A 287,380-nucleotide genomic window follows, 5' to 3' on the forward strand; every position below is an offset into this window, starting at 1 on the left:
TTTGGAGTAAGGAATAGAAATTTCCCAACTGATTATTTTTTTGTTGTTGTTGTTGTTGTTTTTAAGAAAAACACTTTTATGCAAATAGCACTGATAAAAGAATAAACTGACCTGAGTACTAAATACCCAAGTTATGATGATTGTCCATCTGCCTTGCCTGTGATATTCACCTCCAAAGGATGTTCACACCCTATAGTTTTCATAGCTGAACAAGAGGAACATTTCCAACCCAGTGAAATTTGAACTCCAATTACTTTAGATAAGGTACTGGTGGTTTCTGACTTCCAGGATAGAGGAGATGTGGGGATATAAACAGCCCCCCCTACACAAAGAGATGCAATAACATGTGCATACAAACCATATGACATTAACACTCCCAACTTCTCTCTTTTTTCCAGGCTTGGGAAGATAAATGCTCTGGGGGAGAGCATTCGGTAGGATTTATGGTTGGGTGTGCATCTTGACATCCTTTTCTGGCCCCAATTTAGCAAGGAGCCTCAAGGACTCAGAATGTCCCAGGAGCTTAACACAGGGCTGAGGTGATCCTGTGCAATGTGCTCTAGGCGATCCTGTTCATCAGGGGGGTTGGACTGGATGGTCTTCAGGGGTCCCTTCCAACCCAACCGTTCTGTGATTCTCTATTTGCACACAGTATATGGACTTCTCATAAACCTAAATAAATGGCGTCAGTCCTGCAGGTGGTGCAAATAGTGGAGCTTGATACCACGTTAAAAGGTAAAACTCTCCTGGAAGCTGGCACGGGGATGCTCTAAGCCTAGTTTCACAGTGCCATCTTCTGGAGAAGAACATCAAATTTACAAAGCGTTTTGCAGACGCTTTTTTTTTCTCCCGATTTACCGTTGAGTGTAGGGTGCTTTGAAGGCAGGTGTTTAAGGCATGATCTAAAGGCGAGATTAGCATAAGTGAAGTTAATCCAAAATTTAAACTCTCTCGCTACGCTCCATAGTAAAAGTCCTGCTTGTTAAGCTCTGCGAGCAGCAGTGAGATTACTGGTTTGGGATTTGTATTTGTAAAACGTTCCCTTCGGAAAGGGAAGGAACCTGGTTAGCATCTCCCACTTCGAACCCTTTTTATTTACAGCACCAGCCCTGCATGGTGGTTGCAGAGGTAAAAATCCAGTCTCTAGCTCTACCCTTTCTCCTGCAACTAACTCAAAAATCTGAGCCAGTGCATCATGTCTGCAGCCCAAGAACGCTATGAAAGTGTGCTGAACAGCAGCTCTTCCACCTTAATAGTAAATAAAAAGGAAGCACATGTTATATCCAATAAATCACAGCGCTGAGGTTCAATACTGAGGCTCGTAGCTGAGAGTCTTATTGATCACGCTTGCACTACAGAAGATATCCACTCCCATGGCAAGGACTTGCTCATTTGTAGCATTTATTAACAGCTTCCTTATTTACTTTGATTATTTACACACCTTTCCCCAGCAGGAAAACACCTCCTGGTGTGCTTAGCCTCTAGGAGCTGGGGTTGGGAAGGGAGGTTGGGGAAACCGAGGCCAAATTCTCTGACCGACAAGCAGGAGCAGGAGCTCATGTCTTATAAACAAAGCTGAATTCTGCCTCACATCTGCATTTCTCATCATCACTGATGTGTCCCAGTAGAGAAGCAGAGCTTCTGCTGCAAGCTGAGAGCATTTTCTATCACAATACACAACATACTGAGTCGTCCTAGCCCTCTGTGCACTCTTCTTGCACAATGGACTCAAAAACCAGCACAGGCACTGCCACAGTTTTGGTACTGAAACACATTTATGAGATCATAGAATCATAGAATATCCCAAGTTGGAAGGGAACTATAAGGATCATCAAGTCCAACTCCTGAGGGTCAGTTGCAGGCTTAAATGTCCTGGCACATTCCCATAAAAGCTCAAAAGCCTGTCCACAACATGCTTTGTGCTGAAGTTTCTCCTGTGAACATCTCCCTTTGGCAATTTCCAATCAGATGGGCAAAACCTAGAAGGGATGCAATATGCAAAAAGTACCAGGAAAAATTACTCTCAGGTTACAAAAAAAAAAAAAAACAAAAACAAACAAACAAAAAAACTCATCTTGCAACTGTACACTTGGCCTTTTCCTCCCTCTTTCCAGCCCCCATTCACTGCTACCCCCAAAATAATGGCAAAGAATTAAAGGGGCATGTAAGTAATGTTTTTGACCTACAAAGATAAGATGAAAATGATACATTTGGAAGTACCTCTCCAAAGCTGACTGTGAAGCAGGCACGTGGATGGCTTTTACTGTTTTAATGGCCCCTTCTGTATTAAGGAGAAAGATTAAGAATAAAATGCCACTAATTGCACATAAAGGCTTCGGTTTCTACAGTAGTGTAAATGTACATTGCATTCAGCTTAATCTCCATCTGCCCCTTAGAGCATAATTGATTTTTTATTTTAATTTGAAGGAGCTGACACTTCTATTTTTTCACTGCCAGGTTGCTAAATGCATTTAATAAGAATGCATATGAGTGCAGGAGTCTGCAATATGCCATTAAAGGTAATAGGTAACATATTTAAGGTCATAATGAGCTCGGGACTAAGTATCTCAGTCCAGGGATCAGGAGGGAAGGTATATAAATACTTTCCTTACTAGGATTCTGTCAAGCAAGACGTGGCTGTGGGTTAATAAATAAAGAAGGAATTTCTTGTGAAAGCTTTCAGAAAGGGAACTTTTTCTTACAAAGGGAATTTTCTGGTCTCATTTGAGGCCACGTCCCTTTGGCAGTTCATGTCCTACCTACTGCCAACTCTAGACTCTGATAGCAGACCCCAGCTCACCTCTGAAAAGAGATGGTTTCCATGCCTCAGTTTTCCCATCTTTAAAATGGAGAGAGAAATACTGTCCCAGCTTTATAAATTGCTTGGAGATTCACTGCTGAAAACTGTCAGTCACTTGTGCCTTGTATTTGAGCCTTGTCATCTTAGTGAGCCCTTTAAAGCAAATCCTGTTACATCCCTCTTTTCCATTCACCAGAGCTTCATCTATGTCAGCTATGTCAGGCCCACTCCCTCCTGAGATAATGAAGTATTCCTAAAACCACATCTTAAAAAAAAAAAAAAAAAAAAAAAAAAAAAAAAAAAAGTAATGTGCTTGTGGGTCTCAGCTGTACCTCCAATAACCCACAAGCCCTGAATATAGAGTTCCTGGAAAAGAAAGAGTTAAAAAACTAAAATTCCTGGCCAATTTGTGTGCACAGATTATCCTCAGCTGCAGCACAGTGATTTCTGTTCTCAAGTTTTTCTCTTCCCTGGTCTTGAAGAAGGTTTCCTACTTCCAGCTTGTGGAAGTGTGTACGGCTGGGAGGGTGGTAAGGATGAGGAAGGCAGCAGTGTTGGGGCACAGGACCAGGGTGAGCTCTTACTGAGCCCACATCTGCATTAGATGGATTTTCTTAACAGACAATAAAGCACACCTCTGTTAAACGAGACGTTTTCTGTTTCGGATTTGAAGCTAGGAGATAGCAGAACAGGTGGCATCCAGCCCTAGCTCCCTAGGGCTCCCTTACAGGTCCCTACTTCCCTTTCATGGTGTTCTGAGCTCTCTGTGGACTGTTGGGGAATCAAGCTACATAAATAGAGTTCTGACAACAAATACAGTAAAGGTTATTTGTAGCAAAAGCCTGATTCTTCTCTGGTACTGCTTGGACTCAGGGAAAAGAATAGTCCTTGCTTCTCCCACATCCTTGCCTTTTCCATTTAGATTCAGAAAAGAAGCATTGTGCAGGTGGGAGGCTGAAATGTAAGGGAATTAAAAGCCAGGTCCATAGAGGTACTTAAGAATTTAAGTCTTTGTTCGTCACTTATACTTCGTTTGCAAACAATTTATTTTAAGAATATAAGAATGTTTTTAAGAACCCCAAAAGGCTGGAACCAGCCATGGACGTGACCCCAAAATCTCACCTTCCAGGCAAGAATCCTTGCTTAGGGCAGTTCCTCAAAGTCTCTGCTTTTATTATGATGTTGATATCTTTTTCTTCTGTTTCTGACTCCCACTAGGCCTGTCCAGGGGATGACGATCAGGCACCCCCAGGGAAGAGCTAGGGAGATAAGGTTGGATTTTGGCTGTGAGCAAACATCCTCACCCAGAGCCGGCTTCAACCATATGCCCATTTGATTTTCATTAACTGGTTCCACTGGAGGCCAGGATTCTGTCCATTTTTTTTCCAGCTGTCCAGTGTGGACATCTGACCATCTCCTAAATCCTGTCTGGAAGCCAAGGAGCAGTACAGGAACAGCTTCTGACATCCATGCTAGCCATACTTTTCAGTGTTTTCAGCTGCATTGTGAAGTATCCTACTTTCATGGCACATTCTTGTTGTTTTTGTATCTGCTGTGGGACATAAATATTATTTATCTCCCAGGTTTTCTTTTGGATTGAACCAACGAGTTCCCTTTGAGGTGAACCCTGGGTGTATTCAGGGGTTGCTTGAAGGATTTCCCTTTGTAGGCAGTATGACCCATGCTAAATTTGCCTCCTTCTGTCCTACCCAATCCTCCAATACTATCTGAGTAAGCCTCAAAACCTCAAGTACCCCTAGGACACTCTGCCAGGATCCCAATGCAGGGATGCAGTACAGAAGTGCCACTCCGTTGGGATGCATTTGCAGGCTTTTTGCCCTAAAAATTAACTCTAATCTTAGGGCCAGAGAGATGCCATGTGAATCCAGGAGGAGCCCATGGCCAAGCACCAATGCATGCGGACACAGCTGGTGGCCCTGGAGGAGGCCAGCCATGAGTTGAATGGCCACGACTTGGCCTGGAGGCTGGACATCTCCCCTTGCAGCAAAAAACATGAGAATGATAAATACAAGAAGAATTCTCCAGCTTTGGGTCGGTCTACTGACCACCTTTCATTATAGTTGTGGTGGCATCACCATCCCTGGGGGTGTTCAAGGAAAGGTTGTTTGTGGTGCTTGGGGACATGGTTTATTGGGTGACATTGGCGGTAGGGGGATGGTTGGACCAGTTGATCTTGGAGGGCTTTTCCAACCTTAATGATTCTATAATTCTATATAAATGTAAAAGTTTTTTCAATAAAAGAATAGGTTTAATTACTCTGAAAAATTTTTAATATGTCTCTTTACACAGGCAGGAATAATGTTTTTATTTTCTCAGCACAAACAACTTTCACATTCACTTCTATAATTTCATGTTGTAAAAACAAGAGAAGGTTTTACCCTGACAAATCAGCTTAGTGCTTGTCTCACTGTTCTTTAATTTGCCTCCTTACAAACAAAAGGATATTGCCCTGTCCTGTCAAGTGGAAGTGCCTGCTGAAAAGCACTGGGTTTAAAGTAGTGTTTGGGTAAACAAATCATGCTCATAGTCTAGTATTAATTAATTTTGTTACTGTCTATGAAATATCCTGTTTCTCCAGGATTCACAAGAGGCAGTTCAATACATTAGCATGAACATTAGCATAGAGTGCAAAACAAGAGCTATGGCAAAGGGGGATGTTGGAGGAGATGCTGACATGACAGGGCCAGGGCAAACATCTTCTGTTTAAAAAGCAAGAAGTTAGAAATGTCAGGGATGGAAGATCATGTAACATGGTCTTCTTAAACTGCCAGGTGTAATGTCACTGCCACATAATTGGGATGTGCTGATTCCTAGCATTTGAAAGGTTTATTTGGGCGTGTTGCATCTCCCTTCATCATTGGGATGCAGGCTTCACTGATATTGCTCTTGACTCCCATTTGGCTTTACAAGAAGCATACCTACAAAATTAGGTTGTTGGGATGCAGCTCCAGATTAGCACACTTAAATCTAGGCACCACCAATGCAGGCATCTCCATGTGGGTCAGGAGATGAATTCAAGTACCCAAATGGAGATGTTCAGTGCCCCGTGATTTGTCTTAGTGTGTCCCATTTGGTCTCCAACTACCACATTAGAAGGATTGGGTCTCAGACACGTCTTTTGATGCATCTGGTAGAAGATTTTCTGCTTTAGGTAACCAAAGCCTATACCACCAGGTGTCCAAGCTCAATGTCAATAGAGATCCAGCAGCCAGATTATCAGTAGGGTTTGGAGAACAAGACAGCTGAGTAAATGCTGGTACCCAAGGTAGGGGTGAGTTGAATTGCTTTGTAGACTTGACTGACTGCTCTGACCAGATATCCACCAAGCTCAGGCATGCAGGCCATATGAAGACACCTGAATTTGAACCTTCAGATTAATCTCACCTCATACATACTTCAATAATGCCCTTGAGAGCTTCTAGGGTACCCAAGAAAGCAGCCCACAAGGTTCTACCAGGGATTGTGATTCTGTTCCAGAAAAATGTCAGTACATAATTGTTGTAATTTATTATGAGCACTGTGGAAAATCAGGAAACTGAAGTCTGTGGGGCCTTTGGTATGACTCTTATGTTCTTATAAGATAACTTGTGCCCAGCCCAGCAGTAGGATGGAACTGGTGAGCTAGATACGTGGAGACATATCCCAGTCTCATTGCTATGACAGCACAGGGAAGAGAGGTAGAGGAGGAACTTTCAGTCATGCCAAGCCTTAAAATGGACTTGATTTTCAGCACAAATATTAAAAAAAATATATAATAATAGTAATAGAAAAAAAATCCACTATAAATACATTCCTGGTACAGTTGGGACCCCACCTCCTGGCAGAATAGGCTCCAAAGACATTTGTCCAGCAGTTTCAGCACACTCTGCTACAGCAAAAAAGACAGAAAATTCAGCCACGATGGAAGATATACAAAGTAATTCAAAGGTGTTTGTTCAGCAGAGGCATAATTTTCAAAGGAGGCAGAGCAAATTCAGATCCAGTGGGAAAAGGCACAACATTTCCTTTGGACCGCTTGGAAAATCCTCACTCAGTGTTCTGAGAAAGAGGGCCCTTGTGAGGGCAAACCATGCATTTACAGAACAATTTCCAAAAAGGATTAGCATCAGCACTTGCACGTTTGAGGCACAGAAAGGTGACTTTGCCACGTCACTGGTCACAGCCCAATGATCCATCATTAGACCATTCTGCCTCTCCATTTTTCATCTCACCAGGTAGTTTTAATGCTAATCTTCTTAAATGCCTTTTTATAGCTGGTAGCTGGAGGCTAGTTGAGTTTTAAAACCTTTACAGTTGTACAGTCGTTTACAGGGCTGCTTTAAGACATGACATATATTATGTATGAAGCTTTAGAACAACCAGCCGTATCAGGGCTGATGAAGAACATGAAAGCAATACAGCAATGCTCCTTCCTATAGCACTTTGTTACAGGTGACAAGAGATAGGAGATCCAAACCTAAGTAAAAATGGCAGCAGGAAATTATTTTCCTAAGAGACTCCTAAAGAATTTAATGGCAAATAAGGTTTTTAAAGTTATTAAGAAAGAAAGGGCTCCTTTAATTAAAAAGAAACCAGATTCTGTAAAATGCTTAAGGACATCTGCCTGAATAAGGACATATTTAGACATCTACATTTGAAATATTAACTCCCTCTCTAACTTACGGGGAAATCACTGTAGGTACTGGGCTTGGAAAATCATATCACTATAGGGTAACTAGCAAATAGTATACCTATGCTTGAGGCTTCCTAGCTCTCATTTTTGAGTATGATGAGAAGATGAGAAGAGTCCTAAATCCAACCAAGAGATAAGAAGTCATGGTCCCATGGGAGCAGAGATTTCTCATAGGGCCTATAGTGACTCATATGACAAAATTATACCCATATGTACAAGTTTTCTGTACTGGATCTACACTGTTTTCAGTCTCTTTAAATTAAGCCCTTAATGAGCATCCATGGGGACTTCTTCTCCCAGAAAACAAACTGGAATCTGCAAAACTACCTTAAATTCATGGTGGTTGTAATCCTTCCCAGTCCATAAAGAAGTTTGAACCATTCTCCCTCCTACCCCAAAACAAAGCCAGCAACTCCTGTCTCCTCCCCGGGACATTTTCCAAGGCTGATTGGAAACAGAAAGTCTTTGTTCTCCTGGAGTTTAAACAGCTTTGGTTATAGGCCAAAGAGGAGCACAGAAGTTGAGTTTCACTCTCAGTGGTTTCAGACTTCTTTCTGGAGAGCTCAAAAGCCAGCTCCTGTGAGTAAAACAGTTTCACAACACTAAAAGCTTCTCATTGACACCCACAGAGCACCTGAGATGTCTTTTCCAAGAAGTATATTTGTGTTCTCACTCCTTACCATGGTGGTCTACCTCCAGGTAAAGCAAACCTGTCCAAACACATTATAAGAAGTTCATGAGAAAGACGCATGGTCTATTGAAAGCCTGGAGGGAAAGCATTCTCTCCTAGGAGTATTATCACATTAGTGGCACATAGTGGTTATCAAGAGCTAATGTCCCCTTTAAGTGGTATCAAGAGCTGGAGCAATTGAAAGATAATAAGAAGAAAATGAGTAATGAATCAATTTTATTGGGTGCCATTAAACAGACCTCACTGGAAGAATATGTGTTGATACTGCCCAATAAAAGGGATGGATGGGAACAGACAGCATCAGGGGCTAGCACTCCCACACTTTCTGTAGAAATAAATTATTTTTTGAATGAATTTTGCTTTAGCCGTAGGCATCAGATGAAAAAAAAATATATTTTATTGTGCCATTCAGTATAAGTGGAGCAAGTGGACAACTTACTCTTTGTTTACAGAGAGAAAATAAGAACTTGTTGGAGATAAAAACCCACTTTGCACACAGAAAAGCTGACATTTGTGCCACTCAGACATCCTTGTGGGTTTCTGCTTTGCTGTCACATCTCTTCCCTTTTTTCATGCCCTACATCCCTCAGCCGCCATACCCTGTTACACCTCTTCGGTTTGGAAGAGGTTCTCAACACGTTTGTGTCAATGCAGCAGCACACATATCTAGGAACCATGTGGCTGCTATATATATGTTCCCTGCTGAAAACAGAGTAAAATGAGCCTGTGTGGGCATTTCTTCCTTCTACAGCAAGACCAGTTCCTGTAAACTAGCTTGGTTATCTTCCCTCCACACTGTGGAGATATATGTAGAGCATGCTGTCTTCAGAGACAACGCTCTCTGATGCAAAGACTCCTGATTAATTAGGGCCATTTCACACACAAGTTCACATCCCAAATTCACCACAGCAGCCATCCTCTCAGATACAAGTGGCTGATATAAGCTGTCTTGATGGCGATTATAGATAAACAGGCACCTCCCATGCCTTGATCCCAAGGACTTTCAGATATTTCTCATACAGCAGGAATTTCATGCCAGAGCTGTGTATGTCATTGCCTAGAAGAACAGTCTAGACAACAATCTTAAGTGATCTTCCCAACTTTTCCTGGCTGATTCTCAGTAAGAGTCCCCCAGTGTCTCTGCATTGCCTTTATGGTGAGTTTTTGTATTGGGGTGGACCCAGCTCCACTGTACCCTTGTTGTAATCCCTTGTGGTGCATCTGTGAGTCCAAGATTGCCAAACAGGGTGAGTGGCAAGAAGAAAATCCAAAACTATTTCAGTTCCATCATGATGAATGAGTTCCTTTTTTTTTTACTGTTTCTTATATTTCAATATTTTTATCCCTGTTTAATTCTTCATCGAGAGATAATTTATGTCTAATTTCCAGAATTTGAGTCAGCTCTGGATTTCTCTAATATCAGTTCTTCCCTGTGTTAACTTGCAAACATCTGTGATTGCAAACAGATGTCTTCTGGCCTTTGGAAATCCCTGGGCATTCAGGGCTCTACGTTTCAGTTGTAACATCCAGTAGTGAAGAGGCCAAAGGACGAGAACATATGTTCCACATCGGCTTTAAACTAACGGGTCTCCTGCGACATCAGCAGCCTCTTATTAGGACAAGGGTGAAAAGACCTACTTAATTATGTAGAAACACCATTTGGGGTGAATCTGAAAACAAAACAGAACACCAACCAACCAACCAAAAAAATAAATTTTAATTCAACAATAAAACCTTATTGAATGTTATGCAATAACTGACCAATTCTCCCCCCAGCCAGAAAGTTTTGGGACCCCACCTTGAGCTAAGCCAAAAGCTAAGATCTGTGGGAACAGATGGCCAAAGTCACTTTGCTTGGGCAGAGTTCTCCTTGAAAAAATCTAGTTTTCCAGCCTGTAGAGCTGCTATTCTGGTGAGATGAATAAAAATAAGTAGGTCAGTTAAAGCTCCTTTTTCAACAACATAACTGCATGTGTCAAAGGGCGATGGCTGTAAAACATCACCCTTCACTGTGTAACATTGTCAGAAAAACTTTTGAAGTATAGGTTTGGCCTAAGACATGTATATATTGACTGGGGATCTGTAAAGCACTTGGACAAACATGAATTTTCTATCACTTTTTGTTGTGGTTAAAAGAACTATGCTGTGTTATGAAAAGCATAGTTAGGATTTTCCTCCTCGGGACTTTATGGAAAAGATTGCCTTGCAAATACTACTTGAAAAACCTACAGAAAAAACAGCAGGCATATTTCCATGGGTGTGTATGTGCATGGTCACTTAATCATGTTTCTGAATGACCCCTTCAGACAATGAATGCAGATTTACCTACAGACATCCTTCAGCTTCTAAGACCCACGTGTCAGATCAGTCCCTAAACAGAAATAATCTTTGCTTGGCTACCCCAGGGAGCAAACACCAGAAAATTAAAGCCTATTTATCACCAATTGACAGAGTCCAATTTGCAGAGCTGTTTGCTGGGAAGCTGTGAGTGTGGGTACAGAATCACTTACCCTTTGCATGGTTGTCTTCAAGCAAAGTGGTCTAGGTAGGACATTAGGAAAGCAACACTATATCTTCCTTGTTCAAAGAACAAATGAATAAATAAATAAAAAAGAAACTCCCCTTAGGACCACCTTCTCACATTGCAAAATAAACATTTCAGTTCCTTTAGGGAAAGGCTTTTCTTTGAGATTTTTTTTTCCCCCTTCTTTAACAAAGAATGGAAAGATGCCGTTTGCCTCGAGGTTATACCCATCCCTTCTGGCTTTGGACAATACAGCTATTCCTGGAAGCCATGTACAGCTCCAGGTACTGTACGACCAAGGCTCCCTCCTAAGTGTAGAGGAGGTCACCACCCTTATTCTGAAAGCCTTGCCATTTCCCACATTGAGAGAGATTGTGGCCATCTAATATTAGGCACCTCATTGTAGCAGGGAATGAAAAGCTGCTGGAGGAAGAGGAAGCAGATGAGATGCACAGATATACAAGCTGGAGCAACAATATGAGCAGAAGTTACAAAGCAGTTAAAGTCCTGTTTTTCAGAGGCTTATACCTGGCAAAATGCATCTGGGGAGTCTGCAAGGCAATCAGGCAGCTGCTGGAAGAGAACAGATAGGGATTCCTAACCCTCCCCCCCCCAAAAAAAAAAAGAGCAGGGCAAAGGCTGTGGTCCTTCTCAAATAGACGTAGCTGTTCAGGAGTGAGTTGTCCAAATCCAGTGATGGGAACTGTTGGAGAGCAGTTCATCTCACTATTCTAGACAGTGGTATTAAAAGGAGATGAATCTCCTTTAGAAAATTTTGCTTCCCTCTGTGGGCTCTGGAGGGAGCTCGGACAGCTGAGACTGATGGACTAACTTCAGGCAGCTATAGCTGAGTGAGATGAATCTCACCCCCCTGGTACTGGGGCTTGGGTGGGAGATGAGTACCTAATGGTTTTGGACATCAAAAAACAGACCAAAGACACTGCAGCCTCCTTAGGAGCAACATGTGGATGTGCTGAACTTATGGCAATCATCCTTTTTTTGTTATAACTGCCACCACCTTAGCTCTCACTTTTTTATTACATTGTTTTCAGCTTTGCTTTGTCACCAAATTTTTCAACAGAATCAACACTTTTTTATCATGATATATGCTCGGGGATAATACTCTTTCTGAGGAGATATTGCTCTTTCTTTATCTATTTCTATGTTTCACATTTAACTTTATCTATATAGATGCTATCTACCTCCCTCCAGGGATGCTCTTTTGTTGTTTCAACTCCCTTAATGAGAATCAGGGGTTGATTTGATTCCATCAGTCAAATGCAGCTACCTGAGGATGATGCCTCTAATTTAAGGTAGAGATCCAGGCTCCCTCTGTAGTCAGTGGAGATCTGAACCCAGTTAGATGGTCTGCTTGGTGGGCGTGCTCCTTTTTCCTGTTGCAACTCTCAGCTGGTTGTCCACACTCCTACCTTTTATACAGGTAAGGTTAGCTGAAATTCATCTTACCCATAATATTTGTGCATTGTTAGTCCAAATACTGGTGCCCTGTTTCCTGAATATTAACTTTTGTCTTGGAGCAGTGTCCAGCTTACATCTTTGTTCCATTTTTCAATTCACTTCACACTAATAGAGCATCTTTGGCCAAAGAAAGGACACAGCTTGGGCTGATGCTTGCTTTCATACCACCTGTAGTCCTTAAGGCTGGTTGCTGAAAGCTCTGTGGTTTGTGGACTGTAGGATTTCCCTGCAGCATTTCCACCTCTCTTGCTTCCTCACCTCCTCAGTAGCATTAGTTTTTTTTGTCTTAGGCTACTGCTACACTGCTTTCCAGCCCAAACCATTGAACTCCCTGGCTATTTTCTGTAGCCTAGCAAATTATGATCATTTTTTCTAACTTTAAATTCAGATATTTTCACAAGCTCCTTCTGAGAATGCCTGGATTTTTTTATTATTATTATTATTTTCTCTGTGTGTATGTGTGTGCCCATTCTCCTTTACGGCTGGCCTCAAGTGAGGGATTGCACAAGCCCTCTGAAACTATACCTTTACATCAGAAAACACCATTTCTTCACGCTTTTCCCAAACCTTCTCCCTAGTTTGGTATTCACTGACGCATGCGACATCTTTCCTAAATGTCATTCCTTGCAGGAATGCAAAACCCTGCAGCACAGTTTGATATTCAGCCCCAGCATCTGAAAGAGCCACTTCCATTTAAAGTCTTGAGAAGCAACATCAAATGCAAAGTCTCGTGTGAGCACTACGGTGCCTGTAACAGAGCTTCAGGTCTGCAGTGGGCACTGCATTTACAAGCAACCAGCTCAATAAATAAATAAATGACTAATAAATTAAAGTGAAAAAAAAATAAATCAGGGAAATACAGGAGTTTGTAGGCTCTACCACAAAGATGCTTGCCCTGGGGTAAATAACAATTTCTGCTTCTATTTCTGCTCACCATGTGGTGTGTTTCCAGCATGATCTCAGTCAAGGTTCCAAGTTTGTGTATGGGGGTGTCATTAATAAAAAGTAGTCAGTGCTGTGACTCGGCTCTGCTCCCTAGAGAAAATCCCTCAATCTTTTAAGCAATTATCCTGACTGCAACCCCCAGGGTTTTGCCAATCTATCCCCCTAACACTTCAATTTCTCACTGGTCTCCCTGCCAGGTGGTGATGGCTCTGGGACCAGCCTCACCTCCATCAGCAATGCACATGATACAAAGGGTCTTCCCAAGGGCAGGGGGCGAGGAATTGCCACCCAAAGAGGCCTCTCAGTGACCAGAGGAAGCCCAAGTGGGTAGCACAGATTACACAAGGATTATCTTGGACTAGATTCCACTTCTGGATGGCCAAAGATAGGCCACCATTACTTTCCAGTTTGTTCCTGTGGCACAATGCTCAGAAGTAAAAATGGCTCTAGCTTTAATCAAGACACTGCTTTTTTGTTTGTTTGTTTGTTTGTTTTTATTATTATTTTTTTTTACTTTATACAGATGACAAACCATGGGCACAGAATAGCACAGCAGTACAGTGCAGAAATATCCAAGATGCTCTCTAGGTACATCTCAGTACCAGCAGCAGTGACAAGCTAAGCAGGGGGTCAACAGGTAGGTTTTCCCTCACCCGTGTTGTATATCCATATATAATAAAAGATATCAAAGCTTTAAAATCTAATCTGCCACAAACTCTGGGAAGTATTCCAGGCAGTTATAGAAAACAAAAGCAGGGTTGTAGGATGGGATGAATTTGTACAAATATCTCTAGTGGCTGCCGTCCTGTCTCTACCCCTTTTTCTCTTGCTAAAGATAGAAATGCAACAAAAAACACTGCTCTGGAACACAGCTTCTCTGGGCAGCTGCCATGCATTTCTCAAAGCCTTACATCCACACACACTGCAGGCTTTGGGAATCAGAGAAAGAATTAGAGCCTGGCTTGTGAGCTGTGCTTACCCAGCTGAGCACTGGGGTTCCCTTTAAACAGCTTAGAGCAGCGTTTGTGTATCTTTATGCTTTAGTAGTTCTGCATGAAGAGCAGGCGTATGTTGGCTGTTGTGGCATGGGTCCACTGTTTGGGTACTAAAATGTGAGAGCACATCTCCGAAAAATTGACTCATTCAGCTGAGACTGCTTTGTAGCAGAGCTCGTATGAGGATGTACTTTACAGATCCAATCTATAGCCAGCTGGAGCCAGTAAAAACATTCCTCCTGAATTTAGAAAACATGGGTCTAACCTAAACAACATCATCACTGTGTCTACTGCTTGGTAAAATCACTGGGTCTCATAATGGATGAAGAATACTAATGGCAGAGTGTGTGTTTTAGAGCCAGATTATGGTTACCTCCAGATTATTGCTACTACCAGATTTCAGGTAACCTGTCACAGGAGAAACGGGCAATTCCCTCCTTGGTATTTTCCTTTTGTTTCTTGCTTAAACAGAGGAAGTCAGTAGGCAGGGATTAAACCCAAATACCCAGTTAAGACATCAGCACGTGGTCCTCCAGGAGATCTGTCTCAGGCTAACCCCTTCTTCTGCCTTCTGCCACATTTGCTTCCTACAGTGCAAAACAAATGTTTGTTGGTTGGGTGGTGGACTGGGCTGGGACACACGCTGGGAGTTAAGGTCCTGAGAAATTTAACATAAGCCTCATTGCTTTTGTTCCTCCCACCCATTTCATTTCCAATATGATCATTATGAACTCTCCTTGTGCTTCTCTTACGTCTACCAGGAACATGTCTGTCTCCATAAGTGAGTTTTATCCTGAAGAAGGATGGATGTTTCTCATTAGACACCAGGTAGGAAAGTAACAAACAGCACTTTGAAGACAGTACATGTTTGGTTTGGTTTTGTGTTTGTCTTTGTTTGTTTTTGTTTTTTGATAGTATAATTATTATTATCATTATAATTCTTCTTATTACTGTTATTGTTATTATTTTATTTATTTATTTTTAGCAATCCCTTGGAAGAAACACTACAAAATAGCACAGAGGTAGATTTTAATGAGCCAGTCAAGCTTCTTCCTGAATTATAAGAAAGCTTATTTGCTGCAGTATCCATTGCATCATTTTCATGACCACCCTGCTTCCTGCACACTCAGCTGCTCTTCTGGAAGGAAACAGTCACACCAATCCAAAGAGCGAAATTTAGCCAAAGGATTGAGTCCTCTTCAAAAAGCTTTTCTGTACCTGTGCACTTGCACCACGCTTCAAAATACTCCTCACCACTACTTCTGCAGCTGAGATTGCACCGTAGAAGTGAAACGGCAGGTTATTAACTTAAAGTTTTATAGAATTTGCCACTTTAGAACTATCCCATGAGAGTTAGCTGAGGTCTCTTCTCAAGATGACAGCCTGCAGCTTGAACTGAAATAATATCACTGCTGCAGCTGTAAAAAATGCATTAAAGGAAGTCAAAACTGTCTTAGCGATAACATTTATAAAACATCAAGGGTGGCTTGTGAAGGAACCTGTGGTTTTCAAGTGCTAATTGAAGAAAGGCTTGGGAGCAGTGAATATTCACCAGGTCTTGGCAAATTAGCATTTTATTTCAAGGCTCTTGATGAGCGATACAACCCAGGGGAAAATAATCAAGGTCTTCTCCGGTTCATGCTACATGAATTTTGTGAATGTTTAGCACTTCGTCAGTTGGGTAGGTCCCCATTTCCTAAGTGATCTTTTCTCATAAATTGTTACCCAGAAAGTCAGATCCCAGCAAAAGATCTGAAAGGCCTCATCCATACCCACTTCTGTGGCCCTCTTTCCCCCAGGGAGATCTCAGACCTGTCAGAGAGACAGAAGAGCTGCAAAGAATAAAAACATATCTGATTTTTTTTTCTTTTTTTTTTTTTTTTGTCTGAGCAGGAGTCTGATCCTCCCAAGTGAAGGGTGTGAGACACATGGACAGGCAAGCGATGTGATGCTTTCTTCCAGCAGCTTACAGCATCTCCTAACCATCCTTGCTCCTGGAAAAGGCTTCCTGATGCAAACCTAAATCCACTCTGTCGCAATTCAGACCCAGGACACCCTGCCCAGGCCATAAATTCTAGTCTCCTCTCAAGCTTGAAGGAACTTGGATCCGTCCATCCCATTCTTACACAAGATGGATCTAAGCCATCAGTCCGCACGTGGTGTGCTCCCAAAGCTCAGCCCCGTGCCAGGTGGCACAAAGAGCAGACTGAAATTGTACTGCAACTTTTCTTTAACTGTTTGGGAAGGAAGTTTCATCTTCAAGGAAAAAACGTATCAGAAAAGCAGATTTTGAGCCTTCTGATTGCTTCTATTCTTATCTCAACAACCACAAACCTGGGAATCATCTAACCTCTATAAACACCGTGTTTGAGGTGCAGACATCTGATATGCTTATGAGGGTGCTTGTACTCCAGTTAGGCAATCCTTGCTTGGTTGTCTCCTCTCCCTTGTTAGGATATAGGTATAAGTATTGCTATAGGATACCTGCATTTCAGTGGCAAAGTCAATCCGAGATATCCAAGCCTCTTGCCCCAGCTCTGCAGTTCACCACCCTCATCAGTTGTGCCAGATTAAGCTTTTTAGGAGTTTCCCTATACACAGCAAAGTGAGCTGAGTTAAAGGTGCACCACCTCATCTTGGCAATTACTTGCAGGGCTCCCAGTATAATGTGCAAATACTGTAGTAAAGCCAGTCATTAAAACTAGGGTTTCGGTCCACTCTCACAATTATCATGATTAATCATTAACTCATTCTCCCGTCAGGCTGGAACCCTACAAACAGTGAGTGAATGGGTGGGTCCAGGAAAAATTCTGCCCTCCAGGGCACCAGTAGTGCAGAAAGGGGATTTCTCAGCTGCTGAGCTCTTTGCAAGACTCAGGAGCAGGGTCTGACCTCCAATTGCTTGCACTGGTGAAGATGAGCTGCCCTGCCATCACTGCAATCTTCAGCCAGAGATAGTGTAGGACCACTGTAGGGATGCAGGGTGGTGTAGGATTGTCATCCCTGTAGGGATGTAGGGTGATGTAGGATGCAGAGAGGGTCCACCATGATGTAAGACATCATTTCTGTAGCGATGGTAGCACCTGGGGAGGTCCCTCTGTGATGGTGTAGAGCCTTCCATGTTTGTCTCGTAGCACAGGAGAAGGGATGGCCATGTCATGAGATGTACTCAGAGGGACTGATTTGCCCTGAAACAGCTGAGGGCATGCAAACACACTACACAAACAATACTACAGGCCCTGTAAGGTGTGAAGCTGTTCCCCTTTCACTCCGTGCCAGGCACTGAACCTCTCATAATAACACAGCTCAAGCACTTATTGAATATACAGAAGAACCATCTTGACAAGGACTCCCTGGAGTATCCTGCAATACTAAGTCTTGCTGGATGTTAAAACTGGTGTTGGCCGTCTTCTTACGAACATAAGCTAAAACTGACTGTTAAATGTTACAGACCTGTATAAAAAGAAACAATTCAGCAAGAATAGGGTCTATTTACTCTTTAATCATCAGGGATCATTGCTGCTGGCAGCATGAATGAAGTCTGTTTCAAGTATCAGTTAAAGCAAGCTTTCTCAAGGGACATTGTTTCAGAAGCAGTTTCTCCACCAGATGAAAAATAAAATCAAATAAATAATTTATGTCAGTGTCATCCAGAAGAGGGCAGTTTTCTGTGCCTTTCTCCAGCTTGTGGCAGAAACTGTCTGCAGACCTTCCTCATCCCTGCCATCACACTGGGGACCTCAGGGAGGCAAAACACCTGAGTCCTTATGGGGCAAATGAGTTGAAGAAACCAATGTTGTGGTGTTGTAAAAATCAGCTTTTTTGTTCATTTTTTAACACTTTTTTTTTTTTTCTGACACATGAGGCTGTCACTGAGCTGCTGGCGAACAGAATGAACCAATCAGCCAACAACAATAGCCCAACACCTTAATTTACCTCAACACCGTGGACTTATTTTACGCATTTTCAGATCTGGCCAGCCCCAAACACTTGCACTAATCCATGATGTTAAGTGCTTCTTTTGTTGATGCTGTTCATCACTGATGTGGGTGCAGATGTGCTGAGCCCACCAGCATGACCACGTAGGGTGGGACTGGCATGGAAGATGCCCTGGTGTCCTTGGTTGAGGTTGGGTTTCAAGGGTTAATGAGATGCCCTTCCCTGTGCTCCTGTGGTTATGGGGCCCCACCACTATAACTCAAGTGAACAAGCATGCTGTCTTTGAGCCCCAAATTAACACCTGGTTTTCTCAGTCATTGTCTTCTCAGCCAGAAGAGATATAAAGACAACTCACAGCAGTGCTGTCCTTTTGAGAAATGAATGAGACATGGAAAACAACCCTTTATAATAATTCCTCTACACGAAGTAGTTTTGTAGAAGCTGTTCCCCAATTGTGTCTATTGCTCCTGCAGGCTTTTCTGGGGAAAAAATAAAAATAAATAAAAATATAAAAAAATATATAAAAATAAAAATATCCCATTTTCTTTCTGATTCCCACTCTCTCAAATGCTTGTCATTTTTCTCACCTTCCTCCCCACTCCAGCATGCACACTTCTTTGTGCGATAGCAAAACTGGGCTGAAGATTGGAGACAATGGAGCAACAATCCCAAATATTCCATGAAACACTCCTGATGACCTCTTGGAACAGGATATGCTTTCCCCGCAACACCTTTTTGTTACTGACTCACACTTTGTCTGGAGGCCATTTACACCCCCATCCTCTTCCCATCCAGGCATGTCCCATTCTTCCTCCCCATCACTCACTGCGTTTCATTCTGTTGACTTCGGAGCATCCCTCCAATATCATTAAATAATTTCTAATTCTAACCCTAACCTCGAAAAAAAATGTTTGCAAATTCTCCTAACTTGATAGCTTTGCTCATCACCTAGGGGTGGCATTTCCCTTACGTAACTTTAGATGCCTACCTGAGAGCCCTTGCACCTCTCCCAGTGCAGCAGCAAATGGCTTTCGGAGCATTTATGGGGGTTTGCAGGGAGGTGCTGCTCCTGCCTCCTGCAGAGCTGGAGGCAGCCAGATATTCCCAGCTGATTTACGAGTGTCACCAGGGCAGCAAGATAAGCCTTCCTTGAGTCAAGGCACAACCAGGCTCCTGCCTCCTGTTATCCAGTAGCCCAGCTGCCCCGTTGGAGCAGAAAATGAAACTGGCTCAGTGTGATTTATTTTTCTTAAATCCATGCTAGCTGTTTTTTATTACCTTATTATCCTCTAGGTGCTTATGAATCGATAGTTTGATAATTTTTAATAATATGTCATATATATATATATATATATATATAACTTGAATGAAGGTGGCTGGGCTCCAATCCACAGGGACATGCACAATACTTGCCCTTCTCCAGTCCTCTGACACCCCCTTGCCGTATCCCTTGTTAATCCCTCAAAAACCACCTCTTTCTATGCCCATTTAATTCCTCCTGCACCCATTTCTTCAGGCCTTTGGATACCTCATATTTGCCTCATCTCATTTTTTAACCTGTTCTCGCCCTGTTCTCTCTCTTCTCCCCTTGTTTTAAATTAATTTTACTTGCCAGCTGGGCCTGGCTAATCCTTCTTTATAGAGTGAAATAGAAGAGGTATTTTCTGTGGTTTCCATTATTTGATTTTCCACTCTGAGAATTCACAGATTTCCTCCATCCTTCATTTTTCTCTGGCCTTCATGCATGTGCAGAATTGCCAGGACTGCTTTTTGTACCCCTGATTACTCAAAAATATTTCAGTGTCTTGGCTTTTCTGATTTTAAGTTTACACCCATGCTCTAATACTTAAATTAAGTTTTATTAGATCTCTATTTTCTTTCTTTTGATTACTCCTTTTTAATTTCTAGTTCTTAGGGAAATTCTGGCACAGCTGCTTACTTGGGTTTCCTTTTTCTTACGTGGTTTCCTTTTCCTTAACTTTGCTATTTTGGCACGTGGCATCAATAATTCCCATCCGTATTTCTGTAAGCTCACAAAGACAGATGGAAGAAAATCAGCATCGAGTGACCAAAGCCCCGTGAGCCTCTCCAGACTTTTATCCAACCAAGGCTAAGGGTAAAAGAAGGATCACAGCCTTTCTCTTCTGTATCGGCGAGATTGCCTGGAGAGCCCTGCCATTACCCAGCTTTCAAGGGCCTTACCCTGGGCAGATAAGGGAACACATTTTCTCTCTGAACTCATCCAAAGTGCCTATGCCTGCCTGGAAAACAGCTTTGCATCAACAGCGAGGATAAAATCCACTCACACCAGGGAAATGACAGCCACCTTTGCCATTATCAGTGCCCTGCCTGCTAAGCAAGTTTGGGATTAAAAAACAAGTTTTTAGTGCCATGATGCTGTTTCACAAGGCTTTGTGAACGATGGCTGAGTGCCCATCAGCTGTCTGCACCATGGGCAGAGAGGGATGGAAATACCCAGGGAGTGATTTGTGGCTGAAATCCCACTTAGGAGCCCCAAAGGCAAATTTCGCCAAGAAAAACAACAAATTGAGATGTGGCACCTAAAGGCACCGACCCATTGATACGGGGTTAGCAGCTGTGGTGTTTGGAGCAGGGCTGGGGGTAAACAGCACCCAAAGCCTTTGTGCCTCTGCAGAGAGATGAAAACCCCTGGGGAAAAAAAAAAAAAAAAAAAAAAAAAAAAGCAGGGAGACAGCTGCGGGGCATCTCAGATGCCAAAATAATACAGCAGAAATTTAGGAGACTGAACACACTGACTCTACATCTAGTACAGCTGAGCTTTGTTTTTTCTTTTCTTTTTTTTTTTTTTCGCGGGTTCAGAAAATCAAAATATTTTGAAGTGCAAATCATGTTTTTGCTAAGCCAAGGCTGCGGTTTCACGGTGGAGTGCGGAGAAGCCGCTCAGGGACAGCTGCCTCCTTCTGCAAGGAAGGGAGGGGAAGGGGCGAAATCGGGGTTTTTCTCGTAATTGCCCTTTTTATAGCCTGCGTGTTTTCACACGTGCAAAGTACCGGGCTCTCTTGTAAGCGTATCTGCACTCAGAAGTAAGGTTTTGGACAACTTTTCATTGCTGAATGTGACAGCAAAGAGAAATCAGCAGGAACAGGGAGGATGCATGATGGGTGAGAGAGCCTTGGGAAGACTTTCCGACTTTCCCCTGGTGCATCCCACGTACCACCTTTGACGGATAATTTGAAGGTTATTCAAAGAAAATGAAGTTTTAAGAAATACCAATATAGTTTAAATGCTTTTTTTTTTTTTTTCTTTTGACTGTGTTCCCCAGCAGCTGTGCTGTACTTGGGCAAATAGAGTCTGAGGCAATTCCCGGGTGAAAAATTATCATCCAGCATCCAATTCTTGAAAATGCTTCTTTAAGAGCAGCCTAGGAAATCTAAGAAAATGTAAAATGTTGAAGCCTAAATAAATCTCTGTTAAAATACATACTTGCTTAATAGACGCTACCAGGGTGTTCAGCTGGCTTTATGAAAGAATATCAGCTTTAATATTTGATGTAGAATTTAATATAGAGGCAACCGATTGCAAGACACAAACAGGTTTACCAACCCAGGGGAACGAACCTTTTAATGAAGCTACCGATTACTACACATATGAAATCAGCTGAAAATGACTTAGCAAGATCAAACTTCCAGCTTGCTGATTGAACTCATGATTAAACTGTGATTAGAACTGGTGACTTGAGCATCTGTCAGCCCACAATTTGCTTCTCCCTTGAAAAAGGAAGGACTGTTCCTGGTTGATGAGTTGGCTCAGCTGAGGGACAGTTCCCATGATGTTCTTTAGAGTTCTGTAATGTTTATCGTTGTTTTTAAGGCCATTGCTTGGAGTCATGCAATATGATTATATTTGAAGCCCGCTTGGTTTTGTAATGAGATGCAAGCTCCTACACCTCAAAGTCAGAGAAGAAAACTCAGGCATGGGACCCCAGTGCTCCCTAAAGAGGGCCACAAGGATACCGAAAAGAGAGAAAAAAGTGAAAGCAGTGCTCTGGGGGTGGCTGTAAAGGGGGCTGGGAGCTGCGTTAGGTGGAGCAGTGGAAAACACAGGTCTGAGAGTGCTGTTTGAGATCCCAGCCCCATCAGCAGCCCCTGACATCTCTCAGATCATCCTGCCACACACCATAGGATTAGGATCATAGGACATCCTGAGTCCCCGCCAGGACCTCGCCTGCCCTCCCCAGCCCACCACCCCAAACCCAGCTAGGATCCTCTGTGCCCTTCCTATCACAGCACCCCAAATCCCACCAGGACACCCATCCTTGGGCCCAAAACCCCACTGAGTTCCCTACCCACCCTCCCCAGCTCAGCAACCCAAACCCCACTGGGAAGCCCCCAGCAGGGCACTCCCATCCTAAAAAGCCCTCCCACTACAGCTCAGCACCCCAAAACCCCATGGGGACTCCCCTCACCGCCAGCCTGGCACCCCAAACTCTTCTGGGATCCTCCCTACCCTTCCCATGCAGCATGCTAAACCCTGCTGGGACCCGCCTCAGCTCAGCACCTCAACCCCAAGTGGGACCCCAACCCTCTTTCCTCATCCCAACACCCCAAATCCCAATAGGACTCCCCTCATCCCAACTCCCCAAACTCCTCTGAAATGCCGACCTGCCCCCATCCCAACACCCCAAATCCCACCAGGAATCCCCTATCTCAGCACCCCAAACCCACTGGGACCCCAACCCTCCCTCCCTTCCAATCCCAACCCTCCAAACCCCACCAGAAACCCTCCCACCACCCCATCCCAACACCCCAACCCTGCCAGGAACCCCCAAACCCCACCAGGACACCCCCACCGCATCCCAACACCCCAAACCCACCAGGACCCCAACCCACACCCCATCCCAACACCCCAAATCCTACCGAGACCCCCCCACACCCCAAACCCCCCCAGGACCCTAAACCCCTCCTAGACCCCCCCCACATCCCCATCCCACCGCCCCGCCCCCGGGTGTGCCCTCAGCAGCCGGGACCGGGGCGGGGAGCGGAGCGGCGGCGGCGGCTCCGCTTTGTAGGCATCGGGACCGCTCCGCTTCCACTCCGGTTCCGCTCCGCTTCCAGCTCCGCTCCCCCCGGCCATGGCCGCCCCCCGGCCGGCTCACGGCTGCGGCAGCGGAGCGCTGCTGGGGCGTTTCGGTGTGCTGCTGCAGGCACTGCTGGCACTCTGCGCCTTCAGCACCCTCATGTGTGAGTCCCCCATAGCCCCCCCGACCGGGCATCCTGCCCTGGGGTTGCTGGGGTTACTGGGGGTGCTGGGGGTGCTGGGGTTGCTGGGGGTGCTGGGGGTGCTGGGGTTGATGGGGGTGCTGGGCTTGCTGGGGTTGATGGGGGTGCTGGGGTTGCTGGGGTTGCTGGGGTTGCTGGGGGTGCTGGGGGTGCTGGGGGTGCTGGGGGTGCTGGGGTTGCTGGGGGTGCTGGGGTTGCTGGGGGTGCTGGGGTTGCTGGGGGTGCTGGGGTTGCTGGGGGTGCTGGGGTTGCTGGGGGTGCTGGGGGTGCTGGGGGTGCTGGGGCTGCTGGGGCTGCTGGGGGTGCTTGGGTTGCAGGGGTTGCAGGGGGTGCTGGGTTTATTTCTGAGCCACCTTTGCTTGGTGCTGCTGGGGGCTTTTTATTTATAGGGCGCCCCAAATTTTGTGTGCAAACTATAGGGTTTGGAGCAGAGGGGGGTGCAGTGATTTGTGGTGGTTTGGGGTGTTGAGTGCTTGCTGTTAAAACTGGTGTGTGAAGCCTTAATCTGAGTAATCCTAATCTTGATCAAGCACCACGGGTTTGCAGCACTGGTATGGAAAGCTCAGCTCGGTTTGAGCTCAGCTGCTTAGAAAAGTTTAATAAAGGGTGAAAAGTTGTGGTGTAAGTGGATGGCTTGCTGGGAGGACTGAGAAAAATAGGCAGAGTCAGGTATGGTGCTGCTGGATGAGAGCACTGCTTCCCCTGATGGGGTTCTGGTGGTGTTTTGTTTAATTTTCTCAGCCTGGGAAGTGTTAGGGCTGGGGAAGGATTTTTTTTTTTTTTTTTTTTTTTGGTGTTACTGTGAGGGATTGGTAGGGGTTGGTAATAGAGAAGCCCCGGGGAGAGCTGGGGGCACTGAAAGCCCTGCAAAAATTTACTCTCCACACTTCAGCTGTGCTTTGCTCCAAGCTCTGGGTCGCTTTTCTTTTGGGTTAAGTGATTTAACACAAGCTGAGTGACTTGCCAGAACTCGATCTGTTTTCCTTGTTTAAAGACCTGGGGCGACAGGGAAAGAAAGCTTCGACTTTGGTTAAGTAGCTGCAGATTTTGAGGCTCGCTCATCCTCTTCTACTGTCTGGAAACCCCTTTGAAAGGCTGCTGCTAGTGCCGGGCTGCCACTAAAGCTGCAACAGGTTCTTCCTGTGATAGCTGATGTTTTTTTCCAGCAGCAGTAGCCAAACTTCAGTGCTTCTCTGCCTGCCTTTTGCCAAAAAATGACTGTAAGAACAGCCCGACTTGGTGTTTCTGTTCCTATGTGTGTGATGTGTGTGTATCGGCCTGTAAATCCCATGGGGTGTCCTGTGAAATGAAGGGCATTAATTGCATTAAATGCTCCTGTGGATGAAAGTTTTGGAGCACAGCCACTGCTGGCAAACTGTCAACCCCAGGGTTTGTCGCTCTCCCTCTTGGTGAGAGGGCTAATAGGTCCTTAATCATTAGCATCCTCTTGGCTAATTAGGAAAAACAGGCAGCTGGGCAACTGCTTCATCTAGGTGTGGGGACAGAGCCGTCACTGGAGCTCGAATTTGAATGCAGAAAGTTTCCAAACTGTGCTCCTGCTGCTCAGACAATGCAGGAACATCTAGAGGAACTGGGACTAATGATAGCACGATGCTAAGCAAGATTCTTGCAGGTGCTTATCCATGGCTTGTGCTCACAAGGGTACATGTACAGAATATGTAGGGTTGTATGTATGGTCTGCAGCAGGATGGATACGTATATATGTTGTTATTAGAGTTTGTGGCCTTGATTTTCTGTCTCTTGGGGCTGTGGGAGGATTACCTCCTGCCAGGCTGTTAGGAGAGCCTGGCTGCATGCTGAGCTGGAAGTCAGTCCTGTGGGACTGCCTGAAGTGATGCTGTGTCAAGTGCATGTCTAGACAGCAAAGCACAGGCTGTGTGCAAGCCTGGAAAAGAATATTTAAGCACGTGGATCTGTCACCTGCAGTGTGAAGTGGGGTTAGGACAGCTCACTGGGTTCCCTGAGGCCACTTTTGCCTGCTGCAAACATTATAAAAGGTTAATTTAGAGCAAAGGATCTTGAGCAGCAGAGGGAATAACTTCTTTCACTGTAGTAGGAAGAGTGGGATGTGTGCTCCCCTCGATGTGTATGAAATGAGTCCTTTACGGGGTGTAACTGACCCACAGGTAGAGGATGCCCAGCTTTATCTTAATGTGGTTGTATTAAGCTCACCCTTATCACCATGAGCAGTGGTGAGGACATTCCCTTTAAGCTCACAAGTATTTTCTTGCTTTTCCAAGCCCTCTCTTGTAACGTAGTCAAATCAAATTGTGCTGTGGTCCTGGGCTTGCTCTGGGTGCAACTCAGCCCCACTTGGCAATCAAATAAAAAAAAATTGGGTTGTAAACCTTCCCACCTGCCTGTTGTGGGTGCTACAAGCACTGAGTGGGAGCACTTGAAGGAAGAGACAGCAAAGCCTTGCAGCTGCGGGTTTTGCAATCCAGCTCCCCTGTACAAGAGCCTTCCCATAGGGAGGTCAAGACAAGGAGGAGCGTGGATAATTGAGCAATCCCAGCTGGAGCAGTTCTTCACACTGCCTTGATCGCCTCTTGCTGAGTGGAGAAAGCAAGCTGCAGGAGCTGGGTGTGATTTGGGGGTTGAGACCCTGCAGTTGCTGCTACTGAAATTTAAAACTTTTTTTAAGAAAGGGGCTGTAAGCTAGCAAAAGTTGCCCAGATTTGTCACTTGGTCAGCAAAATCCCTTTGAAATGGGTGGAGATCTTGCACAAAAATCCCAGCCATAGCATTTTTTGTAGATTAACAGGGGCACAAGAGAATCAGATATGGGGAGTTAAATGATATTTTTTTTCTCCCTTGGGAATGGAAAAAGCTTTCCTTGGAGCAAACAAATTTGTTTCTACCCCACCACAAACAATGTGAAGGACATCTAAGATCAACTATTCCTCTTCCAATTTCCTCCCTTGCTGAGGCTCTGAGCTCCTGGAGGGGTTTTATTAGTATTTGTGCTGCAGGTGTCAAAATAAGCTCATGGAGGGGGTTGGTCCCACCAGGCAGGGAGAGCTCTGCTGCTCTGAGCTCTGTAACCTGCAAGTAGAAAATAAAACATATGATTTTCTGCTTGGCTTCTGTAAATGGCTTTGGGCCTGCCTAATGTGACAGCAGTGTCCCTTTAGCTCCTCTTGCAGAGCTGCTGGATGCTCCAGCACTCCTTGCCTTGAGTTTCTGAAGACCTTTTCCCCAGACACTGGTCCACTGGCAGGGTTCAGTGATGGAGATGTGCTGTTAGCAGCTAGGGTGAGTGTTTTTATTGTTCTGGTCCAAGTAGCTTGTCCTGAGGCAGGCCCACAGAGCAGGAGTTTGCCAGACTGTAAAACAAGCAGTGGTGTTCATTCATGGTGGGGGATCCCTCTTGCTGTACATGGATTTTTTAATCTTTTCCTGATCTATGTGGACTTACCAGCATCCTGTTCCAGTGCATCTGAGAAACTGACTGATAGATCACCGAATCCATGCAGACTTCTAAAATAAGTTTGCCCAGGACATGGGAGCACTGCAGGCTTACCATGCCCAAGGCAGGCTCTGCTGACTCTGCTTCCCCTGACACAAATGCTAGCTCTGGTTATTTATACCTACTTATTTATACCTTAACCATAGTTCTTTGATTATTTATACCTACGTTGGGACTTCACCACGACAAATGCTTTTTCCTCTCGAGGAAAGAGTTACTCTTTGTGGTTTTGTTGTCTCGGGAGGTGTGAAGCACAGGGCTGTGCTGACTCCAGGGGTCAGTTTGCATGTAGGTTAAGCAAAAAGCTGAATGTGGCAGGACTCTTATGATGTTTTCAGCTTCAATACATCCGGAAACCTTCTGAGTTTGGAAGCCCAGATTGCACTTTGTAAGCTGGAAGGTCCACACTGTATTTGATGTGCTTTGTTACACCAAACACAGCTTTCCACAAAGCTTTTGAATTTTGGTTGGTTACGTTGACCTCGTCTTGGAAGACACCTTCTGAACAGCTAAACCTTGTGCTAAATGAATATTGTGAGGTTTCTAGTTCCTGAAGGGACAAGTGGGATGGGATGGAAATGAGCTTCTGGTTCCAACCACTATAATGGCGGCCATAAAAATCCATGCAGAAATAAGACACAGGAGTGATGCACCAATTGCATGAGGTAGGAAAAACTGAGACCCATCCTGAAGCACTGCATGGCCTTCACCTGTGCACTTAATGTGTCCAGATAGCTGGGTGCTCCAGCTGAGGATCTCAGGATGTCTCTGCACGGTGGATGATAGGGAGGTGGTGTTGTTCTGTGAGTTCCAGAGCTCCTGCAATGGGCTTGGGGGTGACTCTGGATTGGGACGGGGAATAGGAAGGGATGGGCTGAACATCTTCAGCAACACAGGAAAGGGAAGAGGAGTAGCTGTTAGGTAGGATCCTGGGGAATAAATATGCCTAATTCTTTTTCTTTTTTTCCGAAAGAAATAAATGATTACTTTCCTTAAGGTCCACCTACATCAGCCGCTGAGTTCCATGGTACTGTGCAAGACTTCCAGGGTTTGTATTGCTCGAGCAGGGCTTTCTGAGGACCTAAATCTCCTGTCGATGCATGTTCATCTTGCAACTTGAAGCCCTCTATGCCAGAAGAAACTCTCTCTAGAGGGTGCTGTAGAGTAGCCAAGCAATAGCCAGATACCTTCAGTAGGAGCTACTGCCATCTTATGTCCCAATTACCTCACGTCCTGCAGAGCGTATCCTCCATTCTTACTCCTTCCTCAAGTAAAGCATCACCTCAGCCAGTTTTGGTACAGGTGTGTACATTCCTGAAGCATTGGTACAAGGATGTTTGGGAAGGAATGACTATATACATATATAAAAAATCCTACACATATAATACATGTATAGGAATGACTATATATATACTATAAACTAGAGAATATATGTCAATAGCCTCCTCAGACCACAGAGAGACCATCCCTTGCTGTTCTGAAGTGATGCTGGGTATGTGTTCTGAGCTTTTCCAGCTCAGGCATGCGCTTATCTTGCCAGCAGCATGCTGGCTGCTATCTGCAAGCAGGGGCTGCTGCTTCCTCCCATTGTGTCCCAGGTCGAGCTGTCTGGGTAGCTGTGAGCTCAGGCTAAGAATAGTGCAGCCCCCGGGGCTTTGGTCTCTGTATCCTGCATGTTGGTTTCTTCCTGTCTGGGGCTTGGAAAAAGCCTGGGAAAGGGTGTGTGCTTCAAATAGGTTGAAACGTGTTATTGGGGACCCTACTGCCTATAAATAAAGCAGAGGCTGGGCAGGGGGAGACCTTCTGTTTCCTGCCTGGTACGGGAGCTCTGAGCCTTTTTCTGTAAAGGACAGAAATGAGGTAGTGTGGTGCTCTCTCAAAGATGGGCTTCCTGGCTTTATGGTATGGGACATAGTTGCCATTTGCTTTAAAGCAAGTAACAGCATACACAAATTTATGTATTGCATGCTGGGTTTTGGTGGTCTATTCACAATATAAGTACTCTAAATGATTTTAATATCACGTTCATCTTAAATATTCATCCTCTGGAGCCTGTTGCTGAGCTCCATGGGGTCAGGCTTGGTCTCTGGTAAACCAAATCCTTGAAGATTTGAGGTTGAGAGTCGCCAAAGGGAGATGTCAGCTCCTTTCTTGAATCTTTTGGTTGTTTGCAGGACAACTTACCAAGGAGATGATCTGACCCTCAACCAAGCACAGCCAAGTTTCTCCTAGGGAAATAAGTTTCCCCCTTTCATCTTGTAGAGAACTCATTTAGGGGTCTGTCAGCTGCTACTGAATCTAATGCTGCCTAAATTAGGTTTAATTTCCAAGAGGGGGCCACAGGCACACAGCTGCCGCCAAACATACATGTGGCTGATGGGGGATGCAGAGAGGATGCTGCACATGGGAGTGCTCCCATGCATGGGGTGAGGAACAGCATGAGAATCAGGTAACAGGTGCTGTGATTGTCTTAACTGATTGATTATAATTGGGGATTAGTTAAAACGAGTAGGACAACACTGCTGTAATCTCATAACTTTAAGAAGGAACTGTACAGCTCCAGGGCAGGCAAAGCTATACTCTTTGTACTACATGAAGAAAACACCCTAATAAACGTCTACCTTCTGTTGCTCTGCAAAAAAAAAAAAAAAGTAAAAATAAAAAGTGGATGGTTATAGTTGAGCTCTTACCTTCTTGTCTTCTGAGTCTTTACATATCTGTAATGAAATACTCTTCTCCTAAATGTACATTTTACATTTTTTTTAGGTCCTTATTCAGATGTCCAACTTCACCCTAGCCTGGTGGTCCTCAGGGAACTCCAAGTGTCTATTATCTTTATTGTCCTTGACTTGAAAAGGAGGGGTCTGGGAGTATTTTGTTTCCTGCCCTGCCCTTTCTCATCAGCAGACAGGGTATTTCTCATTGCTCATCTTCCTTCCCTTTGCTTAACTTCATGGTATTTGGTCTGCAAAAACTGGAGCCAAGTAGGGGGAGAGTAACCCAAAGGGCACCAATTCAAGAAGGCAGCTGTCCCCTCAGTTGTGATCCTACCTCTTGAATGGGATAGGTTTGGGTCTTCTGCTCCTAAAATAGTTAGGAGCAGCTTTTTCCTACCTTCTCAGCCTTTTCCTGAGATGTTTTGGACCACACAACAAGGTTAAATGTCACTCAGTGCCTCACTTCTGTGCTGCAGCACAGCTCAGGACAGTGGAGCAGCCTGTGAGCTTCTGAGTGGGCTGGGACTTTGTGGGGCTTCCTCTTGTTTTTGAAGACTGCCTTTGAAGCCTTTCCAAAGGAAACACGTTCCTACAGTGTAAACTATTTTATTGCTGACATCCACACACTTTATTGGTAATTGAGATTTAATTGGAATAACTGAGGATGAGATTGAAATAGGTGAGGTGCAGGGTTAGCTCCTGCAGGAACCTAGACAAGCAGTCTCTGTTTTCTACTTAAATACTTTTTTTCCCCATGGTGCTTGGTGTAGCACCCTGCTCTTCTGCTACAGGGGCCCTCAGCTGTGAGGATGGGGAGTTCAGTTTTATTTCACCCACCATCTCCTGTCAACCTATGGAGTCTGCAGCAGAAGTCTGCCCATCTCCTCTGATAGGGAGGAGTAAAACAGCTTCCCATGGTGCTAAAAGGAACAGCTTAACAGGCCATTGACCTTGGCTGGGATCACCTTAAACATGCTGCAAACAGATGGATTTCACAAACCTGGTGGAAATGTTTTTTTCAAGCTTCCACTTAGAATCATAGAATCATAGAATATCCTGAGTTGGAAGGGACCCTTAAGGATCATCAAGTCCAACTCTTGACACCGCACAGGTCTACCCAAAAGTTCAGACCATGTGACTAAGTGCACAGTCCAATCTCTTCTTAAATTCAGTCAGGCTCGGTGCAGTGACCACTTCCCTGGGGAGCCTGTTCCAGTGTGCAACCACCCTCTCTGTGAAGAACCCCCTCCTGATATCAAGCCTAAACTTCCCCTGCCTCAGCTTAACCCCGTTCCCGCGGGTCCTGTCGCTAGTGTTAATGGAGAAAAGGTCTCCTGCCTCTCGACACCCCCTTACAAGGAAGTTGTAGACTGCGATGAGGTCTCCCCTCAGCCTCCTCTTCTCCAGGCTGAACAGGCCCAGTGCCCTCAGCCACTTGAATCAAACCCTGCAGCAATTATTTCCAAGTGGTATTCACCTTTAGGTTCATTTCTTTTTTTAGACCTCAAAGACTGGTTTGAAAGTTAGCTTGTATTTTCAGTGATGTCTTTGCCTTAGATTTGCCTCCAAAATCTTCCTACAGGTTCATGTGAATTGTACTTGTTACGCATGATACTTCGACTAGTTTTCTGCTTAGGGATGTTGAAAGCACTAAGTTCAGGAGTACTTTGTGTGCATAGAGCATGCTTGGAAGGATTCCCAAAGAAGTATCAAACATATGGGGCAAATGTGTGCCAGCAAGCTGTGCCCTGGTAGCCTGGGGTTTAGTGGAAACTGCTACCCTAATTGGGCTTGCAGGTATCTGGCAGTCGAGGAGGATCACTGCTATGAAGATGGGCAGCAATGTTGCTGCCCTCTGAGTGAAGGATTTGTTTCTAATAACTTGTCTAAATCTACCTTTTTTTTTTTTTTTTTTTTAGTTCAAAGACATTACCCTTTGTCCTATCACTTCCTGAGGAAGAGTACCTCTCCAGCTTTGCTGTGGGCCACCTTTAGGTATTGAAAGACTGCTATAAGGTCTTCCCTGAGCCTTCTCTTCTCCAGACTAAACAGCCTGAGCTCCTCAGCCTGTCTCCATAGGAGGTGTGGCCCTCTCCTATGGTGCTCCAGCCCCTCTATATTCTAGTGGAGACCCATTACATCTTAGTATAATTTTTAGTCTGGTTGGATGGGGATCCTCTCTCTTGTGCAGCTGTCAGCACTAAACTATTTTTAATTTGTTATAGGTGCTAAAATTCAAATTGCATTCTTCCTGTTTGCACGTTGCACCCATGAGCATGCACAAAAAAAAAATAAATAGCTCAGTCCACCATTAAGATTTGTCTGAGCCATGGCAGGAAAATGATTCCTACAGCTGATGGAAGAGCTGAGTTGCCCCCAGTGAGTGGAGATGTGCTTAGAGATGGGTAAAGGAGGCTTTAGCCCTTCCCCAAGCTGAGCTTGTGCAGCTGCCCTGGTTGGGCTGTCTGCAAGGCTTGGGGGAGAGGAGGGGCACGGTGCAGTCTGTTGCTCCAGAGCACAAAAGCTGTGCTGCTTCAAAGAAGGCTTTGTCAGCTACTCGAGGTTTCAGAGACCTGGAGTCATTTCTATGGGGGTTTAACATCACCCCTAACCTCTGGGTCACAGCCACTGAGCTACTTTGCTGCCAGTTTCAGCTCTACTGGTCTTGGCTGGCTTTCTGGTTTAATTCGGAGACAGCCTGCTGCAGCTCTGCGTGGTAAATGCCCTTTTAAGCAGTTAATTATTTCTCGATAATACTAGCTTTTATCTTTTAATACAACAGTTTTACTGTCTCTGATAATTACAGAGTCTCGGATAACTCTCTTAAATCTAATGAGGCATGACAAGCCATGTTCAACAAGGCACTACGCCATTAACTTCTTACCTCTTACTTGTCATCTCATCGTGCTGAATTACTGAATTCCCAGCCTGAGTGGCTGTGGGTGCATAACATGTCACTTCTCATTAAGCCAACAGTGGAAAATCGTCCCTGGTGCTCTCGTGGATGGGGCTGTGGTCAGCTGGGTGGCTTGGTGGCCTGCAGACCCCTTCCACAGCTTCTCAGTGGCAGCATGCTGTGCTCCAGGTGCTGATAAAGTTTGTTGGACTTGGTTTCAATTCTTCTGGCTGCTCAGCTTGGTGAGTCCACACATCTTTTATTTGTGGGTGGGTGAAATGCAAGTGGCCCTGGTGTTGGGTGGATGTTCCTAGCCAAAATCCTGGAGCTGGGAGGGTGGTCATTCATGTGTCACCTCATACCTCTCTTACTGGCAAGATGATGAAGCTGTACCTCTGAAAAGTGAAGGCTCCAAGCAGGGGAGGTCCTGCACCTTTCACCAGGCAGGGCTTTCCCAGGGAAAGGTGCCCAGGTTGTCCCTTGAGTTGGGTGGCTGGGCAGTAGATGGCACACTGAGTGCTCAAGTACAGCTAGACTCACCAGAAACATCATTTAATTAATATCTTGATGAAGAATAGCAAAGAGCTATTTACTTGGGTATTAGCTGTATCTAGCTATTATGGTCTTTACTGAGCTCGTTGCTGACTGTGTGCTGTGAGAGGTGGGTTTGCCTTCTGTCTGTGCACCCCATATGAGCTGTGCTGTCAAAGCTGTGCATGTCCCCACTGAGAAGGGGGAAAATTGTTTAACTTTATAACCTGAGACATTTATATCCCCTCTTTTTTTTTAATGGGATGCCCATGGCACGAGTTACCGTGGTGCACATAGCTTAGATCAGTTCCTGGCTCTGAAAGGGCAGTTTTTACTTGGACACAAGCTGTTTGCTTCACCCACGCGTTGATCTTTCAGTTAATGAGACCTCAGTGGAGCGCAGTCTGGAGTCACGGAGCAGGACATCAATTTGTGCTTAAAACTGTGTTGGTTTTACCCGAATGTTGTATCTAAAATGGACTAGAGGAGTTGCTTGTGCATTTCTTATACCATGGGGAACAAGGAAACACATGCTTACAAAACTTCATCGCTTTCCCCACTGAAGAGTGGATGCAGGTGTGTGGCAGTGATGCCTTGATTTTCATCTGTTGCACTTTGGGGCCCTGCTTTTGTATCCTCAAATTGCCTTGGGAAGCATCCTGGTGTGCCAAGGGCTGTCAACAGTAAGGAGATCTCTTTGCTGGGCGTAAAATTGAAGCATCACTCATTATGTGTAGCTGGGGGGATGAGGAAGGAATAAGTGCAACCAGTGGGGTGGTGCACGTCTGTTCTGGTGTTCGGCTGATTTAAAAGTCACAGAGTAAGTTACAAGGCTAAAAAAATGAAGAGGTAGTGAGGATGAAATAGATTAGCTGATGGTTTGGGCTTCTGTAGCCTGCTTACTCTTAGGGTATTCATTGCAGTGATCTGCATAGCACTGGGAACATCTGGGAGGTGTAGAGGGACTAGTAATTAATGCTCACAAAATATACCCTTGGGATAGCTTCTCTGAGAGGGTTTAGACACTGTGCATTAATTCATACTCACATGTTCTGTAGCATCACTAGATGGCACCACCAAGCAGCTGCTCAGCTTATGTCCTGGGACGGACGGGCAGTAGTAGAGGATGAATTGCTGTTTCCATTTCCCTTCAAAAAAGTCACAGCTTATTATTTTTAAATTCTGAATCCTGTTCAAGCTGGCAATGTGTTTCGGAACCGATCATGGCAATTTAAATTGAGGTCTGGGGTCTACACCCTCTGCATCTACGTGGGGTTTGGAGGCAGCAGCTGTAACTGTAGTGCCTCCAGGTACAGCTGTTAGCAACTCTACTATAAATTAAGGTGATAATAAATGTCCTTTCATTAATTAAGGGGGAAAGTAACAGAGTGGGAAAACCTCTTCCAGGCTTCATTATTCCAGAGCATTGATACCTTAGTTTTTAAGGGGGAAAAGTTGGCCTGATAGCTGATAGGTACTTACCTAAAAGAGGCTACTAGTTGTGGAGTGACAGCAAAACAGTCAAAAGTGACTTCTGCATGTGGTATAGCAGAACTTTTCCATCAGCAGCTCTTGTTTGGACATATAAAGGCTGGATGAACCCAGGGAGAACATCAAATCTCTGGGCCAAGCGAAGTGGGACCCTTTGAGATGCTCTGCAATGTTCACACCACTGTGAGCAAAACTGGAGAAAAAATGGGTAAAAAACCCACTTTGTGCTACCTGCAGGAAGAAACAGGAGATAGCTCTGAGCAGTGTGATACTTGTAAAGGAGAAAAACCTGAAGGGCTGCAAGGAGAAAATTCATCTATACCCAGAGGGACTTCATTAAAGGATTCAAATATCTCTTCCAGGGCTCGTGGCAGTATCAAAAACATATCTCCCATCTGTACCCAGTGGACATACAAAAATGTTGCATGATAAAAACATTGTTTTTTTAGTGCCTCCAGCTAGCAGGTATGAGCTTGGAGTCATAGCAGCTTGTAGGGCTCTGTGGTTTGGAGCTGGCACCTTCATGCTCTGTGTGTGTGAGGTCCTGCTGCCTGCCTTCTGGTCCTGGTAGCTGCAAGGATGAGATGGCTTTATTGCACTCCAATGTTTATAACTTAATGTGACTCAAAAGCTTGATGGACTCTTGGGCCACGTTCAGTGTCACTACCATAACTTGAATTAGCCTGGAGGGGTTACCAAGGCAGGTAGGGAGGGATGATCCCTCCCTAGCTTCCCTCAGGCACCCTTCCCATGGTATGAAAGTCTTGCTGAAAGAAGCAAGAAGCACATGCCTATCACCAAAACCCCTCTGCTGCTCATCCTTCTGCCCTATGGGTACGTTACTTCTGCTTGGTTTGCAGTCAGGTCCTTCCCCTTTGCTCACCTTTAGGCTGGCAAATGCTGAGAGTCCTCCAGGTATATTTTTTGGCTGCTTTCTGCCTTGAAGTCTGGCACAGACTGCATGCAGAATCTGTTCAGCTCTGCTGGTTAACATAACCCCTCTTGTTTTCTTTGCAGTAAAACGATTTAAGGAACCAAAAGAAGAGAGGCGTCCATGGAGGATATGGTGAGGCTTTTAATTTGGGGCTTACAAAGCCCATGTACCTGTAACACTACTTCCTTTTCTACTAGCAGTCTTCTAGGCTCTGTGATTAATTAGAAAGGATGGGACCTGAGCATGATGTTGTTAGTATAGAATAAGGGGTAGACGCTGTCCTGTTTTCAACTGGGATAGTTAATTTTCTTTTCAGTAGCTGGTGTTGTGCTGTGTGTTGGATTTAGGATGAGAATAATGCTGATAACACACTGTTTTTAGTTGTGCAGAGCAGTGCTTACACAGAGCCAAGGACGCTTCTGCTTCTCATGCTACCCTGCCAGCAAGGGGCTGGGGGGGACACAGCCAGGAGAGCCAGCTGAGGCTGGCCACAGGGGTATCCCATACCGTAAAGCATCCTGCTGAACAATAAAACTGGGGGGGATTAGTGAGGTGGGGGAGCTGCTGCTGCTCAGGTGCTGGCTGGGCATCAGTTGGGCATCAGTCAGCAGGCAGTGAGCAATTGCACTGTGCATCACTTGTTTTGTATGTTCTTCTAATAGTATTTTCCCTTTTCCATTTTATTAAACTGCCTTTATCTCAACCCATGAATTTTATTTTTTCCCTTTTTTTTTCCCTTAATTTTTCCCCTCTCCCCCATCTCAGTGTGGGGTGGAGTGAGCAACCAGCTGCGTGATGCTTAGCTGGGTTAAAAACCAACATCCTATCTGAAACTTAGTTTTTTTTAAATAAAATGCCCTGCTGCCACTTCTCAAGGAAACCTCCCTAAAGCAGCTGGTACTCCCTAGGAATAAAATCCTCACCCTACATCCTCCAGGAAAGCCTGAGCTTTTCTGCAGGTGACTGAACCAGGAGGTTGTGTCTTCTCCAACCTGCTGCATGTGGGCTGTTGGATCGATCACAATGGACAGATCTTCCTGCCTTTTTTCCTTCCCTCCAGGTTTTATGATACCTCCAAGCAAGCAATAGGTGCCCTTTTCATCCACTTTGCCAACATTTTTCTGTCTGATCTCACTGAAGAGGACCCCTGCTCTCTGTAAGTACCCAAGGTGCTTCTGTTCACATCCTACATGTCAAAGGAGGGAGCAAACCTGTGGGAAATGGTTATTTATGGTGAAAACTGAACCTCTTGACATACTAGGTGGGGTTAAACTGCTACTCTGATTTTTCAGCCTGGGGTATCCTCTGGTCTTTGCAGTCTCCTGGTCTGATGGAGATGAAGCAGCAAGATGGCATTTTTCTGCTGATTAAAAGCACCACGAAATACCCTAAAAAAAAAAAAAAAAAAAAAAAAAGCTGCAGTAAGCAATGCAGCAGTGCTCCATGCTCTTGCAATTGTTAAGTGCCATTTGTTTGCGTCCCAGGCTTTTCTGGTCTTAGAGCAATGCCAGCTATGCTTTTGTTAGCTCTGTAGTTGAAGGCCTTTATCTGATGTAAGAATGTGTTTTTTTGTTGGTTTTTTTTTTTGGACTTCATCTGTACCCACTGCATTTATTCATGTAGTCCTGTTTTGGGGTGTTCTACACCGGGATTTGAATTTAACACAGAGTTGTCACCTGTATTCCAGACCAGCCGATTTGCAGCTACATTTCTAGCATCAGAACTAACTTTATTTTGTCCTGCATAACTCCTCTGAGTCTCAAAATGCTGCTTAAAACCTCCTGGCCCATCTCCTTTGTTTGTCCTAGTACTGCACCTTGATATGTTTCTTTAAACAGCCACAGGCTGGGGCTAAATAAAACATCAAAAATGATTCATGATTGCTTTTAAGTGGGCAGTGTTTTAAAATAAGCCCTTCTGTGCTTACACTGTGCCCTTCAGTTTTTCCTAGTGTGTGCTTGGTGCTTCCCTGGTCTGCCTGATTTGTGATCCTGAACCAGGCAGCTTAAAACTGTGCAGCCCTGAGCCTGGGCTCTGACACTTTTCTGTGTGTCCTACCCAGTATAAACTGGGAGTTGTATTGGGAGTGCTCTGATTTCAGCAGCTGAAAACTTTAATAAACTAGTTCTGAACTCTTCGGTATAGAAAATAATCATGCCATGTTTTTGAAGGGGATAGCAAAAGCAGGTTGTTCTTTTGAGTGCTTTTATTCAGAGGCAACATCAGGGAAATATTCATTCCTGTAGCTCTGTGCTTGGTGGTTTTCTTCACCATGTAGGAGTCTGGCCTGACCTGGCAGAAAAAAATTCCAATAACAGAAAACTGGCCAGAAAACATGAGTCTGACTGAGATTTTTCTCTGGAACCTGTTAAAATACCCAGCCCTGGATTAGAGCTTGGACCTTTCGATCCCCAGAAGGTCCCTCCAGGTCTCCAGCCTCTTGCTCTATCTCCAGTGAGCCTTGATCCTCCAAAGCTGTATTGCAAAGCCCTTAGCCCTAAATCTCCTGGTGGTGTGAAACCCCAAACCAGAGGCTTTCAGGGACTCCAATATGCCCTCTGTGGAGCCAGGACTTGTTGCTTCTCCCAGAAATCTGCTTTTTGCTCTGCACCTCTGCTCATAGGAGCCCCTTGTAAAGAAAAAATGACTTTTTGCCTCTTCCACCATGCAGTTTGCAGAGCAGCTGAGGTGTCCACCAAGCCTTTGCATTTTGTTTTGTTTTGTTTGTTTTTCTTTTTTTTTGTATGAAACTGCAAGAATATTTGCTGCTTTTTCCATGAAAGTTAGGGTTTCATCCAAATAAGACCAAACAATGCTGTGAATGGGGAAACCTTTTTTTGGGGGGGAGGGGTGAGAGGTAATCTTTAAGCAAGGCTAGCCCTAAAAGCAATTAATACTGTGTGAATAAATGCACAATGCTAGAGAAATGGTGGAGCCTCCTCCATCCTCTGCAGAGTGGGCTCTTAAACTTAAATTGCTGGTAAGGCAATAGGAAAATCCAATAAAATAGGAAAGGGGATTTATTTTTATATATATATATATATATATATATATATAATTTGTATTTTATTATATAAACTAATATTATATAATTGTTTCAATACAAATATATTAAATATAATTAATCTATTAACATCAATGTATTATGTTAAATATTGTTATACTAATTATACTAATACAGAATATACTATGTTTTATAATACTTTTATTTAACTTTATATTTAATTTTTATAAAATGAAAATTTCCAATAAAATAGGAAAATAAGGATTTTGAAATCCTGTTTATTTGTTTTCTTTTGATGGATTCCCGTATCGAAATAAAATATTTGTTAATATACTTCTATATAGCCTTAAGAACACAGCTGAAACCCTGAATTTTGCAGCTTTACCAAGTGGCCTTTTCCTCTGCTCTCAGCTACCTCATTAACTTCATCCTTGATGCCACGCTGGGGATGCTGCTGATCTGGCTGGGCGTGAAGGTTGTCTCCTGGATCGTGCAGCACCAGAAGTACACGTACCTGGTCTTCGGGGAATATGGTAGGGGTCAACAGCCCTGCACAGAGCTGGCTTGCTTGCTCTCTTCTATGAATGGGGAGAAAAAATGGCAGTTTAGGGAGAAAATGTGGGAGCAACTTGCTTTTGTTACCTCTCCTGTGAGGTGCTAGCAGGCTGTTGTAGCTATCAGCACGCTGTGTGCTGGGACAGCTCTAGGTTGTGGGAACTCTGCTGTGGTAAATGTTCTTGGGCAGAGCAGGCTGGGGTTGAGAGGCGGAAAGTGTCCCTGGAGGAATCATACACCCCAGGACACGTGCGTGATAAATTAAGGTGTTTGGATGCAGTGTTTTGTGGTGTGTTTTTTTGTTTTGTTTTGTTTTTTTTCTGTAGGGTTCTTTTATTTTTATTATTTTTTTATTGCTGCTTCCCCTACACCCTTAAAAATATGCAAAAGTTCGGCAGCCTCTCTGCTTTGATCCCTGTCCTAAGGGAGGGAAAAAAAAAATCAAAACTAAACCTTTCTCAGGCAGCCCCACTAGAGGGTAGCACTTCTCTTCAGAAAGAGGAGAGCAGCGCTCCTCCGTGCTGCTGTAAAGGGAGAAGGAACCTTTGGGGCTGTTTTTACATTAAATATAATGTGAAGATGAGTTCTTTACGTTATATATAATATAAAGATGAGTCTATCTTTACACTTGGAAAATACACCCTATTCATACCAACAGCTTTTCCACCCTTCAGACCTTAGTCATGAAGTCTATGCAGAAGGTGGTCCCACTGCTTTGTATTTTTAATAGCTTGTGAGATTTGGGTTGAAGCAAGATGAGTGCAGGGATCCCACTGACTCGTAGCTTTAGCTCAGACTCATGTTCAGTGTGTGAGAAGGGAGGGCTGTGCCTGGGTAAATGGGTTTCAGCACAGGATGGAGGGGATGGCTGGGTTTGTGACACAGAGGAAACATCTGCAGGCAGGACAGGCTCTTAGTCCTGCTTTAAAGGCCCCGGCGGTCTCCAGAATGGCTTCACCCTAAGCAAGCTGAGCATCCTGATGGCATCAATGAGAGCTATTTGTGGGGAATGTGGGAAAGGCAGCCCCTGTGAAATACCTGAGGATCCAAGCACAGCACAACAAAATCATTCAGAGGAGACAGCAGAGCAATACAGATATTCTTGGATCAGGGACTGGCATATTTTTTTCCCCCTTTTTGAGCAGTGAGGACTCAAAGCCCAACCAAAGCCATCCCAGAGCACAGCCTCACACGCCACGTCTGCAGCTGAACAGAAGCAAGGAAATGTTAACGTGCACTGACAGCTCGCCTTCACCTCTTGGAGCAGTAATAAACTTACGTGGAGCTGTAGCTCCCCCCTCGAGGAGGCTGGCTTCGACTACAGAAACGGCTCTCTCCGATGAGGAGAGAGGAAATCTTGCTTTCATTAACAAAAATTAGTTTCTGCTGTTGCTCAAGTTGAGCTCCTGAATGGGGGATTAAATATCTCATGTGCAGGTCTCTGGCCAGAGTGAGCAGGATGGAAAAAAACAGACGTGATATTGGACTGCCACCTAACACCATCCTGCTGCAGGGCTCGGGAAGAAAAACTCTGTTATCCTCATCTCGGGTGTTAAGTAACTTCCAGGCTGGTCTGGAAGATGCTGGCAAGTTTTGTTTGGTCTGATACAGGCTCCAGAAATATGATTCATTTTCTGGACTAATTGCTGTACCAGACTTACAGTGCTTTCTTCGGTTATGCTGAAAGCTTCTCTTGCAGTCCTGCAAAGGAAGAAGGGCAGGAATACCAGGAAAACACCAAATCTGTGCAGCAGACACTGCCATTGCTTCTGCTATCAGGAGGGAACAGTTGTGTCTTCCTCCTGTATAGCCAGTACCCATCCACCTGCATGGTCTTCAAGCAAAAATCTTTTGCAACTGCTTCTGTTTGGACATTTCAACTTTTGGCTGCATCCCTGCAACCTGTACGAATGCCTGTAGTTATGCTCTGAGGCTCCAGCAGTCCTGCTCTGAGGTTGTTTTCCCTGTCTCCCTGGCCCCAGGTGGTTTTCCGTGCATGACAGCAATAGCTGGATTAATAATATAATTAATTATATTATGTTAATAGTATTAATATTAAGGACATAAGTATAAAGAAGCAAAGAGGAGGGAAGGGAAATCTCCTAAACCTGGGTTGTTCTTTCAAGCCACCAGCTGTCCAGAACTGACTTCTTAAAAATTCATTTTTCAAAAAAAAAAAAAAGACACGTATTCTGAGATCAGCCTCTTCTTGTGCTGAAGCCTTCAGCCAAAGACAGCTGCAGCCAGGAATGACCTGGTTTTAGCCAGTAGAGAGTTAAAGACTTTATCCTGCTGTTCCTCCAGCTTTACCTGGCAGCCCTTGATTGCTCTTTGGGCTGACCTTTAGCATAGGAAGCTGCCTTAGAAAAGGCTGCTGTGTCTTCTGAAGTTGCTTGGCTCTGAAGACTGGAGATATTCAGTCTTCACCTTGGTTAGAGCAAGCTTTGGGAAGAGGTGGTTGCTTCACGAGTGCTCAGGGCACCACTGCTCCAGCAGGGCAGCAGCAAACCACGTCTGGAGGTGCTCTTCCTATGGGGAACCCTGCAGGGAGGAGAGCAAAACAGCCTAAGCTGCAGATGCATCAACTCACCAGTATCTAACATAATACTTGAAGGTAAACAAGTGCTACGAATTCACATTAATGTGTGGTTTCTGCAATGTGCAAGCCAAATGCTGAAGAGAAGCATTAAGAAATGATGGGAGGAAAAGTGGGTGTCCTTTCTGGAAGAAGCCTCCAGGGAGACGGGTTTGTGTAGGGCTGTGGTCACCGACTCGTCTGAGCTTTGTTCATTTTCTGTCTGGAAATGGAAAGGCATGTTGCTTGGAGGCCTATAAAGTCTGTTTAGTGGCCTGTTGAACTCTGTTGGTCAAATTTAGTTATAGGAGAGCGTGCTCCGTGCCAGCTGCGGAGTTTAACTGAGGACCTGTGTAGGCTGCTTTTGGCCCTGCTGTGATATTGTACAAAATTTCCATAACAAATATTCCCACGTCCCGAAGCAGCCAAGGGAGCTGGCTGCTAATGCTTGAGGAAATACTGCTGAAAATAGCTTTAACCTGAGGGGATGTTTTGTCCTTAGTATGTTTGGTCTTTCCACCCCTAGGACCAGGGGGAAAGAGTAAGGAAGGAGCTGGGGATTATCCTCAAATGGTTGAGTGCACGGTCAGGTCCCTTACATTAAGCAGCTGTGCAAACTTTTGGACCCTCCAGGATGTGGTCCATGAGGAACACCAGTGCTTACCCCATTTTAACAGCAATATCTCCAAGGATTAGAGACACAAAATAATGGTGACACTGCAAACTGGGGCTGAGTGGGATGCCCACTGGTTGCTCTGACACCAACTTGTCCTGCCCAGAGCTGGTACAAGTGCTTTTTGCATCCAGTCTGAAAACCTGGTCTGGCCCTCCAAGTGAACGCTCCTGTGCAAGTCAGACACTTTACTGCTGTTTCTTATCCTGCTCTGCACTTAACATCAATAATTACATTCCTTTTGTTTTGGAGGTGCCATTTAAGTATCTCTCCATGAAGAATTTCTATTGACTTTCTCTATCTCCATCTCACCCAACATGGCTTTCAGTGCTTTTAAATATTAACTTTTCCTCACTTTTTCATTTTCCCTCTCCTCTGGCTCTGGTTAAACTTTTTCCTACCTGCTCAGTGCATGCATAGTCCCCAAAAGACCGTAAATAAAGCTGTCTGGCAGTAGCATGTGGGCTCTGACAGCCTGGAACATTAGACAGCCTGGATTTTTAACTAGTCCCATTGAGTGGTAACAACCGAAATGCCTCAAGCAGTGCTGGTTTTGCTCAAACACAGACAGAAGGAGAACATGAGATGTGTTTGTGAGGCTGCTGCAGGCACTGGTGATCCTAGGTGTGCACCCAGGAGGTGTTGCTGGTGGTGGGGTAGGGTGGGGAGCACCAGCAGCACTGCTGGAGGTGGTTGGTCAATACACAGTGTGCATCATTTGGGATTAAAGGCTAAGTGAGATGCTTATTGCTGCCATGGTGGGAGCTGGCTGTAAGGAGGATTGAACAAAATGCTCATCCAGCCAAAAGGAGATGTTAGTGGTAGAGCTGGTGCGGAAAGCTGAGGTACTGGGGGGCAAAAATCTGTCCTTGCTCCAGGGGATTGCTCAAAGGGAGCACGGTACGTGGCTTCTAGCAGATAAGATGCAGAGGCTGCAGAAATCCCTTACACCTGTTCCTCTCTCCTTTGCATGGAAAGGGAATCTCACAGCAAAGACAAGAGCGTTTATTTAGTTCTAGTCTCCAGGGCACAGATCAGGTCTTGGTGGCTGGCTGTCCTGTAGGGCAGGAACAGCCTCATCGGCACTCACCTGAATTTTTCTGATGGAAATGATAATGTAAGGAGAATCCTCTCCCATTCATGGACTAAAGCACTTCTAGACAACATTTGGTCCATTAAAGACATGAAGTTGCCTCTAAGGATGCCTCTGGCCAACTGGATGTAGGAAACCAAACCTCAGTGAGGTGCTGAGGCCAGCTCAAGTTCTCTAGCAGCATTTCCTGACTGGAGAGAAGGAGACATGGCCAGTCTGACTTCTGGACTTGGCTGGGGACCATGCTGAAGGTTATGTCTTCCCCCATGAGATAACAGCAGATAGAGGTGTGTGTGTTACTGGCACGAGTTGGTGAGAAGTTAGACTTGGGTGACCTCACTGAGGTAAGGAGCAGCCAGATGAGCTGCTTGGTGAAGAGGAAACAAACCTCTGTATTTATGGCCAAAGTCATAAATCTTTGTCATCAGTTAATTTAGTACTGAGCAGCCTGCTGTCCTTGGGAGAAAAAAATGGAAAAAAAATGTCTGCGGACACCCTCTGGTCTTCCTGCCAGGGAGTGGAAATAAAGCAGTCTAATTTTGTGCCTTGGGATGGATCCCTGTGCAGAAACATCTCATCCAGTAGTCTGAAAAATCTCAATCTAAGAGGGAAAAAAGACAGTAAGAGGGTAAGGGTTTCAAGACAGTAGCAACTTTAGGCTTAAGGTGATGGAGCCACAGCTGGCCTCTACATGGGTCTGTGAGTCTCTTTGCACATCCTTCCACTGTTTTAACGTGGCCACTTAAATTGCTAATTAAACATTCAGATGATAGAAGAAGGACCAAGAGACAAGTCTGAATGTTTGATGCCCTGTGCTGGGGTGGAGGCACATTTGACCATTTGTGGTGGGGAGTAAGGAGCACAGATTCACCCCATTTGGTAGCCCAGGCTCTATCCCATTTACACATGCACCCAATTAACTGGTGAAGCTGGCCTAACTGGGGCAGGTCTGTGCCTTTGGAGATGGTGGGCTTCCATAATATGAAGGCTACATGGAAGGAGAGGGGGGAAAAAAAAAAAAAAAAAAAAAAAACACCAAAAAAAGCTCTACCAAACAGGCTTTTACAAAATCCTGTTTTAAAGTCATGGAGGGAAAAGTGCTTTTTTTTTTTTTTTTTTTTTTTCAAACTGATGGTGAGGGGAAAGTGTCTTGGGTGAGGAGGTCTTAACCTTTGAAGTGGGTGAGTCTGTGCCCTGGCTGGGTTAGGAAGCAGGGTGTTTCCCTTGGTGTCCGCATCTCAGCCTGCATCACCAAAACCTGCCTGTGGAGCTGATTTGCTCAGGGTGTCAGGGCTGTCTGGTATGCAAAACCAAGTGGTTTGCGGTAATGGAACAGCAATGCCCCCTCGCTAACAGGCTTTGAGGGGGGTAGATATTTGGGATACCTCAGATTCACTGGTGCTTTTCAGGCAGGCTGGGACACCAGTGGCATGCTGTAAGTGCTGCTGCGATCGTGGTGCAAAAGAGCAGCCTAGCAAGGGGTGCTGTGGCCGCTGTCCCTGCTTCCCCGGGGGGATGGAGCACCACAGCTGACAACACAGAGTGAAAGGGAAGGAGTCCAAGTGCAGGAAGGAAATATCAGATGTGTTTGTTTTCCTGGTCCATTTGTACTCAGAGCTTTGATGGACAATGGTAATCTGGGGGCTCGTGGCAGGGTTGGTTGGTCTTGGGGTCCCTGGCAAAAAAAAAAAAACACGCTGTATCCAACCTATGCCAGAGATCAGAGGGCACCAGAGGCTGTGAGTGCTTGAGGAGCAGCCTTTAATTGCAGAGCACCATTAATTGCTCCTCTTCCCCCCCACAGACCACCCAGAAAGCTGCTGCCTGCTGGGCAGTGCAGCCGTGTGCTTTCTGAAGTCCCGGGGGCTCTGCTGGTTGCCCTTGCACGTAACCTCCCTGGCTTCCCCCTCTCTGAGCGGTTGCCTGCTGGTCTGGCTCGCTGCTGGCTGGCCTCGTGGCTCGGCAGTTTCCTGCAGCCACAGCTTCCTCTCCTCTCCTTCCCTTCCTTCTCAGTCATGGCTTTGGGTATTTAAGAGGTAGGGATGAATGGAGGTCTCTGGCACGGAGACGCCATCTGGATGCCTCTGCTTCTTTGCAAATATTTTGGTACATTGCTAACAAATGACAAAAAAAAGACCAAACATGCATGTAAACCTGTGTGGCTCTCCCTGGGAAGCGGATTCTCCCAGCCTTTGGTCAGGCCCCAGCTCTTCCTAAATCCTGGCACGTGCTGCTGGTCTCTGCGACCGGAGGTATGAGCTGTGGTTTGGACACATCTGCTCTTGCAAGCTGCTTGTGTGGGCTTCCCTTGGTGTGTCACAGCAGCACCGTGCTGAGAAAAACAGGGCACGGCTCCCAGTCTGCTCCCATCCAAAATGAGATCGTGCCCACCTCCCGCAGTGGGTTGGGTTCTCTTGCACGGATGCAATTCCAAATTCTGGCCCCATTCCCCTGCAAACAAATGTTGCCAGGGATTATCTTTGAATTTGAGTGGTAAGAGGAAATGCTGCATCTTTCCCAAGCCAGATACTGTGGCTCGGTTTTGCAGACCCAAGGTATTCTGGTGACATGGGAAGGAGATAACCTGCTGGCAGGGTACTTACAGAGGGCTGAAGCAAGCACATGTAATAGATATGGTACCATTATCATTGCTAACAATACAAATATGCTTTTAATTATTACTTGGTAAGTACTCCATTGGAAGCATTCATATTTAATTAGCATTGATTCTTTTTTAGTGGATAGCTGTAAAAACCAGGAGCAATGGAGCCCCTGTCTCTTGCTTAGTGTCGCATAACCAGCCATTCACTCCATCAGCAAAAAAAAAAAAAATAATTATGTTTAGGGCTGAAAGCTTAAGCTTCTTGTGTTGAAATTGGTGATGAGGAAACTTTTTGGACTGTTGCTGAAAACTGAGCAGGTAAGACTGTAGGTGATAAAATTATTTTTTGACAGAGGAGTGTGCAGGGCTGACCCTTGTATGGAAGAGCATCAGTCTGGCAGTGCACTTTTCTGGGGATTGCCTTTGGGACAAGCTTTAATTCAAAGGTTTATCAGACTAAAATGCAGATCAAAATGGGCCAGGTTTTTGAGCTATGCCTATAAAACTGCCCATTGGAAGAGGGTAGAAAAAAATTTGGGGGAAAAATCTGTCTTTGCAGACTTCTCTTGGTTTGCCAAGGTGAAGAGAAATGAAGTCTCTGGTACCCTGGAACCAAACTACTGATGCCCCAGAACAGTGCTTGCTTGTGAGGAACCATGAGGAGCAAGGTGTTTTTGAGATTTTTGAACTTTCAAGCTTCCTCTCTGTGCAAGATTTTTAGTCTTCTGTGCTTTAAGCACATGGGTACTTGCTGCCTTGTACAACCAGGGCTTTCTCCCCTTGTCCCTGTGTCCCTTCAAGCTCAAAATAGCTCAACACCATGGGCTGAGTACCTGCAGTGCCTATCAGTGGCTGAAATAATGGAAAACATCTCCAAGGCTCTGTGCATCCTTCCCCAAGTGGAGGAGATGGGATCATCTCTTACAAACCCTATTTGGGGTTATAATCTCCTTAAAGTTACTAGGAATAGCTCTCTGATTAGGCACTTGTGATGCTGCTGTGCTGTGGCTCCGGAGAGCCCAGGTTTGGCTGCCAGATGTGTGGTTTTTGAGCGAGTGCTGGGGCTGCTGGAGGAGCACGGGGGATTTGGGGGCTTCAGGCTGTGCCCCTCTGAAGGTGCATGCCTGCCTTGTAAGGCACTTCTCAAATGAGTGGAAAAAGTGGCTTCTAGAGGGATGGCTCTCTTGCTTAAAGACAAGCTCAGTTCAAAAGCACAACTGCAGTATGAGAGCTGCCCTGATTCAGGGAGCCTGCACGAATGGAAATGGGGAGCACCTTTTTCTTTCTGCTCTTGTTTCTCCATATCAACTTGCAAAATGAGCTGCAACTAGTTAAAGGATGCACCTTTGCAAGCCTACTAAAATTTCTTCAGTACAAGTTAGATTTGATTTTTTAAATGATAAATTAGAAAGCTTTGGGCTTAGATCTTGGTATGTTTTGATCTTCAGTGGAGTAACGATCTCTGGATCCAGCAGGGACAACAAAACCTCTTACTCCAGGTGTGTGGACATCCAGCTATGGAATCTCTCTATTACTGTAACTTTTTCTTTGTGGGTGAGCATTTGTCTCACTGCAGAATTTGCAATATGGGAACCTTTTCCTTGTCCCTCTGATCAACTCTGGTATCAGACACGAGGCAATTTCTCTGCAAGGCTGTCTCCTCCTGTCCTGTGTCAGATGCAGTGTCCTGTTTTTTCCAGGTGACCCTCCACAAGCTGCTGCCTGGATTGGTCAGTGTATCCTCTACTTGCTGATAATGGTTTTTGAGAAGACTGCAATCAGCCTTGTCCTGCTTATCCCTGGTTGGACAAAGGTAAGCTCCCCAGTGCATTTTTTTTTCTAGCTACAGCTGCTGCAGCTTGTTTCTTGTCAGCTTTGCATTGTTAATGGTTCACATCATGGTAGGTCTTTAATCCCTATTACTTGTCGACAGCTCTGTGATAATTAGCTATTACTTAATTTGGGGGAAACATGACTTTCATAACTGCTTGGCTCCTGGTATGTTTTCCTGCTAGTCAAAAATTAGTGGAATAAGGCTTTTCTTTAGCTTTTTCTTCTATCCTTGGAAGGATAAAATGGGCTGGGCTGGCGGCTGAGCTACTACAGTTCTGCCAGGGGATTTCCACGTTATCTTGTCAAGTCAGTTTGTTATTTGTGATCTCATGTCTAAACTAGTGGGGCTCGTAGTTCTTTCCAAATTCACCTCTGTCAAAGCAGTATCCTATCCTTCAACCCCTGCTTCTGAATGGTACCTCATGGTAACTGTGCTGGTCATTAGACTTTAGGATCTAGTATGTGACTGCGTGTGAATGTGTTCAGCAGCACTTTGCTAGCTCCAGAGATGCTGCTGGATTCCTGTCCATGCACCTTGTGCATGGCTGGTGTTCCTAATTTGCAGCTGGGTGAAGGACAGTCCTATCAGTTGTTGCCATGGGTAGTTAAACTGAAAGATCAGCAGTATTCGCTTCTTGCTCTATACAGAATCCAATGCTTCTAAATATCTTTTCTTTCTTTTCTTTTTTTTTTTTTTCCCTGTCTACAGCTTCAGCAGATCCTCCTGAGTTACATCCCAAACCCCCAGTTGGAGCTCGTCCTGGTCATGCTTGTTGTGCCTTTTATAGTCAATGTAAGTTATGCCTCTGCAAATCTTGGGTAAGGTGGTTTGGAAATTGTGGTGCCTTCCAAAGGGGAGAGTGTAGAGGATCTGGCTTGGGGCAGCCTTGAGTAATTGAAGTGAATGGGAGAAGAGGGGAGTAGAAGTAAAAATACTTCTTACCAGAAGTATTTCACTTGTCCAAGATGCTGGGTGGCTGATTTTTTTACTTTTTTGGGGGAAAGTTGAGGTTCATCAGCTGAGAACTGCTCCTCAGCAGCCAATTGCAGGTACAGGGATGCCCCAAAGCCCATGAAGTGACTATAGCATGGCTTATAGTCAGTAGTGACTTTTGGCAACCTGCTGTGCTTTCAGTTGGAGGTAAAAGGGGAAGAAAAATGCCTGTGGGTATGGGGAGAGGGGTGGAAAGAAAATGAAGATAATTCTGTGCACCTGAAGAGCAAAAAGCTGTCCTCTTGCTGTGATCTGTTGACAAAAAGGCTGTCCTTGATCAAGAGAACTTTTTTGAAGTGTATTGTAGCCAGAGAAGGAAAAAACAACTTGATATCCTTTGTTGTACATGCCAAGTGAAGAGTCCCTACAAACAGAGTACAGGGCTTCAAATATCTCAAACATATCTTATTTGTACTCAAGCCTGAACAACAACAACAAAAAAGTTCCTTTTATATTTAACAAGGCTATTAAAGAGTGGCCAAAAAAACTCTCTTCTTCAGAAACGGAGGCTGGAGTCCCACTAAAGTAGTAATCTGGTTGTCCTGGGAGCTTATCAGTCTTCTGAAGTTCATGACAGATTCAGATAGGTCTCTCTGCAAATGGTCTATGTATGAGGGCAGCAGATTGACCGTGTGCTGTACAGATGTTGTTGTAATGCAATATGGGTACAAAGGGATGCTAAAGCAAGAGATGTGAATGCTCAGACAGGTGTTGGGTGTTGGCAGGAGTAGATCTGCTAGACGTGGTCTTTGTCCAACTGAGTGTTGTAAAGCTGTGATGTCACCTTCACATAAATTAGTAAACGTATAAAAACATCACATCAACAGAAGTGCTGAAGCTTGTGTAATAGGTATAGGTGTAATAGGTGTAGGGAGTAAAGAACTGTAATTCAGAATTTGAAGTTGACTATAAAGCAATTTGTCCTGCATGAGCCATTTGCCTAGATTAAGTTACTACATTGAAGGGTGTTTGGGTTACCAGAACAATTGATATCCTCAAAATAGTTTGGCAAAAGCTCAGGCTTTTCTTAGTTCCCCTACTCCTGGGGAATGTTTGAGCTGCAGCTCAGTTCCTAGCAAGATGGGAAGTGGGAACAAGATGCTAGTGTTGAGACCACCCCTGGACAAGGAGTGACTTGAACTCTTCGCAACTCTTAAAATGGATGGAGAATTGGCAGAGTTGAGTTTATCTGCCCATGCTACCAACCTTTTCTCCCAACCCCATGGTGAGCTTCCTTATTCAAAAGCAAACTGGTTTTCATAGAAATGATCTTGTTCTCAAAGTGGTGCAGACAGAGCAGATGAACCTTGGTTGGGGGTTGATTCAAAGGTTACTTCTAGCAGAAATTTGGCCTACCACTGCCTGTTTTCACTGGATCTCCAGCAAATAAGGAACTGACAATTTATATGAGGAAGGAACCTTGGGAATTTGCTTCATTCAACCACCACAGACACATAATGAAGGATTATTTTGGATATCAGCTCAGATTGCTGGGAACTGGAGATCTGGAGAATCCAGACAAGAAAAAACAGAAAATGTTTTAGTTGTCTTTGTATTTTGGTCTCTGTAGTCTAATTTATGCAACTCCTTCCTCCCCAAGGCCATTATGTTCTGGGTTGTGGACAGCTTGATCATGAGGAAATACTACAAGCAGAAAGACAGCCTGGACATCAATGGATCCATAGAAACCCCTCGGGCGAGGAGAACTGAGGAATCTCAGGTAAGACCAAAGATGTCCAAAGACCAGGAAGAGCTGGCTTGGAGTGGCATGCTGAAGCTGGTGGGCACCCCCGTGCTGTCACTCAACTTTGCCATAATTAATTGTGGTCAGTCTTGGCTTAGAAGAGCTTGTATTGCTCCTAGTGTCCTCCTTTTTTTTCCCTTTTTTTTTTTTTTTTTTTTTTTTTTGAGTTATTCAGACTGATAATGGCCTTGTAGCTATAGAAAACTGTTTGGTGCAGTCTGAGCTTGACCTTAAAGTTAAGGAGAGCAAGGGATGGGGTGGAAGTGGAACACTCCAAGACCAGCAGGCTTTATTCTCATTATTAATGATACACAGCTTGCCAGGCAGGTAGTCTGTGCTTCCCATCAGATTTTGGGCTACAGCCACAACCCGAGCCACTGGGTTGAATTCCCTTCCTTCCCCTGGCTCCCAGCCCTGGTTTCAGAGTGCACATTTTATGACTCCTGGTATCGGCAGCTCGCTGGCAAGACCCGCTAAGATAAAATAGCTTCTGGCAGTTGCAGGCTTGCTCCTGGAGTAGCTTCTGCTGAGGAATTTAGGATGAACAGAAATAGCTCGTGCTCTGAGCTCTCTTTACACTCAGCTCTTGTACTACTGAATGGGATGGCTGATTACTGGCAACGTTGCAGTGCATGTAGAGGTAGTCGTGTTTGAGGGTGTGCTTCATGGTCCACCCAGCAGTGGTGGATTTGATGGTTCAGAGGTGCAGTGGGGAGCTGGCTGCTGCTGCTGGGGATCCAGCATCGGAGGAATCCTTCCTGCAGGAAGGGCAGGCAGATGCAAGCAGCTGGTGAGACAAGTGAGTCATTCCTCCTGGCCTGGCCTCCAGATAAACCGTTGTAGCTTGGCAAGGTTACCAAAAACATGTGAGCAGCGTGTCCCAGGGAATTTCCTGAGCTGTGTGCATGGCTGGGGCATCTTTGAGAAATCTGTATTGATACGGGGAGGGAAAAGAGGTGTGAGCTGAGCAGTGCCAGTACATCTAGATAGGAGTCCTAAGTTTCAAAGCACAGCTAACTAGGAACTCCTACCTTGTCCAAAGAAACTCTGCTGGGGGTGTTCAGGCCAGGCTGGATGGGGTTTTGGGCAACCTGGTCTACTGGGAGGTGTCCTACCAATGGCAGGGGGTTGGAACCGGGTGGCCTTTAAGGTCCCTTCCAACCCAAGCCACACTATGCTAAAGGCGGATTAATTCTGTGCACAAACTTCTCCCTGGCTATGGCCCAATCCTGGCTTCTTGGTGGTGGATGATGTTTAAGAATGGTATTTCCTTGGAAAAGCTAGGTTGGAGTTTGTCTCAGAGCTGATGGTGAAGATCTGCCTCATTCACTGGGTATGCTGGTGTGTTCCTGGAGGTTTAAGATCTGTTAAAACTACCCCAGCTCAGAAGCAAGGGCAAGGAGGTGGCATCTCCAGTTGAGACTCCAGCCTCCTTTCCAACCCATTGTGACCTAAACATGGATCATCTAGCCTCATAGGTGTCATGGAAACCTTCAGGCTGCTGCTGCTGTGGATATACAGATGGTGTCGGAGTTGCTGGATCTCTGTGGGAATGGAGTTGGCCCCTCTGCCTTGCTCTGCTGGACAAGACAAGGGTTTTGTGGCCTCCAGCTCAGTTTTTGGATAATCTAAAGGGAAGATACCTGTTAATCTCTGCTTGCTAAGGCTCTTCCGATAGCTTGATGTAGGTTATTTCAAGTGATGGAAATGGGGTTCCTACAGGGTGACCCTTCGTGTTGAAGGCTTCACCCAGGTTCCAAGTTCTCAGACAAATTTTTGCTGAGACCTTCAGAGTGCAAGCCAGCTGTCAGTCCTGAAACTGATCACCATGGGAGCTATCAGTGTGACAGGCACCCCATCAGAGCTGTCTGCAGGGACTGCCTCCTTGTGCTCCTGTGCCTCTGATCCAGCCCTACTAAAAATAGTTTGGTCAGGGAAGGATGCTAAAAAAAATAAAATAAAAAAAAAATAAAAACAACTAATGAATGACCTTCTTTTCCAATTCTGCTTCTTGGCATTGGGCCTTGAGGTGTAGCTGTAGGCTCCTGCTTTGTCATCACTTTCAGGCTGTGAGTTAAAGATCTCGTTGGCTGGCTAGTGCTACAGCTGGGTTGGCTGGGATTTAGGCTCCAAACCAGAAAATGAGGGTTTTCTGGTCTCCTTGCTGCTAATAACCTGTGCAAGTGGGGGAATTCCTCTCCTCATGCCTGGCTACAGGGGAGAGGGAGCTGGGAAGCCTCTCCAAGCAGGGCAGGGCTGTCTGAGGCTGATGTCCTGTGGTTTATCAGGGTTCATCAGGGCTGTCTAGCAGCAGGCGCCAACAGCTCCCCATCACACTGCCTTCTTGAATTTCAGCTCTCTGCCTATCTTGCCACTAGTGTCATTATTTTCACTCATACTTGCAGTTTGTCTTTGGAGAAGGAGGGGGAGTTTGGAAAAGGGGGGGACAGGGAGTTAACCTGTTAAAAACCTGCACTCAGCATTTAACATAGGGGTAGCAGGAAAAGTCAGTTTTGCCCTTGGTTTGGAAGACCAGTTGGGTAGCAAGAAGAGACTTAGCAATCCAAAAATGTTCATGCCATCCTTTTTTGCCTTCTGGTGGGATGAAGAGAGGTCTCAGGAGTACTGGTTTGAATCTGGTGCTATTCAGGCTGGGGAAATGCATTCAACTACACGGATTTATTTCTGCTTTGCGTGTGTCCTGCCCTTGACCCGAATCTCTTTCCCTTGCCCTTGTGAGCGTCGATAAACTTTAGATCTAATCAGTGGTTTCTTTGTTTTCTACACTCAGGAAAACAACTCAGTTTTTATCATGCTTTATTTGATCTTTTTGGACTTGTTTTTGTTTTGTTTTTCCCCAGGGAGGTGGGTGAGTTTTTGCTTTTTTTTTTTTTTTTTTTGAAAGCTTACATTTCCAGAGATGAGCATTAAAGCAAAATTAGTTGTAACAGCAGTGGTACTTCTAGGAGCAACCAGAGTGAAACTGGAGGCTGGTTTAAGGCTGGGAGGAAAGCTGGTACACTGCATGGGACCTGCCTTTGGTTATTGTGGAGTTCAACACCAATCCTAATCACCTCCATAGGAACTGTAACTTTTGGCCACGTACTAGGCTGGAGGTGCTGATGAATGCCAATACCTCTACTGTTTGCTTTAAATATTGAAAAATATTCTGAGAACGAGCTTGACTTGCTTGTTGGCTAACTGAGCTGATGTTTAAATAGCTCAAGCCTAGGATGAGCTTGGATGAGCCTGCTCATTAGGAGAAGTTAAATGAAGATGGGTGCCTCTGGAAGGAGTCTGTCCCACTGATACGTGGCAACTCATCTGAGCTCAGATGTAGGAGGCAGGTGAGATGGTTCCTGCCTCTGCATCAGTCTGGTAGAGTTTTAGGCAAACAAATTTCTATTGCTTGCAGGGAGGTAGTCCCTGAGCTTCTGTTTTACAGTCCGTGTCACAGCTCTTATCACTCTATTTAATTTCTTTCTTTGCTGCTGAGAAGACTGGGTTGTCCAAAGGGTCTGCTTGGAAAGGGTCCCAAACCAGTAGTGAAGCCTCTTCTCCTGGACAGTTGGGGTTGGCAGAACATAGGGCCAGCCCTACTTCCGTAGCATGATCTGAGTGGTTTTGTGTAACATGACCTGGATTGTTTTGCATGCTGCTGTCCTTGTGTGAGGAGGAATGTGTGAAGTACTTGAGGACTGCCGGGTGAGACAGCAGCACCTTGTTTTGGGCCTGCAAAGCTGTGGTCTGTTCCCAGCTGTGCCTCTGGCCTGGATGCATCTATAAGGGAACTGCCTTGGCCAAGCAGTGCTGAAAACTGTTCAAAAAGCCATATCTGAGGGTGTGAGCCATGACTGTCGCAGGGATGAGGTGTCTTCTCATGATGAAGCTCCCCAGGGAATTGTCGAAAGCTTACCAGAGGACTGCTGGCTCAAGCAGCCTCGTATGAGCCATACAGGGGGCAGGTAGCAGCCTGAATGGGTCAGGAACCCAAAGCTCAGTCAACCACAGCTGACGTAGCAGGCACTGTGAGAGGTTTTGAGCTTGCAGCTGAAAGCCACCAAAATTACCAGCTCATCAAACCCCAAAGACAGCCTGTTGCAGCCTGTCAGAATTCAGTGATTTATAACGCTGCGTGTGACTAACTGCCCGTTTTTTCAAGTCCAACAGCATCACAATATATAAATGTTAAACAGAGGAAATCTTTGCTTGGAAGAGCTGGAAATTTTCCAGTGATGTCTTGAACAACAACAAATCTGTGTAGACCCAATTTGGGAGTGGACAGAGAGGAACGAGAGATCTTAATCTGATCTACTGCTATCCTAAATATCTGACTGTGAGGATAACCAGATCAGATGGAGGGGCTGGAGCGTGTGTGAGGATAGGGAGGAAGTCTTCCCCTGCGGCCCTTTGGCCTCTTTGAAGTCACTGATTGATTGCAGTTTGTTTTTCCCGTTTAGTTGCTCTGGTGACTGGCCCTGACGCTGTCTAAATGAACAAGTGGAGGGCGTGTTAATTCACAGCTGGGCCTGGAGGTAGCCATCAATAGGACTAAATTTAGGGATTTAGTCCCTGTGCTCCTGATTTTTCCCCCAAGGGATGCTGGGCTCTGGGACTAGCCAAGCTGTCAGTGGGATCTGCTCGGCTGGAAGCCCCTGAGATGTCCTTTGGTTGAGGTGGAGGGCCAGCATGGGATGGGAATGGGGGCTTTATAGGGCATTGGTTCCTGCTTTGGAGCAGGATCAGATGGGGCTGAGGCTTGGATGGGAAATTTATGCTGCCTCACTGCATTTTTTTTGGTGAGGGAAGTGTGGTAGCTGTCTTTTCTTCCCCAGGCTGGCCACAAACTAATGATTCTGTTTGGGTTCTGTGATGGGGCAAGTGGAAGAGAAGGGAAGGGGCTTCTGGTACTGCTCAGAAATAAAACTGAAGGCCCTTGACTGTGCTGCGAGGCCTCTCTAGAGTCTTGGCTAAGGTGCCAAGGACCTGGCCAGGCTTCTGATGTGTGTGTGACCAGTGTTGACCAGAAATCCTATGGCCTGGCTCCCAGGTACTGCTGGTGTGACACAAGCCCTAGCAGAAGGGTTGATGAATATTAAATATACTTAGGCCAGCTGCTGTTGGGGCTGAAGGCAACAGGGCTTCTCTTGCTCAAAGGTGGGCTTTTGTAGTAGGAAGAAGGGGTAGGATGGGGTTGAGCAAATAACCTGTCAAGCTGTGGATACTATCCAAGCAGACAGCTCGTCCTGAGGTGTCCATGCTCTGTTCTGGCTCCTGCAGTTCAGACTGAGCTAGGAGACGCTGTGCTAGGTGGAAATAAGGTGGTGCCAGGCCAGGACAACATCCTCGAGCTCTCTGGCCGTGGCTGAAATGAAGTGTAGCTCAGCTTGCTCCCCTGGCTGAGCTCTGGAGATCACAAGCAGCTGGGTGCCTGGGGAAATGTCTCCCTTTGGCGCAGATGTCTGTGAGATGCGGCCTAGTTTTTGTGCGTCTCCTCTGAGGCTGATGAATGTGAATATCAGGGTGTGAGTCCTGCCCTTTGGTTGTCAGAGCTTTTAGCTGCCTGCTCTGCTTTTGAGGGGGATCTGGGACACTGGAGTAATAGTGTCTGTACCCACGTGGGCCTGGCTGTCACTGGAGTAGTCAAGGTGACCTCAAGACCTCTCTCCTCAGCCAGGGAGGGTGAAATCTTGCAGCAGACCCTTCCATGGATGCTTGACCCCTTCACAAGCTTCTGCTTGGGGATGTTTCCTACACTATTAAGAGCACAGAAAACTCCAGTTGGGTCTGCCTGAGGACTTGGACTCCACAATCATCTGTCTATTCTCTTCCCCAGGTACTGCTCTCTCCAGACATGGATTTTGAGCAGTCTGAAAGCGACCAGGACACTTTGGGACTCCAGGGAACGAACCAGAAGATGAAGCAGCCCAGCTATCAGGTGGTCATCTGACAGCACCGGGACAAGGTGGAGGAAGGGGAGCAGCACTGTGATCCTTGAGCTGGCCAAGGAAGGGCAGGGTGGGGAATGCAAGTTGAACCCTGTGGATCTGTGGAGATCTGGTTGCCTGCCTCATGTAGACCCATCCCTCTGCAGTGGTCTTTTTGGGATGGTGTCTGTGTATCCTGTATGGGCTTGAGCAGTATCTGCTTTAGCTGTCTGACCTTAACCTCAACACATGCAGGCATGTTGAGGTTACGGGTATGGATGTGTACTTCCTCTGGCTGGCCAGCTGGGTATAACTGTCAGGACTGGAGACTGAAATCCAAAGGCTGTCTGTTTTTTTAATAGAAAAAGAATCTGTCCTGTACCGTCTGAACTCTGACACTTTTATATTCACAGATGCTCAAAAGAACTGTTTTGCAATATGTATTTAAATATCTTGAATTGGAAAGACTCTCAGTGGATCTGATACTTTTTTTTTTTTACTGTTTTATAAAGAATGCAATAAATGTTTGACCTAAAACTGCTTCAAATATGACATTATCTTGATTATGCTTATTATTTTTGTGGGACCCTAACCCTGTAAAGGGAAAGAAGTGGTATCTATTGAGGTCTAACTGATGTGTTCCTTGTAAGGCAAGCTGTCCCCCACAGCAGAGCTGTCCTAGAAAATCTACAGAAAGAGCTGAACCAGCACTGAGTTTCTGTAGATGGGTTGTATGAGCCACTTCAGTGCAAAACCTGATGCTGCCACATCAGCCTGTGCTGGATTCAGTCAGGAGCAGTCATCTGGGATTGATCACAGTTGCTACCTTATGTTTGCTGGGAAACAGGAGTCGACTCCTTTTACCTAGCTCAAAACAATCATGAAAAATCTCTGCAGGAACATACTGAAAAGCCAGATCAGAAGAGTACCCTGAAACCCTCATTAACCTGCCCTCACCTTGTAGGTGTAAGAGAAGAGCCTCAGGTGAGGCTGATGATGATAATCCCTGGGTCATCTCAGATCCCGGCAAGCATGAGGTGCAGGGCTTTGCCCTTGTTCTGTTGTCAACAGGCTGTGTTAGTCTATAAACAGCAAAAATGCCAAAACATTCTGCAGCTCTCCTGGGGACAGACCCGAGCAGCTGCTCAATGCACTCCCAGGCTGGATGCAGATACAGCTGGGCTGACTGTGCAGAGTCCAACCAGTGAACAGTCCTTAGAGCAAGGTCTGATCCAGGATCCACTGTACCAACAGGTAGACCCAGTTGAGCTATAGGCAGGCCTTGCATACTGCAAAACAGTCCCAGAAGTGTTGGGCAGGAGGTCTGTTTATTTTAGTCTTCGTTCCCTTCTGTTTTCATAGGAAAACCCTATTCCCAAAACCCTATTCCTTAATCAGGCATGTAGATAAAGGGTTTGGCTTTTCTCACTTAGGGCTCTAGTCCTTTAAAAGTGAGGCTGAGAGGATGTGAAGTTTTGTGGGTGGCTGTTTTTTCCCAACTTCAAAGCAGTTTAGAAGTGTTAGATGCAAATCAAAGTCTCACATGCCCCTTAGTGAACTTGACATGCTTGGCTACGCTCGCAGCTGTGCAGCCTTATAATGTATTTCTGGAAGAGCCTTTTTGTTTCTTCCTTACTTAATAGTCAAAATCCTACTTGTGCTGGCATACCAGAAGGCTCTTGGAACAAATGACACGCAGCTCTCTGAACAGATCATTTATATCGCTTCATGAAATCGCTCACAATGCAACTTTTTCTTGTATGGTAGAGTCCTGTGCTGGTAAGGGCTGGAGCAACTTTTGTGCTTTTTAAGGTCTTGAGTAAAAATAATTGAAAATTGCTTCCCTAGAGGCACGATGCTAACGTTTCGAGGTGAACTGGTATTTCAGTTTTTGTTCTTGCTATAGGGCTGCTTAGTGCAGTGCTGCAGTGTGAAGAATGCAAATTCAGCCACAGCGAAGCCCTTGCCCTAAAATGGGAGATGAGTGATGTGATCTTGGTCAGGGAATAAACATGATGGGTCAGCTTTTGGTTGATGCTGGGTGAGGTGGCTCACAATAGGCCATAGCCTGGGAAGTATGTCCTTTCCACTGCTGTTTCAGCAACCCTAAAGTTTGGAGTCCTCCCTCCTCTCTTCTCTAAAATGTTAGCACAACAGAAGAAATTGCACACTCCAAAGTGATGCTCAGCCTTCATTCCTGAGCTATCTCAGCAGCTTGCAACCTTTAACCATATCACTGCAGAGCCAAGTGCTTTCTGATCCTCTTGGAGCTGAGAATAGATGTGTGCAGTTGGCACAAGGTGCTTCATCGGGTGCCTCTGTGCTCTCACAAAGGGGCATGAAGACCAAACCTGGACAAATCCTCCTTCTGAGGGAGGAAAAGTGTTGTGATACCACCTTTAGAGACTGGGGAAGCCAAAGTGTTCAGTCTATGACCTACCTTTGCCCTTAGTGCTCTTGGGGTAGCAGGAGGATGACCTGTTACCTTCTGAGGGGTTCTTTCAGCCATCAGGTAACGTAAGTTTATCCAGCAGCATAAAGCATACCTACCCTTAGCTTCAAAGCTTGTTTCGTCTTTGCCAAATGAAAGCTTCACTGCAGCGTTCACTGTAAAATATTTATTGTGAAATGGATAACTGGAGCCTTAAGGAGAACTTGAGTATATTGCTCCAGGTGCTTCACGGGGCTGGGAAGTTGGACTTGATCATTGTTCTTTTCAGACCCTGGAAGGAATGTGTTCCTGGCTGGGGAAGAGGACAATGATGCACCTGAAGCGTTAGCAATACATACGTGTATCTATACATACCTATATACAGGAGAGAGGAGAGCCTATCCGAATCACTCCCCCTCGCAATACACTTGAACAGCAAAATGTGGGAGGAGAGTGAAAATTTCAAAGAAAGCTCTTTGTAATAACAACTGTATGAAGACACCTGCTGAACCTAGCACTGTCTAGAAGTTCACTGCCACTACCTTGTTCACCCTGTGCTGGTGAAATGGGATGGGATTTGGGAATGGACTGGGTGATCTTCCTACCTTCTTGGGTGGAGAGGTCAAACTCACAGACACTGTTTCTCATTTCTGATTCACGTGCACACTGCTAAGCCTTGGTCTCTTCAGTCCTTGCATGCTCAGGACTGCCAAAGGTCTCCTTCAATTTTCCCTTGCAGTAGGGCTGTTTTCCAAACCAGCTAGGCTCAAGGCAGTAAGTAGTTTTATCTCCATGTTTTCTTCCAATGCGTGAGCCCCAGCACAAGTTTTACGGTGGTTGAGCTCTCCAGAAAGACTTTCCAGAGCACAATTAAGTCTAGCTGGTTGCTTTTGACTGTTTCCCTCTCCATACAACACATGGTATGAATGAGCAACTATGCCCTCTACCTACTCTGCTGTCACAGCTCTAGGAGTGCTAACTCCATGACCAAGCAACTGGAAAACAACCCCACCCAAACCACCATCACCAGCTGGAGCTCCTATAGCAACAGTATGATTTTTAAATATGCAAAAAATCAGTCAAGATTGAACCTGTTTCTGTAGATCTCTGGCAATTCATTTTTCTTCTAACACATGGATATCATTTAGCTGCTGGAGATGCTTCCACCCCCTGCACACACCCGCCTTCCTTTCAGTCCTGGAAAAGGCAGCGTATACATGAGTTCAGTTTGGCCTTGCCATGTAAACGTCTCTGTGGCTGTCAAAGCCATCTTTGGCCAAGTTCTCTACTAAGCAAACTCCCCTGTGGCTGATGTATAGCATTATTCAGCGGTACCTCATTTTAAAATAGACAACAGCCTTGCTGTTTGGGTTTGGAGGTTTCCTTGCAGAGCAGCACCACCTGCAGTGGGGGTGGCTGGCAGACCCTTCCCTAACTTCCTGCTGCCAAATTCCTGCTCTGTACAAATTCCTGCAGAGTAAGGAAGGAGAAGCTGCCAGGGTAACTGGGATGAAAAGTTTTTGAAAATTTGGAGTAAATAAATCATCGCTGATTAGAAAAGCAGCTAGAAATTTCTAGTCTAAATTCAAGATTTAGACAGTGCTTTATAGGGTCACAAGATTTGAGGGTGCAGATTCATCATCTTTTAGCAAATCTAAATCCCCGCGAAGCAGAAGTGATGCTCTGCTCAAGGAGGTGGGAGGTCTGTTGGAAGCTCATGATGGAATTTTGTTTCTCACAGAGGGAGTAAAGAATTAGGATGAAATCACTAAACTGACGATGTCATTTAAATGGTATGCTCAATGGAATGGGAGCTAGCACCACTCCTATTGCTGCTGGGGACCACAGGTACTTTTGAAGCAGGCAGCCCGTACTCTGGGACAGCAATAAACCACACAAGGGTTTTCACCGCTGTATTAAGTAGTAGTGGTACAGGGAACATCATGCTCAGTGGCAAATCCAGACCCCATCCCAGTAGCCATGAAAGCAATACCCTGTTGTGGCCTGTTGATTTAAGGTTTTGATCTCTGTTACCTTTTTGATGCTAACAGCTCTCTGCAGATGGATATCCACCCATCTCTCCTCTCTCGCTCTTCTCTCCCCAGGGACCATGGCTGGAGCATGTGCTCCAAGTCACTTCTTTGCAAACTTTTATCACCTAAGGTTAGACAGGCACTGTGCTGCATGATTCATGCCTTTCACTGGGTGACTCACCAGCCCCTGGGGGTATTGCACAGATCCCTGCATGAGTTTATTTGAAGGCCAGCAGCTCTCTGCACTGTTAGATTTGACAGCTAGTCCCTTTCTCCCTCCCGTCCCATGGGACATTGGTCCCTCTGTGTCCTCAACCCTTCCCCCCATCCTTGTCTTCAGAAATTTGATGAACCCTGTTCATCTAGCATGAAAGAGAGACAGTTGAATTCCAAGGGGAAAAAGCCTTGGTTTCTTTGGCACCACAAAGTAAAGAAATATTTATAAGTTGCCTATCTCTAGAGGCTTCAGAAGGGACCCACTGTCACACATGCTGCTGCAATGCATTGCTATGATCAGTCCTAAAGGCTGTTAATCATCTCAGAGGCAGTCCCAGTGTCAAAAGGATGAGAAGCCAAATAGTCTTTATAGCTCCCATCGATCAATTTGTCTGCATTGTTTTTGGCAAACCAGCAGTCAACTTCCTGCTGGCCATTGTAGATCCTCCTCTGCTTCCACACAACAGGAACAAGCCGTCCCTTCACTTTCAAGGTATTTGTAAGGTTTGTTTTTAGTGCTTCAGTTTGGTTCTGACCAACCTGCTGATGACTTGTGTTTAGAGATTCCTGAAGAAGTTTAACTTCATGGTTCAAGAACTGACCTGAAAGACAAGAAAAAATACGCTCTTTGAGTGGTTGTTTTGTGCCTGTACTTATAGGTAATTGTTTAATTTTGAGGATTCTTAAAGTATGGGGTTGTAAAGGGCTTCTCAGTAATAGCAGGATGAGTCTAGGTCCTTAGTTTCTTTTATAAATCTAACAGAGATAGATATTAGAATAAAACACTATTTCTCTTCCACTAGTCAAGATACATTGGTTGAGCTAGAGCTTCTTGAGCAGTACGTTCCCCTCTGTGGACCATGGTTACTAGAGGATAACAGCCCATAAAAAGTCCATCAGCAAGTGGGTGATGATTTAGGCCTGCAGCTCCCAGTTCTCTTCCTTTGCTTTCTTGGGGCCAAGGTCTTTTATGCCAAACCTAAGTGTATGTTAGAGTTTTGTACATGCAAGGGTCCTGAATTTAAAACTTCACTACTGAAAGATCATCTCCTGCTTAACCTGGGAGTATCTGAACATCATGGAAACCATGACTTCAGCCTTAGAGTTCAGCACCTGTAGATGTCCATGAACATCACTACTTCTCATCTGAAAGAGCCCAACCATTTAGACATTCTCTGAGCCTACCTAAAGGCTAGTTGCTCTCAAAATGCAGGGGTGGCTTGCCTTTCACTACAAAAGTTTGAAAGAAAGTGGCAACAAGAAATACTTATGTTTCTTGATCTCAACCAGGCTCAGTGTAAACAGCTCAGTGATGCATAGACAGACCCTCTGTACATATGAAAGTGCAGAACTTGAAGGCTGAAAGCCAGCAATTTCTGGCAATGCACTAGCTTTGTGACTAGAGCTCTCTTTCGGGATCTTCAAGACCTCAGTTGACTCTCCTCTTTGTTTAGAGAGAGTCAGACCCAACTCTGTTATATTCCTGAGAGCACATTAGCAGCTGGGTTATTCTGATTTAGGGCTATCATGAGAGAATGTCTTACTGGTGCTGTATTAGGGGTTCTTGTGAAATACTTGGTTTCTCTCTCTGTATTATTCATCTCTGGGATCTTCTAGTGTGCACATTCAAATGGCAATATATCAGGGATAGTGGAAGATAGCTCATACAGAGAAAGATGGGAGAGGAGTTGGGGATACGGGTAACAGAAGTCATTTACAAGTGGAAGTAAAAGTTCGTTTGGAAACTTAATTTCCACCTACCATTTTCATCACCTCCTGTCTCTGTCCTTTAAAACTGGAAGAATCATTTTTCTCTGGTTTACAGCTCTGAACCTGAGAACCTTTTACTTACCCAGTAACCCATGGGAGTCAGACGAGAGGCCTTTACTGTTGGAGATATAGAACCCCAGGTGATCCTTCTGATATGGGGCTGGCTTCTTGTAGTGGTGGATGAGGATGACAAAGCTGATTGTGTCTCGTATCGTCACAGTGATGTTGGAATTGGCAGAGACGGACACTTCAAGGCTGCTGCTCCGCACAACAGCGCTCCGGTCACAGGACAGAATAAGCCTTTCCCCATCATCCAGGATGATCCTGGTGGGTGTGATCTCTAGGTAAGATCTCTGTGGCTTATTGCTGAGGATAGTGATGGTGTTGAAGTAAGTCCGATGTTTCTTGTGGCCATTGGGTGGTGCAGGAGCTCCAATTAGTTGCCCATTCACTGTTACACCTTGCAGGAAAAGAATCAGTAATTGAAAGCTGGACCAAGAATAGGTCTCGTCTCAAAGACACAAGCTTTGTAACCAAGGATATGCATATTCGCTACCTTATGTTCAACTTATTTCACCTACCAGCATTCAAAACAGGTTGGCCAATGTGTTATTAATCGATTAACTTATACAGAGCACCTAAATTTAGCCAAGCTAAGAAATACTGGCTTGCTCTGGAGACAGGTGCCCCAGTCTTGTTAGTCCCAACCATGTGTATACCATGCCACAAGACAGGATCAGTTGTTTCTAAGCTCCATCCAACTTTTGGACTACCTATCATCAATACAATAACATGGGCTTATTGAGCCACATAAGGTAGATATTTACCTTCCTGACTGCTATAACCCTACCTGCTATGGTATGACTTACATAAACTACCTATGTGCTGAGGCATAAGCTCAGACCTGGGCAAACACATCAGATTCTGGAGAACTAAGACAAGTAGCTGGTGGGCCTGTGTCAGAGGATTTCAAGGCAGTAGACATTTGAGGTTTGATGTCCCACACTACCTGACTCTTAAGATGAGGTCTAACCCGGGAAACCACAGAGTAAGGGCTACTACCTTAGCCTGAACATTAAAGACCATCAGAACCTGTAGAGGGAATAGCCTGACCTACAACAGTGTGATGTGCTAAACCTCCTCAGGCAACAATGTAAGAAATTCAGGTTCTCCTTGTGTCACTGAAGAGGAGGACCTAGAACCTCCTGGGTCCCTGAACTGCATTGGATTATTTCCACTTCACCAGTGCTGCCCTTCAAGCTTCCCTCAGTTTTGACCCAAAAGAAATACTTTTGAGTGGTCCAAGATGCAGATCTCATTGAGTCAACTGAAGCCTAGATGTCCACAGCAAGATTAGCCATCATTTTAAATACTTCTGTGACTTCCTGTCCCTAAGACAGTGTCTCACTTCCCATAGGTCTCTGCACAGCTACTAGACAGCAACAATAAAGGAGGAGGCTTGTGGCTAACCCAAGTTAGACCCCAAGACATCAACACTTAGGTGCAATACCTCCATCTCCCATCATTCCAGAGGGAATCTGTCATTTCTGGCTTCATAGATTCATCTTGCTACTTCTACAGAGCTTGCTTTCCTCAAATTCACCCTGCATTTGAACCACAGAATGACTCAAGCAGTACCACATAGTCTGTGAAACAAATTTAAGGGTAACATTGCCAGGAGATGGATGTGATTTACTGAGGCAGGCATGAATGCAAAAAGATGGAGGCTAGGCCACTGCCACATGGAATAGAATTATTGCGCCTTTATTGTGGGGCTTGTTTATCTCCTTTGTAAAACAAGTCTGTGCATTGTCTCTGGTTTTGACACCCCTGCCTCCCACCATTTTCCTGCTCAGGACATAATCTTCTTATTAGCTGCCCTGCTTAGAATTCCAGATCGGATCAGACCACACTTTGGGCCTCTGGAGATCAGAGTGACTTGCGTAAAGCAGATCCTGAATTATGTGGGTTTTCTTAAGGTTGCCATGCCTTGATAATCAGTTTAGTAGTCTCTTCACTGAAACAGCCTCAGTGCTCGGTTAACCTGTACTTCTCTCTGTCCTGAAGCAATTGGTGCTGTAAGTAGACAGTGAAGTTCTGATATCCAAGCAATCATGTCGAGTCCATGCTGTTAAATCTTTCATTTGCACGTTGTGACCTTGTAACTAGACGGCTGATGAAGCTGCACTGTCAAACAAATACGCTGCCTCTGCACCAAATACATGAATCCCCTGTATAATCTCTCAGCATGCTGGTGGCTGCTTGGCTCATGTAAACACTGAATTCTGACAATCCAAAATGCCTGTGCCTGTTTACTCAGCTGTGCTTGCTACAGCATTGGTCAAGTGCAACCCCAGTCCATACTGGATTCTCATCATAAGGAACTGAACTCTCCAATCTAGCTGGACTGAAGGGGTTCAATATGGTCCTCATACGTGGAGCTTGGCAGTTTTGCATAGAATTGCCACTCCCTTCATTATGGTCAATGAAGACCTGAACTGGGAAAAGTTCGGGTATATAAAAGCCAGAAACCATATTTCCCTATGGATATGGTCTAATCAATTTACACTCGCTTCTGTAGATGAGTCATGTGTGTAACGGTGGCCATGCCTCCTTACTTTTAGGCTTGCTGTGAACTTACCAGTAAATCATGGCAGAGTGGAGGTGAGTGCAGAGTTTACCTCCCCTTCTAATCCAGGTGATTAGAGCTGGAAAATTGGTGTACATGAATTTTCCATTGTCTGGCCTGAAAAGCACTTTTTTTTCTAACTTCCTCTGGTTCCTCGCCTACGAAATACCTTGGTTTTATTGCTACAGCGCTGGCCTTGCACTTCAGCTTTCCTTCACAAGGAACTACTTTGCTTAGCTGCTCACCAGATTCCTTATGATCAGAGACGAGTCGAAGAATGTCTCCGGGTTCTCCATCAATATTGAAGCAAACAGAGAACTTGCTGGAGGGAAAATCAATGACAAAGTGAGGGTCTCCATCCGCTGAGAAGACACGGAAAGGAAACAAATGTGAGATATACACAAAACTCCAGAGTCTAAGACACTAACAATTTTTTTTTTTCAAAGTGTGTTTCCCCCCCCACCTTTTTTTTTTTTTGCTTTGTTTTCCTAAGGCCTCCTGGTTTATTGTTTATAAACAGTCAGATGGAATTTGCCAGGAAACACCAAGTTTTGCTTTGTTTTTCACAAAGACTGTTTTATTTTGCTTTGGTTTTCTCACAGAAGACAATGGGCTTTTAATGAAAATAGAAGCCCAAAGTAGCCTAGGAGAAAGTGAGGGTATTTTCTTCCTGAAATACCATTTCATATGGGAGTTGTCATGCAAGTTATATTCCCATTTTCCATACTTCATTTGTAGGCAACACCCCCCAGCATATGTAAATATATCCTCTAATCAAAAATTGCTACACGGGCACACCTCCCACTGAACCTTCCTCGATCTCAATATCAGATTGGAGCAGTCAATGACAGATTTTAAACAATCTCATGACCTTAATTTTTCAACAGTCCTTGAAAAAACATCAAGTACCAGATAGGTATGATAATAACACAAGCCAAAACCCTAATTTGTAAAGTAAATGTGACCTTAACCAGCGCAGTTCAAGGCTAAATTATTGATCTGGGCTTATTCTTTATTCATTTAATTATGAAAAAAATGTTACGTAGAGCTATAGAAGCAACAGGAAAATATTAAAACACTATAGAATTGTCTCTTCTTTTCTTCTCCAACAACATTTTTGTGTTTCAACATTACTTTATAAAAATCAAACATTTTTTGATGAGTTCTAGTAAAGAGAGATTACACTTCCTGTTCACTGATCTACATTATTTTCAAACATGACGATCAAATACTGTAGATCAACTACCTTGCTGTGTTTCCCAACACCTATCCTCATTCCTGATCCCTTTAGTATTTTGTTTTTGTTTTCATTTGCCTCCCTGCTCTGCAGGTTAGTAAATAGAATTTTGGCTGATCTATTAGGATGGTTACACCACAGTGGCATGCAACTGAATTGTTTTAAATCAACCCCAAATATCTTGGATTATAAAAGGCATGAAGAAAAGGTACTGACCTGAAGTTTTGGAGATTTTAATTCTTTGCGTATCTTGTTGTCTGCGTATACCTAGGAGTGGGGAGAGAAGGCTGTTACTGAGCAGCAGAAAGAGCCATAATGCTAATTTGCATAATGCTCACAAGATACTATTTGGAGAGATTGCTGCACATACTCCTGCAGATATTTTAAGCTTCCCTCAAAACACTAAATTTTTTTTTGTAGTTTCTAAAGTACATGCTTCCAGGGGGGAAGTTAGGTGCCTAAAAGGTCTTGCTCAAGGTCACCCAGCCCACAATTAACAAAATCAACACGAAAATCCCAGTTTTCTGTTTACCACCCTACCATTCATTGGCTCGATCATCCCTGTTACCAAGGCAGCTGTGAGAAATTACCTATTTGAAAATATTTCTTACCAGCACATGTTTATTTTTTCCTCATACCTGGTGGTGCCTTGTGTCCCTGCAAGCTCTGCAGCTTTTCACCAATGCCATCAGTAGAAGGTCTGATAAGCTCCTCTGGAGGTGGTTCTGAATGGAGCCCAGCCTCTCTCATCTTCAGAAAGGTGAAGGGAGTTACAAAATTGTAAGTCAGGGCCATTGACTTTGCTTTCTCCATCAAATATTCTTTCTCCTGATTGTCATCACTCTTCAGCCGGGAGTTAAGCAATTCCTTGATGGTGAGGTAACTCCATGCCCTCTCAATGTAATTTTGATCACCTTTGCCATCTTCCAGGCCAGGGACAGCTGTGATGTCATTCTTGCTTGGCAGGTCAATAGCCACATCTGTTTTAAGGAGGATGTACTTCTTGGAGTTGCTAGCAGTCACCTCCACATGGAGGCTATCTGAGGTACGGTTGATGAGTTTGCCAGCTATTATAATTTCAGAGCCATTGAAGTAGTTAGGGAAGAAGTTCTGAGTGACTTGCTCCACATCGTCTTCAGGGTAATCAACACGGATGTCAGAGAGGAGAGGTGTTCCTATCTCGTCATAGAATCTAAAATAAAGACACATTACACACTGCTAGTACTATTCATACAAGTATATGCACATGCATTTGTAGCTATTCACAGCGAAGGACATCAGACTATCTAACACGTCTCCCAGGATATTCAGGAGCAGTTAGAGCTACCAGGCCCCAAATTTAATTCATGTGTCCAGTGTAACTGGGCTCCAAGAGACATTGGAGTCTGTACCCTTGGAGGTTTTCAAAACTTGAGCGGAAAAGGCCTTGAGAAACCTCACCTAAATTTGAAGGTAGCTTCTCTCTGAGCAGGAGGCTGTATTACATGACCTCTACAGGCACCTTTCAGCCGAAGTTATTCTCTGCCCCATTCTAGTTTTCAGTGCTTCTTAGGCATCTAAACAGAGTCTCTTAAGTATGTTCAGAAGCATCCCAGCATGGTCTGGCAGTTACCTAGCTTCCACTAGAATTCAGGAGCAAGGAGATATTTCTGGACACTCACATTTGCTTAAGAGGGCTTGTCCATTAAAAATAAATTCTTGGCCTCTCAGGCTTAAAGAAAGCACTGTGGTTATTCCAAAGTGTACATAGAAAACATGCCATTACCCATTGTTTTCTAGTGGTATTATTGGTGGTATTCCATAGCCAGAAACAGTAAGTCAAGATACTAGGTCCCAAAAAGCTGGAGAGTATCTGAACGAAAACTTCTATATTGCTGGAAAAAGCCCTAGCTGCTACAGTTTGGGATGGTCAGTGTGGGACAGGCAAGAATAGTTTTCTGTTGGGCAAAGGAAAATAAAAATCAAGAGTATTTCAAAGGAATGTAGAAATCCTAACCACTAAATGCAGGAGGCCTGGAGGAAGAGAAATTAGTTCTACCTTATCGTTGATTTTCTGTTGGAGCAAGCCAATGGCTTCTGTGGCATCATAGTTTAATTCTACAATGCTTTGTTAATTTGACCCTACACTAAGAATACACTATTCTGAGAATACATCACATTGGACAGGCCAGAAAGCTTTTACCAGGGGTCAAGGCCTAAGTTTACAGTACTGTGTTTTCCCTGAAGCAATGTGCTTTTGATGGAACTTTCCAGGCTCCTCCACGAATGCTAAATTTCCCATTTAAATGTCATCCTCCTCATCTCTTGGCAAAACATTTGAGTCTAATTTGGTAAATAAACAAGGAAGTGGCCTCAGCTCTTTTTCAGCTCAATCTGCATTTATTTTTCACATCTGCTTATACAGATTGTTGGAAGGCTGGAGTTGCAATTCTTATTTTATTCTCTCTCTCTCATAAAAAAAAAAAAAGCCTGAATTGGTTGGCTTTCTTTGAAAATCTCTCTTGAGCGCTTAGCATCTTCAATGCAGAGACCTCAACACATTTTAAAACATGAGTGAATTCATCCTGAGAACATTCTGTGGAATAGCTCCTGGAGTATACAAGTGGTGGGATGAAGTATGCAACCTGTCTGGTAGCACAGCGCAAGCATCTGTCTAAAAATACAATCCATTGACTACAGAAGTCAGAAATTTCATTGGTATCCACATAGATTTTCCCTCCACCAGTGACTTGAATTGGCCTCCAGCAAGGTACTGTGCTTTTCCTTATAATTTTGGCACCAGATACCAAATGGGTTTGCCATCACTGACCTTGATAAACAGTGAGCTGCTTATCAGATAGAGGTGTTTGAAAAAAATACTCGCTGTGCTGGGTTTCTGTGGCCCAATCAATCAGCACATCCTTCACGTGCCAGGGAATGCCACTTGCTATCCAAAATGTGTGTTCAGAGAAGCGAATGACATGTGTGGAGTGGCAGATGGATCTACAAAATGTGGTTTAAAAGGAAGATGCTAATGCATAACCACCACAGAAAGAACAGTCTAGTGCAAGGCACATGGTTGCATTGCTGCAGATAAATTAGGCACTATCCAAGCAAAATGAGAGTTATCTTCCCAATGACTGTCTCTTTTTGGTTTCTGAAGTTCAAAATGATAAGATTTTGGGGGCAAAAGCCAAACAATTGTACTTGTAAATACTGACACACTTCCTGACATTTTAGACAGAGCAGATATTTTAGAAAGAGCTGTCACACATAATCTCTTGTCCCACTAAATGATGAGGATTACAGAAAAGCTGTTTGGTTCACCAAGCAAAATAAGGGAATGAAACAACTATATGCTGTTTATGTTGTCAATTTAAACTGATCAATGCACCTTTTCCTCCCTCCATCCACACGAGGAGAGTTTGCACTTGCCTTCTACCTCTCCAGGCTTACATGCCCAGAAGAGTATTCTGAGTAAGGGGAACGAATGCTTCATTCTGTGGGGCTCCAGTACCCCTCAGAGGGTCTGCTAGGAAGGAAACAATTTCTGGGTACACTTCCTTCCTGAAAGAAACTTTAAATCTTAGTTTCTAAGTATACCCTGCATCTTTCTACCAGAGCTGAGCCTCAGACAAATTTCCATGTCTTGCCACGTCTCCCGTGGAGGATTTCCTCCCACTAAATGGCCACAAGACCTGATGCAGATGCAAAGACAGAAAAAACAGAACAAACCCTTTCAGGAGGCTGGCTGCATCCTCATCCTCCTGGAAATGCCTTGTCATACCACAGTTCTCCAGTGCCATCCTCTCCAGCAGCCTGTAGTCCACATCATTGCCAATGCCAATGGTGAAGAGGCAGAACTTATCACGGATGGCATCCTTGGTGTTGCTGAGGATTTTGGATGACTGTGTTTCCCCAACAGTGGGCCTCCCGTCAGTGAGGAAGATGATCAGAGAGACGCTTCTGGCATCGATGTCGTTCTGAGCAATGTAATCATTTAGCAGCTTTGCACCAGTCTGGAGAGCACTGTTAATATTAGTTCCTGGGAAAGCACCAAAAGAATTAGCTCATTTCCCCTTCTAAGGGTGGTGCAAATAATTTTCCTAAACTCCTTTTAGTAGAATGACAGCAACTCTGTACATTATGATGTTCTTTTTCTCTGTGTGAGTTTGCAATATCTCTTTTACTCAGTTCAGCTCTTACTCAGCACCAGTTTGGAAAAAAGCTGTTTATATTCTTATGATTTGAAACTTGAATTGCAGTTGATTCTGTGAAATTTCTCTATACTTGAATGTTTCAACGTACAACAATCAAGCAGAGTCACAGTACATACTATGTCCTACCAGTACATACAAAAACTGTTAAAGTTAATTACTGGACTCTCTGAGATGGTATCTGAACTGGGAAAACAAGTTCTGCCCAATTTGTCTGAAGGGCACAAGATTTGAAGAGAGAGAAAAGCCCTTCAAGTGGGAAAACAAGTGGTTGGTATTGCTCTTCAAACCTGAGTGGCTAACAAAGTTTAAAGAGACAAGAAATGGCTTTATTGGATGAGGAGTGTGTTTTCAAAATACAATTCCCTAGCAAGGAATGCAACTGCCTGAAGTGGAGAGAGAGGGAGAAAACAGACAATAAATGAGGGAATACAGGTATGTTAGAAGAATATCCATGGAAAGGATTCAAGTCCACTGCACATTCAGAAAAAAAAAGAAAGCTAGAAGAGGAGTACAGCTGTCACCTGGTGCCAGGTATTTCTTGTGCTAGTCAAAACAAAGAGGGATTGGTTGTGGAAAATTTACAAGATCAGCATGTCTCGATTAAAAACAGCTTTCAGAAAAAAAAAAAAAGCAGGTAAAATAGAGTAAGAGACATACACAACAGATTCCTGCATGTCCAGAAGGGGAGCTCTAGAGAGTTTACTAGCAAAGATGTGCTAGTAGGTCTGACCATGCATCATGAACTTAGAAGTTTAGTTTGCACAACTCCAGTGTCTGTACCAAGACAAAGAACAGGAAAGAGCATAAAACATCGGAAAAGTCCTCAGAATCCAGACTCTGTTTCTGCAAAATGACTGAACCAAAATCCTGCACCTAAACGTCTTAATATTCTCACAGTCCCCATCCAGGTCCAAAATCTCAGAAATAATTGCTTGCCCAGAAAGAAATGAAAAACCATCTCGTGCAGCAGACAGTGTCATTTCAAATCCAGCCACATCACAGAGCCACAGAGCACTGAACAATGCCTTCTGAAACATGCACAGATATCGTGCCACAATATCTCATTCCCATTTCTTTGGCATGCGAGTATGACACAGCAGTGCAAGCACAGCACATGCTCTGCGTGTTTGATGTGTGAGCCAAAGTGCATTCACGTTCACAGGAAGGTACTCGAGCCACAGCGTATTTATGAGGAAAACGCAGAGTTAGCCAAAACTAAACGACTGCTTGCCTGCAGTGGAGAGTCACTGCACCTTCCTGTTGAACCCCAGAGTTAATCATTTTCTTTTGATTTTGTTCTGTCAGGTCCACAAGCAATCTCAGCTGTCCCTGCACAACTCTCTTTTGGCACTTCAGAAGTAAAAAGCTTTTCACTCTGAATTTTGTCCCACTATTGGCAATTGTTTAACTGGGCAGGTCTCTTGACCACTTCCTAAACTCTCTTCCTTGTAATGCAAACAGCGTGGAAAACCATCCTGTTTGCTGTGTTTTTCCATCAGAGCGTTTCCTTTGCTAGGAGTGGTCGCTGCTCAAGGGCAACCATAGGAAGACCCTGTCCGACCTTCAGCCAGCTGTGATCTCTTGCACGGAGAAAGATCTGCATAAGTCATTTTGTAGCCTATCTGAGGAGTGTTCAGCCAGGGTGGGCACAGCTGCCAAGGTATGCTTGATTACAAACCTTGCTGTGTTATTTTTTTACACTAATGCCCATAGACTCTTAGGAGACCACTGAATCAAACTCAAAATCACGCCTGCACTCTGCCACTGCTCTGGGGGCTTCTCTTCTCCCCTCTTCACTCCTGGCAATATGGCACAAGCAAAAAGGGATGAGAAATTCTTGAACGTTATTATGGCTGCTCCTTAATGCTAGTTAGACGGAAGAGACAAGAAGGAAACAGCACTAGGTGAGGAATCAGCTCTTGCAGAAGGCAACCCAACAGCCCACACTGGCTAGTCCAGTTATGGAGTTTACGACCCAGGCATAACTACATTCCTGCTTTTACACAGGTTTTCAGAAACCGCAAAAGTACCGACCTATGTCCTTCACAGGGACGTGTTGTTTTTTTGTTTTTTTTCCCCTGTGTCATAAAGAAATGATGTTTGGAATTTTCCCACTCCCAGGATGTCACTGAATGAATGGGAGAATGGGCCCAATTTGGCTTTAAGAAGTATATCAGATCACATAACCATCTCTGGGGACAAATAGCCATGATGTAAGCTGATACAGGGCCCATATCCTTCCACCACTAGACTCTAAGTAGAGATAGCAAAGGGGTCCCCTTCTCCCATGACTTAAGTGCCAACGTTTTTTACTGCTACACTATACAGAACCACGTTCAGCAATGAATTCTGGTGTAGTTAATTGGATAGAAAAATGAATACCATTCATATCTCTGGATCCTACCTCCAGTAGGTGACATGTTATGAATGTACTTTTTGGCATCTCTTATATTATTTGGAGTAACTGGCACCAGCCGGTCCTGCTGCCAGACCTTTATTCGGTTGGAAAAGCCAATGATATTGAAGTGGTCTTCAGGCCTTAGGTCCTGGAGAATTGTGAAGAGAGCTTCTTTGGTCTGGAAAGAGAAGAGAAAAATAGACCAGTAGGTGCAACAGTCACTGCTTTAGCAGGCAAGAATTAAGATGCTTACTGATTTTACAAATAATACTACACTGCCAGTTTGGATCATGAAGGCAACTGGGATGTTCTTCCTTGTCTTGAGACCTGATCTCTGTGGAGCCAGATGCTATGCAAATATAGAACAAAAGAACAACTCTTGCCCTGAAAGATGTTGAAAAGCTGGGAGAGATGTGCTTGGGCCTAAGTAAGGTTAAGAATCATTTATGACAATTAGGATAAAAACTCCTAGTGACTGGGAGAACCATGCCCTGGACTAAGGAACACTGAATAACATTAACGCCAAAAGCCTCATGGATTTCTTCTAAAGTCCTCTAGATTTGCACTAAAGTAACAGTGGCACATGGTTAAAAGAGTTATTTAGAAGTTGAAATACCTCTATATAAGTCAAGGATGCACATGCCTTGTTCATAATTAGGAAACCAATTGGTACATACATACTGCAATGAATGGTTCCACCAATTAACAGATGTATAAGCTAGTATGTTAAAATGAGTACAAAAAAAAGAAGCCTTGACTAATTACTGATCATTCTACCTGCTAGTTAGTTTGGTCACAGGTATATCGTTTTTTCCAGCAATACAACACCAACCTTATATTGCTCTGCTGTTTGCAAATACAGGCAACCAGACAGAGTATCAAGCCAAATAGTATCAAGCTGAGTTCATAATGAGAGAAATTAAGGTCCCTGTGTGATTGGAAAGACAGACCACCAAGGATAAGTGAACAGGAAGAGTACAGACGTCTCCAGTCCTCCCACTGTGACCAACTTTGCTGTAGCATCCATTCAGCTGTGTTTGCATGGAAATGAACTTCAGCTTATTGGGACCAGCTGAGAGAAGATGCCCAGAAGCAGTCCCCATCTGTGCAAAAACATACCCTGTATTTCGATACAAAACACGTGGGAGGAACATAAAGCAATACCTGTAAGCAGAGGGATCAGCAGCTTCTCAGCTCTGCCCCTTCTTGACCATCTTGGAATAATATGGTGGACACCTTGGCATTTAAGGTTTCTCTCATGCCTATCATGGAAATATATGAAGGCCTTGTCCAGAAGAAATACAAAATACAATGCTGGAAAACAGATGTTTCTAGGCCTGATGTTGCTGTGCAAAGACCGTTTGGAAAGGTTCTCAAAGGACTGATCAAGCTGTGTCATCAATACCCCTCTGGATTCTGCGTGGAAGCTGATGATGCAACTGCAGACAAATCACCCACAACAGTGGGATCTCTCATCGTCCCAGCTGGTGACTTGGCTTCCAATCTGAGGTCCATCTGAAGTTAAGGGGGAATACATGTATTTCCCTTAGCTCCCAGCATTTTGGAGCCAGGTCTGGAATTCCTCCTTGTTTGCTTCTGTCTTATGTATTACCCATTCTCCCTCTAGGGATTGCAGGATTCATCTTCCATTTGGTCAGGTGGAACTCTGCTTCATGCCTTACCGCCATTACCTTACCAATTTTAATGCGTATTTCATAGACAAAAATAATAATGCAGGCACTGGTAGAAGAGGCTTTTCAAAGAGGAGACTCCCCACATCTCATTAACCATACTGTAGCTGTGATTATAATTAACATCACTTGACATTTCCCATTACAAAAACCCTTTTTTCAGTTGCTTGCATTCTGTCAAACTGCACTTTCCTCAGAGGGATTTATTGGGCCCAAGAAAGCTCGTTTTTTCTTTGTTTGTTTGTTTACTTGCTTGCTTGTTTGTTTTTCTGAGAACAAGGCAATGGGAAAAACAATCTTGCTTTGGCTTTCTCATGGGGACACTGCCTCTCACCTCCAGTGTGCACAGAAATTCCTTTTGACATTCTTGCCTGCATTCAGCCAAAAGAAAATGTAAAGAAAAGAAGAAACGATGCAGAGCAACAGTGAAGTCTGTGTGCAGACAGCATCCCAGCTACAACTGCTGAACAGGTCAGGAGAGAACTGAAGCAGTTTTCTAGGAAACTCAGCACTGCTCCACACCCTCCACACCCTCACACAGGTTCCAAACGTGGGGTTGGGACCATGTCTCCCTCTCTTTCCTTCTTTCATACTCTCTTTCCTTTTCGTCTTTTATTTTGTCACAGTTGAGTTGTTTCCATGGAGTTTTTGTCAGTTTTTCCCAGGAAAAAGTTCTGTCATATATTAAAGCGGATGCACAGGCAACTCAGATTCCAGCATCTCCAACGTGTGCTTGTCTCTGTAACTTCACTAAAATAAACTTTGTGTACTATATACGCAAACATATGTGCAAGTGTTTACACATGGTTTTGCTTCAAAGTGAGCAAAATATGAGGGAAGCCAAAAGCTTCGTCCCCAGTAAAAATGAAGGGTGGGATTCGATGTTCCCAACTCAGTCATCAGAAAGCTGGGCACTTCATCTAATCCCTCTCCAGGCAGGGGGAGATACCTCCAGAGACTAATTCATCCCATCTGCTTTGGATAGTTTTTAGGATGGGCTGAGTCACTGTCTGGAAGTGCCTGTCTCCCAGCATCGCCTCCGGGAGGCTGAGTAGCTCAGTCAGAGGAAAGGTGGAACTCACCTCAGGACCTAAACCTGTCCAGTCCTGAACACCACAGTGCTTTCTGGAGCCAAAAGGAGCTGAACTGGCTCTCCATCTCTCTCAGTGTTGCTCCGAATTGCTTGGCTCATCGCGTTTGTTTCCATCTCTCCTCCCAGCCTGTAAGGAACTCCAGGTTTATCCTAAAGACTGCAGCCCTTGCAGGGTGGCAACACATGCCGTACCCATAAATGGGCTGCAAGAGGGACCTGACATCGCTCTGGAGGACTGGATGAGATTCAGGAGCTGGCAGGCAAATGGAGCTTTAAATAAGGAGAATATCTTGGTAAAAGTGCACTGCCTGAAATCCTTAAATACACTGCTGTGACTGAGTGCTCTGGAAGCCCAGCCTCTCCTCCGGTCTCCCCAGCCTCCAGGAGAGGATTTAGAGCATTTCGTGCAGGGAGTGCCTGGCAGCAGCTTCGCTCGGGACACGGCAGCAGGTTTCTTGTTCTGGCCTTGTAAGGCCACAGCTGGAACGTCTCCTGGCTCGGAGGAGCCAAGGAGTGGGATTCCCAAGCTGATTGCTGCAATGGGGTCTTTGCACTTCCACTCTGGCCCCAGTGAGTCATTGCATTGAAATGCGTGCCAAAGACACTCTCCTGTGAGGCAGAAAATTAACCATTTCTTCCCTGCCAAGGGTCAGATCATTCCCCCACTGCTGTGCAGATGACATCGATCTCATTTGGGGGATAAATCTAACCCATTCACAATGAGGAAGCTCAGTTTAAGGTCCAACATTCTTGTGCCAGGTACTTTAAGGTGAAACACTATTTCCAATGTGTTTGCCTGTGCAGATGCACTTTTGTGTAGAGGATGGAGCAAGGATTAAAGGAGAGGGTGATAGGAATCAGCAATAAAGAACAGCTGAAAAAAGTCACTTTTTGCCAGTTGGGAATGGTCTGTAGTTGTCACAGACAAGTTTTAAAGAATTTAAATCAGGATAGCTCAGTGGGGAGAATCCTCTGTTTCCCCCAGATCAGCAAGGATGAAACTGAGCTGAGAGGCAGAGACCAAATTGCCATTCCAGTGCATTTAAGTTGAGAAATCGTGATTCTGAATGAGCTGTCAGTACAGCTGGAACCTCAGGCTTGAAACAGCCAGGGCTACAAAATCTCACTCTCCAAATCTGGAGCAGAAACATCATAGTCCAAAGCTGGGGAAAGCCTGGGTGACAGTGGCTGGCTGGGGAGTGATTCAGAAATGATGAGAAACTGAATATGGACTCTCACCTCCACAGTGATACCTGGACATGCAACACAGCTGCTGCTCTTCTGGTTCATCCTTGCTGAGGACCCTGCATCACAGCCGAGATGGCTCAGGGCTGTACAACCACAGGCAACAGCAGGGAAGAGGAGAAATCCTTCAGCTACATGCCAGTTCAGCTGCCATTTGTCACCTCTGTATCTGCCCCTTGGGGCTATCTCTGACTTAGCTAAAACACTGGTGGAACAAAGCATGGAAAGAGGCATGCTCCCTTGGGCCAACTGAGAGCCTTCAGCCCTTTCTTGGGTCAAAGAGCTGCCTTGGAGACATCTGGGATGATGTCAGACCATCTGGGCACCTTTTAGGAGGAATGTGAGCCCCGGTGACATTTCCCCCACAGTCCCTTGGTTGTTTGAGAAGCAGGGTGAGGGCGAAGCCTGGCTACCCTGACTGCTGTGCAGTTCAAAGGGAGACAATGTATGGTTGTTAGATGCCACGGCGTTGCCAGACACTGGCTGTGCTATGAAGCAAGCAGGGAGCTCAAACACCTCATTATCATGCGTGTTCTAGGCCCACGTATTTAGATTTTCCATTGCCTAGGAGAAGTGCTCCATCCCAGGCCCACATCCTCTGTGCAAGCCTCATGCCAGCCCATAAAAATCAAAAGACTTTCAGTCCATGCTGACTCCAGTGCTGTACAAATAATGGGCCTCTGCAGCACAGCACAAACTCAGCCCCTTTTGGAAACAGCTTCCAGATGCAGAGGGAGCTCTCCCAGCAAGCAGTGGCTCTGAGCTCACTTGGCAATCCTTAGTCATACCCTGCACGCCCAAACACAGCTGGCATCTGCCCTCAGCAAGGGCAGGACAGGGAAACATCAGCACCAGTGACAGCCCCTTTGCAGCTTCAGGCAGCACCAGGAAACCATGCGGGCTTGGGATGAGTGGGTCTAAAAAGCACGGCTAGCAGAGAGGAAGGTGTTAGAGACTGAAAGCTGTACCCATCAGCTGTAAGTATTGCACGAAAACGGGCTTCAGGGAGCTGGAAGGGAGGACGTGGGACCATCTTCAACCATACAGTGAAGGTAGCTGCGACTAGAGGACAAAATTTCAGCTACATGCAGAGTCTTGACAACAGTATCCGGTATTTGGCACAAGAGATCACAAGTGTATAGCACTGTTAGCTCTGAGGCTCATCTGCCCGCTACTTTGGGAACTGGACGCATCAGAGCCTTTAGTTTTTCCTTCCAGATCTCTTGTGAGATTTCATATTTGACAAGAAAGAAGCTATGCCACGAGACGTAAGCTCAAAAGGAATTAGAAACACACAACTCTGGTTGAGTGCAACAGAGCACAGAAGGGCTCAGAAACCAGATATCCTACAGTGGGAAGGAGAAAAGTACAAGTAAATATGTTGTTTGGCAATACACTCTAAGGAAGCACAAGAAGAAAAATACAGAAGAATTGTCCTCCCCCCCATTTCATATCCTCTGTGCTTTGGTTCATATCTTTCCCTTTCCAAATATGAACAGGCAGCTGATGAAGCTCCAGAAGTTGCTTTTCCAAGCCAAAATGGCAATATCTGATCAGTTCTGGACATAATTTATCAAAGGGATTAATACTGTGAGGTGAGGAAAGGCTGGTATTTGAGATACACCTGAAATGGCTCATTCGAGGCCAAAATAGGTATTGCCATAGATTTGGTTTGGGATCCAGGCTGTGATCCCAGTAGCCAAGGAAAAGGCTGTGGGAGCACCACTGCCATTTTACAGGGAGAAGATAACGTGCAGAAAAAGCACAGGTTTGGGCAGTGTCTTTCCTGCTGAGGTTTCATGCCATGTCTTTCCAGGTTTTCTTGCCTCTATGGCCCCATTTCCCTTCTGCCCACATAATGCAGATCATGTGCCAATCATCAGCTACAAGGACTTTGTACCAAAAATGGGTTTGAACCCAGAAGCATACCCTTGGATTTTTTGCCATCCTCCATGCCCCTCTTAGGGGAGGACAATCTGCCCTTTCTTCATCTGCAGGGAATGTCATGCAGTTCAGGGACTGCAGCTCACCCCCTCCCCATCAATGTATCTTTGTGCTTTCTTCCTGGCAGACACTGATCACGTAACCAAGGAAAACTCCTTCACAATTCTGGACAACAAGCATTTTGTTTTATGCTGACACTGGTCTGTGAAGGGGGGGCGTTTGGATGTAGAGCTCTGGACAATAAAGAACTGTCTCCAGTGCATGTACCAGCTTCTCACCCCAAAACATCACACAGCCTTTGCTAACCAATTGAACTTTGACAACTCCCTGTATGGCCTTAGAAAAAGGTGCACTGCAGTTTCTGTCTGCAAAAGAAACTCTCCATCATTTAGAGGAAGTGTTTCTGTTGCCTATTTTGCCACTGATTTCCAGCAAAACATTTTGTACCACATCTGTCCAGTTGTGGGTTATGCAGTTTTCCATCACCCAACAGCATGATGAGGATAAACACATGAAAATCTGCAAAATGATCTGTTTTCTCAGGAACTGGGATTTCATGTGTGCAGAGTAACTCCTAAGTCTTTGTAGTCTTGCAGTAGCATTGATGATACAAATAAATACCTGGACAAAGACTGAAGGAGGCAAGCTGTTATCAGTACCATGCATCACTAGTTCAAGCCCTTACCAGCAATGCTGGTTGCATTTGGAGCAGTAAAAGTTCCCGTAAAATTGGTCAAAAATAAAAGTTTAAAGGCTGCCCCACAGTGCCATACTGACATAACCCCATGGGAAACAACGAGGCTACGCAGGCAGACAGCCAGACTGACACAGCAGCGTATGAAGGCCACATTCTTGCCTTGTGCTTAGCTCATTTTAAGTAGAATCACATCCCATAACACTCCAGTCAGGCACTCAGACCCTCCCCTTGTCAGTATGACAAACAATCTCCATGGAGCTAGCAGCAAAGAGGTCAATGCCAAGAGGAACATGCCCCATGCCCTCAATGCAGAGCTTAATGTCCCTCCCTCTGTCCTCAGAAGATGGAGCTAGTCGCAGTGCACGAAGACTTTTCCGGGAACTTGGGACTTTCACTCCCTGCCCCTGTCACAGAGACCAGCTGCAGACACGGTGCTGGGAAGAAGAGGCTGACCACGGCACAGGCCTTGGATTTCAGCAGCAATTAGCTGCTACCTTATGCAGCGGGACGTGGGCTGAGGCACAGGTCGCTCTTTTTCTCACATTGATTAACCTCCATCCTTCATTGTGCAGCTGCTCTCTCACAGTGGGTGGCTCAGCAGTCAGCAGCTTGCTGGGTCTGAAGCTTTCTAGTCCCTCCTCAGAATATCCTAGCTGTGCACGTAACCCACTAGGAGCAACGTGTTGCTCTTTTACAGATAGGATATGCTACCTCTCTATGGAGAAAAGATCTGAGATATTTCTCCATGGAGAGATTGCATCATTCCTACTCAGAGAGATGTCATTTCTCCATGGAGAGGAGGCACGTGTTATTTCTCCGTGAAAGGGACTACTCTACATCCACAGAGACAAGTACCTGCTATCCCTCTGCAGAGATCATGACTCTGTAGCCACCTCCTTTCACAGTCCTTGCCCTTTTCCCTTGAGCTGTGAAACTTCTTACTTTTAGATGCAACTTCATGAGATACATTTTCATTTCCAGTGAGTGAGGGCTGGTGACAATGGTTAGTTGTTTGGAGTAAAATCCCAGCGCTTTTGCTTCGGGTTAGCACCAGGCAATGCAAACGCACTAAATAGTTGTTAAAAAATAAAAATAAAATATAAAAAAAATAGAAAAAAAGCAAATTTGCCTGTTTTCCCACCTGAGAGTCTGCCACAGGACCCTCACAGTCCTTCAGCACCTGCTCCCCTTCTCATTTTCCCCATTTCCAAATCTCAGCATCTCCAGCTCCAGGATCCCCACTCTGTCCTACATTCTGCACATCTCTGCCTCCATCCTGAGCCATCTCAAATGAACACAGGCAAAATCTTTGCCCAAAACTCTGCAGAGCTGAGAAGAGAGCAGATACTTTGAAGAACATCAGCTCATTACATCAGGGAATGACTATCCAAGCAAAAGTTTTCTCCTTATAACACAGATTGTATCACACACCCTGTGCCTAAGAGACCTCCAATTACATCATGCAGACCCCTGAATCAGAATCTGCCTGTGCACACTGCCTGATGACTGTAGTGCTTCTTACTATAGTAACATAACACAGAAGACATCGTTCCTGTAGGCTTTCCAGCAAGGTCCCAGGCAGTCGTTCAGAGCCTTGACTGCTCTATGCAGTTAGAGACAGACTGACCCAGTTGGGCAATGCCTGTAGTATGTACCCTCTAATAGGGTGAAGGAGTATTTACTTGGAAATAGCAGTGTTGCAAGCAGTGCTAGACTAATAGCTTGGCTCTTGGCAAAGATCGGATGTCTTTTAGACTTGGGGGATCTTGTACAGCCACAAGCCCAGCCTGCACAAGACTCTGCAAGAAGACAAGCACAGACAAAGAAAATAACTAAGTTCAAATTCATAATGACAGCATGAACAGAAGCCAGGTCTGCCTCCCAGGTAATTGCTCCAGCAACCGGAAAACACAGTTCTACCTTGGAAAGGACTGCAGAAAACAGATCTAATGTTTCACAGATTCATGTGTATGCCAAGGCCTTGAGGATACTGGGTCTGCAATCCAAGTCTGAGCCACAGGTATTTGTCTGTATCACTGTCACAGCCTGCTTGTGTCTGGTCATGGACCCCTGACCCCCAGACTGACCTCCCAGCTTTATTTTGCCCCTTTCTTGTTTATCTGGACTTGCATGGTGATCATTGGGCTGTGTTGGTCACTTCAGGACTGAGATGACAATGCTGTATGTTCCTGAGTAGGAGACAACTGCATCGATTTATTTGGTTCTGGAGACAGAGCACAAAGTTCCTCTGCATTAACTCAGATGGTTGCTTTCAAATGGAAATGGAAAAGATGACAAATCTTTCCTCTTCACAGTAGCTTTAAAATCACTTAAGGCTGTAATTAGGATTAGCATTTTTTTCCAAAATTCCCTGGTGGTTTAAGGTAGTTCTCCTGGACAGCAGCCACTATGTGGACTTGTAGTCAACAGGCCCACAGCCAGCTCTGCAGCAATCAACAAAAATAAGTAGAATTTGGAGGGAGAACATCATGTGTCCAGGTGCTTGCCTACTCTCTCACCGCCCTGCAACTACTCAGAGAGAGCCTGTGTGTTGAGGCACAGAATTTAGGGATACATATATATAAGGCCTCCAAAGGGACTCAGACAGTGTGGGTCATGAATCAGGGTTACCAAAAGTGTCCCTTGGATGGATGCAGGCAAGCAAACTAAAGCATTTGCAAACACGCAGCAGGACCCAGCTTCAGTTGAGTTCCTCCTAGCACAATTAACCTCAAAGAAAATTACAGCCTGGCACACTACCATTGACAAGCTGCCAGGCTTGCAGTGTAGCCAGCTGATTAACTGGGTGTGTGGGCATTTGCTGCCTGTGGGAAAGGTAAGGTGAAATGAATCTGTGGTTGAAACAACTACATTTTATGAAGTCTGCAAAACATCTGCAAATCCACCCTGCTGGGGACACGTTCACAGTTTGGAACATGCCTGCTCTCTAATGCTGGAATTGCAGGATGGTAAAGGTCCTTTTTCACCATCCTTCCACCATAACCTGCTTTGTCACGTTGGAGATAATCATGGTAGTCACAAGGTGGTGATCCTGTAACTGGCCCGTCTTTCTCCTAACTGGGGGGACTGCAATGCTCCTACCTCTAAAGCAAAAGGTGCCCATAAAAATCAGCAGGTCAAACTGTTCAAAAGGGCAAATGACTTTGCTCCCTTGTAAATATTGTAGATATAACCTGCTCCCCATGCTCTTCTGGCTCCCATTAAAAGCAACTATTTCATACAGAGCTTACTTCCTCTTTGTAAATGAAGGAATAAAGCTCTTGAGGACAGGAACAGTATTTTCCTTTCCAGTGGGACAGAAATAATGACATGAAGTCTTGAACACATGAGCAATTTTTTTCACTATTATTCTCAAGAGTTTTCTCTTCCTGAACTTAATCTCCCTACCTGATAGATGGTGAGTGTCACAAAGACCCAGATCCTCAGTGGAGGTGGACTGCTGTAACACAGATGAACTCATTAGACATCACCAGGTTTCAGAGGCAGTGAAAACCACAGGAGAAATGTGTATATTAGCTGGTCTTTCCCACAAAGCTCATATATACTTCAGTGATATGAGGGGAATGTCTCAAAGGTCTCAATGATTTGATTTAGCCTGATCAACCAGTCCCACTACATGTGGGTCTACAAATGGGTCTGGATATCTCATTGCTTCAATGACTGAGATATCTTAGAAATCAAAAAATGGCACAAACAGATAAAAATCCATGTAGGAAATGGAAAACCTTCAGAGAGGAGAAGAGGAAATGACTCAGATCAAGGAATTGCAGGATGCATGAAATACTGACTCCATTTGAGTCACATCACCATTAACTCCATGAAAGCAGATGGGTGAAGAGTTCAAAATCTCCTTGAGTTGCTACAGAAAAGGCTGCACAGCTGATGTCTCTCATCCTTGCTTTTACAACCCTAAAAACTGTCCTTCGACATAGTTACCAAAGCTGACCTGAAAGAGCACTCTCTAGAAGTGCTGAGTGTATTTTTAGCTGATCTTGCTTGTGACTCAGTAGACAGAAATGAGGAAAGGCTGTCCCATGGGAACTCCCAGCTCTCTACACACTACCATAGACTACCACAGCTGAGAGAAAAAGAGGCATTTCCCCTGCTCACAGGTATCTTGCCACCAGGGGACATGTCTGTAATTTAATAAACATCTAAATACCAACAACAGTTGGGTAAAAGGGTCACTGAGTAAACATGGAAAAGAATATTAATCAGCCAGTCCTAGATCTTGGGCTTTCTTTAATTAATCTCCAGTTTGGGTTGTTTTGTGTGTGTGTGTTTTCTTTTTCTGTTTCGTTTTCTTCATTTGTTTGTTCATTTATGATTTAAGCCATTAAATAATTCATAGTTCAGTCAAGTTCTGTGTTTTCAAGCAGCTAAAATAAGAGCCAGGTAAGTGCTTAATGCACATAGCACTCCTCTGTAACATACCAGTGGTTCTCCATAAAAAGAGTGTATCTGAGATAACGGGCAAAAGTTGACCATACCCTTGACAAAAGTTCTGGCTAGACGCTTGCTAGAGGCTCAAGGGGCATCTACTTCTACCGAATTAGCCTAAAAATGATATATTTTTAGTAGGAGAATCAATGAATTAGGCCTTTAAGGGTTAATCCCTGGCCATGTTGTTTTTAGTAAGTGTGTGAAAAAGAAACTCTAATACGGTCAGGAAGAGAATAAAAGCTTTCATAGTACAAGGTTAATCTGCTGATCCGAGGCACTACTTGTGCAGCTCACACCAGCCCCAGCCCCTTCAGAGCCCTAATCTCCCTGTTTCGGTGCTCTACAAGCAGATTGTCTGCTTTCAGCATGCAGGGCTGGGTGCATTTGGGCACTATCTGTTTACTCTGCAAGGCAAGGCAGACATTTCTCAGCCAAAGGATAACAGAAAGCCAAGAGCCAGGCTCTGTCCACAGGAATTTGTAATGATTCCAAGGCATCTTCATTCAAGACCTGCTTCAGCACAGTACTAGGTGTGTTTTTTAACAGCTCTCTATTTGCTGCTCCAGTCACTGGGGAAGGTAATTAGGAGCCATAAAAGCCATACTCCATTTTAGCTTACAGTGGAGATAATTGGATTTAATAGGGACCATAGCTTCTAAATGAAGATTTATCATCACCACTGAAACCAGATGGTGAAGATTTCAGCAGGGAGAAAGGCTCACCCACAATGTCCTTGATCAAAGGCAGAGAACTGTCAGGGGATTTACATGGTTTGTGTTTGTGAAGGCCATTTAGGATAGTGCTGGTGGCCAAGAAAAAAAAATAAAATAAAAGCATGCTTTCAAATAACCACAATTTCCAGAAATGTCACTCCAGGTTCTAGGCAGACGACCAAGGATCCTGAGTGGACTAATTAGAGCCTCTTAACTGGCCAAGACAGAAGTCTGAGCCATTGGCCTTCGGTCATTCTAGTAGGGTTATAACATGTCATCATCCATCCAAGCTGAAACTGCCCCATACTGGTGTCTTATTAGAATTGTAGATTTTTTTAGGTTGGAAAAATCTTCAAGATTATAAAGTCCAACTGTCAACCTGTTCTGTCAAATCACTAAACTGTGTCCCTTAGTGCCACATCCACGCATCTCACAAATACCTCCATGGATGGTGACTACCTTTCCATGGGCAGCTTGCTTGACTACCCCTTCTGTGAAGAAATCTTCCTAATATGCGATCTAAACCTCTAAATTTGAGACCACCTTAACCTATGTGGAAAGTGACACTTTCCACTGCCTCTAGTTTGGCCACAATAAGAACACAGAAGGTAAAGATTTGGCCCCTTCAACAGCCTGAAGCCAACTAAAATCTCTGTATCTCATGACTTTTGAGCAACTCTTTAAGTGGAAGGAAACTACTAACCCTACCCAGGCTTTTCTCCTTTTTTGCACAGATACTTAAGATGGAAACTGGGCTTGCCACTCCAGTGTGAGTGCAGACCTGAGATATATCTATCAGAACAGAATTGAAATATTCATTTATCTCTGCTTCTAGTTTGGAGCGATAATATCACACTCAGAGAGTTATTCCCCAAGGAATGGTGCCCCTTTCAAACCAATTAGTTGCATCCTGAACTGGAGCTGGTTTCCATCTATCCAGCTCAGAGAATTTGAACAAATATGTTCAGATACTAGCCTGAACCCTCCACGTCGAAGGCCAGTTTTAAGCATTGGCGATATGGCCTTCAGCTTGATATATTGCCTCATGTCAGGATCTTTTCCCTGGAAATGTCTGAGATTCATGGTGAAAGAATCAGATTCTCCAACAGTACAAACTGACCTTTCTTTCAAGAGAACCCATTGAGTTGTACATGACTAAGGATTTTGCCAACAGTTTTATAATGCAAAGACAGAAGTATCTTCTCTGTGCTAAGCTGGATACAGTGGTCTGTCAAATACACTTTGCTGCGTTTCTCTCTGTTCCACCTCTCTTCAAACTGACCAGAACAGAAGTGCCCAGCACAATCCTATCTGTTTAGTTTTGACAGTACTGGCCTTTTATGCAGAGCGATGAAGTCCTCTGCACTCCTTGTTTCCATCCCAACCCCATTAGTATGGTAATTTCTCATTGCAGGTAAATCGTCTTGCCTTGAGGTGTCTTCAGAACCTTGTTTCACCTCAAACATAGCAAATATTTTGGAGAAGAACCCACTTGGTGAGATGAAGCCTGAAACAAGCTTTTTACAACCATAAAGCCAAACAGCCCATAACACATGCAAGGACCTCACCTGTCTCAGTTTCGTTCCCACCATGGATGCGCTGCTGTCAAGGACAAAGACAACGTTCTTTGGTAACGGAGGAAGATCTGTGGGGGCGAAGTAGTGCACGAAGTACCCATTAAGAATCTGTAGAAGAGTAATGAATTTAGGAATGGAAGGAAGATCATGATGCAATAATCGGCGCATACAATTACAGAATAATTCATTGGGCACACGTGGTCCTGCTTTCAATATCTGTGACTCTACTTTGGAGGATGAGTTGCCTCTTAATCCCAGTGCCCTGCTTATCCAGACTGGGGGGCCTAGTGAAATTCTTTGCATCTCCTTCCATGGTGGACATTAAGGTTTCCTTCCAAATGCAATAAGGATACAACATCCAGGGATCAGAACCACTACATGAAACTTAAGAGCAAATACAAAAAGAAAGCCAATGAAGTATGTACCTGTTTTTAAGTCCATCTTGTGGCTGCAAGCTCATTGATTTTATTTTGGATAGTTCTTACAAGACGGAGAAGTAGCTTTCACTTGGAAAACATCTGACAGGACACAGGGAGTACGCAAGACAATCGAACCATTTCAGACATAGTTAATAACAGAAAAAAATCAGTCATGTAACATACCTGAATATCCCCAACACTCAGCTCCCGGTTGACATCATATCTAACTATGAAATCTCCCAAAATGCCATTTCGGGCAATCTTGGTTTGTTCAACAACATTGGGACTGAATGTAACTTTAGCTAAGGTTTTTGTGTGTCCAATTACAGTAGAAGGAGGAGGAGAAACATCACCTGTTGAGATAAAACCATAATATTACAAGTTTTTCCTATTTTCTTACAGATGTCCAGGCACAACACACAGTGTATTACCATGGAGTTAGGTCAACTAGCATAGTTACATACTGAGATTGAAGATTCATCTCACCAACAATAAAATAAGAATTTAGTAACCCCTGCCCTGAATGCTAAACGGAATTCAACATTGCAATGTTATTAGGGATAGAAACATTTATGCAATATTCCTATGTTCATTGTTGTTTGGAGGTCACTGAACTCAAAGAGCAGATACTCTCTGTATGACTGCTAATCAATTTCTGTGAATAATACACATCAGACATCTAGGTGATATTAATACCAGCCAACTCAAGACATCTAGAATGCAGATCCTACACCTGAGCTCCTGCCAGTCAAAGCAGATATAATTCACTTGGCCTGTTTAAACATTTCCTCTAGGATGAGATGAATCATACTGCAGATTTCTACAAAATATAAAGAGATCTTGAGGTGACTTGTTAGATATACTATAGATGTGTGAGGTGGGATTGATCTGGCTGATTACAAGTGTCTGTGTAATGTCTACATCTGAACAAGTCACCGTAGCTCCCTTTATATGCAGCAAGAGCTATCAGTACAGTCATTGCAACTTCAGTCTGACATATTGAGCCAAAACCCAACCCTTGCTAGTGCAGTCAAGCAAACTGCATCCCAGAGATGTAACTCACCCCCACCTCCTTGAGTCTCTCCTGAGTCAGTGAAGACAGACATACATCCCAGAGAAAGACAGTAATTCAGGGCTGAATCTCCCTGAAGGAACACCTGCTTGTCTTGTCAGTTGTGTTGATTTTTTGAAGTTAAGTGATATGAAGATTTCTTCTTGTCTCTTTGTGTGGCCAAAATCCTACCTTACTGTCTTTTGGTGTGTCAGCTGTTTATTATCTGTTTATTCCCTCTAAGTCCCATGTGGACCCTTACATCAGACCAGCCAAAGTTTCAGAGCTGGCCTTGACCTGACCCAGAGTTAAGGGATAAGTGCTTTTCCGTTTGTGCTAACTAGCTGCTGAAAACACTGAAATAAATTCTAAGCTGATGTTCTTTTTGGGTGCATCAGCTCTTACAGTGATTCCTCTGAGGCATGGAAGTACTATTATTTCTGCTCATGTGCTGATTAAAATTGGTGGGAATTAAATGCTTAATTATGCTGTGTTGGGGGGGAGGGTTTCTCTGTTCTATGCCAAATATAGCCCAAAAAAGTTTGTGGTATGGCAGGGAAAAGAAAAAATGTGTGAAATTTGGTTCTGTTGTAGTTGTTCATAGTGCAAGTACCTACATCTGAGCTGATTTTCTAGGCTCCATTGTGCTCAACAGAGATCAGATCAAGGATCAGGGGAGATTAGAGTATGATACATCTGGTCATATGTAGGCAAATTCTTCTGGATAATTTTAATTATGTCCTAGACTCTGTTAATGATACTGATCACAATGACAAGGTGCAGGCAGGCTTGGAAAAATGCTTTCCACGGACTCCTGTAACACTGTCTGTGTAATGAAGAGTGGCACTTCACCTTTTTAAAGTGCTTGGAGCAGTGTTAGAGGAATGCAACATGACAGCTGTTGGCAACATTGAGCACCATCCACCTCACATCTAGATCCCACAGTGATTTACCCAACTGGATACATAAAATTACGTCCATTTAACAGGTGGGAAAATGGAGGCATGAAGTGGTTACCTCCTGACTTCCCACAAGTCAAAGTCCATAAAAATGCTAGGAATAGGGTTGTTGTGGGTTTATAAAATGATTAGCCAAAGCTGTGACATTTGCCTTAAAATGTTATGTACAATCTAGACTTATCTAGGCAAAGAAATGAAAGTAAGACTCATGAATCAATAGCACTCTAGCATTTCACTTGCACATCGGTTTGACTTTACTTTCACAGACGTCCTGTGAGTACGTTTGAACAGATAAGGCACAAGAGCACTCTATCGAGGCAGGGAGGGGTTTCCTCTTAAGACCGATTTCTACACAAAAAAATAGTACTTGGAAGACCTGGAAAGTGAAAGAGACTCATCATCAAAATTCTTGATAAAAGGAAGTGCAATGACAGATATTACTCAACTTCAGTAAACTCACCAATTGACTCTGCATCACGGCTTCTCTAAGTCAATTCTAATCCATCCATCCTGACAGAAACAGAGCAAGAGGTCCCAACCAATGCATTGAAATTGCTTACAGACACTAGTGTCAAATGTTAAAAGGGGCTTATAAAATGATTACCCAGAGCTTTCTGACATTTACTCTAAAGTCTATGTACAGTTCAGATTTCCCCAGGCAAAGAAAAGTCATAAATCAGTAGCTCTATAAAATTTTATCTCCATGTTGATTTGGTTTTACTTTTATAGCCACTCTCTGATCTGATGAATCAACAGATGTAATATGTTTCTAATACATTATGCATCAGATTTGCTTGTATTGGCCTTCTTGGATTTTGGGTCTGTCTTCTATCACTTCCAAGGTCCCATTTAACAGACAGTGTGTGGGAAATGCCCAGAATTCATAAAAATGGCTTAACAGCTCATTTATGTTTTCTGATTTATTTGAGGGTTTCACATTACTTCTCCTTAACTGCTGAAAAGCAAGCACCGTCATCAGAATTAGTGAAAGCCAGTCTTACACTGGAAAAAGAAGGTCTCTCTTTTTACTCACTGCACACATATCTGTGACTGTAGCCTTTGGACTTCACTTCTATGTTTCTCTGCCCTGAGGTACATTGATGGGTTGAGCACGATATGCTGAGCATCACAAAAAAATGAGTTACAGTCCCAGCATTTCTATGGACTGACTGTCTGAAATTAGCTGAGTAAGGTAGCCACTCCATGTTCCACGTTCTCCTGCTTGTTAAATGAGCATAATCATACACATCCAGTTTTGTGAAAGACTGTGGAATCTAGATGGGATCATGTGGATCACATTTCTTTTCTCAAATACTCTTCATAGCACTGTGTAAAGGTGGTAAGTGTCATTCTCTGTAACTCGGATAGGTCTTTAGGAACTCCTAGAGAGGAGCTTGCCAAGGCTGCCTCACATTGCCATTATCAGTGACACAAATATCTGCAAAAGCAGCTCCATCTTTGTAGTCACTCTTCCATCTCTAAGATGGAAATTATATATATATATTTATATATATTATATATATATATATATATATATATATATATATATATACACACCATATGGACCAATAAAAAAAGGTCCTTTTTTTACTTTTTCATCCTGGAATAATAGAAATCAACTCTGGAAGGCAGGTTATCTAATCCAACTCGTGTTACCAGGCTCAGTCTCTTCCTACTTGATTTTGTGACACGGTCTAGAAATACTACAGACCTCCAGAAATGGAAACTCAACAGCTGCCCTTGCCAGTCCTTTCCAGAACTCCACTTTTTCATGGTTAGGAATACATTTTCAATGTCTAATTTACTTTTTTTTTTTTTTCTGTACTACAAACCTATGACTTTTTGTCCTTTCTATTATTGACACAGAAAGCACAGTATTCTTTTCCACCTTGGAGCAGCCTTCTGTGTGTCTGAATACAATTACTATGTCTTTCCCAGGTTTCTCTTTTAGGCAGCATGATTGCTGGATCACGTTTACTCTTCCCTGTTTACTGTCCCAGTTCTTATCAAATAAGTGACTGAGAGAGGAAAATCTATGAAGTATTGCAGACTATAAAACATGGATGAGCTCCAAAGACCGGAGCTAATCCATGCTCATGCTGAGGTCTTTAATAAGGTCTTTACACAAATTTTCCACCAAACTCTGATAAAGTAAACAGAGCAGGCGAAAATATTTTTCATGCAAAAATGTAGTCCCCACATGATGAAAAGTTAAACCCAAATCATTTTGGAGGCTGGCAGAGGCAGCAAGAGAGCTCAAATGCCCAGTTCATCCTCTGCTAACAGGTGGTAGCTTCTAGACAACTGTGACAAGAAATAAAAGCCTGAAACTTACAACTCTGAAGAGAAATAAAATAATTTTCGAGCAGTCTGGTATCTCCCTGCCCAAGTCCGTGGCTATTTCTCACACTGCTGCCCTGGAGGAACAGGATGAGAATATCCACGCCTGAGGATCCTGGGTTAGACGTCATTCAGAAAATGGCTCCACGCTGGGGTCACCAGAAAAGACCAGGATCACTGGCCTCAACACCTCCTGTATTAGGCTTTGTATATGACAGAAGTGGACACCTGCACACATTAAAAATTTATTTTCCAAAACATATGTGTCTATTATCTTCCTGTAGGAAAAATACAACTCAAAGATGGTGTTGTGTGTGAAGGAGTCACTGGCATAGGAAATATCCTGGAAAGACCTGGTATCACCTCGTTTCTGCTCCATTCTCAGAGAGGATGTACACAGGACTTTCCAAGAGCAAAACACAGGGTGACTTTGCATAAATACCTGGAAAATTGTGAAACCAAGTTCAGTCTTGTATCTTGGGCTCTTACAACTAAAACCAGGACAAACTGGACTCTTTATTGCTTCTACTCCTACTGCTACAGTGCTGCTTTATAAATGGCAAAAAAGTGTCCTTCACTCTTTCACATCAAGGGGCGTCTCCTGTCTTATAAGTCTTTAAGTTTTGTCTCTTCTATTTTGTCTCTTCAGACTGTATGGATACTAGCAGTTTGGATACAGTCAAAAGTGCAAATCATGAATGAACATTTAAACAGAGAACTTGTTTTTCAACTGTGTTTCCTGCCTGGTGCATTGGCTCTGCTGATAGCATGTAGAAAACACTACAAATGTAGGAAGACTGGTCCATGAAATATAGATCAGCTCCTCCACTTTTGGCTATCTAAAATATTTACTCTCATTAGTTTCACTAATAGCATTTATTGCCACAGCGGGTTGGCTTTTCAGCTGTGATCATCAATCACTGCTAGCACTCATCATCTGGAGCTAGTGGTGGCTGCAGAGCCAAACAGATTTGATTTGCATCTTGATTTTCCTATCCTGCACAAGCTCTTCAGGACCTGTACTCAGAAGAGGAATGCCATTTCTTACGCAGGTCAGTCACAGTTGAAAGTATCCAAACGACTTAGGAAGGTATATCCATCCCATCCTGAACTCTGATTTGAGGTTGATGGCACTTCGGACATGTTACTGAGAATGCCATTAACTTATCACTTGATGTCACAATACAGTTTTCACCCAATAGTTTCAAGGTGATTTATTAATGCTTATCAACATCTCCCATTCTGTCATTAACAGAGAGGTATTGTAGACATCTTTGTAACCACAGCAAATTGAGGAAGAGAGTTTTCATGATATATTCAATCTCAAAGCAGTCATGCAGGACTACCTTCCAATGTGCAAGCCTCCATCCTTTGTTTGGTCATTTTTTAGGTCATGGCCTCTCATTTGGGGCACCACAGGTAACACAGTATGGCAGCATCTGGTTTGGCATCCTTTGCTGGCCTCTTACAAGACAGCTACCATGCCCTCCAGTGAGGTGATCCTGAAGAGTTTTAGGTCACATGAAGTGTGAAAATAGACCAAGCACTGTCTTTTTGTTGGTTTGCAGCCACTCTTTAGTTGTAAGACCTGCAATTCACTGGTCACTTAAATTCATTTAAAAACCCACAGCTTTCTATGGTGGTCTCACTATGTAAGGATCTCCTGGTCTTGAGTCTCTGGATGTCGTATGAGCAAGAAGATTTTGCAGACATTAACAGCTCAGATGTTTTGCTTTCCAGATCGAGCTAAAGAGGTGAAAGCAGACTGAAGTACAGTGGATTTCCAAGTGAAAAATTCCTTGCCTTGAACTAGGAGTATTCTTGTGGTTTCCATTTGTGCTCAGGAAGGCAGGAAGTTCCTATTGTCTGCTCCAACTGTGATTGATCTTGTTGGTCAGAAAAGGTCACACACGAAAAATCCCTCCCTGAAATAACCCGTCCTTCTCTGAGACCCTCTGCCAAGTCTTTTATTTTGCTTCAGATCAGAAGAGAGCTCATCTGAGTGACACTCAGCTGAGTACCAATGAAGCCTTGGTCTGGCAGAGACAAAACCCACTCCTGCCTGCCCATGGTGGACCCAAAAAACATGTTTTGCACTTCAGTGACTTCCCTCGCAATGATCTCAGCAGAGCAATCAGATTTCACCAACTGTATAGGTTGATTATGCTACAGAGTTTGTAGTAGCAGTTCTGAATAAGGATAAAGCAAGTGAATCTGAGTTTAAGTTGCTTTGTCCATTCTGCAATATCACATCTATTTTATATACATTTTACTGGCTCGGGAGGATTATAGAATTACAGAGCTCGGGCCCATTTTTATATGAGCTGTTTTGAACCTGAAGCAAAGTGCCAAGAATGATCAATGCTCACAGATCACCATTTGGACAGCAAGTTACAAGAGTTTTCCCTGTATATCATTTACATGCAGGAATTTCCACACTATATGAGACCAGCAGCATGTCTGCTCTGCTTAGTCTGTCTCCAACACTGATCAATGCCAGATGTTTTGCAGGAAGCCACATGCCACAATGCACTACGATACTCCCTGATAGGTGAAAAAGGCTTCCTGTCCCTCCAGATGAGGGACAGAGCACATTTATTACACAATGGAAGAATGTACAGCAGAGAGGCTAACTAGCTAGATGTATGTGGCCTGACTTGAAGTTAGTCCATCACTGGGGGCCTTGATTTCAGTGTGATTTGAATGAAATCAACAGAACCAGACTGAGCAAGCAGTTTAACTCCATAATCACATGCTTTAGGGTCTTCACCTGGCAGGCATGAACAGCTCCACTGATTTACTGGTATTATGGCAGTTAGAGTAACTGAGTCTCACAAGTCTTTACCTCCTGCTTCCAGGTTAGACTCACCTTTTAACCTTGTTATTGCTTTTTGTCAGCTTGTAGCTACCCCGGTATCCTGTGCTCCTCATTGTTAGTTTACACTAGGAAACTGTTAATTTACACCTGCTGTCTGAACAGCAAGCAAGGATGGTTGGGGTAAGAGTAGAATCTTGGACCTCACTTTGAGCTTTGGCAAAACATGGTTTTTCCTCTTGGAATTTCCCATGTTCTAAAAAGCAGGATTTCCTATCTGCCTTGGCATGGATGGATGGAAAAAACAATTCATTTAAAATAAACAGTTCCCAGGAGACATTAAGCCAGGAAAGAAGCTGCTCAAATGCTAAGCACAAGGCCTGAAGGCCTAGTTCAAAGCTTGTGAAGACAATAGAAAAAAATCCTATTGAATTGAATGGGATCAGCCCTATACTCAATAAACTTCAAAGTTCTCATGTGCTTATGCACAGACACCACACAGACACAGTCATCTATCGAAAACAGGACAAATGCCATCAGCCTTTGAAATAGGACTGAATTCCCACCATCAAACCTCACAGGGTTCATAATTCTGAAAACCTTTTCATGTCATAGCTATTATACCAACTTTATTGAACCTGGAGATTGCCCTGCCAGTAAATGAAATAGATTTCTAAACAGGAATTTCTGATTGCCTGCAGTGCTTAGAGACTTGCTTGTCAGTGAAATGCAGCCACCCATGGGCAGCACGTACCTGCCATACACTGATTGCAGCAAGAGTTAAAAAGGGAAAGTAAAAAATGTGTCCTTCTAAAAAATACAGTCACAGCTGGAATTTGCCAGAATAACTCACACCTAATGAGCTGCTAGGACTTTATTTTTCTTGTTATCTTCATGAGATGTGTCTTTTAGTTTCTAATATAGTCTTGATCCTGGATAATGTGGCTTTAATACAATGTTGGGGCTTTGTTTAATGGCTCATTTGGAGCAGAAGGTAATTGAACGAAACACTAGTCTACGCAATTATCCAAGACTGCTTTGGAGAACTCCCAGTACTGCCAGTCTGGTTCCTAAGAAGCAATTAGGGCCCCACAGGTAACAAAATCATGGATTATAAAATTTCTCCTTACCTTCAACCTTCCCGTTGCCTTTATGCTTGCTGTTTCGAAGGGGAGGCACTTCCAGTGACACTATGCCTGAGTTCTCCAGGATGTTCACCTCCACTCGTAACCTGCCCACCAGCTGCTGGGGACGGATGCTGACTGTATACTCATACTTCCCCAGTCGCCTCTGCAAGAGCTCTTCATAATGCAATAGGAAGTTGGCTTGCATCTTGCGAGGAATGAAGACAGAAGCTTTGAATGTCTCATAGCCATTCTCCCTAGAAGAAAAGAGGAATATGACAAAGATGTATAGCATGGACAGAACCAGAGGAAAGGTTATTTCTTGGTATCTTACAGAGAGGATATGCAAGACCCATTGTCATGGTTTTCTCTGGGAAATTTTAATTTTCTTTGTAGAGGCTCATATGATGCTGTATTTTGAATTTTTAATGAAAACAGTGTTGATGACACCCTAACGTTTATAGTTATTGCAAAGCAGTGCTTACACAGAGCCAAGGACTTTTCTGCTTCTCGTGCTGCCCTGCCAGCAACGAGGCTGGGGGTGCACCAGGAGCAGGGAGGGGACACAGCCAGGACAGCTGGCCCAGGCTGACCAAAGTACCCCATACTGTATGATGTGATACCAGCAATAAAGGCCAGAATAAAGAAGAAGAAGGGAGGACATTAGGAGTGATGGCTCTACCTCCCATACAGTGTACTACAGTGATAAGCTACCTAGCATTAGCATGATACCAGGCACTACTACTGTGAAAGGAAAATAAAAAAGTAACATATGGAAAATGGAAACTTCTAATGCCACATAGGGGTAACGTCAGAACTCACTAATGTGCAGTTCTGGCGATGCCCACAATTTAGTGAGTGTTGGAAAGGATTTGAGATTTTGAATTCTCGAGCATATTAGATATGTATTTTTAATGGTAGTCTTTAGGACAGTTCAGATGATTTCTCTGGGTCACTAACAATGGCCTAGCAATGACAGAGTTATTGCTTGCAGAAGAGGATGCAACATGGCAGGAATACAGTGATTTATCTTGTCAATTCTTCCAGGTTCCGTCAGTCTCTGTCTGTAACCTGAGAGAGCATCCTTTGTTAAAGGCTTATGATAGATCTTTCCTACCATAAATTTGTCTAGTCACATATGAACAGTTTTCAATGGCAAGAAACATGATTTATGTGAAAAATATCTTTGATTGTTTTGAACCTGACATCTAATCATTTCGTTTTTCTGTAGTTTTTCTACAAAAAATGGAAAACAAAGATACTTTAATCTCCTTCCACAGATCACTTGTGAGTTCAGATCTGTTAGACTTCTCCTTCCCTACAGTTCATCATTTTTTGGGTCTGAAAAGCCACAGTCTATTTAATAGATTTTCCTGATCATGTGTTTAGGTTGGAATAATGCCTCTATCCAAGGTAAGTGGGAGTAGTGCAGGATTTTCCAGAGCAGCAAAATCCACTCGATGGTGCACCACTTTGAGAGGTATTTTGGGTAATTAGCAAACTTGTCAAATTAGAGGGGAAAAATAACTGGTAGTGATGCTGAAGAAGTGCATTCAGGGGAACATATAGGATTTCAGATCATTACAGGGATGAGACTTTCTGCCAGTGCATGGCTAAAAGGACTACACTCAGTCAAGTATTGAGAACAGGGCAAATAAATATGACAACAGAATGGTACTTGTGGTTTTACTTCTGACTTGAGCTTGACATCCTGGAGCAACTTGAAAGTGAAAATGTTACGTAACAGTGCTGGAAAAGGCCACACACAATTATATGTGACTTGGAGCACGGGAATGACACCAGGCAGTGAGGAGAATGCTCTGTTTAGCTCCTTCCTCTTCCTATAAATCCATGCATGGGTACGCCAGGGCAGCCAAAATAAAGACAGGAGGAGAGTATGTCACTTCCCAGAACACAGCTGAATGCACTACACTTACCTTGCATTCTGAGGGCCTGGAGGTTTCTTGGTCCTTGCTTTGTCATCAGTGCTGTTTTTCTTTTCTTTCCCTGTGACCTCCCCATAGTAAGTCTTGTTGCCAATGCTCCTAGAGAGATCAGAGATGTCAGTATGACTAATCTGCACCTACAGGCAGAGACAGCTTGCTGCAGAAGGGTTCATGGACCATGCACATGTGGACAGTTACTGGTGCAACTCTCCTTGAGTCCACTCAAGTCCCTGAGCCAGAAACTGTCCGAGAAGTGCCTTGGTTGGTTATTCTGGCAGAGAACATTTTTACTCCAGGAGTTTACCTCTCTTAAATGCCAGTTTAGTAGGTAACCTCCAAAGCATAACGTTGTTAAACAGAAAGCAAAACAATTGCCAAGACTCCCAGCCAGCACTGTTCTGTGTCTGGTCAGTGATATTCAGAATGACTTCTCTCAAATAGCTGCGTCGCTGACAAAAATGCATCTCCCTGGGAATGAGTTACAAAACCATGGATTACAGAAAGGAAACAGTGCCTAACATACAGCCTGGCTGGGCAATGGCTAAAGACTGTTTTTCCTTTTATTAAACCAAATGGTAGTCTGTCTAATAAAGCTTGTCCCCTATCTGCTATAGTCAGGTCCAAAGTTGTGGCAGCAATATCTAACCACAGGAATCTGATTATGACTGAATAAAACAAATTTTTGAAACCAAGAGCTTAATTTATTGCTTAGTGAGTCATTTAAGTATGAGTTGGTTGCCCTCTGCTTGCCCTTATCATCCACAGAGTATGACTAGCACCTCCAGCTACAAGTCAACCTGTATGCTAGTTGGATTTGACACTTGTCCTCCATTAACAGGGTGGAGAACCTGGAAAAATAAATAGCTTCTGAGGCACCACAGTCACTTAGGAGATATAAATATGGTGTGACAGTGTTACTGAAACTTTAATTGGAAAGGTTTCTGAAAGCTAGGATTTTCTGATCCAAATCTGAAAAAGAGAAGGAAGTTCTTAAAGGGCACTCGTATGGGGAATAGAAGAATGTTCTTCAACAAGTAAATTGAGGGCTTCAATCTTAATATCTGTCCTTCAAGGATTTGCTCTGTGCTGTGGGGCCATGACCAGTCTTGGATGGAGTATACCATGTGTGTGCTTCCTTTTTTTCCAACTGAAACTATTCAGTGCAAAAAGGCATTGATACAGTCCTACTGCAGACTAGCCAGCTTTTAAAATCTCAGAGACCTGTCTGCAGGATGGAGGAACCATTGTTCATCTAGCTGCCAGCACTACTTACGTACATGGTAAAGTTGGAGATGAAAGCTGCAGCTGGGATCTGCATCTCAAACACACCTTCTCTTGCCTCAGATCCGCTGTTCACCATTGTGCAGGACACCGTGGTGAAAGCATAGCGAGAAATGACTGTGGCTTTCACAGTGAATTCAGACATCCGAGGCCTGGTTTCCTGTAGATATCAAAAGGTTACCCATTAACAGAGACAGCTAGATAACTCCCCTCTTCAGTGTTTCACTGGGTTTAATATTTAATGTGCTCTAGCAAGGAACCCTCCTACAATGAATATTTGACTCCCTGTGAACACCAGGCAGCAGCAGGCAAGGTAGGGATTACCCTCAAAATATCAGGTGAGCTGCAAAAGGTAAACTAAAGACACAGCCGTGCCTTTGTTCATGCACATGGGCAAAAGCCACAATCATTCTCCAGTGCTCAGGAAGGGTCAGGACAGGATAAGTGCCCTGACAATGTGAGCGTTTATGTTGTGAAACACACTGATAAAATCCATCTGTATAGAAGTTGCACCCTCCAACTCTGGACATTTGGGACAATGAGGATTAGTCCCTTATGGCCAGGAAGAGAAGTCCAAAATATCTCCCCATAGGGTCCATAACTGATGTCAGAGAAACTGACTGTGCACAAGAGCAGATGTAAAAACCTCTTGAAGGACTGAGATCACTGTGCATGGAGCAGCATCTTAAAACTCACACAGTCAGATCCCTAAGTTTTGTAAACAGAAAAACTGCTGTCAATGGAGCTGGTTGAGTCCTCCTCTGCTGAGAACTCATTCTGGAGGTCTTATCCAATGGATGGAAGAGACTTAATAAGAAACACTGACACTGTGACATGACTAACAAAATATTTTAGGCCTTTTAGGCCATGTTGGATTCCTTCCAGCAAAGAAGCAGAGGAGACTGCAATGAATGACACATGATGTAGCAATGGAAGTTGAAAGCCAATTTCTGCTTCTTGGGAATGTGTTTTTGTGCACAGTTTCTGGGTTGCAGCATTTCTGTAACGTGATTTTTGACAGCAATGTCTCCATGGAACTGAACAGATTTCTTCCTGGAAAACTTTATATTTAACTATAAGCAGCCTTTTAAAAATAAACTATTTGTTTCCTTAAACAGTCAAAGACTGTTCTTCAAAAGCAGAAGGGAGCTAAAGAGTAAAAGACATTGCAAATACTCACCAACTTTGCTAAACCAAATACATTGAGAATCTATTCCTACCAAGTATGATAAAAAGCTACAGCCACAAGAGACTTGTGAAGACAATAACATGCTCTTCAACTGCATTACCAGCCTTTTTTTCCAAACACAAACAATTTTGCCAATTGGCTTAACAAAGGGAGCAATTGTTTGCATGAGAAAGTATGAAACAGAAACATTTCTGCAGTAGCTGATGGCATCAGAACAGCAGTAAGCAAGCATCCAAGAAGCTGCTGGGCTAGTGAATTCCAGGCAAATGGAAGAATGAGGATCCACTAGAAACAAACACAAATCAACAGACTTAGAAATAAAGCCTCTACACCTTCAAGGCTTGAAAAGCCTCTCAAAAATGTGTCTCAAATGAACCTAATCATGACAGATATCTTTAACAGCTGGAGAACAAGTGACGTGCTCTGTGTCTACATACACCCTGCTCAGCACAGGCTCAGCTCCCATGGAGCACAGGGGCTAAAATCAGCACTTTTTGAGCGTGATTCACTTCACTAATTGCAGACAGCAAGACAGATCTACACAAGAATATATCTACTAACCATAGACCCTTAGGTCACAAGTCACTTTTACTCAGTTGGTGGTGACTGGGACTAGACTATGCTGTTCTTAGGATCTTAGGACTTTCCCTCATACATGGGCTGGGATTTTCAGTTTCATTCTCCTGAAAGTGGAGGGAATTGGGAGTTTTGATGTGGAGCATTGTAGGCACGTTTCCAGATATAATGAGCTAATTGCCTGTGTCCTAATAAGTGTTATAGAGGATTTAACTGCAGAAGTAAAAGAGAGAACCTGAAAATACAGCGAATTCCTTGGTTCCAAATGTCCTGCACCCACTACCATTTTCAGCATTTCCTTGCAAACAGAGGATATGGATTTGCTCTTGTTCAGACGAGAACATACGAATGGTTGTATTGGATCAGAACAAAAGTAATCCTAACCCCATAGCCTATCACTGGCAGATATCAATAGAACATGCTCAGAGAAGAGTGTAAAATCAGACCAATCTTCGCTGCTACCACCCAAGAACAGTCTCTTATTTTTCACTAATTTGCAGCTGAAAGAACTCCTACACTAAGCGTGGTATTTTTGTGTTTACAAAATCTCAGAGGATTGTTCTTCTATAACTTTATACAGCTGTTTTTTGAATCCATGTAAACTTTAGCACAAATAACACCCAGTAGTGAGGAATTCCACGGCTTAATGATATTTCATGAAGAACCACATCCCTTAAGAGTTTTCTTTTGCTGACTCTATTATCTGCTGATTTCAACTGATCTCTGACACATCTCCCTATCCCTCAGAATAAGATCCAGCTCTAATATCCTCAGGAATGGCAAAAACAAATGGAAAAAAAGAAAAAAAGAAGAAAAAAAAGACATACATCATTTCTCCCTCCTCCTAATGGGTAGATGTTGCTGCTGGAGATAGCAAACACTACACAAGGGCATCACATACACCGGAGGATGAAAGAGCTGATTCATCCTCCCGGCCCTGGAAGGGATCTGCTATTCCTTGTATACAGAAAATATAAACGGTGGGGGCAGAAGCAGTTTCCAAACAGGTTGCTAGGTCGGGCTTGGCGGGCAGCCCAAGTTCCAGTCTGCAACTCTCGCGCGTTCCCTGGAGCTCTTGCACAATCCTTTAGTGCTTGATGCTCTGACTTACAGCTGTGCAAATGCCTGTTTGTTTTCTCCACTTTTTATGAAGGCCTTCAGAAGATGAGAGACAGCACAAAGGAAAAAATAATAATAACAAACCATTTGTTTAATATTACTATTGCTGCGATTTATTATGCCTATTAAAAATAAAGCTAGGGAATGCCAAGCCAGCAGATTAGCACACTGGTATGGGAAACGTTGGCTGGAGGCTTTTTGAAGGTGTCCTGGTAATTATGATGAAGTGAGAGCTGAACATTTCCTGCCAAACAAATGATTTGACGTTTGTTTACAGTGAATGTTTGGAGAGACAGAAAAGAGCTGAAGATAAATGAAATTCATTCCATGTTTTTACCTCTATCAGTTGTTTTCATCAAAATAAACTGACCGCATGTCAGATTAGAAGTAATAAACTGATAATGTGACTGAGAGTTACTCTCCTCTAGGCTGCTGGTTCGTATCTGCCAAGGATCAAAGGGGCCAGAAGATAATAATGTGATGACTGCTCAGTGTGTGAAATGAGTTCCTCCAGTTCTCATTTGAGAAGCCTCTGTATCTCAAAGAAGCCAGAAAAATAGCTGGCCGTGAACATCAGTTTCACTGGTTGCCTCTTTAGCTGAAGTTTTGATCTAAGCCATGCAAGTCTCAGTGCAACAATACAGCCAGATCTCACAAATTTTCTGTATATCTCACAACTGAAGGCATACATCTTAAAGCTTAGGTTCCCCTACCAAAAAGAGGATGTTGGCTTCTCTGTTTTCTTCCTTTCTTAATAAACTCTGGCCTCTGCATTAACAGAGAACAACAGAGATCTTCAAATTTCAAAACTATCTCCCCCTTTCTCTTGAAATTCAATGAGATTTCAGCAGACTCATGCTCATTGCATGGTTGAGGATGATAATATTAGAGGTTCTCTCCAAATCTGTGGTCAAGAATATGGATTGGGAAGCTTCAGAAGAAGCTGCACATGTTGTATTGATCAAAACAACGATTTTTTTCCCCTATATTCTCATCCTACCATTGTTCACTAACACAGTTTACTTCTGGGCACAGGGATGCACACACATACATACACACAGAGGAAGTGTAATTCTCATGAGGTAAAATAAAGACAGAGTGTGATACATACCAGCCTCTGCAAAAATCTGGTCTGTCTCGGGACACGACGTACAACCTGCAGAAAGTAAAGGAAGTTAATGGAGCCTGTTCAACTTAGAGAAAGACTTGTCATTTGTTTAAATCCAGACATGGGCTTGTGTGACTGATCACCCATGGCCAGGTTCAAATGTTCCTCTGGTTAAAACTAAAACCTAAATCTCTTCTATATTAACAGGCCCATTCATCAAAGCTCAGCAGTGGAATGCAGCTCTCGCAGGCAGGAAGGTTCTGTGTGCTTTGCAAGTGCTATTTGTTCAGAGACCTGCTCGAAGGCAGGGACATCAGCCCTTAGCCCTGTCTTTGGGTGTTGTGTCTTCAGCCTTGAGCATGTTCTGTTACAGCTTCCTAGGGAATTATCGCATTATGAGGTCTGCTAAATGGTCTGCAGGGATAAAAAGCTAGTTTACTAGAAGAAATTCCCCAGTCCACATCCCCTAGTCTCCATTAGGAAGGGAAGGACCTTCTACCTTAGAATTTCAACAGGTTTGTCAATTTAATCAGAAGAGATCAAACTACCTGCAGTAATTAGATTGCTTGTCAAATGTCATTCTCAGCCCACCTAAACCATCAGGTAAAAGCCAAAGCCCATTTCCCAGTCCAAACTTGGGGGTTTTATTATGAAAAAAAGTGGTTTTTACCTGTGACAACACAATCGCCCTCATTTTATCAACATTCACAACAACAGGTCCCAGCTTAGCAACACATCCAAATGCAATCCCTCCTCAAAACAGAGAGTACAAGTCTCTTGTCAATTAGGAACAACAAAGGAAGCCAAGTGACTTTTTTAAATGTCAGTGAAACTCCAGAGAGCAGAGGAATGCAATGATAATTTTTTACCTGATTTGCCCTTGTTGGTTTGCATTCAAAAAAATAGCATTCCTTGCCAAAGACATGATTTTATGCCTGTTTATGCAGAAAAGCTCAGAAAAGCCCAGGAGATAAATTAAAGTCTCCTCTGTCAGAATCCTTATATTTTTTCTTTATTATTTTAGCCAACTTATTGTAAAATTAGAACCTAAGAAAAGCAGCTCCCTTAGGAAATTCGGAGAGGAGAGGAGAGGAGAGGAGAGGAGAGGAGAGGAGAGGAGAGGAGAGGAGAGGAGAGGAGAGGAGAGGAGAGGAGAGGAGAGGAGAGGAGAGGAGAGGAGAGGAGAGGAGAGGAGAGGAGAGGAGAGGAGAGGAGAGGAGAGGAGAGGAGAGGAGAGGAGAGGAGAGGAGAGGAGAGGAGAGGAGAGGAGAGGAGAGGAGAGGAGAGGAGAGGAGAGGAGAGGAGAGGAGAGGAGAGGAGAGGAGAGGAGAGGAGAGGAGAGGAGAGGAGAGGAGAGGAGAGGAGAGGAGAGGAATCCTCTGCAGTTTAAATTGCCAAAGAAACTTTCTGTCTGGGTATATTATCTCAGACAAGTAAAGCACCTCTGGAGCCTGCTGTGAGAGGCTGCAGAGTCTCCAGCACTGTAGGGTCTTCAGAACAAACCAGACAAATGGCCATGAAGATAATCCTGCTTGGAGCTGTGGCAGGGGTAAGATCAGTGCTCCTCAGCACTTTTTTCCTAAAGGATTACATTTTGGAACAAATCCACCTGTCATCCTGTACAGTTTTTAACCACAATGGTTTTCAATGTCTAATCGATGAAACTGGTAATTTGGCTATTGGCTATTGGTTTTATCTTCCCCAAGCACACACCAAAACTGCCTCTAGTGCAATGGTAATAACCAGCAACCTTGTCACCTACCTCAGCAGAGTGGTCAACCACTGAATAAGCCACGTAATCCACTGTCATTGGAAACACCAAAAACCTGTGTGTGCTGACATTTATGCAGGAAGGTCCTCCCGGGATATTACAATCAAACACAGCCTTACAGGCTCTCCAGAATTAGCTGGAGATTTGTTATATGGATGTAATTTGTTGATCTAGGGGAAGCACCTGCCTCTGCTTAACGTGGCTTGTGTGTTCAGTGATGACAGAATGATGTCCTCTTCTGGATCCAGCTGTCCCAGAGGACTGGGGAACCACCTCTATTTATACATCACTGTTTTTCTGTTGGAAGTTACTGTTGCCACTGATCTGCCATCAACGTAGCTCCTGTGAAATCACGCTCCTTTAGCTCAAGCAAAGTCAGCCAGATTATTTCAACACCGTGAGCCAGTTTCTTGAGCTTCTCAGTTGATTTTCCCCATGAGCATATGAACAAATGCTCCCAGATACCACTCCACTGGCAGAACAGTGGTGGAAATATTGTCTACCACTTGAACAGCTGGGTGTGCAAGACCAGCTGTTGGCTTGTGGCTGAATTCCCCAAGAAGGGATATGTGTTTGCAGTAATTAGGATCAGCAATAAAGTTACTGAGGTCCTTGCAGTGGAGAGCAAGGGGCACTTTGGAAATAAATTCTTCCCATGCTAGCATGGGTGGGATGAGCAACTGAATGACTAACTCTAAGACAAGTGTAGATAACGTATAAAGAGTCTCAGTCTTCCTATTTATTGCAAGCCAGAAGGTGCCAAATACAGGCATCTAGTAATGTTTTATACACTCTAGGGTATCCTACAGGCATCCAGCATGGCACAGTTCTTCCACAGATCCTGCATCATATCTGTCAGCCCCACATGGGTGTCTCAGGTACTACAGAGCCTCTCAGATCTGATCAAATTTAGAGAACTGAGTAATGCCCTAAGTGACTTACCCTAAATCACCCAGGATATCCACTACCTGAAAGACGTGATTACAGATGTGAAGCTCAATCTTTTACGCCACAGCCTCCCTCTGAAGTCTCATTTAACACCCCAAACCACCACCAGAACTTTCTTCGTAACTTGCAAAAAGTTCATTGCCTTTTCATCCCACTTCCCCATAAAACCTAAGCAACTTGATGACACAATGTAACAGTCCTCACTTGCAGAAAACATTTTTTTCCTCCTCTGGTCAAGAAGCATTTTCACAAGCTGCAATTCATGGAGGTTTGTTTAATCCAGCATGAGTTAAATATCAAGTATGGTAAGACTGCGACTGTAGGACAGAGCAGAAAAGCCTTCCTCCAAGCCTGAAATACTCCGAATTACTCAGACTGGCACAAGGCCAGCATACAGCGTTAACTCCCTTGTCCCTGCAGACCACTTAACACAAATATAAGGATGCTGGCTTTGAAACCCTTCAGGGGCAGTAACACCGCGTCCCTTGGCAGCACAGGGGCTGGTGCTGTCCTGGCTCAGCACCTCAAAACACCACAGGGACAGTAGTGTGGCAAGTTGCACAGACAACTGAAATAAATTTGGTTTTAGCAGACTGCTGTGAGCATTAATACCAAACCCTGAAGAAAGTGACCACAAACGAGTGACAAATTCAGTGCGTTTTTCTTGCTGTCAGTTCTCTCTCACCGCAGGGGCTGTCCAGGGAGTTTCTTCACCTGACAGCCTTCCATACACACACTGAAAGCTCTCAGGCTGGCTGCTTTCAATTAACCCTTGACAATTAACAAGGCACAAGCCACCAGACACTCCCAAATAATGACTGCCTTAAAACCTACTTGCTCCACGACGCTGTAGTCTGCCATCAGCTTCTCCTCCAGGTACCTCGCCAGCAGCTCCGAGTCCGGCTGCCCCGCAGCAATGGAGAAGCCCCAAAAGAGCCATAACCAAAGGATCATGACGAGGGGCAGCACCGGGCTGGGGCTGCCCCACAGGTGAGTGGAAAGCCTGCGGCTGCTGCTGTGTGCCTTGCTGCAGGACTGGGCTGCAAGGAGGCTGACAGGAGGCGAGCTGACCCACCCTCTTCTCCTCCTTCCCAGCTTGGGACCGGCCCCTTTTCCACTCAGGGCAGCTGCTGGGTTTCCCTGACTGTCAGCAGGGTTTCAGTGAATTCCCCTCAGTTTGGGGTACCAAGTATCACCATGCCCCTCTCACTGCTACCCTCAGCCCCCATGTCGCCCCATCGGTGCACACAGGCAGAGGGAATCAGAGCTGGAGGTCCCTGTGGCACTGCCACCTGTCCTTTTGGTGCCAGCAGCACTCCAGCCCTACGGTGGCCCTTCATGGGGTGAATGAAGGCTAAAGAGACATTTCCTTCAGCAGCAGTGCCCAAGCACAGGGGCAGGGCCCAAGATGGCTGCTGGCACATGGTGCCTGCCTAAGGTGCTGGTGTCCAGCTCAAGTGGGAGCTGGAAAGGCTGTGGGGAAGTCTCCCTGTGGGGTCAGACATCATGTCGGGCAGCCTTGAATTTATAAGCCCGGGCTTATGCCACTGTTTGTATAAAAGAGCACCCCCCTGCCGCCCATTTGAGGAGCGCAATCCAAGCATGTACTGTAAGGTTTACCCAGGAGGGGTACAACCGTATGTTTTCACCCCCTCTAAAGGGATTTTTAGGCTCCCTCCACCCCAAATGCCTGTTGAAGGGAACAGACAGTGGGGTGCTGAGGGAGGTATGGGCGAAGCACACGGTGAGGGCAGCCTGGAGGTGGGCTGAGCCACGCATCACTGAGCCTGTGGCAGCAGCAACACCTCCTCCTCCTCCTCCTTGGTGCAGAGATCCCAGGTTTGTTTGTGAAAGCAGCCCCAGGGGCCAGGTTCCCGGAGCAGGGCAGGGCTCCCTCCGCACCCTCTCCTTGGCACCCTGCCTGCTGTCTCCTTGCGTGGCCGCAGGCGCCCCAGGAGCCCTGTCAGCATGGCAGCAGCCTCGCGCTTCACTTCAGTACCGCCATGCTCCAGACCCATGCTTTTGTCCCTCTCTCTTGTTGTCCAGATTCTCAGCTGGGCAAAGCTTGGATGAGCCTCCCACTCCCCCCTTCATTGCCTGGCAGCACAGCCCTCTCCAACCCCACCACCCCAGGGTGAAGGCGGCTTCTCAGGGCTGGCAGCACCAAGCCTGTTGGGTGCAATCCCCACGGCTCGGCTGCCCAAGCTGTTCCCCACAGACACGTCTGTGCCAGCTGGCACCGATGGGACACGTCTCATCTCCAGGCACGTCTCATCCTCAGGTATTCAGGAGCTTGCATCTCCAGAGCTCAACCTAACCCCAAATCAGACACACTACTACATTTTTTTTTATGCCAGCGGTAACTTCTCAACTCCAGCAAACCGTGGTTTCCTTTTTTTTTTTTTTTTTTTTTTTTTTTTTTTTTTTTTTTTTTTTTTTTTTTTTTTTTTTTTCTGGTTTTAGATGCAGCATGCACGATCCTGTTGAGATTTGAACCACTGTGTTTTCATTTTCCAGTTCTGGGTCATCAGGGACTGAGGCCGTTTTGCTTCAGCCCCAATCCATGGCAGTGATAGTCCAGTGAGTGGCACAGACTTGACACCGTTCATATTGCCAGCCTGGTACTTAGATGTCTCTCCAGCCCTGCTGGGAGGTGTAAACACACCATTGGACTACTGGAGCCTAAAAGTTTCTCCTTCTGGAGTTTCTCCTTCTGCAGTGACACAAGAACACCCACCTGAAAGCATACATTCTCTGAGAGCACACACTCTGAGAGTCTTATGTCCTCCAAATCCATTATGTGTAATCGAGGAGCAGGAAGGTCCCTGGTCCCCATTCAGAACGAATGAGGGGAGCTAGAGACAGTGTAATGGGAAGGGACAGCAATGTTAAAGCCTTCTGAGCTTTCCATTAACAAATTGATATGCAAATAGCACAGCAGTAAGTAAACATGAAGTCCCACTGTGCTCATACACAGGCTTCTCCTGGCCTTGACAGAAGGAGAGAAGGGATCAAAAGCCTGGCCGGTCCGTTACCTTCTGGGACCAGCCCACCACTGGCAGGTACAAGGGTCTCTAGACTGGTAATTTTCAGCTGGTGTGGAATTATTTCAGTTTTTTCATGTCTTGTCCAGAACAGACATGGAAGAGCTGAACACAGGAGTGTTGTGACATCGTGTGCCCTCACTGCATGTATTAGGGATGTGCCTAAGCATCCCCTGTCCATGTTTCACTGAGCAGGGTCCATGGCTGAATAAAAGCCCTGCAGGCCTCCAGCATATGTTTATGTCTGAAAACAGGCGTTTAAAACAATACAGATAGGATGATTTCCCCACTGTTTTGAAAATCCTAGAAGAAACAAAGGCACTCCTGTGAAAGCAAATCAAAACTACCCTGCCAAACCCAGTGGTGCCTGAGCAGGAAGGGAAGGTGTTGTCCTTTGTGAAAATAACCACTCATGACACCAGGTATCATTCTTTGCCTCTTAATTGGCATTCAGCTTATTTCTACAGCCACTCTGCTTCTCCTGTTGCATAGGTAAAGAACTGAGGGCCACAGTAGATTTAAATACGGTGTCAGTGAAAAGAGATTGTAATATTAATAGAAGTTGATCCTAGGCACATCTGGTGAAAGGAGAACATTCAGAACAAAGCGAGGTCCTTAAGCTGGCGTAGGATGAACAATAGGTATGAAAGAACGACCTGGGAAAAGCAATGCCATGCCCAAGGTGATCAGGAGCAGCCAGTTCTACTCAGGCTCTCAGCAAGGGCACATAAGGACATATCACATAGCTGAATAAGACCAAGATGTGCTTTATTAACCATGTTTCGGATGTAGTTAGGTTTGGTGTGTGAATATTAAGCCTGAGGTCCTGATTGTTCATATTATCCCCTCTTCCTCCTCCTTGGAATACAATCTCCTGATTTGGGGTGGGGGGAACACGACGGGCACTGTCCTGGATATGCTGTGGAGACAGAGATAAGCAATTACTCATGTGTGCCTGTTCACATTAGGCATGTTTTATGCTGACTTTTGCCAACTTAGCAGGATGAGCAGCTGTTCTTTGGGTGGGAGCTCACCAAATTAAATTGCATGGCTTGCCTCCAGACACCGTGTGCATGAGACAGGCATGACCTGGCAGGTGAGCTTCAATGCACATTTCACCTCGGATGGATCGTGTTATGTCAAGGAATCTCTCTATGTTGACATACAAGCATATGCACCTTGGTGATGCTCTGTCCTCACAATCTGCATCCCCTCCATTTTTCCATGCAAGGCTCACAGACAGGACTAGTCTTCCTCATTTTCACTGTAACAGTTAAATAAACCCTGTAGGAAGTTGCTGAATCTACAGAAAACTTTGGCATCTTCTAGCAGAGGATTTTGGTCATAAGGTGTGTGTCATGACTTCATGGATTCATACATTAAAGGTTTCTAGTTCTCTGTTCTTCTAGGCAGATGAATGGGATACCAGACACCCACCTTACACTGATACACCTGCATTAAATGCCCAACTAGAAGTGTCTGAACTAGGAATTAAAACTAAATGAAGTATTAACAAAACACGGAATTTATTGGCAAGCAAAGCCAGCGACTTGATCGAGCAATTGGCAAGAGTCCCAGAGGATTACACAGACATAGATAACTGTCCAGAGTTAAAATTAATTATGATGAAATGTGGAGAATTACATTAAATATTTTCTTTCAAGCCTTAAACTAATCCATCTCCTCTGAAACATCCATCTGGGACCTAATGGTCCCTAGTTCTGATACTATCTGGGAGGTGCCTGTGCTCCTGGCAGGACTTTTCTGGGGTCCCAATGGCTGCTGTTCTCCTATTGCCATTAGCTGTGTGCACCGTGGTGCAGCTGAGCAATTCAGAACTTCAGAAGCTGATGCAAATCATCCAGGATGCAAATTTTCAATATGCTAACAAACATAAAGTCTCTGCCAAAGGGTTTTAGTACGGGGAGAGTCTGAGTCTGCTGTGGAACTCACTTGGAAAAGGTCATCTGGGCAGATAGGTAGCTTGCTGAGTGGTTTTGAATGACAATACAAAGAGACAAAAGCCCAAGCAAGAGGAAAATGCATTGTATGTGTCTGCATAGCATTTCCCAGAATGGTTGGTGTGTAGGGGGATGGATGTCAGCAGGCACCCTGTGCAAATGTGCTGCCTTGTAGGCACACTATTCTTACCTGGGTCATTGGAAATTTTCAGAGAAGAAATTCAGTTTGGGAAGGGAAAACTGGCTATCTCATAAGAGACATAAATCATGAGTATTCCTCCCCGTCTGCAGGCCAAGATAATTTAATTATTCTGAGGAACAAACTCCCCATGAGATCCTGTCCTCCCTGTTAAATTCTGGGGAAGTTCACCTCGGGCAAGGGACAGGGATCTTCATGAGTATCCTCACCTCTTGTTCTTCCCATATATTTTCTGTACCTTTGCCTTGAGAAGTTTCAACTTTTGGGACTCTTTTGGGCGGTATATTTGAGCAGTTCATGCCATCTAGTGGTTACACTGTTTTCCCAATGTTGTTATTTTTACCTAAAAAGAAGAACAAAAACAACAAAAAAATAAGTTCCATTTTATGGTTAGGAACAGACTGAAATAAAGCATTAGGAAATTAATATGTAAACAAAAATCTGTTCTATTGGACTCCTTCATCTCTTCAGAGCACTACTGATTAGTTTCCACGTCTGGGTTCCCTGATACCTCCAGAACATCTGCCTTAATCTTTACACTCCTGATGAGAAAGGACTGCTCACTGTCAGCAGAGGCATGCATATGGACAGAACTCGTATTATGGGGAAAATTCAAGCTACTATAGGAACCATCAAGACAGAAAAGGCTGGGTGCCCCACACCTGCTGTTCCTGCAGGAACCCCCACCATAGTCACAGCTCTGACTGCAGTCATGGAGGTGTTCCTAAGCCAACTTTAAGGTAGATAACTTAAACACTGCTAGGACTGAAGGCACAGAGCACTGAGCAAAAACCACCAAAGAGTGGGTCCAAGTGATATGGTTAGATTGCTAGGCCCTTGACTATGTGATTTAAACCCGACCTAGAATCACGAATCACTCAGCTGTAAGCGAACTCCCCATTTGAAGCAGCATGCATGGGGTCTTAATGCTGAAGATCTCCTCTGCCCAGAAAGCCTGTGAAAGACATAAATGCAGAGCAGCTGCAGGCTGCGTACATGCACCATCTGAGAGCTGAACCAGAGCTTAGGATGGAAGCAATAAATAAGTGCTGTGGGGACCACTGGTGGATGGATCAATGCAGAAACAAGATCTATGTGCTATGAAAGTACTGGGTACGGTCTAGAGGCTCCTAAATTTTCTAGCAAATTATGAACTATGTGATCTCCAAGCTCGATATGCAGGATTGCCTGGAAGCTTTTGGGAGAGAGTAAAAACAGTGTTGGTAATTCAATTCCTCTTCTAGCATAACAGCTGTGAAACAGTATATATGAAGCTACTATGTAAGAGGATGAAAATGATCAAAACACCATGGTTCTTTCTGTGATGTATAGCTGAGCTGTGGAACTTCTGGCTGGATGCTACGGATGCAAAAGTTTTATCCAATCTCTCCAGAGGAAACAATAGATTTATGGAAAGTAAATTAATTAAGGTTTGCTAAATAAATGGAAACCCTCTCCTAGTCAGGATGTGGCACAGCTGCAAATAGATGGAGACTGGAAAGGTCTTTGAAAAAGATATGCTTGCTCCAGTGTTTATATTCTCTCCTAACCGCTGTTGGCAACAGGTACATGGCAGCGAGTTGAAAAGCCACTGTTCTGCTTGGGTTCCTTGTGAATCTCTGACTCTAGTTTGAGGTCTCAGCCTGAGAAGTGATCTGTTGAAAAGATGGAGGAAGAACGTGTGATATCTGCAGACTGGTGATGCAGAAATCTTTTACTGAAACATCAAAATGTAGCATAATATAGGATAAAGTGACAGAATATGTTAGATATACCATGCTATGCTATGCTACACTGTTCCATATTATATTATACTATAGTCTGCTATTCTTTTGCTGGATACACATAGTGATTCAATCTTTTCCATTGAAATTGCTCAGATATCTGCAATTTTTTCTTCCCAGAAGACTGTAAGTGGTACCCCAGCTTATTTTGCCAGAAACCTGCTTCCTCCCTTCTTTCTCGCTTTTGCCTCACTGGCTTACTTTAATCCTATTTCTTTGAGTACCAAAGAGGCAGGGAGACCTAAACGGTTTCAAAATCACCCAGGAGCCTTACAGCATGCCTTTGAAAATCATCATCAGATGCTTTCACGTGACTAATTTCAAGAAAATAGAGCTACCCCAACACCAGCTATGATCCTTTCCCAGTCGGAGAGGAAAAAGGGTATTTGTTTGGGTCAGGATCCAGCCCAAAGGTTTCTGCCCACCACTGTGAGGTGGCCGGGTGGGAGGGCCCTTCAAGAAGCACAATATCGCTGCCTCCATCGCTCTGCGAACCAGCCTCCACCTCATTTACTATAAACAAACAGGCTGGGAGTGAGTTCTTGCTTTGATCCTTCAAAGTTTTGGGTGCCCCAAGGTCTGTGCCTAGCAGGAAATTAGCCAAACATCAATGGGGACCTACAAAAGCAAGAAGTGAGCCTATCCAAGCCAGAGCTGTTATCGAGGGCAGAGGCGAGCGAAGACACTGTTTGGATAACCCTTGCTCGGACACCACAGCTCTGACTTGTGTTGCAAGGCAAATATTTACCTATGGCCTCAACAAAGTCAGCGTTTCAAAACTTTGTTCAAAATACTACATAACCCCAAGCCGTTTCCTTGAACTTGTCTCAGAGAAGGGAAGATCTTGTGTCTAGTACCTATGCGGGCTGTTCTCAGGAGATGAACAGGAAGAAAATGAAGCACCTGGTCTGCTTAATGGTTTTGTACCTCATTTCTGAAGTAGGAAGCTTTGACCTCGTTATCGATGAAATCCCAGATGTGAGTATTTCAAGGGAGGGCCTAGGGCTGCCTTCCTTGCTGAAGTCCAGATCAGTTGGAGCAGGCTTCAGTGAGGGTGGAATTGGGTCATTGCTTCATCATTCTGCTTGTGCCCCATGAATTCTCTTCTACTCTCAGTTGTAAATGGAATCGGTCTGATAATTGGTTTTCTCTTGCCATTCGTAGTGTTGTTTTTTTTTTTAATACTATTAAAGCCAGGATGTTATAAGGGTAACTCAACTCATTTAGCATAACTCAACTCATTTTTAACTCAACTTTGCCATTTTCTGGTGGTTTTAAGCTTTAAACATTCAAGTGGGCTTCTATACTCAGACCTTCAGTGTGCTTTAGATCCAGTTTCTCTGGAATAAGCAGCAATCCAAAATCCAAATGTGGATGGGTTCTTCTGTATGATCCACAATGAATTTCAGCAAAGTTTCATAGGAACTTAGTTTTTTGTTACAGGAATTCAAATATAGCGTTAAGATCCCATTGACTGTACATTTCTTAGCAGAAAGATGAGATAATTCTTAGCAGAAAGATAATTTATAGAATAGCATGAAAATGCTTAAGATAGATAATATAATAATAAAAACAAGTTTAGTTATAGTTTTGACTTGAAAGATGAGTCCAGATTTAAACCCCTAGACTCCAGTGAATTTATATTTGAGTGTCTACACCTATTTCCAAATGAATTGAAAACTCTGTTTCAAATTCAACTTTCAAGTGTGTATTGAAATACTTCTATGAAGTCAGAAGGGATCATACAAAGCTTTCTTTTCCTTTGCAAGATTAAAAAAAAAAAAAAAAAAAAAAAAAAGAATTAATAAGAAGAGATATTCTCTTGTTCTTTCTTCTTACAGCACTCTTCATAACAGTGAGCTTTTTATTCTGTCTTTATGATTCCCATAAATATTCTAGAAAATATTCTAGAAAAATGTTATGGAAAAAAAAAAAAGTTCTGTGCTCCTTTCTAACCATAGATATTGTATCACTTTAATACCAATGTGCCTAAACAATTTAAGTTAATTTTGTGCAAAACTTTGCATGCATGCTATCATTTAAGTTGGAAAGCAACTCATGAACTTAAATTTCTTTATTGCCATAAATTAAACTGCTAAGAAAGTTTAATTAAGGGTTTCGCTGTGGTGTAAAAAACATACTTCTAATTGAATCAGTGCAGATTTGCACTTGGAAAAGTTCTGATGTACCTTTGCTGACAGTGGGTCAAGCTTAATTCCCAAGTATAAAATCAGAGACAGTGTCCACTGGTGCGAGCATAAATTCTCTAAATTCTCTAAAGTTGCTGTTTTAAGTGAGATTAGTATCTGAAATGTTGCAATTAACATAGATGGACCCATTCCAACGGTAATCTGCCTCTTGCTTTTTATGGGCATTTCAGTATATTAAATATTATTCATTGTTTCAGAAAAAAAGGTTGTGAAGTGATAGTGAAGGTCATGATGTTTTAAGAGTGTATAAAGCTAGTTGGCCACAGAAGGAAACTGAATGTTTGAATATGCAGCATTTTGGTCTGAGGTAGTTTAAACCTCTGTTCTGCATGTACACCAAGGGGATGTAAATTCCTTTTGGAACTCAGCGTGCTAATCAACAACAATTCAAGTGATGAATCAAATTGTAAGACAGCAGCAACACCTCTTTCTTTCCCTTTCTTTCTCCTCCAGGAAGTGGAAAACCTGATTGATGTAGAAATTGATGGATTTCCTCCAGTCTCCAAGACAAGAAATGGCAGGTACCAGGTACAGTACCCTGAAATGCTTCAAGAAAAGGGAAGCAATAATCTCTGGGAGCTCTTCCCAAGCAGCTTGTTCCATTTCAAGGGTTGTGAAAGTGCAATCAGATGGGACCTGCAAGTTCTTATACACATTGAGACCTCCACATATCTTGTTGGGAGAACAGCTACTATCCTTTCTGTAGTACCTAGCACAAGGTCTTGTTTTATACCTGAGCTCCTAAGGTAGGAACATAATACAGATAATAAGCAATGGACACATTTGTATGATTTTGTATGTGATATACGTGGGCTTTTTCCATGATAAAATGGAAGGCAAGAACTTTTGAATTGGCAGAGTATGTTCAAACCTTCCAGTGCTGCACATAGTCCATTCATTTATATTTAGCTCAGGTCAAAAGAGTTCATTACAGTGTCACATAGCAAATGATCTGGTAGAGTCTGAGACCAAGGAAAAAGACTTCTTTCCAGCATGCTGATGTGTTGCAGATAATTGTACTCTGTCAGCTTCTGAAACAGAACCATTTGAAACAACATTGCAGGGGTTTTCTTGTGTTTTGCATGGTAGTAATTAACAGAAATAATAACGATATCAGTTATTTAAAAATGCTGACTTTTATTACACTGAATGAAAACAATGATGACTGTAGTGGACCTTGACTTCCACTGTAGCTCTGGTGTTGCCTTTCTTGAGCTTGCTCAGTATAGTGAAAACAAAAGATCTTGAATGAAGTTGGATTTCCCAGCATCTTTGAAGTTAAGCCCAGGCAAACGTGATTCATCTTTATCCTAAGGCTTTTCTTTTTGAATGAGTCTAAATGTAGTTTATTGACACCTAAAGCTCCCATTACACTGCCAGAAAGACAGATGATTTTAACATAAATATGAATTAAGTGAGTTCACATTTGCCAGACCAGTATTTAAATATTTTAATGACTATCTAAGCAGAAATCCTCTCTAGCTGCATTTCTTTGGGGCATCATTTCTTTCCAATATATCTATATTAGTGCCATATGTATTATGTTACCTTTGTCCTTGACTTTCTGGATACATAGAGATATAGACATATGTATGTAATAATTTGCAATTCTACTAGTGTGTTTTTTTAATGATACCAGTTATTCCTTACATCCGTATATTATTTCCCATTCCTTACCTATCAAATGAGTCTTTGCAAACCAGTAGAGTGAAGATCTCAGCTGCAGGATGAGTTACCCTTGTGTTAAAAGATTAGTAGATTAATAAATGAAAAGAACTAGATTAATGAATGAAAATGAACTAACCAAACCATCTTGAGACTGTAGCTTTTGGCCAACAGTGGATGCACAGTTATTTATTGTCTCTCACTTGAGGAAGACTACTTTCCAAATTATTGTTTTAACAGTACATTTTCCTGCAGTGAGCTCACTAGTCCATTGGCAAGAAGACAACAGAAGTCCTCGGCAGCCCATACTGATAGGCTATAAAGAGAAAGAACTGTTTTCTAGTATTAATATTAAGTATTTTGCTGAAAAAACAAAATGAAAAAAAAAATGTTCCTGAGTAACTCCAAAACCACTGTGTCTCAGGTATGTGAATGGTCTGTGTGACCACAAAAACAGATCACAAAAAACATTCCAACCCTGGTGGGTTGGAATGCAGGTAACCTTGTGAACCTCTGTGTGGTGGAGCAGCACCGTTATCTCTGTTCTAGAGATAACAGCAGCACGTGTGTCTAGACTGCAAAGCAGGATGTTCTGTAGCAGGCCTGGTCCTGATCCTAGCAGACTAGAGACTCCAACTTGTGAGATCAGACCTATTTCCTTTACTGTTTACTGTACTATAGTTACTGTAATAATAGTTACTGTACTGCCTGGTTTCCTATCCATGAGAACCAGCATAGGGAGGAAATGAGGAAGGAGAGAGAGGGTGGATTCATAGAATCATAGAATGATAGAAAGGTTTGTGTTGAAAAGAACCTTAAAGATCATCTAATTCCAACCCCCCTGTCATAGGCAGAGACACCTACCACTAGACCAAATTGCTTAAAGCCCCATCCAACCTGGCCTTAAACACTTCCATGGATGGGGCATCCACAGTTTCTCTGGGAATCAACTTGCTGGAGACATCCCATAGATAACCTAACCCCCCTGCAGTCTCTTTTAATGCATTATCTCTCATAATGCACTCCTTCCTTAGACACCATGACTGCTTCCTCCATGGACAAGACAGAAGGAGTCAGGGTCAGGATAATATGAAGTTTGAAGCACCCAATATTTTATTTTATTTTATTTCTTTCTTTTTTTTTTTTTTTTTTTTTTTTTTTTTTTTTTTTTTTTTTTTTGTGGTAGATTGCACAGCTGTTGCAACATTCACGCACAGTGATTTGGACAAAGATCATACTGAGAGCTAAATATCCATAGCCAGCACAGATATCAGGAAAAGATGGGTCTCCGTACTCTGAAGATATGGCTCTGAATCTATTAAGACCAGATCCTTAGAACACTTCCTGAGGCACTTCTTGTCTCTACCCTAATATGCATTTTACTGCACATTAGGTGTTGCACGAGGTATTGTTTCAATGCAGTGTGTACATCAGCAGATTTGGATGTAGTGTAAAGGAAAATATCAGCCCCAAGTCTTCATTTTAGAAGCAGCACGAGTCTCACATGCCACAGAAGTCTCTTCAAAGGCCATGTTTTCAGTAACTACACCAGCACTAAAACCTGAAGTATAATTATCTACAGCTCTGTCCTCTTGACCTGCTAGAGTGGCTACACTCTGCAACCTTTGAGATCCCAGGGTGGCTGGTTGGCCCACCCCATGTCTGATCAGTAACAGCAGCTGTGGGAGTTACTACATGTACAAGTGATAAGCTCATGTCTCCATCACCGCTTCCCCCTTTTCCTCCACCCTCACAGAAACAATCAGTAAGGAAACTTGGGCATCTTGAAAGCTTTATGCAGGTGAGTTGGAAACCCTGAGACCCACTGAGAAGCAGAACAGTACCACAATTAAAAATAAAAAATCCCCAATGAACTAAGGAACCACAATTAAAAATCATCATAATAATAAAAAAAAATCCCCATTGTACTAATTCAAAATTGAATTTGTTTTGTTTGAGGTTTGTTGTATGTCAGGGAATGTCTAGGAATAGATATGTCTAGGAATAATAGCTGTTCTTCACAATCTGATTCTTTATCAAACGTGAAGGATCAAATTCACTGCACTATGATGTTTGTAGGGTTTCATGATGGACTGTGTAAGAATCAATCCATCTTGCTTTGCAGAGGGTATCTACAGTGCAATAAACTTCCAGAGACTGAAATCCCAGCCTGAACATTTCGGGTGGAACCTGTACAGCTGTGAAATAAGAACCTGAATGTGCTCTCAGTGAGATGGAAATCCTTCAGTCTATCTGTTGGGCTTCAAAGAATCCTTACAGTCATCTCATTTAAATTATCTTGCTATGACATGTATCACCTCTTATGCAGCTCTAGATTCTCCTAGTATATAAATTAGCTTCAAACTAAATTACTAAATGCAGAGCAAGCCTTATATGCACCATGTGACTAAAGCAGTTATCATAAGCATCTTCTGTAGTTTGGGGTCCTTTTAGCTTCAAGTACTAGTTAAAACTGAGATAGGATTGATCTGGTTTTGTACATTTTCATAATTTACCCATCAGTATGTGAACTAGGCTCCTGATCATCATCAGTGAAGCTGAAGGCCTTAATTTTGTTGCCTTAGAGTATGCATCTAGTACTGTGTGAAATAGCATAGGGAGTCCAAACCATTTTATGGGCTGTGGGATAACAAGCAAGACCTACAAGAGCCTCATGACCTGGAGCCCCATCTGACAGCAAGGTGGTACTCTTGGACACCTCCAGCAGCACTGGGCACCCAATCCTCTAATCAGTACAGTCAGTGAAGTGTAGGGCAGGACTCATTTAACCAAGTGAAGGTATCTATTTCCAGATGAAGTGGACCACCCCATTCATTCTGAAGAGCTGAGGTTGCCTGTAGACCAATGTAGACAGCTGTATTAAGCAATTGCTTCTCTCCCTAGAATTAGGTGAGCCAAATCCCATCCCAGGGTTACTGCTCTGAGTTTAAGTTTCAGGGAATTAAACAGAATGAGGCAAATAGCCACAAGATGTCACCACCTCTTCAGAGAAATTCCCAAATGGAAATATTTTTATGGCAGGAAATAAAAACAACCAATAATGAGCATTGTTTTGGTTCATCTAAGCAATGAATACAGAATTAACGTTGCATATGTAAAAGTGCATAAATTGATATAACACCAATTACATAATTGATTTATATATAAACACATATCACATGGTATTCAGTGATATAAATAAATATTCTATAATGCAAATAAAAACAAAATTAGCTAAAAATTCCAGGGATTTGAGGTTTTCCACTTTTCCCAAGACAAGAGATTTTGTTGTTGTTGTTAAAAGCTAGGGTTTCTGCCTATGACTTTTTGCCAGTATGTTTTGTTTTCACAAAGGATGTTTTTATTCTTGAAGGGATACATATGTTCTTAAGAGAATCTTCTCTTGTTGTCTTCATATGATCAAATAAAAGAAGAGAGCTGCCTTTCTGTTTTGGCAGAGTCTAAATCACTGCTGGCAGATCACATGCTCCAAGATCCCATGTATAAATACATAAAATAAGACAAAAGGAATCTGCGCACCACATCTGAGAACTCAAACTGATTCTGATCATTTTGGAAGCAGCTTTTAGATAGTTACCACTGTCTGAAACAGCCACGATCTGCGCTCTTAGCTCTGCTGGAATACATTCTCTGTATTTTTCTTTTGCAGAGAAGCACATCCGACTGGGGATATGTTGAAGATCTGGTGAGTTTTTCCTTCCTCTGTGGAAAAATATTGAACAAAGTGATTTTGTAGTTAACCTTTTTTTTTTTTTTTTTTTTTTTTTGGAAATCAATCTTTTTGTTTGTTCAGTTCCTTGCTTTTACTCCTGGTTGGGTATTAACCTATTTTCTTTAAACAGCCGACTGTTTGCATAATGCTGTTTATACAACTGCTCCTGGAGGGAGAAGAGTAGGGTAAATATGAAGAAATAAGCAACAAAAGTGATCAGACAAAGGCAGATTTTAATATGCCAGTTTAATACTGTTCTGCCACTGATATGGTTTAACCATTTATAATACTAGGTCAATATTCAATGCTTCATGTTTTTTTTTATGTAGGACCTTTCTTGAAAATAAAAGCTCCCTCTTCCTCAATATGTGATGTTGAGAATTACTTTGTAACCAAGACTATAAAAGGAGTTGATACTGCTGTGGAATATATTTTCTAGCTGTGTCCCAAATTTATAGTCGTTTTGTCAATTACAGGTGGAGGATGATGACAAAATAGGTCTCTACAGCTACAAAGTCCAATCCACTATAACCTCACGGTTGGCCAACACTATGATCCAAGCCAAAATGGTGAATAATGCAAAACGGTCCCAGCACATAGTGTTTGATGTACAAGTTCCCAAAGGAGCTTTTATTGACAACTTTACTATGTAAGTAGTGGGCAGATAACAGCCTTGTGCTCTAGGAGGTTCAATAAAAAGGGAGAATATAGTGGGAGGAAAATATTCATAAAATCAAAACACCTCATTATCTTTCAGCTTTGGTGTAATTTAAACACGCTTTCTCAATGCAGAAAGTCTCATGCCATTGTATTATCTGTCTGTCCATCTCTCTGTCCCTGGTAATTGTTGGGCCATTGGCCAATGTCAACAAAATTTGACAAAAGGACAGAAATCTCAGATAGACTACCTGTCTTGTGCAAATTGGCACCAGATCAAAGGAGAGACCCAAATGAGAGCCCTGACCGAACAGAAATAAGGTAGTTTGGTTCCGTATCCATTCAGTGAGGCAGCAGCCAGCTGTTGGTTGGCAGACATGTACTGAGTCCTGTTTCTAGACAGCCAGGACACGAGTAACTACCTGCCCTCTCCAAAATAGAAAAACAGTCACTGATGGTGAAATTGTTTCTTTTACAAACTGACTGTCTTCTATCTCCTAGGGATGTCAATGGTATAACGTTTACCAGCTCGATTCGAGAAAAATCTGAAGCCAGAAGGATGTACTCTCAAGCAAAAGCCAAAGGCAAAGCTGCTGGAATAGTGAGGTATAAGGATTTTGGCATATGGATACTGTACTAAACTTACGCATATGAGCACTGAGCTGGCCTATTCCAAGAGGAGAGAGTTGAGGGGGGACCCTAGGAAGGAAAAAGGGTTGGAGAGGCAGGTTTTGGTTACTTAGAGCAACTCTGATAATTAACTGTCAGTGACTTGCATTTCTGTTTTCAGCTCGATAAAACATGTGGTGCTGACAGTTCCCTGGTATAGTCCTCAGTTAGAATTGGATTCACCAAATGCATAACTCTAAACCAAAACATAAAAAAGCTCTCTTTCTCCTTGTATTTTCTCAAAATAACTCCACAGCTAACTTTTCAGGAGCAATGCCTTGGATATGGAAAACTTCAAAACTGAAGTGAATGTGCCTCCAGGAACGAGGATCCAGTTTGAACTTCACTATCAGGAAATGATTCGAAGGAAACTGAGCTCCTATGAGCATGTTATCTCCATGAGGCCAGGACGGTTGGCAAAGCACATGGAGGTAAAGTAGAGCTTTTGTGTGTAGGCAGCACCCCACAGGTGAATCCTCCCTGAGAAGGCCACCAAAGTTCCTGTGGGCCCTATGGCAGGACATTTCTTCTACAGATCCTTTCTTTTGTGCGGTCTTGATGCAAATAGCCTCAAGGTCACTGCACAGGCCAGCACCAGACACTTCAAGACAAGAGCTGTGTAGCCACATAAGTGAAGAGCAAATGTGTTCTGCCTCCTCCTCTTATACTAACCTGGTTGGGCATCTCCAGAATCATGACTGACTCATGTCACGACATGAGCAAACAAGATTTGGTCCATATATACCCTCGTGTAAACTTTCCTTGACAAAAGGAAAACAAACAACATGTGATACTCATTCAGAATAGGGCTTTTTACAATAACCCTAACTTCATGAGATAGTGTCCTATGATAGCAGATGTTCTCTGAATGACAGTTCCTCCACAGCTGGCTGCCAAAAGATAATTAGTTTTATTCTTACCCTCTTTCTTATATGCATCCAAGGATGTCTTCCATCATCTGTCAAGAGGCAGGATTCAGGGCTAGCTGGGTATTTCCATCTGGCTGTTCTTATGGTTCTGTATCATAAATGCATTCTTCAGCTTTCCTTGGCTTCAACACAAGCTGTAAATGAAAGTTTGCTGCTCACATTTCCTTGGTGCAGACTGTGATCTATTTCAAGTTTTCCAAAGGCCTGAGTTAGTCTGAAAAGGACACCATATCCTGCTTCCAAGTAGACGTACTTGCTATTCAGAAACAAAACCACAAAACACCCTTATTTCAGGCCAACAGGATCACCCTGGCCGTCCAACCAAAAATGAAAATACTCTTTGTCCTGTCACCAGCATACGTAGAGAGGAAGACTCATCACCTAACATTCCTCCTGGCCTCAGTACAAAAAACAGCATTTAGGCAGAGACATTTCATGTTTTTCTGCTTCCAGAATATCACCTTTGACTCCCGTCCCAGTGCTTGCCACAAGGAGAGGGAGGAGGAGAAAGAATGAACATTTCCAACAAACTCTTCTACTCTTTGGATGCATTTTTTTTTGTCTATCCATCATGATTTGTTTTCAGTATTGCATATCCAAACCCCAAATTAAGTTAGCCCTACAGGAGCATTCTCAAGAGGATTCCACCCTTCTTGTGGAATTTGCCTGGGGAAGGTTTATGGGATACCCAGTGTGTACAACACTGGCACTGCACTGTACTAAATGTTCTCCCTTCCTGCCTCTAGGTGGATGTCCGCATTATTGAGCCTCAAGGACTTCGCTACGTACATGTTCCCAATTCCCTCGGAGATCATTTTGATGGAATCACCACCATCTCCAAGGGGGAGAAAAAGGTAACCGTCACAGAGTGGAAATAGCTTGAAAACTTCAGTTTTCACATTTGTTACTATGCAGTTATGGTATTTCCTCAAACCTGCTACATGTATGGAAAAATATGACAAAAATATAGTATTTTCGTTATTGCTACCTAGCTGTATGTACAAGATGCTCCAATATCACTGAGCAGTACAGAAACAGCAAGTAGCCTGCCCATCTTTGCACAAAGCTTTCATTTGTAATTTTGAAAGAGCAGTACACAGGCATTGCTGGATGTGAAAAAGGTAGGTGATGAATATCAAGTGGTATAACCACTCTGGAATAACTCCCTAATCTCATTTTCAACTGAGAACATCTGCAAGGGGAATTATTTTAGGAATGCTGTTTTCCTTGACATTCCTAGCCTAGCTATCTTCAGCATAGCTGTTGTGTATAGAAAAACCCTCCCAGAGTAGAATTTTCTAGCAATGACTCTAGTGGGATACACCTCTTCTCACTCTTAGACACAGATCTAACACAAGGTATGTGACTCAGACCCCAAAATCAGTTTATATTGCTATAACACTATATCCAGCAGTACTGTTCCATGATATCCAGGTTCAGCCTCATGTCTCATTCACTTACATTCCTAGTTTAGCAAACTAATTCTGAGCTAATGTTAACAGATATCATCAGAGAGAGTTTAATCATGAATTTGAAGGAAAATAAGCGAACACTAATTCAAAGCCCTATTCAGCTGCTTTTATGGCACATTCTTCTCAAGTCAAAAGGCAATGTTTGTTGCTATTTTCCACCTTTAATGTCATGGCAATATTCTTATTCACATATATAACAAAATATTGCCAATAGTCCTGAGTATTCAGATCACTGAAACAGAGAGGATGTTTCACATGTTCCAAAGACCTTACAGTATAAGGAAGATGATGCACAAGCACTAACTCTGAGTGTATGGGAAAGTTTGTTTTTGGATATATTTATTATGTCTTAAGAAATTTCACATTATCTAGTGAAAGCAGAGAAATAATAACATAAAACCTGTAAAACCAGTCACAGGACTGAGAATAATTTCTACTACTCAATTTATAGTTGATGAACTCTTTTCATTTCAAAGATCCACCTTTCACACAACATCTGATTAACTGATGATCACTTCTCATTTCCAGGCTCATGTTTCTTTCAAGCCAACAATGGCTCAACAACGAAAATGCCCCACGTGCTCATCCACAGCAGTGGATGGAAATTTTGTGGTGCAGTATGATGTGAACAGAGAAAAAACAGGTGGAGAGTTAGAAGTAAGTATTGTTTAACGAAGATGGGAGATCGGTGAATACACAAATTGCTGTCATTAGACAAACTGTGCTAAACATCATCACTGTATTCCTTCTGCAGTTCAGTAGGCAGAAACGAAGCTGTGCTGGTATGTTCAGGGAGAACAAGCATGAGAGAGAGCTCTGTATCCAATTGAAAGAACAGAGAGATTTTAAGTGAGCAGAATGGATTTACTTAATTTATGACTAAGGCGTGGACCTACATATAGTCAGGAGCAGATTTCTGTCTTGTCCACAAGCCAATGTCTTTCATAACTAGATGTTGAATCAGAGGACAATCATTGGAAGTTGTACTAATATATTATAAGGAGACAGACAGAACATCACTATTTTTATGTTATGAAGCAGAGTTATGTGGTTGAATTATTACAGAGAGAACAGCCTTTTTAAAAACATTTTCATTCATCCCCCTGCGAGTGCATGGTAGCTGTCCGAAAACTGGGCTCTGCTTTTCTTGATTAACAGTAAAGACTATGGAAGATAGATGGTGTAAGGCTACAAGTACAAATACGTGCAGAGTATACGTGAAGTTAGATTTGGCCCATAAAGATGAATAGCATTTTCTGTTCTGTTGTTATGTTGAGTTTCCTGGCATCTTTAATATAGCTCACTTGACAGTGAAGTTTTTTATTTTATTTTGCAGATTTTTAATGGCTATTTTATTCACTTTTTTGCTCCGGAAAATCTTGATCCTCTGCCCAAAAACATTTTGTTTGTTATAGACGTCAGTGGCTCAATGTGGGGACTGAAAATGAAACAAGTAAGTGTTTGACTAAAAGAACCTCCTGCCAACTTTTCCCATGTGCTTTACCGCACAACTCTGTGGCAGACTGCCACTGAGAATTACCAGGCTGATTCTTTACTCTGTCAAAAGTCTCAGTGAATTTGGTGAACATTTGGTGAATCAAGGTCTTCATTATTTTATTCATTATTTGTAACTCTCCTTTCATGTTGTAAGGAAGAGATACTGCCAACAGAATACCGATTTTAGCTCCGCAGTAAACATTTATTTGACACATCACAAAACATTTTACAAGGACTCTGAACCCCCTTTTTGCAAACTTCCATTAGTAAATCCCGAGAAAGTCTCAGCGCAGGTCCTACATCTCTGCTTTCAAAAAGTTGTGGCCAAATTGTTGATTGCCCACTGAACAGCAGTAACATAACCCATGGGTAAAAAAAATAAAATAAAATAAAATTAGAAAAACAAACAAAAAATGATGGTTTAGTCTGCAAAAGAAAAGACCTAGAGAGACATAAGGTGCATTCAAGTATGCAAGCTGTTGTTCCAAAATAAAAACTCAGCAACTGACATTCATGTCCACCAAGGGGGGTAAAATAAGATGGAATCAGATGGATTTACAGCAGGAAAGATTTATATTAAATATTAAAAAAAAAAAAAAAAGCAACTTTATAGTGCTGAGAGGGGAGTTTGAGAGGTTGTAGATCATTTGTCACTGAAGGTTTTTAAAAACTGGGTAGACAAACATTTGTCTGGGATGATCTAGGTATATTTGAATTTGTTTCAGAGTGTAATACTAAGGCTTGGCAGATTGCTTCCTTTGGGAAATCAATGCTGCAAAACTGGGATATAGGCTAATTGTTACTTCTTGAAATCACATATCTTCAAACAGATGTTACCCAGCCTAAAATGACAGCATTGCGGGCAGAGCTAAATCTCCTGAGCTAGTAATTCCTTTCACCTGGACCACAGTGTCCCACAGACTGCTTCTCTCTCTTACCTCAGCCTTTGTTAACAGGTGTTAAGCAAGGATAGGTTGAGACACATGGGTTTGTTCTTGCTAATTGCATTTTTCCTGTGTTTCATTAGAGAAAAGTTCTACTTTGCGTGAGAAGTATAAACTAGAAGAGATTTGGGAGCAGATGTTATTTTGGATTTCAGTACTCACATTTTTATTCATCAGAGGCATCTGCTTGTAGCCACGCTAAGAAGATGTTCTCAGTAACAGGACCTTAAACTTGTCATCTTTTGAATTTCCTCTTTTCAGACCATTGAGGCCATGAAGGCAATATTGAGTGAGCTCCGTGCTGCTGATCAATTTTCTCTTATTGACTTCAACCACAATGTCCGATGCTGGAGAGATAATTTAGTCTCAGCTACCCCAGCACAGGTTGAAGACGCTAAGAAGTACATCCAGACAATCCATCCCAACGGGGGTATGAGGTTTTGATTGCAAGGTGCTCTTGGAAGTATCACAGAAATGGGTATCTAATACAATCTTCAGATTGGTGGAGTATTCTTAAAAAGAAGTCTGATTCCTAAGATGTTCTCCCATGCCCTGAGGCTAAAGGGGAGCAAGGCTTCCATTTTATTGTGTTACGGGATGGGGTGGCATCTCCTTCCCCTGAATAAACTATGACAGATGTGAGCCTAGGGAGGAAGTAGAAGAGCTGTAGATCCTTCTTCTGCCCTGTTAGCACCACCACAATACCATGTCCCAGAAATGAGGTATGTTTGTGGCTGGTGTGTCACCTCTGCTTTACTATACCTTAGTACAGCTACCTTTACTCTATAGGGCTTATCTGCAGCCTTATAGACCCCAAATATACATGAAAGACCATGGCCATCTCATGGCTTTGTGAAGCAAGGTCTCGCTTAACCCAAAGGCTGTAAATTGTAGACTACACCATAATCTAGTAAGTGCCACCCTGTGCAAGCTGTTCATCCTTTTTGTGTCCTATTTCCTTGTCTGGTAAAGAGGGACAGTTGCCTTTTTCAGCCTTTGGAGGCTTCATTCTGGTCCTACTGGAATTGCTGGCAGTGGTGGGGTGGTCCAACTGTGGTCAATAGCCTGGGGTGAAAAAGGGTATCAACATCTGGTCTCTTCATGGAACTTAGTGCAAAATGTGTATGTGTGTGTATATACAAGTGTGTATACATTCATATAAGTATTCATATATTTCAATATCTTGGTATGAAAAAAGTAACACCCTGGTGAACAAACTTAAGAGCAGATGAATTACAGCAGATGAATTAAGTTGCTATTTCTACTAGAGATGTAAAGCCTGGCTGATTCTGTCAATTTCCATACGTGGTATAATTATAAATTAGAAAAATGGAGAAGGTCTGTTTAACACAATGACCCACATGCAACACCTTTCAGCTTCTGTTTCCTCAGGGAACCAGAGTGCTAGCAGATGTACCATAAACATCACAGAGGAGGGGGTTTGCTGCCTTGATCTCAGGTCTTTGTCCATGCTAATTAATTCCATTAGAAACTCAGAACTGATCTGGATTTGACAAGAACCTCAACAATTATCAAACCTGTTTTTTTCATTATGTCTTTGACAGGCACCAATATCAATGAAGCTCTTCTCCGAGCCACATTCATCCTCAACGAAGCTCAAAACTTAGGCATGTTGGACCCTAACTCAGTCTCCATGATTGTACTGGTCTCTGACGGAGACCCAACAGTAGGTAAGGATCCTGCTTTAAGTGAGAAGAAAGGCCAGTGGGATTAACCTGACAAATGCATGCAGCACATAGACACTTTGACAGTAAGTTAAAAAAAAAAATTGTTCCCCTTTCTTCCAATGGGTTGCTGCTCTTTTGCCACGTGCTAGAGATGCCATGGGGCTTTGTACAGAAATTTTCAAAAGATGAGCAGGTTATGTTATGCAGGTTATTCTTGCAACTGTGCATGAGTTCTATAAGAGAGGTAAGCACAACAACCTTAGAGAAAATTTCCTCTTCCAGTGATCTCAGCCCACACAGATCTATGCAGTCCCGAGTGAAACACTGAAATCAGAAAAATAAGGCAGAAAGCAAATTAATTTGGGTTGAATTTGACACAGGTCAGAATCAATCCATCAGTGCAAGACGCCAGCCCATTAGACAAACTGGCATTCAAAATAAGTTTAAAAAAATAATAATCATATTTTTGTTTTGTTTTGTTTTAGTAAGTTGTTTTTGGTTTTGTTTTTAACTGTGCCAATGGTGGCATAAGACATAGTAAATGTGACAAACCAAACCAAACCTATATGAAGATGTCTTAGTCTGCAGAGAGCTTAAAGCAGGAGTTCTGGGAGAAGTCTGGATGCTTTGCATTGGCAGACCCCCTGGGAAGTTAGTAAAAGCCCTGAATAGACAAAGAATATATCATCATATACCAAAAAGTTTGTTCAAAGGAATTGTCTTCAGTGGAAATGATTTATTAATCTCCATCTGGGAGAAGCCCAAATGTCACCATAGACAGGGTTTATCTGACCTTATTTTATGGAGGTTTGTTATCTGAGCTAGCTGTCTAGACTCTCCTTATAATTAAGAGAGAACCAGAGACACTGCATGAGACACTCTCACTTCCACCATTGCTCATATGGATGTCATTTTTTTGTGTATCTCAAAGGTGAGCTCAAGCTGACTACAATCCAGAAGAATGTGAAGCAGAGCATAAAGGATGAATTCTCTCTCTTCTGCCTCGGGATTGGGTTTGATGTAGATTACGATTTCCTGCAGAGAATTGCAACTGACAACCGTGGCATGGCCCAGAGGATTTTTGGAAATCAGGAGACCTCTGCCCAAATGAAGGTGCATTTCTTGCCCATTGCCTATGAAACTGAGGACCTGGTTTTTCTACCAGCTCAGTGCTCCTAGTTACAATTTTTATAGCACCTATAATGCATATTTACTGTACTTCTCAGTGTAGGATTTATATACTATAAAACAGTCCTAACCAAAAAATGGATCATCTGAATTAAAATTAAGGCCTGGATTTTACCTCAGGCCACTTCAGTGTTAGAAAATGCCCAAACATAAATATTAAATGTTAGTCCAAAATTTACCAGTATAAGAAAGTGCACAGTTCTCGGAGGCTCTAGCTCCAAGTCTGTAAACAGCAACAAACTCTTATTTCTTTATGCTGTTTATACCCTTATTCCATTTCAATTCACTCGTTTCATCAGGACAGGTGTGACAGGACACACTGCACAAAGTTTTCAGCTCTGGGAGCCCTGGGAGTGCAGCCCCTTAGTAGGAGATGGCTGCCACCCATGGCATTGTATGGGTACCTGTTTTCCCTCTCTGGTCCCATATGCTAACCCCAGCTGTGTGCAGATCCTAGTTCACATCAGCCAAGTACAACGGGATCAGCAAAGGGTAGACAGTCCACAGCTTAGAAGTGAGCACAAGTGACACAGAGACTTAATTTTGGGCAAGAATTAGGTGGGAAGTAACTATGTGTCTTACACAATAGCCAAGAGCTGACAAACCTAGTAATCAGTGCAGGCTCATATAGACCTGTGGTCAAGTTGTAGGCAGAAAACAAGTTCTGTAATAATAGCCCGTGGGGTTATGACCATCCTTTGATTTCCACAGAACGTGGGCCAGACCTCCATGCCATACTCACATACAGATGTGCAAAGGCTTAACTGTAAAGGACTCTGCATTCACTGGAACAGGGAAAGTCTGCCTTGCCCAACAATGCTCCCATTTTTGTCACCTGCTCTCCTTTCAGTAGGAATGGCACACTTAGGAGGGTTGCTTTGGGTACAACAGACTCATATCTCTGTCTTCTCCCATCTCAGAAATTCTACAACCAGGTCTCCACCCCGCTCTTGAAGAAGATTCAGTTCAACTACCCGCAGGAGTCAGTGTCAGATGTCACCCAGAGCAGCTTCCACAACTACTTTGGTGGCTCAGAGATCGTGGTGGCTGGGAAGGTGGACACGGAGAACCTGCAGCACTTGGAAAGCATTGTCACAGCGACAGCAGTGAGTGAGGCTCTCTAGGATATCTGCTCCTGGGGTCTGGGCTGGTTTATTCGCTCGTGCATACAGTCTCCTTTTGCAAACCAGAATTTTGCTCTAAGACTATGGAGTCCTCCTTCGTGCCTTGTGGAGGGGCAGGGGGAGATTCCCTAAGGTAGCTCTGTGTAAGGCTGAACCTCCCACTGTTGGGGAGTTCAAGCTGGTGGCTCTACGGGGTGATGTCCTAGTGCTGGCCTTTTATGCTCTGCCTTATGGTATGTGCCATGAGACTTTCCCCATGTTTCAGGGCTGGTTTTCCTCATGGAGCAGAATGGGGTTGGGAGGAAATACTACATCCAGCTCCTTCTTTCTGAGGAGACTCAAAATATCCACACTATTACAGGGCTAGGGAGTCATCATTTGTTATTTGTTGCAAAAATCAAGCACATTCAATCTCCTTCCCAACCAAAACATAGTGCTGCTCAAGGACCTGTGGGAGAAAGGAGAATTTGACTTCTGTTGCTGAGGAGGAATTGGACATGAAAAAGCCTGAGGGGAGGATAGAAGAGCTTTGTTAAGAGCAGAGGAAAAGCTGCTTCTTATTTTGGTATGGGGTAGCACCTTCTTTGGCTACTGCTAACAGCAGCTTCACCTATTTTAATCCACTGTCACTAAAAGTGTCTTTAACAGAAGACCATCTTGCCATATCTCCCCTCCCCATGGCCATCAGGCCAACACTGCTGGGATTTTCTGATCTAGAAGTAACCATGGACAAAGCCATAGTAGGTCCTTAATGCCATCCATGCCAAGAGGTGAAAAGGAGGGGACCTCAGAGCCACTCCATTCACCTGGCTCACCCTCCATCATCTTAATTTCTCATTTATTCCATAGGCAAATGCAGAGCTCGTCATGGAAACCCTGCGAGATGTTGAAGAGCTGGATGGTTTCATGAAGAAAGACAAATATGCAGATCCTGAATTCACTAAGAAGCTGTGGGCCTATCTGACTGTCAACCAGATGCTGGCAGAGAGGTGAGGAGAAATGTAATCTGTGGTGGGAGGGAAGGGAAACTGGAGAGCAATCTGGTCCTCTCTGGGACCACAGGGAGATGGGCTTCACTTTGTTAAGATAAACAAATCAAAATAAAGGTAGGTGATACCTCCAGACCCTAACATTACTATTGTTAGCACTCACAGATAGCAGGCAATAGCATTTGAGAGAAATTAATTAGAGGAATAAGACTTAGATGCAGCTGTGGGACTGGGTGAATTAAATTAATTTGCCTTTCAGAGCCTGAGTAAGAGATACAGACGGTTTCAGGATGAAGCCTGTTGACCTTAGGAAGTCATGAATCCCACCTAAAGCAGAATGAGGTCTTCTGTTGAGATCAAAAGATGGGACTGGGCATCTCTGAGTCCAGCCCAAAGGCCACAGAAGCCAAGAATAGTCTTCTTATATAGACTATGTTCATATGAGCTCTCAGCTTTGCCTTCCTGCAACCTCTGGATCCTATCAGCTTGGTTCTGTGATTGCTCTGTGGAGGAATCACAGCAGTTGGCATGCAGAGCTACTAACTATGCTTTCTGTTTTATTTCCCACACAGAAACACAGCCCCCACTGCAGCTTTGAAGAGGAACATCACCAAATCCATCCTGCAGATGTCCCTTGACCATCATATTGTCACCCCCTTCACAGCCATGCTGATTGAGAACTCTGAGAAAGACGAGATAATGCTGGCAGACCAGCCCAAAGACCCCAGAAGGGGCTGCTGCTCAGGTCAGTGTCTCAGTCTGTCCATTACTCTACCTCTCATTTTAGATTTGTTCTCCTCTTATCTCTAAAAATAACTGTGTTGATTGTTCAGTCACGGTACTTGTACTTTTATGACAGCCCGTATTTTCAGGGAAGGCTGACCAAATCTTCAGCCACTCTGAGAGCATCCTGTTGCACAAGTGCTCTTTGGAGCCATCGGATTCAGTGAGGGCTGAATGTGCTGACATTGCACTGATGAACTTCGTGATAAACCAGTTTTGTAACAGATTGAATGTCTTGTTACTGGGGCAGATAAGTCTAGTTCCCCACACTGAATCAAGCTGTAGAATTGGCCAAACTGTGTCTTATCACCACTTTCATATCTTGGAAGTTTCCCAAGGTTGTTAGCAATCAGCCACAAGCATATGTGGAATCTGAGTTGTCCTAACAATATAGAATCCCTTATTAATTAAACTTCTGGATTACTCCTTTAAATCTATCACTTCAATACATGTTCCTCCTTACTGCTATCCTAGGACTAGCCAAACAAGGTGGGTTTGGGTTGTTCTGGCATTAGATGACGGAGCCAGTCGCAAAGCAATGGCTGTTGTCACCTGTGGGTCATCCCTGTCCATCCATGTGCTCCCTGCAGAACCTAAGAGCAGCTATTTTGTGCCCTCATCAGCCAGTGACTTGAAAAAGCATAACTCTTGCTGTTAGGAAAACACTGTCAGTAAAAAAGTAGAAGAAAAAAATAAAGTAAAGAAAATAAAAGATCAACTCCTTGGGCATCTAAGTCTGGTGATTTACAATTTATTAATAAGTAGGAGAGTTTAAAATTGGCTGTGAAGGAAAGAAACAACCTACATAAGGGCAACAGGCAGCATCATCCATCTGGCATTTCACACTCAAAGTGATTGTGACTTTTTGGAAACTCCAGGCACATCCAGAATGCTCAGTTCTCACACTCCTGGTTGCCTATAAAGATGTCCTGATGCTGACTTGGTGAAATGAGGTTTTTATGTCTGCCAGTTGTTAATTTCTAGTTCATTTAAGTGTCTTTTCAATTTTAATGTGTGCAGCTGAGACCCAAAGAGAAATGAAATGTTTGTTACTGGGTGCTACAGCTCATGACTATCAAACAGTTCAGCAGAGACCTGGCATGTATTACAGTGAGAATTCATTACAGATGGCACCAGCTGACATTCAGATCATGTTTATTTTGATTTACAAGATGCAAAGGACTTAAGTGATTTTATCATATGGTCCTTGTGTCTTTAAGCGTGTGACAGAATAGTCAAAACTTAACAGCACCGAAATTAAGGTCAAAACATCTGCACTCCTGAACCGTAGCAGAGGACAGAACTTATCAAAGTTGTATCAGAGTAAATCTGTGTTTCTGATTGTGCAAAACATGCAGGCTCTACCAAAAGGTTTATGTATACAAGCATATGTATAATCCGAAGCAGACTTTTCTGTTTGTCCCTATACAATTCTCATTAGGGCTGCACTGTCTGCATAGACAGACTCAGTGGCTTCCACCACAATAACTCACTTTTCAAAGGATTAGTTAACTGTTCTTTTATCAGAATAGTCTTATTGCAAAACTGAGCTGTGCAGAGGGTAGTTTCTTCATGCCTAACAGTCTGTGGGGTTAATATGGCTTGGAAACTCCTGCGGTTATGACCAATTTTTAGTTCCATTATTACTTGCACTGGCTTCACACATAACTGTCCTAATAGAAATAACACTGGCTGAGTAAAAATAACCCAGCATCTGCATTAGGGGTTCAAGAGAAAGGATGTCGAGATATCTGGAAGATCTAGCCATGAAGGTTTAAGGTGTGACTGCCCTGCTGCTGTCCCTCTAATTCCTTTCCCCCCTGCACCCTTCATAGCATGGCTCACTGATGTGCCCTGCTCTGGCTCTTGCCCAGAATATTAAAACTTTATGAATTGAAAGCTTTGTGAATTGAGTGAGAGAGAGGTGACACATGTTACTTTCTCTTCTCTATGGCAAAGGAGGAGAAACTTCTAGCAGAATGGGAAATGTAGGGGATGACGTTTTAAATGCTTGCATTTATTTGCAGTTGCACATGGGCCATCCTAGGGCATGCAGAAACAGACATACCTATTTTCAGGCACCCCAGACTCAGGACCAAAGTCAGCACAGCTTTTTACTGCATGCTAGATTTTAAACATGCAGTTGTTTATATGGCAGAACACTTAAGGCATTGCTTTCAGGGCCTTGCTGAAGTGGGGCCTATTCAGTAAGGGTTAAAATGTCAGGCTGCATTTTTCACCAATAGCTTACATGTAGCTTTATTGCACTGGTAAGCAGGTCGTGTTTCTCTGGCAGTGATGCTGGAGCAAACCCATCCTAATTGTACATAAATCTGCCTGTAGTAATAGTGTTGTGCCTGCTTTACATTGGTATAGGAACATCAGGCTCTGATCCACTGCATTACTTTTAAAATTATGCTGTTAAAATGTCTGTACTAACAAAAATCTAATTATGGCTGTCGTTTAACAGGCACTTTGGGATTAACTCCAAATGCACCTAATAATAATAAAGGTATCCCAGCCTGGGCCAATGTCACAGCTGTACCAGTCAGCTTCATGCCTGAGCAAAGGAGTCCTCCGGTGTCTGCTGTGAGCATAAACAGAGGTAAAAGCTACAGCATTTCCCTGCAGGGAAGCACCAGACAGCAGCACTCATTACCCAAAAAAACAAATAAAGGAAATCATCATAGTTGTTGGGCACTTTGGGAATTCCAGCTTCAGTGACATGATGCTGAGCATCCATGAATGATTTAAACCAGCTCTTAAACTGCAGCTGGGGCAAGTGGAATAAAGTAAAATGAAACACAGCGATTTAGCAAAGGTCCTGCCTCCACTGATGATGGAGGTGTCTATTGGTTGTCCTATTTTTCCCTGTTGAGTTTTCTGTACTGTATACAAGCTGTATCTTCATTTAAGGGCTAGTGCACAAAAGAATAAATCAACTGCTGTGACTAGCTGATGAAGCTACTCCACAACAGTTGCAGAGGACACCAGTGTGAAAGGCACTCGTGCAGCCCTTGCTGAAGGACTGTGCATGACACAACCATGGGTGTCCCAGATCACAGCCACCTCCATCAAATTCTTGCAAATCCATGTAACGCCTGAGGGTTAAGCTTTTCTTTCTAAAATATTGAGTCATTTTGACTTGGAATGGATGACTCTGTAAAAACATGCCCTACATTACCAGAGGGAGAGTAATTTAGACCCTAATAGGATCCCAGTGATCCCATCTGCTGCTGCCTGCTTCCCCAAGGCTGAGGCTTTCATTGAGCTTGCAAGCAGCCTCACTGCAGCAGCAAAGCCAACGTAAAGTTACTGCCATTGTAAATGACAGAACAAATGCTCTGTGGTAGATAAAAATCTCTGAATGCTCTAGTGACGGATGGATCCTGTTAACACTTGGGCCTGTGCCACAGTTCAGTGCCTTCTTACACAAACCATCTGGGAAAACCACTGCCTATAAAAGTGGTATTACTACAGTAACTCTGTGACTATGCCTGTATGCAAATGGGTGTATTTACAAAGCTACCAAACAAAGAGCTATCAAACCCCTCCCCAGCATAGATCAAGGGTTAATTTAAGACTTAGAGGTAGTCAATAAATTGCTTGGAAAAGAAGGGGACGGAGGCAAAGTTACCTGCCCATCTTACACAAGTATTTTGCACTGGAAATTCTTTGTGTTCTGGGAAATGTTGATCAGAATGGGCTCTGGCATCAAGCTGAAGAAGACAAAGGAGCTGGTAAGAATAATGAAAAAGGATTGACTCTGTTCAAGAGTTTCAGTATATTCAAAAGATTTAATACATTCAAAAGAGTCCATATATTCAAAAGCTCCTTCACCCCCTTAAAGTTACCTGTTACCACTTTCTGCGAAGAGAATCCTGGCGAAGGGGCTAGGATTTGCTGAGCGTACAGGAAGAGCTAAATGATTCCAAAACGTGAGGAACACCAGTAAATGAGTGGAAACTGGCCAGAATATCCCAGTAGGCAATGAGCAGAGGGGTGGATATCTCTGAATGTTGACAGGGAGATGGTCAGATGCCAACTACCACCAAACCACCAAGAGTTGAGCAGTGCTTGTGTCCTCCAGGACAGGTACCGGCCTGCTTATCACACCTCTTTCTTTTCTTTCTGTTTCAGTGGACAACGACCCACATTTCATCATATACCTGCCCAAGAGCCAGAGGAACATCTGCTTTAATATCAACTCAGAGCCTGGAGATATCCTCAACTTGGTTTCTGATCCTGGTACTGGTAAGGGTATAAAAAGTGCAGTTTAAGTTATGGCACAATTTTCTTCCATCGGGTCTGTAAGGTATTGAAAGTGTACAGGGAAAATGTATACAAGGAGGATGCACGGTGACAAGAGCATGGCTATCAGATTGAGGGAAGTGGTTATGTCCCTCCATATCTGGATTACTGTGTCCAATTTGAGAGTTGCCAGTATAAAAAATGACCAAAGTCGGTGGTGGCCACAGAGATATTTTGGGGCTGGAACACAGGATGTACAGGGAGGGGCTGACAGAGCTGGGGCCAATCAATATATTTATTTATTTATTTATTTTAAAAATACTCAAAGTCTCAAGATGAATCTTGTTGCTGTCTACAACCACATAATCAGAAGGCAGAGATGCAGCCAGATGGTTCTCAGAGATGCATAGCAAAAGCAAAAGAGGCAACAGAAGCCAGCTGAAACATATCAAATTCACACTAGAGATCAGATACTAGGAAAAGTGCACCATAAGGACAGACAAATACTGTAAAGGGGGGCAGGATACGTGAGGAAATTAATCGTTAAAGATACTTTGCACTAAACTGAAAAAGGCCCTGAGCAACCCAGTCTAGATAAGCCTGCTTTGAATGGGGGATTGGACTAGAGAGCTCCAGAAATCCATTCAGAATATAAATTGCTCCATGATTTTTGCCTGCCCCCATTAAACACTAATGACTTGCATACCATTAAGGTCACTCCTGACACACATTAAAGCAGAGGCACAAGTTTCCGGGGTACCTCCACCACAGGCAGAGGGTAGAACCTGGCTACTGGCATCCACTTTTCTGCCTGCTTTCTCCAAATGGTGGTGGCTTAAAACACTGTAGGCTGAATCTTCTTGTCTTCACGTGCTCGCCTTCCCAACAATCAGGGTTTGCCTATTAAAGCATGGCAGTGTTTGCTTTTGTCCAGAAGGGTGAAAATGTTTGGGACATCCCTCCACTGCATATCCCCCTTACCTGTCACATGGCTTATGAATTGACTCATAATACCAGCAACACCTAGCATGAATTCCCACCAAATTAATATGCCAAGGGGTGAATAGTACCATCAGGAGGTGATCTGATAAATTCTTTGCTTGTTAGGAGGAGGAGTCAGAGGGGGGTCCCACTTCTGCTGATCCCATGGCACTCCCTGCTGAGAGCAGAATCCCAAACCTCTAGGTTGTGCTCCAACACTCAGGCAACATTTCTTTCTCTGTTCTTCACAGGAGTTGTTGTCAACGGGCAGCTAATTGGGGCCAAGAAGGCAGAGAATAAGAAACTCAACACCTACTTTGGCAAAATTGGGTTTTATTTCAAAACCAAAGGCCTGAAAGTGGAGATCAACACAGAGACAATAACACTGAAGGATGGATCTTACAGCATCGCGCTGACCTGGTCTGACACGGGACACATCATTCGGAAACAGTAAGTTGCTGAGAATTTGTTGGTTGACCTGTGGAGACTGTTTGCAACACAGCATTGGGTTTACCCACCCGTGGGTGGGATCCAGGCTGCAGGGTGCCTACTTTTGGGTGTGTGCATCTTAGCTAAACATATGAGGTCTCAATATGAAGATTATGAATTTAATGAAGATTAGGCAGCAGAGCCAAGAGGGTGATTAAATTCATCAAGAGCAAATATAAAGAGCTGAATTTCTCTCCCTTCTGCTAACTGTATTAACAAAGACCAAGATTCAGTTGCCTGAACATAAGCACGCCATATTATTTGAGGTACCCAAGGGGCTCCCGATGTACACCAATAGATGGGAGATGACTCACAACATCCCAGAGACCTTCACCTGCAGATTAACAGCTGGCAGCAAAACTGGACACCCTCCAGCACTGGACACCCATGTAGGCAGTGGGTCCAATTCTTAACTCTCACTGTTTGTCACAAGAGCTTGGATTTGTAGGGCAGGATTCGGTTGCCTGAACATGGGCATGAAGTATCCTATTAGACAATGTCCTGCCAAACCTCTGGGACCACTGCAGGGCTATGGGTTTCTCCTGGGGCCTGTCCTATCTCCTAGCCTCATGCAGTAGCTTTGGATGTCCCAAAGCATCTCAAGGGGCCTGAGAGCTGCCCCATGGGCAGCAGAACTGAGACTTATTTTTGTTTTGTCCCTGCTAGACTTCTCATATCAGTGAAGAAGGAAAGCAACGTCACTATCACCGTGGGCGAGGAGATGTCCTTCATGGTTCTGTTGCACCGTGTGTGGAAGAATCACCCAGTTAATGTTGACTTCCTGGGAATCTACATCCCCCCTGAAAACCAGTTATCTCCTGAAGCACACGGGCTGATAGGTAAGGGCTGGGTGCTGGAACACAGGGGATGCTAGGAAGGGTTTTTGCTAGATCTTTGAGTGAATCAGCCATCTCTGTGTCCTGATGGAGAAGGCATGAAAAGCATTCAAATAGGAAATCGGGGAGATTTCTGTAATGTCCTGGAAGCTCCAAGGACACTGTGGGACATCAGGGGCCAGGAGATAATTCCTCATCCCAGCTGTGGAGGGTGTTTTCATAGAAGGTCTGCTAGCCTTGGTCATGTTGTCATGGGGCTTTCCCAGCCTGGCTAATCTGTTGTGAGTTGAAAACAAGCCTGAATCAAATGCCTCAAATCTTCTTTCTTCTTTCTGAGATGTCTGTGAAAAAGTTTGTAATTCAGCTCTCCCTTTTCTGGCAAGAGTATAAAACAAAAGCCAAGGGCTCAATCCACAGGGAAAAAGAGCCCTCCAAGCCCTGGACCCACCCAGGGCTCCTTTTAAGATGTGGGAATCCAGTGTAGCAGAGGTGGTTTTCCCTTCACAGCTTCAGTCTGCTTAAGTAGAGGTTTGCTGGCTCAGAAGCAGAGCTTTTTACCCAGCCTGTGCAGGTGATCCTATAGAGCTGGAGACACGATGCTGTGATCCATGCAGTGGTTTGCCTCCAGCAGCTAGTTTGGATTTTCAGAAGTGCTCAGCAGCAGCTTACATCACAGCCACAAAAGTTAGTACATGCGAAGAGCTTTGAATCTCTCTTTGATCAGGTCAGTTCGCATCTGAACCAGAAGTGTATATCCACCACCAAAGACCTGGGCAAATTCCAGAAAAACCACAAGCCACCATGGAAGTGAAAGGAAACAAGCTCACCGTTACCAGGTAGACATAATGTGCTGTATTGCTCTTTCTAAATCTTTCTTTTCTTTTTAATGACATCACTGACTGCAGGCTTAATAATTATTAAGGATCTTGATGGGAAAAAACTCCCCATTTTCCCTCTGCTAACAAATAATCTGGTTTTAGCTTTTGGCAAGACACTCGGGGCAGTAATGCAAGTTGGGTTCTTTTGTATTTGTACCTGGGCATGAGCAGTCCTGGCCCTGTAGCTGCCCATCATCTGATCTTGGACAGACTGTGTAAAAGTGCCTGGGATGCCCACAAAAGGCCCATACAGTCACAGAACCATGAAATTCATTGCATTTGTAGTTGTTTCCACTCTGCCAGTGAAGGCACCACTTTGCAGTGCCAGAAGCAAGCAGGATTAATGATGTTTTCTCGTCTAATTGTCACACCCTGACCTTCATTTTGGGTGGCCTCTTCCTCACAGGGGACTGCAGAAGGACTACAGGACAGACCGTGTGTTTGGGACTAACGTGCAGTGCTGGTTTGTGCACAACAGTGGGAAAGGCTTCATTGACGGCCATTACAAAGATTACCTCGTCCCTCACCTGTACAGCTTTTTGAAGAAACCCTGAATGCTCAAGCACTAGACAGATTTATTACAAAAAATTCTTCTCTGCTCCTTCACACCCCAAACAGTAGTTGTCAGCCTACCAAGCCGGATTGACCAAAGGTGACTTCATCCATTCTTTTATAAATGATCAGTGTTTCAAAGTGTTTCAAATGTAACTCCCTTTTCCGTTAAAAATAAATAAATCTGTAATAAGGTGACATGCTGGAGTGGAGTCGGTATCTTGTACTTACCCTGTGTGATTTGGTGGATATTAAACCACGTTAAAAATATTAACTACTTTGTAATATACATCTCATAGTAGACATGTCACAGCATTGTGACTTCTGCAGCGTGGGCAACACCCACAGACAGATGTAGAACTTAAGCTTTTGCCTTGTCAAAGCACTAGGAAAATGCAAGTTCAAGGACTGCTGGACTAAGAGAAAAGGAACATGGGGTCTGGAATGGGTTTCCCAAGGAGTCTCCAGTCTTCAAGGATGAGTTAACCAGTGGTCAGAAATGTCCTTGAAATGGCTGATGGTGCCATATTGCAGGGAATAAATTGGATGAGTCCAAAATATCTTCCAGACTTTGCTTTGTGACATTTCAATGTCACAGTGAAGTTCATACCCAGATATAAAACTGGTAAAGTCGGATAAAGAGCCTAGAATTCAGACTATACAGAAATCACCAACAGGACTAAAAGCTTCTCCTCCAGGGGGATTAGTTCTACCATTTCCTGGCCCGTATGTGAAAAGCAGTGAATAATCATTCTCTGTTCATCTCCACACAACTCAACTTTTCTATTATATTCACTCTAACGTTTCAGGCTCTAGAATGTCAGGTTTTCAGTGAGAAAAGCTGTTGTTTTTTCATTTATCCTCATTAGTCTCTTACATGCCTCTTCTTACTCAGAACCTGTCCTTTGAGAAAAGGTAGAGCTGTTTACACAATCCAGGTTGCTCAAAGAGCCTAAATTGACAGCCAATCTTCTGTCTTCAGATCCTTTCTGCATTTTTTTTGGTACTGCATTACTGCTAGACTTGTATTTATGTCTGGGATCCCTGGAAAGCCATTTGGTTCTCCTGTATGAAGTAATTCCAGACAGCAGCTTGTTTCACTAAGCCTCTGCAGTCTTCCAGCCTTCCTGCAGGGGTCCCCTGGAAACCACAAAATCATGGTTCTCTGAGGCAAAGAAAGGTACAAGAAATAGTGACTTTGCTGCTACTGACCCTGAACTGTAGACTGCAGTGCAACTGATGTCACGTCACTGAATGTGACATCACAACAGCATCCTGTCCTATGCGACCCTCAGCCCACTATGGAAGGTGCTGAGTACCTCTTCTAAGGAAAAAAAATATAAAAATAAAAATCAAGTCTCATGAAAGGATTTTTGCTTAAACACAGAAAATTGTTGTGTTAGCATGGCAAAAAAGTTCTACTATTCCCAGATGAGCAGACCAGATGGTCTTCTCACCTTCCCCAGTTTCCTACATCTCAGATTCCCCCAAAAGCCACACAGCATCAGACACAGCAGCTCCCCACAGCTAAGATCTGCTCTGGAAGGTACAGGGGTATCAGTTTTCTTGCCATCAGGTTCCAGATCCACACAGTGTAATCAGAGGCAGACTGAACCATAAGGTGATGGTTTGTAGTTTGCCTGGGTTGTAGTTTGCCTGTAAAAGAAAAACTTGCATCCTTCTATTCCACAAGTAAAGCAGTTACAACAGTTGGGACACTGTACTGTACTCTTCAGTGGATATAAACCTACAGAGTGCCACCCAGTGTGTTTAAAAGGCTGAAAAGGAATACACTCACCTAAGAAAGGTTTACATTTATTCCTGAAAAGCCTTAAAAATATTGTACAAAATGTGTCAAAAAATAAAAAAATTAATGTTACTCATTTAGCATCCACAGCAAAGTATGGAAACAATGGAAATATGAACAAAGGAAAATGCTCTGGAAAACCCAAACAGCAATCACCAACTCATATCTGCACGCACTCAGGTTGGCATCCTAGAAAGCCCACAAGTAACATTTATCTTGGCAGTCCACATGCAGATAAATTGCATATTGGTATTATTAGAAGCCCTGAAAACAAGGTGATGGAGAAAGCTGGTTATGTGGATTCTACTACAGACGATAAGTTAACTAAAAATAAGTTGGTAACAACACTTAATAAACCAGACCATTCTTTAGAAAAAATCCAGAAGAATCCCCTGCAGCACTGCTACGTTCTTGCTATTCTGTTAATTCTTTCCCTTGTTCCTCCAGCCAGAATTTAATTTTGGCTGCAGGCTGAAAAGTGTGCAGTTTAAACTCCATTGGCCCTAACACTCTCCACCCACCTCAAGCTGTTACTGTAGGTAATTCTCTATCCTATGGAACTTGTAATGCACCTCAGTAAATAGAATACTCCAGCTTGCAGCTATCTGCTGTGTTTTACAAAAGGAAATTGAATCAAGTATCATAAAATAACTCTGAAACAGAATCAGACAGAGTACTTCCACTGATAAGATTTCCACAAACATTTTATGTAACAAATTTATAGTGATCTTTAAATAAAACCAGTTTGCTCGTGGTTGATTTCTATATACATTATAAATACATATACACAGAAAACAAAAACCCTGACATGGTAGAGTCTTGTATCTGCCTGGAAGAAGCCAGAAAGATGTTTTTGGGAACCAAAATCATCTCTTGATTCATAGTTAGCGCCTCAGGCAAGTTTGGAAATGTCTTCATACTGGATACCTTCAACTCGGCGTCCTTTTAAAGGTCCCTGGAAAATAACACAGTGTAAGAAATAAGATCAGAGCATAAACTTGATTGTTGAATTTCCCACCAGAGAACTTAAAGTAACATAGCTAAATAGGCCGTATCAAATCTTGCTGCATTCAGTCGTTTTTTAAGAAGCACAACTGAAATGAACAGTACTGGAAATCCCAGGCATTAGCATTTTTATCCGGTGCTGTGCACAGTAAAAGCACAACAGCTACTTTTCTGTTTAAGGGCTCTGCCCAAAAGCCACATATAAATACACAACGGCCGTTGTACAGGTGATACATAGTGGAATGCATTTAAAAAAAGAACTGCAGGTTTGGGATTTGTTCACAACACAGTGTTTTCTTTTTCATTGCCTGCAATCTGACTGCAGAACATGAAAAGGCTTCAATACTGTCCCAGAAATCTTTTCACGTTCAGGACACTTTGTGTTAGTTCAAGTTCCTCAAATTTTGGGGCAAATATAAGCAGCTGTTTTGAGTTGATTCACTGTAAGCTTCTAAGGAGTAACAGATTTGATTTTGAATACAGACATGTTATATATAAAACCCCTGGTAACCTTACAATCATTAAGAAAATTCTCACAGACTTTAGTGGTTTTCAGAGGTAGTTTCACCCTTTTTTAATGTATAGACTTACAGTTCACACAGAAGGAGGTAATCTTCACATCTACATATACAAAAACATGAGAAAAAGTAGCCTCCTTTCCCAAGACCAACGTTTCACAATCCTCGTCTCCAGCCAAAGCTGTGGTTAGGACACCTGCGCAGTCTGTCCTCAAGTAAATTCTCCAGAATCCCAAATGGGCTGAGTTTCTGCAGCCCTTCTTTAAACAGGATACTAACAGGGTCTATCTCCTGCCATATCCACGAGTTTAAAGATGGTGTGGCAGAGGAGAGCAAAGAAATAGCCACAAACACAGAGATGATCACGTGGCTTAATTTTAGCCTGGAGAAAGGTGGGATGTAAAAAAAACAGAGCCAAAAACAAACCTCAAGTGTAGTTGTTAACTATAAACAAAACAGAGAAGCATATAAAGCCCCATATTCAGTCTAGTGGAAGGGAAGAGAAAAATGGAGGAGAAAAATCACCTCCCTGCATATTTCACTTTTTTTTTTTTTTTTTTTTTTTTACCTTCCCACAAAACAGTGCAACAACAGCCACATTCAAAACAAACATACAAAATATTTTGCAAGTCTCTTTCAAGTTAAAAACTTGCCGAATTCAGCATCTGGGCATCTTCTTAAAAGCAAATAGCAGAACCTTAATCTGCAATGAAGAACAAGCAGCTGTTTTCCTACTGGTTGGGAATAGGGGGGTGAGCACAGCATTTTGTACACCACAAATCCCACCTATAAGACAGGATTAATGACACCTTTTCTTTTTGTGAAAGCTCTCCAGCATACAGATGAAAAAGCACTCTACACAAACTAACCTTACAGCATTTTATACTTACAGAGTCGATGATTATTGTTGCTGAAAATTTCTTTTCATTGATAGATTCCAAGATGCCTTCATTTCCCCTGTAACCACCATTTAATACCATAACTTTCTTGCCTGAAGTGAGAAATATGAGAACAGTTACAAAGAGGGCTCTCAACTTCTTTTCATGGAGTTGGGTTCAACTTCACCACCCACCACAGAACAGGTTTCTCCTCGAGGCTCCAGCAAGCTGCCTTACAGCCTGCCCGTTCACAAAGTGTAACTTTCAAATGGATGATTTGTGGTTTAAAAGAACTGAAATTTAATTTTTGCTGTGACTGCTAAGTTGGAAAACAAGCAAAACAAACAGCCATACCTGGTGCTGGTATTACTGTCTCCAGATGTGTCTGATCAAGCTTCAGTTTGTCTCCAGAATCAATCATCTTCACAACTGCTGTGTATTTGTCAATCACTTCCTGTTGTGAAAGGCAGAGGCCTAACAGTGACTATGACATCAAGAATTCTCTAAGTTTACATTTTCAAAATTAACAAATTCAGGACCATGAGTCTGCATTTGTACATTTTCAAACGCAATGATGACTTCTGAGCTGTCCTAAAAGCATCCAGCTCCTGTAAGCCACCAGCTGGCCTCACTCTGAAGTTAAGGCTACCCTCAAAGGGCTTCTCTTAAACATCAATGACTTGTCTACTTTGTAAATGAAGACCAAAAATTTTGGTCAGCCTTGTCTGAAGGTTTTGTCAACCTTCAGATAAAGCTACTTTAGCTATCCTCTCATAGATGGGGAGTAAATTCTTTCTCTCTTGGTGGGCTAAACTGGCGTTACTGCCTCTCAATGAGGAAAAATGTTACTGACCATCTTTACACCTAGCATGAACCACATTCAACCTCCCTTGTTCAGAGCTCAGTGGAAGACAGCCACCAGTACACGTGACCTTCTAAGATGCTTACCAAAAAAAGCTGTGATTCTGAGCTCTCTATGCTTCTGTCAATCATTCAAAACACACTTGGGTGTTGTTCTTTGGTGCTCCTGCCAGAGACTGTTTGGCCTCAGACTACCTAGTACAGCATTATTTCACTGGCAGTGGCTAAAAGAAACCACTTCTGAACAGAGCAAGGCTTACAGACTGAAGATTTTGTACACAAAAGATATCTTGCTCAAAGGCAGCATGTGGTGTAAATATTTGTGCAAAACTGAATTGTCTCAGATTAAAATGCAATTGCACTGCTCTTGGTCTTCTCATACTGAAAAAGTGACCACTCCCCACAAGGGATGTGTTCATAGGGATACGCTGGGCAGGACAAAAACAGCTAAAGGATTGCTGAGTAAATGCAACTAAATCAATTCAGAGATTTGCTCAGCCCATAGTAAATCCCAGTGAAGTTAAGGTGAATTACAGCCCCATAAAGTGTTCACTCGAGGCTGAACAGCTTACACAGTGAAAGAAATCTTCAGAAGTCATCTGATACCAGAACAACCTAACCAAAGCGATGTGCTTCCATTTGCACACTTTACCTTAACGACTCCTTTCTTTTTGTGATACTTCTCCCCCAGCTTTTTTGTGACAATTTTTACAACGATTTCCTGGAAGATTTGAAAGGAAGGAAAAAAAAACACATTAAAATGACAAAATATACAAACAATTACACAATCTAATTAAACATTCAAGTCACTCTAACCCCAACCACAGTGACACTACGGACACACTGAAGGAAGCAGCAATAGCAAAGACTCAGCATTCAACACCTTGTATTTATCTTTGAATTGTTGGTTCCAAGTATAATCTCTCAGGACTTTTTTTGTTTTACATATTCAGTTACATTTTAATGTAGGATATAAAATGACAGCCCTCAACGGTTAAAGGGCAGTTCTTGATCTAAAAAACAGTCTAAAATGAGGTCTCGCAGCTCAAAGGCTGATGCTGAACTCTGCATCTCTGTGAGTCAACTACTAGCATAGGAAGAAGAGGGCTGGAAGTCACACCACAATTTAAACACCATCCACAGAGACTGATGGCACCAACTCCCTAATTAAAGAATTCCACCCCATCTGAGATCTGGTATATGATGTTTCTAGTTGAGCATGACTTGCAGTCTGAGAGGGCAATTCCTCCCAGATACTTTAATTTTTCACATTTGGCAGCTTGGGAAATGAGTGAATTTAAGTTGGAATCTGCTTTTGGATCTTTACATGCTTCAAATCACTAGCAGCTTTATTGTTTTGACAATAATTTTTAAGACACTTACAGGCTGCAACCAGTAGTCTGTTCGAGATATTCTTTTCTTCTCTTCTTCAAGCTACAGAACAACAATAAACAATCACCATTTATTTTCTCCTTTTACTGCAGCTTCCCCATGCTTTCAAAAAGCTGAATCAATTCTCCAGTCCCACGTCAAGTGGGGAAAAGTACAAGGGTATGTCAGCATGTGTTTGCTGCACAAAAATGAATCTGATGAGATCTAGCAGTCCACAATAAAATGATGGAGATTTACGTTTGTTTTTGTCAAGATATTTTCTTCTCTTGCAAAAGCTATATTCCTTTACTTCCAATATCTGGATTGTGTGGGGAATAGGCACAGATGAGCAGCAGCAAACAGTTTTAAATGGGAAGTGAAATAGTTTTGCCTGATAGGACATGAAGGTCCGAATTCCACAGGAACTGAAGGTCTGAGGTAACTGAGGCCCTGGGAGAGTGGACCCATTGGGGTTATAAAGACAGAGATCCTCGCACAACTGTTACCTCCATAATCTCATCCAGTGCAGATTTCTTCTTTTTCTCTTTGGACTGACCAGAGCTATGAGACGATTCTTTTCTTTTAACTGCCCCTTCCGCTGTCTTCAATGCACTTGGTCCAAGGACACTGCTGGAAGAGCAAGATGGAGTTTTCACAACAGACCTCAACTTGTCTCCTCTACCAAGCTGCATTTGAAGAACTACTTGCACAAAAAGGCCTGCTGATCTGTCTGACTTCTGTCATGCAACGTCACCTTCCAGACCACTCATGCCTCCTCTAGGACTGCGCTTTGCAGCGAGAGCTGATCTCAAGGTGTGAGTTCCACGTCCCCTGATGCTCACTGCAAGCAGTCCAGTTAATGAAAACCACCTAGTGGGCAGTTCACCAGTGCAAAAGCTAAGAGTTGTCTGGGGACTCAAGTTAAATGGTAAAGGCAAAAACAAGTCTGCAAATAAGAGTTTCACATTCGTTTGGAGTATTTCTTTCAAATACATGAATCAAAATGGCAAGCTTGTGGCTGTAGAGAAGCCTCCTGGACTGAGCAACTCTCCAACAAGGGTAGAGGCCTGGAAATCCTTCCAGACAGAGATAATCAATCAATCAGGCAGAGGGAGGGAAACAAGGGGAAATTGTAGAAAAGGGCTCTACACCCAGCAAATGAACACCACCTCCAGGGTCATATGTAAAAATAGGCAAACAGCCTATGACTTATGAAAGAAAAGAGCAATCAGCAAAAATATTTTTATCTTAGGGATCAGGGAACACATGAGTAAAGCGAGAACTGCTTAAAGGCACCCTGTGTTTGCACATATTTATAAAAAAACATTTGGATGCGGTAAGAATTGGGGTGTTTTCTCATCCAGAAAGGTGAAGAAGGCTGCTGTGAGGCGGACAGTATGATAATCTTATTATGGCCTTACAACAAATCTCATGTTTTGCCCGGGTTCTCTAGTGAGGATGTTGGATGTACTAGCAAAGGGAAGATTCATAATGGGAACGAGATACAGAAACGGCAATAGAAACAAAATTGAGAGAAAAATCAAACGTGTCTCAAAGGAAGACTGGAAAACCTCCATAGTAGAGTTCTAGAAAAAGCAGCGCATTAAATCACAAATCCAACAGCAAATACTTAAAAATAAATATCTTATATAGGGCAAAATACAATTAAAACAACAACTGCAATGCCTGCGTTTAAGAAGGAAAATGAATATGCTGTGAGGTCACTAAGGGATTCCTGGGTGCCAGGACTAAAACAAATCTTATTTAAGGTATTCATCAAGGACCCTGGGACAAAGAGTGAGAGACCACCAACACTATTCAGGTGTGCCATCAGCATGGACGACACAAGAAAGAACTGGATACAAGAAAGGACTGATTTACCTTGAAAACTGTGTTTTACAAGAGACAAAATTAACCAGCACATTAGGCAAGCTCACATGCTTTGGAACAGTTTACTCTGAGTAGCTTCTGTCTACTGGAAGCTCATCGGTGTTTAAGAACAACAGAAGCAGAGGAGGGTCTAGCTATAAGCGTGGACAACAACTACCAACGCAGACCAACCATGAGGGTCAAACGCAACCCTAGGAGGCATTGAGCCAGACAAGTATTAGTGCCTTGCATAAGCCACGGTGAGGTTTCCTTTGCAGCATGCGCAAATTGGATCAGTTCTCCTTTTCCAAGGAAGTTTAGCTGACTCTGGAACAAGGGCAAGGAAGGGATCAAGAAAACAAGGCCAGCACAGTAAAGGCTAGCACAGTATAAGCCTGCTCATGCAGTACAGGAAAGGTTGAAAGGCTAAAACTGTTCTCTGTATACATTTAGTGCCTGAGGAGAAAGAACCACTGTGGAGAAAAATAACCATTTACATTAAACACCCGCACCAACACAAGACCAACTGGTATAAACTGGCCATGACTACATTTAGACAGAAAACCGCGGACAAATTCCTAAACATTAGGGCAAACAGGTTCTGAAGGAACTCCCCGTGGGATTATAGGGCTGGGGAGCCCCTGACTGCAGACAGCGGAGGCTGATCAGTGTGTGGGCAGGACTGTGCACGGGTACATTTGCAGTAGGGTGACCTTGGCCATAGCTCCTGCCCATTCCTTAATTAGAAGTGATTCTAATCTTGTCCACTAGAGCAGCCCCGTTAAGCAGGGATTTGAGGACATAAGTTCTCAAAGGAAAAAATAAACCCAGGCCCTTGGTTTACTCAAAGGCAGTGAGCATCAGAAGCCGTGCCTGCAGCGGTGATTCCCAGCTCCGTGTCAGGCCCACGGACACACAGAGGGCACACCTCCCCTCTCACCCCCCTTCTCAGCAAGTCTCCAGCTACATCTCTGTACCCTAAAACCAGGAGCCCCACGCCCTCCAAAATCCACCATCCACAACCTATGGCCTCTGGCACTATTTCTGTCCCCAATCAGGAAATGCAAGCACTAATCCTTGGCAGGATTCTGCAGCATGTGGTATCAGGTTGAACTCAAATGATCCTCAGCAGCAGCCAACACATCTCACAGGTGCAGAACACACCTTTAGGCTGACACAGGGAGGCAGGATTCACTTCAGTCATACATGGAAACTATATCCCCAGTGACAGATAAACCGCAGGCTGGTCACCTTACTGCGAAGGAGATACCCAAATTTTGCTTCAACACTACCTTTACAAAGCTTACATACAAGTACCTATCTTACACTTTGAAAAAAATAGATCTCCTGGTACATGATTTCACATTCAGCCAAATTTTAGCAAGCACCCTAAAAGCAAACCTGAGTTTTCTTCACTGAAACCATTCAAGTGAGTGTCTGCATTAAGTTTCAAACTCACCTTAAGCACAACTCAATGCTTAGGGATAATTTACAAGTATTCCTCTAAGCCTGCATCTGTATCTCTTATTGCAAAGAACTACTTTATTGTCTCATTTTCTGCCTGGCATATTACCCATCAGATACCTTATCTGGAAGCTAAGCTTATGATGAGAAGAAAGCTTTCGTTTTACCTGCAATACATTTAATTACAATATTGCCTCACAAGCAAAGATGTGCTGCTCATCACACAGTTCCCCAGACTGCTGTGAGTACATATCGTTTGCATTATTGATCTCTTCTGTCCGTGTTGCTTGTGGTTATATGATGACAATTAAATTCGTGAGCTTTAGAAAGATTTATGTCAGGTAGGTTCAGCTTCTTTAAAGATGATCAGGGAAAGTGTTACCTCAAATTAGACAAAGTAGTCAAAGGTTTTAGGAATTGAAATGAACAAGTCATGAATACCCATTCACAGAAGGCAGCTGGGACTAGATGGGATTCACTTTAAATAGTTTGATTAGATCCCTTATCCGCCATCTCACATAACAATCCCTTCCTAGAGGAACCTACTACTGCTTATTACCTTATTGGCACCTACCAAGGACCTTAGTGAATTCAAGAAGGCTCCTCACAGCATGCGTTTAAGATCTAACCATTCAACCACTTAAAATACAAAAGGAACCATGAAGCTGCCTAGTATCCCCTCCTGAATAAACGGCAGGATGAGACAGCAGACTCCAGATACTCCAGGACAACATACATCTTCCAATACAAATACCATTGACACGTAAGTAATTTGTAAAAGTCAAGGTTGTCCTTAAATTCTTTTCTCACCTGGTTTTAGAAGATGCTGCTACTGAAGTACTTGCTCCTTTGTTTAAATTAAATGCAACTGAAAAACAACAAAAAAAAAAAGAATTACTTTATGTCTATCTTTATATGTAAGTACATTGAAAGGTGTTACAATTTTAACAATCCATAAATGGGAAAGATCGTAAGATTTAAAACAAAAATTAGTAAGTATTTTCACTTTTAAAATAAACTAGTTCAAAAAATTACACTAGTTCAAAAAAAGTACACAAAAAATCTCTGTATTTCCACATTTCCATTGCTCTTTTTAACTTATCTCAAAGCACTTTATGAAGCACTGAGCAAGCCTTAGTTCTCAACACATTTTAGTCCCAAGATCAGCTTCTGTAAGTTCTAAAAAACGGCATGTTTCAAGAATCGGTTACCTTTTTCTTCTTCATTTTCTCTGTTCAATTCAGTATAGACTGGTGCCTCCTGCCAAAAGAATACAAAATAGATTTCAGAAAGCTGAGCCAAGATATCATTTTTTTGTGATCACTGATTAGCTCAGTTTTACAGACTACTGTGAGGTTATCTAGTAACTGTAATAATCTGCCTGGCTTGATTCATACAATTATAAATTGAAAACATTATCTCATCACAGGCTGCTGTGCAAACTTAACTACTCAACACTCTCTCCAGAGATGCTGTCTAAACTTGCTTGATTCTAGCATGAAAGGGAAGGGGGCTTACCTTAAATTTTCTCATTCTGAACCAGCATGATTAGACTGGTTTTTGGACAGACTGATAAACTAAAGAAGAAAAATACTGGAATCTTTCCAGATTTTTAGTACTAAAGGCTCAGACCGTTTAAATTTCAATTAGTTTTAAATTAAGGAAAAGATAATTGCTTACAACTGCATTTAAATGTACCTATCAACATCCAGGATCAAATGAGAGGTCTCAATCCCAGGCAACAACACATAGGGAAGTCATGGAACGATGCCAAAGGAACAGCTCCCAAACTGCATGCCGGGACTATCAAAAAAACTTTTCACTTTGTGGATTTGATTATTTCAGCCTCCCAGGTTACCTTAGCCTTCCTACTGTACTTGTTATTTGCAGCCCTAAAAGTTTTTAAAACATCATAAATGTAGACATCATCCTGGACATTGTTCACTCTCCTATTTTAAAATCAGGATTTTTAAATTGCTTATGACTTGAAGAGAACTATTACTCACTTAGTGGTAAAGCAAGCCAGGTACAAAGCAATTCCAAGCGTTCCTCCAGAGCAGGCTATAATCTTACATAAATGTTTAACAGAAGTTTCAGGACATAAGTACGATAATGTGATGATTTAAGTATGGGAAAAGACAGCATAAATCAAACCTGACATGACTAGGATCAGACAGTAAGATGGGGAAATAATTTTTCTCTTGGTTTAGAGAAGAACAGTGCTGTAAATGCAGCCACAATTGCCCACTGCTCCCCAGTTTGAACCAATGACCAGCTTGCAACCTGGTGCCTGAAGATTACTCATCACCTTTTAACTGACTGCAAAGGAAATGCCAGTGGAAGGATCCTAGCAGCATTAACTTAGCTTAAAGTAATTATAATGCAATTTTCCTCACCAGTTCCTTCCCCTCCAAGCCTCTCCTAACTTGCTGTTCGATGAATTTAGCAGTTTTTTCTTCATCGTCAAGGTCTTGTTTCTTCTTCCTCTCTTGTTCCTGTTGCCTGCGAATAGTCTCTGGGTCCCTATCAATATACTGAATGTACCAGCCTTTTGGAGTCTCATCCACCTTGCAAAGACCTAAAAACTCAAACGAAAAAGTTAAATTAATACTAACAAACAACAAGGGAGGAACAAAGAATATATCAAGATCATTTTCATAGCTCATGTGTGCTATAACGACACAAATACTTTTTTGTATATTTCATAGGGAGACAACATACCCCTTACTGGCCTGGTAAAATTGACTTTGAATTATCTTTAGTGATTGTTTCTTCCCTTCAGCTAGCCAGTTCTATTTGGAAATAGGCCAGAAGATGTAGTAAAGCAGACAGAATGCTTTCCTTATTGAAGAAAAGGCTTCCTTCCCATTGATTTAACAAGGAAGTAAACAGAAATCTAACCTCTATAAACACTACACACCAATAGCATCACACTGTTGGAAACTTCACTATGCTCCCTTATTGTTACTGACACTCACAGTGACTTTTCAAACATTAAATGACTCATGAACATATCCTGTAGTACACAGGCAATTAAGCCAACGTAAAATTTGTGATACCACAGTACAACACTCTGTTCCCCCCATTGAACCCAAAATTGCTCAAGTTTAAACCCTTTCATTAGGTCAGGAATGAAAACAACTGTGTGCTTCTTGTCACCTTAAATCCTGAAGGATTCTGTATTTGTAAGAGATGTCCTGCCACAGTTTTTACTTTTTAAATGGCAACTCTTGGAAGTTGACTTAGGATTTAGCAATAGCTCCAGTAACTACAGGAAAAGTTTGTGATTGATGCATTTCTCCCAGACCTCTGGCACTTCCCATATGCAAATTCCTAATGGTTAGCACAGAAATGTGTTTGGACATCTGCTATACACATACAGGAAAACAGAACTAACACAAACACTTATTGATTACTTAGCAGCAATACAATTACCTAATAATTTTAAAATTTCCTGACCCAGACCAACCCTATTCACCTTCTCTCCCCAGCCATTTCGTAAAATCAGTCAGTGTCTCCCACTGCGTGGCGTTCATGTGGATGTGCTCGCGGTGACTGATGTATTCGTTGTACACGATGTTATTGTGGACTCTCTTGGTTCCTGAAACAGAATTAATATTAAACGTAAGTATTGGACCTAGGAGAAACCAACCAAAAGGGAATCAAGAGACAACATTAAAAACAAGCAAACAATATTTACCAAATCGTCTCCTGAGCAGCTCTAGGAAATCATTTCGGAATTCCCTTAGGGGATAAAAAGAAAGTATTTTAGGAAAATGTAAAGCATTACAGAGAGATTTTCTACTGTCATTAGCATTTATGTCACAGCAACATAAACAGGAACACTCTTTGAGCTGAGCGTGATGAAATTCAGCTGCTCATTTCCCTCTTTTCAGCGAGGTGGCACTAAGCACAGTGTGTACACATACAAGTTAAATCCTCCGAAGGCATTAATACCCTTTCAAAGGGATAAAAAGGAAAGAATGAAGCCTAAACACTTCCCGCTAATTGCTGGTATTTCATTACCAGCTATCTTCCAGGGTTGACTAACGCTGACACAAAACATGAGACAGGACAAAGGGCAGCAGCAGGCTGGGGAGATTGATCACTCATCTCGCTGCTAATTCAATGGCAGGAGGATAAAGCCTCCCTTCAGCCTCCTGCTGCAGGCAGCTGCACTGTCAGGCAGGTCAGCTGGACAAAGGAACGAGGGAAATAGCAAGACCTGGGGCAGATCACGAGCTTCTTATCTCCCTGCAGTGGTTTTCAGCTCTTTTTAACTCTGCGAGCGTGACAGCCGCTGAGCTGGGGCACAACAGGGACATAAGTTGTAAGGGAGAGCAACTCAGAACAGGGCTCAGACATGGGATAAAGCTGTCATACTTGGTATAAAAATCTAGAATTAAAATTGCTACATTTAGGGGTAAAAACAAAATCTCAAAAGGGATAAAATTGTCAGATTTTAAACATCGTGGCTCCCTGAAATCTCTCACGCACTTTCAAGAGGAAACTTTTCAAAGAGCCATTAAAAATATAGCTGGCACTAAGGTGTATCAGAATAAATTGTCTTCAGTGGGTCATAAATGGCCTTAAGAGGTCTGGCCGTGCAGATCTGACATAGGAATGCAGAGCTGGGTAAGAAGACGTAGCAAACTTACTCAGAGAAGTAATTCAGGAATTGCTGGGGATTCTCAGAAGCCAGCAGCAATTGCCTCTGGTGGGACTCGGACATGCAGTGACATTTGAAGCCATTCTATAAAACAAAAATAACTATTTTAGCTTTGTCTCAATTAGTTTGCTGCTCCTCCTGCTGAGGCAAGCCAGAAACAAAACCCTCCTGAGTTGAAGAAACCAGGAGGAAGAGGACACTCGCATCCCATGGGCATCTGGTCCCAGGTGAACACAACCAAAAAGAGGGGGAAGGGTCAGAGAGAAAAGATCTTTCTCTAACAGGAGAAGCAGGGAAGATCCTGAGACAGAATGACAAGGGTGGAAAAGTAACCTTACTGTGCTCCAGATACACAGCATCCCCTCAAGCACGTCACAGAACTCATCCTGAACCCAAGGGAAACCACGACCTCCCTGAACTCCTAAGGCTGATGAGAGCCACCTCATACTTATCCCCACTGCCCTGTTATGGTTGTGGGGAGTGAATTACCCCACCAGGGTGGTTTGGAACCACCGTATTCACCCCCTCACCCAGGGCTGATCAATCACTGTGTTGGGGATCAATTGTGCCCAAAGAAGGCTTGGGGCCACTGTGCTTTCACTGAAGTGGCTCAGGGCTTCTCCCGGGGCGGGGCTGGGGATCCCAGTGGGATAAATCCCTAGTCCAATTGATCAGGAACCCTTCAGGTCCCACCCAGCTCCACCCAAGGAGATTTTGATCCACACAGGAGGGGCGGCAAAGCCCCAGAACCTGAAGATCCTCCCCAGAAGAGATCCATACAGATCCTCTCCCAATCAGAGATCCCTGGCTCCCACTGAACGAGGTCCAGCCTCTCCGTGACAGACCCAAACCCCAACGGGAAGGATAAGAACCCACAAAAGGCGACTGCAGGACGGCTGCCAGCCCTGCAACCCCACCTGGGAACCCCTATAAGAAGGTTGGGAGCCCAATACACAGCCCCTGAGGGGTCAGGACCCTTCAGGAGCCCCCCCACACCACCCCTAAGGGGGGTCAAGGCCTTTCAGACACCCTCACACGGCCCCTAGAGGGGTCGGAGCCCTTCAGGCGCCTCCCCCACAGCCCGAGGCCCCCCCCCAGGGTTAGGATTGGTGCACCCAGGCGGGGCTCACCTCATCGCGGCACTGCTTCTGGCACATCTGGCAGTACCAGCGGAGCTTCTGCAGCCCCTTGGACTTGATGCGGTTGGCGATGGCCTTGGGGCTGAGGAAATCCGACTTCCCCATGGCGCCCGCGGGCCGCCTCCTCCCCCCGGCACCCTCCCGGAAGTCACCGCCGGAAGTCGCCGAGGGGCATACCGGAAGTCGCCTTCCCTGGGTCCTGCGCGCATGCGCGGTGCGGTGGCGCTGACCTTCAGCGGGGCTCGGGGGGAGCCGCCGCCATCTTGGCCCCGGGAGCTCCCGCCGCCGCCGCTGTCACCGCCACCGCCGCCATGTTGTGCCGGGGCGCTGCCGTCGCGCTTTACCAGCCGGCATGGTAACGGGAAGGGCTGGGGGGGAGCTGTGAGGGGGAGATGGGGTCGGGGGGGGAGCTGTGAGGGGGAGATGGGGCCGGGGGGGAGCTGTGAGGGGGAGATGGGGTTGGGGGGGAGCTGTGAGGGGGAGATGGGGTTGGGGGGGGAGCTGTGAGGGGGAGATGGGGTTGAGGGGGAGCTCTGAGGGGGAGCTCTGAGGGGGCGAAGGAGCAGGGGGAGCTGTGAGGGGAACGATGGGGCAAGGAAGGGGTCTCAGGGCTCTGCTCTTCACGGGCAGGCAGCTGGTGGTGCAGGGTGAGGGGATGGACAGGGCCAGGAGGGTGTTTGTCACAGTATGGGTCCTCTTTGCTTTTCCTGGCTTTAAGCGTTTAAGAAGAAAAACGTGAGGTGTTTTGGAGGTTGTGCCCTTCTGGTGCCCTGCGCTGCGGGCCTTGGCTGCCTTACGCTGTTAGCTAAGGTAGAGGATAATCTATTAAATGATATATCTAAAGAAAGAAATGTGGAAGGTTTGGAGAGATGTGTCCCTGCTGAGGGGTGTTTTTTTGAAAAATAACTGCTCTTAAATTTCCGCCTCTCACAAATGGACCTGTCTTTGACAGGTGTTGTAATGAACTGCCCTAATTTCTCCCACTTTAATTTTCAGGGGCCAAGTCAGGAATATGGCAACTCTGAAAGACAGTAAGTGCTGCTTTGGCCTGCTTTTAAGAGGGAAAAATGTTGCAGGAAGGCCCTTTGTTAGATGATAATTTCAGTTGGTATCTGTTGGATAAAGTCATTGTGGTAGACCACAACAGTGATATGTGAACCTCCATGAACTTACGTGAACCATGTGTCCTTCAGGAAAGTCACTGCCTAAAACATTGCTAGAACTAATTCAGGTGCCATATAAGCAAACCAGCACAGTCTTATTCAAACACATCTTAAGAGTAACTTTGTCAAATCTGCTAAAACAGGGCTTTGTTCATCTTTAAGTGAACAGAGCTTGTTTTGTTATATCTATTGTCCCACATTGGGGAGTAAAAGGTTGTCTGAACGTTTCTGCTTTGATAATGCTTCTTTAAGCTATTGCAGGTTTTTATATAGGGGCTTGGTCTTGGACTTGTTCTTAGGACACCTGTTTTGTTTCCTTTTCACATCAATATCTTTATGAATCTCATTGCCACAATCTAAACAGAGGAGGGAAGCTATTCTATCTCTTTATAGTATTGGGTCTGGGTTTGTTCCCTGTCATCCCGGAAAAGCTGGCAATATTCCTCAAATTATGTGTTTGAGAAACAGGTAGAAATGGAAGGAAAGAGTAGTAAATAAATCTTATGTTGGGGTAAATACTAAATTTATGTCTAGGGTGCAAAACCAACTGCTGTAAAAATGCATTTGTATTAGATGGTTTGCTGTGTATGCTGTCTTGGTACAAATACACAGGGCATACCTTCTGTGAGTTTTTTTTGGGTGTAGTTTATTTTTTTCTTCTTTGAGGAACGCAGGGAATGATTTCTGAATAGCTCTTCATAGCATTTTATTGCTTGTTATCAATGTCATTGTGCCCCGTGTTAACTAGTTTTGACCTTCATCCATTAACCTTCTAGTTACCCGACGTTTGAAGTCCATCAAGAACATTCAGAAAATCACAAAGTCCATGAAGATGGTTTCTGCAGCAAAATACGCAAGAGCTGAGAGGGAGCTGAAGCCTGCTAGAATATATGGAACAGGAGCACTGGGTGAGAGAAGGCTCTTGCACTTCAATTTGGGAATAGAAGAGGGAAGCTTTTAGGATGTTGATTAAATGCCTACACTTTTAAATTCCTAGACTTTTAACCTTTTTGTAGATTTTTTTTCCAAAAGAATTTGTATCCCTAAGCCACTGTTACCTTGAGTATTCCTTTATAAGTAATTTATGGAAAGATACGTTTAAGAGTTGTAGTGTGAAATTCATTCTGATAACTGAATTATTTTTTAACTTTGTGTGGTTATATAATTTACTTTATTAGTCATAAAAGCAACATTACTCAGATTCTTTGTCCTCCTCCTTTGTGTTAATGAAATAGTGTTGTACCTTGGTAGCATCAGGTCTAATACTTAAAGGTACTGCCAAACCTTACTGGAAACTCTTGAACTGCACGTGCTTCTTGGATGCTGGACTTGCAATCGGTGTCATTATTTAGTTGAAATTCACTGATGCAGAGATGCAGGTGGCTTTGAATTGCTTCTTTGTCATCTCTGGTCAGATCACGTGCAAACTTGAACGATTGTGAGGGAGGTAAAATTCACCTGGCTGTGATGTGGAATTCCTTTACAAGTGATTTTAACTGAAATTAGTCAAAGATGTTTTGATGGGACCTATTTGCTTCCTGGCACCTTTGAATAACTTACTTATTTCCTTTTTTTTGTTTTCAGCTCTGTATGAGAAAGCAGAAATTAAGGTACCCGAGGACAAGAAGAAGCACCTGCTTATTGGTGTGTCCTCTGACAGAGGTCTGTGTGGTGCTATCCATACATCTATTGCTAAAACCTTGAAGAATCAGATTACCAACCTCTCAAATGCGGGGAAAGAAGTTATGGTGGTTGGTGTAGGTGACAAGATTAGAGGCCTGCTTCAGAGGTAAAAAAGGAGAGGGGTTGGGGTTGTTTTTCTTTTTTCTGTTGTAGAAATTTTAAAATTGCAAAACCGCTCAAAGCTGTATGGCATTCACAGTTAATTGCATTTTATTTAACTGTGATAAATCCAAGTTCCTTTAGATAAAAGAAAATTGATGAGCTAAAAAGGGTTTTGACCACTTGGATTTGACCGCTGTCTTACAAAACTGATGCATGACATTTCAGATTTGTTCCAAAAATGCAAGGTAGCAACATGAACCCTGTTGCAAGTGTCTGTTTATCATGAAGCTGTAGCTAAATTATAATCATAATTTAACTGGGGAAGGGAAGCAAAATTTCTCCCGGACCCTAATTCAGTAGGATGCTTGGTTCCTAACACTAGTAAGTTAGTGTCATTCCTTGCCTCTTGGTGCTAGGTAGTTGTTTGCTAGAGCACCAGCTTGGTTCTGACACAGATTTTTGTTACTGCAGGACGCACAGCAATTACTTCCTGATGACATTCAAAGAAGTGGGACGGAGGCCTCCCAGCTTTGGAGATGCTTCAATCATTGCTTCAGAGTTGCTAAACTCTGGGTACGAATTTGATGAAGGCTCTGTCATCTTCAATCGGTTCAGGTAAGGTTAAACTGAAGCTGCACTGGAAAGATCTTGGGTGGCAGACTTCCAAATAGGGTGTTGGTCCAGTGAAATAAAATGTGAAAACGAGCTGTGAATAGGCATGTTCAGTTTAGAAGGTTCAGTGCAGTTTGTTATTGTTTGTGAAGAGCTGATTTCGTGGTTTGGTCGTTCCTTTTTCTTTAATAGCTATGGTTGGAGTTCTCTTTTTACTTGTATAGTGCGTGCTGTTCTATTTCCAGTCAGTGCATCGTTATATTTTTCAGGTATTTGATATCTCTTCATCAGGAGTATCACAAAACTTTGAGGAATTAGGACAGAAGTTGTCTGTTAGAAGTTGATATTAAATGTTCAGTTTAGGCTCTTCAGCCAAAGCCTGTTATGCTTTTTTTATACAGGTCTGTCATCTCCTACAAAACTGATGAAAAACCAATCTTCTCGTTTGAAACAGTTGCTGGTGCTGGTAAGTAGCAAACTGGAAACCACCAGGTATGTCAAGGGATAGAAAGTATTTTTGCAGAGAAAGTATTCCGTGTATGGAAATAAGATGTTAAGTCATCTTATGGTGACTGTATCATAAGTTTAAAATTTTGTTTTCTCTTGGCATTCCAAGGCTGATAAATCCAACAGTTGTGGGGAGGGAGGTGAAAAAGAAATGTTGTACTAATTTTGGTTTGAGACTTTTCTCTCAAGCAAGAATTATGCATATGCAAAACTCTTGGTTCCAGTGTTTTTGGCATCGAGTGGTTTTGCACTATTCAGTAAAAACACCCCAAAATGTTTGTGCAGCATTGTGCGGGAAGATTAAACATAATACACCACTGATGCTTTGGCCCTTGTCAGAATCTGCCTTGCTAGTGGTGAAACTTAATTAAAACACACCACATATGTAATCTTGCTGGTATTTAAAATTTTGTTATGAAAGTAGACATAGTACAAGGAGAAAATCCCTCCACATTGTCTTAAGTGGAAACAAGCTTTTGTATGACAAGTCTTCCACATCACATTGTGGTGTTTTATTTAAAGTACAGCTTGGGTTTCTCTGAATCCACTCTTCCGTATTTTACAGAAAGCCTAAGTATCTACGATGACATCGATGCTGATGTGCTGAGAAACTACCAGGAATTTACACTCGCAAATATTCTGTACTACTCCCTGAAGGAGTCCACCACCAGCGAGCAGAGTGCCAGGATGACCGCCATGGACAACGCAAGCAAAAACGCATGTGAGTCTGCTGCCTGGGTTATACAGGACTTCAACTGCTGACCTCCCTTTTCACAGTTTTTTGCTTCTAAAATGACCAGAAGTGAACCAGCTTCTCTCTTAATTACAACTTGAGTCATTTTGTGTGAGCTAATTCTACTGTTGTTTTTTTTGGAACATGTGAACCTCATTTTGTCCCTGGAAAGAAGGATTGCTGTCAATTTTCTAGAAAACAAGACTAGGTGACTGAAAGCAAACTTAATGTTTTTTTTAAATAAGAACATGAAATATTCAACTAACCTGGTGGCTGGCCTGAGGATTTCCAAATTTATTTTATAAACCTGTATCTATTTGTAAGACTGATGTAACTAGTAATACATCAATTTAAAGGTGGGGAAACTGAAACAGGTTAAATATTTTACCACCTGTCATGCAGAAAGTTGAGAATATGCAAGTATTCCTTGGGCGATGTCCAAGTTGAGTGCACCGTAGTCAGTTGCAGTTGGTATTAGTGGGAGAGAGCCAGTAACATTTAACGGGGCATGGTGATAAGACTTCAGTCTCAAGAAAGTAGTGTTGCATAAAGCTTACTGGAAGCTGAATGAAGCTGATGTGATATGCAGTAGGACTACCTGGAACTGTAAGTATAGGTCTCTGCTGATCCTCTTTATTTTGAAAGTGGTGGTACAGTCTCCATTAAAAGGAAAAAAGAATTCAAAAAATCAGGCTCCATTTGCCATAACAGCAGTAACTTAGAAGGAAATAGTGCTGGTATTTACAGGGAAATCTAACTTAAGCATACTCTATTTGGTTTTATGTTAACATAAGTGATAATGGTACTATGGTATTTATTAGTCTGTCACCTGTTCTTTAGATGTTCAATTCAATTGCCTCAAGCCAAATTATCTAGTTTCTAGATTGGCTGTGAGTTGTATTACCTGTAGGGGAAACTGAAAAGTGCAGTGAGACTCTTGATCATCCCCATGGATTTACAAGAATGTTTGGTATTCTGTTCATTCAACTTTTCCTGTATTTGAATACTTACATGCTTAAATTCCCACCTTAATTTATTCTAGCTGAGATGATTGACAAATTGACCTTGACATTCAACCGTACCCGTCAAGCCGTCATTACCAAGGAGCTTATTGAGATCATCTCTGGTGCTGCTGCTCTGTGAGTACCCATATAAACATGAAAGAGGAGTTTTTCCAAAGTCATGTCGTGCTTGCATCCAGCTTCAGTCAGGTTAACGGGGAAGGTCAAGGCGTGTAACTTCCAGAACCAAAGGGAAAACAGGCCATGGCATGACTCCCAGGTTTTTTCAGCTTGTGGCAGTTCTACTAACAAATGTGAAGCTTGAAAGCCTTTTCTGGCTAGATACACTTCAAAAGCTGGTAAAATAGATTTTTAGCTTCAACACACATCCTTGCTTGAGCAGAGGATGTTTCCTCATTTTGGGCTTTGAATTGGTTTCCCCTCTGCCCCTGCTACATGTTTTTTTTCCTACTGTCTGCTTCAAGCAGCCCAGCACATTGCTATAGTACAGCAGAGGAACTCAGGTGACTGAAATGCCTTTGCATAAACCAGTCTTCTGTGCTTAGAAGTTTGGGGGAGGGGTTGGAAGGAAGAGGGAATTTCTAGAGTCTGTTGATGCCAACTGTGTATCATAAATGTTAAAGTTGAGAATATTGCTTGTTTCCCTGAGAATGACGTTCTGCAACTGTGTGTACAGCAGGTTACAAAATGTGTGGGCTTAGACCACACTTTGTAACTGCATGTAGCCAATGTGTATTACAGCTAACAGTTGAAAAACTTGTGGTGTACTCAAAGATGCAAATACATGTGATAATATCCTGTATGTTTACAGAGTGTCTGGAATACATCCCCTATTGCAATTACGTGCTGTATTGTGCTCCTCACAATACATTTGCAGTTATGAATACTTGCATAGTTTTGCCTTAATTTGCATGAGTTGCTTGCTAACCTGCTTGTTCTGTTTTTTTCTCATAATACCATAACCAGGGATTAATCGACAAAAGAGGTTCAGCCAAATCCAAGAGGTAAAGTTATGGAATAGATTGCATTTAAAATGGAGGGTTTCTAAACACAATCTTAAACAAGGAAGTCAGAGTTCAGTGATGCTGTTCAGACAAATTTGTACTACCAGACAGCTGAGAAACTGCCCATTGCGAGTTTGAATCTAAGAGGTTAAGCACCAATTATTTTAAACAAACTATGCCCATGATAGCATACATCAATATTTGACAGTTTTCTATGTTTCTTTTTAATTTATGGGTTGTTGGATTCATTTGAAATTACAGTTTATTTTTTTCTATAGTGCCTTGTAATGCTGTGTTATGACTTAAAAATGTCTGTAACACATTGTACCTGAGGAGGGTTCCTTAGCAAAATAAGCACATTCAAAGCTTCAAGGAAAAACAGAATTGATATAGAGAATTTGAGGGGAGCCGGGGAGTAAGGGAGATGAATGAGTTGATAAAGTATTTAGATTGGAGGAGATGAGTTTAAAAATGAATTAATTGAAGGATTTTAATTTGATTCTCTTTGCCTTACAGGTGAAGAAAGAGTTCTTCTGAGCAGATGGTTTAACTTACCGGTGTCTGTGTTAATGAGACTGCTTTGCTATTTTGTGAAGAAGTGGTAAAGCCCCAGAAATATATGTAAATTCTTACAATAAACCACCTACATGAAACACGTGTTCTTGTTTGTCTATGGAGCAAATGCTTTCAGTTGTCTAAACATCTGGCTTTGACTTGATTGCTCTTTAAAATATAATTTTTAAAGGCTATGAACCTTATTCTTTTAATTTCTGGCATAGAAAGCATATAAGTGGGAGCTTCTTTTGAAGAGTAAAAGAGATTCTGTGTTTAGTGTACTAACACCTTGTGTTTTAAAGTGTTGGTTTTTTTGTATGTGTTGTATTGTGCCCTGAAGGAGGGTAACGGAGGAATAACCTCTCTGGATCATGCAGTTGGAACACTGACCTCTATCTCATTTGAACACAATACTAGTACTGTTTCTAGAAGTTTGCATTCTAAAAGAAACTGAGCTGACGATATGAATCATTTCAGTGTTTACTTGAAATGCACACTGTTCATATATATTTGAATGCTGTAAAATACAATAATGGTCCTATTTTCAGCCTTCACTAGACGTGACAGATATGAGAAAGGAAAAATGTAAATAAAAGGATATAGCAGAAGTATAGGAAAGAAATAGTGATGTGGTATGACCATAAAAGTTGAAAGCTCCCATCCCCAAGTTCTGCAGACAAATCAAGAGCTCTGAAGGACTCAGCATCATACAGGAACGGGAAGAGGATCTGCAGAAGAGATTTGAAGAAAATGGATGTGGCATTAAACATCAAACCCATCTGAGTTTGACAGCAGGGACGGGCATAAGCAGCCACGTGCCATTTGCTCAAGCTGCTCTTGGATTGAGTTAGACCTAAGTCAGCTGGTCTAAAAGCCATAAGTGCTGTTTGATCAATTCAATTTCTAGGTGACAGCTACGAGCCTATAATTCTTGAAGCATAATTTTATATCAAGAAATCAAGCTTTGTCATGTTTCCTTTTCTACTTAAGTGTGGGAAACTGTTTTAAACTTGGAAGCCTGAAACAGCAGTAGATGGTAATTTACTCTGTTGAGAGTTTGCCCTATACTTAAACAATCTCATTTTTTGAGTTAGTCTTGATGATTTACATTCTACTTCTAATGTTGCACACCTATAGGGCCAAAGCTTCCCAGTGGTGCCTGATTTCCACAGCTGCAGTTGTGCTGGAGCATTGTTGACTCCTAGCCTGCTGTCAGCACCTTTCATGCTCTGCTGATGCTGTGTGAAAATCCCACCTGGCTTTGCCCAGCCTGCCTGCAGCTGGGAATGCAGAGTGGGTAGGAGGCTCACGGGGGTGAGCAGGGATCCATTTCTCATGTCCCAGATGAGAGGGATGGTGTGCAGGTGTAACACTGAGCATGAAAATGTTGGTCTCTTTGAAATTTGTTGGCAAACTGGGATCTGCTGAAGAGGCCTGAGGCAGCAGGAACTCCGTGGTGCAGCAGCAGCATGCTAGGGCACCCTGAAGTAGGGAAATAAACCTCCTGCCTTCTCCATCCTGTCTGATCATTCCCTTCTTTGTCCCCCATACATCATGTCCCTCAATTGCCCTCAGGCAAGGAAATCCTTTTTATATCCACCAGCCTGCTTTCCCTCCTTACCCCTTCCAAGACACAAGGAAGTGGTTAGCACGCAGCCTGGGTCAAACCTGTGTTCACACTGCAGGCCCTGGGGTGTCCTTGTCTTTTTGTGCTGCCCTCTTGCCCAGCAGGCTGCATTTTTGCCAGGGCTGCTGGACCTGCCATGGTGTAGCACATTCTGCCTTGTGCTTTGGCCCAGCGTTTTCAGGACTGTTTCCTGAATCCATTCTCTGTTGTTGAGATGATAGGTAAAGGTTCTAATCTTTTGTTTGAGTAACAGCATTTGATTTTACAGCAGTTCAGATACTGCAGTCCTAACATCCTCTGACTTCGCAATCATTGCAGTGACTACAACAGCTCTGCATAAAATTTCTGACCTAGTATGATGCATTATATGCTCCTAGGTACCACAGAAGTAGCACGTCCACAGAAGGACGTTCTTTCCAACTCTGAATCCCATGTTAATTCCCTTAAGAATGCTTGTGAAACTTCAAACAGGTGAGCTGTACATTTGCAGCTTCTTAAAATGCTCAAAAAATTTTTAGAAGATTGGAAATGCCAGTTCAAAACTCCCCAAAGCTGCTTGGATTGAAGAGAGTGAGCAAAGAACATGCCATGTCCTGAAAACTGATGAACCGACAGACTTTGTCATCAGTCTCACTCCCCTCTCCCTAGATTGCAGGCTTGAGAGGTGGCTGACCCAAGAGAGACTAGACTGTTTATTGACTAATTAGCGCACTACTAATTATCTAATAAATCAAGGAGTAATTCACAAACTAATTAACTTCTGGTAATGCAACACTGTTATTTACAATTCTGTGTTTCACACTCGGATTAGTTACACACAATGAGTTACAGTTCAGCTTTTGTTTTAGTGTCTACCCAAGCAGTATCATATAACACTTGCATTGCTCCTCACTCCACCACTCGCACCACTAAATAACTATTATTTTAGTTTCTGGATCCTACTTCCCACCACCACCATTTCATCCTTTCCCTGCCCTCTTTTTTCCCCAAATAAACAACTCCCCCCATAAACACTTTCCTCATTGTTCCCAGTTTTGCTACATCTGTTGCCAAAATCTGTTGTTCTGCTCCCCCAAAGATCCCGCAAACTCAATTATTTGGCTTATGTTGGGTGCATAGGGTTTTACACACTTTCTACTTCAGACCTGTTTCCCTCATGAAATTCAAGCACTTCCTTATCTTACATTCAAGAATCCACATACTGCAGCAAGGCTGCATACTTTTCCACACTCATTGTGCTCATCCTGCTCTCCACTGTTTGATTAAAAGTCATTGGCTTTAATTTTGTGTGCGTGGTGTTTTTTTTTGTGTTTTTTTTTTTTTTTTTTTTTTTTTTTTTTTTTTTTTTTTGTAGTGTTCTAGTTCCCTGGCTATGCCCTGTCTTGTTATCAGGGATGGCACTGGAGTGGGACCTCTTACCTGCAGATAAGTGCACAGAAACGTGCTTTTACAGATGTTTGTTTGCTTGTTTTTGTGGTTCCACCCTGTGCAACAACCTGCAGTTCCAGAAGAGATTCACAAACACATTTTCAATTACTGAAATTAGAAAGGGGAGGAGTGTAACAAGTCAGCCTTTCTTTTTTTTTTTTTCCTTTTTTTTTTTTATTTTTTTTTTTTTCCCTGCAAGGAAGAAGTAATCCCCTACAAGTCTCCTGGCTTCAAAATCAATTTTGTTTTAAAGCGTCTTAAATCAGGCTCCTTCCTGTGTCCTAGAGAAGGACACAGTGTCCTGTGTCCATCACTGTCAAAGGATTCTCTCTGTTATACTAAAATTTCCCCCCCCATTTCTCAGATTCACATTCCTTGCAGCACAGGAACCCTGCAACTTCCACAGGAGCACAGGAGGTTGCTCCATAACCAACCTGATGCCAGGTTGGCAACATATGTGATATGTGTGGTGATAGATGTGGTGAGACTGTGTGGGAGTGACGAGGTGGGACATGGTAGCCCTAAGCCACAGCCTCCAAGAGGTTGTGGCGTAGGTCACGTTAGAGTTGGAAAAGCCCTCCAAGATCATCTGGTCCAACCAACCCCTATCACCAATGTCACCTACTGAACCATGTCCCCAAGCACCATGTCCAACCTCTCCTTGAACGCCCCCAGGAATGGACTAAACAACCCCAGTTCCGTCAGCTGCTCCTCACAGGACTTGTGCTCCATGCACTTCACCAGCTTCGTAGCATTTCTCTGGACATGTTCCAGGGCCTCGATGCCCTTTTTGTACTGACTGAGAGGACCAAAACTGAACACAATTCAGTTATATATATCTGGGGGGACTGGGGGGAGGTAGTGGTGGCTCCAGAATGAGACCTGGCTCAGTCACAGAGTCACAGAATAGGTGAGGTTGGAAGGGACCTCTGAAGCTCATCCAGTCCAACCCCTCTGCCAAGCAGGATCACCTAGAGCACATTGCACAGGATGACATCCAGACAGGTTTTGAATATCTCAAGGGATGGGGATTCCACAACCTCTCTGGGCAACCTGTTCCAATGCTTTGTCATCCTCACAGAAAAGAAATGCCCTCTCATAGTCAGGTTGAGCCTCATAATCATATTCAGCCTCTCTTATTCATCTAGGACCTCATATTTAGCTTTTTGTATGCAGCCTCTCGAATGCAGCCAGGACCTCATACTCAGCCTCTTATATTCAGTCTTGACCTCCTATTTGGCCTCCCATATTCTGCTTCCACCTCATACTCAGCCAGGACCTCATATTCAGCCTCCCGTATTCAGCTGGGACCCTTGTATTTAGGTTGTCATATTCAGCCTCCACCTCATCTTCAACCTCCACCTCATCTTCAGCCTCTCACATCCACCTGGGACCTCATATTCAACCTGTTGTACCCAATACCTCCTCTCACATTCAGCCTCTCATATTCAATTCAGCCTCAACCTCGTATTCAGTCTCTCACACTCAGCCTCCTGTACCCAGCTGAGACCTCATATTCAGCCTCTCATATTCAGCCTCCACCTCATATTCAGCCCCCACCTCATATTTAGCCTCTCATCTTCAGCCTCCGCCTCATCTTCAGCCTCTCACAGGCAGCCAGGACCTCATATTCGGTTGGGACCCTCACATGTAGCCTCCCACATTCAGCCTCCACCTCACCTTCAGCCTCTCACACCCACCTGGAACCTCACACTCACCTCTCCCACCCAATACACTCAACCTCTTACACTCAATCCAACCTCTCCCACTCAGCCTAGACCTCACACCCCCCTTCCCCTCCTCAACACCCCCTCCCCACACACCTCCCTTCACCCCTTTTCCCCTTTTTTTTCCCCAAAATTTGGAGGAAGCGTGTTCGGCTCTGGTGAGGCTGCACCTCGAGTACCGTGTTCAGTTTTGGACCCCTCGCTACAAGAAGGACATCGAGGTGCTTGAGAGAGTCCTGAGAAGGGCGACGAAGCTGGTGAGGGGCCTGGAGAGCAAGTCCTACGAGGAGCGGCTGAGGGAGCTGGGCTTGTTCAGCCTGGAGAAGAGGAGGCTCAGGGGTAACTTTATCACTCTTTATAAGTACGTTAAAGGAGGCTGTAGCAAGGTGGGGGTTGGCCTGTTCTCCCACGTGCCTGGTGACAGGACGAGGGGGAATGGGCTTAAGTTGAGCCAGGGGAGTTTTAGGTTAGATGTTAGGAAGAACTTCTTTACTGAAAGGGTTGTGAGGCACTGGAATGGGCTGCCCAGGGAGGTGGTGGAGTCACCATCCCTGGAAGTCTTCAAAAGACGTTTAGATGTAGAGCTTAGGGATATGGTTTAGTGGGGACTGTTAGTGTTAGGTTAGAGGTTGGACTCGATGATCTCGAGGTCTCTTCCAACCTAGAAATTCTGTCATTCTGTGAAAAATCCCCCCCCCCAGCCTAACTAATCGAGCCCCCCCCCCCTCCCCTTTCCCGCTCGATGCGCTCGGCGCTGGAGCGGCGGCGCCTGGCGCGGGGCGGGCGGCGGGGAGAGGCGGCAGCGCCAAGATGGCGGCGGCGGAGGCGGCGGCGGGCCCGGCGTGAGGCGGCCGCGGCCCTCCCGGCCCGGTGGAGCCGGGGAGGCAGGCAGGGAGGGCGGCATGTGCGAGACCTACTCGCGGTGGCTGCTCCGGGTGTCGGTGGCGCAGATCTGCCAGGCCCTGGGCTGGGATTCGGTGCAGGTCTCGGCCTGCGACCTCCTCACCGACGTGCTGCAGCGGTACCTGCAGGGGCTGGGCCGGGGCTGCCACCGCTACTGCGAGCTGTGTGAGTGAGGGGACGGCTCGGGGAAAAAGGGGGGGGAGATTAGGGGGGTGGCGGGGAGGTTTTGGGGGTGATGGGGGGGCTTGGGGAGGTGGAGGTGGGGTTTGGGGCGCTTAGGGGTGGTGATGGGGGGTTGAGGGGGTGATGAGGGGGTTTTGGGGGAGGTGAGGGGGTTTGGGGAGTGATGAAGGGGCTTTGGGGGTGGTGAGGGGGTTTTTGGGGGTGGTGAGCGGGGTTTGTGAGGTGATGAGGGGATTTTTGGGGGAGGTGAGGGGGCTTGGGGGGTGGCGAGGGAAATTTCGGGGAGATGAGGGGGTTTGGGGGAGGTGAGGTGATTTGGGGGGCTATGGGTGGTGATTGGAGGATCTGAGGGGGTGATGGGGAGGCTTTGGGTAGAGATGAGGGGTTTGGAGTGGTGATTGCAGGGTTTAGGGGGGTAATGAGGGGGTTTTGGGGGTGGTAACAAGGGGTTTGGGGGGTTTATGGGAGTAATGGGAGACTTGGGGTGGTGCTGTGAGGTTTTGGAGATCTTGAGATAGCGATGGAGGCGTTTGGGGGGCTTGGCGGGGTAATGGGGGGCTTGAGGTAGAGATGAGTGTCTTGAGGTGGTTATGGGGAGATTTGTGAGGCTTGGGGCTGTGATGGGGTGGTGAGAGAGGGACTTGGAGAGTGATGGAGGAGTGTGGGGGTGTTGGAGTGGTAATGGGGGGTTTGGGGGTGGTGCTGGGGGCAGGAGGCTGGGGAACACCATGGGGAGAGGGGCTGCGGGAAGAGACAAGGTCAGCGCTGCTCGAATGTGGGTTGGGGGAGCAGGGTCAGGCAAGGTGAGCTCCAGAGGTCCCTGCCCACCTCAGCTACTCTGTGGTTCCCTGAAGGGAGGTGTTGGGCTGGTGCTTGGGACTGTAGGGTGGAAGGCAGGAGAGTCATAGAGGCATTAGGGTTGGAAAAGGCATCCAAGATCATCTGGTCCAACCATCCCCCTACCACCACTGTCACCACCAAACCATGTCCCCAAGCACCACGTCCAACCTCTCCTTGAACACCCCCAGGGACGGGGATTCCACCACTTCCCTGGGCAACCCGTCCCAGTGCCTGACTGCTCTTTCTGAGCAGAAATGTCTCCTCATTTCCAACCTGAACCTCCTCTGGCACAACTTGAGGCCATTCCCTCTGGTCCTGTCACTGGTTACCTGTGAGAAGAGGCTGATCCCCAGCTCCCCACAGCTTCCTTTCAGGTATTGTAGAGAGCAATAAGGTCTCCCCTGAGCCTCTTCTTCTCCAGGGTAAACACCCCCAGTGCCCTCAGTAGGGTAGCCCTGGGGACAGTGGAGGTAGGAGCAATCTTTTGGGGTCACAGGAGGGGTGACTGTGGGTAGGAAGGCTGTGGGGAGTGTTGGTTATGGGGCTAAGAGCAATACGAGGAGCTGTGCTTGTGGGGTGACCGGCATACCTCTATAAGGTGTCATCGGGCTCTGGTGCCTGGGGTGAGGGGTTAACATATGTCAGGGTGGTATGGGGCTGGGGGTGTGTATGTATGGGGTAAGCAGTGGTGCTGAGGGGCCAGGAATGTGTCAGGGGCTATGGGGCCGCTGTGTGTGAGGGCAGGGATGTGTCTGAGTGTTTTCTGGGGGGTTGATGGAGCTGTAGGAGAGAAGATGTGTTCAGGGGAAGCGATAGGGCTGCATGTGTAAGGGATGGGGGTACGTGTCTGGGGAGAGGGGGGGGTGTAATTTTGGTGCCCGTGGTATGGGGTGAGAGCCAACCCATATGGATGCAGTGGAAGGGGTTTGGCTGCGGGGACTGGCACCAACACCACTGCTGAGCTGTCATCAGCAGAAGGAGCTGGAGTGAAGCAGGGGGACGGGGTGCCTAGGGCCTTGCTGGATTTGGGGTGAGGCTGTGCAGGGGGGGAACGGGGCCGCCAGCCCCATTGCTGGGGCCTGGAAGGGGGAGTCCACGCCAAGAGGGACAAGAGAAAGAAGTAGGGTCTGTGTGAATGCATGGAAGTGGGGAGGGTTGAGAACAGGGCAAGAAACAGTGCTGCTGGGTCTGGCAGTGGGATGGGGTGACATTGCGAGTCCCTAAGGGTTATTTGGGACCCTTCAGGATAAGATTTGAGAGTGGCTGGTGGCCCTACAGCATGTGGGGGTGCTGGCGGGTCTGTATCACATGTGGCAGAGGAGAGTGAGGAGATGCCTGGGGTATGGGAATGTGAAGAAGGGGGTGCCAGGATCCTGCTGGGTCCGTGAGAGTGTGGGGAAGTGGCTGGGGGTGAGGACGAAGCCTTGCTGCCCTATTTGTAGGGCATAACGTGAGGGGTGGGGGGCTGCCAGTGCTGCTGTTGGGTCTGTGAGGGTTGGAGCGGGGATAAAGCTGGGGCTGCAGGGGCGTTGTTGGCTGCTTGTTCAGAGTGAATTCGGAGCAGAGACCCGCAGGAGAGGAGCAGCCTGGGTCTGGAGGTGCTGCTGCCAGGTCTTAAAAGCTGGATGCGAAGCTGTGTGCAGTGCCTGAGCCCAAATAGGAGCTGCCTGTGATGACGTTACAGGAGACAGCACACAGAGCTCAGAGCAGCGGGGCTACGGGGTAAAAAAGGAACCAGCCTGGGCTTGGTCAGAGCTCCCCCTTGCCCTGGGGTCCGTGTAAATTCCAGGCTGATGCTCTGTTGGCGGAGCGGTGCTGGTGGAAGAGGTGAGCTGGGGAGCAGCGTTGCCTCCCAGGCACGGCTGACTCTGCTACAGGTACTGCAGCTCTTGTAAGCCCGGGAGGAAAAGGTGCAGAGGTGAGGAAAATCCAGCTTTGGCCTTTTGTTGCTTGAGGAATTGAAAATACTCAGTGGGAGACAGTGGAAATAAAACATCCCCTCTAGCTCTGGGTACCCCCAAAAAGTGGGGAAGGAAATCTTTTTCCTCCTCGGTGCGTGGAGAAGGAAGATGTATCACATGTATACATAATTTAGTGAGAAGGGGAACGTGTTGTTTTCACGCCAGCGATATGGTATTTCTTAAACTCTCTTAAAATAATTCCTGTATTTCTTTCTTTAAAAGCTTTGTGACAAGACTTCTTAACGCTCAGCTGATGTCTCACCGCTTCTTCAGCCTCGTTTCCTTTCGCTCCTAAAATAAGTCACCGTACAAACCCAGCTTGGGATGAATGAGCAGGATTTTGCCACGGTTTGGCAGAAGGGGAATTAATTAAATCCCAATTGTAGCATCTTCATTGTCGGCGCGTTATCTCGGAGTCAGACCGGTTGGGCTCGAGTTAGCAGGGTTGTCAGCTGGGGGGACGTAATCTTTGCATTCAAACTGGGATGGATTTACCCCGACGTAGCTGCGACCGTGTGGTATTGCTCTGAGAAGCATGGCATCGCTGCTCACGCAGTTTCTCAGCTGCAGAAGAAAGTGACGGCTTTCCCAGCTGTGTTAGATCTTTGTTCCAGCTGTTACATCCCATTAGGAGAGCCGCGTCCGGGATTTTCAGTGCTTTTCTGCTGTTGTTTCTTTGCATTTACAGTGGCTGCGGTTGACAGGAGCTTCTGGGGCTGTTAATAGAAGGGAAAAGGATTTGCAAAGTGGCCTCGAGGGGTTTGATGCTGCGAAATGCCTCGGAATATCTGGGCTGGGGGCGGAGAGGGTGAACTTACAGGGGAGATAGTAAGGGTTGCCTTCGTATGATGCTGTTTATTTTTGTTGATAGCTTGTAAGAGGAAATTATTCACTATGCTGTGTGCTTCCCATGCATGTCTATACACTAAAACATTTGGAACACGGTGCTGGAATGTGTAATTAAGGCATTGGGCTACCAAACAAGCTGGCATTGTGTGGTTTCTGAGAGCCAGGATGCCCATTTTTGCCCTTGTTTGTTTTAGGGAGAGGTTCCATGCCGTGTGCTGCTGCTTTTTGCACTCACGGTCCACGGGAGCTTGCCAGAAGCAGCAGCACAGCTGGGGCTTTGACTTAACCCCTGTGATTTCCTTGCAAATGTCATACTGGGGACACCATCCAGTGGAGACAGCCTCATTTGCTGTGAGTTTAAGAGTTTAGCCAACACAACTTGGCAGCGGGGCAGTTGGTCGTGGATGTCCAGTCCAAGAGTCCACTTGCCACCGTGTTTGTGTGAGCGACGTTATTGATCAGAGGGATGGAGACAGGAGGCATGATCTCTGCCCCCAAAAGTCTGATTTTCTTCTCTTACGCTGCTTTAAAGAGCAACCAGATTGCTTAGCTTCAGTCACTGAGGACACTGGGGCATGTTGCAGCAGAGGTGTAAAGCTGTACGATGTAACAGAACACGTTTACCCCTGGTTTTATAAACAGGACAGATTTAGATTGCACTTCTAGTTTTAGGAGCAGATTATAAACTACGTTGGAGGTGTTCTGGGTGGAGAAGTGAGTTTTTCACCAGTCTTTCCCTGGGTTTCCCATGCTGAACAAATCCTTGGATATGCTCTCGCTTCTTTCTGCTGAAATTTGCAGGAAGCAAAGATTAAAAGTTTGATTTCATATCACGTGAATGGATTTTTTTAAAGACTATTTTTATATGAGCATGAAAGAAGTTATAAATAAAGTTCCCCTCTATTTTAATACATTAAATTTTATATTAATAATACAAATGCATTTATAAAGGCAGGGTGTGATCTGATGAGCACAACCTTGTCTCAGAAGGCAAAATGACAGATCTTGCAAAGTGTTTTGCCAACATAGAGCTGGCTCAAAAACTGCTCTAGTTTTCCTTGAGCTGTCTCCTGCAAAGGAAAACTGAACTTAGTTACGGCAAATCTCTGCTGTGGAGAATGCCAAAAGCAGGCTGGTATTTCCACTGGAATTAACACAGCGGAGAGGATTGACCTGGCATCAATCAAATTTACCTTGTAGATTTTTTTCATTTTTTAAAAAAATATTTCAACCTTTTAAGTATGTCATAACCTAAATCAAATAATAGTAACCTCGACCAAAGCATTAGGTCTTGGTGCTCAGTTTCAGTGAGTAGACTCCCTGCTCTGATGTTGAATGTTGTAACCAATATCTGTCCAGGGCCAGTAACGCTTCTTATAAGTGTACCTCTTTATGTCCTGATAACCTTAAATTTTGATGTTTTTAAGCTAATTAACTTGCTGGCTACCAATGAAGGACAACTTCTTTTTTTTTTTTTTGCTTGACATTTATTACCAGGAAAAGGAGCAGACTCCAAGCAGCCGTAACAAGAAGATTCTTTTGCCTGCTTGGTAAAACTACATAAATAAGGCTCTTTTTCCCCAGTTAAGTGCTCTCAAACAAGGCATGTATACTTACTAAATAATCTGCTGTGTGCTTCTGGCTGTTCCCGTGGATGCAGGATTGAAGTGGTGAGTTGTCTGCCTGAGTTACCCAACCATCAGTGCAGGTACAGCAGGGTTTAATGCGTGGCAGGGCCGTGCGACTTGCTGCAGCACAAGGAGTCTGTGAGGGAGCTGAGGAGCTGTACCTAAATAATCCCCTGCTTAAAAATGAAATAATCTCTCTTTGATACCAGCCATGAGGATGAACGCTGAACTATTTATAAGAGGTTGCACGTGTTGCATGGGTAGTGACTGATGAGTTCTTCTCAATGTATTTATTATAGAGCTGCAGTTTCTCCCTGCTTAAAAAGAAAAGAAAGGCACGAAACCAAAAGCTCTCTGTCCTGCCCTTACTCACTCGTTAATTTTTCACTGACTGGCGTGATCTTTGGGCCTCAAAGGGGGAGGTGATGGGGAGGTGGAGGCAGGACAGAAGTAATCCATCCATCAGCCCTTCCCGAGGCTGAACTGGAGGAAAGCACAGGAGTTTTTCCTTGTGCCAGCCTCAGCTCCTGCAGTTTCTTTGGACACCGTGGATATCTGTCAGGTGGCTTGCAGTGGAGTCGAATTAACTGCAGGTTAATTGAATTAACTGCAGGTGACACGGAGCTGTAGGGCTGAGGACTGGAAAACTGCCCACCTGCCTTGGTTCTGCTGCTTCCCTGCAGCTCCGGTGCTGGTTTGGGATCTGCTTCTGCGTGCAGATCCCTCCTCGCCTGTTGTTCACTTGTGCATAATTGAGGCTGAGGGTAAGGTGACTGCGTGGCCCTTCCTGCAGCTTCCTGACGTGCTGGTTTGGGGCTGGTTGTCGCAGCTAGATCAGTTTCAGTGTTCAGTTGCCAATTAGGAGGACTGTACAGCCTAAAAGCTTGTGAGAACGATGCTCTCCTAGTTCTCTGTTCTTTGGGGAAGGAGAAGAGTTGTCTTGCTGCCTGAAGCATTCCCACCTGCTTGCTTCTCTTTCCAGTCCTAGAGAATGGATATTATTTGAAGCATTGCGATACAGGGAGCAGCATGAGGCTGGCACTGGAAGGCTTCGGCATCTGAATTTTTAAACAAATATCTGAAGAATATCGAGAGAAGTTCACTATGCTCAGAATTAATTTTTTTTTGGCATCATTAGGTCACGAAAAAATCCCTAAGACTAAATAAAAGACCAGGAGAGTTACGTGTTTGTCAGCATTCTCTTTCATGTGTCTGGCTTCTGCTATTTCAGTCACTTTTCAGTCACTTTTTTTTTGTTGTTGTTGTTGAACCAGACAGTAAAGAGAAATGTTAGACCATTCATAAGTATAAAGGCACAAGCTTGATTTTTTTTTCATGTTTGATGAATCACCTGAAGTTACATTTAATACATTTGTGTGCTGTGTGTATTTCCAGCTGATAAGTGTTTTGAAACCGAAACTTGTTTCTGTTCGCCTTTCTCACTCAGGGTAGTCTCTCTCGAAAAGAAGAGGTGAAATGATCAGCGCTTTCATTCCCGTGACAGTTTTCAGGAAGTTTTGAGCTTTTAATCAGTTTTACAACTTGTCATGACTTCTTTGGGTGGAGATACATAAAAATGAAACTTCTCTATGTGCTTTTTTTTCTTCATTTAAAAAAGAAGGCATTTTTAATCTGTTACCCTCATCTTTTGAGCCTGCTTTTTAATGATACAGTTGCTTAAATATTTTCATGCCTTAAACACTCGTGATAGTTGCTTCTCTGCCCCAGGTTCTTAATAACCACTTGTAGGAAGAAATACTTTTTAGCATTTATCACTTGCTACTTGTGTCAGTTTGGTTTTGGAGGTTCAAAAGATCACAAGCAGAACTGGACAAGGACCTTCTTGTATCACAGCCATAAACTGGACTAACCCTTCACCCTAAGCACGTGGCAGTGCAGCTGACAAGAGGCCCTTGCTGAACAGAGCTCCCGAAATGCTGTCGTGGAGCCACTGCCATGGGGCAGGTGTTTTGCCTTGTAGTTCTTGCTGCATCCTGCCTCAAATGTGCTCCAAACATCTGGCTGGGGAGCTTATTTAGGCATTTTCCCTGCTTGTGGGCTTGATTTTTCTCCCAAGACAGGGCAGATGCAAGCACAGGGTGCACCCATGTCTGTTGGTACACTCTCCAGGTCTAGGTGATACCCCACCTGGGTGTGAGTGCTGAGGCTTGCTGTGGACCATCCCTGTCCTCCTAATCACACAGCCAGGCACTTCAAGAGCATCCAGGGAATAAATGTGCTCTAATTCTGAGCTTGTTGAAAAGTTTCCCTGGGGATTTCGTTTTAACTGGCTGTCCAACTTGTACCCGTTAGGTCTCGATGCTTTAGCAAGTGATTCAGGAAGTTTACAGGTATCTGCGTTGTCTGAAGATCACTAAAAATGACAACACAAATTTTCTTATCCACGTCAACTGAGTTTATTTTTTTAATAAATAAAAAACTCACCTGTCAAGTGCCCAGTAGCTACAGGGATCTCCAAACTGCCCTAAAGTGGCAATAGCTGTAATTACATTTGTGTGAGATTCCAGATTTCTGTCCCTGAAGTCTGCAGGGGAAATCAGTATTGCACTCGTACTATTATCATAAAAACACAAAATACGAGATGATTCTTGTTGTGCAGAGTTCCTGTTCTGAATACAGACAAAAGAGGTGCTGACTTACTCCAATTTCCATTTTAGCCGAGGAGAGAATTAAAACACCAGCAACTTGCCCAGAGTCACACAAGAGGCCTGTGTTGTAGAGCTGAGAATCAAAGCCATAATCTGAGTATTACCCTTATCTTCACCGCGAGACTAAGAAGAGAAATTCTAGAAGAAAATTCTTATTTTCTGAATGTACCTGCAGGCATAAGTTGGCTGGGAGCTTGAATTCATCCAGTGAAGTGAGAACCAGCCCTGCTTTGGCTTCCAGTTAAATCAAGAGGAGATTAGGTTCAAGGAAGAACAAAAGAGCAGATCACAGATCCCCCCCGACCCAGTTCTCCAAGGCTGGGGCTTCAGATCCTGCATTCACAACAGTCGTTGTGTTCCTGCAGTAAGCACGGGCTGCTTTTCCATAGTAACTCGAAAAACTAAATCCCAGCTTATTATCCTGTAGGAATACAATATCTTTGTAAACCAACTGTATATAACTTCAATAGTTCAGAATAATTTTATAAAATTTTTAAAAAAATCATGTTTGAGATCCAAGGCATCTTTATTATTGTGATTACAAGAAGTTAGGATGAGGCTTAAAGTGGTGCCTTAGGTACTGAGGCCAGGTGCCCAGTTCTCCCTCTGGAGGCCTTTGGAGGAATTGCCCTCTGCTCAGAGAAACTGAGGCACTTGGAGGACTTCTGGGCTGTATAATTTAAATCTTTGACCCTAATTACATGCGTGGAAAAAACTGCTTCCTCTGTTGGACTGTTTTGGAGATTGTGTAAAAGAATAGTGTAAGAATTCATTGTGTTTTTCATAAGGAAAAGATTTTTGCTCTAGAGTCTAATTTAAAATGCACCGCAGGAAATCAGTCCCTGAAAGTTAGAATAGGATGTTCTCTTCTCATCAGACCACTGCGTGGTATTGCTGTGTTTCATCTGGGAGGTATATCTAACTGGTAGGTAAAGTGACTCATAGTTTATGAAGCTGGTAGATTTCATCTGATGGAAAGATGCTATGTAAAGTATTTTTGTTATCGAGAGATAAATGAGATACCTTCTACTTTGCTACCTTATGAACTACATTAGTGCAGCAAAATGGAATTGTTAATTTTCCAGATTAAAAAAAATAATCTTTGTTCTGTTACATGCTGGTAAAAGGGCACTTTCTGTGTATTGAGGGCTTATTTTGTTCATTTCAATGTACATTATGAAATAGAAAACTATTTTGAGTGGTGTTACATGGTGTTAATTGTCTGTTGCCAGGTAAATCTGCCTCTTGCTGCTTCCTTGGTTTACTTGCTGTATTTGTTGGCGTACAGTTGTTTAAAATGGTAGGGGTTGAAACAAAACACTTTTAAATGGGAGTACAGTCTTAACCCAAAACTTTTTTATACCCCAATAAACAGTAAACCTGGCAAAACTGAGGGTCGGTAACCTCCGTTAGTGGTGGTGAGCAGTGGGAGGTTGTAATCTCTGAACACAGATCTTCAGGTTAATATTTTTAACTGGATTTTTGCAAAAACATCATTCTCTTGTATTTTTTTTTTATTTTTTTTGTTGCAGATGGCCGCACAGATCCAATTTTGGATGATGTAGGGGATGCCTTCAAGCTTATGGGGGTTAACCTGCATGAGCTAGAAGATTACATACACAATATTGAACCTGTGACTTTCGCACACCAAATCCCTTCGTTTCCCGTCAGCAAGAACAATGTCCTACAGTTTCCCCAGCCTGGGAGTAAAGATGCAGAAGAAAGAAAAGAATACATCCCTGACTATATGCCACCTATTGTCTCCTCTCAAGAAGGTGCGGAATTAATCATTTGCTTTTTAAATTTTATTTCCTGTGTGTTTGCAGATTTGTTTGCATCGTTGAGCTGTTCAAGCTGTGCTGCCGGCAGTAGTCACTAGGAATTACATAGGCAGAGATGACGTTAAAACGTGGTTAAAAAGAGGAAATAGTGCTGTGGCAAAAGCTTGTTTTCCACTATTAATTTACGTGCCACAGAGATTAACTGGTGTCAAAGTACGCCATGCTAATACACGTTCCTATAATGCATTTAAGCTCTCAGATGACCATAGAAATTAATGCTTTATAGTAATTCATATATGTCTCCTACACATAGTGTGAGAACTTGCGTAATTTGGTAAAGGCAGAAAAGGGAAGGTTGGCAAGACCTGCACAGGGTTCCCAGGTCCTGACAGCTGGTTTTGCTTCTGTTGAATAAATTCAGCAAAAGCACAACCTTCCAGTTAAAAATGAAGTCAGATTTAAAATAAGTAAGAGTCATTTAGAGGCGCAGTGCTTGCTTTTAATTCTCTTGGCCGATGTTGACTGGTATTTTATCATCACTATTTCAAGTGTTCTCTTTTTCGTTCTTGTATTAAAAGTCCTGCACAGAGGCTAAGGATCACTGTAGCAGTGAAACCAACTATAGAAATGTGACAAGCTGCAGTTAACCTAAGAATTTTATCAGTGGCAGTGGAAAAAGCAAAATCTTTTTTTTCCTGTTTTTTTTTTTTTTTAACTACGTGAAACTTGATTGCTAACTATTAAGATAAATGTTTAAGAGCTTTGACCTAGTCCAACTTTCTCTTTGAATAGCGAACATCCTGCACGTGTGCTTTCTGAGGAAATGAATGTAAGTTTGTGGCTTGGGTACAAAAATGCCAGGCAGAAGAACATTCTTTCCTGAAAGAGTATGTAACAAACTGGCACAATTCTCAAAATGTTTATTTCGTTTAAAGTTTACGTGGGGACAGAATGGATATCGTGCTCTGTTTTGCCTGTTGTTCTTTTTGAAGAGCTTAGGTCTCAAATTTTGAATGCTGAAATACGTGCAAATTTCTGCCCAGTGTAAAGATGAACACAAATGACATCGCCTTGTAGGTAAGATGCAATGTGTGCCCTGCCACTACAAATGTTGCGTGGGGCAGTTTTTCCATGATTACTAAGCAGTATCTTCAATCTTGTATACGTCACGTTCAGATAGCATTACTAGGTGCTTCAGTTAGTCTAAATGAAATTATTGTTGGGAAACAGCTATCAGGAGTCTAAATGAATGTCAGATAGGGTGGTTTCAGTGTGTGCAGTTGTTCGGAAAAAATACTCCATTTCCAGTAACAATCGGAGGACTTAATTATGCTGATGAGTGTTTCCGAAGCTCTATGCCTGACTTTCCTGTTTTCTTTCTGTATTCTATGCAATTATTTTATAGATCAGTAGCATTTTAATGGCTCTTTCCTCCATACAATGCAGGAAGTAAAAATTCTGTTCAAAGCAGAACTATTTTCTTGAATTGATAAGAAATCTCCCCTTTGTGGCGTTTGCTAAAAGGATTGTTTTTAAAACCTAACAAAATCTCTTAAACTAGGAAGAGACAGGCACAATGTAAATATATATGTAGAGAGCATTAATAAGGGAAAAGTATAGAAGATGGCTTTGAAAAGTGACTAAGGATTTTAGCTGTACCGTTCTAGCTACTTCTTGATACGCGTTAGTCTGATTTTTCAGGAGGTAAACAAACACCATTCTGTCACAGCAATCCAGCTTCTTTGAAGTGTAAGAAGTTACCCAGAAGTTCTGCTTTTTTTTTTTTATTTATTTTATTTGGAAAATTGTACTTCTAAAAGTATGTGAGAAAGATCAAATCCAAAAAAGCTCAAAGCAGTTGTAGACAAGTATCTGGACACAGGGAGAGAGAGATGAGAGGGAGCATTACAGATTCAGTCTGGCTATACATGACATAAAAAGCAAGAGTAAAAATTAAAATGGGGACAGTTGTGCTTTTTTTTTTTTTGTATGTAACTTTTTATACTCTCTCTCTTGCAAGTTAGATCCAGGAGTTAGATTTTAGCACTCCTTATAAATAATGTATGAATCCTTTTAACACCCGAAGCAAGAAGATATCATTTCCAAAGTTGGATGAGAACCAGGAAAACTTCTAATGCCTAAGGCTAGTGTGTCAGAGGACCTATAGACACAACTTCAGGGAAAAGAATACAATTTTTTTTTTAATAGAAATTTAAAGCCAGCATTAAATATAATTGCTGAATGCAGGTTTGTTACAGTTGATGTAAAATATTTACAGTTGAGAACACTTTAATTCTGAATTAAGTGCTTTCTGAGAGAGCTATTTGTAATTTTGTGCCTCATATATTTCTTTTTGGAAGGGGTGAGGTGTATCAAGAAACTGTCTTATATACTTTGTTGTATTTTACTGAGTAAAATTTGGAAGAAAAGCATACTTTCGCAGGTTAGAGGAATGCATTGCGTGAACACTGAAGAACTGCAGAAACTGGCTGAATAGTTCACAGATCTTTACAGAAGTAACAAAACTCTATTATTACTAAGATTACGCAATTCATAATATTTGTGTTGCTTTGAGTATGCAATAAAGATAATGAGCCCATAATGAGGGCTTCGATCACGTTATGATGTGTAATGTAAATCTTTCAGTCAGTTAAAGCAACTATCAGGAAAATGGCCCATTTGATATGGAATCCTAGAGCTCAGCTCATGTTATGAATATTTATTTACTGATATGATGCAGGTATTGCTGGTGCTGATATATTTTAGTAATAATGTAGCCACGATGGCCTAAGGGTAGGACCAAAAAAAAGGTTTATTTGGAGAGGTAATATCATTTAGTTTTATCAGTTGATCCAATTAAAAGTATTATCTCAGTGACAAAGTGACTTCATAGGTAATTCTAGCTAGGTGCTTTAGTAATATAAAGAGTTTTTTAATTGTTTGTTTAAATAAAACCCAGCATTCAGTATGCACCATGACCAGTAGGTGCTGCTAATCCTCTTCTCAAAAGTCCTCCTGTTCTCTGTGTGTAACTAACTTCTTATTTCCACCTACTCTAGAACTGGCGGTTTTGTGTTCAGCGCATGCAGTCTACCCAGCAGTTTGTGTGATGTCTTAGTTATCATTGCCAAAGACTTGATAAGAGCAAAAAGCCCTGTCCAGCCTGAGCAAAGCCGTTTCCTTCGTGTCTGCTCAATAGTAAGAAATGCTGAAACAGCTCTCTGACTGATTTCTGAACTTGTGGGGGAAGGTGATGACGGCAAATAGGTTTTCGCCATCTCTAATTTGTATCTCTTGGAAGTTAAGTTGTGGCAGAAGTTTTGTTCCAAGAAAGCAGAAAACGTTTTCTTGCTTCAAACTACAAGTGCCTCATTTCAGTAACTTGCACTAACTAGATGAACTGGTGCATGGTCCAAATGCTGGCACTGCAAGGATCTGCATATGAAATGACATATTTTAGAAAACAATCTGATCCAGTATTGCCATGGCAAATGTTGTTTTTTAGCAGTATTTCTTACAAAGGACACTGAAGGGATAATTTTATGCCAATGTATCATGATGTTCGCTGTCTGCCGATTTTTAATTAGTCTCCTTTTTGTTTTTTCAGAGTTATTTTAGCACTGTTGTCACTAAAATGTCATGGTAAACTTGTAAGACAGATTATAGAAGGAGAAAAAAATAAATTAGTTGCAAAACATGATGGTCATGCTTTATTTCTCGTGCTTTAATGTGAAAGAACATAAGTTTTGCAATAATACATCAACTTCATAGAATTTGTTGATTCCATTTGAAGCAAAACAGTGCTGAGTTAAAACTAGGCCAGCTGAGAAAGCCCAGATACTTTACCACAGCTAATAATAATCAGTATTACATTTATTCTGTGATAGTGTTTAGAGTCCTGGATCCCAGTGCTTTAAGAACATGTATCGTTCTCCATAGCTGAAAAGGAAAGTGTGAATCCTACATGTGCTGTGGTAACCTTGATTTTTAGCTTTGTGGGATCAATTTCTATTTGTGCTTTCTGCATTACCACATTTTTAATAATAATAATATATTATTTTTTTAAAAAAAAATAACTATTTTGTTCCCTGCTTTCATTTTTTTTGGCTTTGTGAAGTGACTGGTAGTCCTTCCCTGCGTCTCTCATTGGGAGACTGAAGAAAACATGTTGTTTCTGTGCATGTAATACTAATCATAGTCTATTATTAGACCCTAATTCTTCTCTTGCACTTAATCATGTTGGGGTACATCAGAAGGATATGAGGGAAAAGTTAGGAGAGTCTCTTCCTAATATTTGAGTTTTTTTTACAGGGAGACAGGCAGTTTTTAGGGAGGCAAACAATCACTCCCACCTTGTAGAAGTTCAGCTTCTTTCCCTTAGAGATCATCTGGAAACAAATGCAATTCGCACTGGGTATTAAGTTTTGTGGTCTTCCATTCTTGATAATGTGTGTTCAAGCACTTGGCGTTGTATTTCTGATCGTTGAGTCAGGACCGGTTCTTGGCATGCTGTACAAATTTTGGATTTATTTATAGCCTTTTCTGTCAGAGCATTTTATTTCCCTGGCAGATCAAAGCATACAATTGTTGATCTCCTTACAGTCCTGCTTTACACCCCCCTCCCCCTTTTCCTTCGATGCGGTATTGGAACCCGTTACCTGCCAAAGCCTGATGCTTGCAGCCACCTGGAAGCCTGGAAACCCAGCTGTCAAATTGCAGATCTTCTTAGAACATCTCTAGCTTTTCATACGGTGTTGGCTGCTAAAAATCACACTTGAATTGATGACAATGAGTGGGATGAAGCGAGGTTGGTGATCAAAACAACATTTTAGCTTCTGATATCTAGGACCTAGCGGTGCTGGAACTGTAATTGTGTAAAGCATTAAGCATCACACATAAAGCATTAGTGTCTAGCTCCAGTGGCTGGATATATCAGATTTTAAAACTGTCACTGGCCCCTCAGTCTAGCAGTGCTTTTTTTGGCTGTGGTCCAAAACTGAGTGTAGCAAGGAGCTCAGACCAGCCTAATTTCAATCTCTGGTTTCCTCAAGGGTTAAACAAAGCCAATGCCTCTCTAAATTATCATGCAGTGGGCTTAAAAAAGAATAGTGGGATATTGACTTTGCCGTTTTGATAACTCCGGTCTCGCTGTCACTGTTTTTAAGCCTTTCTGCCTATCCCAAGATCGAGTTGAATCCCACAGACTAACTCTTCTCTATTTTAACAGCTGCACTGGTGGTTTAAAAGCAGCAATGATCTTTTCAGCAGAGCTTTCCTAGCGTACTTGGCTAAGGAAACCACCACCCATCAGCAAACAGGTACTGTGTAGTCAACTAGTTTGAAGAGTTAACCCCCCCCGCTAGCTTGTGAACGCTTTGCTCCTGGCTGCTAACCATGCCTGGTTGCTGAGCGTTTGCAAGCTCCCTTTAGCTGAACATGCAGTGTGCGAAGTGTTAGGCGCTGATTGCTTTTGTGTGAGTGAGTCTTCCTCTGTGCATCAGCCTAGCAAGAAAGAAGCAACAGGAGAAACAGACAAAATGAGAAAGGCAGCCAAGCTTGAGATGCAGACAGAAGAAAAGCGTTGGGAAAGAGCCAATAGGAGAGGCAGGTTTCAAAGAAAAAGGAAAATATGAGACAGGAACAAAAAGTATACAGAAAATGTGCCCGGCTTAAATCTTGCCATTAGACAGAAAAATAACTCCTATGGAGAATGCGTGGTGATAAAGCTGTAATTGGGAAGACAGCTGTATCTTTACCTTTTCTTAAGCACTAGTATCATAATCTAAAGCATAATTTCCACTGAAATGCTGCAAGAAAGGATTTAATGAGGAAAATTTAAAGAAAAAAAAAGCTTACAGTGTCAAGCTAAATAGGCTTTCACTGAAGAGCTTCAGTTAATTTGCAGCATTTGGAAAAAAAAATCAATGTAATAAGCAGCATAGTAAAACTTTAACCATGGCAGAAAACCAATCACATAGCTGGAATTTGTAGAATACATAGACAGAGGCAGACACTATTTTATATTCTGTGGGGGGTTAGTACCTAACTTTCCTTAATCATGTATGTCTTGGAAAAAAAAAAAATCTCTTCTTTGCAGGAAGGAAAATGGCTGCTGGAAGCAGGGAAGGGAGGAAATGAATTAAGTGTTTGCATTGTTTTTTAGAGAGGGGGGAAATCTTCATCTTAGCTTGTGATGATTTTTCATGGTTTTGCTTTTTTTTTTTATACATGCACGTTCTGTCCTTGAAAAAAAATAAATAAACCGGCCTGAAACCTGGCTATAGCTGCGTAGCAAAATCAGAAAAAATATTTATTAAGATGCTGACTCCAATTTTTTTAAAAGGAGTAGCAAGAAGTTAGTAATACTAGCAATAAGAATTCAGCATTGGGAAAATTCATTTTGTTTAGTTTCTTTAGCTATCAGAGTTTTACTTGCTGCATATGGCAAATGAAAAGTCATGTTCACTGCTTTTCTTCAAGGGGATATCATCCCTTTAAGGCAGTCTCACAAAGATTTTTCTTTTTTTTTTTCCAGACCTGTTTAGATAACTTACAAGTTGTTAGTGATTCTTAGGGATTCAAAATAAAAACTGCACAATGCAGAAGTTGCTTCTTAAAAGCCAGTCTTTTGCAGTAAATGATTTACATTGAATTGGAATAAAAGTCATGGGTTCTTTCAGTGCATTGTGATGTGCAAATCGCAGTTTGGGCTGTAAGAAAACTGAAGGAGAAAACAGAACTTTATTATAAAAGGATTCTGTTGTCTTATGTGTTTTGAACAGAATCACTGTCATGATTTTCATTTCCCGGCGATTTTTTTGCAGCAAAACTTCTGTCACTTGCCTTGACTTGTCACGTCAGATCAGTTTTTTCCCTTTTCTGACAATGTGTGACTGTGTTTGGAGCCTGTGTGGCTTCCTGCACTGTCTACTGCCACTATGCTTGAGGATTTTGTTTCATCTGGATCATCGGACACCTTTGTGCCTTTGAAAGCATGTTTCAAATTAGGTTATTGCCTGATAGCTGCGGTACTGTTCTCGAGCCTTTCAGGCTTTCCCTTACTGCACTGAGCATTTTCGGTGGCTCTAGGGAAGAGGGTGGGAAATGGAAAGTCTAGCGGCTGCTTAGAGCAGGATAGAAGAGCAACAGGCCGGTTTGAAGGTCTGACCTTGTAACTTTAATATTTTTGGTGCTTTTTCTTCATGCAGGAACATTTCCTACTTCTCCTCTCATCGGTGTTATTTCTCTTTCACTTTTGTCACTGAGCATGTGTTATCTTAATGAAAATGTTAGCCAGTAATTACCAACGTGTGCCCTTTAAAAGGCAAATAAAAATTATTTTAGCTACTGGGATCAAACGTTTAAATTTGATTGTTCCCCCTTGCCCAGGTATTTGTGCCCAGCTTTCTGAGAAACTGCTCATATCCCAAGCAAGCCTTAACTTTGTACTGTACGAGAGAATTGTTTGGGAAGGACATAGACGATGTTTTTTATATGGTAAGATCTTGCACATCTCTCTGATTTTGAAAAGTGTGGCCCGAAGTTTCTCCAGCAATGCCAGTTTCCTCGTGGTGCTGATTAACATTTGCGTGGATCTGGGGAAGGATCCATCCACACGTTGGGTTCAGAAGTCATCTTTCCCAGAGGTGGTTGGAATAACTCTACTCTCCAGACCACTTGCTTGCAGTGTTACTTGTTTCAGGTAGTTTAAAACACTTCTGAAGTGTCTGAAACATCTCTCTTGTGAAAATACCCATGCTTGGAGCTATTCAGGAGTAGACAGCACACATTGTTTAGATGCACGTTTTCAAGTCTAGCTGAGCCTAACCTTGATCTTAGCATCAGAACAAGCCGGTGTCTAGACAAAGATCACTCCTGGATTACGGGCCCCGTATCTCTCCCGCATTAATCAGGTGAATGACTCATTAGGAGCTTCTGCAGACAAGTATGTGGCAGAGTCCAGGGTAAGACCAAGGAACCCTGCCTTCTAATTTTTAAAATTGCGATTAAGAAAGCTCATTTGAATTATTTGTCTTTTGCCACACACAGATAAGCGCTATAACTTTACCGTACAGCTCTTCAGTGCCTTCAAGTCTTCGCCTTTGAGCGCGTGTTCCTGTTTGCTGCATCTCTCCGCTAAAGGGAATATTAGGGAGTGGGTAAGTCGTTAGGGAGGGATAACTCATTTTGGTGTGTAGGCAGCTCCACTTCATTCTGCAAGAGTTTGAAGTTGGATGGCTAACAGCGAGACTTCAAAATAGTTGGAGACGTGACCTTGGTTCATGTAGCGAGACACTTGGATAATTAAAATTCATGCGTAGCGTGGTGGTTTTTTGGATTCTTTCATTTTGTAATTGCGCTTGTTAGATACTTTAATGACTTACTGATGACTTGACAAGTCAAAATAGTTTTTTTTTAGTTTGGCTTTTATTCCTTTGAACAGTTGTGTATTGTGGGACTAGGTAAAGTGTGATTCTGTTTGCATGTTGTGTATAAATATATATTGTTCGGACCAGCTAAGTAACAGCTACCATAGCATACTTGTGTTTTTGAGAAACAATGTCAAACTTGAGCGGGGCTGGATCCGGCTTGCATTTAGCCCAAGGCTGGAAAACAAAGGGTCTTCAGGTGGTAACACAGTAAGTCACAAACTTCTCAGCCTTGGTTGGAGATGAACGTTTCAATCATGTTTATAAGTGATGACACCATGCTGCCAGAGGTGGTGTTTTATATGGAGAGATAAACTGAAGCTCAACTCTGTGTGTGAGCGTGTTTAAAAACAGTCCAATAACAACTTAAATGGCCTTTATTCTGGCCACTTCACTCTCTGCAGCATTCGGCTTAGTTTATTTTCTTTGGTGAACTTGTTTGCCCTCTGCATTTGTGCTGTTGATGTCTGCAGCTTTCCCATTCCAAAGGGCTGTGTTAAAGGAAGGCTGAGCGTTTCATGTGTATTCGTACGGTTGGGATGGAGCATACTTTTCTTCAAACGTTATGAGCTCTCTTCCCTGAGGGGAGGAGGATGGTACTGATTCTGTGCGTCTGAGAGGTACGGCTTAACAGATTGGCCAAATAATCCATTCTGAATTGGAGAGTGAACAATTTTAATACCCCTTATCTTGCATAGATTTTTGTGGATACTCATCTCAGCAAATGAACTTTGCATTTCTAAATGTTCCGAGCAGCATGTTGGTTCAGGTAGAGCATACTTGAATCTTAATATTCTCCAAGTTTCTCCACGTTTCTCCAAGTTTCTGTGCATGTGGAACTTTTGTTTCTTGGCGTATTCAAACAAATGGCTTGCGCTTATGTGCGGACAACGTTAATGATGTCTGACAGTCACAATTGGGAATAGCATGGAGGAAATAATAGTTCCTGACCAATCGCTAAAGCACAGGAAGTCCCGGTGCCATAGGAAGGGAGAGAAACTCACTTTTCATTTCCTTTTGAGTCCACTGTGCTCAGATTAACTTTCAAGGGAACTGAGATGTAGCTCAGAGGATTTGGTCTTCAATCGTGTGTTACCTATGCGTGGAGCCCATCTCAGCAGGCAGCAAGGCACCAGCCAGAAACGCTCTCATAGCTCAGCTGCTGGGTATCCTATTGCAAATTAAATATGAAACAAGGATACATTTGGTTTTGCATGGGAAACTTTAACACATGCATTAGGGAGGCTTTCTTTCTGTTCTGAATATTTTAAATCACAATATTGCTGAAGGTGATAGCTCATCTGTAATCTGTCAGGGATATCTGGTTCCTTTTGCTGTTTTAAAGAGAATTGATGGATTTTTTTTTCCCATTCCTATGTGCAACAGTTTTAATTTTGTGTAACACAAGTTTTACAAGTTCAGATCAGCAAGAATAAATTGCAAGGCATGTTGGAATTAAGTTACCTTTTTTCAGTGTGTGTGTGTAAAATATTCTATAAAGAAATGTTTGCAATGTGATTACAACATTTTTTGTGTCTTTTAAAGATTAAAGCTGCAGTCAAACTCAGCTATCCTTGTCCAGAGAGCTTGATTTTGGATTTTTTAAAGAAGCTGCAGAATTGGGAATGAAAATCCATTGAAGTTTTGGTGAGATTTAGCCACTCATTTATCATACTTCAGCATCAGAACTTTTGACTTTTTTCAGGTATGGGGAGAAAAAAGTCCTTAAAAACATGACATAAAACCACATTGATCTTGATGAGCTGAAAAATGAAGGTGGAATTTTATTGCTGTGGTGTTGCCAGGTAGATCTTAACCTGCTCGGTTACACCTAGAAACTGCAGCATATGAAGGGTGTATCACAACTCAGACTGATTGTGGCTATTGAGACAATTAACTAATTTTTAGGACGCTTACAGAAAGTAAAATTTATGTGAATTACAAAGTGATAAGTATCTTAATGCTTATGTTGCCTTCTTGTAGATGAGCTGATTTTCACGGAGCACGGTTTGTGCAGAAACTCTCTTTTAAACTCAAGGTAATTCAGGCTGCAACACTGAATTTCTTCAAAACCTCGGTTTTATAACCGGTCCAGCTTTAAGGGGATTTCCCTTCGCACAGACATCCCCTCTCATGTCAGCTCACCAAGCGGCGCTCCTTGCACACACTTCTTCCCATCCCTGCTGTCTGGAGGCAGGGAGCTGGGTGAGTGAGCTCTCAGTACCTCTTCCAGACCTCTCTGCTGTAATTGCACACAGCCAGAATGCCAACGTAAAGCCATCTTAAAAACCCAGTGTTGCCTGGTCAAATCCAAAATGCTTCCAGAAATGTGCAGGGTGAAGAATGTTGGTAGAAATTTAATGTGAGCTGATGGTTGAGCTTGAATTTTGCAGCATTTTTAGGGGTGGAATTGGATTTTGCACACCAGGTCTCCGCCTGGTGCACAGGACACGTCCTGTGCCGTGCCATAGCGGGTTATGATTTTCCTATGACTTTCCTACAATTTCCGAGGCTAAGCCAAGCAGGGTTGCTGCGGTCCGTACAGGAATCACCCAAGGAAACACACTGAAGCAGGAAACGGTGTCAATTAGCAGACGGCCTTTTATAAGCAGCTCGCCCTGCCGCGGAGGCCAGCATATTTCAAATGAGATGAAAAATTAAGTCCCGGCCACTTGCGGTGATTAAAGCCTCGGCGGCTCACTTTTCAGGAGTGGCACGTTAACCCTCCTGGCGCCGCTCCAGTCGGGTTACAGCCTGCTGCCAACCCGGCTGCCCCAAGCAGTTTCAAATTCGTAGGGTAAAAACCGCTTGGTGCTCTTCTCTGCTGCCCCGTGGCCACCGCATCCTCCCTGAGCTCACTGCATTTCAGCCCTAATTGGAGCAATTCAGAGCTGAGGCCAACTCCTATTGACTGAGGACACACAGAAAGCATTTTTTTCCCTTTTTTAATGGCAAATCCAGCCGTGCATGTGCGTTTTCTAGGGTGGTGTTAGACCTGAATGTGTGATGATGATGATAAATAAATCTGAGGCTGTTAGGTTCTTTCTGGTGCTTACATGTGATGATGATAAATACATTTGAGGCTGTTAGGCTCTTTCTGGAGGTTACATGTTATGATGGTAAATAAATGTGAGGCTGTTGGGCTCTTTCTGGAGCTCAGGGCAGGGCAGGGAGGGGATCCCATCCTGGTGTCACAGCGGTGTTTGCACAAAACCACCTGTGTGTGATCTGCAGGGGCTGCTGTTGAGGCCGATAAAAAACCTTGATGCCTTTTCCCCAAATAGTTTTCTTCCTTTCGCGTGCCTTGTAGGACCACTTTTGTGCGTAATACAGATAATAACTTCCAGACGGTGTTTTTGATCGTAGAGAAAAGGTGTGTGGGCTTTTGGAGCAATTAGATGCAAATAGGCGAGTCGGAGGGACAAATGGGTATAGTCTGCTGGGACGGGAAGGTGTGTGATGTGGGGAGGTGATGCTGGCAGTGCTGTACGCACCACCAGAAGAATGCATGTCGGGGTTAAATAACTTATAGCAGGGTTTGTGTTTTTTTTTTTTTTTTTTTTGGCAAATGGGATAATTCTTATCAGCCCCTAGGAGAACGGTGAGCACTCGTGCTTCCAGCCCGTGCCGCTACGCATGTGCTGGCTCTGTGCAGTGGCTGCTGGCCTTATCTAAACAGAAAACCCTTCCCAGCTTGAGAACAACTTGGCGACTTTTTAATATCAAAAGGAGCACATTATGCGCGACACATGTACGAGACTCAAAGGCACATGTGTGCTGCCGAAAGTTTGTGGAGTTGGTGTGTGCGTGCTAATCTCCTGGGAGTTCGTCGCTCCGAGCTTTCATCGAGAGCAAAGGGAGTCAGAGCCGGAGGACTTCTGTTTGCTGCCACTCCATCTGAAAGAACCAGCTCCTTCTTCCTTAGTTCAAGGCAGTGTGCCCAGAAGTACGTGCACATCGTGCCTATCAATAGAGTCGCAGGACTCTGACTTGCTTTTTAAGTGAAAATAAATGAAAATGTTTTAATTCCTTATTGTTAGGCAGCGGAGGAGGTTTCTGCTGCGCTCTAATTGTTTTAGATCTGTTTCTCGCTGCAGTGCATCTTGGCATTAAGCTGCTGTTACCTCTAATGTTGCACAGAAGAGATTAAATATATTGGTTGTATCTTAAGGGAAGGACTTTAGATTTTCCTTCTAAGAGGAAAAGCTTAGATGTGGCTTAAAAACCCACTCTCTTTTGGTTATCACAAAGATGACTCCAAGGTGACAGCCATTCAAACCACTCGGAGTCACTGCAGCCTCTCAGTGTCTGCTTTTGCAGTTTCTTTGCCTTAATTGGTGTAAGTTTTGCTTTCCCAGATAATCTTTTATGAAAGGGCAGTGAGATGAGGCAACACGTGAGCTGCAGGGCGAGATCCCCTCCTGAAGTCGTGCCCACTGAGGATCGCATTAACACGGAGAGAACACTCCAGCTATCAGATAACGCGCTCAACACGACTCTCCAGAATTAGGTGACTTTGTTTCCTGGCCTGCATTTAGTGTCCTGGCGTCTAACAAAGCCCGGGGTTACTTTTTGAACAGCCCAATCTGCCTTAGTTCCATTCTTTGTCCTGAATCAGGGTCCATTTGTTTCTCTAATATTAAGACAACAGCTGTGACCTCTTCATTTTAATGAGCCAGAGCTTTGTTAGACCAGGAACCTCTCCTGGCCATAGGCACGTGAACGTATTTAAGGCAGTTCAATTTCTGTAAGAAACAGCATGCAAAGTGAAGTCCTGCTTCCTCATCCAGAGAACCACATTCCTAATTGCAGCAGAGTTCGCTGAGAATGACGTTTGGCAGAAATCCAGAGCAGTGCTCAGCCTCGTTGCTTCTTGTTTCAGAGCGAGGCACCTTAACCGTTCTGTCATCGCACCTTCTGACTTAAGATACGGAAAGGTAGAAACAAGTGGAGATTTTCAAGGTGTTTTTTCGTTACTTCTGTTTGAAAGCATGTTAGTACTGTACTCATCAAGGATTTATGTTTCTTAAATGTTAGCCGGCTGGGCTGCGTTGTATAACACATACTTTCACTCTGCCGATGCGATGTCAAGGCTGAAACCTTTATTCTGCAAAACTCCACTTGTTTCAGCTTTAATTTTGCTTTTTATTTGCTCCTCTCGTTTATAGCATTCATAGCAAAAATGTGTCCTTAAAGTAACAACAGCACGATCTGGTTATGTATGGCAAATGAAATAATACCAAAGGTCTAGGCTGTCTCTAATCCAGGTCTATATAGGACTTCATAGTGCTATGTGTTTTGAGGCTATAAAATCCATTTCATAAGTAGAAGATTTTAAGCTTTATGTTAAAACTTAAATTTAAAAAAAAAATTAGCATCACTAAAACACCATTAATAATATTTACTGTATTTTAACTGAAATGAATTATGTTATTTTAACTGAAATGAATTATGTTTATTTCTAAGTTTACTTCCAATTGCTTGTTAGATCTTTCCACCACTGCCTCCTTTCTTGCTTGAAAACAAAGCAAAGGAGCATATATCCAGAGAGAATGGTTTCTGTACACTGCATGCTAGCTTTCAGAACGGATGCTTTGGGAGGGAAGCCAAGAAGAGCAAAATAAGCACATGAGAAGAAAATGAAATGTTTAAAGCTGATCTGAGCAGCGGAGATCAGATAACTGCAGTCGTAGTGTGTCTTCTTGGAGGCTGTATTAGCGCTCGCTATGCGGTAATCTGTTAAAGAATAAGAGCTTAGTGTATGATACACCTGGCACAATTCTGAGCGTTAGGTCCAGCAGTTTGCTCCTGACAATCTCTGTCCTTTGGAGATGAAAAGAAAAGAAATGGGGGAGAAAAAAAAAAAAAAGAAAAACAAGTAAAACGTCCACCAGGCTAATGAACATGTTCGGCAGTTGTGTTCAACCCAAGCTGTCAGGGCACACCAAGCTGCAGGCAGTGTCACTGTCATCCCAGTTGAAGCTCTGGGAAAAAAACAGGACCACGACCTGTTTCCAGTTCCTACTGCACTGATTTGAGGTGCTGAGGACGTGGGGGTGCTGGGGGAAGGAACACAGTGGTTTGGAGGCAGCAAAACCATCCCGCAAATATGATGTGGTATGGTTCAGTGAATGGTTTTAGAGCGTGATGCAAAAGAGATGTTCTTCTTCAGGACCAAAGTGTGTGTCTAAGGTTTGTTGCAGTGAGGGGTAAAGATGAGGGTACTGAACAAATTAAGTACTAGAGACAGCAGAGCCCTGTTAACAGGATGCTTTTGTAGGGTCTTTTTATAGGGCTGAGAAGAACCCAAGACCAATTTTGCTTGACCAGGTTGTCAATGTCCATCTGGGCAGGTTTTGGGACGTGCTTTGGATCCAAAGCATGGCAGAATTCTTTGGATCAGGACTTGCTCTATAGCCTTGTACAAAATGCACCTGGGGCAACACGTGCTGGAGGGGCTTCTTTTTACTCTGAGGCTACACCTGCATCTTTTTGTCCAAATTCTGTGCTGGATCCATCTGATGATGGAATCTCTGCTGGGAAGCAGAACCCATCGGTGCAGGTAGAGTGCTGTGTTAAGGAGTTACCCTTGCTCTGCTACATGAGCAAGATTTTGGGCGATGCTTATGGCACTGTCTTTTACAGATTAATTCTGAGATGTCCTTTCTCCCCGTGAAGCAGTGGGGCTACGTCTGTACGCTGTCAGCTAATATTTGGAAGCTATTATGGGCTAATTGCACAGAAAATACGCTTTCTGCTCGTTTTTTTTCTCTTCCTCAATCTTCTAAACATCTTGGAAAACGAGATATTTTTCTCCTCCCTCTTAAAATTCAGTTAGATGAGATCTAGTGTTTTCAAATAACCCAGCTGTGGTTTTTCGCCATAGCATTCATATCTCATTTGCTGCCTGATGCAAATTCAATAATCGTATCGGTTCAGGCTACATTTACTGCATCGGTGAATCTTTAACGGCGATATTTTACAAATCACGGCAGCGATGCGTGGGTCGCACTCTTATTTTCGGAGGAATTTCCAACTTGAAAGGGCAATAAGCTTTCTTTACACGAGCTAGAAAATCCCAAGGTGTAAAAGCCCGAAAGGTCTGTATCACTCTTCTCCCTTCAGATACCACACGTGCAGAAATTTTGTAGCATCGTTCCAAGCCTCAAGTGGAGAGAAGTTATGACTTAAGGCTATTGAGCGTGTAGCTCTCAGACAGCTGCAAGTTCTGCTATTTTTAAACCCTTCTCGCATTCAACGAGGGCTTGAGTTAATCTATGCAATAATGTATTCAATGAACTTTGATTTAAAACATTTTTGATATTTTAGCTGCACTTTACTAATCGAAAAGGAACGTGGAAGCAAATCTATTGTGAGCTCAGTCTTACGGCAACTTTTGCAAAGAATTTGAGCTGCTATGTAAAATCTATGCACAAGAAGCTGAATTTCTGACTTTTTTTGTTTCCTGAGAATTATTAATGTCTGATGCATGATTTAAAATGGAAATGGCATTGTAACCTTCACCATAGTGTCACTGTCAGCTTGCTATAGTTAAACCATTTGGAGAGAGAAAATAAATTCAGTAGAGCTATCAGGTAGTATGTTGGTCTTTTTATTTAAATGCACTTCACTTTTAACCAAAAATAGAGCTGGTGTATACGTGCCTGGGGATGTTTTTCAGAGGGACTAAAGAGCCTGAGTGCTGTTGGTGCTCAGTGAGTTCTGGTTTTATCCATTAGCTTGTGATTTTGAAAAACCTCATATACTCCTTTTCCCCACCTTAACTTTTATATATGTGTTACTTTGCTTTCCCGGGATATTTAGCAATCATTATTTTTTCTCAGATCTCAGTCTTTCCAGCATTCTGAAATTTTCATTTTTCCGAAACCCCTCCTAATTTGTGAGCTGTTTTCCAAGCCTGTGTGTCCTGCCAGAACTGGACAAAGGTTTTTGGCATATGTGTCTACACTGCTCCCATGCAGTGCTCTGGGTCTTGAGATACTACAAAGACTGACCTACGTGCTGTGGTCAAGTTTGCAGCACCTTTTCACTCTGCCTTTTGATGCTGCTTTCTAGTAATTAACCCTCCTAAGGAGTCTATGCTCCTATTTCTAATTAACACGTGTCTTGAAATTAATATTGTTTTCCTGCACGCTGAGATCATCTTACGTTCTCTTAAGCATAATAGTTCACGGCTGTATTTCTAATAGCTGTCATTTCCCACTAATGCTTGCTCCACGCTCTCAGTGTTACACCTTCGGACAAGTTTCATTTAACAGGATCATCCCTGTTTTTACAGCATGCCACAATCAGAGCGTGCCTGAGTTATACTCATCTGGTTCCTTACTAGATAACTCCCTGCATTTGTTAATTCCACTTGTCTGGATTCTTTCAGCATGTTTAATTTTTCGTCCAAGACTTTTCAAGTAAGATTTTGTGATGCTGTCAGATAGCAAACTTTAAAGCTTGTATTACAGTTTCCAGTTATCTATTATTTTTTGTAGTTCTTTCAGAAGATTCTGAAAATTGATCAAGTTATCTTTCTTTTTTCTCTCCCTGTGTAATTTTGTAGTGTTTTTTTTTTTCTTTTCTTATTATGTCCTAATTCTCTTATAGGTTGAAGTGGTAGTTGTTAGGGTCATTCTTTTGAAGTGTGTGTATATTCTGGACTGACTGATAATATTAATTAGATACATGTAATAACAAGCAGCTTTAGTAATTAGCGAACCCCTGATAGAGACGGCACAATAGTTTGAGACATGATTTTTCTCGAGCAGCAAGACAAAGTGATTCAGATGCTCTTCGTTTCAGTCTCAAAACAATGTTGTCTGCTGCATGCAGACTTCTTGGCTAGAGCCTTCAGGACACACACCGCTTATAATCCTGGAACTTGATAGTGATGGTTGCAGTCTGAGACTGTTCAGAATGGAAAAAAAAAATACAATGTGTGGGTTTTCAATCACTAAAAATCCTCGTCTTCTGTAAAAGTTTATTTTTATAGGGATGTGAAGATATTAGGAAGGAAGCAGAAGCAGCTGAAAATGGAAACAACCCCCCGATGTTTGAAAAAGTCAGCGTAAAGTGAAGATAAAGAGGGACAGGCTTAGTATGCTTGCCGTTTATATTTCCATCTCTAATTTCTTGAAATGTGCACGGCACTTATTCACCTTGGGTAAGCTGTATTCCCTCATTTACTGAACAAGGTGGTGAATAAAGACCCAAAAACTTAAGAAGAAAGCTCAGCAGTTGTGGGGGACAGCCTAAGGCTGCCTGGGTTCCTATTTGGGATGTGGCAGCTGATTCAGGGAGGTGGCTGTAACCCGTCACCATCCCTACAGGCAAATAGTTTCCTCTGGAGCTCCAAGAAATGGAATTAGGTCCAAACCTGGTGGCTGCTGCGGTCCAGATCCAGCAGAACTGGGAGGTTTGAGGGTTTGTGTATCCGTAACCCTGAACAAAGTTTTGATGTGTATCTTGACAGTGTTACATCGGTTCTTGCTGCGTTTTTTTTATCAAATATAAGATGGACAATTATATGCAATTATTTTTCCCTATTAAATGTGCTTATCATGGTTTCCATACCCCTTCTCCTAATTTTCAGTAATACTCCTATACGTTTCCTTGTAGGTAAAGCATGGTGTGAGATATCGATATGGAACAGAAATAACAGAGAAGAATTACTTTAAATTCTTCTTTAAATAGATTTTTGCTGAAAGCATTTCAATATGCTAAAGAAGCAAAAATAAATTTCATAAAAATAACTCAGTTGATAACTAAAAAACCCTATCTTCTAAAAGGGAAGTTAATAATTTCTGTCAGCGGAACACTTTGCTTAATCACCTTGATGAGATCCTAAATGAAAAACTTTCTGCAGCTTAGTTAATACCACGAGTGAGAGTGCAGAAAGCTGGATGTGGCCACCAGAGGTGGTTTTCGCTGGTAGTGTTTGTGATCTTGTTTCTCACCGCTTTTGCAGAGCAGCTGTTCTGCATGTCCTCTAATAATCAGGCTGTGTCTTTAGCAGCATATTGGTAAGGGAACAAATATAATAACCTGAAAGTACAAAAAAGTAAAGATTTTCCCTATAGGTGTCCCTTGGCAAGGTTCTTACAGTCACGTTTTGTTTCCCTTCTTCAAATTACTTTGGCTATTTGTAGCGATTCTTTTTTTTCTCTCAACTTCCAGAAATTGTTTCTGAATGTTCTAAAATCTTCCAGAAGAGAACGGGGCAGTTTTGATCTTTTTTACAGCCACTGCTGTTTGGCAAGAGTCTGCTGTTTATATATATGCCAGTTATGCTCTGAAATGGGAGTTTTCTAGGGTTATATTTTTTCCTGAATATGGATAACAGTTTAACTTGGGAATAATGTGTTGCTCTTCCTCCATTTCATTAGGTTTCCTGTTGTTTTGTGTTGTTTTTTTTGTTGGGGACATTTAATTTTTTTAGTAAATATTTTATCCATACATTGATTTATATCCATACATACTCACGCATTGATTCCCTCTCTGTACAGAGCTTAAAAGCACTGACTCCGTTAACTTTTACAGGAGTGATCTGTGGGGAAAAAGTTCTCCTTGTAATGCTTTGATAGTGACATGCTGGTTTGGAAAACGCTTCTCGTATTTGCTTGCTGCACGTAAAAAGGTGTGCCTGTAAAATCTGATCTCATGTGCTATCACTAATTTTCACGTTGTAAAAAATGTAACTGTAAAAAATTAATTAGGGGCACGAATATAGAGTAAAACCGTAAATTTTCTCTTGGAAAAAAAAACCTGCTTTGCATATTTTAGACGGAGTTCACCGTTGTAATAAATAGGATTCACGAAAGCTGCTGCATGGGTCCCAGCAATTGGCAGCTCACCACGCGTCCTGATATTCTAGCACACAGAAATGAAGGCATTCTTCCTCGTTTTCACTGAGCAGAAAGCAAAACGTATCCCGAACAAGTGCTAGGGAAATACTTGTAGGGTAGAAACCAAGGGCTTTGTGATTTGGGGAAGGCTGCTTTAAAAAGTTGCTGTTGTGTGCTGTTAAATCTGCGTTGTGGCTGTAATAGCGTGTGCTGGGCATGCAGAGGAGGGTCAGTTTATTCTCCATTTCTAGCTTTGTTTGACATCTGCAAATCCTCTCTCCCATTCCGTATGAGCTGTGGATAGATTGCACATGAGTGAATTATAGTTTGTTTTCTCTTTTTTTTCTAAAAAGTTTGTTTTCGGGGAAAGAGGAAAAAAAAGCATTGCCCCTGAAGTGAGCTCCCTTATTCTGCAGACAACTTGAGTTTGCACCGAGGGTTTCCAGCCGGTGCAGGCGGTCCCGGTGGTGGAAGTGGAGGCATTCCTGCTGCTGCTCTGCTTCATCTCTCCTCTGCCAGCGCTGCTTCTCGTCTCGGTGCTGCAGCGACTGGCAATGGGTAGCAGAGGAGGTAGGGGGCTGGCAGCTTGCCTGAGCTGGGTCTCAGGCCGAGGGGAAGCTCTCCCGACCCTGCCAGAAAGTTACTGGCGCTTAAACCCCAGGTGGGGAGCTAATTTGGGTGGCCACTCTGTCCTTGCGTGCCACCTGAACGGAGAATTCCTCGAAGTCTGTATTTTCATATGAGCGAGCAGATAAGTCTGCAGTAAATTAGGGACACACATTCACTTTGATTATTAATTTGGTATTTCTGTCACACTCACTGGCTTGTTTTTCGCGTATTTGAGCCTCCTCGTCTCTTTAAAAAGCCTCAGTTTTAATGGGGTTAAAATGTTTTTCACCTTTATTGCTCTCTGGACCCCTGTAGCAATTTGTACGCTGAACTGTCAAACTTTTCACGGTTCTCCGCCGTTGTGATTATTCAGAAGACTACGCAATCATGTTTTCTGTTTTGTTGACAAGGAGATTAGCTTATACCCTAGAACTCCTGTGGGTCACAGCCCGCTGGATTTTCTTAGAAATAACACACCGAGTTTACGATTATTCCTTTCAGGAACTAAATGCAGCAGCTTAATGCAGCTGATCACTCCTGGCACTGCCCGCCTGAAACCACCGGAGAGCAATGGATGGGAGATTTTAGATTGCACAACCCTGTAACACAAAACTAACCCTCCCTTCACGAAGCCAAAAAACAAGCCACCTACGAGCAGGCGTTTCTTACGTTAAGGCTACAGATTTAACCAGGCAGCAAACAGACCTTCAGGATTCGGCAGTAACAGTAAATCGTCCCTTGTTTGCATACCATTTTGAGTCAGCACGTTAAGTGGTTTCGTCTCGTTTGAATGTATGGTAATGTTACACATCCATGATATTGCATTGTTAATACGCAATTTTTTTGTTATTGCACTCATGTGGCTTCACGTCAGTGGTACACGCTGACTTTTAACCTTCTGTGTGCGTGTGCTTAGATACACGTCCAGCGGAGGCTCACCTGCTGCTTTCAGTGCAGCACATTTTCCTGGGTTAAAAAAAAAAGCTTAGTAAAAATGTAAACTCGTGAAAATTACATTTATAACACAGATTTGAAATATAAGGAGGTTGTGGGTGAAGAAAGGTGCCTGACTCTTCAAAATCCCACCATTTTGATCTCAGCCTTTTCTGTACTACGGCGCATGAGCAGCTGATTTTTCAGGACACAGTTAACCAAAACCGCCCCATTTTGCTGTTGTGAAACGGGGGCAAAAGAGGTAAACCAGGAAGCAGAAAGCCCAGGGTTTGTAACAGTATGTAGCAATTAAAAAGGCTGTAGGGATTGTTAAAAACTCCTCTTTCTTTGCAGTTAGCAGCACCTGTGGGTACTCCCAGCCTTGAAGGTTTGTACCTGCTTGATTTCAAACCATGGGACTTGATAAAGATCGGAGAAGTCGGTGTCCATATCAAAGGCTGAGCGAGCATCCCGCTCTCCAGCACCGCCATCTAGATCAGCACCTGAGGGACTGCTGCCTCTCAGGAGCCTGCCGAGGTGTTGGGAAAGTTACAGGATTTTATAGTACCTGCAAAAAAATAAAAACCTTTCTTTGGGACTGCCAGCCTGCATTTGAATGTTACACTGACTGTTCTCTCATTTTAAACCACAAAAGAAAAATCAGAATTCTCTAGAATAGTTTTTTTAAAGCCTGTTTAATCTCCTTATTTAGATAGTTTTATGGCTGCAATCTAATCCAGCACACCTGGGTGCTTGTGGCTGTAGTTTTTTTGCAGGTGACAAAAGCTACCTGTGAGCTCACTGTTCGAGCTGCTGAACTGGGGGAAAGGCAATGCTCAGACTGTCAGGACTGTGGTTAATTTATATCGGTTGAAATTCTTAAGAGTTTTGATGAAGGAAAAAAAAAAACGTTAAAAGGGAAGTCAGTTTCATGGTCATTTGTTTTATTCTCCCAGGGAAGGAAGGAGAACCAAGGGATGTAAAGCAGGGTGTACAACCGTGTGTCTGCACGAGGTCAGGCCTGAAAACCTCAATTTTTAGATATGAAATTGTGCTGATGAAATCGTTTCCCCCAAACACACGTACTTGGAACAGCAGCAGTGAAACCAGATTGTGACGGTCTGATCTCCGAGGAAGACTTTCCTTTTACTTGGCCCTTTTAAAATCCCGGTTGTAACCCTAGTGGTGGTGATGGGGGTGTATATGTGGTTTAGGGTTTTTGTTTCCTTTATTTTTAGGGAAAAAGGAATGATAAGGAAGCTGTCGGAAATTTCTGTGCTACATTTCTGGGTTGTGCTCAGATCCTTTGCTGCTTGTTTCAGTTTCCCCTTTCCCACTCGGCCACCTAAAATGAGAACTCAGAAAACCAGCAGCCAGCCTCCTCCCGGTGGTATGACGGCAGTTTTGTTAGCTGCTTTCTGGTCAGGAGCCTGACTGCCATGTTTGGGGATATTTATAATAAACGAACAACAGTTTTCTTGTTGAGACACAGTAACTCATATTTTTATATGGTTTAGATTATTCCATAGTTTTGTTTTAAATTTATTTGTTTCAGAGGTGCCATCATCTCGTCTCATTCTATCTGTAATGATGCACAGACAAGCTAAGTTTGACCTGAAAAGAGCAGTGTGGGATCCTACACGGATCAGTCTTTGGGAATATCCTCGCTAGATGGATCCTGCGAGCGAGAACCAAACAATTCTGACCTCAGACATCGATGGCTAAATTTCTTTGAACTATGAACGTCTGTTAAAAGATTAGCTGCAATCTCATTGAAAAACGCGTCCATACCACAATGCCACGCAGGCCTGTTCTTCCTGCAGAAAGTTGGCTTAATTCAGTTTTGAGCTGGTGCCTAATTTTAGGCAGAAACTATCCCAAAACAGGGAGATGCCCAGTTGTGGGTTCTGCTTGGTGCCGGTGCAGCAATCGAGCATTATTTCGATATATCAGTAGAGGGCACTGTTGTTGCGTTAAAAACCCTTGAAAGTCTCATCTCCAGCTTTTCTTAATATATATATATTATTTTTATTTTGGAAAGTGTTTAATGTTCTCCATGTAATTAAATTCAGTTCCCTGCATAATTAGCAATGGAACCTTATTCTTTGTGCCACTGCTGTGGGTAGTATTATTTTTGTCTCTATTTGCCTTCAGTTGATGCAAAATACCGTTGCCTATCGAAATGCAGAAGTTTTATAGCTATCTCTCAAAGCTAAGCAATATTTAAAGGTGGAAATACAACGCTGGGTAGTTAGTTTCATTTAGTTACTCGGAGTAAATAGGAAACCTTTAAAATTCCTGCTCGTGGCTTGGGAAATAGCAGAGTTAATGCGCCATAATAATTTTACCTTTGTACCCGAATGTGTGTTATAACGTTGTCGGATCGTTGTGCTTGCAGGTTGTTACAAATAAATATGCAAACCCATAATATTTAATTACGTGGGAAACCTATTGATCTTATTTGGCAGATTTTTTTTTCTTTCTTTAAATTGTTTTCCTCGGTATCTTTGTAAGAAGTTGTACTGTACCGGTGCTGTTGAGCACCCAGAAATATTAATTACAGAGTGATCAGGCATAGTTATTTTTCATTAATTGCAAATGCAAAGTAATTACTATGACCTAGAAACAGTTTGCTTGTCCAAATACCTGTAAACATCCTAATTTTTTTCTAATTTATGAAGACTGGCTACAAAATGTTGTGTCGGAGAGAAATAATTTTCTGAGGCACCCGAGATCTTAAATCTTAACGCTTGCATTACCTTCGGATGCTCGTAAAGAAACAGTATTTGGAAGAGGGAGGTCTATTAATATTCTCTTACGTTTGGCTTTGAAATTGGCAAATACATACAGAATTAATTATACACGTTGGAGTTTTCTTTCAGAAAGTGCCTCTTTGTCCGTGACCGGTTGGGTTACGTGACCGACCCGGAGAAGTTTGCGTTAGAGATCGAGGGATACGTTGTGCTGCGGACTGGCGGGGTGCTCTTACAGTCATTTAAAAAGCAACCACAAAAGACATCTTCCCCCAAATCTCTGTTGCCTTAGAAATAGTGGGGAATGTTTTTTTGCGTTGTGTTGTGTTTTTTTCCCCCCCCCCCTCTCCTGCAGCTGAAAAATGTTAATTGAGATATCGTCAGCAGAAGACGGCGAGGGAAGGAAGGGAGCACCAAGGAGTTCGGAGGAAAGCTCCTCATTGCCAGGGCTGCCCCGGGAGCAGATCCCGGTGTCGGGGCCGGATCCTGCCGCGGACCCGGTGCCTTTGTGCTCTGTAGGGTCTCCGGGAAGCGAGGCCCCAGCGCTTGGCAGGGTCCGTCTGCGGGAGCTGTGTCTCAAGGCCAATGCCGTGTCCAAAGTCGCCGCTAGGATTGCGGCTGGAAGCAACTTTAAATAACAAAGGGCAAAGTTGGCTGCGGTGCTGTGTGTTGCAGTGCAACGCTGCTGGCTTGTACAGGCACAGGCAATCCCCCCAAAAAACATACACAGTAACGTTGCAGTGCAGCAGGTTGTAATGAGCTGACTGTGGATATTTGCTAAGATGAATCCTATGCCCAAGAAAACTCCAATTCAGTATAGGGTTCTGCTCTTTAAACCTTTCCTGCACTTCATTTCTTATTTAATAACGTCTCCTTGCGTCCCTTTGGTAGGCTAATATTCAAGCAAATTCTTGTTTCATCCAAAGCATTAATACTGACGCACTGCTCCTGTATCATCCCTGTAGCTGTTATCTTCTGTATGTTTTCCCCATGAGAGGCTATCGCAGGTTTTTAGTCCAGACTGTTTGTATTCGACAAGGTCAAGATAAGTTTTATCTCTCCAGATAAGTCAAGTGCATTGGGATCGATACGGTTACAGTAAAATACATTGGTAATATTTATTGCCGAGATGCTAATGAATTTTTAAAGCTTGTAAGAAGCCGTCGGTGCAGTGTGGATGCCCTAAATGCTCGTTTCTAACGGGTCTATACAATTACAGACATGGGAACTCTTTAAAAAGTAAGGACCCTCATGTTTTTAACGGGGAGGGAACTTCTCACTTTTCCTTCCTCAAATCCTAATAGATTTGTAGGATGCAAGCAGAATAGGTGCTTGCTTTCTCTTAACTTGGGTGTCTGTCTAGGGTTTTTTTGTGCCGCTTATCCCCAGGTTACCTGGTAGGATTGTAAGGCTGCCTTATTTTTAGCACGCTAGTAGTTTTTTCAGAATTTTACCTTCCAATTTTTATTGGCAAGGTAATTGTCTTTGTTTTGGCTTTGACGGAGTAGCTTAGGCCAGTTTCATTTGTGATATAAATTTCCCTGGGTGCATATTTATGCAGTTAAATCAATAAGTATTTCATAATCTCTCTAAATACTTATGTAACTTAATAATTCCATCCATTATGATGCAGCTACTTAAATATGTATTTTATGTAGGGGCATTTAAAAATGCAAATTATAGGGATTATTTTCCTTTGGGCTTTGTATTTTTCTGTTGCATCAGATAGAGAGTAAGAAAATTAACCCACAAAAAAATCCTACTAAAGTAATACTGAAGATCTGACTTATATCCGGTGAAGATAATTTGGTGATAAGGCTGCATGGCTCGCTTCAACTCATTTTGCTTTCTGTGTTTTCTGTAGTCGATCTTCCGAAGCCCCGCGATGTAGCCCAGCAGTGTGAGGACTAACTTAGGCGAAAGTTTCCACCCCTGCCACGGTCGCCTTCTTCGGGGCCTTTTATTCCTTCCCGTTGCTTTCTTTTGTAGGTGTCTTTTCTCCCCCTCCTGTCTCAAGCAGCACCCAAAGGTTGTTTTACTCGGAAATTCAAAATCAGGAGGGATAATGCTGCATTTGGGAACTACGTAGCTTCCCTTCGTCTTTACCACAGAGGTTTGATACCTGACACATTTAATTTAATTTAATTAGGGAGGCAGAACCCCATCTTGGTGTTCATTAAGGGGATTATTCATCAAAGTTATTGCTTCCTTGATGGAGAATAACAGTATCACTCGCAATGGCTGATGTTGCTCTCATAATTATATTACTTTCTACTATTTTTCTCTCCGGGGCTTTGTACTTAGTCTCTTTATTTAAAAATTTGAAATTGAGGGAAGCGTAAACTTCTGCTGTAGCAAATTCACGAGGGCCACATCTATTTTATTCCAGCAGCTTTATGTCATGTAAATGCTTTTTGGAAGAAAGAAGAAAAAAAAAATCAGCTTTTTATTGGTTCTCGGAGCTGTCTTTAAATATTTGTATTTCTTTCAAGCTTCACTGTGCGTCGGCTCGGGGCCTGAGGTTGCTGGCTGCCTGTTTGCTGATGTAGCTGAACTCTGCCGCGCTCAAACCCCGCCGAGATGGCTGGAGCAAGGAAGCCTCCGCGGAACAGGGAGTCACCGCGGGGCTTTCTGGAACAGAGTCGAAACCTAATGGAAAATTAATAAGGGGCGGAGAGGTGGGGGGAGAGAGAGCGGGCTGTTTGCAAAAGTTATCTTTTGTAAGGCAGCCCTAATCGAATATTCAGAAAATGACAAGCTTTAAAAATAGAACAATTGTCCTTTTAAAGCATGCCTACTTTGGTTAATTTCCCCCCAAGTATCCGGTGTCTGTGACTCAGAAAAACCCTTATCTGCTGCAGGGGGGAAAAAGAGCACTGCAGAAAAGGTGACAAGTTTTCACCTCTTTCCTCGGAGAACGTTTTAATTCCGCTTTAATCAGCCTGCCAATAAAAGAGTACTTGGCGTTCAAGGGGAAACAAATCAAAATATGCATTTATCAGTCACGAGGCAGAATTCAATCGCTTGCAACCGATGAACTCCAAAAGGAATGAAACCAGTACCATCACGCTGCCTTGGTGGTTAGCTTTGTACCATCAAAGAACTGCTACTATCTTCGGCTGCCACATCCACTGTTTGTCTGTCATCCCTAATTAAGGCCTTTCAAAAGAAACGCTCCATAATTGCTCTTAATGGTTAAAATAAAAATTTTTGCATCTAGATAACCACGCTAGTGCTCTGCTGCGGTGCAGATTTGCCAGTTCTGCAGCTGCCAAAATAACTGGAAAAATACTTGGCCCGGAGATGGGGCAGAGGAAAAGAAAGAGGTTGCAAAGTGGTACTGTCAGAGTTACAACACGGGGCTCCTAAAAGGGCACGTCTTATTAAAAACGGGCCTGTCTTATTAAAATAAACTTTATTTTCCACTAGGAAAGGAGACTTGAGGTTCATGTTGCACTGCACAGGTGGGCTCTCGTTTCAGACTCCTCTCTGCTGCTCCTGGTAAGAAAGAGGAGCCTGAAATGGAAAAAAAGTTTGGTTTTTTGTTGTTCTTTTTTTTACATTTAAGCAAAGTTGGACGCTGTTTCATGTATGGGTGTTCCTAGGTTGTGGGAATTTGTTGCTCTGGCTTTTATGCTTGTTTAGCAGGAGGCAAACACATTGCTCACTTTATTGATATTAAACAGAGTCGTCCTGATGGTTCCAGTAGTTAAACTACAGCATTATACACAAAGCTGAAGCTTTCTGCTGAGAGAAACTGCATTCTTCGGGCTTATCTTGCTCCCTGCACTGGAATTTACATGCGTAACTACCAGTGCATCAAGATGAGTTTTTCGCCTTTGTGTGGTTTGCATCTCAATGAGGGCGGAGAGGTGCAGCCTGTTTAGCTTTCATTCTCCTTGCCCTGAAAAATGGTTAAAACTCACCTCACACTTTATTTACGCTTTGTTCCATCCGGCTTCTCCTCTCCTCGCAAGGATTTACGAGGCCGGAAAGCAAGAGGCAGGCTGTTCTGGTTTCCTTTTTCCCCCTTCCCATCCCTGTTTGCTTTCTTGCAGTGCAGAATGATGCCCTTGCCCTGCGTGCCCAAACCTTCAGGGTTTGTTGAGCTCCAGACCTGGCCTCAACGCCGGTCTCCAGGATCTGCAGCCTCCTCACAGATCTGGAAACGCAAACTACCAGCCCTCACACGGGTTTCATGTGCAAAACCACCAGGATCTGACCTCTACTCTCTCCTTTTCCCCTTCCTGTGGTTCCACAGTATCTCACTTGTGTTGCCCCCGTCTGTGGGGCTTTCTGCTCTCCTCCATCCCACTGAGCTCCATCCTCTCCACAGACCTCACCTCCTGACCTCCTTCCCCCAGCCCGGGAGTCCATCAGACAAAGGAGGTGCGTTGTCATCTGGGCAGTAGATACAAATAAATTGCATTGTATTTTTCCCTTTTACAGTCAATTTTAATCTCCCGATTCAAAAACATGCTGGTTTCGCTTGCAGGTAAAAGAAATATAAAGCAGGATTGTTAAAAAGCCTGTTTGGGTTCACATCCCTTGCTATTGCTTTTGTTGCTGGGACAACCCGTGGCACGCTGAAATTAAAAAGGGGAGAAGCAAAGTTTGGACCTGGTGCTGAGGGGACAGTTTGGTCTCCTCTGTCCTTGGAGAGCGACTGCGTCAGCCTACAGGAGTAGGAGTGAAGGGCTTTGGGCATTCAGCTCTTAATTTCAGGTCTGCTTATGTTTAATTAACATTAGACTAAGCGGGCTTGATTCCAAAGGTACGTTGCATGCCTTTGGAAGATGACATTTAGGAAAACCCAGCAGAACTGTAAATAATAATAAGTTTACAAAAAGACTCTTAAGGCTGCAAATAAATGCTTTAGGTTTATACCTTGTTGCTTAAATAAACAACTTGACCAACAACAGATATCACAGAAACCAAGTTTTCAGAATAACTTTATTTTAAAGGAGAACTGGAGGGCTTGGAAACCCTTGCATGAAGCTTCTTACATCTCACACACGTTTGCATTTGTGCTTTTGTCACGTAGACTTAGGGAGACTTTGTGCTCTTGTGCAGGTTTCTTCACTTCTTGCCTCTGTTGCCCAATTTTCTGATAATGTTCGGTACTCCAGAAATATTTATATATTATATATTCACTCTGGGAGAACACAGAAGCATCTGGCTGGTGTGTATTGTTTATGTGAACTCTGAGGTCTTAAATAAAATGTCCATACTGCTATGTGTGACCATACATGTACCTGTGTTTTACAGAGAGCTGATGAGAAAAATGATAAATCGTGAGACAGCACCAAGGAAGGAATGTCCCGGGGAGGCAGGAGGAGGAGAATGAGTGTAAGGTATAGGATGAGTCAGAAGCTGACAGAGTTCTTCAGAATTTGGTAATTAGCAGAAGAGAAAATAGGAGTCAGCACGAGCTGGAATGACAAAGATCTCCAAGTTCTTTTGAGAATGCAGACATCGAGGTGTTGTAATGTTGGGTCTGTATCCCGGTAGAGGACTTGTTTTGTTACCCCATATAGGATAGGTAAATTGAAGATATACCACAGAAAAGTATGGGTTGCTCTTTGGAGGACAGCTGTGAAAGCTCCTACTTCAAAGAAAAAAAAAATCTTCCTTTAATTCTCCTTGCAGAGCCTGTGTACTGAGTCAGAGGGACCTGCACTGCAAACTTGCTTTGTGAGTGGAGCCATGGCTGGTCCTGTAGCTTCTATCCATTATTTTCCAAGTTTCTTGGGAACCTTTCAGCTTTGTGGCAATACATTTCCTGCACTTGGTGCAATGCTGTTAGGGAGGAGGCAAAAAAGCTGCATTCTGTACTATTGTCTTTGGGTGTTAGAGGCATAATTTCTCTTTTACCTTCCCCATACCTCTTCTCTGTACTATTTTATTTTTTTCTAAAGCCAGCAGATGAGTTGACCAGCTACCTGTGACACAGTTTTGGCCAGTTCTGCCCTGGCAGGACTAATTAGCTGCTCTGTTACGTTGTAATGGTATGTTTGGCATCGAACAGTCACCTATTGTTATTTTTTCCTGACTCTCCTATAAAGGGGAACCACAGTAACTGAAGGGGGCCTCTGATTTCGTGAGCCTTTGCCTGGGTGTGTTTGGGTATGTTATTCCAGCATTCTCAAGCAATTCTTACTAGGCTTCTCTTGACCAAACCCTGGTCTCGATAAGATTAGTGGGAAATGTCCCCTTTATTTCTTTGGGGGCAGATTTTGCTACTGTGCGTTTAGGACTTCAAAGCCAGCAATAAATAGCTGCTTCCCGTCACGGGAGCCAAACACATTTGAGTGAAGGGTCAGGAAGAGGTGGCAATGCTAAGAAATATCTTTGAATGTCGGAATCAATTCAAATATTCCTGTATTGTAACAACTGAATTGATGGCATTGTTTTAATTTGTGGAACCTTTTAAAGCCCCGCCTTTCATTTGGAAATATTAACACTTAAAAGTACGGAGTGCCTCCAAGCTGTACTTTTTGCATTTTTTCAGTGACGAGAAACTTTGAGTCTGTCTACGTTAGATAAAAGATGTACGAAACAGGGAGACGAAGGAAAAACTGATTCGAGACCCCTTCCTTGAGGCTTCTTAATCTGCTGCAATCACTGTACGTTCTTAACCCTGTAGGTGAATGAAGTTGGAGGCTTGGCTATCCTCTTTGAAAACAAAAGCCACAAAAACGCGGATGCATTGGGTTTCAGAAAAAGCCTCCCCGGCCGTAGCCCGCAGTGTGGTGGTAACCCAAGGGTCAGACGAACTTGAACTGCAGCATTAGGGCTGGCAGGACGGCTCTCGGGCTTTTCCTGTGAACCCTCTCGCTCTGTGCTGCTGCCTGGGGCTCGCACGCTGCAGCCGCAAACTTTTCCGAGCGGCTCCTGGAGAAAATTCCTGCCATCTGCGGGTCCCGGCGTCCTCCGCTCACCAGGAGCTTTTATTTTACCTCCCCGATTTGCTCGGCTGCTGGGGACTTCGCCTTGTGATGGGAAGCAATACGGTTTAAAGAAAAATGTTTGGGCATGCCCTATTTGTCTTAGGAGAGGAATTGCTGAGTGTCCGATGGGTAGCTTGTTTTTAACACAGATGGGCTAGAGTTGACTGAAAGAACAGACACAATTTTCTGTGTTTTATTGGATCCAGCACGCACATTTTGATGTTTGCTTAATGTTCCAATCAGTAACGGCGAAATCCAGCTCTCTGTAAGTAACTGCTAGCTCCTAGCCTCATTTTTTTGGATTGTGGAACTCTGTACACTTTAAAATATGATGTAACAGCTCTGCTGGAAGCGTCTCTATACCAAACACGTTTGGTTCAAAAGGTAGTCTAAAAACTTAGGTAACAGCTGACCTGGAGGACAGGCAAATTACACCCAGAATTACACCCAGAAGCAGCAGTGTTGCTGTTTAGGTTTACTTAAATGTTTGTACTCTCTAAATTAGACATGAAGAGCCATGAACAGTAAGTTCTGTGAAGCAGTGGCTTCTGCTTTTACAGTTGTGAAGACGATTTTACAGTTGCACAAGATGATTCAATCAGACTCCAATCACTTTAATGTATTCCTGGATTTCTTTATTTTAAACTGGAGGAATCATGATAACATTTATTTCAACCTTCAGTAAGAGGCAGTAAACTTCTGGTCTGCTCGCTTTATATAAAATCCAGGTCATTTTGAATTTTCAACTTCATTTTCTCCACTGATAGTGCCTGTGCACAGCTCCTACAGGAGGCAAACGCTCTCGCTGGCAGGCCAGCCTAAGGCGCACTTACTGATAAGGAAAAGTGACAGCGAGCTTCAAAAGAAACAAAACAAAAAGGGCCTAAAACACACTCCGTGTGCAGGCATGACCTGTGCTAGCCTGACCCTCTGATTCAGGGCATCCCCTGTGTGATGCAGGGGGGGTGGCCGAGTGTCTGCAACCCCTCTGCAGCAGCACAGCACCAAACCCAGGGTTGATTAAATCCTGATCATTGGATCAGCTTGATTACAGCCTGATTTTTTTTTTTTTAATGCTGATTTTTGAAACTTAAAAAAAAAAAAAAAAAAAATCACATTGCATTCATAACCGTGAGAACTAGAAACTGCTTCCCGTGGAAGCTGGGGTCGCTCAGGCAGCCCCTTCGACCTTCACGTGGTCCTGAGTAAAACACAAAATACCTTTTAAAAAAAAAAAAAAAAAAAAAAGTGATGGAATTTAGCAAGCTTATAATGTTCTCCCTTCCTTCTGTCATTTCCATTCTTGAATTAGGGTTGTAAATTCGGCTGGGGGAACTATGTAAGGTTTGTATTTTTAATCCTCCCCAGGATCCTTTCATGCCCATCCAGGAGTAACAAGGGGACCCCGCGCTGGACAAAGCATTTGGTGGTTCAGGGGAAATTCCTCATTGGAGCAGGAGCAAGACCCAGGTTATCCTGCTGTTGCTGCCCTTTTCCTTGGCAGGATCTGGTGGGACGGGGAAGGACCAAGAAGGAGGGCAGCCAGAAAGCCCTGTGGTGGCCGCAGGCGATGGAGAAGCCTTGTGGGATGCACAAAACTATGGGGAGCTTTTTGTAGCTGAGCCTCTGCCTCTGCATGGCAGCGTTGGTCCAGTTGGTTCTGCTGCCTCCCATGAACGTGAGGGTTTCACACAAGTTTTTAAATGAAGAGAAAGAGAAGAAAACAAGAGAAGAGGTAGGGAGCAGGATGGAGAAACAGCCTTAAAGCATAGCAGATAAAGGAAGTGCTGGGGGTGCAGTCGAGCTAATCTGCTCGAGATCTCGGTGAAATGCCAGTTGTGTTTGGTTTCGTGTTTGTGTATATATTCCCTGCATTGTTAGATGTTTCTGTGTCTGAAGGAGTGCTAGCTGCTGCAGGAGGTTTAAGGAGGTATGAAAAACATTCCTTCTAAAAATACTGGGAAGCTCCCTCCACCCCCATTGTTTATTGGAAACTTTTCCCCCCTCTTAAGATATTTGATTATGGTGTAATGCAGCTAATTTAAGCATCTGTTTATCACTGCCTGGCTAGACTGAATGTGAAATTTCAATTGAATTACCTCCCAAGAGAGCTTTGAGCTCGGAGGGGAAAACAAATCATTTTCTCTCCGTTCCCCTGGGATTGTCAATAAAAAGAATTCATCTAAATAGTTTACATGCGTTTTGAAATGTTGCATCTACTAGACTCAGTTTTGTTGTCGGTGGAAAATTGCCAGCGTGAGCGCGATATCAGCTCTAACTTGGCTCTGGCAGTGTCGCAGCAGGGTTGTGCAGCGCCTGGAAAGGCTCCGGCCACGGGAGCATCCGCAGCTACTTCGCATTTGATCACGAAGCGTGCATGGTTTATTGCAGAGCAGCAGAATAGCCGAGGAGCCTGAGCTGCCTACGACCTCGGGACGCGCCCTGCCACCAGCCCCGTAGCCTCTCCATCCCTTCCAGGTGACGTTTCAATACCTCGTGTTGTGGCTGTGGGTGCCTGGTGGGATCCCACGAGCACCTCACACCGCAGCTCTGGCTGCTCCTGCGGATCTGTGTGCATACGTACTAAATATTTCCGTTTCCACAAGAAACGGTGGATTTTCTCTGTTCCCATGATTTGTCATCGTGGCAACAAAGCTCTGGGAAGGAGCAGAGCACGGGTTCTTCTTACTAGGCCTGGCCGCTTGCTTTCTGAAAAAACTCCTTACCAGGTTTTCATCTTCTCCATCATTTTGATAGCGAGAAGAGAGTACGTTTTCTGTGTTTGAAGTGAATTCTGCTCCCAACCTGCAGGCAGCAAGCCTGCGGATGGGACCTGTAGGTGCCTTTACTCCGCTGGGAGCTGGAACCCAGGTGGTGCGTAGCGCTCAAGCTGGAGCATGTGGACGTGTCTGAGAGCTGCCGGCAGCAATCCACGTCCCACTGCTGCCCCAGTGCCTCCCCGCCGTTCTTCCCACAGGACAGGCAAGTTCTCCTCCCCTTGGCTTCACCCAGTGGGAGAGAGCCTGAGACTGTCTGACAAATATCTGGGGGCTACGTTTCCAGACGCAAGCGGGGACAAAAAAGGTCAGACGTGGTTATGGGAACATCCAAGCTCACCTTTGTGCCCATCACCTGAGTCTCGCCCGTGGAGACACTGTTGTGCTTCTTCAGTTTTCTGCTCTTTAGGCTCACTTGGAGCTATGGTAATGTAATTCAGGCTGACAAACCACAGCTTTCTCCCAGAAACACAGAGCATTTCCTGCAAAGCCCCGGCAGGGGACAACAGGAGAAATTAGAGACGGAGGGGTAAGAGCAATAAACCTGGAATGTGTAGGGACAGAGAAAGTGCTGTACCTGAGCTGTCACACCCCAAACCAGGGGACAGCTGCCCTGAACAGCAAGCAGACGGCAGAGAGGTGGCTGGCAGCATTTCTTTGCTCACAGCTCTCCAGCTTCCAGCACAGATTCCAGCTGAGAGCTGGCAGAAGGTCCTGCCAGAGGAAGGTGGGTGCCTAATCGGCGAACACCTTTACACCAGTTCGCCTTTTATGATGTGGTTAGGCAAAATTTGCTCTCGTACAGGCATCCAGGCAGCGAAGAAAAAACTTCTTTAAAGATCTTCTAATCGTGATAGCGGTAAGCAGATTGGAGCTACCCTTGCAGGGCGAATGCCTCTGGATTGTTTAGGAGTGGAGATGTGTTCAGACCTGCAGGAGCTTCGCAGTTAAACCCATCGCCCTCTTACTGCTCTCTGTTTTGGGCCCTACTTCTGTTTGTATTGATTGTAAAACAACCTCATTATTTTAACCGGGAGAATGATGAGCCAGCAGGTTGGATGGCAATCAAAAGAAGAGCCTAAAAATTGTGCAAACTTTTAAATAAGACAGACAAAAGCTTAAAGGAATTGTAGAGCTCGCTTGTGGAGGAGTTCCATGCTTCTGCAGTGAGTCTGGTAGCTGGTCATGGTTAGTGGCAGAGCCTAAGGAAGTTAAACACTATGTGCATAGCCTCTGTATCTTCATGACAGTTAAAATCAGCAGGAGTTGAAGATCATCACGGGGAGGGTTTGAAGAGAAGAGTCCCAATGTTGCTTGTTTACTTGTCGATACATCTTTTGTATGGGGAATTGATCGAGTACTCATTTGCCAAGGCAATAAAAACTGCTCACAGATTGCGGTGGTCTATGAACGACTGCTTCTAAATTTAAGCTTTTAAATTACAGCAGTGTTCACTGCTAGCCACACAAGCATCAGTAAAAATTGCTCTGGATTTTTATTCCAGAATGGTAACAGACCAAAAGCCTGTGGGTCTGCTGGAGCATTGGGTATGCTATGCACGTGTTGCGAGGTGCTCATAGTCCATGTTTCCTTTCCGACTCTAAATATGGGACCATTAGATTTTACAGGGTAAATACATATAAAAAGATTTATACGTACAGTGATTAATCCCAATAGGGTTGATAGTAAACTGCAGAACTTTTTGTTTTTTTTAGGTTATTTTAATGAGTTGCTGGCACTGTCAACAGGAAAGCTCTATTACTACGTAGGAATGTGATGAGAAAGGACAGGTCTTGGGGCATGATGAGAAAGGGACAAGTCTCGTAATTTAAAGTCCGTTGCTAGAAGGACAGTGAGCTCCTTCTCCACGGCCCTCCATCGTCTTCCAGTGTGCCCTTGGCCCATGATGCTTCATCCGTGCCTCTGTCACCGTGCTTGTAAAACACCATCAAGGAGAAATTCATTTTTTAGATCCCCCAGCCGACGTCGTTGTCTTCTCAGAGAGGCGTACGAGATGCTGGTAACTTAGTTTGTGTAACGTTAAAAGCGAGGGCCTCCAGGAGAGTAATCTTGGAGAGTTTCCCAGCACAAATAAGCCCCGTGTCACCCAAAGTCAGAAGTCTCCCTTGAGTGAAGACCATTACCCTCGGGGCGCGCGTCGGTCGCTCTTTAAAATTCTTATAAAAACAAAGAAATTTAATTAGCCGGTATAAAAACGTCTCCTGGCAAACATTCAATTAACTTTTTAGTGCTTGCTCCTTAATGCCGCGTTTGACCAGCGGGGCGTTGCGAACGACTTTCCTTTGGGAGGGAGCCGGGCTGGAACGCGGAATCGCGCCGGAGCTGTGCTCCGACGGCCAGTCGGGGCTGGTCATCAACATTTTTCCCATGATCTTGGAGTGTGGAGCTGGTTACATTTTACTCACGCCTGTGAGACGCGCTTTGCTTTGGGACGGGTCTTTTCTAGGCTGGGTGATGTCGTATCGAGGGTATAATGTAGCTCGTTTTGCAATTACGGGCTAGATTGCAGTGGTTTAGCGTGAACTGCCAATTAAAAGCAACTCTATAATACTTCTAATTCCCATGGCTAATGGGCTGAAAATATGGAGCTCTTTGACCTGGTTTGAATCCAAGCTAAAGATGAATTATGTTGTCTTCTGGTAATTCGTCTGCTGAATATGTAGAGATCGCATTTGCTGCTGGTAAAATGGCAAATCATGCAAGTGTCGACTCCCGGCTTTGGGAAACGTTGGCTTCCTAAGGCTGAGCTGCTGTGGTGCTGGGTGTGTTCTGAGTAGTGCACGAGAAATACTTGAGTTAACGGTGTATGTTTTGTAGGACTTTGGTTTACCTACATCTGCATACATCGATACCCTTTATCATCTCCTTTAGCATTCATCTCGTGCTGTTTTGCTCACTGCTCATGAAACAATTGGAAGGGAAAGTTTCTCTGGATTTCCTTTCCTGAGCATCCTGTGTCCTTTTGGCTCACTGGCTGCATCCTGGAAAAGGATCTCATGCTGGTCTTTAATAGCTGTGCATAATTTTTATAGTTTTCCTCAAAGGGATCGCTTTAATTTTTTTAATATGGGGTTAAATCCGCTGTCTAAATATCCGAGTTTTGTTGTTCCTGCGGCAGAACAAAACGAAATACCTCCGGGTTAAACTTGAGGCTGGTTGGGCTGTTAAGAGCTGTATAAATATGCGAGGTGCCTGAGCTTATATGAAGAAAAATGCTCGGCTCGTCAAACGCGGGAGTGATTACGTTGCAGGGCAGCAGGAGTTCTCCTGGAAACAGGGGAAATTATCAGAGTACCAGGACAGAATGCAAAGGTCGATCTGCTGAATACAAATAAAGTATTGAGCACCAGGTTCTGCCTCACGGAGCCGGCGCTTTTGGAAACGCTGCGATAAATGCACTGATAAATTCAAGGGAATGAGTGCTATTGCGAAAGCCTGATGAAGGCTAGAAAGTGTCCAGCTCGTAGGAATTGCACTGCTTGGTCAGGCACAATGAAATTAAATAGAATTTGCTTTAGTGAAATTGCATCAAGGATGATTAAAGGTGCTTCTGGGAAAAGGTGGTGATCGCTTTCCACTGAAGCCACTTCAGTGACTTCATTGCCTACCCTGTAGGTCTGTTTTGTTTGTTTTTTTTTTTCCCCTTTTGCTCGTTTTCTCTAACTTCAGGCTCCTCTGCCTCCCCTGCTCCCTGCTCTGAGCCTTTTGGGAAACCTCCTGGAGGTAAGAGCAGGTCTACTTCAAGTGAGAAGGAGCTCATCATCGGCACCGTTCCTCCAGACCATGAGTTTCCCCAAATACAGCACCTCCTGCGCTTCCACCTTCTTTTTTTCCTGGTCCTTTAACACCACATTTTGGGTTCGGGGCTGCCCTTTTAGCTTTGTTGCAAGCACTCCAAAAAGATGATGGATGTAACCCACACCAGTGAGGCTGAGACCTGCAGGATGGCGCTGGTCACTGCTCCATCCCCAGCTCAGCTCCATGGTCAGGATTGGATCTGTCCCATTCCCATCAGAGTCACCGATCCCCAGGTGCCAAAATCACCTCAGGGGCAGCATCACAGGTAACGGGGCTTCTCAGCAGCTCCTGGGCTCTTCCCTCGATACACAGGCGTGTGCTGAAGGTTGGCCATGACCTTCCAAAATGTTCTCCCACGGCAGGGAAAAAGCAGCTTGTGCACACAAACTGGGGGACCTGAGAGCCTGGAAAACCATGTGGAACCTGGAAAACCTTGTGGTAGCCAAACCTTTGGCTAATTAACCAAAATATTAATCCCCAGCAAATGATTTTCTAGCTGGTTACGGCAAACAGCACCGGAGCTGCAGTATTAAAGGGAAGCAGAGCTGTCTGTGCAAGTCCGACAGCTGTGGGTCTTGCTGTAATATTTTTGCGTTACTTCAGGGACCTCTGGCCTCGTGGGTGTAGAGCAATGAATTGAAGCAACTGAACTCTTTCCAATTGTTTTGCTTTCCTTTCTGAAAACTGCTCCAGCTCAGCAGCGCCTGGCTGCGCTCGCGGGGAACTTGCAGTGCCCTGGAGTGCCTGGAGCTGCTTTTACCCCAGACGGGCTGACAGCGCAACCCATCCTTTATGGTAAAACACAACACGTATCCACCCAGAGGAACACACACACGTGTCTAACCCACGTGTAGCACCCGGGGGTTACCAAGATGAAACTGCCTCATGGCTTTTTTTTTTGTTTCCATCTGATTGTTTGGCAGATACTGAAATGATGCTCTGGCAATGGGAGCAGAGTTACTCTAAACAACAACAACAAAAAAGACTTAAATTCATGCAAGAACCTCTTGACGCTGTAAATGGAGCCTGCTTCCTCGTGTGAATATATTTTCTTGACATTTTACCTTTTCTGCTGCTGGTTAATACTAGACTGAGAAGTGTAAGGAATATTTTTCATGCCCGTATTTGTTGGAGCAGTGCATGTGCGCGGCTCTCTCCGGTCATTTATTCCCCCTTCATTTTTGTACCAATTGTAGCATGAACTAATTATTTTCCCAGCTTGAGACGCATTCGAGTTGCGTTTGATAACTGTTTATTTTAGAGATGCCTTTTTGAAGCGCTGACCTAAGCTGAGACTTGGGTTCGTCTGCTCCGCTCCCTTCAAAGGCACGGGGAAAATGAGGGGGTTCGGGGGGAGGAAGGCTTGCTGTGCCACCCTCCGAATATCCAGGTGAGACGTTGATGCTCCCACTAACAGGATTATCTCCTCTCCGGGCTGGCAAGTCCCTCGTATTGCCCAGGTGGTGGCAGGGAAAGAAGCAGGGAGGTTGTGGCCGAGGAGCCAGATCGCTGTTGGACTGAAAGCATTTCTCCAGCGCAATGCTGCCTGCTCCTGTCTCCTTTCCAAAGGATTTGCTGTTGGCCGGTCCGAAGTAACCTCAAATCCACCGCGGAGCTGGAAAGTTGCTGCAAAACGAAGCCGTGTTAACGCTGCTGCTAATAAAGGAGCTGCAGTTTCCGACAGCTTGAAATTGGCCCCGTAAATTTGACACCGAGTTGAGCTTCCGAGGTGCTAATGCCTCAGATTACACTGGGTGGCTGGGATTTTTTCGTGACGTGGCAGTAATGTAGACGGTAATGCCTTACACTGGCCTTTCAGAAGGGGTTTCTTCAGAGGGTTGAACTTGCAGTGAAGATTTAAAGGCCGTCAGTGTAGATGTGACCGTCCTGTGCATTTTTCCATTCGAGCAGACTGCTTTTGTTGTAATAGAGCAAGTGTTAAAAACACAGTATTTTGGCTTCAAGTTACACCTTTAGCCTTTTACAACATAAATAGATGCTCTGTATGGCAAGAAAAAATAATTCGATAACACTTGAAAAAGTTTGTTATCTTCATATTCCCATAATATTATTAATTCCCTAATTTAGGGCTTGCGTGGAGTTTGCTGACTGCTTTGTGTGCACCCGAAGGGGCAGTTGTTACCCTGAGAAGCTTGGTCCCGGGGCATCGAACACAGGATTTGATACTGCGTTAAGCAGTAAACCATGATCAATTTTATGCACTTTTAGAGCTGGTTTCAAGTATCTGTAGACTGTTCTTCATCAGAAAACAAGGTTCTCGATTGAACTATTACTTTGCTTGAACGGGATTTTGCTTTCTGTAGAAAACTGCCTTTTGTGGTAAACCAGAAAACTTCTTTTTTCATTTCTTGTAGGAAAGAGTTCTTCACAGGAAACCATTTTCAGACCAGCTTTAAAAAATACAGATAGTAAGACCACTTTACAGTTTTTTCTCATCACCCGTAAGGAAACTAAATGCTAAACTATCACCATTCTGTGAGGTTTGCTGAAAGCAGAAAAGATGCCTCGCCTTTTTATCCTTTGCCAGTCCCCCAGAAAAGGAAGAAAAGAGATTAAAATATAAATACTGGGGTATTTTTGCCCAAAAGGTTGAAGTGTAGAGCTTTAGCTGCTTCACTGCCTCCTCTAAACTTCTGCTTGCTGCTCCCATTTGCAGCAGCAAGCACAGGGAATGCAGCAGTCTAAAATGTTTAAAAATGCTTGGGACAAGAGGAGGGGAAACAGAGGAGGAGGTTAGGTTGGCTTTTTGCAGGAAAACGTGGTGCTTTGGCCAAACACTGCTAAAACAGCAGCTTTTCAGGCAAGAAACGAGTTTCCATTTGGAAACCACTGGAGCTGCTTGGCCGACCCGTGCCTTTTCCTCCCGGACTGGGTTCCCTGGGTGGACTTGGGTTTCTTCATCCAAATGACTGCGCCTTTTCACGGAGCCGTGCTGGTAAACCAGAGAAAACAGGCGGGCCTGAAAGCTGCTCGTACAGAAAGCAGCAGGAGGGGAAAAAAAACAGCGGTCCCAAACCACGGTGCCCGTGAGATGCAAGGATGGGGGCTATAGAAGGGCACGTTGGGGTTTTCATCTTTTCAGCCCGAAAAAACCTCAGCATTTATTTGTGTTAAAGCAAAACAGTGTCAGCAGGTACTTCGTTAATATGCTGATGCTATATTGGATTTATAGATAAATATTATGTGCTTGTCTCTGCTGTAGGTGGGTGCAGGAGCTACCAGGAATCGTTCCCAGACTCTGCTAGAGCAGCTTAGGTCAATTCTTGCAGCAGATCAGTGGCTGGGCTAGTGGTGGCACGTAAAATTTGATTCCTTGTCTCTTCCTTGACCTTTAAGAGCACGATAATTTCGAGATAATTGGTGTTTTTAATTAAAGAAAAAAATACATTATTTGCATATTTTTCATTTTGACAGCCATCTGTTCGTCGGCCTCAGCCCAAACAAGCAAAATCATACTTCTAATAGGTGAATAAACAACTTTGTTGATGCTGTTGGTTATTGGCAGTTGCTATAGCAATAGGGCTGCCGCGGATTCCCATAGAATGTTTCTGGTATGTGGCTGCTCACCACATCAATCAGATCGGAGGTGCATCCTCCCTGGTAATGGAGATGATAAAAATACCTTCGCTGCACATGTATCATAAAATTGGGTTCTCATGGTGCCCGGGATGGTAGGAGGTAGATGTCTGTGTTTTTTTTCCTGCAGCAGCATGAGGTGTGGGTCGATTTCCTCACATTTTGTTCCCTGGGATAGCTCCAAGTGGAGGATTTTTTGTTACAGCATCCTCGTGCATGGGCTGGTCAGTGCCAAAGCAGCAGGACCATGTAACCGTGGTGGAAAGCCGTCCCACAGTGCCTTTTTGAGGCCATAAAACCATCCTTGAAGATCAGGAGTGAAACATTAGGACTGCCCTTCCTTATTCTTAACCTGAAAGTCGCAGCAAAGGGGAGTGTTTTGAGAGCGTGGGCTGGTTTCTTCTTTCCGGCTCTCAGCAGTGGCTTTTCCTGGATTCCAGGAAGTTTTTCCACTAATCCTAAATTGTGTTTTCTCAGGCTGCCCTCCTTGCCAAACGATAGCTTTGCATGCAGCAAGGTGGAGCTCTCCAGATCACCCCCAGCACCACGGGAGCGTTCCTGGGGCTCTCAACCCACCCAAATTCAACCCAGCTGGCTTTATTTCAGTGCGTGATCTTGTACACACGTGGGGACGTCCAGGCATAGCTGGTGCCTTCCTTCAAACCTCACATGTGCAAATAAATCGTGCCGTGCCTCAACAGCTGATCGATGCCAGCTCGGTCCTTTCCTTAAGCAGGAGGAAATCCGATGGAAAAATCGATTATTAACATGATGCGGTAGAAATTTGGGGCTAGAAAAGGCAGGAAATGAGGCTTGGGTTTTTTGGTTGCCGTTTTAATTCGGCTACATAGCTCGTAAAATGTCCACAAATTAAATTGCGTGCTGTGGTTGGAACATGAACGTGGATTTTGGTGAGCTGAGCTCTGCGTAGCTGGGCAGTAGAAGCGCTGTGCACGGAGCACAAACCCTTTTGGGGTGGGTAGGTGGGAAGTGGTGCCCGTGAGGAGGAGTTCTGTCTAAATGCATATTCAGAGAAAGGAACACGCTAATCTCAGCTACAAATGGTGTTGTGAGGCCTTTATATGATTGCTCGATTATAATCTCATTAACTGTTCTTTTAACTGAATATGGAGACAGGCTGAAGCTCTGAAATCCGGGTCTAAATTTTATTTTATTTTTAAAATTTTTGCTCCCATCCAGGGATTTGGTTCAGGATCTACTTTAAACACATACAGAAGTTTTCAGAGGCTACTACAGGCTACCACAGGTATCTGAGTTAGGTTTGACACATGATCCCAGGCAGGAACCCAACTCCCCTATGAAGCCATTACACAAAGAGACACCTCCAGAAGATGGTTCAGAACACTGGATGTCTAAATTAGATGTCTAACAAAATCTATTTAAATGCCTCTACCTTTTTCCTCCCCACACTGTTCTTCCCACAGAGATCTATACAAATCCACTAACAAAACGCAAATCATTTTTCACTGTTTGGTCTTCTGATTGCTTGGCCTTAAACCCAAGACCAGCTACCAAAACACAATTATTTAAGTTTTCGTGTTTTCACATGGCTCTCCATGTAGAAGTTGAAGAACCCAGGACTGCAAACCACATAATGTGAATTAAATGTGGCAGTAGACAGCGAGTGTTTGTGTTACAGCAACAGTATCACAGGTTCATTTCCTTTGTATATCTTACTTCGCTTTTGCAAACTGGCATAGGGTTTTTCCAGGTTTTTCTGTATACTTTTCGAGCGGCTTTTGTTTCCAGAGATGTAAATTAAAAGGGATGACATTTCCATGCGAGGAGAAGAAATGTTTATTTTAAGAACACACAAGTACCAGTTACAATATCGCTTGTTGATTCCACCTTGCCAGAAGGGCTTTGCCTGGAAGATGAATGTGAATTTGAAAAGGACGCTGTCAAAGTAATTGGGCTTTACAACTTACTCCTATTATCCAAATCTTAGCGTCAAGCTCCTCTGGTTTGCCTCTTAAACACGCGGTAGCAACCTTTAAGAAAAAAGTTTTCAGTGCCTTGGTGCCTGCCCTAAGGTATATTAATAGGGTTTGTACCCAGGAACTTCCCCAAAGGAAGAAAAAAAAATAAAGTGCACACAAACCTCGGGACAAGTGGAGATGGTTTTCGTCATGCCACCGTCACACGACAAAGCTGTGTAGATCCAAGGAGCGAAAATATCCTCATGCCACCGCTCCATAGGCATTTTTACACTTCCTTGTGAATTAGATAAGCAATAAAATAAGGAAAGGGGATGGTGTGAGCTACAGCACGCAGTTCCTTTGCCTTGCTTTACCTTGCACATCTTGTGTTTTTGTCTACCTGTTGCATGCCTATCTGCAGACAGCATGCTTATAGAAAACTTAAAAGTGAAATTAAATATTGTGCTGCTGGATAATGTGGCAATGCTTGGTCTTTTCCCTGTACCTCTGCTGAAACGGCCAGCTTTCCCCTGATCTTTTATTAGAGATGCAGGATTTGCAGTCCTTTCGTGGTATATTCTTAATACTGCCTTGTTTCTTTTGCCCTCTCCTTTCCTGTTTGGATTTCTGTTTTTCTGGATGTTAGGAGGTTTCATAAGTACATATGTTCCTTGACAGTTCCAGTTCACGCACACATAAACAAATACATATTCCTCGGTGCTGTCTCAGTTCTGCAGTTGCAGTGCCTTTCTCCCCCTTTATCAGTGGCACCGTTGGTAGAGACAGAAATGGAAACTTTTTCAACTCAAACCAGCTGGGATATCATTGATCAAGATGATCAAATTCAGCCCAGGAAAGTGTGGTGTAAGTAGTAATTGGAGCTGTAATGGAGTTGAAGCGGTGTTTTTCTTGCTGTTTGTTTTTAGGATATTTCATGACCTAGTCATTCGTTTTCCCTCCCTTAAAAATATAAATTTTTCAAAGGTAAAGTTAAAGGGTTTTAGGGCTTCTTAAACAGCAGATGCAAAGGTTATCATTTGTCTTTCAGAAGATATTTAATATATTAGAAAGGGAAATATGACTCTCTAAGGGATTTTCAAATCAGTGCCATCTTTTTCCCTTGGTGTGTTATACCTAACATTGCTGTTTAAAAACGTGCAACGAGACTTCATAGTTTAGAGAAGGGAAAAAAAGCCTTCCCAAGACCCTGGATTTATGTTTTACAAAGAAAACACAGTACAAAGAAATGAGCATTTGATGATGACTTTCAAAGGAAGCAGATTAAGTGGTTCGCAAGTCCTGTGGCATTTGGCACGTGGGCAGACTCAAGCAATAAGTCAAAAAGACACAGATAAAATATTGTCAGAGAGCTGGCTTCGTGGCATCTGTTTTAATGCCAGCAATCTAATTTTGAATTATTCTTACAAATTAGGAAGGCAGTTTACACCAGTGAGTATTTTTCCCTCAATTTTAGAGTGCCAGGTTGGCAAACCTCCTTGCCTCAACCATCTCCTTTGCAATACTTATTTTTTCCAGAGCTAAGTTCCGGAGTCAGCTCCAGAAATTAATTTACTTTTCTCTCTAAAATGTGTTTGAAAGACAAAAACTGAACTGTATTAAGTACTTACACGTCATCAGTCACTGCGATTGCCACGATGTTTAGACTTGCAGTCTGTTTGCAGAGTGAGGCAGGTGGTTGTGCAACGTCAGGAGACAACTTCTACCATGGCGTGATCACTGGGAGGATATTTTGAGGCAAGAAAATACTTTTATCAATCAAATACATTTTATTAGCACATTCAGTCATCAATCCTGCTTTTCTTAATTGCAACTAATTTTCACTGTAGTGAAAATAGTAGGAAGTATAAATATAGGGAAATAATAGGAAGAACAGGAAGTGTAAAAATCACTAAAAGTTACTGATTTTCACTATAGTCCAAATATGGCTATGTTTTTTCTAGTTTCTTCCCTCTAATTCTTTCCATTCTCTCCCCGATCCCATGTACTTCTTGGCAACACATGCCCATGGTTTTTATATTCTTCTCTGTAGGAAGGTGATATTAACACAGTCATAGCAGTCCTGATAAATATGGAGCCTGCCTGTATTGATTACATGGGATCTGTGATTGTAGACTGTATATGTAAAAATACACAAGCACTGTGTATTTTTACAATATTATAAATTTTATAGATTTACAGTATTACAAATTTTAAACACAAAAACACACATACATACACACACGAAAGTAGTTGTTGCACAACTTTGGCCAGTTCACCTAGCTGCTAATCAGTAATAAAAGCTCTGTGACAAATTCAACAACTGTTTTTTAAATTAATCAGTATTCTGGAATCAGAGGAATTGTTCTACCCTTTTTTACTCAGTTTTTGAAAGGTCTGTGCAGCTCCTCTTGCATTATACATCCTCCACATCCATTCTGTGAGTTGTGTAGCATTACGATTATACAATTACAATTGTTCAAAGGGGTACAGGGCACCAGATTTTCATTTGTGTAGTTCATCATATATCAGACTTTAGTGTTGAGGTACAAAAAAAGCTGTTTCCTTTTAAATAAAATGACAGCAATCCAGAAAGCTTGAAGTGTTTCTGTCCATTGGAAGATTGACGTTAACACTTCAGCTATACTCTACTAGAAGCAATTTTAAAAGGTCTGTTGTGTCCCCTTTTTTTTAAAACCTGAACTAGAATTTTTATTTATAATTAATGGACACACCTAAACATCACAGTTTTGCTTTAGCTTTCAGGGCTACCACAAAAAATATGCAGTCATCTCTGATTCAGGCCAGGGAAACTGTTCTCTGGGTTTTCTCTGTGTGCTCATATTCAGCCAGAAATCACTCACGTGCTTTTTCATCTTTATGCTGCGGGAATCCCAAAGCATCTACAAAACCATCTCTGTACACTGCTGCAGAGAGGTCCCCTACAGCCAGCCGGGCAAAAAACCCTTTTAGCCTGCCCCTTGCGGCTGTATGGGCAGGGCTGCTCTGGGTAGTACAAGGATGCTTGCACCCCTCTGCTGCTCCTTCAGCCACCTTCCCTGGATGCAAAGCCATAGAAGTTTTTGGCCATAGTACACACACACACATAAACCAGGTAATTGACATTTTAAAGGATTGCCAAGATCACATAAAATTATGTTAGAATTTCTCATCGTTCATACAAGTCACTTATTTAAACATTTTTATTTTTACTGTGGTAGTCAGAACAAACATGATAGTGTTTCAAGAAGCACAACAGTGCTTTGGAAACCAAACTCCCGAGGAAAAGATTGTTTAATTTTGTGTGTATTTTGTGCAGGAAACATTTTTGGCATTCCTGCCTTCCTCTTTCTTATTTTTGAACACTTTAGGTTTTCTTGCTTGGTTTAATGCAGCATAGCCTCCTCTAAATTTAGTGGGAAGTGTAAACGTATGTAATGCTTTTTCTGTGGTTAGAAAATACATGTAGCATTAAGTTATTAAAGCTCGACTTTAAACTATGTCTTGGGCTAATGATTTTACAGTATAATTGCCTTAGTTAATTTGAAGGCAGGTATACATACAGCTTATTCCATTTTGGCACTATAAAGTTTGCCATTGGTATTATACCTCATTTTTTATATGATTTACATAATTTGTGAAACAGATTTAATATTTTGTGTGTGAGCTAATTAGTTTCTGGTTTAGAGCCTGCATTGTATGTTCATTGGTTTCTGGACACCTTTTACAGTAGCACAGGAGGTCATTGTCGGATCTAAATCCTTTGTGGAGCAATCAATCCCGATTTAATAAAATAAGTTACATAATTTTTAATGTAATTAAACTGGGTTCCATGCAATTGTTTTCAGCTGTAAATGTGCTGAATCGGAAGAAATATAGTAGTGATGTGTTAATTACTGTGCTGGGCTCTTTCCCTCGTTGTGGTGTAATTCTAGATTGCAGGACTTGAGCACGATTTAAATGCACCTACCTCTAAGGGGCTCTTAAGGGGCGTCCTGCTTCTCCTGGTAGGGGTGAGAGAAGAAAATGACCATTTCCAGTAGACTTAAGTAGTCTTTCTGCTTAACTTTCAGAAGTCTCAATGTTAACGTATCACTCTGACAACATTTACTAGTCCTTGCCAGATGACAGCAATACCAAGGAGCGATTTCTTGAAGACTTCTTGCCATGAAACCACGGCAGGTGGCAGTGAGTTTGGGTGTCTCAACCAAATGCCAGCTTCCCCGGGCCAGCCGAGCCATGGGCACGTTTGGTAAGCCCAGCTCCTCTGTGCACAATAAGGATCTTACAGTCACATCTCAAGCCAGCCAGAAAAAAAAAAGTTCTTTTCCTCTGGTATGTGGTTCCTACACGAGGGCGCACGCTGGTTGTTTTCCTCTCCAAGGAATTGTTTTCTTGGCTGCCGCCATCCCGTGTTTCACAGCCCTGTGTAGCTTTAACGGCTCCTGTCTTAATAGGAGTCTAAACAGTCTCCTGTAGCCTTTGTGTCAAAATGAGTGAAAGCTTTGGAAATCGTTTTGGTGTTCATTGAGCAGGAAAAGGAGTTCCGTGAAAGGGAAAGGCTATTTCTCCAGTTAAAAATCTCCACGAGCAATTCCTCGCTGGAAGATTTTGTCCCCCTTCCTTGTGTGAACTCCAAAACTTAATTTACACAGATTATCGCATACACAAATTATTTCAGGCTTGGATTTTATTTATTGCTCTCCTTCTTTTTACCTGTGCAATGCGTGCCCATGTTTTTTCAGTTTTTTGGTAGAACAGTTGCACAAGGAGGTAAGTTAATGAGACAGAACCAGAACACGAGGCAGGCATTTCCCTTCTCCCGTGCTGTTAGTAACTGGTGCGGGGATTAAAAAGAACAAATAAACTTCAAATTCAATCAGCCATTAAGCAAATCTCTATCTGGAGGGCCAGTCGCTAGAAGCTGTGTTGTGTGCATAACCCCGGATCTGCTGAACACATTTAGTCTTAGAAGCAAGTCCTACCACTTGCCTTGGTGCTCTTTGCTAACGTGCAGCTGATTTCATTTAAAAGCGGCCAAGAGCAGCCTCTTATGTAGGCCTGCGCGTTGATAGATGGCTTTTTGGAGTATTTCTAGAAAACACCAATGAAGGTCATGTTTTTTCTGACACGTTTACATGTATACACAGCTCTGAAAAATAAAGTGTGGGGAAAACAAAGCTGAGCCCATGTGGTTGTATTTGCAGATTTCCTTTCTCTGCAAAGTTAGACCTTTGCAATGCAGCCGTGCTGGTGGAAGCCTTTCAAACATTTATTTCAGAGCGGGAAACCTGCTCGTCTGACGTTAAACAATTAGATGAAGCGTAATCTCGCTTTCTTCCCGTGGAATGCCACACTTTTATTGCTGTCATTTATCAGTTGCAAGATGTAAATAAGACGTGAGCTTAGGAGGCGGACCGAGATAAAACCAGATTGTATTGATCCTTGCGCGGTGCGGAATGAAACCGAAAATCATCTGACACGCACCCACCGGTCATCAAAGCAATTTTTGAAGAATAAAGGCGGAATATGGACTATATAAATTCCTTATCTTGTTTGCTTGAAATACGTGGGCAGCTTGGAAGTCTGAAACCTGATAAAAATCACAGCTAATTGTGTGAGATAGCACCTATTATTTTCATCATAGCCTTAAAACGGGGGAGATCGCAGCTTAGGCTAAAAGCAGCTTGACGCACGCAGAAACTTTGGAGAAGCGCTGACAATTTATTGATGGATAACTGGTGACGGGGGGGAGAAAACCACCAAAACTTTCACATCGCTGACAGCAAACAAAACAGAATGAAAAAACGAGGTTTGGGGCATGTAACAAGTTAATGATTTTCTTTTTTTTTTTCCTTTTTTCCTTTTTTTTTTAATCTTTTCCCATCCCCCCGCACTGTCAGGGAGACAAGACGGCTGCTGATTTCTTCAAGCCTTAAAGTTAGCTGACCTCCTCGCTGAACCCGACTTTAATGTAAACATTTTCTTGAGATGGTTCGTAGCAGGGCCAGCAAATCTGGAGAATATTAGTGGCGCTGTGTTTGCGGGAAGCAGGAATCCCTTGGTAATTCTCAGGAGCTCTTTTCCAAGCCAAGGCAGCCTGAGACACAGTTGTGTTTTCAGTTTTGCAGGGTTCGTTGGTAATGCCCTGTGTATCTTTTAAAAATGTAATTAGTAAGACACATAATTAGTTTTTACTTTGAAGTAGAGTTTTTTTACTTGCCTTAGCTCTGTTAAAACTCCTATCTCCCCCCCTCCCATAGGTAAATAATATGATAGCGTAACGTGCTGCTTGCTTTAAAGGTTGATATTTTAGCATTGATATACGAAGCCAAACAGAGGAGTGAAATGAGAGCACAGCTTCCTTCAGGTCCCTCTCTCAGTAAGAATATTGAATTCCTTTCATGTTCCCCACTTCAGTGCAGTGTGACTTGATGCTGACTTGACCCCGGTATCTCAAGGAAGGGTTGTTGCCCGTTGAGGTGGGTGTTTGCATTCTGGGGATGCTCTCCTGTGCCCATTTTGTACAGTGTGAGCTGATGCTGACTGTGTTTTTTGGCTTCAAAGCACATTTCACACATCGATCTTCCCAACATCGCTTCCGGGCTGTATTTGCTGCAGGCCAGGGCAGGGGCTCCAGAGTGCTGGGAGACATCGCTCACTGGGGCACAAGCTTATTGCACATGCTCTGTCTTCTCCTAGGCTGTAAAATCTGAATTTGACTAGCACAAAGAAGTGTGGTTACCCATAAGGAACCTTTGCCTGCTGGAGGCTGCGTTTTCCCTGTCTCTGGTGGTGGTTTGCCATCAGCGTGTGTTCGTGTTGACCTGTACTCCAAAAATTGCATTCAATCTGTTGACCCATTAGGTGGAAAAATTGGGCAGAATCAGCAGATTGATAGAAAGAACCTGTGCATGTAGTTGATTTTTTTTTTTTCTGTGCAAAAAAATACAATTACTTTCATGATTCAGGGAAAAACCTTACAAATCTCCCATTGCACAGTATCTGAATTCCAGTTTCCTCTTCCACCATAAAGCTGCAGGGATGGAAAATTCTCTTCAGTTCTTTCCCATCAAGTATTGAGCAAGAAAAAAAAAAACATCCCTTAAAGCCAAAAACCCCTGTTTTCTGCTAATGTGTTTTTTCTTCCACCAGTATGTACCGTTGCCATCCTGAACAAACCTCCCACGAACAGAACAAAACCGGGGCTTTGGCAGAGCCAGAGCAGAACACGGACAGAACGTTACCGACATTTGCTCGGTTTTTGAGATGAGTTGCCTCAATTAATCATTTTTTTTTCTTTTCCTTCTACCCCAGCTCTCCCTATTCATTTGCCGTGCCGCGTAGTCCTAGGCTCTGGATTCTCTTCATTTATCTTTTTTTGGAGGCTGTCGGGTGCTCTGAGTGCGCCGGACGCTAGTTGGAGCATGTGCGACTTCCTGAAATAGCACTAATAATCCCCAGGTTTGAGTTATTACATAATAATTTGATTGACACATCTCACTTTTTTATTTTTCAGGGTTTGATTGCAGGTATGCTTAATTGGTGTTAAAATTGGCTGTTATGTGTGCTCTTTGTCACGGCTTGTTTAATACCTGGTGTTCGCAATTGTCCCAGTTTTACCGTCTTGAAAGATGGTTTCTATTTAGTTCCTTTAATGTTTTCCACTGTTTGTTTTAAAACCCACAAATTTAGCTGAAGTGTTTGTTGTTTTTTTTTTTTTTTTCTTAAGAATGTTAACTTCAGAAATAAAATATTTCCTGTTTATCAGCAAAAGTGTTTCTTCCCACTTGCTGGCATGATTTCGAAGATGGATTTTTTTCTATTTCCTTCTCTTGCGCTGCCTTTCTTTCTTGTGCTAAACATAATGCACCCTGAGCAATGATAAAGCTTATTTAACCCAAATATACCTGCCTCACCTCAAATAAATACAAAATAAATTGGGCAAAAGAAAGAGATAATATTTTTGAATCAGTATACAAACATTGCTCTCTGTAAGATATTCATTGTACTGCAATAAATGTGGAAAATATATTGAATTTATGCACACATGATTGACTTTTCATACAGTGAACCCAGGTTAAACATCTTGAATATGGAATATGAATAGAGCTAACATTTTCATATGAAGCAATAATGAAAATGAACAGAGCTCCATTTCGACTGATAGCAAAGAACATTTGATACTCCGAGGCATAAAAATGTGTTTAGTACTTGGGTTTTGTTAAGCTTGACAGAAGCCAGGAAATGGGACGGTACAACCGCGGCATAAAGGCTTCTTCTGTACCCGATGACAGACTCGAGGATGTAGCTTGGCAAAAACAATACCGCCACCCGCCTGCTCGCTCCCTCCAGTAAAAGGAGAAGGTATTTGGGGCCGCCTGTCGGTGGTGGGTTCAGGTTTGAAAATCCCAAGCACCACGACGTGTGTTTTGTTCCCTGGAGCCAGGCCGTGGGCAGAGGGGAGGGAGGAGAGGGAAGAGAAAAAACTTCTCCCCTGCCGTATCCAGGGTGGATGAGGCGGGTGATATGGTTATTGCTTTGTTCTGTAATAGGGGCGGATGGAAATGGGGTTTGGGGTGGGTAATGAGATGTCCCGGTGCTTTCCCGTTGGATTTGCAGACCAGTGGCGTGGCGTGCTCAGAGCTCCTACCCCGTGGTCCTCTCCTCGCCCCCATTCCCCCACCAGAACTCGCAGTCGAGCCTTTTGGGCAGAGGATAACAAGGGCTGTGTTTCAGGGCCTTTTTCCTGCGGTGGTTTCAGGCCCCAAGGAGCTTTATGTGGTGAGTCTGTGTTACCGTTTGATAGGCAGGAAAATCAGAAGTCAAAATGTGCAGGTCATGGCAAAGCTGCCTCAAACTCTTTCTGTTCCCTGCCCAGACACCCCTCGCACATCCAGCAGAAATTCAAGTTGCTTTTCCCTTGCAGCCCCATAAATGAATTTGTTTTCTTAGTTGTGACCCTATAAATGCTGTTGTTTGATACAGATCGCATTTGAGGAGTTGACCTCTTCTTTGGTTTTAGTGTTTTAAATTCAATGTTTAAAGGTACCTAAAAATCAACTTAAGGAAAAGCTTGGCACAGCATTTAGGGTCTGACATATGAGTCTCACCAGTCCTGTAAATGTGCAGAAAAACTCTCCCAAAGAGTCACACGGGGAAAAAGCTGTCTGATCAACGAATACGCAGCTCGGAAGGAAACTTTGGCATCCATTCAATTAAAACAGGCTCTTCATTGAGCCTGTGCTAACCCAGAGCGGGCGCTTTTTGCTTTCTTTCAAGGAGATGGAGACAAAAATAAGCTAATGGGGAAACCTCTTGGCTTCCAAGCTCCAGGTGTTTTCAGACAGTGTTTGCTAAAAAGCATTGTGATGCACGTGGTTTCATCTTCACCATGAGGATTTACATGAAACATGTAGAATTTGCCAGTTAAACCATAACTAACCCTCTATTTAAATTCCTTAGGACCAACCCAAAATACCTTGGTATTGCGTATTTGAATTAGAAATGTGTTAGGTCCCGGACCGCTCGTCTTTGCAATGAATGGTTTCTGTATTGTGCATTGCATTTCTTAACAGGTTTCTCTCTGTGTTTTGGTAGTTCTTTATTGCAAATAAGGATTCTTAATTCACCAGCCCTCTGAATTTGCACCCAGCTTTTGGCTGACCAGCAAGCAGGCTTGTGTCATTCACTCTTAGTTTGTGCACCTGTAAAATGGATCTGGGGGGACGTAGTGCTGAAAACATGCACATCATCTCCAATTGCCTTGCAGAATATACTAGGGTGTTATGCAGAGAGGACGTGCAGCTGGGATAGGACGGTCCCGTAAGTTGTTTCCAAGTTGCAGGTGATGTATAAGGGACCATACAATTGTAGGTTTTGAGCACAATGAAGTTTTTAGTCCAATGAGGAAGATCCTGTACCCCAGTTTTAAAGCCCTTTGGGAACCCATGTGGGTTAACTGGTGGTGCTGTGTTTCCCAAACCCAAAAAAAATGACAAAACACGGCAGGAGGAGAAGGAAACCAAAGATATTGTCTTCCCATCCTTAACGTCGTCATTGCTGCCTGCAGCTGCAGAACTTGGTGGTGCCTTGGCCAAGTGCATCCCCTTGCAGCAGCAGCCTTGCTGCGCCCATTCCTGCGTTAAGGAGACGAAGGCCAGTTTTGCAATTAGTGCACTGGGCTGGGATGGGGGAGATGGGGGTCAGGCTTGCTTTGTGACCTTAGGTAGGTCACTTCCTCCATAAATCAGCGTTATTACAGTAATATTTCCTTTCCTTCGTCTTAGGTATGCCTTCCGTGTTTGATTTGTAAACTGTTCTGACTGAGGGCTTTTCAGGTTAAGTCTGGACAGCATCTACCGCAATGGAGGTCTGCGGTTAGCTGGGGTCTCCGAGATGCTTCTTTAATAAAAGCGATCATAAATTCCAAGCTATTATTATGTTACATTATTCTTTCAGAGGTTGAGATGTATGAGGTTGTACTTGTTAACCTCTAAGAAGTCAGGAAATACCAGTGGTGAGCTTGGACTTAAAACGTCGTCGCACCAGCGTGGTACGGTCACAAGTGATTTCTCAGGCACGATAACATTGATATTTGATTTACCAGAACTCTGTAAACACGAAGGGATGCAGCGTAACATTGTGCATTCAGAGCAGGGATCCTGCTGTACCGTAGCCTTGCTTGAGATTTACATCCAGGCTCCTGATTTAGTTCTTGGTGGAGTTTTGTAGGTGCTCGTCATTGTGCATTTAAGAGATAATCATCTGCTTTGATAGAAATGTATTCATCGGTAATATTATATTTTACAGTGAACATTGCAGCCAGAGCCCAGAGATGCGTTTCAGAAGCACGGCAGCATTTTAATCAGCACGTGCCATGTGAACAAACACGCTGCTGAGGCCCAGTCCAAGCGACCCGAGTCCTCCCGCTCTGCCCAGTGCTTCCCAGTTTAACGCTGACTGTGCCTTTACAACCCAGCGTGAGTGCACAGGAAATCCCTGCTCATTCCTGAGCAGACCTAGGAAAAGAAAACAACGGCAGCAGATGCTTTGGCCAGGGCGAGTCATTCAGCCTGCTCTGATTTTCCAAGCACTCCCCAGCCGTGCAGGTATATAGGAGGGGGACACAGACGGGGTTTTCTCTTCTGCAGGACACACGCAGCCAGTTTAATAATTTTATAGGGGCATCAGCTGTGAACATCTCCACTACCAAAGATGTGTAACCCAACTCAGAGCGCTTTCAGGCATCCCTGACAGTGTCTCAGGATGGTTTTGTATGAAACTTGTTGGGTATTTAAAAGGGAGCTATATAAATATATCTAATTTTGGCTGCACACTAGCAGAGTGGGCTGTCCTGTACATGACCAAGGTTTAATACCGTAGAAAAGCAGAAAATTGTGATGCAGAAGAGAGTCCTGGATTTTTTGCAGAGTTTTGTTCACTTTTGCTTGCTCTGCTTGATAAGGAGCGGGATAAGGACCTAAAAGCCCTGACTTGTTTAGGGAGGAAGCCTTGCTTACATCTGTGGGAGTGGGGCCAATTATTCCCCATACAGCGCAGCTTCCTGGAGAGAGCTGTCCCTCCATTTCACGTTGCTTTGACAGCCATGGAAATCCTCCCTTTCATTATTTTGCACCTTATTGAATTTACATGGGTGAGTTCAACAATACCATACCTAGTTTTTAACAAAAAAACCTCCAAAGCACCATTAGGAGAGGTTGCTCAGTAGTTTCTCTGCTCTGAGTTGCAGTTGCTCCTGGTTTTGTTCCGTTCCCCCATGATTTCGGGAGTGAGCAATTTTACTAAACTTTTTTTTTTTTTTTTTTAAAGGCTGTGACAGGCCAGACCTGATAAATTTTAACATGATAGGGAAAGCTATAACCTGCTGAAAATGGGGGTTATAATTAAAATGTGTAGGCATCCTGAATTATAGCTGTTGCGAGGGTTCCAGCTATAGTAATAATTGAAGAGCGTTTAATAATTTTATATGTTCTTTTCTAGCTTGGCCTTGAGCTTCGGCAGGACTTCAGTTTCAAGATAATTTTCTTGTCCTCAAAAGTTAAATTGCTTTCTTTAATATAAAGCATACAATAAGGAGTGCAATTGAAAAGCTGCATGCCCACTGAACTGCTCTTTCAGCGTCAGCCTCCGCTGGTTAGGAGCAGATCCAGAGGAACAAACACTCTTTTATTATTAGATGATAAATCCCTGATGCCGTATCACTGTTTTGGCTTTCAACCTTATTGAACTTTCAAGAGAAATGCCTTTGTTTATAACATCGACTTCCCAGTAGCATCCAAATATCTGTCACTGGGCTGTGGACGTGAATTTTTATTTGGTAAAACTGTACAGCGTGCTGGGTTGTGAGCAGAAGTAGATGTGTGCTTTTTACCATTTTTAGTGCAGAATTTTGCTTGTGAGCTACAACTTCTAATAACTTTTAATTAAAGGAGATGGTGAATTAAGGTGGGTTTTTCTGAGTGCTGAAGAAATATAAAATATTATTTCTGCTGTAAGTTATTGATATTAAGTTATCCTAGATCACTTAAGTGCTTTAAGAATATGGCTCTGAGTTCCAAAACCCAAATGGAAACAGTGCTTTAGAAAGTATTATTTACCACCACGTAGAAGTATCGAAATAAATAACAATATATCTAACAATCTGAGTTTGTTAAACACAGGGAACCTGTTGGAATGCAAAAGCAATCTGCATTTCTGCATGTGTGCGTGTGGCAAGCTGCGTTTCCATGTGTGACTCTGAACTTCGCTGTTCTCCTGGGGCTTCTGCAGGCTCTACAGCTGGGGAAACTGAGGCAAGGCTCTGAATTTGGCAGGAAAATTAGGGTAGAGGCAAAGCAAAGGTAAAAATGAAACTTCACAGGTTGCTGGATGGGTGTGTTAAGTCCAAGGCTGCCCGTGAAACTTGGTTCCATATCCTTTCCTTTTTTCTACTCAGCATATTTTTTCAACAGAAGCCTTGATTTCAATGCAGAACTGGGATATTTTTGCCAGCAAACATTTTTACAATATCGGTATATAACAATAACATATTTATCTATTAATATATATTAACATATACTGTGTATATTAATCTATAATATGGTATAAAATTCTAATTATTGTGTAATAATATAATATTTATTATTACATTATTATATAATAGCCCACAGTATAATGTTGGTTACCAGCCTTACCAAATATTAAACAAACTAGCAAAATTTTTCTTCCTATAGGAGCTTCCTAGCAGAGTTGAGCGCGTCGTCAAGATCCCGTATGTCATAATGCCAAGACACGTCGTTAAAAAAGCTTTATAAGCCATCAGGCTTTAGGCAGTGTTTTCTGCCGAGGAGTAGCAAGTTGGTAGCCTGCCATAATTTGGTTTTTAAGTTTGTCTGTTGAGTGAGTCCCAATTTGTATAGATAATATATTGTGTGTTAAAGGGAGTGCTCAGCTTTTGTACCTTCCCTTCCATTAAGAAGATGAGACCGCGGATAACTCCGAGTTTCAGATAATGTGGGATCAAATGCGTTAGCGAGTCGTACTGTAGCAAATCAGCACAATGACTATTTTATGTTTGAAGTGGAGATCATGTTTTGCGTGCCTGTAAATGCCTTGTTGGAAAAATCAATTCTCAGCATCCCCTTTCTCCGTGTTTTTAGTCGTTTCGCCTCGACTGTAGCTTGACACTGAACGTCTCAGTGTGCTCCCATGCAGGGTTTAACTCTTGACATCTTTGAGCTTGCTCCAGGTTATATCAGGGTAGCCGAGACTGCTGTATAGTTTTGAAGGATGTGTGCTATTAGCCAGTGCTTAATTGTTGTGCTTGTTGTAAAGCAACATGTGAAAAGCAGGCACAGAAGACATCTGAAGAAGAAATTCAACAAGTAGTGCTGTATAACTGTTGCCTCAAGACATTATCCTAGACTCTTGATATTAAACTCCTAATATTTTAATAAATAATATTCCTAATAAATAATATTCCTAATATTCCTAATACCTGAACTCCTAATATTTTTGGCCATCTCCATTTCTTTGGCAGACCTGCGGCACATGGAACAGCAAAGCTTATAGCATCCTGCACAGCAGGCTCGGCAGAGCAGGCTTCAGCTGGGGCAGGCAAATGAAAGAGGGAAGGCGTCCTGGAGCACCCAGAGAGCTCAAAGCACGTGGGGAAATGATCATCAGTTAATCAGAATATATTATCAAATAATAATCACCAAATTATGAATAATTTGATGGAGGGTGCGGATCTTCCATGCACCTCTGAGCTGGTGTCCAGCAGAGCGGGGTCTTCAAATCTGCTTGAAATGGGAAAGTCGATGAGAGAAAGAGGTAGGGGAAGGGCTATTCCAAACCGCAGAGCTGGGGGAAGAGGGTTCATAGAGAGATGTCACTTGTTCCTTCGTTGGATTTATTTATTTTTCCTCGCTTGGAAGGCAGTTTGCTGTATTCCACATTAGATGGTCTCTGCCCTGGGTGCAGTAAGCTTTTTCATTTTATGAAGGGCTGCTTTGGTAGCGTGCTGAAAATGTGACTGTGACCTATTTAGACGGGTTAGAGAGGGGTGCAAAGCTCTCTGCACTAGGAAAAAGTATCGTTTTCCAGCTGGGTAGAAAATCGCATTTCTGCTGTAATAGAACACAAGAGCTCATTGAACACCGGAGTGGGGTGACTGAGCCGCCGGGGGAATGAAGTCTCCGCTTAAATATTCCATCAGATAGCAGAAATCCTGGGAGTCCAAGGAGCAGAATCATTGGCTTCGGCAGATGACCAAAAAGTGCAGCTTTTTCTCCAGCCAGACTGCCCGGCTGCAGCCGAGGATTGTTTTTAGAAGCACTGCAAGATGCTTTCTGTCTGTATCCTCCAGGTTAGTCACCAAGCACAACCCTGTGCTGGCCAGGAGGTGACCCGCAGAGATCCGTGCGTGGCTCAGCCTGCTTTAGAAACAGCAGCTTTGGGAACAGAGGCTTCTGTTTCTTAGAAAATCAAACGTTTGACCTAAACACTCGCAGCTGGGGTGGGGAGCTGCTGGAAATGGCTGGTGGTGGGGCAGCACAAGGCTTGCATCAGTGATGCTGCAGCAGAGCAGGTTTGTAGGAGGAGGCAGCCTCTCTTCTTCGACCTGTGGTCAAGGGAAAAGCCTACAAGGCTGAGAGCATGGTGCACTTCTGCCTTGTGCATCCAAAATTGTTTTTTGTTTTTTTTTTTCCCATCTGTCCTTACTGATATAATAGGAGACCTCTCCTCCTTGTAAACCTGGTATTTCTTCCAGGAAATACAGATGATGGATTTTTTTTGAAACGTATTTTAAGATTTCCTTAAGCTTGGCAAGTTCACGTTGTAAGAAAAATATTAATGAGCAAGAATTTGTGTGTTCGGTCCATGCAGGTGCTGCGCTGTGCAGCACAATTACCAAATTCCATTATGCAAGTTGGGAACATCTTATCTGGGCCTCGTGCTAGCATCGCAGCAGCAAACTTGTTGAATTCCCCTATGTTATGGAAATAACTGGTGTAGAACCGAAACTGTCGTACAAGTTTTGACACAAGTCCCTTTCAACCAACGGGGAACATATATTATTTTCTATCCTTCAAAGCTGCTTTTCTGCAGAGATAACGTGGGCAAGGATAGCTTCGGAGATAGGCGCTCACTCAGCGGAGGAACATTTCTGTATTACTCGCAGAGATAAGGCCGTATTAAGAACTTCCTCGGAGTTCTTACCAAAAATCAATTCTATCTTTTATAGTTCTCCAGAGATAATTCGTCCCTGTCCCCATCCTAATCCTCACCGGGGGGGACAGAGGCGGGAGGAGGATGCGGTGCAGAAGTGGATGGGACCGCCTCGCTGGCCTTTTGCTGTTAAATTCCAGGTTAAATCCCACCTTTTTCTGCGTGCGGCCTCCAACACGAGGTGCTGGTCGTGCCCGCATCCCTCACAGCCTGCTGGCCAAAGCAGCTAACAGACTGCAAGGAATTCGACCCTCAGCCTTAAAAACTGCTTCAGGAGCGATGCACGGTGAGGCTGTGGAGGAACAAATGCCAACATTGCCTTTATTTATTTATTTTTAGGACATCCAAGCAGTGAGGGATGGTATTTTTTCCCCTTCTGGCCATGAGAGGCAGTCCCTGTATAATAAAATACCCGCTTAGCTGCAGTATGGTCTCTGAAGCTTCCTTTCTTAAGAGTTAGCTTCCCATCCTCATCTTACATTTAAAATTTTCAGCCCTAGCACCAATATTTTGTGTGATGATGGCCATACACAAGTGGCTTGTTCAGTGGCTTTCTCAGTTCTGGTTGCTTTTTCCTCTGTGAGATGAGGCCATCGGCTTTGTTTGTCGGCGCTAATTCTTTGCCATCTGTAAAAATACGTGCCTGTGGCATGAGCAGGTTGTCCTGAAACGTCGGGTCTCTCTGATGGAAAATATCCCAAGAAATGGCTTGGCAGAAATAATATTCCCCAGCAGGAATGAATTCAGACTTTTATTCTGAATCAGGTGCCTCGTGTCTCTAAATAGGGGCTGTTCCCGAGCAGTTACAGAGCTTATTAATCACATTGCTTATGATAAATGGTATTTTTTGCTCCTCTGTCATTCAGCATGTCTGGCGGATGTCAAGGACAGTTCTCCAGCATTTGTCTAGCGTATCGAAAATGGAAATAATGTATTTACAGTTTCTCAGGTGTCCTGGCTAAAATTGGTCCCTGTTTTTTCTCCTTCCAGTTCTTTACACTTTCTGTGATAAATCACTACTTTTCTTTTTTTCCTTTCTAATTTGCAGAAGGCCTAGGTGCATGCCTAACACTTAGAGGATTGTCACTTAGAGGATTACAAAGGTGTCCTTGTTCTTGCTGGCAAACTTTATGGTTAGATTTCTTTCTCCCTGTAAGTCAGATAGATTTTTTAAAAAAGACAGTTTTCTGCGCAGATGAATAACTTCTAGATTTTCATACAATTTCTTTTAATAGCCAGAGAACACGATATTTATCCCATGGTAGCAGATGAGTGTTAGAGACCCATGAAGAATTTATGGCAAAAGGAAATGTGTTGTTTTTTTTTTAATCAAAATTCCTCGTGCTTTTTTTGTTGTTGTTGTTGTTGTTATTTCATCCCACAGTTCTGGAGATCGTTTTGATTGAACTTAATGAGTTCCTGGCTGTACACAGAGTACACCAACGCTTTGTGTTTCTTTCCCTAGCCCAGAACTGGTGGAGGCGGGGGGGAAGCTTGGAAATAAAATGAGAATCTGAGGTCTGCAGGGCTCTTATCGGGTGCTTGAAACAAACTCAAATATACGTGGATCTGAAATTCTGTGCTAAAGGGTCTCCAAAAGAAGTGGTGGCAGGTCCTTTTCATCCATCTCAGTGATATTTCATCTTTGAGGGAGATGTGCAGGCGTCATCTGAGGTTCTTGTCCTGCTGTCCATCAGCTTGGAGCAGCCACAGGTCTTGGTGGCAGGGACAAGAGGGAATTGCCTTCTCCCATTTTATTAAGGAATAACATAAAGAAGGGGAGTGAAACAACAAAATTTAGAAGGCCAACTGAGGAGTGAGCTCTGCTGAGTCAAAGATGCCATTAAGGAAAAATAAATTGATCTCCAGCCCTAAGGGATAATGGGATCTTCTGTGGGATGCTGCCAACAGGAGCCAGCCTCTGGTTTTGCATTTCTCTCCCCTTCCTTGAGTTGGTTAAAGGATTAAATGGGCGAGCAGAACGGGCAGCCATGCTCTGGGGAACCCCACGTCATGCAGGTACCCCGTGGCCCAAGCCGCTGCTCACCCCAAGCAGCTCCCAGCTCCTGAGCTTTATATTAGAAACCAGAAAAGTCACAAGATAATTCATCATGGCTGTAATGTACTAGGAGGACACGTTCCTGTGATTTAGCCTTTTGGTGCCAAATTCACCATTTTAAGCAAGAAAATCAGCAACTCGGTGACCAAACCATGATTCTTCAGCTACCCCTGGTTTCTACCATAACGTATGAATAATAAAGCAGGATCGGCAAAAGATATATCTCTAAAAGCCTTCTGAAAGGAGTGAATGCTTCATGAGAATGAGGTGTAATTACTTTTTAATAACCGCTGAGATATGTCACATCTGAACAGCTTCTTATCTCTGAGAGTATCCTCGGGCATTTTGTATTTTTCTGGATGTGCATAAGAAATGAAGCCCCGGTATCTGTCATGACAGGTGTGACATGGAGAACGGAGGAGTGGAGGGACTCTCCCTAAATGAGGGGTTGAGGAGCAGAGCCTGCAGGATGTACCCTGTGTGGTGGTGTAACCGAGCCGGCAAGCGATACCTCCCCGCTTACATTCTGGTTTGTTCCCCAGTTGCTTTGACTACGTGTCCACGTCCTCACCCATCCCATCTTTCCGTATTTACCCTGAAATATTTATTTAGTAGAGCTCCTCCTTGGCTTATCTCCCTCTCTGTACTACTTCTTGCAGGCCAGTGTTTCATCAGCTCCTTGTATCCTTTCCTTCGCTCTTGCCTTTGTCTTGCCACCAGTTCAAGAAAATATCCCAAATGACACAAAAAGCAAATGTGTCCTCATCGCTTCTGCTACATGTTAGCGATGGAGAAAGCTTAGGATGAGGGACAGGAAAAAAAGGAGGAGGTGTAATGTTGGAAGGGGCAGGTCGTGAAGGCCAAGCAAAAAGATGCAACTACAAAGACGAGCAAAAATGGAAAAAAGAAGAAACGTAGAAATGGGGAAGAAAATCTTCAGTCTTGTTCATGATTTATTCATGCCTCGATGTGGGTGACTGCGGTAGTTCACAAACAAATGTCAGGTCCCTGCCCCGTGCTTTTACAACTGGAGCTGGGAAGTGGGAGAAAGCAATACGCAAAACCTCCCGCGTTTCAATTTATTTCTCTGCAACGCATCCCAGAGCATCTTTCATTTTGGGGAGAGGAGGTAATGACAGATTGTTGTTGCTAATAGGATTTGGGTCAAACTGCTGCTTACTGTTTGGCACGTAACTAGATTAATAGGGTGGGTGTTCTTCAAAATTACATGCCACGGCAGGAGGATAATCCCCTCCCCACCGAATTTCAAGTCCCGCTCATCAGCGGAGGAGTTTGGCCGAGCATGCTCTGCAACGATTTATCCATTAAAACCCAAGCTTCCCCACCAGTGGCTTTAATCCCAGCTCGGAAGGAGCTGCCTCGCCATGGCTGAGCACGCCTCGTTCTGCCTGGATCCCGAGAATGCCAACAGTTCGTGCTCGCTCCTGTCCATAAATCTCCCCTCCACGCCCCAAAACCCATAAAGCGCACTGGCAAAGGTGGCACAAGTTGGGGTTTGTGGGAGCTTTATCTGCTTTAGCCAAGAGCTGGAAGACAGCCGAGCAATTTAGGTTAAAAATCACCAAATTCCTGCTCCAGGTGCCCGCAGAGGTCTTCAGTTTGTGGCTTCTGTGGCAGCCCTCGGAGAGCATCTTCTGGTCTCCCCGAGCATCTCAGCTCCCTCTCAGCAGGGAATCACCTGAGAGGCTGCTGGTCTCAGAGCCCCGAAATGGGAGGATTACCTGGGAATCCGACAACTCCAAAATGAGGGAGTTCTTTTTTCAGATCGGAGTGGAAACTTAACGTTACGTAAAACTGCCTCCTGAAGCCAATTCCTGTGCTAAATTTGTTTTCATAGTTGGTTGGTGTTTTATTTTTTCATTTCTCCCAAGTGTCCAAGAAAAATCCTGCTTAGCTAAAAGACATCAATTCAGTTTAAATCAGGGTATCCAACCCTTTGAGGCCAGTACTGATGTGTGCGCACACGATTCTTGTTTAAATTGAGGCTGCTGCTTACTGGCTCTTTGTTTGCTTCTCCACTCTCCCAGCTTACTATGCAGAGGATGCTTATCTCGTAAACTGCTGAAAACCTAATTGCTGAGCACCTTTTTTTTAAAAAAATAATGTAGATGGAAAAGCAATATCCTGCAGAATTTCTGTGTATTTCTGTATAGCACCTATATGCTATTCATGCAACCCAACTTGGGGGGAAAGGATCTATTCTGATTGAGTTAACTTCTAGTTAAGCCTAATCATTTTTATTTTTTTTTTAAAGCAGAGTTCAATGCAAAGCACTTCTCATTTTCCTTCGCAATCAGAGCATCGTTTTTGCTTTGTTAAAGGACACAAGTTGCATCCCTTAGATACGCAGCTTGGGCAAGCCTTACAAAACAATTAGCGCGTCTTTCACATGGGCTAAACTTGATTGAATAATTACTCAAATAATGGTCAGTAATGGAATACATAGGGTTATCTCTTGGCTAATCCTCAGGTAATGGAGTTGGTGTATCTCTGATTTTTCTCGTAGCGGTTCCCAGCGAGCAGAAGACTGAGGCAAAAGTGATTATGGGAAGTGGAGGGAGTCACTGGAGGCCAGCAAGGAAAAGGAGGCCTTATCTTAAGCAATTAATCAAGAAAACTCCTATTGTGGGACAATTATTCAAAGTTAATTCTAAAATAGCTTCAGAGCCTGAGGTCCTGGTTTTGTGTGCGTGTTTTGGTTTTGTTTTGTTTACTTTTAAGAATTTCGCCAAGGTCATTGGGAGCGCTGGGGCAGAGCTTGCACCAAAACGAAGGCTGCTGCACGCTGAAGAGTGGGTTAAACCTCACCCAACGTTGGCTTTTGGTGGTTGTCAAAACTGTATTTTATTTTTTTATTTAAAAATCCAAAGTTTCTGAAATTAGACAATCTTCTAAAACTTGTGTAATGTTTTGGACATCCATAAAGGCATCATTTCTTGCATCCAAAAGGAGCATATCACAAATCATTTCTCCTTCATGTAATCATCACCCCAGTTCTCCTGGGGTACGTACAAGACTGATATCTTTGAATCTCCCCTCAATTCTTTTTCTCTGGTTTATGCACTGCTTTTTGCTTAGCTCAGTCGTATTGCAAAGGCTTGCAGCAACTGCAGGATTGCAGGGCTGTTTCGTGACTGCACCGGTGGCTTTGCAAAAGGCTTTTCTCTTTCAAGTTGTCCCCCAAGCAGCTCTCGTTCTGTAGGAGCGGCCGGTAGCCTGCCTTGCTCAGTTTTAAGCCTCTGAGCTCCCTTGGAAGTGAGATTTATTTGAAGATGTTGCTGTGATCCATGAGGTCCTGCAGAAAGAAGCAATAGATTTGAGCAGCCGTCCCTGAAAAATTATAAGGTCACCGTAAAAAAACACGGGTTTTAAATTGGATGTGGTTTAAATTCTCCTGCAGCCTCCTGAATGGGGCTGTGTGCCGAAATGGGAAGCTGCCTGCAGAATTACGACTCGGCACGGTCACCCCATGCTCTCCTGGCACTTTTTTTTCCAGCCCTGCTGACAGCAGCATCTTGAACCCGACTTCAGCACAGGGCTGCCCCGATGGGTCCGTGCTCACGCAGCCTGATGGGTTCTCCATCTTCCTACGGGCACCTTTGGCAGGGCAGGGTTGCAGAGGGAGGGGGACAGGCATGTTCCCGTACAGAATGAGGCAGAGAGGCTGAGAGACAAAGAAAGTCACTAATTGGATTTGTAGCTGTAAGGAAAAAAACTCTTAAAGTAAACATTTTCCTCTCTTTAAGTCTTTCCTTGGCTCCTTTCGTGAAGACCGCCTGAAAGTATCCGTTTCGGGGGTGAACCCTTCCCAGCAAATTTAATTTTGAGGCTTGTCAAGCTTTATTAAAGCCTTATCATCAGTGATTTCCTTCTCTGCTAGATCAAGAAGATTGGATTTGTTATGGGATTCGTATTGTAGCTCGGAATTCTTCCCAGCAAATGGGGGGGGGGGAAACGTTTGTGCCGAGACGCACGCTACCAGCACGCAGCGCCGAGGTCCCGCGTTGTGCCTTGTCAGCACAAACCCACGGAGATTTTGGAGGCTGCTCAGCCAAAATCCTAAGCTGGAAGCACGTATGTATTTCCGAGTTAGCATTTGCTTGAATAAACACGTTGCTCTGGATGACAAAAGTTTCCCTAACTGCTGCGGGTGTCCTTAAAGAATTTTTATACCCAGTTCCCAGCACCATGAGCATCTGGTAAACACTTCTACGTGTGGCATGTGTACATATATTAAGAGAGAGGATGGACACATGCCTTCTTCTGACTTTGCAGATGTAGTAACTCTGTTAACCTTAGTGGGAATTTCCAGTCCATGGTAGGATGGTTTGGGTTTATTTTTTTTTTAAACTTCAGTGACGTATTTTCATCTGTGCCCCTGTGGATAGATATTGAAGATCAGGGTTTTGTCCAACAATGTAGCGGACTTCTTCCCGTTTATTCTAGAGCACAGCATCTGGTTGACATCTTTATTTAGCTCAATTCATATATTGAAAATAAACTTCTCCCTCTCCCCCAGTCTTTCTCATCTTCTATAAAATATTCTTCATTAGCTTGGGAATGCTCCATTTCCCTTTCTTATCCAATGAAAACAATCAAATGTAAGGAAGAGTTTCTATATACATGCTCAGATTTTTTCTCCAGTGCCCAGAAGCAACCAAAGCACCTTAAAAAATACCACTGTGGTTCTCACCCTGAGCAACTCACCATTTGGCTTTGAATGTGCCCTTGCAATTGCAAGTAAGGCACGATAGGAAAAGGAGCAGAAAGACAATTAATGGCCAAATGAGTTGAACTAAAAAGTTATTTGAAGGGGATTTAAACCTTCTTCACCTTTTTTTACAATGGCAAAGTTGTGATTTTGCCCTGCCTAACAGGACTGGTGGTGGTCTTTGACTTGTGTTGAGCCAAAGCTTCCCTCTGGTCAAGCATTTTTGCAGAATCTCCATCATGTGAGCAAGTACAGAGCACATTAATATTCAAACTAGTTGAAATTTACTTTTTGAGGACATAAAGCAAGTCATGGGAGGATGCTCTTAATTATAGCTGATGGCAAGCTGCAGCTGGTGGAGGTGCTGTCTTGGTGGGGACTTCGTGCCACCCTTAGCATGCTGGTGGCCACATCCTCAGGGTTGGGATTTTGAGCTGAGCTGACCAGTCAATAGGAAAACACCTTTTTCCTATTCCTGTTCCTTCCATGCTACTGCTTACACCTCAGACATCTTCCCTACACCGGTCAATATTGTGCCTTTCCATCTGGTCCTACAGGTAGCCCAGAGTAATAAATCCCTACAGTGTGCCTTTGCTGGGTGGTTCCAATAGTTGCTTCGTAAAATATTTGTAAAAGTCTATTTTTTTTTTAGCATGGGAATTTATTAAAGGTAGAACCGTATATTTTCTTACACAGAACAGCAATATAGAGAAGGAAAAGCACTGTAAAAACCTTCAAAATGTTTATGTAGGTTCAGTGTATTTGTTTTCACTGAGATCTGTGATACTTGAAAAGCTGGTTTGGAAAGCTCAGCCAGAAAGATTAGATATGTGGGTGCAAAGTGAAAAGACTGACCGTCTGCTTCCCTTTTGTCACGAAAAAAATACGTATAAACCCCTCATATTACATCTGAGAGTTGGCAGATACAGATAATGCTGCGTGGATTTGGAGTCTTTAGATCACAAATTTGATCTTTGCAGGGGGAGCGGTGCAGAGTCTCGGTTGTAACAGAAATCCTGCCCAGAAATACTCACGGGGAGATTAGGAAAATGCTATAGGTATCGACGCTTGGCTACAAAGATCTACTTGTGCATATGTCTTTAAAGGGGGGAAAAACTCCTTAATACACAGTATTACCATAGCTAGGCCCTATTATACTATTGTAATCATAGCCGAAGCAAGAACGGTGATTAACGATGGCAATTTATTGTATCTGACGAGTGGAGAAAATAGGAGATGTTGTCGTTATCATAAATCATATCATAAATAACCAAAGAGAAGCACTCAGAAAGCTTGTGTGGTGTCAGCAGCAAGGCCTTTCAGGCACGTTAGCCCAGGATGTAGCCATAGAAACCCCAAAGTCATATTGTTATCTTAGTCTTGCTGCAGTTATGTGATACAACAGTATTAACATATAGATTAGGCCATTTATAATACTAGGTGTCATTTCAGGTTGGCTTGCTTATATAGCATTTTAGTTTTTTATTGTGCCGAATGTTAGGGAAACGCTGCATTTTTCCAGGTCAGTATATAGCCATTTATAACAGATCAGCTTCACACCTCTGTCAGTCTTGCTAATGTACTGTGTTATTGATTGGTTGTACTGTGTGAATTGTCATTGCCTAATTACCTCGTCTTTGCTAATAATTTCATTTTTTGGAAGTCAAATGTTCCTTTGCAGAGAAAATCTCCACTCCTGCAAGCGTGCGCCCAGGAAAGTTCCCCACCCTGGTAAGGACCGGACACCCATGATGATAAAAAACATGCTAAAAAAGCATGCAGATTTGTCCCGATTTTGTCACGGGGAGGTTTTCTCCCCCTGTCCATGCTGGGATCTTGTAGCACCCTCCCTCCTGCAGCTGTCAGGGGAGAGGCTCCGTCGCAGGTGAGGCAGAGCAGCACCAAGGTGACCACAAAAAGCCTGCCCCACCGCCGTGCCACGTTCTCACGCGTGGTCTCGCTCGATGGCTTCCTAAAGATGCTTCTGTGGTTGTTTTTGCTTTACATCCAGAGGCTTCATAACAGCTCCGGCCACGTTAGCATAACGTTGCCATGCACATGCATTTATTTGTATACGGGATCTACACAAACCGCTGATCCACTAGTAAGAAGTCAAAGAAAAAATAAAGTCTCCCTCTTTGCATGTAGGCAGGAGTTTGCTTGCTGTGTGCAGCCCAAATACGGGACTGATATTTTGTCGGGTCAGAGAGAGAGACCGTGAGCTGATAACAATCTGCCAACTGTGTTTTTCTGTCTTCAGCAGGAAGTTGGGTGTGTCGTTTTAAGAATCCTGGGTAGTTTGGCTTGATAAACATTGCATACTCTAAATTTAAAGTATTATAATGAGGACCTCCGCTAGTAAGTATTTAAAAGTGCTTTTTTTTTTTTTTTTCTCTTGGCATCCAGTATCCCAGAGCAGCACTGGAAGCTAAAGTTGCACATCTTACCCTTCCTTCAGCCAAGATCTGATGCTGCCAAGGGATGCTCCACTCCTCAATCCTCTTCTTTCCCACACCCTTGAGCCCGAGACGGGTTTTTTACTTTGCCAACTGGACAGAAAAAATATTTTCTCTCTTTACTTCCCCCCCAGATATATTTCCATCTGAGTTAGACGGTTAAGTCAGTTCACTATGGAGGAGGGTGATGATAGAAGAAGGGAGGTGTAGGACTTCTCTCCAGACTTCCCTAGCCCAAAAGTTTGCATGTTAACATCACAGACCAGATCGGTGATTTGAGTTCAAACCAACGGATCATCTTTCTTATTTCAGCCTGGATTAGTTCCCCATCTTTTTGCCTAAATACTTGATCCAGGACAAAAGAGGGGATGGGATTGTACCTTTTTAAAACAATCCTGTGATGTAGAGCTACGGCTTTAGTAGCCATGGTTTGTTTCTGGTGAATTCTGGATTTCTTATTCTCATATTGGTGTCTAAACTTGCATTTCTTCGATGATTTCATACCAAGAAATGCCTAAGGAAGAGTGTGAAGCAGTTGTTCGGCAGAGTGGAGAGGTAACTGCTTTGTAAGGTCTGGAAATTCACCTGTCCTGAGCCAGGTTATGGCTATCATCTGAATTTCAAGATCTCATCATTAGGGACGGAGGGGAGTTTTGTTAACCACTTGTAGCTTTTGGACAGGTTGAAAACTGCTTTTGGAGTTATTCATTGAGAACTGCTTTTGGAGTTATTCATGAAAGTATACATCAAGCCTGTCAGTCCTGTTGAACACCTCCCAGCCAGGTTCATGTTAGTTGTTGAAGGCGCCACCAGGCCACTTGGGCCAAAAATCTCAAATACGACTCACGAGTCTGGATGCTCAACTTCAGGCACCTCTGACATCCTCTTTACCATCTTTCAGTTGTGTCGGCAAAGTCACCAACCACACCTGAAAGCTCTGAGTTTTATTTTTCAAATACATTTGTGGTTTCTCTGTTTTAGAACATAACCGAGAGTGAACTGGAATGAACTCAATGGCAATTTCAGTGGTCAAACTGGAGACACGTGGAAAAAGAGCTCCTGCCGTGGTGCAATATCACCAGCACTCTTCCCAGGCAAAGACTTGATTGGAAAATGCCCAGGGTTGGTAATAGGTTGGTTGATCTCCTTTATAGGGCACAAGAGAAATGTGTCAGTGCACCACCTGTTTGGTGAACAAGTCACATCAGTGATTAGTTGTCTTCATGTGACGGAGAAGTTCTGTATATAAATCCAGCATTTTAGACTCAAAATGCATTGCAGGTATCGTAGTGTGTTCGTTTTGCGGTAGGGTATCAGGATATTGGTCTGCAGGGTATCAGGATTGAATTTTGTTGCTCTTGCATCAATTTCCTTTGCAGACTACAAGCATGCTTTGTGTTTGTTTTGGGGAAAAGCCATTATTACTACAAGGTAAAGAGATGCACCCTATTGTGGCATAAGAAAAAGTCCTGTCACTGTTAGCAGAAGTCAAAAGCCTGTACTTATTAGGATATGGTAGGGATATTAAGCTCTTGACTTAGTGCCTTACAATTTCCCAAAAGATATTTTTAGCTTAATCTCATGCTTTACCTAGACAATAGGAAAATGATTTTGGAAGTCTGAAGGAAAGTATATGGTATTTTTTCATTGGAAAGTTACATATCATGGGGTGGGAAGGATCACTTTCTTGTATTTGGGAATCTGAGCTGGATTATATATAAAATCTTCAGCTTGACATCTGTGCTTGGAAAGAGGGATGAATTTAAGATTTCAGTACAGGCATTGCCACATTGTGCCCTTTCCTGTGTCCAAATTTTCCTTAAAAAACAATTCCATATCGAGGCAGAAGGATTCAGGGGCCTGATATAAGCAGAACTGTGCGAGAAGGAAATTCCCCAACTGATATTGGATGAGACCTACTGGCTGGTCTATTTTGGCGCTTCTACATTTCTCTAGAAAACAAAAAGTTCAAGTTCTGTTAAAAATAAAGGTTATGTAAGGGATGTAATTGTTGAAAATAAGCATGTGTGGATTGTATGGAAGTAACAGCTCATCCAGAGATGCATCCAGCGGGTTAGCTCAGATAGCTGATAATATTCGTCTGGCATAGTAAAGTTATTATCAAATACAAAATGCTGAGACCTCATGTTTCTATAACAGTAAGAGTTGGCTTCCACAGAAACTTTTCCTGCCAGAGTTTTGTGCATTTTCTACGTTAGTCATTGCACTGAAGCTCAGAGGTTGCTGTTAGCAGTATTTCGTTGTGCTTTCTTCAGCAAGTGGCGTCCAGGTGAGGCCAGCAGGTCTGCCCACGTCATCCTGTGCTCAGACGTACTGCATCCTTCCTAGGTCTCCAGGTCTTAGTGGGATGCTTTTCTCCTGCCACCACCCTGTGACCTAGGGAAATACTAATCCAATTTCCAGAAGAGAGGCTGGAGCTTTGCTTAAATGAAATACCAGCTGACAGATCGTGTTCTTTAGGACTTTCTCTTATTGTAAGTGCTTGTACTGCTGTCTCTAAAGGTATCGAGAAAAGGTCTGGTAATGACCAAGATGATGACAATTTTAATTTTCTGTATATTTTATGATATATATATGTGTATCTTAGTTTTTCTGGCTTGAAGAATACCTGTACGTAGGTGCCTTTCTCTTCAATCAGAAGAGTTTTGCACAGATTTTTCCCTGCCCTTCCTTTCGTCTGACCTGTTGCTGAAAGAGCAGCGAGCCTCCTGTAATGGGGCAGCCAGGGAAGAAAACCACTGCGTGCTATGGGTGATTGCGTTACTTCTTCTGCCACAATCACAGAATTTCTGTTCCTGTGTCAGATGTAGGGACAAATAGTCCCTAGATCGTCATGAACTTGAAAGTTCATTACCAAAGTGTTGAGTATTGCTGTCCTGAAACCAAGCCATGGCCAAATTAAGGAGGTGTATATTCAATAAGCCTTTGGTTTTGGAATCCCTGCTGCTACAGGAACACAGTGTACAAAGAAGGAAATTTTGTGCTGCTTTAGTGGTTTTTCGTTAAAAAGGTGCAGGAGTTTCGGTTTCTTGCCTGATCTGTTCAGCTTTAAAAGCTTTTCCAGGATTTAAAGTGGTGACAGATCCCCGCTGCTTGCATTTCAGATTCTAATGTTCTCCATCCTGCTATCCCGAGGAGCTACATATTTATCAAATTCAGCTTTTACAACAGCTCTGCGAGGTGAAATTATCATCACTTGTCAGATGGGGAGGCGGCAGCACGCGGTGTGACCTGCTCGAGCTCGTGCTGCAGACCTGCACCCGGAGAGGGACGGACTCCTTGCTCCCTTTCCGTGCACCTGAACTTCAAAATCATCCTTTTGTGGAAGTTTTGTCCTGCATATTGCCTCAGATACGCTCTGGAACAAAATGCTGTCTTAATAACCACTCTTCTCGTGCCTGTCAGCTTGTTTTATTTCAGCAGCAGCAAATCCACGTTTGGGGCCGAGCTCGCCCCTCCTGGATCTCGGTGCCTCCTTTGAACCCAGGCTCTGCATATGGGGACAGCCGACATAATAAACAACTGCTCTGTAAAGCTTTAGTAACGTGAGCATTAATATTGATCCGGCACTGCTTTCTCTAACAACAACAAAAAAATATATATGTATCCGTTATCTTGAGAAACCTTCCAAACAGCTCCAGTCTCCTTTCATTACAGGAGAGAGTTATTAGGGCAGATGGCCGAGGTGATATCCGTTTGACCTAGAGATGCTAACTCAAGAGGAGGATCATTAATAAGGTGGTCGGAGATAGGGAGAGATCGCCGTAAAGAGGGTTAAGAAGCAATCCGGTGCACAAAGGCTTGCACAGCGAGAAGTGCCCGGTACTGAATGAGATGGGCAAAGGTGACAAAGTGGCCGCACGGTTTTAAATACTCATCACCGAGTCAAGCAGATTGCCTTTAAAGGCTGATGGTTTTTGCCATGCTCAGTTTCTGCTCCATCGTGAATCCTCCTGGAGAAAAAAAAAAAAAAAAAAGGGTCCAGAGCTCTTATATTTAAGACAGAGATTGCACTTTCTCTAATTAAAAAGGAAAGAAAAAAAAAAAGGCGCTTTATTGTTTTTTTGCCATGGCCACAGCTGCAATGGCTCAGGTTTGAAAGCTGCTGTCTGGCAGAAAACCAGTCCTCGCCGAGGATCAGACCGTGGCCTTGTTCCAAGAGAAATTTGGGTTTCATTTGACCAAGATAGGATTCCAGATTGTCATCTGAGCATGTCTGAAAAGTGGTGAATGTGTGTCAGTAGTTAAGTGCTCGTGAACTTCCTTAGTCCCTGGATTGTTCAGGACTGACCCAGGCAATTTTTTCCAGATGTCTGGGGGAATCCAAGTCCTTAGCAAAGGGCTGGTAATGCTTCTGCTTCCTTGCTAAGTTGTCTTTGTGGCTTGCAGGAATGCGCATGAAAGCTCGGAGCCAAGACACCCCGATTTCTGCTCTCACCTCTCCAAACTGCACTTTAACCTCTTCTGCCCTTCCCTGGCATCTCCGCACGAGATCATAGAAACTTCTCGGGTCTGGTGCTAGCTTTACTTGGCCTTATAAAAAAAATAAGCATTGCCCTTTTTTGTTGTACAAAGCTCCAGTTCCTGTTCTCCGAACCTCCTCCAAAATTGTTTTTTCGCTTTTGATCCGGCAGCTGCTCGTTTTCGGCAATCCTGAGTAGGTAAAACATGAGAAGTACCTTGGGATGGGAGGGAGTTACAAAAATATGAAATATTGCAGTGCACTTCGGTGAGCCACAGTGTAACGGGGGGGCTGCTTAAGCAGGCACCGTGCAGAAATCTTTAGAAAAAAATATTGAAATTATTCTAGTAATATTTTTCTAGTTTGTTTGTTTGTTTTTTTTTTACTATTGCAGTAGCTTTTCATCCAATTTAGTCACTATGATACACTACTTTTTATCCTTGTGGTTTTTACATTAAAATATGTTATGTTGCCATCTCTAATGTGTGGATGTGCAAGCCCTGTCTTTCCTGATGTCTGAATTTGGCTACGCTTTTTGTCTTGTGGCCAAGGCGGAAGACTTCGTTAAATCCCGGCTTTACCGTATGGTGTTTGTTTTAAATTTTATCGCTCTTTAAAATTGAAAATGAAAACAAACTCTTCGCAGCAAACTAAGTACTGAATGGGGTTGGGAGGGAATTGCTCGGTAGCAACCGATGCTGGATGACATCTGATGAATGCTAATTCTTCATCCCCAAAACAATTTTGAGCAGATGAAGGGAGCTGATTTCTGCAACAGCTTAAACAGAGATTGAAATGACTTCCATGATCTGGCAGCAGATTTTTTCCCACAGAGCAGGTGCAGGCTCGGTCCACAGTGATTTCTCAGTTATACTCTAACTTTGCTGTTTCAGAAATGTAATGTCAGTGCCCAGCCAGGCAAAACCTAACTCCCTAACATTTCTGTTTTTCACGGAAGGCTAAGACTTTATCCTCAGGCAAAGTCTCCTCTCTGGGCTGGCTGCTGTAAATCCTCTGGGCCCTGGCAAAAGCCAGAGTTGCTAGCTCATTTTACTTAATTTGTGATGCTGGCAAGATTTGTGCTGCAGCCCAGGGCTCTTAACTCAACTCTACTAAATCAGAGCATTGACACATTACAGTAGAGAAACCTCAGCACGGAAAACCTGAAAATAAATGCCTCCCAAAGAGAGATTTCAGAAAGATGCTGTCTTACGAAGCTCCAAACGGGGTTAGTGTTACGAGTTGCTCAGTGTTTACTGCACTAAAACCACCTGCTCATTAAGAAGCTGGGCTTTATCCGCTAGCATAATATGTTTTTTGCAGGGATGGAACCGGCGTGGATGTAATGACGCAATTACAACCGGTGGAAATGTGGCAGCGTAAAACTCCGGTGTGGACGTTCTTATTCCAGACCAAAAATCCTTTTTCCTGCTTAGATAATTCCATTTCAAAAGTGAGGAAGTGTAGCCAAGAGGATAAAGTGCTTGACTGTGGTTCAGGAGATCAGAGTTTCTCTTATTCTCAAACCTGCACTGGCTTTTCTGAGAGATCTCAAGTGAATTTTCTCCTTTCTCTGCACTGTAATGTCACACATGTGAGACTGAAGATGGTCATAGAAGTAGGAAAAAACAAGTAATTGCAATTAAAAAATTAAAAAAATAAAAAACAAACAAACAGAGCAACCACACAGGTGATGTCCACACTGACTTGAAACAGTGGGTGCCTGATGTTCATACTGGGCATGTTTGGGGGTTTGTGTTATTTTCAAAAAATGGCTTTTTTGGTCTCATAGCCTGACTGCCCACTTGTGGCTTGAGCTTAGGTGTGTTCCTCTGGCAGCATATCTCTCATTTTGGTTTCTATAAAGCGAGAATCCAGTTTATGCACTCCAGGATTACTCCATGGTGTAAACAGAGTGACACGGGATGATAGGAGATGGCTTCCAAAGGCACGCTCCTGAACCAACATGCAATGCAGAGGTGTTTCCATATAATCGTAACAGATAATGTCCGCATACAGCAAGCTCTTGAGATAGAATCAGAAAAAGAACCTGGCAGGTTGAACGGGGCTCAGTCCTCTGCTTTAACCTTCAGGCTGCGCCGCTTCAAGAAAAACAAATCAGGTTTAGGAAGACAGTTTCCTAGTAGTTAATCCACCGTCAAAATGCTGTGATATATAAGCAAGACAGCTAATTCCAGTGAATTTTACTTTGATGTATACTTTGCAGTCCACTTTGTTACAGCAAAAACCACTTCAGCCTCTCTTCCTTTGTTTAAAATGAATGAAGCAGGTTCATGTAATCCAAACTGATGCAGTAAGAATTAATCAGGGCATTTTTATACGTGACTGGTGCTTCAGACCTGCTGTGAAAGGTCTGTCACCATGGGTGAGGTATGCTCTCGTATCCTGTGCTCATGGGTTTGGTGTTAGATTTGAAGTAAGGAAACCTGCCAGTTGTGATGGTGGCTGTTGCTGAGAAGAAGCACCTTGTTTTCCTTCCACATAGACCAGCAGGAGCCTGTTGGATGTCCAGTTCTCTCTTTTGGGCTGAAATTCCTGGGAACTTGTGATGCTTGTTTGTTTCTGTAAAACACATTTTGAATTATCCTAATGTTTTTTTTAAATGTTCTTTGTTACAGAAGAGGAAGAGGAACAGGTGCCTACCGATGGAGGGACATCTGCAGAGGCCATGCAGGTGCCACTGGAAGAAGAGGGAGATATGGAAGAGGACGAGGCCATTAATGATGAAAATTACTTGAGCAAGAGACCGTTAGAAAGTCCTGAAGCTGAAGAATTCCCACCTGTGAAACGGCCCAAACTATCTGTTTCTAAAGGTGATGCTCTGGATGGAGCTTTGGAGCCACGTGAGCCTCTTAGCTCAATAAATACCCAAAAAGTACCACCAATGCTTTCTCCAGTTCATGTTCAGGACAGTACGGACTTAGCCCCTCCTTCACCAGAACCACCAATGTTGGCTCCTATTGCAAAGCCGCAAGCGCCCAAAACTATAGAGGCAAAGCCATTTGCACCCAAAACAAAATCCAAAACAAGTTCTCCAGGGCAAAAGACAAAATCACCTAAAACTACCCCCTCACCAGTGGTTGCTGGAAGCCCCATACGTTCACCAAAAACTGGATCCAAAGAGAAAAAGTCACCAGGTCGCGCCAAGAGCCCAAAAAGCCCCAAAAGTCCAAAAGCTCCTGCTCATGTTCCCCCACCACCTGTTAAGCCTGAGACACCAAGCAGAACCCCTGTGGCTGCATTAAGTGACAAGGTAGGAAAGGAAAACATTCAAGTAAAACAAGTGCAGACAACACCTGAGCCTGTCACCAAGCCAAATATTGAAAACCAGACTAAGAAATTACCAGTAATGGACAAGACTATTGATGATTCAATAGATGCTGTGATTGCTCGTGCGTGCGCAGAACGAGAACCTGATCCCTTTGAGTTTTCCTCTGGTTCTGAATCTGAAGGGGAAATTTTTACCAGCCCAAAAAGACTTTCTGTTTCAGAGACTACAACTCCTAAACCTTCTGTTTCTGCCAATAATACCAGTAAGGCAGGTGCAACCCCAGTACCTCCATCAGGTGGGACTTCAAGCTCAGACATTTCATGGACAATGGATGACTCGATTGACGAGGTCATTCGAAAGGCAAACATGGGGACACCTTCTAATCCACCTACCAACTTCACTTACTTCTCTTCTCCTTCTGCTTCACCGCCAACTCCAGAGCCTCTTCTCAAAGTCTATGAGGAGAAAACCAAGTTGGCTACATCAGTAGAAGTGAAAAAGAAACTGAAAAAAGAGCTGAAGACAAAAATGAAGAAGAAAGAAAAACAAAAGGAAAAAGATAAAGAGAAAAACAAGGAGAAAAATAAGGAGAAGGAAAAGAACAAGGAGAAAGATAAAGACAAGGAAGTAAACAAGGAAGCGAAATTTCAGTGGAAGGAGCTACTCAAAGATGATGATCTTGATCCCTATAAATTCAAACTAAAGGACTTTGAGGACACGGACACAAAAGTAAAGTTGAAAGATGGCAATACCAAAAAAGAAAAAGAAAAGCATAAAGATAAAAAGAAAGAGAAGGAGAAAGGTAAAAAAGACAAGGATAAGAAAGACAAAGAGAAACTTAAAGATAAGGGTAAGGAAGATAAGATAAAGGTTCCATCAGCACCTCTTGTGTTACCTCCCAAAGAAATGTCTTTGCCCTTGTTCAGCACACCAGCTGCCATGAGGCTTCCCGGCATGTTACCTTCCTTGTCTCCAATGCTTCCTGAAAAACTGTTTGAAGACAAAGAGAAACCAAAAGAGAAGAAAAAGGACAAGAAAGAGAAGAAGAAAAAGAAAGAAAGGGAAAAAGACAAAGAAAAGGAAAAGAAGGAAAAGGAAAAGGAGAGGAAAGAGAGAGAAAAGAAAGAGAAAGAAAAAGAGAAACACAAACATGAAAAGGTGAGTTGTATAGGAGAGTTGACATGGCATATTCGTTTGAAAAGTACATGTGGATTCCTGTATTTGCTGCTGAGCATTCAGGTGATGTGTGATTACAGGTTTGATACTAAAATCAAACAAAAAACAGCTCAAAGTAAAAAGTCCTCCGAAAGTTTCAGGCATCATCCCACCTCTTTGGGAGACAAAACAAAGGAAGTTCAACTTTGTGAATTTGAAATGTGAGATTGTCTTACATTGCTTTTTGGTTTTGGTTTGTTTTTTTTTGTTTGTTTTACCCCAAATTTCTGGTTTTCCTGAACTCACTTTTCACTTTGAAACACACAACAAATGTATGTACTGTTCCAAGGCACAATTTTTGTTCTGTAAATTTCCTCTAGTGGTGTCAGCAACGTTTCATAGAAACTTCAAATTTCGTTTCTAGAAGTCCACTGTTTCAAAGATTATAGAAATCTGTAGATTACCTAGTGGGCATAAGTGAGGAGCAGGAGTTATTTGTCACTATGTCAGGAGAAAAAGGAAACAAGTTCACCATTTGCATCACATTTCAGAATCGCTACAGAATCCTCCATTAGCCAGACCAAAGCCTTGTTGCTCCAATTTGATGGCAGTAAGGAAATTGTTTGCAAACTATGGTCTAAGTGCATACACTGAATGTTCAAATATCACCTCTAGTTTTGAATCTGAAGCTTGAGAGAGAGAAAGGGACAACTGATTTCGAAATGGGCTGAGCTCCTACTTCTGTAGCTCTTACTGATTTACATCAGCTGAAGACAGTTTCTTCTTTCCAATATCACCTAATCTTCAGAATATCTTTAATATATAAGAAATGAAACCAGCATATTTGCATGTTATCAGATTTGAAATCCCATTAGAAATGGCTCCCCTAATTCAGCATTTGCTGTACTCTTTGTCACTTCACCTTATAATGTGCATTAAATTGTTAATACAAAAAAAAAAAAAAAAGAAGAAGAAAGAGATTGTCGTGGATACAGATAACCTTGGATACAGGATTTCCTAAATCTCTGTCCTTAGCATTAGGAAGCACTACTTAATTTCTGGTTTTACAAAGATTCTCTTTGCATCCTGCTTTGAGGATGATACTCAGTTCATACAAGCTCAGACTTGGGATATTCTTTGCTTTCCATTTTTGCCACTGTGAGAGATCGTACCCTGTTGTGCTACCTGGTAGACTTGAAACAAACTGCTGATTTCAAAATCTAGACTACTTTTTAAGTAGAAAAATGGCTTTTCAGTGCAGAACCCAGCTGATTGGGGAAACTAACATTTGTCTGCTGTGGATGAATCAATGATTGATGGGGTGGTGCTCCAGTTGTCCATGTTAATTTACTGTCCAAGTTTTAGGCTGCAAAACACTGTTTCATGGACTCCTCATTTGGTCTGGATGGCAGCTGTCTCCCTGCCCCTCATGCTCAAGGTGTCTTATCAGTATTTCATTGAGAATTTTGGGAGAGTTTCCTCAATAAATTAAATACTCTTATATAAAATAGAGATAAGTTGCTTGTTTTTCATACATTTGATTTTGCGTTTCTTCTTCAATTCTCTAAATCTAATTTGATGTAGAGCAATATAACAGCTACACAAACAAATACAAACTGATAAAGCTTGAGTATGGACTGAATATATATACATTAGGAAAAAGAGTTCAACAGTAAGAAAAACTTGGACAAATTAAATTGACAAAGCTGCCCATTACCTTGGCAAAAAGTCCCTGTCAAAAGATAAACTTTAAAGCTAGAATGCATGAAAGAATCCCCAGATAGAATTAAAATTTAAACTGATTCTTGATAGATAAGCTTTTTTTAAATCCACCTCTTTGCTTCAAGTCAGGATTTTAAAAATAAATTTCCCCTTTAAATCTCTTGAGCGATTTTCATTTTTTGCAAGGCCGCACTGCTGGTGTCCTGGAAAAATGGAGAGTTAGAGCTTTATCAGTTGGTGCCCTGAGGTATGTGGCAAAGAAGCTAAATCCTTGAAGATTAGCAAAAAAAATGCAGCACATGGCAATAAGGGGCTTATATGACTACTAGTATTAGTTCAGGTGAAAGAAGTATTGCTTATACATAAAACTGGACAAATCCACTGACAATGTATTTTTAGTTAGCTACAAAGGAGTCTTATATTGCTGGACTTTACCTCTTTGGTGATTTGGGAAGCTTAGTAATCCACTGTAAATGCTCTTCTGCTGGCCCCAATTCCCAGTATTACTCCCGAATGCTGCTCTTTCCTTTTAACCCCTAAAAGTACACGTTTCCTTAATTTAGCTTTTAGATCACGCAATGACTTACTTAGGCAGCAGTCGTGCTTTAGGAGCAAATGATGGAGTTACTGCTCACGACGCGTCTGCTTTGGAGGTATAAGTGCAACCTGGAAGGTAGGTTTGGGGGCTGCTGAAAACTTCAGCCCCTGCTGGCCATTACAAACCATCAGACACGTTACATAAAGCAGTAAGTAGCAGCTGTTGGTGTTCTTAAACAGAAGAGTTTACTCTGTATAAGAATCAATGGTAACGTTTCTGTTTTTTCAGTATAATTACAGTTATTATGCAAGCATGCGCCCCATCCTGTTGGGGAATTGAAGCTGGTTGTACCATTTTCCCTGTAATTTACCCCACATTTTTGGACAGAAAGACTCAGAGAAGCACCAAGTACTCCACATAAATGGCTGAAAGCAGAAGTTAAAGCCTAAAGTGTTCAGTCTCAGGGCTGAAGAAGAGGAGACCGGGTAGGGCTTGCAGCTCTGTGCTCTGCTCGAAGTGTTGGGGTGCTGCCCTGGGAACCCAGAGACGAGGCTGGGAGCAAGGGTGCTGCCCTGCACGCGCTGCCAAATTAAAAGCAGACAATTGAAGCAGTTACACCCCGCTTCTACGACAGAGATTACCAGGCATGCTGTAGGAATGACTGAGCAGCTCGTGAAGCAGCTGCTGACCCAGTTTCAGCTAACCTTAATACGCTGAGCTGTAAACTAAAGCAGTCGAGGAACAGCCTCACGAGCAAGGGAGCCATCCCCGCATCGTGGCCAGGCTTGCCACTGCTGTCCCAAAGTAAACAGCTCTTACTCGTGAGTGAAAATCTTGCCATCGGTGCCAAGGAAGACCAGGATATCCACTGTGAATGCTCCTTAGTTTTTGTTCTGCTCCAACCCTGCACACAAAACCATTGGTAAAAAGATGCTTCCTCTCCTCTTGCATCAAAGGATAAGAGTGTGGATTGTTGCGGAGCCCAGTTTTCCTCTCAGAGCAGACTGTGCTGTTAGTGTTTGACATAAAGGAGTGTTTTATGTGCTTTTCTTCTGCCATATGAGCCCCTGCCACCATTTCTTAGAACAGCTTTGCGATATATAAATAATAATGCAGAGGACATTGATACAAAGGACGGATGAGGGATGAGGTAGGTATCTTTGTGTGCTGGAAGCACAGGCTTCAATACCATGCCTCCATTCAGTGGATGATGCTACAGTCTAAAATGCCAGGAAAGCAGCTAAAAGACTTACACATGGAAAGCAGCAGTGAAATTGTCCTAGCCAGTGGGAGCTCCAGAGATTAAAAAAAAAAAAAAAAGCCTCTTGCAACATTGCAGGGGCATGACATAACAAAAAATTGGGCTGTATAAACAAAAGGGTAGAGAGTAGCCTGTGAAGCAGGCTGATACATATCCACAGAGAGCTTTATCAAAAAGTGTGGCTAACAGTATCAAAACAGAAATACTGCACAAGCTGCAGCCCTTCTCTCTGGAGTAGACATCTCCTGATGTCCAATTTTTTGGACAAGGTGTGTGGCACAGGACTTTGTCCTTAGCAGTCCTAACAAGTCCAACCTGAGCCCTTCCCTTCTGGCCTGCTGTCTCCTGCACTAGTCTGTGCTGTAAATTGTTTGTGTGCCCTCTCTTTCTCTATGAAAGTATTTTAAAACAGATTCTTGCCACCAAGAATTGCTCAGGTTTCCATTCAGTGTATGCTTGCTCTTTTTGTCTCACAAGTTTTTGGACCATATTTTGCTAAATTCCTGTTTTATTAAATACAGTGATCCACGTGCTCAAAATACGATCAGTCTCTCTCCATATGTATATATATATATACACATAAAATGTGTGTATATATATATAACGTGTATTTATATATGTTTCTCTTATATATGTATATAAGTGGAGCAACTTCTGTATGGAAAATCATTAGAGTTTCACTGTCAAATCTGAGAAGATTCTGTACAGGTGTTGCAAAGCAGTAGCTTTGGCTGGCTCAAAGTTGGTAATTATGGCAGAGTTCAAAGACTTTAAGGACATATTCTAGTGATCCAAATCCACCAGATACGGAGTTTGGAAATCAGGCATCTGACTTCCAGCTGAAAAATAACCATTAGAAACCTCAGCCAAACTGCATTAAAAAGCAGTGATTCTATTACGTGTGTGTGGATAAGCACTTTTGTAAAGAATTCAGTGTCGGTGCTTGAGGTTTATTTGCTTTTCCTGTGTCTAATTTTGATTGAAGAGTGCCACAGTACATTTATGTGATGAATCTGGGTAATAATGGCTTGAATTGAAGTCTCAGAAAAAAAGTGCAAACACCTGTCAAGTTTGAGCACTAAGGTCAAAGCATTTCATGTAATTGTTTATAAACATACTGGATTTTTTAGATAAATGCTAAATCGGTAAGACTTGTAAAGAAGTATGCGAGCTATTACACAGTCAGGGGAATTTCAATTTGACTTTTTAGTCCAGAATTCATATTTTTGGTTTGCTGTGGTTGGGAGCTCCCAGCAAACTGGGACCATCTGTGCTGCAGCACAAAGCGTGAGAGAACAGTAAAAGTATTAAGCCAGTATACTCTGGTTAACTCTATCAGTGCTTTCATGTAATTAATATTGTTTGGGAGTCTCTTTACAGTCTTTGATTGGTGATTGTGTTCCCTTGTACAGATAAAGGTGGAACCAGTTGTTCCAGCTCCATCACCGGTTATTCCTCGGCTGACATTAAGAGTGGGTGCAGGCCAAGACAAGATGTAAGTACAAAAAAAGCCATCTGCAAGGCGGATGCTTAACACAATTCATCATCTGTCACATGTGGCAGCTCTTATTTTCAGTGGAAAAAGGTTAAAAATTAGTGGCAAATGACATGGAGCTATGACATCTTTTGGTCATTCTAACAAAAAATCAAGCAGAACACGTACCAAGAGAAACTTTTTAGATATTTTGCTCTAAGTGGAACCTGTCATCTTCCATCCATCCTGTTTTTCCCAGGCAAGATTACAAGACTCCATCTAGACTCATATGCTACCTCCGGTGACACTGAGTCAGGCTTCCATAATGGATGGGTATCGCTAGAGTAACCTGCAGCCAAGTTTCATAATGCACTTCAGCTAACAGTTGTTTTATGCTTTAAAGCATAACAATTGAAATGCCTTTATGCGTGTCTGTTTTATTATAATTGTTGATGATTATTCCTGAGTGTACCTAACACATCTCAAATGTTTGTTCATTAGCTCCCTAATTATTGGGTGCTGCTGTACAAATAATAGTTGCTTAGTACTGAATAGCCATAAATAGAATGATCCCTATCCTGAGATCATACAGCATAAGCAGGTGGGTAGAGACTCTGGGGAAACCAAGCCTCACTGGGCTTTGTAGGCTACTCCTGTCTCGTGTATGAAAGTTTCATTTAATCATTTTTTTGTCTGTTTTTGATTGCATAGACTACACTTTTGTGTCTGGTGGTAAACCTGAGCACCAAACAGATTTTTCTTTTCTGATTATCCCATTAAACATTGCTAATCTAATTGCTTCTCTTTTATAGACATTCTGAACTAAATCCCCTAATCACTAATTTTTCTGCTTAATAAGTTGAGTGGCATCTCTGATGATTGTTCTGTTTTCCTCTGTTGCCCTATTCTATTCTTTGGCCAATTAGGTAACTGTGAATTATGTTGGTTTGCAGTTGCTATGGGACAGAAGCAACCAAGGATGTTTTTGATGGGACACCACCCTAAATATCAAGCCTTGTTGTTCTCTCTATGCTTTTCTACCATTCCTGTTGTCTCCCTTCCACAGAATGAGTGTGATCTAAAATTTCCATGCTCAGATTGTATGAAAACTCTTGCTATCTCAGGACAGCTGTCTATCCTGCTGCATGCAACCTGAACATATGCAGCTGGACAGACTGTCCATTTAAAGCCTGCAAATCCACTTTCCATCTCGAGGAGCTATGGTTACTTTCAAACTCTTCTATTCAAGGATTGTAGAAATGTTCATATCAGGAAAAAAAAAAAAAAAAGTTTTATTTTCAAGGCAGAACTTGTAGATCATAGTTCTGAAACCATATTTTAGTACCCAAAATACTATTTTGCTTCCCCTCTTATCTCACCCCAATCTTTCTCACGCCCACACACATTTTGAAAAGAGACTTCAGACTTTATCTGCTTCCTACAAATCATGTGATCACATCATCTTCAGGTCTGCTAGCTTGCAGTGTGTCAGACATACTGACATCTCAGTTTTTGGCCCTCTGGGAAATGCAGTTCTATCCCAGTTTCCTATATACCTCTCTATTGGCACCTTGACAGGTGACTTAGCTTAAAGTTTCTCAACAAAATAAGGAAGAATTAAGCAGTAAAGCAGAGATCTTCAGGGGTAGAGGAGTTCTGGAGGCAGCTGATAGGCAGTGCTAAAAAGTGCTTGGGCAGCATCGGTACGGGGCACGGGAGGGGAACTCCATCTTCACCACTTGATACTTATCTTTGATACTGCTTCAGGTTGTGCAATCAGATGAGGCTTCAGTCCTTAGTATTCCATCTCTATTTGTGTACTCATTTCCCTTTCCTTCCCTAGACATCTCCCCTCTATGCCTACCATATGGGCTTTCTAACATTGACTGCCTGTAAAAGTTGCACCTTCTGACCAATGGCAAACACAACATTTTGGAGCTTCGTAATAGCTTTTAGGATTTGTCATAGTTTTCCAAGGCAAAGCCCAGGAAGAAATCTGCTGTTGCACAATGAAACCCAGTTTGTGCCATGTGGCCTTGGTTCTGGGAACTGTGTTGAGTGGTATCCAATGTCTAATGCAGCAGGGCTTGCAGCTGAGCTGTCTTAGTCTAAATAATGTTTTTGCTTTCATCCTAGGAAATTAATATTCAGTCTTGACTTAGAGCATATTTTAATTTTCATATGTAGTGATCATTATAAGGACTGGTGTGGCTCTGAGACAAAGCATTACATATGTGGTTTGGGCTTCTGAGGTATACCAGAAGCCTCTGCTACCTGGATTAAAGTTTTTAGTTGCAAGACCATAGTAGGTTCATCAACCTTTTACATAGCTTGTAAGAGACAGAAACAAAGGCTAGGCTTCTGTGATATGTTATGTTGAGGGAAAGTTAAATTTATATTTCTTCTGTGTTGATAACAAAGGTCTGAATATCATCTAATTGTCAGGTGGGATTCAGATGTCTCTGGAGCCTTTACTAGCATGGAATTATTTAAAATTATTGTGAATGGCCATGGAAATATGTCAGAAGAGCTTCTGGGGACTGATAGAAATTGATGAGTTATAAAACTAGATGGACTAGTGAGTTCTTTCAGTTTCCTCTGTTAGGAGGAAGACCTGTTGAGAGGGTTTGGGAGGAACTTAAATACCTATTCAGTTGGAAGCTGGTCTGAACTTCATGCAAAACATTGTCTTTAATGGAAGTACTTGCAAAGCTTGATGAGCTCACAAAGTATTTCATAGAATCATTTAGGTTGGAAAAGACCCATAAGCTCATCATGTCCAGCCGTCACCTAACACTACCAAGTCCCCCCTCCAAACCATGTCCCTCAGTGCCACGTCCATGTCTCTTGAATACCTCCAGGGCTGGCAACCCCACCACTTCCCTGGGCAGCCTTTTCAATGCCTAGCTGCCCTTTCTGTGAGGAAATTCTTCCGAGTTTCAGGTATCTGAAGAAAAGATGTTAGATTTGATGGCACTTAAAATGTAAGTTCAGATCTCCCTGTAAATACAGATGGCAGCACAAGTCTACTCAAATAATGCAGCAGTGCTGAGGAAGACGCCTTTGCAGTGGAGCAAACAATTTTGCTATCATTTTGCTTCTCAGCTCCTCTGCACGGACCAGCATACAAAGCAGTGCTGGTTGTGGCAGAGAACTTCTATTATTTTGGTGAATACAAGTACGTAGTGGACAGTCGAGCTTGTCTAGTGCACAAATATTCTTCGAACACCCATCAGTTCAAAAGAGATGGCAGTTAATGACATTAGCTTAATGGACATGAAAATGTAGCTCTTGCTGAATGATGGAGAGACCAATATTGGAAAACTGTTACACTTTAGGTTTTTTTGGAAGTGTTTTAACTGCACAGTAAAACAAGAAGAAAGTAGATTCTAATCAAAGCATTTCCATCTTAGTTGTAAACAATTACAGCAATACTTGCTTGGATGCCACATTAGAAGAAATTTACTGGATTCCATTCTAATGCAATTAGAGCTAATTTTGTTCTTTAAATGAATAAAAGGTCAGCTAGTAAATCTAGTTTATCTCAAGTCCAGGCTTCAATAAATTGTTTTATTTAATTTGTTGTAAAAGATCTTATCCTTAATGGGCCTAGCTCTTATTAGTTTGCTTGGGTTCTGAAATATTTATGACCACCTTTTTAGATATGATTTGAATGATATGTAGGAAGGGTTTTTCACTGTTTTTTTTCCACTCCAGTGTTATCAGGGTTGAAGATTGCTAACTGAGTTAGTATAGGAAGGAACTAGAGATGTTATCTTTAAAAAAAAATAGTAAAAAGCACAAAGCTACTATAGACTTTTCAATTTTAAATCATCTGCAAATGATGAGCAGAAATTAATACTTTTATTCAGTTGAATCATGGTTTCTTTTTGTACAGTTATTTTTCCTGAGCATAAATCACATTTCATAAACACAAGTTTTTAAAAACTTCCATACACATGAGTTTCATACATGTACATTTTTAAAAAGCATATCTATTGATGAGCCGTTGACATTCCAGTTACGAGCACAGTTGCCATAAACGTCAGGAAAAGCGTGTGCTGTAATTTTTGATACAGACAAAATACATCAAATACAACTTAAATACAACTTTTAAGAAAAACACATGGTTTCTAACACTAATGGCAGACCACAAAGCAGAGTACCGCTCGTTAGTCATTAAGTGCTTCTGTGACGCAGAAGCAGGATATATGTGCGCATATATATATATTCATGTGTTTGTGAAATGAAGCCTCTGAACTTTTATCTTAAAATGTCGGGCTTTTGCTCCAGACTTTTACCGCATTGATGGTGTGTTCCCTGCCGTCAGCAGGAAGACAGACATGAATCGGGGAAGGACAGGTATTTTAACAGTGTTTAACTCGTAAATCTGACCAGCCGCTCGGCTGAAATTGCCCCTTGTCTTGCATATTTTTAAAGCGAGTAGATCTGTGACCTTCTCCACAAAAATAGCACACATGCTAAGAAATGTGCGTCCATGTGTCTATAAAAATGTGTATTAAATAACCTGTGGATTTTAAAATAAAATCCGAAAAGGATTGAGGGATAGAAGAAGATATTTTTCTTTTTATCCAGATATTTAATTGACTCCACTAAAGCTTTTTATCGCTTGCTAGGATGTTATCAGTCCAAGGCCATACTTAAGTTCTTTTGGAGGCTCACTCAACAGCATGATATGCCCATGACAAAAGCCACCAGCCTAACTAACTGATATCCTTTGTAGGGCACCTCAAAGCCAAGTGGCAATATGGACCAAATTAATTTGCAACCTATAAGTGTAGTCTCTCTGAGTAATATTACTGACTCAGAAGTATCTTTTTGGGAATAAGAGGGGAGCCTGTCCCGTCTCTTTTTGTTTTATTAGAGTTTCTGTGATTGGCCATCCGAGGATTTCCACCACAGTAGGGTGCTCATAACACGTATTTTTATAAGTTGGCCAAATGGCATATGTCTGACAAAGTGGAAGCCTGAAAGGAGATACAGCTTGAGAAAATGGCATGATTCTGAACCTCTATCATGACCTGAAACACAGCTGGACTGCTGGAAGGTGTTTATTTTTCATAAATCGATGGCTTGGGTCATCACTGCTACTTGCTCAAGAATTGATTATTTGAAGTGCAGCCACAGTTGGGCAACAGAATTTCAATCAAACAGTTCTTTATTCACGCTTTTTCAAATTGCGTAATAGCTTTACCATCTAACCTGTATCAGGATTCCATCAAATTTATTATAGGGTATCGGTCTCCAAAAAACACATGCCTAAAATATGGATATCCTATCTGCAACAAGCTTAATTTACAGGAATTGAGCTGCAAACTCCTGGAGATTAAATTTTCTTGGGAACACACAAAGTCAGGCTTAAAAAAGGTAAGGGCACCAAAGGAGGAGATGAGAGCTGTTGGCAGCTCCATGAATACACTTTGATTGACCTGGTTGAAGACAAAAAATTAGGCAGACTGTGTTGGTATTCCCCAGAGTTCACTGGGGATCTGTAATTGCTGGTGTAACATGAATATGCATTTTTTGGAAGGTACTCAAACAAATGGTGTTTTTTTGAGCTGTGTAAATAGCTAGATATCTAAGATAGGACTTTGCTATTAGCTTCAATTAAAGTAGAATTCTGCCCTATGTAGTTTTCAAGAATGCCTCTCATTTTGACACTATCATCTCTGGTGGGTATTCATGAACTTTCATTTTTAATGGGCTTGCTCTCTTACGGATAAACAAGACCTTGGGAAGAAACTTTTGAACTTTGGGTGCTATTTAGCAGGGAGCCATTCAGACGTTGATAATTTAGATTGCTGTCTTCACCGTGTTTGCCCACAATAGCTGAATAATGGGGTTCATTAAACTCCCTTTGTAGGCACATCCAAATTGTTTGCCTCTAGCCTTGGCTCCCTGTGTGTGGCTAGGGAGGAAAGGATTGGCTTTTTATTGACTTGTCAAGCCATAGGTTTGCATTACCGGCCAAGTAGCTCGTGACCCATTCCATTTATTTCACTGTTTTGTGGTGGGGAAACAGGTAAAGGAATCCTGCTGGAAGCCCCTCCTTCTGCACGTTTTCATGAATAAGAGCAGTGTTTGTAGCAGTTAAGGCACCGTGACCAAATCCTCCAAAAGACGTAATGCAAGCAGCATGGGGCTATTGTGGGACGCAGCTGTGGGCGGTGTTGGTTACCCCGCGAGACGTTGCTTATTCAACAGAAAGCTCTGGAGGAGAGCTTGCTGTGGAATTAAATAGGAGGGAAAAAGTGATACTTCGGGGAGAAAACTGGAGAAAGGGAAACCACTGTTTGGGAAAATTAAACAATAGAGGCCGAGCAGCGAAAGTCTCTGTTTATTGCAGTGCTAATGGGTATCCCAATTATTTTACAATGCAGCACTTAGCAGTGAAAGCTTGTGTTAACTGTGCTTTGCCAGAATTAACGCCCTGGGTGTCACTCCAGCTCTTGCTGTAAGACAGAGAAGAGCGTGTAATAGTTAAATCGGTTTTGATATGATCAATAGACCACCTAAGTGAGGAGGCAGAGCGATGAAAAATGATCTTGCTCCTCTCCAAGGCTGCAGAGGTGTGCTTTAGGAATTCCAGTGATCTTGGCTGCTCTCATAAATGTGTGTGTGTGTGTATGCAGACCCGCATTTTTCTGTTCTATAATCATTAAATTAGAAGAGCTGGAGGACTGGTTTTTCAATGCCTTTTCAAATTCTGAATGGATATGCATTTTAATGGAGATATTGTTTGGGGTATGATTCATATCCCTTTCCTGATTGTTCTTTTGGAGTGCAACATATTGGCCCCAATGCTGCCATGAAAGCCACATGTGTGGTCTTGTATCCATCCAGAAGTCCTCTTAGCTGCAGTGGAGGTTCCCCAGCCCCTCCCTTGCTGCAGGATTGCAGCTTTTACATGAAGGAAAAAAAAAAAAAAAAAAAAAAGAAGAAGAAGAATATCATAACCCTTTTAGTGAAACACGTAAATAATTGGTTTATATTTCTAAAGGTGATTCAGAATAGTTTTTTCTTCCTTGTATGTGAGTTATTTCCAACTTCAGATTTAGTCTTTAGCTTTTTCTTTCTTTTTTTTTTCCTTCTTTTTAATTACAGAAGCCACCCCAACTAATTATTCATCCTGTTTATGGTAGCTGGTAGGCTGTGGCGAATTATTTTCATTTTGCTGCTGGCCACATCGGGTGATGACTCCAAAAGTGAATCCATAAAAATGCTTGAGTCATTAGAAAACAAAACAAGTTACTGTGAGATTCTTTGATTTTTCTGCTTATTGCTCAAGAGTAAAAAATTGTATACTGTACAACGCAATTAAAGAAAAAAAAACCTTTGGGCATGTTTAGACACATAAGCAAATTGCTTGCTGTAAATGGGCATGAGCAGCTGCCCTTGCAAAGTACAACATAAATCGATCCAATCTGTGTGAAAGAATGGAAAGGCAGATGGGTATTTGTTTAATAGAACGGTTTTACCTTGTTAGAGGATTATTGCAGGAGATGGGTACTGATTTGTGCTTGTCTTTGATGGAGATGCTTCTTTTTACTGAAGTTTTTAAACAAAAATAAGTAAACTACATACACCAAAGAACTCATATTTTAGTTCCTGACAGCTGGGCGTGGAGAAGAGCTCCATGGAGAAGTTACCTTCCCTAGACATAAGAGAAGAAGGTGGTCCTACCCAAATTTAGTAAAAGCAACCTATGAACAGCTGAGCTGTACCTATACAGAGCCTACAAGTTCAGGACTGGCATCTTGCATGTTTCTTACAGAAGTATGTCTCAGTAACAAGCTGGAAATTACCATTTCAGACGTTCCTAAACCCATGCTGGCATAATTTCCTAGTAGTTAATGAAATTCTGTATTCTACCCTGGTTCCCATTAAAACGGGTAGACGTAGCTTCTAGATCATGCATCCCATAACATTTCCCAGGACAAATGATGATAAAGGGCAGTTTGCAATGAACACATAAGAGAAAGTTTGCAAAGAGCTCATTGGCATAAACATGTTTTACCAGCTTCTGGCTTTGCTGTTCAGAGCTCAGCACAAGGGGATAATGTTAGGTGGTTTTCCCATCGAAGCTCTGAGCAGCTTTGTTATTGATGATAAGAGAGAAAAGAAGATGAAAGATAGCGAGACGCCACGCTACCAGCTCAGTTGTGTTTTGTCAGACTGGCGATGAACCATCCCGAGCTGTAAGTCAGGATGGTGAGAAAGAATAGGAGGGAGATGTGGGAGTCATTGGCAGAAAGGCGGTTGTGGTTGCTGGGAGAAATAGCCTGGTGTAACAGATACAGAGGGTGGAGGCCACAGACAGGACTCTGTTTTACTTAAAGTGATGGAAAAATAAACAGTAGAAAACCTGTAATTTGGTTTCAAGAGTGCAGATGCCTGTAAACCAAAGGAGATAGCTAGAAAAGTCAGCAGGACTGAAGACCTAATGGATTCAGAAGTGGTGATTTCTGCCTGTGGAAAGGGGGAAATGAGTGAAATGCGTCAGTAACTCCTTCAAAATGGGTGTTGAGAGCAAGCATAGCACCTCTAGCAGAAAAAGGCTGTTAGCAAAGGGGTTGTGTCTTCAAAGCAAAAGACTGTGGAGGTGAAGTCAGGCTCACCAGAAGTCAAGCTGAATTAAATGTTGCAAAGGAAGAGAGGATCAGGGAAGTGAAGACAGGGAGGAGATGAAGGATAATGTCAGTATGAGCCAAGAAGGGACTCATACAACATCCAGAGTTGGAAGGGACCCACAAGAATCACCAAGGCCAACTCCTGGCTCCACGCAGCACCACCCAAAACTCAGTCTGTCTCAGACACCCTCTGTCTGAGAGCATTGTCTTGATCTCCATCAGGCTTGGTGCCGTGACCACTGCCCTGGGGAGCCTGTCCCAGTGCCTCTCGGTGAAGAACCTTTTCCTAACACCCAGCCTGAACCTACCTGACATAGCTTCATGCTGTTCTTGGGTCCTGTCACTGGTCACCAAAGAAAATATCTTGCCTCTGATCCCATGTCTGTTCTCCCCTTTTCTGAGAACCTAAGAAAAGTGGGATAATGGCAGTAGGTTGACAGTGGTGAAAGTTAACGATAATGGATTGAGAAGCAAAAATATAAGGACATTTGCAAAGTGATGTCAAGGAACAGGATAATCTTCCTCCCAAGTTACAAAATACCTGGCTTGTGAATTTTCAGACTCAGTGACAAGTAAGTTTTGAATACATTTAGTTTTTTTTTAAAATTCAATGTTGGTTAAATCTATTTTAATAAATAATATAAAAAGGAAAACAGAAATGTGGAAGGAGGGCAAAGTAATCGAGGTATCTGATGACAGCAATACATTTAATTACAGAACAAATTTTGGAGGAAGAGCTAATTAAAGGCTTGGAAATAAATGGAATAAAATACAACATGGAAGTAAGCCATACTAAATCAGCTTGATAACAATTTTTGATAACTGATTCTCTACTTTCACATGGTCCAGTTGGCAGTCCCTGCGGGAGATGTGGCTGGGCAGGGCTGATTTTTTGCCATGCATCTCAGATATCTGTTTCCACCACCAATGCTGAGAGTGACTGCTTCCACCTCCCACTGCAGAGCAATTTTTTTTTGGTTTTGCAGTACAGGAAGAAGCAGTTGCTGAGTACATAATCAAATTGCTTCCCCTCCAAGGGAAAGCCTCAGCTGCAGTGGAGAAGAGCTGGGACACTCATATGTGCGTGGCTGGAATAAAATTGAGAGCTGTCCTCCTGTCGGGAGAAGGGATGAATGAAAGGTAGCAAATCTGAGCTCCCTGGATTTTAGGAAAATGTTTAATACTATCATAGTGAAGCTGACAAAGACAGAGATTAGCAGAGGAGCTGTTTAGTAAGGAACTAGCTCAAAGGTAGACAGCAACTGAGAGTAATAAGAGAGCTTATCTAACCAGAGAGAAGGTCACTAGTGAACATGCTCAAGGATGTGTTTCAGGACTGGTCTGCTTTAATAATTTCAGCAAAAATTTAGTCCCAATAGAAGGTAGAGCACCGATGTCGTTTTTTGTCAATGAGGTTGAAGGACGGTGTCAGTACCACCGAAGATCTGATGATTGTCTGGAAAGAACTTGGTCCCCTCAAATACAAGGGAAAACTCCTTTTTAATTCAACACAAGAAAAAATGCAGTTAAAGCTTTTGCATTTGAAGAGTGCCAAGAGAAGCTTAGAACCAGTCGGTAGGTGAGTCAAGTGGGTGATGGATCATGAGTTGATCGTGGAGGTGCCACCGTGATCCAAGGGTGACCGTAGGATGCATTGCAAGTGGTCATTTTAGCAGAGATAGTGGAAGTGTCCAAGCCGTCATCTGAGATGCTGTTGGTACTTCACCTGAAATGTTATATTCAGGTCTTGAACACTTCTTCAGGAACAATGAATTGTTGAGAGCAGGTGCGAAGGAGGGCTTGGAGAACTGGTAGGGGAAGCAGAGAGGAGTCTCTGTTATGATAGGAGAGGAGAACAACTTTGTGTGTTTAGTCTAGCATGTGAAGAGGGGATATGATTGCTGGCTACAAATACATCAGGCAAGTAAACATTTTGCAGGGAGAAAGCTATTTAAGCTAAAGAACAATGTTGGCACAAAAACAAATGGGAATTAATTGGCTATGAATGGAGGCTGGAAATTAGAAGAGGTTTCTGTGCCACCAGAATGGTGCGATCCTGAAGCAGGGTAATAGTGGGGACAAAAAGATTAACCGGTTTTAAGACGAAGCTCAATAAACTTGTGAATGGGATTAGGTGACATGATGCCTGTGAAATTGCTAGCCTCATTTGTCCAGGAAGGGATGTTTGTGGGGTTTTGCCATAGTGATGAAATGGTGAGTGAGCTAAAGGAGCTCTGTGTGCACCATCAAAACCCCAGGTGCTTACAAGGACCTTGTGCCACCCGTGTTTGGCCAGGCAGTGTCAACAGAAAGAGACGGTGTCTTGGAACACGTGTTCATTGCTCGTTTTCTTTGGTAGAGAAGAATATCACCCTAAAAGCAATTAATCACACAAAAATACATTTTTATTATTATTTCAAGGTGAAGTATTGAAGTCTTTTCACTTGCAAAATTGCTAGGGGCTTGGCTGAAGGTTTGATGCATTTTGGCACCCTGCAAACACGCAAGCTGGTCATAGCGCATATTTGTGGAGCCTCTGTTTGCCAATACGACTTGTTTGCACAGAATAAAATATTCAGCAGGGCACAAGAGATAAAAACTAAATTTCCCTTTCTAAAAGTAATATGGGAATTAGCTTACATTACAGAGCTTAAATTACACCGATTCTCCTCCAGGGTTAGAATAAAATTTTCAAAATCACCTCTAATCTGTGAGGAATCTAAACCATATGGAAATGTTCCTAATTCCCCTGGGTGTTTTTGACACTTCTACCCATAGGTCTTAGAGTATTTCAATATTCTATTTTTTTTTTCTGGTGAAACAATCTCAGTTACAAATGTGAGATTTCTCAGTAATTAAAATAGTTGCACCACCTCTCTTTCTAGCATTGAGGAACTTGTATCAATAAGGGAATATCAACACTAATAGATAAGAAATGTCACCCATAATAATGAGTGGCAGTTGTGCTAGCTTTAAATATGTCAGTATGGTTGGTGGTGACATTTTCCTATGTAGAGACCCTTTAGCTCATGCTTCTTGCTTAAAAATGGGTCATTAGGACTTCTAAAGTATTGTCCTCTTTCAGGCAGAGCCTACATGAAACAATTTTTAAGGAGCTTGACCTCCAAGAAACAAAGATTCCCATAATTCTTGACCAGACCTTTCTCAGTAATGACACAGCATTTTTTGGATCCCGTCGCTCGTAGCAGACATTCAGCTCTGTGGTTCTTACCCTATTTTTGAAAAGCCATTTCCTTTTGGTGCACGTGTCTTTTCCTTATGTTTATATGAAACAGTCAACGGGGCTTTCAGCCATAAGGATCAGAATGAAATCAAATAAATTGCTTCCAAAGATAGCAAACTATTTCACACCTTGGAGCCTCCTTTTGCTCCAGATGTGGCGTGTTAGCTCATGCCAATTAGAGGCGATTATAAACTGACTGACCTGTTGTGATGCTAAAGAGCTGGGGAGAATTTGCACTTTGCTTGCGAGCCAGCGCCGTTTTCATCCAGTTTGGGTTTGGATCTGTCTATGTGAACGGAGTGACTGCTCCAGAGTAATGATGAAAATGGGATTTCATTAACTCTAATGTTGTGAAGAGTTTATTTTAAACATATTATGGATACATGTGTTCAGTTAGAAAAGCACCGAGGTTCTTAAGAAGTACAGTTCCTGTTAGCATTTAAGGAGAAATCCAAAGAGAATTTAGGTTGGGCACAACCAGGTGCACAACATTTACATTAATTCTGTTTTTTCAGAAGGGAGTGGTAGCCTTCAGTTATGATATACGGAGGCTCTTGTTACCACATCTATTCCAAGGGTTTTCTCACACCTCTTCATTCTGGGGGAACTGTTTTGATTCAAAAACAGCTTTGATTTTTATCTTTCAGTGTAGAATACAGATGTGATACATCACCAGGCAAGCAGCCTGCAGAGAGAAGTGTGATTCTCATCTTGGGACTCTGAGCGTGTTGATGGTGGTGACGTTCATTTGTGTTTTATGACTTCAAAAAGTATTAATCCAGCCCCAGTTTTTGAGTTTATGGATGAGGAGGAGGGTAAAGGAGGTGAAATTTCATCTTTATGTAGTGTTGTACCTACAGACTTACAGGTCATGATTTTGGAAGCACAGGAAAAGCTCATTTGGGATAGAATGTAACGATATAGGTATGGTGATGTCCAAAAGTGCAGATTAAAACCTAACATGGACCTCGGTAGCAGGAGGATCGAAGCTTTGCTACAGCGAGTACCGCCTACTTGCAGCGTGCTCCGTGCCTCACTCTTCTTGTCTATAAAATAGATCTCGTAAATCTTGCCATCATTTACATACTGTTTTGATATCAGGTTTCTCTCCAAGTCTGAAGTAACATTAATTATTAGTCGTGGGACTGCTATTTCCCTTTGATTTCTCCCCACCTCCATATTGCCATGTGTGCAGCCCCTTTTTCAGGAAGGAGGACAGGCCCAACCACCCTCTCGGAGATTACTCCATCGCCTCTAATGGTGTAGCACGAAGCCATTCATTTCTCCACTCTGGAGTCTAAAGTCTCAGAACTTTATTAGCCCAAGGGAGTGGTAGGCCCAAGCGTGCTCCAAAATGCCGATCTCCCGTTTTGATAACTGAGCTCTAAAAATCAAGATAAACAAGCTGCCCTATATATTGAACGTGTCTTAATTGCACACTTGAAGCAAACCAGCCAATCAATGGGGATGTGTCACCCGCTAATGAATATTTGTAGTTTTGGAAGATTTTATTCGTGATGTTCCCTACAGTTTCTGCACTTATGAGTAGAATGGCTTTTGAAGACCCTGTTCAGGAGGAGAACCTGGCTTTATCTTGGCCAGGAAACTATAATTTAATTTAATACATTCGCTGGGCATGGTCACTCTTATTCAAATTGTATTAGCTAATACTTCTTTTAAACTGTTTACATTGTGTGCAAAGTTGTGTTTAAAGTCCTATTAGCTAATACTTTTCCTAGTGCAGACTAGGGAAGGGTTGACTCTCTGAAGAACTCATGGCAGGACTTTGTTTACTTGGAGGGGGGTAGAAGTGGGTGCAGGGAAAGCGGGAATAATGATGTTTGAAACCCTACAAATGACTTCTGCTGAGCCAAATATTTTGTTCTCTGTCCCTCTCCACAGTTTTATTATTGCCAAATTTTATTTTATTTTTATTAAGAGCAGGCTTTCAAGTTGCAGGGGTGACTGTGCAAGCCATGGGAGCAGTGCCACCACCCAAGGTCTTGAGCGTTCAGCTTTGGGAACAGTGGAAGGAGGAAGGCACAAAAGCAGCATCAGAGGTGGTGTGTGGCCAGTCTGAAAGAGCCCAAGTGAGCCATGTGCTAAGGTTTTCATTGAACCAGAAATTCATCACAGACATTGAAGAGCCAATGAGAAAGCTTGCTTGGTGGGAGATAACAGCGTTTTTTCAAAGGTAGCCCCCTAACTAGGGGCAGGAGTAGATGTCTAGGTTGCTCCCAGGACGATGTGATAGCAGGACCTCCTTCCTTCTGCATGTTGCAGGCAGGGAGTTAGGAGTGCTGTGGTTTGACACACAGTCAGGAACCTTTCAGACACATTTGGGGAGCCTGAGCCCCCAAATCAGGCCCCTGAAGTAATCGCTAGATGACTTTCAAGCAGTGTGAAAGCCTTTAGTGTAGGGGATGGCCAGGAAAACCATCCATCAGCTTTTAGATTCTGCTCCACTCTAAGTTTCTAAACTTCCTTATTTTTGGTTTTCCTCCAGTAGTCACTTACATGGGGTCTCAGAAGGTCGGTGTTATGGTTCCCTGGATGTGATGTGGCAGACTAGTCAATAAACACAAACCCATTGCTCTGTTTCCTTTCACTCTTTTTTTCCTCGTACTTGCCATAGTTCTGATTTAGTAGGGCAAGTGGCGTATCTAGGGAGAAAAGCATGATTATCTCAGCTGAGCTTTAAATATCATGTAGTTCCAGCTTGTTCTCTAATGATGGCTTGGATTATTGACTTGAATTGCAGACAATGTCTCCGATGCTATCGATACTGCCTTTTGAATATCATAAAGGAGCTGCAGAAAACTCTTCAGCTGCACATAAAGTTCCCACTGACAGTGGAGCTGGACTTTCCTCCCCTTGTTCTCAGGAGTTGTTCCAACTCGATCTTCGTCATGGTTTTCCTACCAGTGTCTCCCTTTTTTTTTTTCCTTTCTTAAGATGTCCTCCTTCCTGGAATGTCTAACCTTTCCTTAATTTTCCTTCTTCCTCCAGTCCCTTCACAAATGAACTGCACTCCCACAGTTACCATTCAAATATAAATAAGTTAAATGATTTACCAAAATGTGGTAAAAACAAATAGTCCTAGCCTGTGTTTTGTTTGGGGTTTTTCTGTTTTGTTTTACAAAAAGCCCTTTTCCTTCTTCTCGTGTTTCCAGTCTCGAGTCTTATTGTAAGGGCCTTGTCTGTTAAAATGCAGGCACATCAATAACACCATGTCTCAACATTCGTTAATAAATACTGGGTCCCCCATATATCCCCCTTCCTGGGCAAGATTATTCTATACTGTGTATTTACTAGAGCTACATCCTGTCTACTTCAGCTACTCGAGTAAGTAGCAATATTTTAACTGCTGAGTATATAGTGTGCGTCATTTATTTGTCCTGACTAGATCTACTGCTGATTTCATAAACATTTGAGGAAAGAAATACCAAACTAGCAAATATTTGCAGAACCCCCTAATGTAGAGTCTTAAGAGGATGATATCGTCTCGCAGTTTGAAGATTAAAATCAGTGCTGTTCACAGCTGATTAACTTTCCTTTCTAATATTTCCCACAAATTGAGCTAATGTAATAAAACTTAACGAAACAAGGTTTAGTGAAGCCACAGAGAATATTTATATGACAGCGAGCTATGGAGTGGTTCAGGCTGTCCCGACATTCACTTTGTAATAGCTCTGTACTTTATCCTGTCCGCTCGTCAGGGTCTGTGAATGGATGGGTGTAGCAATGAGAGCAGCCCTCGTGCTGGGTTGAAACAGCCTCAGTGCTGACTTAAAGGTGATGTGAATTAGCTGCACTATATTTTCTCTGTATCTGCTCGGTGATCGAGCGGTGCTTTCTTTCCCATCAGCTCTTAACGATTCTCATTTTTTGGTCCTTCAGAGTCATCAGCAAAGTGGTGCCAGCCCCGGAGGCCAAACCTGCTACTCCTGCGAGCCGGCCCAAAACACCTCCACCTGTGCCATCACCGGTGCCAGCTCCTGTCCATGTCACCCCTCCTCCAGCTCCTGCTCCTCCTCCTCCGCAGCCTACGGTCTCACCAGTTGTGCTTCCACCTCCATCTCCAGCCGTCTCTGCTGCCGGAGGCTCCAAAGCGCCTGTTAGGAGCGTGGTGACCGAGACTGTCAGTACTTACGTGGTAGGTGCTGCCATGTGTTGTCCCAGCACATTCATCTTCTCAATTGCTGAGCTTCGTGGTGACTCATCTCAAACCGAGGGTGCCAGACTTGCGATGTCGCTCTCCACTAAGCTACTCTTATCTGCCTCTTGCTTCCGTGCACTTGTTTTGAAAGGTTAATCATTAAAACACTACTACTTAGGTTGGTATTTTCCCATGTTTCCAGCTCAACACTTAAATTTCTTCTAACAAGTCCAGTTATATCCCATTTATCCTCACCTAACTGAGCTAGAGCATAAAATTTTGAAGATGGAGATTTTTTTTATAGATGCTTTCATGAGCACTGAATTGAAACCTCAAATGTCAAACTCGCCATAGATTTTGCTGTCAGTCGGGTAAAGTACAAAACCCTCACACAACATCAAGAATGTGACTTAGCCATCATTTGAGGTGCGTAGAGTACACTACTCTGGTTTCCTCAACATAGAGAAATTGTAATGTTTGTGCTTCTCGAAGTCTGTAGCTAGCTCCTCAGTCTGTTCGACATTTGCTCTGAACTTGGTTTCTCTGGCAGTGTTAAGACTTCTTCATTCCTTTAGAAAAGTCTCCCATACAAGACAACACAGGAACTACATTCTCTAAAAGAGCGTGGACACACCTTTGGGCAGGACTGCAATTGTTTTGCTACAGCAAATTTCTGCTCTAGATACAGTGTAAGACGGAAGCCCTGCCGTTTCTGATCACTGAAGAGCAGCACATACCACCAACAGTAGCAGCAGTGTTGTTATCCTTCCCGTCCTGGCTGAGTTCCAGCTTGGATGGTGACACCTTGCTTATCTATAGCGGGTGCCAGTTTAAAAATCTCACCATTTAAAGCACCTGAAACTTGCTTTTGTTACAGAGTTTACTTTAATTGTAACATGCACATGATTTTTTTTAATTCCTGTTTTTATAAAGATTCCTAGTGTAAATCTACCCTGCTGGTTCTAACGGAGAAGGTGCTCTTCCTTGCTTAACTGTTGTATCATGTTACTGGTCTCTATTTAAACAGCTGCTACATTTCACTCCAGAGTTGGTTACAGTATTCGACTACCTCACATAAGCTGTGCATATCTTCGGGGTGAAGGATATGTATCCTCACCTTCTCCATCACAGCATAAATGTGGTGTCACTCTTACACATTACAGTAGTGTCCAGAAGCTTTGAAAATCACCCTAGGAGAGAAGCATTTTCAAAATACTGCACTACAGCAAATTTTCTGCAGTATTAAAGGCAAATAATTTAGAGATGATGATAGTTTAAAGAAGGAAAACCTATAACTTTTCCTAAGGCCAGTACTTCAGTGGTAATACACTTAGCACCTCAGGGAGAACTCAGAGAACCGTACTCAGTAGGCTCCAGGTTATCTTTATTTTTCTTTTATAACATTATAGTTGAAAACAGGGCTTTACTGCAGTAGGATCCAAGTAGGTATGCAGGCAGAGAGACTCCCGATGTGAGAAGTTTCCAAGTCAAAAAGTTGACAAAGAGGTTGGAGAAGAAGGGAATAATTAATAATTATTAGCCCCTTGTATGAAGGGAATCCAGGACACAGAATGATGAAATGGCATTCCCAAGGGCGCATGGGAAAGCTCTCGGGGAGATAAGATTGGAGCCAGTGTGACAGGGGTACACGACTCCCTTCTGCACGGAAGGACAAAGGATGATGTTATACTTGGAAAACAAAAGTTATTATGTGGGATCTCCCTGCGGGATAGTATCTCAGTAAGTGTGTTCCGATCGTTAACTCGAAATGGTTTGTACTAAAATAGCATTGGGCAGTCACACACTGTCCCTCCTTCCACGACCCTTGGCTCGTCAAGGAACACGAAGTTAGGAGACATTTTGACATCCTCATTCAGCAGCCCAAGTTCTTAACAAACACGGAGAGGTTTTGGTGGACCACCTTGCCCCTCTCCAGCCCGTGATCTTCTAAAATACCAAGACAAGCATTCTGCCAAAAAGCATCCCCCTGAAAACTTAAGTTTGGACAATTTGGGGTGTCTGTCTCCTGATGGGGCGGTGTCAGGCAGCATTCCCTATAGGTGTCACCGCTGGTGCCCAAACCTGGCAGCGCCCAGATGGGGCATGTGCCAAATGGCAGTGCCCACAGGTGGGAGCGTGGCGGTAGGACTGAGCCTTACAATCAGCGAGCTTCAAAAGCCAGTTCTTCGTGTGATGCTGCACGTCGCGGTTGGGAAGGGTTTGGTCCCTGCTTAATATTCCTGGGCTTTGTTTTTTCCAGTTTTAGATCACACAGAAGTGCAGGGCTTTAAGAGGAGTCAGTCGAGAGTGATGTGTTGGTTGCAGCTTTGGTATATTCCTATTGATTTTTCTGGCAGGGGTGTAAGATGTACAGACCACCGTGTGGTAGCTTTATGTTGTGTTTTCTTTTTTCCCCTAAGAACATTTGGGGATTTTCATCTGCTGCTTTTTAATATCGCATTCATAAGCTGTAGAGATAGCAGAAAGTTATTGTCTTAGATACGTGTAACTGCACTAATGCACAAAAGCTGAGAACAAAACAGTTCATATTTTTGAGATTGGGTTATAATGTGCAAATCTCCATAAAGGAATGATGAAATCAGGGTAATACCCCAGGCATTCTGTACTCCATATTGGGAATTTACACTTCTTTGGATGGACTTTGTGATATTTTTCACATACGTTGTTACCAAAGAACTGTTAAAGAAAGCACTTGAAATTTAAAAATACAAATATGGCTCTGGCAGGGCATAAACATTAAAAAACATCATGAAACTCTGAATATGATAAACCCAGCAAGCAGCTGCCTAATACTGTAAATGATCTGCCTCTCTTGTTTCATTTACCCTTTAGTAAATTGTGCTGTGACATAAATGTCATAAGGGGAATGGAAAGTTACTCAGTAACAACTTTTTTTTTATATCCTGATCTTATCAGCTAGTCGAGTTGAAGACTTTGGCTAATAAGTAATAAAGCAACATATCCACATTGCACTGGATATTTTACATGCGCATAAGACTGTTATCTTCCGCAGGAGCCTGCTGTAGCTCGTTCTCGCCATTACCAGGGTAGAAATGTGAAAAGCCAGCCTTCTGGTCGTGGTGGTGTATAGACAGAGCAGGAATTGTGTGGCCGAGCCCCGGCTGCTCTGTGTGAGTGGCTGTGCGTAGGTCGGGTGGCACAACTGGCTTTGCTGGTTCACGGGACAATACAGAAAAATGCATGCCTTTGCCTCAAGTACAGCATAGGAAAAATCAATTAAAACCTAATGCTGAGCACCTAGGGTGAGAGAAGTCCTAAATAAGAAAGGTGACCATTGAAAAGCTTTGTTGGATAAGCAACAATTTTTTTTTTGTTTAATTATTATTTAAATGTTGATTTTGCTGCCTGCTTGCCCTGCAAACCAGCTAACTTTCCTTTTTTCTTTGCACCAGATCCGAGACGAATGGGGTAACCAGATCTGGATCTGTCCTGGCTGTAACAAGCCAGATGATGGCAGTCCAATGATAGGTTGTGATGACTGCGATGATTGGTATCACTGGTAAGTTGTTCTCATCCATCCTGTTCTGCCGTTCCCTGCAGATTGTGGCTATATTATTACCCCCCCCCTTTTTTTTTCTTTTTTTTTTTTTTTGTTCGTGAGGCTGGGAATATTTGAATGGCTTTGCTGTGCCCAATTTAATAATCTGGAAGATACTTTTATCTCTGTTTCTCTGGAATTTGAAGCAGCAGATTTTAAACTGAAGGAGTGTTACTTTAATTAATGGGAATCGGTGATAACAGTTGTTTTTGAAACGATGAGGAAATATGGCTGATTCCGGTAATTTTGAAAGAAGTACAGGATTATGAGCACAGTGTATACAGATAGACATTTCAAGTTATGAAGCATTGTATGAACAGTAATATAAATGTCAGCTCATATAAGGGGTTCGAGGAATTAATCACTTTTTAGGCCTTTTTTTTTACCAGCTACATAAAATCATAAGTTTTTTTTTTTTTTTGCAGATGTATTAAAGAAGCATTTAAAATTATTTTAAATCTAGCCTATTATTCCTGAAAGTGCGGTCATATTTTCTATTAAAACGATTTCTTATCTGAGTGTCCTTTCGATATATTTTCTTGTTTCAAAGCAAGTTTATTTTACATTTCTGTTAGATGATTGTATTCATCAATGCAGTGATGATATAATTGCTCTGCTAATTTGGGGGGAGGGAGGGGAGGAAGGCCAGATCCTGTATCCCACTGAAATGTTTAATTTCTTGGGGTAAGAAATAAAAGCAATGTTACTCCCCTGCGATGACACCACATTTCCCTGTCCTCCACAGGCCTTGCGTCGGGATCACGACTGCACCCCCAGAAGAGATCCAGTGGTTCTGCTCCAAGTGTGCCAACAAAAAGAAAGATAAAAAACACAAGAAGAGGAAGCACAGAGCACACTGAAGACCTCGCTGTGGATTGAAGTCGTGTGGTCGCTTCAGCACTTCGGCCCTGGCTCCATCGCAGAGGGACGCGGTGTGCTCGCCTCTCACCCTCCGTCACCGGGTGTTTTGGGTTTGACTCTGCAGTGAATCAGGGGCAAGGATCTCTTGTCCGTTGGAGGCTGTTGCATTTTTCAGGCTGTACGAGCCCGGGGGGTTGGATTTTGGTACATTCTGATGCTGTCTTTCACCTACCGAGGGACGTTTTTGCACAGAGCGATATGAAGACTTCAGTAGTTAATGGTACCGCTCCCACTCCTGTGGCTCGGCAGCAACAAAGTTGAATGTTGTACATACCTGTTATATTCCTTCTCAATTTCTTTTGAATTCCTCTGGAACCTTTGCAGTAAGGTGACGAGAGGAGAAGAAAATGTAAATTGCAGTAAGTTGTAAACTGAGGAGACCTTCTGGAATGATTTCTGTAGTCTGGATGCAGTTCAGCCTCTACTCCCGCTGAGCCAGATAATCATAATGTGGAAATAAAAAGTGGCTGGTAAATATTTTTGTGACAAGAATATATGAAGCTTTTTCCCTTGATTTTTAGTACTAACATAAAATAAACATGTTCAAGCTTTTGTGAAATATCTTCTATTTTTTAAAAAACAAAGTTTCTATTGTGTCGATTTTTTTCTTCAGTGTGAATTTATTTTGGTGGACCTGTAATATATTTTATACTTTGGTTTTGTTTTTTAGTCTTTGTCGATGTACCGTTTCATTGCTTGTACATTTCATGGGTGTGTAAAAACACTTCACATTAAAAGAGTTTCACACATGTAAATACCTGATATTTATAAAGTACCTTTTTATTTTTTAGGGCATGAGGATTTTTATTTTTGTTTGCCTGAGAAGACAAACCTAGCAGCTATTAAAAGCCCATGTAACACACGCTTGTCCTTGTGGCTTTAAGGGATTGGCGAGATCTGCCCCAGTGGTGCGCACACGAGAAGTCAACCAGCACCATAATTAGGCCTCGATTCAGATACTTAAACATGTGGTAACTGCTTAAGAAGTGAGTAATCCTATTGCCTTCAAGGAGACTGTTCCCACACTTAGTTATACATGTGCTTAAATGCCTTCTGAATTGAGGGCTTAGGCCAGGGGCTCTGCACTTTTAATGGTAGCTCCAGTGTGTTAATCTGTAGCTGGAGCTCAGATTTTTTTTCTTTTCTCTTTTTTTTTTTTTTTTTTTTTCTTTTTTAACAAGTGGTAGCAAGTTTGCCAAAATGGTCAGGTTTGTGTTTAGGTGAAGGAGATGCCTGATGCCATTAAGGCCAGAAGATACATTTTTCTGCTTTTTGTATCCCCTTGGTAAGACCAACAAAGTGAATACCTATTATATTTTTAATGATGGGGAAAATTGCAGAGGAAAAAAAAGAAAACAACAGTATTATATATTGTAGTGCAGTGGTCTCAGAGCTAAATAAACCGTAACAATAAATTTGAAGAAAAAAAAATCTTTTGTTTCTGAATTCATAGGGAGCATTTGGATTTCATTGCTTAATTTGGGGATATTTCTACTTCAAACTGTTCAGCAAGAAACATCTGAGGTTTGAGCGTACAGCCCTTTAACCTGTTGCACAGATATTAAGGGTTATTTTTTAAATGCATCCAAATTGATATTAATGACAATGAATTAGTCATGTTTTTAAAAGCTCCAGTCTAGTTAGGGAAATGAGGCTTTGCTGATAGAACTGTTAAATTGCAAATCAGGGGAGATATGGATGAAATTGGTTTATTAAAAGTGCACTGTTACCTTCTTTGTTCAATGCCACCTCATTTATATTCTGTCCCTGCTAATTACCAGTCAGTGCGTCAGTCAAGAAAAGTTCTTGAGTTCGATTTTTTTTTTTTTTAATCTCGAATTGTTGAATGTCTCAAACCTGCTTCTTGTTTTCCTCCACGTGTAATGTGCAGACATACAAAATATACAGTCTTTGGTCGTTTCTGGTTGCAATAATAAAGAACTAGCTTTTGGTAAGTTGTTTCATCCATTTCCTCCGCTCAATTAATCACAACCCCTCGCATTTATTTGACTGAATTATTCAAGGTGCCGTGGAAGAAGGGACGAACTTTTGTCGTTTCAGCCACAGGACAGAGGTTTCTGTGAATGCTTGTGCACCGCTGCCGGCGGATTGCTTTCCTACCCCAGGTTTTATGATTTTATAAACGACCTCGGTGGTAATAAAACCAAAGAATCATTTTCAGGAGCTTGTGTGGCTCACGGGATTAGTAACAGGAGAAGGGGCCTTTCACCTCTGGGTCATCGGTTCGGAGCAGCCTCGGTCAGCAGCCGTGAAGAGCCTGACTCCCCTTTCACTTACACTGGTGTAGACCAGGAATCGGGGGCACAAAAGAATAATCGGCTTCCAAAAATAGCTACCCGCCGAGCAGCCGTGGGGTATGGACCTTCCTTCCCCAGAAAAAAAAAATACTGAGGTGTTTGGATTTTGCTTTGTGTTTGCAGTTATAACTTCACAGCTTGTGTTTCCATTTATACAAGCTCTGCCAGAATTAGGGCTCTTCCCTTTGCTCGTTGGTTTTATGCTTGGGCATTTTAATTCCTCTGAATCTGGGTGTGATTGGGGTTTTGGCCTACTGCAGCCTTCTTCCGTGAGAGGAGGGCACTTGGGGTGTTTAAGGGTTGTTTTTCTCGTTGATTTTCATGGAAGAGCATCAGGGACCTGGGTGTTTTCCCTGCCTTGGAGGGCAACTTTGTCAAAGAGGATGCAAGCCCTGCCTTGGGAAAACATCTATTTTCACAGACAGAGCAAGGTCACGGACAGAGCTGCTTAAAAGTGTAGAAAGTGAGGAATTAAGAGATTTCAGTGCGAAGACAACTCGCTGTCTGCCGTGGTGAGAAGGCAGATACAGCCTTCCCCTTTACTGATGCACACAGTACAGAGAGGATTCAAGCGGTACAGTGAGTATTGGTAGGGAATACTCCAGAAAACCGTGCAAAAATTATTCCGTGAGAAAAGCTTGTTGGATCCTGCCTTTACTCTAGGGCCAGATTTTTATCTGGAGTCAGTTGGGAGTCAGTTGGAGCTGTGTCAGCTTACAGAGGCTGAGGAGCTCTGCACTCGCGCTCCACCGCCGGCTTCGGGGATAGGGAAGCAGCCACATCTGTCACGAAATGAGACTTTTTTATTATCCTCTCTTGTTGTAAGTCTTCGGTAGGGCAGCCTACACCAGAAGGATGCTGGAGAAAACAGCAATGCCAGCTCCTCGCTGCAAAGTGTGTTGAGCAAAATTGCCAGCTGTTAGTGAGCTTTGCACCCACCCAAAAAAATCTATGGTGTTAATATCGAGACGGTGAGCAAAAAGCCCAGAAATAGAAAAAAAAAAAAACTATCTTCAGAAATGGAAAAATCTATCTTGACTACTGATTTTATTGGAGGGCAGAGATACAAATGCAGAGCATCCATCCCCGGCGTAATGGAGATGCACTTTTCTGGAGATAATCTACCTTCGGGGCTGTATGTCATGCTCAGAGCATAATTTCTCTGCTTGACAAGGTGTTTCTCTTCTGAAGGTGTCCGCAGCTCAGTACAGTGAGGATCTTTATGCTCCACGACTGATTTGTGATTCCAAATGTCCTGGAAGAAAGAAAGAAAAAAAAAGAATCAGAGGGTATCAGAGCCTGCTGACTTTGTCTGGGCTTTCCAGAGATAAAATATAGTGTATTACTTCACTGTATCACCTAAACCTTCTTTGTTCTCCTTTCAATAGGACGATTAAACAAAGACCTCCTAACCAAATTAAAGTATAAAATGAACGCTGAGATATGGAAACCTTGCCAGGAAGAATGTTAATGAATGAAGTTCACTAAAGGCGTGCTGGCTAAGTTTTCAATACAAATAGTTTTATGGCCAATCTCTTTAGATCATAGCAGCTTGCTTTAGAAGTTTAAGTCTCAAAAGTAGATGAGTTTCCTTCGTCGGAGAATGAGTTAGATAATGCTCTGAATAAACTCCCTCTTCACAGTCTTGTCAGTCACGCTATTTAGGAATCTCTCCCTTTCTTCTGGGGACTCCCGGATCAGCTCTAACCTAAAAAGTAGAAAGCTGCTATTAATCCCTGGATGGCAGAGGATGCTGTAACGGGAGATTTATGGCCAGCAAACGGCTCCTACCTGGCTGATGCGAGCAGGAATGGTCAGACGTGAGCTGCCCAACAGTTTTCCGAGCAGTCGAATGCCGTCTAAACCTAAACTAGGTACGAGATTTTCCATGTGGTTTTTAAAAAGCACAAGGAGAAAGCCATTTTTAGCAAATACACAGGGAACTGAGGTGTTCTTAGCATCAGTGTTTCCATCAGGACTTCCAACAGATTAAAAAAAAAAAAAAAAAAAGCAATAAGACTTAGATGATTTTATTGCCTAAACAAGGGAGAAAGAAACTTAAAAATTGACTGGAAGTTCAGGTTTAATCATCTGTCACGAGCAGGAATTTGTTTCATAAATTACAAACTTGCCTGTCGATTCCTCCCTAAGCCAACATGATTTTGATGATGACAGGAGCTTTGATGCCTGTCACTTATTACTGTGGGACTAATGAGCAGGGTGAAGGTGGGGGTCACCTACAGGCCACCCTGGTGTCCCCAGGGCCCCTGGTGCTGTCACTGCCCAGCTGCATGCAGTCCTTCGGCACAGGAGGGCTAAAGTTGTGACCAAGTGGATCCCCCCACCCATCAGGGACTGGGCACGATTTGCTGTAGTTGTTTCAAATTTGGCATTCAAGTTATGCTGTAAGAAAAGTCACGTTAGGTGTATACCTCTCCTCAGAGATTTTGTTCCCTGCGTGATAACCACGGCACAAAGGGAGAAATGCACTCCTGTTATCGGGAAACTCGGCCCCAGTGCTCAGCTCTGGTGTAGCTGAGTTTGGGCACCAGATCTGTGCGTGCCCCAGTTTCCACCTGCAGGAGCAGGATAACGTTTCTTGCTCTGGCAGCTTGGCTTCAGCCTTGGACCCAGGCTGATGAGAAGCTGGCAGAACAGCCCAGACATTCCCACAGGCTAAATGACCCATCGCTCCCCACCGGAGCTATCGGCAGCTCCCTTGGTGCAGGGTCTGATCCTGAACCCGCTCCTCAATTAAACCTTTCTCTGCACTTGTATTTTCATAAAGATTGGGTGCTGGAAGCCATCTGCTGAACCAGACAGGTCCCTTGGCCTTGCAAATTGTAGTTGACCCTTTTCCAACAAGTTTTCCAATATGAACCCAACCTTCTCATTGGCTCAGTTGTGGCCTCCTGGGCTCACATCACGACCTTATTTTGCTACTCCTGGCTCTGTTTTGCTTCCAAGGCTATCTGGTGGGATTTATCTAAGAAACTGCTTCTTGGTTAAAGTTACTTTGGGGACACCAAAATCTACCTCTCATAATTAATACAATAGCTGCCTTCTCTGGGCTTTGTGGGCTGTGAAATGCCTGAGTTAGTGCTAGGAGCTGGCTTGTATTAAGACGCTGAGAATGAAGTGGTGCTGTTGTTCTCAATACTTTCTGCAAAGACAGATGCTCAGTCAACCCCAAAATCCAGGCCTTTTCCTCAATATCTAATAACCCAGCTCAGCCATCGACTCTTAGTGCCACCCACTTTCTAAAAGGCTGAGTTTGCAGTGTCGTATCCCTTCAACCCTTATGACTGCTACTGGCTAAATGCTGCATTTCCTTGGTTTCAGAGTTGCTTTGGGCCGACAATGAAAGAATTTCTCAAATTAAGTATGTTCAGCAATGTTGTTGAGGATGGCACTAGAGGTGCCGTAGCTATCTAACGCATGAGATGCTCTTTAGGGGATTTAACCATGGGCTATGCAAAGTCTGGAGCTGGAGCATAGACAGAGCCCTTTGGAGATGCTCTGCCTTGATGGCCGGATTACAGTGGAGAAAGGATTTTCAGAGTAATTGAACCTAAACTTGAGGTGTCTTGTGTATCCCGTCTGGGGTGTTTAAGTCTACCTGGAGGTTTCACAGCAAATACGGCAAAGCCATGAGCTCAAGCAACTATCACAGCCCACCAGCTTAACCTGGTTTCAGACTCTATTTACTTGGACCACAAGGGTCCATTTTGCAAAAGTTTTGTGTTCCTTAGACTTGGGAAACGTGTCTCCTGCCTACCACCTCTTTTGGAAAAGGATCCTGCTCCCTTTGCTTCTCTGCACCTCGTGTTTCTGTGCTCTGTAATATTTGGCTACATGACCTGAGGGGTCCAGAAAGAAGGACTGTTTTTGCCCAATTCAGATGGTATTAAGATGATTCTTTGGCTATCATGAAGACAATGTATATATCTCTCCTTTCAAACAAGTGTGCATCTGGGCCATGGACAACAGAAATGCACTCAGCAGCAGCAGACTGAAGGCAGCTGGTGACAAGATTTTCCCTTCTGTGTAGCCTCTAGACCAGCAGTTGCTAAAGCAAATACATTTTAAAAGGATTAAATCTGAAGTCAACGTGTTCTTCCACCAGCACACCAGGTACTGTGGCTATATGATGAAACCAGTGTGCAGGATCTTGTGGTGCCTTTTCATTATTTCGTATTGTGATAGCAACCAAGCAGGAGAAATGAGTTGTTCCTACACACTCCTTTTTGATGGTGGCAAAATTTCAGCCATTCTCTCTGTACATGGCAGGGACCTTTCTAGCAGTTCAAGTGTTTCCTCCACATCTGGGCAAACACAGCTTCCTATGCACCACAAATACCACAGACCTATTTTTCTTAGTATGTCTTCTGCTAAGAAAGAATCCCATACAGAAAATGGGATTCCTTGTCTCAAATGAATCTGATCATCATGGGATATTTTCACACTTTTAGGAGCTTGGATGGAAAAAAGGGTGC

The 287,380-nt window shown here is 43.2% G+C and overlaps 6 protein-coding genes across 10 annotated transcripts; 4 read left to right on the forward strand and 2 right to left on the reverse strand.

The window, feature by feature from the left end:
* Nucleotides 1-23,051: 23,051 nt before the first annotated feature.
* Nucleotides 23,052-56,938, forward strand: LOC101794222 (store-operated calcium entry regulator STIMATE). The gene is made up of 8 exons (XM_027460874.3): nt 23,052-23,288; nt 35,470-35,518; nt 36,447-36,542; nt 38,802-38,923; nt 47,589-47,701; nt 48,431-48,514; nt 50,316-50,435; nt 56,296-56,938. The coding sequence occupies exons 1-8, from the start codon at nt 23,180-23,182 to the stop codon at nt 56,407-56,409; spliced, it is 807 nt and encodes a 268-aa protein (XP_027316675.1). The 5' UTR covers nt 23,052-23,179; the 3' UTR covers nt 56,410-56,938.
* A 2,051-nt stretch (nt 56,939-58,989) lies between these two features.
* Nucleotides 58,990-106,448, reverse strand: ITIH5 (inter-alpha-trypsin inhibitor heavy chain 5). Its single transcript, XM_027460861.3, has 14 exons — nt 106,204-106,448; nt 102,654-102,698; nt 98,655-98,818; nt 97,369-97,476; nt 95,438-95,688; nt 87,326-87,495; nt 86,715-86,831; nt 73,306-73,477; nt 70,417-70,726; nt 67,341-67,894; nt 66,919-66,969; nt 65,711-65,827; nt 62,919-63,296; nt 58,990-61,668 (listed from the first exon to the last, which is right to left on the reverse strand). Exons 1-14 carry the CDS (start codon nt 106,321-106,323, stop codon nt 61,370-61,372), a joined length of 2,856 nt encoding a protein of 951 aa, XP_027316662.2. The 5' UTR covers nt 106,324-106,448; the 3' UTR covers nt 58,990-61,369.
* Nucleotides 106,449-113,144: 6,696 nt separating this feature from the next.
* ITIH2 (inter-alpha-trypsin inhibitor heavy chain 2) lies at nt 113,145-140,090 on the forward strand. The gene is made up of 21 exons (XM_005022237.6): nt 113,145-113,335; nt 115,021-115,095; nt 119,903-119,938; nt 120,442-120,614; nt 121,124-121,228; nt 121,560-121,722; nt 122,967-123,074; nt 124,221-124,349; nt 125,029-125,145; nt 126,395-126,563; nt 127,699-127,824; nt 128,753-128,934; nt 129,930-130,115; nt 130,983-131,122; nt 131,695-131,867; nt 134,376-134,510; nt 136,046-136,159; nt 137,389-137,587; nt 138,293-138,465; nt 139,187-139,298; nt 139,747-140,090. The coding sequence occupies exons 1-21, from the start codon at nt 113,237-113,239 to the stop codon at nt 139,892-139,894; spliced, it is 2,862 nt and encodes a 953-aa protein (XP_005022294.2). The 5' UTR covers nt 113,145-113,236; the 3' UTR covers nt 139,895-140,090.
* Nucleotides 140,091-142,385: 2,295 nt separating this feature from the next.
* KIN (Kin17 DNA and RNA binding protein) lies at nt 142,386-155,649 on the reverse strand. 2 transcript variants are annotated; one of them, XM_027460822.3, is made up of 13 exons: nt 155,465-155,649; nt 154,324-154,418; nt 153,366-153,409; nt 153,144-153,266; nt 152,062-152,243; nt 150,877-150,925; nt 150,476-150,533; nt 146,839-146,959; nt 146,345-146,395; nt 145,614-145,682; nt 144,455-144,554; nt 144,113-144,213; nt 142,386-142,654 (listed from the first exon to the last, which is right to left on the reverse strand). In XM_027460822.3, exons 1-13 carry the CDS (start codon nt 155,576-155,578, stop codon nt 142,592-142,594), a joined length of 1,170 nt encoding a protein of 389 aa, XP_027316623.1. In that variant the 5' UTR covers nt 155,579-155,649; the 3' UTR covers nt 142,386-142,591. The 2 variants fall into 2 exon arrangements, with proteins under 2 accessions (XP_027316623.1, XP_005022293.1); XM_005022236.5 differs by having other exon boundaries at nt 146,839-146,962; nt 155,465-155,648.
* Nucleotides 155,650-155,668: 19 nt separating this feature from the next.
* On the forward strand, nt 155,669-162,954 carry ATP5F1C (ATP synthase F1 subunit gamma). 4 transcript variants are annotated; one of them, XM_072043066.1, is made up of 10 exons: nt 155,670-155,828; nt 156,470-156,504; nt 157,413-157,544; nt 158,221-158,425; nt 158,893-159,036; nt 159,435-159,499; nt 160,106-160,261; nt 161,316-161,412; nt 162,262-162,304; nt 162,822-162,954. In XM_072043066.1, exons 1-9 carry the CDS (start codon nt 155,785-155,787, stop codon nt 162,266-162,268), a joined length of 885 nt encoding a protein of 294 aa, XP_071899167.1. In that variant the 5' UTR covers nt 155,670-155,784; the 3' UTR covers nt 162,269-162,304; nt 162,822-162,954. The 4 variants fall into 4 exon arrangements, with proteins under 4 accessions (XP_027316637.3, XP_027316648.3, XP_071899167.1 ...); XM_027460832.3 differs by having other exon boundaries at nt 162,262-162,299; nt 162,816-162,954; XM_027460836.3 differs by lacking the exon at nt 162,262-162,304 and having other exon boundaries at nt 155,669-155,828; nt 162,816-162,954.
* A 5,453-nt stretch (nt 162,955-168,407) lies between these two features.
* TAF3 (TATA-box binding protein associated factor 3) lies at nt 168,408-282,521 on the forward strand. Its single transcript, XM_027460803.3, has 7 exons — nt 168,408-168,704; nt 178,202-178,444; nt 253,209-255,019; nt 259,950-260,032; nt 275,807-276,062; nt 279,500-279,606; nt 280,391-282,521. The coding sequence occupies exons 1-7, from the start codon at nt 168,539-168,541 to the stop codon at nt 280,503-280,505; spliced, it is 2,781 nt and encodes a 926-aa protein (XP_027316604.2). The 5' UTR covers nt 168,408-168,538; the 3' UTR covers nt 280,506-282,521.
* The last annotated feature ends 4,859 nt before the right edge of the window (nt 282,522-287,380 follow it).

The sequence above is a fragment of the Anas platyrhynchos genome, chromosome 1 (assembly GCF_047663525.1).
Source record: "Anas platyrhynchos isolate ZD024472 breed Pekin duck chromosome 1, IASCAAS_PekinDuck_T2T, whole genome shotgun sequence".
Taxonomy (NCBI): Eukaryota; Metazoa; Chordata; class Aves; order Anseriformes; family Anatidae; genus Anas; species Anas platyrhynchos.

Excerpts from the sequence above, each read along its gene's own strand:
- LOC101794222 (XM_027460874.3), top strand. The coding sequence starts at position 23,180 with ATGGCCGCCCCCCGGCCGGCTCACGGCTGCGGCAGCGGAGCGCTGCTG. Across the intron at positions 23,289-35,469 it reads CGCCTTCAGCACCCTCATGT|TAAAACGATTTAAGGAACCA; the intron begins GTGAGTCCCCCA and ends TTTTCTTTGCAG. Across the intron at positions 35,519-36,446 it reads AGGCGTCCATGGAGGATATG|GTTTTATGATACCTCCAAGC; the intron begins GTGAGGCTTTTA and ends CCTTCCCTCCAG.
- ITIH5 (XM_027460861.3), bottom strand. The coding sequence starts at position 106,323 with ATGATCCTTTGGTTATGGCTCTTTTGGGGCTTCTCCATTGCTGCGGGG. Across the intron at positions 67,895-70,416 it reads GCAGCCAGCCTCCTGAAAGG|ATTCTATGACGAGATAGGAA; the intron begins GTTTGTTCTGTT and ends TCTTTATTTTAG. Across the intron at positions 61,669-62,918 it reads TGACTCCCATGGGTTACTGG|GTCAGTTCTTGAACCATGAA; the intron begins GTAAGTAAAAGG and ends CTTGTCTTTCAG.
- ITIH2 (XM_005022237.6), top strand. The coding sequence starts at position 113,237 with ATGAACAGGAAGAAAATGAAGCACCTGGTCTGCTTAATGGTTTTGTAC. Across the intron at positions 131,868-134,375 it reads CAGAAGGGGCTGCTGCTCAG|GCACTTTGGGATTAACTCCA; the intron begins GTCAGTGTCTCA and ends GTCGTTTAACAG. Across the intron at positions 134,511-136,045 it reads TGCTGTGAGCATAAACAGAG|TGGACAACGACCCACATTTC; the intron begins GTAAAAGCTACA and ends TTTCTGTTTCAG.
- KIN (XM_005022236.5), bottom strand. The coding sequence starts at position 155,578 with ATGGGGAAGTCGGATTTCCTCAGCCCCAAGGCCATCGCCAACCGCATC. Across the intron at positions 153,267-153,365 it reads GCTGCTCAGGAGACGATTTG|GAACCAAGAGAGTCCACAAT; the intron begins GTAAATATTGTT and ends ATTCTGTTTCAG. Across the intron at positions 146,396-146,838 it reads CACTGGATGAGATTATGGAG|CTTGAAGAAGAGAAGAAAAG; the intron begins GTAACAGTTGTG and ends GTTGTTCTGTAG.
- ATP5F1C (XM_072043066.1), top strand. The coding sequence starts at position 155,785 with ATGTTGTGCCGGGGCGCTGCCGTCGCGCTTTACCAGCCGGCATG. Across the intron at positions 158,426-158,892 it reads ATTAGAGGCCTGCTTCAGAG|GACGCACAGCAATTACTTCC; the intron begins GTAAAAAAGGAG and ends TTGTTACTGCAG. Across the intron at positions 160,262-161,315 it reads CAACGCAAGCAAAAACGCAT|CTGAGATGATTGACAAATTG; the intron begins GTGAGTCTGCTG and ends AATTTATTCTAG.
- TAF3 (XM_027460803.3), top strand. The coding sequence starts at position 168,539 with ATGTGCGAGACCTACTCGCGGTGGCTGCTCCGGGTGTCGGTGGCGCAG. Across the intron at positions 255,020-259,949 it reads AGAAACACAAACATGAAAAG|ATAAAGGTGGAACCAGTTGT; the intron begins GTGAGTTGTATA and ends TCCCTTGTACAG. Across the intron at positions 260,033-275,806 it reads GGTGCAGGCCAAGACAAGAT|AGTCATCAGCAAAGTGGTGC; the intron begins GTAAGTACAAAA and ends TTGGTCCTTCAG.